At 36.6% G+C, this 288,358-nt stretch overlaps 3 protein-coding genes across 11 annotated transcripts; all 3 read left to right on the forward strand.

Moving 5' to 3' along the window:
* Positions 1 to 5,301: 5,301 nt before the first annotated feature.
* On the forward strand, positions 5,302 to 138,405 carry MTHFD2L (methylenetetrahydrofolate dehydrogenase (NADP+ dependent) 2 like). 5 transcript variants are annotated; one of them, XM_061191469.1, is made up of 8 exons: positions 5,302 to 5,750; positions 22,359 to 22,543; positions 23,172 to 23,294; positions 47,316 to 47,468; positions 48,837 to 48,944; positions 67,945 to 68,037; positions 113,927 to 114,052; positions 138,241 to 138,405. In XM_061191469.1, exons 1-8 carry the CDS (start codon positions 5,608 to 5,610, stop codon positions 138,351 to 138,353), a joined length of 1,044 nt encoding a protein of 347 aa, XP_061047452.1. In that variant the 5' UTR covers positions 5,302 to 5,607; the 3' UTR covers positions 138,354 to 138,405. The 5 variants fall into 5 exon arrangements, with proteins under 5 accessions (XP_061047452.1, XP_061047454.1, XP_061047456.1 ...); XM_061191470.1 differs by lacking the exon at positions 5,302 to 5,750 and adding an exon at positions 19,290 to 19,372; XM_061191471.1 differs by lacking the exon at positions 113,927 to 114,052.
* Positions 138,406 to 144,731: 6,326 nt separating this feature from the next.
* EPGN (epithelial mitogen) lies at positions 144,732 to 150,637 on the forward strand. Of its 5 annotated transcripts, none has more exons than XM_061191474.1 (5): positions 144,732 to 144,774; positions 145,295 to 145,384; positions 148,155 to 148,275; positions 149,007 to 149,159; positions 150,583 to 150,637. In XM_061191474.1, exons 1-5 carry the CDS (start codon positions 144,732 to 144,734, stop codon positions 150,635 to 150,637), a joined length of 462 nt encoding a protein of 153 aa, XP_061047457.1. The 5 variants fall into 5 exon arrangements, with proteins under 5 accessions (XP_061047457.1, XP_061047458.1, XP_061047460.1 ...); XM_061191475.1 differs by having other exon boundaries at positions 149,007 to 149,033; XM_061191477.1 differs by having other exon boundaries at positions 145,295 to 145,357; positions 149,007 to 149,033.
* A 58,812-nt stretch (positions 150,638 to 209,449) lies between these two features.
* EREG (epiregulin) lies at positions 209,450 to 225,581 on the forward strand. The gene is made up of 5 exons (XM_061191480.1): positions 209,450 to 209,556; positions 221,299 to 221,385; positions 222,942 to 223,065; positions 223,699 to 223,848; positions 225,406 to 225,581. The coding sequence occupies exons 1-5, from the start codon at positions 209,508 to 209,510 to the stop codon at positions 225,485 to 225,487; spliced, it is 492 nt and encodes a 163-aa protein (XP_061047463.1). The 5' UTR covers positions 209,450 to 209,507; the 3' UTR covers positions 225,488 to 225,581.
* Positions 225,582 to 288,358: the final 62,777 nt, after the last annotated feature.

The raw sequence follows: 288,358 nt of genomic DNA on the forward strand, positions 1-288,358 counted from the left end.
TGACTAAGGGTTTATCAATTTTGTTTAACTTCTCAAAGAACCAGCTTTTAGTTTTATTGATCTTTGCTGTTGTTTTCTTTGTTTCTATTTCATTTATTTCTGCTCTGATATTTATGATTTCTTTCCTTCTACTGACTTTGGGTTTTCTTTGTTCTTCTTTCTCTAGTTGTTTTAAGTATAGGGTTAGATTGTATATTTGAGATTTTTCTTGTTTCTTGAGGTGAGATTGAATTGCTATAAACTTCCCTCTTAGAACTGCTTTTGCTATGTACCATAGGTTTTGGGTGGTCGTCGTGTTTTTGTTGTCATTTATTTCTATGTAATTTTTTATTTCTTCTTTGATTTCTTCAGTGATCTCTTGGTTATTTAGTAGCGCCCTGTTTAGTCTCCATGTATTTGTGTTTTTTACAGTTTTTTTCCTGTAATTGATTTCCAGTCTCATAGCACTGTGGTCAGAAAAGATGCTTGATATGATTTCAATTTTCTTAAATTTTCCGAGGCTTGATTTGTGACCCAAGATGTGATCTATCCTGGAGAATGTTCCATGTGCACTTGAGAAGAAAGTGTATTCTGCCACTTTCGGGTGGAATGTTCTATAAATATCAATTAGATCTATCTGGTCTATTGTGTCATTTAAAGCTTGTGTTTCCTTATTTACTTTCTGTTTGAATGATCTGTCCATTGGTGTAAGTGGGGTGTTAAAGTCCCCTACTATTATTGTGTTATTGTTGATTTCTCCTTTCATGGTTGTTAGCATTTGCCTTATGTATTGAGGTGCTCCTATGTTGCATGCATAAACATTTATAATTGTTGTATCTTCTTGGATTGATCCTTTGATCACTATGCAGTGTCCCTCCTTATCTCACAGCAGGAGCTTCTGCCCGACCCTGGGCTCGCGAATTAAGATCCCGTAAGCTGCTGGGGGCAGAAAAAAAAAAAAAGAGAGGACAATAACAAAGTAAAAAATAAAATTAGACTAGGAAACTAACAGATATGTTAGAAAGAATGTAAAAATAAAAATATAGATGAATCAACAACCGGAAGGTACATCAGTACCACAATAGTAAAAAAAAGTGGAGGGAAGAGAAAAAAAAAGGTGGAGGGGGAAGGCCTTGGCTGTGGATAGTGGGGCCTAAGCAAGGGTGAGGTTTGGGCGGTGGGCGGGGCCAATGCTCAAGACCCACAGGGCTGGAAAAGGCCCTGGGGGCTGTGGGGGGAGGGGCTTAGGCTCAAGGAACAGAAGGGGCCCAGGCATGCCCCCCACCCCTGGTCTCAGAAGGCAGGGGACCTCACCTGGGAGCCCAGCAGGCTTCCTGGGCTCGAGTGGGTGGGGCAAACGCCCTCCTCTCCTCTCCTGCTTCTGGGGTCTGGGAGGGCCCCTTCCACCTGCCTCTCCTGATCTCCCCGGCCTCCCTCCTATGCCCCCAGGACCAATGTGGGCAGAGGAGAGGAAAGGGGGGCTTGGAGGGCAGAGGACCCACCTGGGAGCTCAGCAGGCTCCCCAGCCCAAGTGGGCCAGGTGATTGCCCGTCACTCCTCTCTCGCTCTTCCCAGAGAGTCCCTCCCACCTGCCTCTCCTGATCTCCCCACCTCAGGGGAGCTGATCTTGTCTGGCCTCCACTTCTCCTACCTCCTCGCTCTCCCTACATCCCACTGGTTCACTCTGGGGTTTCTCCCGTCTCCTTGGGGGTCAGAGTTCCCCACCAGCGGCCGGCAGGCGCCCTAGTTGTGGGGAGACACTAACTCCGTGTCTTCCCACGCTGCCGTCTCATTAAATATTTTTATATTATCACTTTATTAACATTTTAATGCCTTTATATCTGTAGTGATATCTCCTCTTTCATTCCCTATGTTGATAATTTGTGTCTTTATGAGGGAATTAACTGTGCCTTATCTACAGTCTAATAAGTTAGCGCTCTACAGTTTTATGAAGACTTACAGAAGACATGAGACTGCTGGACGGAGACAAAGAAATTTGTTACAGCAAAAGTAGTTGCCAAAAATGACCAATCCAAAAAGAAAATGAAGAAAATATTTCCATTTACAATAGCACCAAAAAGTATAAAATACTTAAAAATAAGCCTAACCAAGGAGGCCTTTTACACTGAAAATTGAAAAATGTTGTTGAAAGAAATCAGAGGAGACATAAATAGATGGAAAGATATTCTGTGATTGTGGATTGGAAGACTTATTATTGCTAAAATGCCAATATAACTCAAAGCAATCTACAGATTTAATGAAATACCTATCAAAGTCCCAATGCCGTTTTTGGAAGAAGTAGAAAAATCCATTCTAAAATTCATATGGAATCTTAAGGGGCCTTGAATACCCAAAACAATCTTGAAAAAGAAGAACAAAGTTGGAGGTCTCACACTCTCTGATTTAAACATTTATTACAGAGCCACATGTACCAAAAGATGTGGTGCTGGCAAAAAGCAGACATATAGAACAATGGAATAGAATAGAGAGCTCAGGAACAAACCCTTACATGTGTGATCAAATGATATTGACCAAAAAATGTAGTTGCTGGAGTATTAACATCATCGTTCCATTTTCCCAGGCCCCACATACCACAGGGTGATGTGGAAGACCAGATGAAGCCTGCATGTGTAGTGGGTTGCACCACAGAAGAGGAACTCTGAGCTTAAGGAGCCCATCACTTTTTTTGGCAAGCAGTAAGCAAGTATTCTCTTTGTACACAGGGAGAATTTACCTCATCTCTCAGAATTACCTTGAAGACCCCTGAGAAATGGCCCAGGTAAAAAGTGGTCAGGGTCTAGTCTTAACACTCGGCAAGACAAGTAGGAATGCGAATACATGTAGGAATGCACTGCCTCCCTACAGTCCTCTTTTTCTCTAATTAGTCTAATTAGTCTTGAAAGTTTATCATTGTATTGATCTTTTACAAAAATTTGCTTTTTATTTCATTAACTTCCTCTGCTGTTTTTCTGTTTTCTATAATTTAGCTCTTATCTTTAGCTCAACTGTTTTCATTTTTCTAATTTGTTAAGATAGAAGCTTAGGCCATTGATTTTATTTTATTATTTTTAATGTAATTTTTATTTTGTATTGGAGTATAGTTGATTTACAATATTTTGTTAGTTTCAGGTGTACAGCAAAGTGATTCAGTTATACATATATCCATTCTTTTTCAGATTCTTTTCCATATAGATTATTACAGAATATTGGGTAGAGTTCCCTGTGCTATACATAGGTCCTTGTTGATTATTTTATATATAGTAGTGTTTATATATTAATCCCAAACTCTTAATTTGTCTTCCCCCACCACCTTTCCCCTTTGGTAACCATAAGTTTGTTTTCAGAGTCTGTGAGTCTAGGTATCTCCTCACACCGGTCAGAATGGCCATCATCAAAAAGTCTACAAACAATGCTAGAGAGGGTGTGGAGAAAATGGAACCCTCCTACACTGTTGGTGGGAATGTAGATTGGTACAACCCCTATGGAGAACAGGTTCCTTAAAAAACTAGAAGTAGGACTACCATATGATCCAGCAATCCCACTCCTGGACATATATCCAGAGAAAACCATAATTGGAAAAGATACATGCACCCCAACGTTCATTGCAGCGTTGTTTACAATAGCCAAGACATGGAAGCAACCTAAATGTCCATTGACAGGTGAATGGATAAAGAAGATGTGGTACATATATACAATGGAATATTACTCAGCCATAAAAAAAGAATGAAATAATACCATTTGCAGCAACATGGATGGACCTAGAGATTATTAGACCATTGATTTTTGACCTTTACTCTTTTCTAAAATAAGCTTTTAAGGCTTCCAATTTCTCCAAAAGTACTGCTTTAGCTGCATTGCTCAATTTTGATACTTTCTCTTTTCATTTTCCTTTTCATGTTTTCTTTGTCCCATGGATTATTAGAAGTTTGTTATTTTTTTACCTACAGAATCAAAGTGATTTTCTTTGATTCCTGGATGTACCACTTACTAGACTTGTAGCTTTGTGCAAGTTCCTTAATTTCTTTGAAGTTCAAATTTATAATATGTAAAATGGGAATAATAAGAGACTCTACCTCCCAGAACTATTGTGAAGATTAAATGAAGCAATCTATGTAAAAGACATAGAAGAGTGCCTGGAACAGAATAAGCCTACAGAAACTGCTAGCTATTACTATTGATATTTTTATGACTTTTAATTTAATGAATAGAACAGTTCACAAAAATAATCCTGTATTTTTTTTAAAGATTTTTTTTTGATGTGGACCATTTTTAGAGTCTTTATTGAATTTGTTACAATATTGCTTCTGTTTTATGTTTTGGTGTTTTGGCCACGAGGCATGTGGGATCTTAGCTCCCTGACTAGGGATTGAACCCACACCCCCTGCATTGGAAGGCAAAGTCTTAACCACTGGACCGCCAGGGAAGTCCCAATAATCCTGTATTTTTAACATGTAAATTATTTTTAATTTTCTCAATTATGTATTTTTCATTTTGTGCACACCTTTTTCTATATTTTGCATTATCCCTTTAGGCCGGACTACAGGAAAAATTAAAAAAAACCTTAATTCAAGGGCATAAAGATACTTCTGTCTGTTTCCTTCTTCATTATTATCACTAGTTAGATAAGATGTCTGATTGACCTCTGCCATCCCGTAAAGGAAAGTAACCTTGCAATGACCAAACCGCTTATTTGTCTAGTATAACTTCCTTGTTCCTGCTCCCTTCTGCCTACAAGTCTTTCATTTTGTGAAAGACATGCTCCTTAGAACTCCTTTCTATCTGCTAGGTTGGATGCTGCCTGATTCAAATTGATTTTTGCTCAAATAAACTCAAAATTTAAAAGCATGCCTCACTTCATCTCTTAGCATATCCCAGCATAATGAATGGCCATTCTGATTTTTACTTTTTCAAAGGGAGCTGATGTTTTGTTTTCTCACTACAAATTCATCACATAACACAGGTTCCTAGGTTGTGTAAGCTTGATCATAGACTCTAGAAAATAATAGACATTGGCCAATTTTTCCCCTCCAAAGTGGAGATGATAAGGTAGAGCTATAGAAATCCTTAGGTGCAGGCCTTGCTCAGCCAGGTCCTCCTCCTCCCTCCACACACACTTTTCTTTCGTTCTCCTGCTCTCTAGGTATCCCAAGGTCTCACTAAGGGAAACAGAGAACCTGTAACACCCTTCTTGCTTTTAATGAAATTCCAGGTAGCCTATTGTGGGGCGGAGCTCTGGTTTGGGAGAAAGGGGGCGTGCTGCTTGCACTGATTAGACGCTTTCCCTGTGTCCTCGCTATGGGCACATCAGCAGCGTGCCCAGTGGGTGAGAAGCCCAGTTGCCGCCAGGCCACATCGCAAACCAAGAGTCTCTACACGCACCTGCCAGTACTCTTCCCAGCTTAGGGTTTGGGTCCCGGCCCCTCCCCGTGACGGTCCAGGGGTTCCTTCGGCCCCGCCTCCGGCCCTCACTCGGCTCCTGGCCCCACCCGTGCGTGGTGCCCTCGGGAACCCTCGGCTGGAGGGATTCGCTCTCCCGCCGAGCCCGGTCGGGGCAGAGCCCGGCCTGCAGCTGCGAGGACCGGAGCGGCGGGAGGTGGCGCCTCTGTCCTGGAGCCGGGATTCGCGGCCATGACAGTGTCGGCCCGCGCCTTCTGGCTGCTCCGCGGCCGCCTGGGCCGAGTGTCGGCGCTGGGCCGGAGCGCGGTGTCGCTCTTGGCGGCGCCGGGAACGGCCGGGCGCGCGTTCCGGGGCTTTCGGAGCAGCGGCTTGAGGTACGGAGCGCTCCCGGACGCTCGACCTCCTCGGGTCAGGGCGCTCCCGGGTGCGAAGCCGCTGGCTGTGGGAGGGGCGGCGGGCGCTGGCGCGGGCGAGGCCCTAACGCGTGAGGCCGGGGGCTCCGGGCAGCCGTGCGGCGCGGCGGGGCTGGGGGCTAGGCCGGCCTTGGCTCCGAACTTGGCCTTGAGGGCCGGCCGGGCGGGTAGCGTCGGCCTCGAGTCAGGCACCTTGGCCGTGCTCTGCGCTCCCTGGAACTACAGCAGGTGCGGTTGAATGACTGAGGAAGACCTTTGAGGCCCAGAGGAGAGAGGCCCTAAAAACACGTGGTCTGCTTGTTTGCAGCATTTGTTTTGGTTTGGGTTATTGCTGTGTTTCGTAAACAAAGGAGTGGGCGATGGCCAGATGGTTTAGTAGTGTTTGAATTTCTGACTTTCTTTGTTGGTGGTAATACTGAGGTCTTTTCCAGCTCTAAAATTCTTAATGATTTCACAAAATAAGGCATTAATCTTGACTTCTCAGTCTTTTTCTGTATGGCGCTTCTCGAATCTCTGTAGTCTTAGATTGACGTGCTCAGTCTTAGATTCACTGCATCTCTTTGGACCTTGTTGCTGGCTGGCAGATTGTGAGTATGGTTTTAACTGTTCTGCACAAATAGTGGCCAGGAGCACTTCACCCGTCCGTCATCTACTTGTAGCTACAAACTCAAATCCAAGAAGCTAAAGATATATTCCCTTGACCCAGAGCCAGTGAGTCCAGAAGAGATTCTGTTTTCAGACTTTAAGGGCTTCCAGTAACGTGCTTTCACTGCGGTTTCATGTGACCAGAGATTGTGTCTTACTCGTCTTTTTGTATCCCCAATGCCCAGCACTGTACCTGGAAGAAAGTAAAGATCGGCAATGTGGAAACATAGCTACTGCTGTTTTAACTTAAATTGATTAACTCTTCATTGTATATATTTGGACCTTAGTCTTGAGTGACTGAAATTAAAAAAAAATATTCCCTATCGGGTTTACTTTGGACGAGGTTTCTATGGACTACTTGTCCTCCACGAGGATATGTGAAAAAATAACAGTGACTCAGTTCTGATTGTGGAAGCTCTCATGGTGTCTGAAAAAATTTGCCAGTTGGTTTGGAATTATCGACTCTACAACCTAGGAAAAGCAGATTCTGTAGAATTCTATTTGTGTTACAGGTTTGAAGGAATTATGCACTCTAGTCGCCTTTTTTAGATAATTATTTTTGGAATTTCAGTTATTTTACGGCTTCTTTCCAGAGTGAAGGTAACCTTTTTCAAATTGTATAGGTTGGTTAATTTCCCTTTGTCAGCTGATGTAAATAGACAACCTCATCACCCTATCTTCTCCAAGGACATTGAATGAGAGCCACGACAGTTAAAACCCCAGCATCTCATTGAAGCCACTTGCTACACACATGCGCCACCCATACGGATAATTGAGATCTTTTTAAATTGAATTAATGACCTCTATAAAGTAATTGAGTGCAATAATTTTGGAAAGCTATTTTAATACAAAGAAGCATTACTTTCAACCCAGCTGCTTTCAGCTCCATTTGATGCAGATTATATCTGTATAAAAATAAATAATACCTTTGATAGGTTTTAATTTTTTCAAGGCAGTACTAATTAGGTTAGGATAGGGTGGTGTTTTTGACATCCTCTTGGCACTGAGTACCATATATGAAGGTGAGGTTGGCTGTAAGGTTGAGAAACACCTGTGGACTGGTGGGTCTTGGGTGGGGAGGAATGCAGACAGTGTGTCGATGCTCACTGGTGTCTCTTTTCTCTTCTAGGACCAGCAGAGAGAAGAGATTCCATCTTCCAGAGGTCGCCACTGTCTGCCTCCCCACTTGTCCCCATCCTCAGTCATCTCTTTTAATATGTAGTGACTCATTAGTTGTCTAGTTCTTCATAGTGAATGTGGTTTAAGTCTGACATCATCCTACTGACTTAAAATTTGAGCCTTAGTGTTATTCTTTCTGAAAAGTGTCTTTGAGTTTGATAAACTCTTTCCACAATGATATTGACCGTTCTCAATTAACAGATTTATTACCAGTTTCTGGTACAGAGCCTTAAATGAAAAATGAAAAAGTATTTTTGATTATTTTTTATATTTTTGGCTAATTGGATACCTGTAGTAATGGAATATATAAATACTTTTTTAGTGGAGAAGTTTTTTTTATAATAAGCAGAATTTCAAGAAATAATGTTTGACAGAATTTGAAAGTTACAAAACCTTGAGATATCATTTAATATTTATGTCTCAATGGTTTCCCTTTAAAATTTGCCGTGAGTTTTTTTTCCCATTTACTCATGAAAAAATAGATTTATTAATTGGAAGAAAATATACTTAATGTCAAAGAAATAAATAAATAGCCCTTCTATTTGTTGCAGCTTATTGTTTCTTAAAATGAATTACCTAAACAGCCAAAAAGTTACAAATAAAAAATTCTTGGTGATTAAATTTTCCAATTTTGCCTCACTGTGTGAGGAGTTTACAAATCAAAATGTACTTGGGTTGTAAACATCGCATGAGTCCGGCCCAGTGTTTTTCAGTGTTTGGAGCTGGGCAGCAGTCTATCCCGTTCGGAGGCAGGGTTAACAGACTTTGTACATTAATGCCGTGCTCAAATCAGATTTGCAGGTGTTCTACAGCAGGGACTTCCCTAAACGCTGCTTTATTGCCTGAACTCATTTTTAGTAACTAAATGGATATCCCAAGCATTTGTTCCATATTTATGCTGTTGTTCAGTATTCCAAAAAAAAATTAACTTGGCAGATTTCCCCTTTTTTCCCTGTCTTACTATGATTCCTTTTAGCATTTGCAAAATTTTGTGTACTGACCTACAGCTGTTTTTGGAAGCCTCACCTTTTCTTTGTGTCTCACTGCCAATGGCTTTATCATTTTTGCAGCTAGGCCAGCATTTTAAAAAACTACATTTTTGGAGCTAGTAAGAGACAAGCAGTTTATGTTATTTAAATAATAATGTCTTGTAGAGCGGATAGTTTAATAATTTTAAAAAGACAAATTTTATTTATAAGGCTGTTCATTTTTCTTCAGACTCTCTCCTCTAGTACTTACTCAGTTTCTCTCTCTGCTATAGAATTATTTGATTTAAAGATCCTTTTATCCTCATGTGAAGCTTGAAGGACCCAGACTCCAGTTAGGACCATTAGTAAAGCTGATTTTCTATAGCATTATATCAACGAAGATAGAGTTAGTCCCAGTGACTAGCAAAGGCAGTTTCTCAAAGGCATATTTTATTTTGCTGGCAAATATAGTGTGATTTTCCTATCTTAATGCCTTACCTATTCTAATGAAAATGAGGTATGATAGTTTTTATTTCTAAGCAGTTCTTTTGTCATTTTAAATTTAGAACTAAAAGTTTCACCATTTAGTGTCTTATATATTAGTTTTATGTCTGTGTCCCAGCTGTTCAGAGATAATGTGTTCTAACGTCATGTCTCCAAAATCAAGTTTTCTGATTAAAATGGATCAATAGATGAACAAAAAAGACTAATACTAACCTCAGATCTTGTTACTCAGTCATGGTTTTAGTAATAATCTAGCAGTTTCTTTAATGACCCTTATCTTTGTTTTTCAGATGTTTTGGAGTTGTCTTATCCTTTCATGTTAATACCCTGATGGGATGATAAAAATAGCAGGAAAGAAACCCACCAGATTATGTTCCATGGTTACATACTCTTCATGGAATTCAATGGAGCTCAGTGAAGATTTTTTAAAATAGTTTGGCTTAGGGGTTATTAAGTTGTGAAAGGATGCTTAAAGACATAGGAGCTTGGGTGAAATCTGAACTGTCAATGAGTGGGATAAATTAATGATTAGTAATAAGTGAGATTTACTATTAAGAAATGCAATTTGGACCAGAAAAAAACCCACCTAATTTGTTTATGGAATATAATCCAAACCTAAGTTAGCGTCAAAGGAGAACCCAGGGTTGGATAGTATCCAAGAAGGCTTATCCAGCTCTTCCACTTAATATTACATCATATGCATTTTCTGTGTTGCCATTGTTTTTGTTAACATTTTATTGACTGCATCATATTAAGTCAAGTGGCCATTAACTTACCTAACCATCTTGCTATTGTTCAATGTCTAGTCCTTGAAACATGAAATAATTTACTCTCAGATTCAGGTCATGTTCTTGTCAACATCATACCAGCCAGGTTTGTTCACTTAATGATCTGAACTCTACTTGGGTTTCTATAATTACTTTCATTAAAGAATGTGCCTAGAGCCAAGAGACTATTCAAAGATTCGTAATTCTAAAGTGAGGGCATATTATAGTTTAAAATATATGTTTCCTCTTCCCACTTCAGGTCTTTATCATTAACTCTGCAATGAATATCATCTTGCCTTTGAATAATCTAGTTGTATTGTTGAAAAATAAATTCTTATTAATATTTAAGGGAACATTAAATAACTTGTCCAAGATAACACAATTAATAAATGGTGAAGACAGGATTTGAACCTGCATGATCTATCCAGTGCTTTACTCTACAAGCAATTTATAATTGTTGACATATCTCCCTCATGCTTTTCCTCTTTCTGAAAACTCTTATTAAATCCTGTAGAACTTTTGTGAATCAAGAAAACTGATTTTACATATGAATCTTAAAAATTGTCTAGTTAGATTTCCTTAATACAGGGTGTCTCTTAGCCTGGGACTTAATGGATAGAATTTAGGGGATCCCTAAACTTAGATGGGAGGTCACTAACCTCTAATAAACTTAGCATTTTCTTCAGTGTTGAATGTTGGCCTCAAACCACAGTAATATTAGTAGTACTTATGATATTGCCAGTGAAAACATAGATATTTTAATAACAGTTGATGCAGAGATCTCAAAACATCATATACACTCACCACTACTTTGATATTATGGTAATAATTAGACTTGCTACTAGATCCTTTTATTTAACGCTTTTAAAAAAAAAGTGATAACAATATTTCAGTAAAATTGGTTTCCTTGTAAACCTGTGTATTTTATGTTAAACATTTTAAAAAGATTGTTCTGAGAAGATGTACATCGGATTCAACAGACTGCCCAAGGGTCTTCATGGTACAAACTTTAGCATCTAAGATTTTTTCTGCAAAAATTATGGATGTTTAGGTTGCTACTGATGTTCTAAGTTACAGGTTAGGGTCCTGAAAGAGTTAAGTTACAAAATTGAATAACAGAATCACACATCATGAAAAGAACTTGCTTTACTTTTTTTGACTTATAAAAGTATAATTTCTGATAAAATTACTTCACGGTGTAAGATAGTATCTAGGATGTGAAATGAAATGTTTTTAAAAGGCCACAAACTTAACATTTCTAAGTATTAATTTACTTTAAAAAAACATTCACTTACTTCGAATAGCTCCCTAGTACTACTGATTGGTTGGTTTTATTCCATATGTAATTTTGCCCTGGTTCCCTTGAGTTTGTTTCATTTCTATTGTATAGTTAATTTGAACTCAAAATCTTCAAATTATGCTCTAAGATACAAAGCGATTAAACTATGCTAAGGACTTGCAGAGATATTTGAATTGCTAATTACCATATTTGGCTTTTTCATCTTTATAGATCATAAAACAGTTTATTGCATCTCTAATTAAAGTTGTGGTTGAAAATGAGATTGAAACATAGATGCAGAAGCAAGATGTGAAGTATACAAATTAAATACACTGTTGATCTTGAGCAGATTTTGTTATTTTACTGTTTTGTGAAGGAGTATTTAGATACATAAGAAAAGTAGTGATTTTTTTCCCTCCTGTTTACTACTTTGTTTTAGTTAGTTAAACTAAATTAACTTCATTTAATTCTAGGAACTATAAATTTAATTTAATTCTAGGAACTGTAGATTAGGATGGTTGCAGTTTATTTTCTGGAAAGTAAATAGGTAAATAAGCTCATAGAAACAACACTAAATGTTGATGGCTTTTTAGTTGCATATTACTTCTGGTTCTCTGAATACGTCTCCATCTGTTACTTAACAGAAACTAGGAGAGCCATTTTTACAAATTAGCCAATCAACTCTTAGCCAAATCCTCTTACGTAAGGTCAATGGAGACCATTCCCATTATATAGATGAGGAAATTGCATGCCTTTGAAAGCAGTTACGTGACTTGTCCAACTTCATTATAGCTACTAAGGGTGAACCAGGGCTGACACTCGGTACTACTGGCTTTGGGTGAGTAATTTGTACTGCATTGTGCTGCCCTACTGTTAACTCTCCTCCCTAGCCCCTTCATTATGATTTATTCTTTCCTAATGAAGCCATATTTAGTGCTAGCCTAGAAATGGAGGGGAGAATAAAGTGCTGAAAGGGAGAGCTCCTTGTTCTGCCTTCTTTGGGGGTGACTTGCAACATTTCTGCCTTTGCAGGAGATGTCACCTGAGCAAGTAATGACAGGGTGCATTGTGTGAAAGATATCTAAGGGGTCAAATTGACTTCACTTTTGATGTGTATTAATGGCAATGTCAGTATATAATTTTTTGACGAAACCACATTTTTAAGAGTAGAAAAACCCCATTAAAGTAATGAAAATTACATATTTAGAATATTTATTGACTTATATTAGTCGACCTATAAGAGTTCTATTGAAAACTGTTTTCAAAGTTAACATTTTAAAATATAATTTATACCCTTATACATTAAAACAATTTAAATTTTTAATATTAATTTTATATTAGCACATTTACATTTTTATGTTAATTATGCGACTGTTAACTTTTAACATATGACACATTCTTGGTACATATACATACAGTTGACCCTTGAACAATGCAGGGGTTCGGGATGCTGACCCTCCAGAGAGTCAAAAATCTTCACAGGTGGCCCTCTGTATTTGCAGTTCTGCCTTCTCAGTTTCAACCAACTGAGAATCGTGTCGTACTACGGTGCCTAGTTAATAAGAAAAATCTATGTGGACCCATGCAGTTCAAACCCATGTTGTTCAAGGGCAACTGAACTTGAATCAGTTTCTTAGCCATATCTTCATTTAATGCCTTGATACTGATAATTTTCTGGAAAAAAAAACAAACATGCTTAATTTACAAATTAAATTTGCTGTGTTTTCTTATAAGTTGCAAATTACTCTTTTCTTTAGACAGTAGTATTTTTAGTTTTAAAAATACTTTCTCTACAGATGCTAAAGCACCTGGTAAACTCAGAGCAAACTCTTCTAAATTGAACATAGTCTCAGTTCTAGTTTTTTTCATGAAGGTGTTTCAGCCTAAATATTTTCACAAGTGCTATTTTCATGTCTCATTTCAAAGTACCTTTCTTTGACAAGTATTTAAGATAAAAGTCATCAAATAAGTTGTATCTATGATTTTTAAAATATTTTGCCATATTTAGATGCAGTAAAATGATAGGTCTTCTCAATTATGTTCCATTACATTACAAAATATAAATTTATTCAATGAAAAATAGGAACGTCATCAAAAGTTCTTCCCACAAATTGGGATATTTTAAATTGGGATTATAGATGTATTTGTTTACTAAGTCTGTCATAAACAAAGTACCACAAACTAGATGGCTTTGTGGAGGAGGGGATACTCGCCTTTTTTTCCTCTTAGTTCTTTTAGCTGGCAATTAAAATGACATAAGCAGATTAACCAGAGAAAACCAAATTTATTAAGTACATAAGGGAATTCACATAAACATGAAGAATTCCAAAGATAGTAAGGCAAGACGAGGTATATACGTTATTCTGGACTAAGGAGAAGAAGGTAAGGGTCTGGGACTTAAAAGAAAAGTAATTCAGAGGAAGATGAAAAGAGTTAATGTTTGGTGAACAAATGTTTGCTGGGCCATCTAGAGACAGTGGGACACAGAGAGGACTTTGATCAAAAACAGGCCTTGCTAGGTTCCTGCTTGTCTACCACACCTAGTTCATACTTTAGAATGGTTATCTGTTGTGATAGCTCCTTCCTGGAACCAGCCTTCTATCTTAAGTTCTTTTAGGCATTTAGGGGGAGGTTCAGAGGTTTCTTCTGGAGTCTATTAGGCCTTGGTTATTTTCAGATGGAAATAATCTGCATGCCAGAGTGGCACAACTTGGGGCAGCCTGCCCTGAACCCCATCAGTTTATTTAATTAATTAATTTATTTATTTATTTTATTTATTTATTTTTTGGGCTGCATTGGGTCTTCGTTGCGGTGCGCGGGCTTCTCATTGCGGTGGCTTCTCTTGTTGTGGAGCACGGGCTCTAGGCGCCGCGGGCTCAGTAGTTGTGGCACGTGGGCTCAGTAGTTGTGGCTCGCGACCCCATCAGTTTAAAGCAACAGAAACTTACCCTCACACCTGTGGAGGCTAGAAGTCTGAAATCAAGGAATCTGCAGAGCCATGCTCTCCTAGCCTCTTGTTGCTGGCAATCCTTGGTTTTCCTTGGCTTATAGCTGCATAACCCCAACTCTGCCTCTGTGGTCATATGGCCATCTTGCCTCTGTGTCTTCACGTGGAGTTCTGTCTTCTCTTCTTATAAGGACAGCAGTCATATTGGATTTATGGTCCACTCCACTCCAGTATGACTTCATCCTACATCACAATTACATCTGCAAATACCTTATTTCCAAATAAGGTCACAGCCACAGGTACCAGGGATTAGGATTTGAACATAACTTTTTGGGGACACAATTCAACCCACAACAATAGAATTTCAAAATTGCTTGTATATTGTTTGAGGCATCATTGTTTAATTGGCTCAGTACTTCCCTTGCTTTTGAAAGGGTACATTTCTGTTTGTAAGCTTTGGTTTCGGTATTTGCAATTCACTAAAAGTTTCAAATCTGAAGCCCACCCCCCCATGTCTTGGCCTATTTTTTGAATATGTTAACAATTTCCAACAGATTTTGAACAAAATGCAACACTTTTAGGTCTTTTTGGCTCATTTACAAAGTAGATTTTTAAACACTTATTTCTAAAATCTGTTGTAGGCAATGAAGAGAGAGTACATTCAAGTTTTTGTATTCAATATAAACTTCACAATAGCTTTGTAATTTAGTTACAATAAGTGAGTTTATGTGTACAATATTTGTTAATTTATCAATTTATACTTTAGTTGGTAGATTATAGCTTGTTTGCATACAGTTATGGATATCTTGCTCCATGACCAGTTTCAAGCACATATGCTTCATAGGTTTCTTTATATTGAAAGTAGCTGACCACCTATCTAGAATACTAGAGTGGGGATTCCTGCTTTGAGAATGATGGGGGCATAAATTCAGTGGTTCTTAACTGAGGCTTGGCAGAACCACTTTGTAGATGTTTTTGTTAAACCCTGCGAGATTTTTAGATCTAGCCTGTAGAGAGCCTCAAAAAGTTCCTGGCAATTCTTTAGCCAGTCTGTCTCATCAACTGTGAGTACTGTTGTGTTCTGTAAAAGAAATTTTGTCAGAGATGAAGAAGGTTTTCTTAAGAGACAAAAGTACAAACTCTAGAGGCAAAGATGGTTTTCACATTAGAATTAAGAACTTTTCATCAAAAGTAACCATATAATAAGTGAAAACACAAGCCACATACAGGTGATACTTGATACATAGGTATACTTGATACAAGATTAGTGTTCAGAATGCATAAATAACTACTACAAATTAGGCACAAGTTAATAATCCATTAGAAAAATGGTCAATGAAGAGGAACAGGCATCCCATAGAAGAGGAACTCCAAATGGCCATTAAACCTATAAGACATCCAACCTCTAGTAATTAGGGAAATGCATAATAAAACCACAACAAAATGCTGTTTAGCTAATTGGTTAATTTAAAAACTTTGACAATATCAAGGAAGTAGAGCAATAGAAATTCTTAAACACTACTGGTGGACTTATAAATTAGTGCAACCACTTTGGAAACAAGTTGGCATAAATTGAACACACATAAATGTATCTTATAATATAGCAATTCCATCCCTGGGTGTAAACCTTAGAGAAATATTATAATATTGCATGTTATTTTATATTTATATCATATGTAAATGTGATATATATCATATATATATCTATATTATACATTATATATAGTATACATATGATGTATATTATTATAAATAATGTATATTATTATATTTTTAATATTTATAGATATAAACATTAGGTTAAATGATAAAAGAAAGGAATGGAAAGGAAAGCAATGCAATTATAAACCCAAGTTTCAGGATTGTGTTTAACTCTATGGGAGAGGATCAGGTTTTGGTAGAGGAGGATTACAAAGACAATTTCAATGACAATGGTAATATCTTTCTTAAACTGGGTGGTAAGTTTGTTAATTTTACTATTATTTTTTCTTTTCATGTGTTTTATAGATATTTTGCATCTACTCACTTTTAATATAATTCAAGATCTGTTTTGATAGCACTTTAAAATATTCTAAGATAGAAAGACAAATATCCAGAATACTACCTATCTCACCATTTTATTTTGCATATTTCTTTTTAATCTTTAGCCATATGCATGCACATTTTAAGTTATAATTATGTACCTACAATTTTTCATTTAATTTCTTCACTTAATTTTATGCAGTGAGCATTTTCACATATTGCTGTTTTTATAATTATTATTTTCAGTGGCTGCATAGTAACTCCAACAAATTATAATACAATAAACAATTTAGCTCCGATAATTCCACAAATATTTGATAAACACAATGTGCAAAATACTCTTAGGTATTAAGGATGTCATAGTAAATATAAGCTTCCTGTCCTACACAGCTTAGAGTATAGTGGGGGAGACAGTAATTTTAACAAGGACTTAAGATACTACCTGAGGGTAAAAGCTGGGTGCTGTGGGCACTCATATAAGAGGCAGATCCCCAGGTTGAAGGGGTCAGAGAACATTTCCCAGAGTGCTTTCCAAGCTGAGACTTGAGGACTGTGTGGGAGTGAAGGAGGAACAGATTTGGTGGGGATGTTAGAGAAGTGAGAAGGAGGATGAAGAGTGTTTCAGGTCGAGGGAATAGTGTATGTGAAGGCCCAGAAGTGAGAACCTAACACAGGTGATAAATTTAAATGCAGCTATGTGTAGTGCGGGACTTGGTGAGCACAGGGAAGCTAAAGAAAGCTCATGCAGGGGCGTGTAAGCTACGGGACGTTTGGATTTGAGTTAAAACTTCCTTTCCTCAGTTTTTCATGTCAAATTCTTTGGAGTCATATTTGACTTCTTTTTCTCACACCCTATACCCAATCTCAGTAAATTCCAGTGGCTCCACTCTCCAAATAGATTCAGAATCAGACTCTACTTAGCATCTCCACTGCTACCCCCCTTGCCCAAGCCACCCTCATCTGTTGCCTGGGATACCACACTAGCCTCTTAACTGGTGTCCCCACTTGCCCCTTCCTCCCATAGAGTCTTTCCTCCACATTTTAACCAGTTATCACTGAATAATGAAAATCAGGTCATGAAAATCAGGTCAAAATTTCTAAATGGCTTGCTTTCTCATAATAAAAGCCAACGTCCTTCTGAATGCCTGTAGGACCCTATGTGATCTGATGTCACACTACTTCTCTGACTTCATGTCCTGTTCTGGTCCATTTGTTCTTTCTACTGTAGCCACTGGCCTTCTTTCTATTCATCAAACATACCAGGCACATTCTTGCCTAACGTCCTTTGTACTTGCGGTGTATTTTCCTTAGCCTAAATTCTTTTCTCCAGATAACCACATAACATATTCCTTCATTTCCTTCATTTATGCTCAGATGTTACCCGATTAATCAGAGAAGTGACACCTTAACCAACCTCTGTAAAATGGTAACTCTGGCCTCCAGATGTGCCTTTTTTTTCCCCATGTTTCACACATGTTATGTTAAATACTTGTTTTTAAAAAAATTTTGCTTATGTCTTCTTCAACTAGAATATAGTTTCCATGAAAGTGAGCCATTTGTTTTGTGCATTATTATTTATATTCCTGGTGCCTAGAATAGTGCCTGGCACATACATGGTTTTCAATATGTACTTATTAAATTAATAAAAACTGGACATGTAGTGCCGTTTTAACAAGGGAACGGATATGATTCCATTTGGAAAATCACTCTGGCTGCAGTGTGGAAAATGGACTGGCAGAGATCAAGACTTGAGCCAGGGTGAATTCTTAGGAGTTGTGTGCTTCTGTGGCTGAACATTTGAGTTGTTGCTGATATGTAACAGTTTTTAACAACGTGCATGTTGAAAAAAACCTCGTTTCTTTATGCACTAAAGTCTATATGAGCTATTAATGTGTGTGTTTACCATTTCTTCCAGCATATGGACAGATACAGGCATTCTCCCATTGAGCCTCCACTAAGTCCGGGTTGCTTCATTTATCCTTATATTGTGTCTCCCATAGAGCCAGGCTTGCTGAGGCTCTGCAGTGACTGAGGGAATCAGTGGGATGGGCCAGCTGCTACTGAAAATGCTTTAAGTCCCTATTCATAATTGGGTGGCAGTCTTTTGGGTGTTTACCCATAAACACCAACTAGGCCAGGCCATATCATGTCAGCTATAATTAGCAAGCTGAATTAGCACATTGGTACTATAATGTAAAGTAAGCCCTGTCACCTCAGACCCCAACAAAAAATGTGCAGTCAGGTTTAATCTGTAGGTAGATTGTCTTTTTGGAAGTCAGGAATCAGTTTATGCCATTGTCATCTGACATTCTCAGGGTCACACAGCTTTGTAGTGTCTAGGCCATAATTATCCTGGATTATGTTCAGTTGTTGCCAGTTTCACAATAACCTATGACTAAATCATTGTGTTTAACAGAGAATCAACTAATAAAACATGTAAGCAGCTGCATTGCTATTCATATGCTATAGAATGCAACATGGAGCTCAGATGGTTTTATATTTTAAAATACAAATGTATGTTCTTTACTATAAGAGTGACTTCTAGTCTATTAGCAGATAAATTTGCTTCTATAGCAGAGTATTTTACCTATCTGAATATTGCTGACACAATTTAATTTTTGGAAAGTATTTTTTTTTAACTACCTGAAATTGTTTGTCATATCTGCAGCCCTTAGTACTTGTTAACATAGGAGGTCCTTGTTTTCTTAGTATTAAAAGTCCACTTAAATGAATCAATAACAAATGAGCAACAGGAATTCAAAGTAGACAGTGAAAAAAGTTCATTACTTAATCCTGAAAAATAAAAGTTAAACTCAAAAGTGAATGTATTTTATCTTAACTTCATTTAGTCTAATAATTATGTACTAATTATTAGAATGTACAAAGACACAAATTACAAAAGCTCACTCAAGAAATGATAGATAACCTGAAGAGCCCTCTGTATTAAAAAATTTAAATTTGGAGTTTTAAACCTCACCACAAAGAAAGCTCCAGGACCAGATGGCTTCACAAGTGAATTCTACCAAACATTTAAGGAAGAAATAATACCGATTCTACATAAACTCTTCTGGAAATGTGAAGAGGATGGGATACTTCCTAACTCATTCTGTGAGCGCAGTATCACCCTGATACCAAAACCATACAAAGACAGTACAAGAAAAGAAAACTACAAATATCTGCCATGTACATAGCTGCAAAATTTTTTTTTGAAAATTGATGAAATCCACAATATCTGGAAAGGATCTGTGGGAGGTTTATCCCAGGAATGCAAGGTTGGTTTAACATTTGAAAATTAATGTTATTTACCATATTAAGAGACTAAAACCAAAAAAACCATTTGATCATATGATCATCTCAATAGACACAGAAAAAGCATTCAGCAGTATCCTGATATAAAGTCTATTCAGACTAAGATAGAACTAAGTCATAAAACTAAATGCATAACCTAAACCCATAAAACTTCTAGAAGGAAACATGGGAGAAAACCTTTGTGACCTTGAGTTAAGCAAAGATTTCTTATGCACAATACCACAAGCATGATCCATAAAAGGAAAATTGATTAAAATACATCAAAACTGAGAACTTATCATACAAAGACACAGTTAAGAGAATGAAAAGGCAAAGCATAGACTTGGAGAAAGTATTTCAAATTATATATCTGATAAAGAACTTGAATCTAGGATGTATAAAGAACTCTCAAAACTCAATAAGGAAATGACCTATTAAACAAAGGGCAAAAAATTAAATTACACAATTCACCAAAGAAGATAGGCATATGAAAAAAAATATGCACATGAAAAAAAAATGCTCAACATCATCATTCATTAGGAGAATGCAAATTAAAAGCACAGTCAGATACTACCATATATCCACTAGAATATCTAAAATTTAAAAGACCGACCATATCAAGTGATAGCAAGTATGTCGAACAACTGGAACTCACATATACTTGCAGAAATGTAGAATGGTACAACCACTTTGGAAAGCAGATTGACAGTTTCTTAACATATTTAAACATATACCATATGATCCAGCCATTCTAGTCCTAGGTATTTGCTGGAGACATGAAAGTATATGTGCATACAATGACTTGTACATGAATGATTGTAGCAGCTTTATTTGTCATGACTAAAAACTGGAAACAACACACGTATATCCATCAACAATTAAATGGATATACACAATTTGATATATCCTTACAATGGAAAACTTCTCAGCAATAAAAGGAGATGCACTATTGATACATACAACAACATGAATGAATTTTAATTATGCTAAGTGAAAGTAGCTAGATGAAAAGGAGCATGTAGTGCGTGATTCCATTTTTATAGAACTCGTGATAATACAAACTAATATATAGTGACAGAAAGCAGATCAGTGTTGTCTGGAGGCATGGCAGGGACAGATAGAATGGTGAGATTACAAAGGGTTACCAGGAAACTTTTGAGGGTGATGGATATGTTCATTTTCTTGATTGTGGTGATGGTTTCTCAGATACACACAGATACTAAAACATCAAACTTTACGCTTTAAATATATGCAGTTCATTGTATATCAATTATACTGTAATAAAACTATGACAAAATTAAGACAGTGGAGCAAGATTGATACACTGCATTTACCATGACCTTCCATGTCTTGAAAGTGGAAAGTAGACAAAATTAGAATCAAAAGTAGAGTTTACTTATAATTGTATTGTCTAACCAATGTATATTTGCTCAGTTAATTGTTTACCCATGGTTATGATTATTATTGAAATATACTTTTGTGTTGAACTGAAGAAGTGGTTTTCAAACACGATCATGTGCAAGAATACCTGTGGGGACCTGTTAGATGTGCAGATTCCCAGGCTCTCTCCCCTCTCCCAGGGATTCCGAATCATGGGTGTGGTCATGGGGTCTAGGAATATGCAAGTTCAGTAAGGTTCCCAGGCAATTTTGACGTATGTATCCATAGACCATATTTCAGAATCACTTCTTAGCAGAACATTGTTTACATCAAAATTGTTTGAATCTGGATGAACTCTGTGGACCACTGGTGCCAGGTTGATATGGAATATTCTCGATCTGGTCTATGTATGTGTACATCAACCTATTAGAGAGGGGGGTTGACTTATTTGGAAGGGGCAGCAAGTTTGCATTTTCTTTGTGCTGGCTGATATTCATGATGACTGCTCTCACTAGAACATAGAAAATGTACAGGTGCTTGAAAAAATTAAGTTGCTATAAGGTTTTTCTTTCCTCCTTTTCTTCTCCTTCACAATATTATTGACCTGCTTTTGATATTTTGTGTAATATTCATGCGCTATAGATCATGCTTTCACCAGGCCTTTCAATAGTGAAAGGACAGGGGCCCCAGGAAGGAGGAACCATCTTTTACTTTATCGGGTACCTTTAAAAACTAAGCATGCAGTAGGAGCAACATTAATTCACCACTTTTAAGTTTGAGATCATGGAGAGCAGGAAAACCTTCCCATAAGGCATTTTTTGTGCCTTTCCAGAGATAGATTTATGTCATCTATCAAAGTATAGTATTTCTTACCTACTTAAGCACTTCAAAACTGCCAGGAAGTAATGTTTTGTGCAGTTTTTCTATTAGAAATGATGCCATGGTGTGGGTGTTTGGGTAGGGGGGCAACTGAGCCTTACTGGCCTGGTCCCCACAGTAATCAATGACAAGCATGGCAAGACTGGCAGCTGTTGTCACAGTTGTCCTTGTCCTGGAGCTGTGGGATAAAATTTTTCCTTGAGTAAGTGAGAAGAGTTGTGTAGTACAGAGCTCACGGCTTCAGGGTCTTGTACAGGATATTCTATTAACAGTGAACTGACTTTGCCTTTGGGTCAAAAGGCTATGGGGCCACGTATATACACCATGGCCTGGAGCTTTGAAGATGGGTGCCAGTTTTAACTAGACTGTGCTGATCTGTCTCTTCTGAAAAAAATAGAGCTTTTAATACAGCCAATATTCTAGATCTTTAGTATGTGGTTTGATAATTGATATATATATATGTGAAAGTTATGTATACTATAGATAGATTGTAATGCAGAACTAAAAAGCAGAGTTGGACTCCTTTAAAAAAATTATAAATATATTTTTGAACCTGAAGAATGAGTGTCAAATATACCTGAAAGAAATCAAATTTTGGTTGCTCACTTGGGGAATCATAAATGTTTTGTTCACTCTTGTACCTTAAATTTATATGGTTGAATATTCCTTATTGCCTTTTTAGTACTATGTTTATTCCTTTGTTTTCCACAGACATGATGCAATTATTATCTCGGGAACTGAAATGGCCAAACAAATCCAGAAAGAAATACAGCGAGGTGTGGAATCTTGGATTTCCCTTGGGAATGGAAGACCTCACCTCAGTATCATTTTAGTGGGTGATAACCCAGCAAGCCACACATACGTCAGGAAGAAGGTCAAAGCCGCTGCTGCTGTAGGTGGGGACGTGTTTTAGTTGTACTTGTTACTACATGTTTTCTGGTTTTACTTCAAAGTGTGATAATTATGAATGATAATTGTCAACTAAGTGCTATTTGAATGACATGTATTATTATTATTATTTATTATTATTATAGATTATTTAGTTACCGAAGTTTATATTCATTTCTTACTCTTTTTCTTCAAGTTTCTTATTGAATCAATTCAGTGTGATTTCAGATCCTATGGTGAGATGTGAGAGCAACATGTTACATTTAAAGGGCCTGTTTTTTTGCTTTAATCACATGATAAACCTGGCTAGTTCACTCTGTCGAACTTGGCCTAATCGTGGTGGTGGTGGTATTGGTATTCTTTCTCTCTTCAAATCCACTAACAGTAGCTTATCACAGATGAGCGCGATTTGCTAAATGGGTTACTGGACCAAAGAATGCCTGTGAATCACGAGAAAGGATCTGTACTATTTGAAAATTCCCTCCTGATGGTGCTTTGAACATGATTTTTGTAGAAGGGCCTTTTCTTCCAGTGGGATAGGAGCAGGGGGAACCAATCACACACTGTGTAAGACACCATCAATGAAAAAACACATCTTTTTGCTAAAGTGACTTTCTGTACTTGTTTTTCTTCCAGGTATCTGTAGTGAGATCATTCTAAAACCTAAGGATGTTTCTCAGGAAGAACTTTTGGATATAACCGATCAATTGAACATGGACCCAAGAGTCAGTGGTATATTAGTTCAGTTGCCACTGCCAGGTACATAATGCTCTTCTATACGTCTGGTTTGGTCAGGAGCAAGGACGTCTTTCAACATTATATCATGACACTGCAAATAATTTATAAAATATGTTCAGAAGGGGACTAGCTATTATATTAGCATGCAATAGGTGGCCATTTCTGAATGACGTTTACAAGGACTGAAAATTGGGAAAGAAAAATTTAGGCTTTGGCAGTACATCCAGTTCTTGTTTTGCACAATAGTGCAAAACCATGAAAATGACTAAGTTGAAACTGGACAAAGCAATCTTAGTAAATCAATAGGAGAATAACAATTGTTCTGTGACCTTTAAAATGTTTTCTCAAAACACTAAAAACTCTCTTACTGTGGTTTATAAATATATAAGGAAATGAAAAATAGTAAAATTAATATTTATTCAGTACACTGTAATTTAAAACATTAGAAACATTGAGTATTAAAGCATTTTATTTCATTGCCAAAATCTTGTCAAGACGAGTTTGAATAGTTATTTGCCTTCTTCTCATCATACGACTTATAATATGGAGCAAGCATCTTTTCTATGCCTTGGTGAATTGAACTGTCAAATTCTTTTTAAGTTTGGATCAACTTCCATTTTGTCCTTTGTCCTTTCAAAGTCATGAGATATCTCTGAGAGTTTCTTTAATGTGAAGTTTTGTTCTGGTGTCACTTGCTCTGGGGCGTTGTCATCCTTTTTGTCACAATCACGTTCCTCATTTATTTTGATCAGTTTGCCTTCACTAAGTTCTTAGGCTGCATAGCTACATTGCTGCAAAGGGCACGGTGTCAACATTCCAGGGTCATCCCCTATTTCTCGTACAACCCATTTACATTCAGTTAGAATCCTGTTGAAGCGACTTTATCTTGTTTTTTACATTCATGGCTCTTACCTTCTTGCTGGCCTAGGTCTCTTCTATCCTTGCTTTGCTGTCACCATCTTCAGATCTTCTATTCACATCCAATTTCATTTCCAGCATCATCACGTTTTATTTCTTTGTTGCACTTTCATCTTTATGGGCTGATAGCCTCTTTTGATTACTCACTTTTGTGAAATGTCAAGTGAGTTTATCACTGGAACACAAGGAAGCAACATGATTTGCTGTCTATGTTTGAACTGAATAACAGATGTGCAGTGACCAAGCACTGACAGACTTTGAAAGAAGTGACATGTTAGTCACTGATCATGATGCTCATCTGTTATTTACATAGTGATTTTTGGACCAAAGAGCTAGCAGCTCTTATATAATTAGTCACAGTTAATATGCCATGATAACTGAAATTTGAACTGTGTTGTTGGAAGGCTGCTGTTATTTGACTAAATTGTGGCTCTGAAATTTGTACATATTTCAATGAGCAAGGCAAGGACTGCCTGAATATTATAGATTACAGTAGTTTTGTGCAGTTTTGAGTTCTTCTGTAAGTTCTGACTTGCAGAAAGTAAAGCTGTATGATGCTATCACCTGGGATCTTTGTATAGTATTAATTTTTTTTTTTTTTTTTTTTTTTTTATAAATTTATTTATTTAATTTATTTATTTTGCTGTGTTGGGTCTTCGTTGCTGCGTACGGGCTTTCTCTAGTTGTGGTGAGCGGGGGCTACTCTTCGTTGCGGTGCGCAGGCTTCTCATTGCTGCGGCTTCTCTTGTTGCAGAGCACAGGCTCTAGGCACGCGGGCTTCAGTAGTTGTGGCACACGGGCTCAGTAGTTGTGGCTCACGGGCTCTAGAGCGCAGGCTCAGTAGTTGTGGCGCACGGGCCCAGCTGCTCCGCGGCATGTGGGATCCTCCCGGACCAGGGATCGAACCCGTGTCCCCTGCATTGGCAGGCGGACTCTCAACCACTGCACCACCAGGGAAGCCCAGTATTAATTTTTAATTTATCCAATGATATAACTTAATATCTTAGTATATGTTATAACATTTATGCTGTTTAAATTACACCCAAAATTCACATTTCTAATTCTTTTCCTCCAATATGGCTGCATTTAAAAAAATCAGAAAGTTGGAAAGGATGTTAGAAGTTATCAAGGTTCCCCCCAAAATGCTTCTGACAGATAATACTATAGATTCATCATGTTAAAATTAGCATAGTGATTTATCCCTTACGTTTATAACTACAAAACGAATTCAACACATATAGCACGCTCATTTGATTTCATAGGAAATTAAGGTCTAGAGAATATCAGGCATATATATATATTTTTTTTTTAATTAATTAATTAATTTATTTATTTATGGCTGTATTGGGTCTTCGTTTCTGAGCGAGGGCTTTCTCTAGTTGCGGCGAGTGGGGGCCACTCTTCATCGCGGTGCACGGGCCTCTCACTATCGCGGCCTCTCTTATTGCGGAGCACAGGCTCCAGACGCGCAGGCTCAGTAATTGTGGCTCACGGGCCTAGTTGCTCCGCGGCACGTGGGATCTTCCCAGACCAGGGCTCGAACCCTTGTCCCCTGCATTGGCAGGCAGATTCTCAACCACTGCACCACCAGGGAAGCCCTATCAGGCGTATATTAACATCACAAATCTGTCCAAAAATTTTTGACATTGGTTTTAAACCCAGTTGTTTGGCTCATGCAAAGCAAGAATCTTTTTTTTGTTTTTGTACTGTGTTTGCCAAGCAATCTTCTTGTGGTTTGCAGTTTTTAAATTTCCCCCACTTATATTTGTATTACATTCAAATCATTATAGAAAATATATCACATTTCCAAATATCTAGTTTGTCTTCAAAAATTAAATTCATGTCTGTAGAAATTTTACCCCTTTATGGGCAATATTCCTTTTTGTTAAATTTATTAGCAGTTTGCCACTAGATGGCACTAGTGATCTGTCTGTACTAGAATCAATTGAGCCCTGTGTTCATTTTAGAAGGTGAGAAGCCTAGAGCCAAAGGGATGATAACAAATATTTGGATGCTTTGAGAAAGGGCAATTTTCTATCTAGCTGAAAAGCCAATAATATACAAAATAACAGTGACTAAAATGTGTTACGTTAAGCATGTATTATGTCTTAGGCACTTCACATTTATTGATTCATTGGATCCTCACAATAACCCAATGGTGGTGGAGCTATTATTATGTACATTTTACTGATGATGGATTTAAGGTACAGAGAGGTTAGGTAACTTCCCCTAAGATCACAGAGCTGGTAATTGAGCTGGGATGTGAATCCAGGCAGACTGGTCCCTCATGCCATTACCGTTATGTTACCACCCTCACCAGCATGCTGTGTTAGCTAGTGAGTAATGTGTGCTTACTAGGTGACAGGTATTCTTTTATATGGATGATTTTATTTAATCTTCAAAACAGCCTTATGAGTAAGAATTACCTTCTTCATTTTACAGATCAGGAGACTCTATATTACTTAATCTACATTATACTGGGACATATAGTTTGTTGGTTACTAGAAAAAGTTGGATAAAGTAGGAAATCATAAAACAATGCATTTTACCTTAAACATTGTATTATGACATAAAGTATTTATATATTAATTCATCAATCTTTTGATGTAGGTTGTTGGGGAGGAAAGTTTCCTCTTCCCTTTTAGGTTCTTCTGGCTGGTGACCTGAGATAGATTCACAGGAGAAAAACAAACAAAAGTTTAATAACATGTGTACTTGGGAGAGACCCAGGAAAACTTAGTAACTCGCCAAAATGGCTGAAGCTTTCACCTTAAGTATGATCTTCAGCTAAAGACAAAAGAAGATGTTGGGCGTAGTGGTTTGGGACTTCAAAGGGGAGGAAAGCAATTCACCTGGAGATGCAAAAGCAGATGTTTGCTGGGCCATGCAGGGGCAATGGGACACAGAGTGGACTTTGATGTCTAGGCGCTGCTGAGTTTCCCCCAACACAACTGGTCCATTTTCTTTGCAGATATTTCTGGAGATACCTCTATTCTGGGAATAGGTCCTTGATCTAAATTCTTTAGGCAGCTAATGGGGAGGTAAAAACACAGACTTACTGAGTCTTCTGTTTCTTAAAAATAATCAGCCTAAAATAATCCTCATGCCAAAGAGACATTTTGGGGTGGCAAACTGTGCTTCCCTACAAGATCCAAGTCTCTATGGAACCTACTGTTTGGAATTTTGTGTTATCTTCTGGCATTAATAATACCTATGAATCACTGCCTATAATTTTCAGTTTGAGATAAAACTAAGTGAAAATTCATCTATATTTTTAAAGTGTCTCCCAGTGTTCATGGTTGTCTTGTCCTTATCTAAGTCATTACTAATTCTTTTTAATTCTCGAGTCTTTTGAGAACATTCAACTTAGTTTTCATAGACGTAACAACTGTTTGTACTGTTTTAATTAAATCACATAATTTACTGTGAAAGAACTGGCAAAAACAGGTTGAGAAATACACACATTTGTCTCTTGATTATCATGAAACTCTACTGGTAGGTGCAGGAGTAGTTTATTAATTACATTCTGATATTCTTTCAGCAAGCCCTGGGCATCAACCTGCATGCTTTAAGAAGACGTGGAACTCATTAGTCATTTTGATAGGTTGTGTTGGGGAAGGGCAAATTTCCCCTCTATCTCTCTTGAGTTCTGTGGCTGGACTACTACACAAGACAGATTAAAAGGAGAAAAAGAAACAAAATTTAACTTATGCACATGGAGGTCCCACAGTCACGTGACCTAGGAAGTGGCCAAAGCAGGCAGCTTTTATACTTTTTAGACAAACAAACAATAAATTTGTGAGGAATTCACAGGACAAAGAAAATTAGGCTTTGGGTGCTTAATTAGTGAAGAATCTAAGCAGAGTTTGAGTTTGGGATGGTAAACTAAAGGAGTAACAAGTTTTGTTTATATAAGTTTCTTGCCCCAAATTCCCTATCTCTGGAAATCAGGGTGTCCTTCTACCTTCAGATGCAAGGAGTGCACCTTTCATGAGAGATTTATTTCCTACTTTCAAGGAGACAGAGAGGAGGGTCAGAGTGTCCCTCTTACAATGGCTCTTTCTTAAGTAACTAATTCAAAATAATTAATATGCCATTGAGGCGTATTTTGGGATGGCCTGCCCTGAGCCCCAACAGTTGGCTATGTGCAAGTGGATTGAAATAGCCTCTCTCTGGTACATGTCTTATAAGATTGTTATAATGAACCAATGAAACAATAAGCAAATGAACAAATGAAATGATTCTAGTCAATTACATCTCCAATTTTCCATCATTTTGTTAATAATCTGGATTCCAAGTTATTTCATGATTAGAAGTCGGAAATTATTTTTCACAATTAGGGCAATATCTTGAGCAAAAGAAATTCTAAATTAGAATTATAATTCTGGTGTTGGAATACAAGCTTGCATAAGGATTAAACAGAATGTGCAAGCAGTTTTCATGCATCTTATTTGGGTAAGAAAGCAAAGAAATGAGAGAGAATTCTGTCCTATTTGATGGTAATGAATCTATCACAGGCTTAAGCCCATGCTTTTGTTCAGGAGCTGTGTGACTTTGGTCCGGATTGAAAGTACTCAGGATAAAATTGTGTGTCCACAGTCACATGGTCTGGCTGTTTGTCCTGTAGCTGGTCCTACATCTAGGGAGAGATGAAACAATCATATGTGGATGCTTCCCTACTCCTTTCCTAACTGTGCATAGATTCTATCAGTATCAGTAAGTGATCATTTTGTCAAGGCCAGAATGATGTCTGCTATTCGTGTTGTATATATTTTTCTCCTAATTACGTATTATTTGCTTTTAGCTTTTATTGAGTTACATCTATTAAACTTATATTAAAAGTTATATCATTTGTAGAGTATGTCAACTGAAGAAAAATGCACACCCTAAAAGTTGAGAGTTAAGTTTTATTTGGGGACATTACTGAGGACTGTAGCCTGGGAGACAGCCTCTCAAGTAGCTCTGAGAAACTACTCCAAAGAAGTAAGGAAGGAGCTAGGATATCTAGGAGTTTTTGCTGGAAAAAAAAAAAAGGTAGTTGAACATCAAAAGATTACTGCTAATCACAAAAAACAGACATCTCAAGTTAATGATTTTAGTGATTTTCTATGTATGGGAAGATGCAAGAGTCTGGGCTCATTGAAATTATTCCTTAGATATGCATCTTAACTATCTAGGGTCAGTATCCAGAACACAGAATGTTTCCTGTTTTTCTCCATTCTGAATTACCCTCAGGATGCACTGTTAGGCAGGGGGTGGGGTGACTACAGTGGTTGATAGCTTGATGATGGGCAACATTTGTTGTTGACTGGAATGGCAGGCAACATTCCCTTTCCACAAGTATGTGTCAGTTTGTAGTGTTAAAAATAAGGTGGAATAATGGTCTTTAAAAATTGGGAACCAGTGACATTCTTTTTTGACTAAAGCAATGAAAGGGAAATGATAATGTCCACAAGCTTGAAGCACACTGGAAATTTGCTCTAAATGTTTGTTGTAGGGTGGTATTTGGTACAGGGTGAATTTGGTTCAAAAGGGCTTAAATTATATGAATTATATGAAAGCATTCAGATGTAACTCTAGAAAACAGCAATCACTCAATTAAATTTTAATGTGGTTTTTTACAACTACTGCTCCATGATAACTATTACTAGTATTAGTAATGGCAATTTTTATCATTTATTATTGCCAGACATTGTTATAAAGTGCTTTATATACAAGAAATCATTTAACACTCCAACAACCCTTAACAGTAGGTACATTTTTTTTGATCTGTGGTTTATAGTTAAGGAAACTGAATTGAGAAATTTGTGTAAGGTCACAACAAGTGAGTAGCAGAGAAGTACCAAGAGACCCAATTATAGTATTCTTTCAATCATAATCACAGTCCCACAACTGAGACTGCAAGTCAAGCACCAAGAGAGGTGCTTACTCACCTTTTTGTATTTTCTTGCTTTCTAAGAACTCTACCTCTCATCTATTTCTGGGAACAAAATTATTAGGTAGAATGGGAAAACTTATTCTATCTTATCTATCTTTTTCTAAAATAGTTTTTCAAATATTTCCCTTCATTTATCTAGTTTGAAGCCTTTGAGGATTAACATCTTCCAATTTATGTAAGAGGATTGAACAGAGAAATCAGAATGAAATACAGGATTAAAGGATTAAATATGGAGAGGGCGAGTAAGAAAAGTGAGAATTCACGGTGTAGATATAACAAACACAAAATTTTCTAGAATTTAGTAGGCATAAAAATGTGGATATTGACCTAATTAGTGCATGTAGTTATGTATATTTGTCTAAAACTTGATTCTTCATTTGGAGAAAAAAGGTCTTGCTATAATTGCTCTTCTTGAGAGCTTATGGAATTTATGTATGCAGAATACTTTTTACTCTATTTTTAATGTTCTTGACCAGAGTGGGAAATTTTCATCACTCTGGACTCCTCAGTTTTTGTAGAGCTGCTTTTCTGTTTATTTCTAAATAATTTCTAAATTAGACTTGACCTTTGTTATAGCTCCCCCCCTTTCTTTATGGAGAAAAATGATTCCACATAGAGTATTTCATTGCTTTTGAGTAATATGTTTCTTCCACTAGACTATTAGTTCCATCAAAGCAGGGGGAATTGGAGTCAACATTTTTATTCCACCTTGCATCATGGTAGACTCTTAGTGAATGTTATTGCTGGAATGAATGAACCCTGTAGTTTCACAGCTATTGCTTTGTGTGTATGTGTGTCATTGAAGGTTCATCCTTCTACCTATTCTTCTACATCTAAGAGAGTAGTGTGTAAGTTCTGTCACTGATCAAGATTTGGTGAGGATCTTATACCCCCATACCCTTGAAGGCTTCCTAAGTGATAGTATTTATTATACAAAGGACATGCTAGGATAATGCACATTTTATTACTTGAATAGGACTTTAGCCTCTGACCTCTTAACTACATTGATTATCTTTCAAACATACTGGGACTGACTTCTTTCCAACTTTTAGGCCTTAGCTTAAATGCCACTGGCTCAGAGAGCCTTTCCCAGCCCATACCTTCTAAAATTACTTTAATTCTGTCAATTCCTATGTTAGATCTGCTTTTTTCTATGGCAGACAAATAAAGTACTCCAAATATCCACATGTTCCTTTACATTTCCCAGCTTCTCCTAGGTTGGGGCCATGTGACTTCTGGTTACTGGACTGTGAGGGAAAGTGACTTTTTTGAGCCACTTCTGGACTAAGATGGTTAAAAGCTATGTGGCCCCCATCCCCTCTCCCCCTTTTGTTGCAGTTATCATGAAAGCTACGTGTTATAGATGATTGCCAGTTATGAGAAGAAAGGAAGTGGGATTCTTAACAGAGGCTTACATGAGTAAGAAATAAGTATCCTTTCATAAATTATTGGGATTTCAGATTAAAACACACACACACACACAAACACAAATGTGATGAAAACTATAAACACACAGATCTAAGAAGCTCAACGAACTCCAAGCCCATAAAATATGAAAAAACTATACCAAAAACACAAAAATCAAATTGTTCAAATGCAGTGTGATAGAAAAAATGTTGAAAGCAGCAAGAGGGGGGAAAATGTCACATTATATACAGAGAAACAAAAAGAAGGAAATAGCAGATTTCTTGTCAAAAACAATGTAAGCAAGAAGACAGTGGAACATCTTGATTTTTAAAGTACTGAAAGAAAAAAAAACCTATTGATCATTAATTCTATAGTCAGTGAAAATATCTTTAAAAACTAAAGGCAAAAAAGCATTTTTTAGACATTTAGGAAGAGTAGAATCCAGACAGAGCTGAAAACAATCAACAGCACACCCACACTATAAAAAATGGAAGTCCTTCAGGCAGAAAGAAATGATACCAAATGAAAATATGTATCTAGCCAAAGGAATGAAGAACAATGGAAATTATAGCTACATGAGTAAGTATATCTGATATTTTTCTTATTAGTCAAATAATTTTAGAATATAATTGGTATTTATCCCAAAATAAAAACAATTTAATGTGTGGTTTGTAACATGTACAACAATAGCACAAAAGTCAGAAAGGAAGAAATGATAGGACATTATTGTTAGATTCTTATGCTATATGTGAAGTGATATATCACTTGAGGGTAGACTGAAATAAGTTAAAGCTGCATACTATAAAATCACAAGCAACTGCTAAAAAAAACCCACACAGTAAAGAGTTATAGCTAATAAGCCAGTAAAAGAGATAACATCCAATAATTAAAAATGTTCAAATTATTCTAAAGGAAGAAAGAAAATGGGGGAAGGATAGATTTAATCACATAAATGTAATGTTGTATATAATCCAATTAGATGTCAGAGGTTGTCAGATTGAATAAAAAACAAGACCCAACTATATGGTGCCTACAGAAAATACATTTTAAGTATAAGGATCCAGAGAGGTTAAAAGAAAAAGGATGTAAAAGACACACTATATTAACATAAATCAAAAGAAAGCTGGAGTGGTTATGTTAATAGCAGGCAAAGTATATTTCAGAGAAATGGATACTACCAGGAATAAAGAAGGTCATTCCACAGTAATAAAAGAGTCAGTTTATCAAACAGAAATAGCAACTCAATTGTTTATATACCTAAGAAGAAAGCATTAACAAAAACTAATAGAATTGTAAGGAAAATAGACAAATCCAAAATTATAATCATAGATTTTAGTACCTCTCTCTCAATAACTGGGAGAACAAGTGGAGAGAAAATCAGTAAGAACAAAGATTTGAAGTAGAATATCATCCAATTTGATCTAATTGACATTTACAGAACACTCTCCCTACAAACAACAGAATACACATTTTTTTTTCAAGTTCACATAGAACATTTACCAAGAGATAACATATTCTAGGCCATAAAACAAATCTAAAATATAGAAGGATTTACATTACCTAAAGCATTTTCCCTCACCACAGTGGAGTTAGATTAAAAATCACTAGCAGAAAAATATGTGGAAAATTCCCAAATATTTGGAAACTAAATAACATCTAAATAACCCATGTGTCAAGTAAGAAAAGGGAAGTTAGAAATCACTTTTAACTTTTCAATGAAAATACAACATATCAAAATTTATGGTATGCTGCTAAAAAATTACTTAGGAGGAAATATATAGCACTAACCACCTATCTTAGAAAAGAAGAAAGGTCCCACATCAATAACCTCAGCTCCCACCTTAAGACACTAGAAAAAGAAGAGCAAGTTAAAGACAAAGTAAGGACAAGAAAGGAAATAATAAAGATCAGGGCAGAAATTAATGAGTTAGAAAACAAAAAAATAATGAAGAAAATAATGAAATGAAAGCTAGACTATCAGGGAAAAAGGAAGATACAAATTACCAATATCAGGAATGAGAAAGATAACATCACTATAGATTTTACAGATATTAAAAGGATAAAAGGGAATATGTCAGACAACTTTATGCCAGTTAATTTGGCAAATTAGAGGAAATGGACTACTTTCTTGAAAGATACACACTGCCAAAGCGCACTCAAAAAGAAATAGATAACCTGAATAACTCTTATTAAAAAATTGACTTTGTAGTGAAAATCCATTCCACAAAGAAAGCTCCATGTTCAGATGGCTTTACTGGTGAAGTCTACCAAATATTTAAAGAAAAAATAATATTAAAGAGGAGGAAATACTTCCTAACTCATTATATGAGGCCACCATTACTCTGGTACCAAAAAACAGGCAAAGACATTACAAGAAAGGAAAACCACAGAACAGTATCTTTCATGAACATAAATGAAAAAGGTATTAACAAAATTTAACAAATAAAATCCAACAATATATAAAAAGTATCATTCATCATGACCAAAATTCATCATGACTTTTATTACAGGAATGCAACATTGGTTTAACATTAGAAAATCAAAAATGTATTTCACCACATTAACAAACTAAAAATGGAAAATCATATGATTATCTCAATAAATAGATTAATTTTTTGGTAAAATTCATTGATTCCTGATAAAAAGCTGTCATATAACTAATAATAATAAAAGGGAACTTCCTCAAGCTGATAAAGGACACATATAAAAAATTCACAGCTAACATCATAGTTCATTATGAAAGACAATATTTTCCTCTTATGATCATGAAGAAGTCAAGAATGTCCATTCTTATCATGTCTATTCATGGAGATTCTAACCAACACAGAAGGCAAGGCAAGGGAAAGAAAATAAAAAGCAGATAACATGATTGTCTATGTAGAAAATCTAATGGAATCTAGAAAAAAAAACTACTAATACTAATAAATGAGTTTAACAAGGTTGGAAGATACAAGATTAATATGCAAATATCAATCTCCATTCTATGTATTAGCATCAAATATCAGATACTGAGACGAAAAGAGAAATTTAAAATAGCATCAAAAATGTGAACTCTTCAGGCATAAATTTGACAAAAGATGTGAGAACCTGTGCATTGAAAACTACAGAACATTCCTGAGAGAAATTAAAGACCTAAATAAATCAATATATTATGTTCATGGGTTGGAAGACTAAATATTGTTAAGATGTCAGTTATCTTCAAATTAATTTGTAGATTCAAGGCAGTCCCAATTAAAATCCCAGCATACTTTTTTGTAGCATTTGATAAACTGATTGTCAAATTCATATAGAAATGCAAAGTACCTAGAACAGTTAAAACAGCTTTGAAAATGAGTAATATTGTTGAAAGAGTAATACTTTCTGATTTTAAGACTAATCAAACGTCTTAAAATCAAAGGATACAAACTTTCAGTTATCAAATAAATAAGTCATGGGGATGTAATGCACAGCACAGTGACTAAGATTAATAATACTGTATGGCATATTTGAAAGTTCTTAAGAAAGTACATCTTAAAAGTCCTCATCATAAGAAAAAAAAATTGTGACTATATGTGGTGAAGGATGTTAACTAGACTTATTGTGGTGATTATTTTGTAATATATGTAAATATTGAATCATTATGTTGTACATCTGAAACTAATATAATGTTATATGTCATTTATACCTCAATTAAAATTTGTTAAAAAGACTAATTATAAAGCTACAGTAATCAAGACAGAGTGGTATTGGAATCAGGATAGAGAAACACCAATGGGCAAAAATTGGAAGTCCACAAATAGATCCACACCTATATTAACAACTAATTTTTGACAAAGGTGGAAAGACAAATCAGTGCAGAAAGGATGTGCTTTTCAATAATGGTGCTGGAACAATTGGATTTCATATGGATATGAAACAAGAACTTGATAAATTAGATTTCATCAAAATTTAAAACTTCTGCTCTTCAAAAGATACTATTAAAAGAATGAGAAGATAAGGCAGCTGAGAAGAAAATATTTGCAGAGCATATATTTGATAACATATGTATATGTGGAATATATGAAGCACTCTCAAAAATCAATATCAAGAAAATGAAAACAACCCAATTAAACAAAGCCCAGCTCTAGCCAAAATAGCATAAATCCTCTTGTCCTTAAAACAAGAAAAAACTGAACAAACTGAAAATCAGTACTTTTCTTGACCCATCAGAGAACTGAGGTTGCAGGGCAAACCACCATCCCAAAATCTGGAGAGATAAGAAAATCCAGAAAGTTGCAACCAAGATCTATTTACCTGTACAGAAGCTACTGGAACCATAAACTGATAGAAACAACGTAATTGGGAATTTTGATGAATTTCTGGAAGTAAAGTGTGTACTAGCATAAGAATGAGAAACTCCTGGGGGCCCTAGTCTTGGATGTAGCTTTCAACAAAAAAATGACAAGACATGCCAAAAGGCAAAGAAAAACAGTCTGAAGAAACCAAAAAGCATCAGAACAAGATTCACATCTGACACAGATTTTGGAGTTATTAGGAAATTTAAGATAACTATGATTAATATATTAAGGGCTCTGGTGGAAAAAGTAGACAATATGCAAGAACAGGTGAGTAATGAAAGCAGAGAGATGGAAACTCTAAGAAAGATTCAAAAAGAAATGCTGAAATCAAAAACACTTTAACAAAAATGGAAGATGCATTGATGGTCTCAATTGTAGACTGGACATGGCCAAGAAAAGAATCAGTAAGCTTGAGAATATATAAGTAGAAACTTCTCAAATTGAAATGCGGAGAGGAAAACAAAAAAGACAGAAGAAGACATCCAAGAACTATAGGACATTTTCAAAAGGTATAACATACACACAGTTGGAATACCAGGAGAAGAGAGAACAGGGCAGAAGAGATATTTTAAGTAATAATGGCTAAAATTTTTCAAAGTTAATAACAGACACCAAACCATAAAGAACACCAAACAGGATAAATACCAAAAATCGTCAAAAGATTTGAACAGATACTTCACCAAAGAAGAAATACAAATGATAAATAAGGACATAAGTAGATACTCAACATCTGTAGTCATTAGAGAAACTCGAATTGAAACTATAATAAGATACTACTACACGCCTATTAGAATGGCTGATATTAGAACTACAACTGACAATACCACATATTGGTGAGGATGTGTTGCCGGTGGGAATGCAAAATGGTACACTTTGAAAAATAGTTTGGCAGTGTCCTAAAAATTTACATATATATATTTATTATACGGTCCATCCATTCCACGTCTATGTATTTACTTAAAGAAAAAGATATATGTGTCAATATAAAGACTTGTATATGCATGTTCATAGAAGTATGATTTGCAAAAGCTATAAACAACTCAAATATGCATCAACAGGTGAATAGATATTAACTGTGGTTTATCTGTACAATGGACTATTACCCAGCAGTAAAAAAAAGAATGAAATATTGATGCGCACTCCAGCTTGGGTGAATATCAAAATAATTATGCTGAGTGAAATTATCCATACAAATAAGAGTACATACTCTGTGGTTCTATTTATATAAAATTTTATGTAATACAAACTGATATATAGTGACAGAAAGCAGATCAGTGGTTACTAGTCTGCTTGGGCTGCTATACCAAAATATCATAGACTGGGTGCCTTAAATAACAAACATTTATTTTCTCACAGTTCTGGAGCCTGTCTGAGATCAGGGTGCCAGCATGGTCAGGTCGGTGAGAGCTCTCTTCCTGGCTTTCAGACAGACAACACCTTCTTTCTGTGTCTGCACATGGCAGAGAGCAAGCTCTCTGGTGTCTTTTCTTATAAGGGCACTAATCCCATCATGAGGGCCCCACCCTGATGACTTCATGTAAACCTAATTACATAGCATTACATTAGGGGTTGGGGGATTCAACATATGAATTTGGGGAGGACACAATTCAGCCCATAGCAAGTGGTTACAAGTAGTTGGAGGTGAGGGGACAGGAAAGGGAGGGAGGAAGGGATGAGGAAAAGGGGCCTGTGGAAACTTTTCAGGGTGGTGTATATGTTCATTATCTTGATTGTGGTGATGGTTTCACAAGTATATACATATGTCAAAGCCTATCAAATTGTACACTTTAAATATGTGCAGTCTATTATATTCAAATATTCTTAAATAAACCTGTTTAAAAAAATCTATTAGAAATACAAATAAATGCAATAAAACTATATGGAAAGGAAGTCAAGGAAATGATAAGCACAAGATGCAGGATGAAGTTTACCTAAGGCTGGAGCAGGAAATGAGGTGGGTTCATGGGCAAAATATATGATTAAATATAGACTAGTGTCAAGTCCATAACTTTTGTTTGGGGTGGTGGATTTGCATATATCTAGCTTATTATGAAAAATAACTAATTAATAATTTAAAATTCAATTGTGCTTGGACCAATATTGAGATCGTGTCACAAGCCATTCAACCAGTTTATGCATTTAAGGTTTATGCAGAGAAAAAGGTCCAGATTTTAAACAATATTTTATTCAAATCCTCTCTAACATGATTTTAGTGTTAATATAGAAACAAAGGCGTCCCCACAATATCATTTATCTACTTAAAAAAATTTTCTCATAGGTAACATTTCTATCAGAGAATTTATGTGGGGATGTGGGGGAACAAAATGGAAAATTCTCCTGCTGTGGTTTATGAAAACCACATGATGGCAGCATCAGGCAAGCAGTGGTTTAAAAAAAAAAAAAAAAAAAGTGTAATGGTTTATACTGAAAGCTGAGTAAATCATTTTGATATGATTTACCTATCAGTGGGATTGGTAGGTCCCTGTAGCCATATGTGTGTCTTCCTATTCATTTCCAGATGGAAACCATCCCAAGAGTTATTTTAGTCACTCAGATCTATATAATTACGTCTTTATGAGCAGTTGCTATCATAAACATACTATATCATGTAACTTGAGATTATTTACTTTTCAAAGTATCTTCAAAATCTGGAATTTCTTGGATCAACAATAGTTACTTCTTTTCTTTTTCATATTTTTCTCTTTTCTTTATCATGATATCCTCATGTATTTTTGAGTGCGTTCAGCTTTGATAAAGAATTTACCAAAATCAAAAGGCCCTTTGAAACATCTGGGTATTTCTTTGTAGAAAGTCTTTCCAGAGAAGTATTTGTATGATTGCTCTCTGACGCTCTTTGTTCATTTACCAGTTCAAAAAATATTTACCTAGAATCCAATCTATTCATATATATGTGTCTGTGATAGTCACTAGGGGAAAGGGGTAGTTAGAAAACAATTTGAGACTCACTGTCCTTGAGAAGTTTGCAAGCAAGTCCCTAAAACACAGCATCTCTTCTTTTCCCTTTTGTGTAAAAGAAGCTCATCAGAATAGACATGCTCATTTATCCAACTGTTTCCTCTATGGAATAGACACTGCTTCAAGTTTAGTACAATGTATTTGACAGAAGTCACTGTGTATAGTGTCTAGGAATCCAAGGGCTTAATAAACCAGGGTGTCTTCAACACTACTTCTGAAAAATAAGGCAATTTTTGGATCTCCATCTACTCTTCATATGACTCAAGAAACTCTAAGGGTCAAAGGTAGCAACCATCGCGTGATGTGTAGGTTCCCACTTCATTAACTTTTTTTAATAGCCTATGAAGTAAGCCTGCCTAGGGATGTCCTCGTAGTTTCGTGGCTATAGGAGAAAGAGGCTAAGGAAGGGTAAAGGGCCAGATCCACCCCTTTCTGACCTAGAGAACACCTCCCGCTCCACCTCCAAGCTCTATTGTTTTCTCAGATTTGGGGGTAGAGTAATACAGTGAGATAATAGTCACTTCCCATTCCCTTTTTGTCCTCTTACCCCTTGATGATGAAACAGTTCTAAAATGATATTGGGTAAGTGGTAAGACCTGATAAGTATTTTCTGTCTTGAAACATTGATGTAGAACCCAGAGGGTGTAACTTATATATTGGGTTGAGAACAGTGAACACAGCTTCCAAAAGTATATCTCTCATTTACTCCTAGAAAATAATTAACTCATTAAGAGGCTGCAGCTAAATAATTTGATTAGGCAGATCTTTATTCCTTTAGAATGTAAGCTCCAGAGGTTAAGAGTTTTGTTTGTTTGGTTAGCTTATATATCCTAAACCCTTAGAACAGTGCCAGGCACATGGTAGACAATAAATATTTAAATATTATAAATACATAAATATTTATTGAGTGAATAAATGAGTGAATTTTCAGAGGCCTTGTCTACACTTGTTCTGAGTGTGGACTTTAATGTATCAGCATAAAGCTTTGCCTGAGATTTCTTATTTTTCAAGTCCTGAAAGGAAGAAATAAATGAAAAACAAACAGACATGAATCTTTTACATTAAATTTATATCGGAGGATATAAAGGTGCCAAATATCTAATAATGTAGATGCAGCTATTGACAAATCAAAATTTTAATGAAAGCATTTTGGTTTTTCATTGTATTTGAAAAAGATGGATGTCAGAGGTTGTAGAAGGATCAGACATCTTTTCCTTATATTAGTCTATTCTAATTGTCTGCAGGTTTCCACTCATTTGTCTCAGCTTCTTCATTTATAAATCAAGGGTAATTGTAGTCATTTATTCAACAAATTTCCAAGCACTGTGATTTGTGCTAGGAATACATCAATGAAAAAAAAAAAGAAGACAGAAAGTTCTGCCCTTGCTGAGTAGTAGGAGAGACAGACAACAAAAAATAAACACAATAAATAAGTAATTACTGTATATCTATTAGAAGTTGATATGCTATGGGAAAAAAGAAAAAGTAGAGCATGGTAAAGAGGATTGGGATGTTCGGGGGATGTTCAGGAATGTTATATTTTTATTTTATAGTATTTATTATACAAAGGACATGCTAGAAAAATGCACATTTTATTACTTGAATAGGGTTTAGCCTTTGACCTCTTAACTACATTGGTTATCTTTCAAACATACGGGGGCTGACTTCTTCCCAACCTTCAGGTCTTAGCTTAAATGCCAGTGGCTCAGAGAGCCCTTCCCAGCCCTTCTGAAATTTTTAAAATTCTGTTAATCCCTATTTTAGATCTGCTTTTTTCTGTGGCAGACAAATAAAGTACTCCAAACATGCACATTTTTCCTTACATTCCCCATCTTCTCTTAACAGCTAGGCTTCGGACTTAAAGGGGAGGCAGGCAATTCACCTGGAGGTGGAAAAGCAAATGTTTAGTAGACAAATATTTGCTGGGCCGTGAAGAGATAGTGGGGCACAGAGTGGATTCTGATTTCTAGGTCCTGCCTAGAGTTTCCCCCAGCAACCTAGCCCATATTCTTTGCAGGTGATCTCTGGTGATACCTCTATTCTGGGAACAGGTCTTTTATCTAAATTCTTTAGGCAGTTAAGGGGGAGGTAAAATGAAATCCTCATGCCAAAGAGACACATTTTGGTGTGGCAAATTTTCTCCTTCACAGTATGAAGTAGGGATTGTGGCTCAGTTTGTTTTTTTTCTGTATGGTTATCAAATTGTTCAAGTATTATTTGTTGAAAAGACTTTCTTTTTCCCATTGAATTGCTTTTGGCAACTTTGTAAAAAGTCAAATAACTGTATAAGTGTTAGTCTAAAGTTGGGCTTTCTATTCTGTTCCATTGATCTATTTGTCTATCCCTACACTAGCACCACACTGTCTTGATTACTGTAGCTTTGTAGCAAGTCTTGAAGTCAGGTATTGTAAGTCCTTTTTGCTCATTTTCAAGATTTCTTTGGATATTCTAAGTCCTTTGCATAGCCATATAAATTTTAGAATCAGTTTGTCAACTCCTACCAAAAAAACCCTCATAGGATTGTGATTGAGATTACATTGAATCTATAGATCAAATTGGAAGAATTGACATCTTAATATTATTGAGTCTTCCAATACATGAATATGGTACACCCTCCATTTATTTAGGTCATCTGTCAGAAACATTTTGTAGTTTTCATTATAAAAATCATGCCCCCAATTTTAAAATTTACTCCTAAGAATTTTCTGATCTGTTTCTGTAAATAGAATTATTTAAATTTCATTTTTTAGTAGTTGCTGCTTCTATACAGAAATACAGTTGATTTTTTTTGTATATTGACTTGGTATTCTGTGATCTTGCTAAATTCACTTTATTTATTTTTTGTTCTGTTGTTTTGTATATTCTTTAGAATATTCTGCATAAACAACCATTAGAGTGGCTAGAGAGTTTTACTTCTTCCTTTCTGATCTTTAGAACTCTTTTTTATTTTCCTTATCTTATTACACCAGCTAGGATCTCCAATAAAATGCTGAATAGAAATGGTGGGGGTGGACACCCTTGCCACCTTCTGATCTTGGGGGAAAGGTTCAGTATTCCATTATTAAGTATAATGTTAACTGTAATTTTTTTTTTTTTTTTTGTGAATGCCTGTCATATTGAGGACTTTAAGTTTTGCTTTGCCCTTGGTGAGCCACAGCTGCATTCTGTTTAGTTCTCTTAGTGTTAGATGGGCTGCTTGGAGTTTGCCTCTTGTGTGTGTTGTTCAGGGGTCAGTCAGAGATTTGGGAAGAATTTATAGACACAAGTTGAGTCTCCCCTCTGTGGTTTTCTCTTTTCCTGGGTATATCCCTTCAATTTCCAGTTTCTGTAGTAGCCCCAAACTTTGTCCTTTGATTCCTCAAGCAAGTAAGACTGCAGATTTCTATCCAAATTCTAACTGTCCTTTGTTTAGAAAAACCTCCAAAATGGAAACACTTTCAGTGATATTCCTTTCAGATGTCCATTCTCTTCCAAATCTGTCTGCTTCTAGTAACTCTCCAGAGTCAGATAGCTGTGTTTTTTTATTTTTAATTTTAAAATTTTACATTTTACATTCCATTTACAGTTATTACAAAATATTGGCTATATTCTCTGTATTGTATGATACATTCTTGATACTTCTATTTTAATATAATTTTTCCAATGTTTACAGTTGTTTCCTGTGAGAAGTTTGGTCCAATGTAAACAACTTCAACATTATCAGATATGGAACTTACATTTTAAAATAATGTGGTTGAAATAGTCCTTACAGAGAATGTGGAAATTAAGCAAAGATTTGAAAGAAGAGAGGGATTTAGCCAAAGTGGCAGGTTTTTTTGAAAAGCCTCCAGGCAGACACAAGAGCAATAACCAAGGTGGGAAATACCTGATATGTTAGAGGAATAGCAAGAAGAGCAGGGTTTTGAGGAAAAGAGTGGTGTAAGCAGACATGCATTTGAGAACAGTATGGAGGTTCCTTAAAAAACTAAAAATAGAACTACCATATGACCCAGCAATCCCACTACTGGGCATATACCCTGAGAAAACCATAATTCAAAAAGAGACATGTACCCCAATGTTCATTGCAGCACTATTTACAGTAGCCAGGACATGGAATCAACCTAAATGTCCATCAACAGATGTATGGATAAAGAAGATGTGGTACACATATTCAATGGAATATTACTCAGCCATAAAAAGGAACAAAATTGAGTTACTTGTAGTGAGTTGGATGGACCTAGATTATGTCATACAGAGTGAAGTAAGTCAGAAAGAGAAAAACAAATACCGTATGCTAATGCATATATATGGAATCTAAAAAAGTGTTACTGATGAACCTAGTGGCAGGACAGGAATAAAGACGCAGACGTAGAGAACACAGACTTGAAGACACGGGCAGGGGTGGGGGGAAGGGGAGGCTGGGATGAAGTGAGAGAGTGGCATGGACATATATACACTACCAGCTATAAAATGGATGGCTAGTGGGAAGCTGCTGCAGAGCACAGGGAGATCAACTCGATGCTTTGTGATGACCCAGAGGGATGGAATAGGGAGGGTGGGAGGGAGGCTCAAGAGGGAGGAGATATGGGGATATGTGTATACATATCACTGATTCACTTTGTTGTACAGCAGAAACTAACACAACATTGTAAAGCAATTATACTCCAATAAAGATGTGGAAAAAAAATAACCTCTGCTATTTTGTGAATAGATTATATGGATGCAAATATAGAAGCAAATAATTAGCTAGGAGAATTAGTTGTTGCAAGAGTTCACAGGAGAGATAATGGCCACTCAAACCAGAGTGGACATGGTGAGGCTAGTGAAGGGCTAGATACGTTTATGAAGGAAGAACCAACAGATTTTTTAATTGATTGGATGTTGCATGTGAAAGAAAGTGAGGTGTTCAGAATGTCTCCAGGTTTTTCTGGCAAGTAAGGATGATTTCTATATAACACAGAAGGATGGAATTGCCATCAACTGAGTTGGAGAAGGCTATGGGTGAATCAGTTTAATCAGACAAAGTCTGTGCCCTAAAAGGCTCACACTCATAAGTAAGAGAGATACTTAAATAACTAACGTGATCAACAACTGAAGTAATGTGGTAAGTGCTTTTTATAGTAGTTCTATGGGGACCAGAAGAGATAAAAAGTATCATTTCACTTTGTGATGAGGGAACAGCTGAGAAGGGATCAATATATTGAAGAATAAATAGGATGTGAAACAACAGGGAGGAAGGAATTAGTAATGGAAAAATAATCATGAGCAAGAACGTAGAAATGCAAAAATTAATGTTAAGGGCTTGGGAATGGGACACAGATTGGTGTGACTTGAGGTAAGGATGTGTCATAATGATGGTAGGAAAAGGGATGGGGCACTTGGAGGGAGGGAAGTATAGGACAAAAGATATAATCAAGCTAAAGAACATATTTACTCTGCTCATGAGCTTGCCCTTATCCAACAGGCATTGGGGAAGTGGAAAGAGGTACTTTTGAACAGTAACGTGAAAATCCTTGGATGGAAATAAACCAGTAATTTGTTTGTTGTCTTTTTGTTGTTGTTGTTGTTACTTGTCCAAAGGCAATGAAACATATTATAAATAAATCACAGAAATATATATTCAATGTTGTAGTTCTAAAGTGCGGCCCCTAAAGACATTCCCTGAACTGTTCTATTGTGGTATTATGAATTCAATTTGATGACTTTTTTTTCCTGGCATGATTTAATGACTTCTCATAATATTAAGTAGATGGGAAAAACACACACTCACAAAGTGAATAATGCCAGTTTTCCCGTTCATTTGGGTAAGATATTAAATGGTTAGTTGTTTGCCAATGTATTCTATGAATGAAAAATGTTTTATAACCATTGTGAAAAAATTAATGCTATTGAGGCTCATGATTGTTTCTTCTTTTCAAGTCATGGGCCCCAGGGATGAGACATCAGGGGACTTTCAGTAGCAGTCAGTTAAAAGCATGAAATGTATTTATTTCTCTTACTCATTTAACAAAAGGTGCTATAAAATGTTTGATGCTTTTTTGCATGTATTTAGATACATGTTAGTTAATCCAAAAATACTGTTGTTTTTGGAGGTCTAGAAGAAACAGTGCATTCCTTGGGATATTTTAGGATTATCAAAATGTCTTGATTAGAAGGGACAGGGGCCCTTGCTGATATTAATTGTTGAGTGATATTTAAGATTGATTAATATTTATGATTTCTGTATAACACAGAAAGAAAAACTGGTTTTAGGGCAAACAGATGTGGATTTTAATTCTGGACCCCTCTTCTTAGTAGTAGTTTGAGATTGGCTGAGTCTCAAAATCTTTGAGCTTCATCTTTAAAATGAAGATAATACCTTTTCTGTCTTAGCCCTCAGTAACTATGAAGACCAAAGGGGAAACCTATGTGGTGGTAACATGAACATTATAAAGCACTGTTTGAGTGTAAGATATACTAACTCATATTATTTCCATACACTGTAGGTTACATAATGAAAGGTACATCTTTCCTGGCAAAGGATGTATGTGAGATTTAATCCACTCCTGAGATAACATAGAATTACATAAAAATGATGTATGAATTGGTGTCCTTGATTTTTATGATCTTAACATTTTTAATCTACTCATATAGGTTTTTTCCTTTCAGATTAAATAGTAAGCACATTAATAATCAGTTTTCATGTGTTCACTACATCACACCTTTTATATGTCCACACATCTGTCTTTTAAACAAAAATTACTTAATTAACTTAAGATAAAATTGTTCTGAAATGAAGATCTGAGTTGAAGTTTTAAGAATTACGTTAGAGGGCAGGTCTATAGTTGCCAGTTTCTAGTGCTTGCCCCCAAATGTTCAGATGCTTACATTTCTTCCTGAGTATTTCAGCTATTGTGTGAGATGAATTGTTCATTACAAGTTAATGTTATTTTTAGTGAGTAAAACAGCACAGACCAGTAGACTGCGAAATTCAGTATAGTTCAGACTTATTTGGTAAGAGGATGGCTCTCAAAATCTACAAAAGAACCTTTGTTGAATTCTTTCAATACATTATTGGCCCATACATACAGTAGCCAATTTTGAATTTAGAAATGAACTAATTTAAGCCATAACTCAATAATGGAGGGTTCAATTACAGTTATTTCTTTTTTTATTTACAAAGCTTTTGATTTTGTTGTAAGAAATATCCATGGCATGAAGCTTCTGCATGAGTGGTAGGTGTCTAAAAACTGAATCATCACCATCATCATCATCATCATCATCATCATAATCAACCAGATTTAAAAAGGAACCACTATTTTTGTCCTCAAATAGTAAGTTAAATATGTAATTCTAAAAAAAAATTTTGCTAGAACTTGTATAATCATCTTCTATCTTCAGAGAAAACAGATGGAGGCTTACTCTGCTAGGACATTATAGAATGAATACAATTATTGAAAGTGACAAACTAGTCATCGGAGAGATATTCCAAAGACCCAATTTCTATTTGAATATGATTCATATTATGACTTTTATATATGTAAATGATTTGGTAGCCTAGCAATGGCAAATTGGATCTATTTAAAGTAAGATGGCAGTAGTGTCACTTTTAGGATATAAAAGATCTGAGACATAAGGCATGTCTCTTTGAAAACTGTTTGAACTTGGGCATTGATAATGTTTTAAAAAATTATTTCTAAATGGCATTCATTCATTGTGTAATGCATAAGGAAACTTTTCTGTAGCAAATATACCTTTATTTTAATATTTTAGGAATGTGGGTTAATTGTTGGATTTAGGGTAACCTAAGCTACTGTGCATAGAGTAGTATTAAGAGCCTATTTTATATTTCTATACTTACTACTTTTCAAAATGAGACGATTGGCATCTCATATCTCATTTGATTAGTTCATTACTCAAGTTATGTTCTTTTCCTTTCATAAAGGAAACCTAATGATATTTTGGATTTCAATGTAATAATGCTTCAGGGGAATGATGTGTGTGGTGTGTGTGTGTGTGTGTGTGTGTGTGTGTGTGTGTGTGTGTTTGCTGTTCTATTATGTCATTTGGGAGGAAGCTAGGCATTAATGATGTCATGGCTATTTTTAACACTACCAAAGCCCTTTTAATCTGTAATGCTAACAATATTCAACAGAAGCCTATTCGTGGAACTATCTTGTATAGGAAAAACATACATTTAAATATGCAAACTTATAGAGGCAAGGCCTTATCATCTGACTGTTCCCAGATCTCATTGGTATTGTTTGATTTCACAGATTTTTCCCTTTTACCAGGCCAGCCACTTCTGGCCCTGTACTTGCATATACTCTTACAGCAGTTAATTACAGCCATTGGTCAAGAGCAGTTTGGCTTACTATTTTCATGGCAATAAAAGGAATAGAGTAATGATTTTATATCTTAACTAAAGCTGAACCGTAAGTGATCTGGCTGTAGGCCCTCCAATTTAATTTTCCAGACTTGCAAATAGATAACAATTGTAAAATTAAATCAATTTTATTTACTTTTCAGACCATGTGGATGAACGGACAGTATGCAATGGAATTGCCCCGGAAAAAGACGTAGATGGATTTCATATTATTAACATTGGAAGACTATGCCTGGATCAGCATTCTCTCATACCTGCCACTGCTAGTGCTGTTTGGGAAATTATCCAACGAACAGGTTGGTCTATGGGACATGGGTGCTAAGTGCCAAAATGAGCATTTGCACATTGCCTTGAAAGAGAGTGAAAGAAAATAAGCACTAAACTTCAATCTACAGGAATATATAAAGTTACGGAAGTCAAAGAATAATCGGAAATAAGATAAAATGAAGAACACATGCCAGGTTACAAGAAACTGCTGTTTCACCTTTCAGGGAGTGAATTTTCCAAATAGAAAGTTTATCTCCCTACTCTAAAACTATAAGCTGAAGGTATTTTGATGTACATTTTTCAAAATGTATTATGTTTCTCCTTACTTTTAAAAACAAAATGTGCTGGGCTTCCCTGATGGTGCAATGGTTAAGAATCCGCCTGCCAATTCAGGCGACTCGGGTTCGAGCCCTGGTCCTGGAAGATCCCACATGCCGCAAAGCAACTAAGCCCGTGCACCACAACTACTGAAGCCTGCGCTCTTGGAGCCCGTGCTCTGCAACAAGAGAAGCCATCACAATGAGAAGCCCCTGCACCGCAACGAAGACCCAACGCAGCCAAAAATAAATAAATAAAATAAATTTATTAAAAAAAAAAATGTGCCGAACATTTTGCACCATCTCTAATGACCTAGGTTTTCATTATAAACACTTGCCCTTGAATTGTGCTCTAAATACAATAATGCTCTCAAAGACCCTCGATAGTTCTCCTGCCTTCATCACTGTCTCTTACATTTTTGGCAGCATCTCCTCCTGCTAATCTTCTCTTTTCTAACTGAGGGAGAGAATTTCCAAGGGAAAGCAGATCCTAGAATTATACTCTTAGAATGTTAGTACTTAGAAAAACCTTAATTCTAAATTTTTCATTTTACTTATGAAGGTACTATGCCCCAAAGAGGTTAAGTGTGTTAAATCTGTAAGCTTTATCTTTCAGACCTTTCTAAGTCCATAAATTTAATGCTTCTCTCCTATAGAATAAAGTGCATGAGTTTTGTGAAAAATACTTTTTTTCCCCCACTTCATTTTGTCCTAGATTTGCTCAGAGTTTGATTGCCAATTAATCTTGACCTTGCACTTTGCTTGCTTTGTGATTAGTAGTTAATAATTTTGTCTCCACACTTCTAACTCTTCATATGAATTTTAATGTTTAAAACTAATTTAATGGAAGCTTGAAAATGTCTGTGATTTTTTAATGAGGCCATAATGAGAGGGAACATGATGGATCCAAGAATTATAAAAAGAAATATTTATAAATAGAGAATGTGGGAACATTATAGACAAGCCACAAAATAATTCAAATTTAATTAGAAGATTTTAAAGAATATTGCAGTTGGCTGTTGAGATGTTTACTTTGCTTCTTGTTGCGTATTCTTCATTTAAATCAAACTCTGTTTTAAGGAATTGAAACATTTGGAAAAAATGTGGTTGTGGCTGGAAGATCCAAGAATGCAGGGATGCCCATCGCCATGCTTTTGCACACTGATGGAGAGCACGAACGGCCAGGAGGTAAGGGCAACCTGGAGACTCTATGTACTCTTACAATTTTCTCACTTCTTACAATCATCAAGTAAATGTGTTTGAAAATGTGACGTAGAATATTTGTGGGCTTCTGCAAATAAAGGTTTCCCTTTATTCCCTATCTAATGACATGAGCACCTTGACAATGAATAAAAGAATTACTGGAAAAATGTGGCCCCTTTGTTCCTACTTTTTCCTTTGGCTATATATACTTCCTTTATATCATTAAAGATATAGACATTTAGAAGGGTAGAAAGGCTAGATACATACTAGATGCATAAAAATCACATGTTGATAGATATCTGTATACCCATACACACCATGCCCCTAAAACACACCACCAATGTATAGATATAAGTTTGGATGTTTTTTTTTTACCATTATTAACCTTGGTGAACTCCAGTTTCCTGATCTCAAATTTTCAAATACAGTTGACTGTTGAACAACACGGGTTTGAACTGCGCAAGTCCACATATACATAGATTTTTTTTTTTCACTAAATACATACTACAGTACTATATAATATGTGGTTAGTTGAATCAATGGATGTGGAATCATAAATCCAGGGGCTGACTGTAAAGTTACAGGTGGATTTTCGACTGTGCAGAGGGTGGGTGTCCCAAACCTCCTCGTTGTTCAAGGGTCAACTGTACTAATTTTATGATCTTGGTTGATGTAATGCATATGAAATATTTTTTTAAGCCACAAAGCCCTAAGGAAAAAGAAGGCCAATGATAACATATCACTTATCTAAAATGATAAATTATTAGAGTTTGAATTGTTTTTTCCTGCCTGGACTTAAGGACTTAAATATTGCAACAAATCAAAATGTGTATGTGGATCATAGTAAACTAGGGCCTGATAGTGACTCAAAGTAACTTTAAAAAGCCTTAGTTTTGTAGAGCTCTTTGAAAGGCCAAATCTGGTAGTATCAACATATTTTTCATGGTAACCATCTACAAAGTTGCATCTCTAGCTTAACTTTTCACTTCTAACTTACTCTGTTAATGCTCATCTATCTCTTAGCGTATAATAAAGATATTGATTCATATTTACCTTTATTTAATAGTTTCTGTTAAGCAAGGTAAAACAACCAGGAAAGTTTACCTAGGTGTACCATTTTTGTTGGAAGATTTTGACCAAGAGCCAAAATAGGCAGTTTTTTCTTCATTTTCAACATATTATTTTCTTATCTCATCAATAACATAACAAGCAGCATTATGCAGCTCTGTTAATTGCACAGCACTTTCTCATGAACTATCTTATTTCATTCTCAATAATTCTGGAATATATTCATATTCACATTTTGCAGCTAAAGGAAATGAGCTTTAGAGACTTCAGTGACTTACCCAAGGCCATTCAAGGAAGTGGTGTACAAAGCTGGGAGCTGGGTGTTGACTGTCTGGTTGGGAGGATAGACTTGAAGTCAGACCCCTCCCCTGCCAAGCCCGGTATCCTTGGATAAGTCATTTAATCTGTGTAAGTCTCCACTTCCCTCATTTGTAAAGTGCAGATAATATTACTATCTCTTTCATTGGGTTATTATGAAAATTGAATGAGACCTGAATGTAAAGCAGTCTTCACAGTGCCTGACACAGTAAGTTAAGTAAGCCCTTGGTATGTGTGAACTGTGACCATTACTGTTATTTCCATTATTATGCTTAAATTAATAATCTGTGGCCATACTAACTAAAACGTTTAGAATAACATAATCCAAGGTCAATGATATATTTTTCACCTTCATTTGAAATTTTATTTTCTTTTTCTGGTAGGTTTTATATTTGCTTTTATTTGGATCAAATCTAGTCTTTGTTGTAATAATTTGCATAAACATAGAATTTATAAAGTTGATAAAATATTAGATTATAAATATGACATCGTAATATTCCGAATTATACTTTACATTGCACTTTTTCTTGTGGATATTAATATATTGTGTGCTAATTTCTTGATAAATTTCAATTTTGAATTATTTGTCTATAAAATACCTAATTCTAAGAAAGTTAATTTACCTCTTATTTATGCAATTTTAAATTAGATAGTCCTATGTCATAAAACACATTTACTTTATAAATATTTTATACTTTGTGTTACAAAATATTTTCACTTGAATGCATGTTAGAAATTGAATAAAATTGGAATTAGATATAGTACTGGTTACTTAAACGCCAGGTGGTTAAATTTACAGTTATTATAGTGGCATCCAGGTGCCATTACAATTACAGTATCTAAAAGGTAATAAATTGTATTAAAAATGATGTTGGATAGTTCGCAACATGGGTGGTGTTTATTAATCTCATGCATATTTAATAGGAGTATGGTGACATATGTGATTAATATAATGAATTGTTGAGAGCTGCTTACTGAAGATTTGCAGTCTGTGGGAAGGTTAATATTTCAAATGTCCATGTCTGCTAGAGCAGTAACGATGTGCAGTGACTACGTGTGCATTGTTAGCTAACGGAGATAATGAAGGAGGATTAACTGGGCAAATTCATATCTATAGAACTTGTTCTGATGACGCTCAGAATGTTGAGCATTCAGCTCACACTGTACTTCTTTGCCAGAAAAGATTCAGAGCCCTAATGATTCATTTGTGTCTTAAAGCCAAAGATAATTGCACTAGAAGAAAAATGGCGATACTGTAATTTAGCTTGATTAATATGTGTCTACACAGGGCTGGCTTTTAGTCTTGATTATTTAGGACATGGATCCCAGCTGTTTTGTGAGAAAGAGCTTCTTTTAATTCTTCAAGGGCTTGAAATATTTAGAGGACTGAGAATGTGCTAAAATCTTGAGGTAAAGAATTAGTGCTGATACTCAACACAGCAGGATGCTGCAGGCAGATAACCTTCTGCTGAGGACATGTCATCGCAGGAGGCTTTAAAGATGACATGACATTCAAGCCACTATGTACTTTATAGAGAGTGAGAGAGAGTTCCTGTCTTCCAAGAGCTTATAGTCTTGGTGGTGGTAGGGTGGGGGGACAGGGTACAGAGGGGGCATGATATGCAAGTATGGGTGATTGAAATGATAAATATTGAGTGGCACAAAATAAAATTCAGCATCCCTAAGAAAGCATTCAATTTGCTTAGGGAAGCCCTTGGTTAATTGAGGAAACATAAAGAGATTGACAGTGGAGTCTCTTCTCATGAGCCCCACTACTTGTTAGGATGTTTGAATATCATTGTGATCACCTGTAATTCACTGGTATTCTTTTAACGTCTTTGTATGTAGTAACCTGCCCAGGTAAGTTAACCTTCCAGTATTCAGAATGAAAACTGAATACTATTGGCTTTAGCAAAATGTCTTTATGTTTAGCTTACCCTGATGGAGTAAAACAGAGTTCTCCAGTTTCTCTGAAACAGTTTTTTTTTTCTTTTTTTAAATTTATTTATTTATTTTTATTTTTGGCTGTGTTGGGTCTTCATTTCTGTGCGAGGGCTTTCTCTAGTTGCGGCAAGCGGGGGCCACTCTTCATTGCGGTGCGCGAATCTCTCACTATCGTGGCCTCTCTTTTCTTGTGGAGCACAGGCTCCAGACGCGCAGGCTCAGTAGTTGTGGCTCACGGGCCTAGTTGCTCCGCGGCATGTGGGATCCTCCCAGACCAGGGCTCAAACCCGTGTCCCCTGCATTGGCAGGCAGATTCTCAACCACTGCGCCACCAGGGAAGCCCCTCTGAAAAATTTTTTTTGTTTTTTTTTTTTTTTCTCCTTTAAGATAACAAAGTGCCACAATGACCAGGCATTATGTGTATTAATTATAACCAAAGGAATATATAGTCTGATTTTATTTCAAATTCTTTTAGAGTAAATTCCTTTCTGCCTATTTTATATTCTTACATAGGGCATGTCATCTAAATAGATCCCCCTAAATGGCCACAACATGCTTCTCCTTTTAACTAAAAGGTTGGGGTACTATTGCAGTGGCATTGGTTGCTGGGACTTTTTTTTTTTTTTTAATTTTTTAAATTAATTTATTTATTTATGGCTGTGTTGGGTCTTCGTTTCTGTGTGAGGGCTTTCTCTAGTTGCGGCAAGTGGGGGCCACTCTTCATCGCGGTGCGTCGGCCTCTCACCATCGCAGCCTCTCCTGGTGCGGAGCACAGGCTCCAGACGCGCAGGCTCCGCTGGGACTTTTAAAAGAGCATTTTGGAAGAGTCAGCAGCTAGCTGATTTTGCTTAGAGTCCTTTGGGATACTCTTGACTTCATTCACGTAGTAGGCATTCAGTACGTATCCTCTGTGAAACACTGGGGTGGGGGTGTGGTACAGGGGTGAAAAAGACTTGTCCCCCCTGTTTCCAGAAGATGACAGACTGCATCTTCAGGACACTGTGTTTCTCAAAGCACAGCTTCCGCATTGGTGTTCAGCTTTTGCACTCAAGCTGCCCACCTGCTGCAACTTCTATATATCAGGCATTTTTCATTCAAGGGGACATCCTATCTAAATGGAAAACCACAAGATATTTTGTCAGTGTGATGCCTTTCCTTTGTGAAAATTGGCTCCAGTTGTGAAAATGAACATTTTTGCCAGCCTGGGAGCATTCTCTCTCACCTACAGGAGGGGCCTTCAGGTAGTAACACAGGAATGGATGTCCCAGGCAGTGCAGTGTGATATGAGTGGTTATGTGTGATTAAGCTCAACCCAGTGCCAGGTTGGACCAGGTGCTCTCAAGTTTCAAAGAGAGGAGCCAGAAAGGAACACCCAAGAGAGAGGAGTCGCGCAAAGCAATCACGCCTCCTGGACGGAGATTCTTAGTCTTGTTGCCAGTGGAATGGAGTGGGACTTTTGCTGCCGCTGTGGAATGAACCATTGTCAAACAGGGGCAGGGGGACGGCAAGCATTTATAGTCTTTGCTCCTCCCATTCCACTACTCCTAAGGTAGAAGTGCTCGTGGTAAGATATTGGGGATATTATGTTTTATGACGCCTCTGTGTTGACTAAACTTTACTGAATTACAGCTTTGAGTTTGCATAGTGGAAAGCAATAGAAAAGAACAAATGCTTGTTGTAGTCTCATTTTCTAAGTTGAATAGTAGGAGTACTGTTTCATTTTCCACATCTCTGAAATTCAGCCAGCTAGTATCTGGAAAGCACTGTACTTGGAAAAATGTCACATATTCTCCCATCAGGCAGCTGGAACTATTAGTTGCCCTGTTGAAAATAACATTAAACACTATTTAAAATATAAAGTGAAGTCCAAATCTTTTTATTTTCCCTTTCATTTTCCCTCTTTCCTCATGACCTCAAAGTACCAGGCATTTTTTTTTTCATAATTATCAGCACAAAACATCCCTTTTCTAATGTCTATAAGCCTGATTATTCAAAGCATCACTTGTAAGGATATTCATTTCTGCTCCACCAGCCTTTTCAGCCATTCATCCCATCGAGTTCCCCCTGGTACCTTATGCTGAAGCTTCATAGAACTGCACATTGTTCCCCAAACACACCATCTCTTCCAGGCCTCCTTTCCATTACATACCCTGTTCCCTCTGCAGGGAATGCTGTTTCCCATCACTCGCCTGCTTTCCTCTCACCTCCAGCCCATCTTTCAAGATGTGCACCAAATCTAACTTTTACATGTTATATGTGCTGCCATCACAATACTAATCCTGTTGCATATTGATTGTCTACCTGGTCCCCTTTTCTACACACACATAGTAAATATGAACTGCTCAATGACAAATATTTTGTCTTAGGCTTTTTGTATCTCTGAAATTTAGCACAGGGCTTGGCATGTAATAATGCAACTAGTCAGTGAATCAATAACAGTTTATTTAGTGTTTCCTGTGTGCCTGTATTGTAGAAAATAAGACTGCAGGCTAGGGATTTAAAATAAAATACTGCCATTTATGGAAAAATAAAATCCCTATATAGTGGGGAGGAGGGAACAGAAGTAGCTAGGTACTTACTATAAACTAACTCCTTCATATTTTAACATTATAGGCATTTATATAAAAGTATAACTTATGACTCCCCTTCGCCCAAGATTCAGATCACAGGAGAGGAGAATGCCTCGTGACCATCAGGAAGGGGAGAGGAGACCTAAGGATACTGGGAAGGGAAGGAAAGTTATTGCTGACAGCATTAATTGAAATAGGTCACAGCATTTTTCCAGTAAAACATTTAAAATCTATCATTTTGTTTAGACTTTTTTTTTTTTCTAGAGCTGCTGACATGTAGTGCTGCCTTCTTACAGAGGAGCTGATTTCTTTGTCACTAAGCATAGGAATATGATGGTGAATAAATCAGATATTGCCCTGTCCTCTTGAGCTTACAGTTTAGTAGGAAAGACAGTCATCAAACAATTAGGTATGAATGATTAATCATTATAATTGTGCAAAATGCTGCAAAGGAGGAGAGCTTTCTATGATAAAAAGCTTGGTTGTAGGAAGGAATGGATGATTTCTAACTACAGTTATACATGAATGTTATACCTTTTTATGCCTATCTTTTGTACTATTGCAATGGAATGTTTTTATTGTCTACCTTCTGTCACTACTCTTCACTACAAACTAAAAAATCCCACCTCACAGACAAAAATAAAAATATATTCTATTAAGTTATTAAAAATTTCTAAAATCTCTAGAAGAAAAAAGTTCACTCTGTACAAAATAAATAATTCATACCATAATGGTAAATGATGATTTGATGAGTTAAAAAAAATCAAGTCAATGCCAAGCAGTGTTATTATACATATGTAGTAAGTACATCAGATAGAACTTCCTCAAGTAGGCTTCTCTTAAAATCTCTCCCACCCCCTCACACACACCACCATAGACACATTGAAGAACTTTTCATTCACAACATTTATCAGTTTGTGATTGTCATTTATTTGTGTCATTATCTGATTAATTTTCATCATACTCACTATTAACTCCACAAGAGCGAAAACCATATCTCTTTATCTTCCCATTTTATTTCCAGCATCTAACATAATAGCTCTCCAAAAAGTCTTTGTTCAATAAATGAATGAATAAATTCTCTTTATTTGTAGACCAAGAGTATCATGAAAGTTTATTTTTTTAATTAATTAATTTATTTTTATTTTTGGCTGTGTTGGGTCCTTGTTTCTGTGAGAGGGCTTTCTCTAGTTGCGGCAAGCGGGGGCCACTCTTCATTGCGGTGCACGGGCTTCTCACTATCGCGGCCTCTCTTATTGCGGAGCACAGGCTCCAGAAGCATACGCTCAGTAGTTGTGGCTCACGGGCCTAGTTGCTCCGTGGCATGTGGGATCTTCCCAGACGAGGGCTCGAACCCGTCTCCCCTGCATTGGCAGGCAGATTCTCAACCACTGCGCCACCAGGGAAGCCCTCATGAAAGTTTTAATACAGCTATTCATAAGCTGTATTCTTAGGAGCACGGATGTACCACAGGATTTTAAATGGTTCTGAGACCAGCCAAAAAGGCCAAAAAGTGGGAGGTGGCCCAATTTCTGGAAATCTCCACCCCTTTCCTGAAATAGTTGGAATAATCCTCCCAGTCATTAGCCTATGAAATTACCCGGGCCATAAAAACTAACCACCCCATATTTCGGGGCCTCTCACCTCCTGAGATGGCCCACACCCTGCAGAGTGTGTTTCTCTAAATGGGTGTAGTTTTTTTTTTAAGGGACAAAAATTAGTCAAATAAGTCTGGGAAATCTGGGTTAAACAAAATCAAATGCATATCTTGACTGTGAATATAGTAATATAATATAACCTTTAATATAGTAAGTACTGTAAATCTCTGAGAGAGTAAAAGTCTTTAGTATTTGACCCTGGAAGTTGTTTTTATCCCCCCTAAAACTATTATGGGAAGTAATATTATTAACATATATATATATGTGTGTGTGTGTATATATATTTGTATTTATAGTTGTCATATTTGTATCTATATATTTGCTAAATTTGTACTAATATACCCCAGAGGTCTAGCCTTTTTCCACACAGAGAATGAATTCAGAACCTTGAGAATACTTATTTAGCCTTAGTCTATGGTCTTTTAAGCAAGTTTGCAGAATAAGACTTTGTAATAAGATTCCTGAGTTTCTTTTCATCTGTTAATCTTGGAAAGAAGAAATAAATGTAAAAATTATATAAAGCTTAACAAATAGACCTCATACATACATCTCCCAGCCAAAACAACTAGAAAGGAAAGGGCAATACTTTGGCTCATGCCCCTTATCCCATGACTGAGCTGACTACCTCATTTTGGCTAAGATTTGGGAGGGTCTGATTGCTTTAAAATTTAGTTCGTTATGTATATATATATATATACACATAAAATCTGTTTCACAATCAGGAATACTACCATCAACCCTGACCTGGCAGTTTGGTACCATGAGGAATTTGGTCACCTGGGAATTGATTCATGTGGATGATTTAACACATTTTATCCCTATTAATAGGAGAATAATGCTAAAAATATAAGACTCCAAAGACATTATTTTCATTTATAACTGGCAACTTGTTCACACCATAGTTGCAGTCTTGATGGGTGAAGATTGACTGCTGGAGCAGGAGAGCCTAGTGTTAATGAGAATAGGCTCTCTATCATATTGCCCGAGTGCACACTCTGTTCCTGCATTTCCCTAGAACTCAGTGTTCAGTTCATATAAGCTATTATAGTGCATTTATTCTAAAAAGTATTTAAGGTGGTCCACAACAATATATGAAGCACAATGCAAATGAGAAATAGTTAAGAAAAAGGGGAAGCAAGGCCTGGAACTAAAATGGAGCCAAGAATAAAGCTACTATTAAAAATAGGCATATCATTAAATCTTCATGGATATTTTCCCCTGCCAAGCACACTGAATATGTGTTTGGTGCATTTATTTAATTGAGTCTAAACTATACTTCCTGTGATAGGGTTACTAATTTCATCCTGTGAGCTTTTAGGCAGGAAAAAAAGATGACTAGTTACCCAAGTAAGTATCTTTAGGATTAAAAATAAACACATGCTACAAAACAGAAATAGAGTCACGGATGTAGAAAACAAACTTATGGTTACCAGGGGATAAGGTGGGGAGGGATAAATTGGGAGATTGGGACTGACATATACACACTACTATATATAAAATAGATAACTAGTAAGAACCTGCTAGCACAGGGAACTCTACTCAGTACTCTATAATGGCCTATATGGGAAAAGAATCTAAAAAAAAAGAGTAGGTATATGTATATGTATAATTGATTCACTTTGCTGTACACCTGAAACTATAACTACAACTTTGTAAATCAACTACACTCCAATAAAGATTAAAAAAAAAGAAACACATGCTCAGGATAAATAAAATATTTTCTGATATTAAGACCAAAAAATATTTTCTCCTAAAATTACTTATAAGCAGGGAACTATGTAATGGACTGAGTAATATTTATAACATGCTTTTTAATTTAATGAAATGGCCATATTTTATAGGGTTGTTTCTCTTATTGTTTAGCATAGATCAAAGCTACCATTGACATGCATTTCTCTGATCTCACTTGGACGTTTCTTCTCATTCTCAGTTTTTGAGTCATTCTCTTCTTCCCAAATTCTAAACCAGTGTTTCTCAAACTTAGCTGTCCACTGTAATCATCTGGGGGCTTTTAAAAATGTAGCCACCTAAGCCCAACACAGAACAATCATATCAGAGTCTTTATGAGTTGGATCTGAGTATCAGTATTTTTTAGGAAGCTCCATAGAAGAATGTAATGCAGTGAGGGTAACTGAGGAAGACTACTCAAAGCATGGGAATGAGCCCAGGGCTTCCCTTCCTGTTCCAGAGTCATTCCCTAGTCAATCTTTTCCGGCCTCATAGCTTTAAATACCGCCTGTGTCACCTCTTACTCTGGACCCATATAACCACTGCCCACTTGACAACTCCACTTGGATGGTCAGTAGGCATCTCGAAATTACCATATACAAACCTTCACTCTTAATTTTACTCCCTTAGTCTTCCCTGTCTTAGTAAATGGTGCCATCAATTCACCCAGTTGCTCAGGCCATCCTTGACTTCTTTCTCTCACACCCCATGTCTTATCCATTAACAGTCTGTGTCAAATATACCCATGATCTCACCATCTTCACTAATAAGACCTTAGTTCAGACAGCCGTTATCTCACACCATAAAATTTACAAAACAGTTTCCCGCCTCCACCCTTGTCCCATCTCCCGCGTGCAGTCTGTTTTCTAACTGGTGTGTCTCAATCATCTGTGGCTTCCCATAACACTCAAAACAATAAAACACCAGAGTAACATCCAAATTCCTTACTACGATATGCAAGATCTTATGTGATCCTACCTGGGCTGCCTCTCCTTACTCATTTTTTACCATTCTTACCTTCATCACTGCCCTCCAAGCCACACCTGCATTTTGCTTTCCTAGAACATGTCATACATGCTCACGTGTCAGGATCTTTGCCCTTGGTTTTCCTTCGGCCTAGAATGCTCTTTTTGGAAGTTATTTACATAATTATTTCCTCACTTCCTTCTGGTTTCTGTTCAAATGTTACCTCCCCAGGCTGTCCCTGACCACCTTAACAAAGTAGCACCTATGCTATTACTCTGTTTACTTACTCTGTGCTTTTTTCTTCATAGCATTTATTTCTATGCAAACTTTTTATTATATATGTATTTGCTCATTTATATGTTGTCTATGTTAAATGAATGAATCCATGATTTCAATTCAGTAATTTTTGGCTGAAACCAGGGGCAGATCTTTTAACTATCTAGAGACAATGGTGGTCAAGATTCAGTAAGTCCTTCCTAATACTCTTTCTCACAAAAGAGATAGATCGAGATGTTTAAAAGGAGTGAAATTGAAACGGTATTTGAGTAACTAAACGTGAAACCATATTCCTTAGTTGTCATCCACCTAGTGACCCAAGATGTTTGGAAGATAACTGAAAGACTGATAAACAGCAAATCAAACCAGCCAGGTCTTGACCAGATACCAGATTAAAGTCTGGCCCATTTTAAGCATGAAAAGAAGGCTTAGATCTGAGTACTCTGTAACTATATCTAAAGTTATTTAAACAAAGAAAAAACAGCTGAAGTTGAAACAGAAAACTTATAGTAGATGGAATTCAGGAGCCAAGAGAGTACAGTATTGTTTTAAGATCTGGGGAAATTAGCTCTTGATTATTTTACAAGAGGTAAAAATTAAAGCTGAAAATGTCCTTTTTGTGTTAGAGACACATGTGTTTTCTGTCAGATGCTGTCTTATTAGTACGACCAGTGTGTTCCAGGTGAGATCTAAAGGCAGACTTTATCCCTAAGGAAAAAGAAGTGTCATCCAAGATGCCACACTGGCCTCCTGAAAGAGTCAGGATGATAATCCCAGAAATGCTATTCTGCTGACCAAAGTGAAAACATAGTGTTTCTCAGCTCTGATTTTACAACTGTGAACTCCAATGGTTCCTTTCCTTTCTGCTCAGGGCGGAGGCTGTGTAGTGAAGTGACTAGGAGCTTGGCCACTAGAGCTGAACTAAATAAATTTGAATTCTGACTCATATAGTTTCATGACCTTGGACAAATTAATGGGCTTTTTGTATTTTCTCGGTTTTCTCATTTATAAAAATGTAAATAATATTAGTTTCTACCTCATAAAAATACGCTTACAGTGTTTGGTGAAGATTGTATGAATTAATACGTGTAAAGTACTAGAACAGTGCTAGACGTGTAGTAAATTCTTATATAACAGCTATTTTCATCACATATGTTTTGGCTCTGTGCATTTTGTTTTTTGTTTGTCTGTTTTATGCTTAAAGATGTAGGGCTTCCCTGGTGGCGCAGTGGTTAAGAATCCGCCTGCCAATGCAGGGGACACGGGTTCGAGCCCTGGTCCAGGAAGATCCCACGTGCCGCGGAGCAACTAAGCCCGTGCGCCACAACTACTGAGCCTGCGCTCTAGAGCCTGCAAGCCACAACTGCTAAGCCCACGTGCCACAATTACTGAAGCCCGCGTGCCTAGAGCCCATGCACTGCAAGGAAGAGCAGCCCCCGCTCGCCACAACTAGAGAAAGCCCACACACAGCAACGAAGACCCAATGCAGCCAAAAATAAAAAATAAATTAAAAAAAAAAGATGTAATTGCAGCTTATGGAGAGAGAAAGAAATACATGTTCAAATTCAGAATCTTTAGGCCTCCAGAGGCATTTGTCCAAAAACAGAACTCAGGCTTCTCTTATCCATCTAGTGCTATTCTGTTGACAAATACTGAGTTTTCCTTCTTGCGATTTCCCTGGTGATTTTCCCTTTAAAACAGACCATGGTATGAGTTAATATATTGGGAATGACTCATTTTTCCCTTAAAAAGTGACAAAGCAAAACCCTACATGTGAGATTCTAGCTCCTGTTGGATTTGCCATTTGGCTTCATCTGCTGATACAGGCACAAGCAAGTATGTATTTGAAGATTTGCCTCATGGAAAAGGAAGATGAGACTTGTCCTGCGTTGCTGTGGAAGATAGATCTAGGATCCTGGTAAAATTTTCAAAAAGGGAGACTTTAGCTCTTGTAAGAAAGAACTTTCTAACAGTTTGGGTGAAATAATATGCCTATAATTATTTTTATAGAAAATGATTTATCAGTTGGAAAGGATAGGAAAAGCATAAGGGAATTGAAGCAGAAGCAAACCAAATTCCTACTCACATCAAGAATCTCTCTCTTAGACCTTTAAGTGCCCCTGTGCTGTTCTTAGCTAGAGTAGACAATGGTTCTCTGTGCCAACACTGTAACTTATACCTCCTTTTAGTGTGGAATTATCACACTGTATTATAATTCTGATTCACAGATCTGTTTTCCATATGAGAGGAGAGAATTGTGTAACTCCATCACTTGGCATGGTCCTGGGATTATTTCTTGATTGTCGAATAAATGAATGTAGGGAATGGCTGGAAATGTCTGACAAAAGTAAATTCCTCATTTAGGTAATTTTAACAAAAAAATGATACTCTAAAATGAATCATATTGTGTTGTTTGTCTTAGCATTTTTAAATAGAAAATATTAATTTCCTCAAATTTTAATTGCCAACAACTGTTTGCTACAATCTGCAATTTTGCATAAATTGCAGAGGTAATGATAGCCTAGAAAACTGCGCAGGTGGCTCCCAGTGAACAAGTCTTGATTGACTGTGGACTTTTATATAGTGAGAAGCATATCTTGCCCAGCAGCTAATTATTAAGTTCTAACAGAACTCTATGATTCTGGGAGATAGGTTCTAAGTCTTTTATTCTTATTATGTCTTACAAACATGATGTAAAGCACTGGGCACAATGAAGTTGTTTAATACTTCTTATAAAACATTTTTTTTAACATCTTTATCAGAGTATAATTGCTTTACAATGGTGTGTTAGTTTCTGCTTTATAACAAAGTGAATCAGCTATACATATACATATATCCCTATATCTCCTTCCTCTTGTGTCTCCCTCCCATCCTCCCTATCCCACCCCTGTAGGTGGTCACAAAGCATTTTTATCTGGGTTTGTGTGATAGAAAAATTAAGCCTGAGCCCAGGCTCTTATCATACTCACAATATAAGGATAAAACTGAGTGAGGGAAAAAGTCATCTGAGTGTCAGAAATATGCATCATTTTATGGAGTAGCTGCTGTAACCTGTTGGTTCTGATTACCCTAGGGAAAAATTTGAGGCGCTAGAAACGACTAGGTGCAGCAAGCCATAGGATTCATTGAACAAAAGTAATTGTAACCAGAATTGAAAAGAGAAATGACAAGAATTTTCACAACGCCAAGTAAGACAGGTTAAATAAGAGTATAGTTAGGATATCTAGTTCTCAGAACCAGGAACAGGTATCAAGGGGCAAAGGCAGAAGTGTCTGAGGCATTATTTGAACACATTTGCTCTTAACTCCCTTGGTTCAACTCTCTTTTGCTATCATCATCCAGTTTAATGAATAGCAGGCTAAAAACCTTCCCATTGTTTGATAGCACAATAGTCAGAAACTGATCCGTCAAGTCTAAATAAGACTTTGATATTGCCATGGGTATTCCTAGCCAAACTCACTTAGGAGTAAAAACAATTTAACTAGATATTATTATTGAAGGAGTGGAGTTATCTAAAAGATCTTTCCATGCTGATTGAAATTCATCTCAATATTTTTTCTTTTGCTTGAAGCTTTACAGATTGTTAATTATATGTGTATATAATTCACTGGATTATGTATCGCTCAGTTCCTTGATGAAGTCATCAGTAATGATGAAGTGGGAGGTTTTGGTTTCAATTTTGGTTTTTGCAGGGATTTGGGAGGCTCTCATTTGGAACAAGAGAATGCTTGAGTGGGCTGCTAATGAATGTATAAGGGGAACCTTCTAAATATAGGAGAACTGTATTAAGATAGAGATGGGATGCTTCATAATTTTGGTGGCTTGGGATGGTTCTAAACATATACTCTACATTTGTTGATTGTTTATAGCAAGTGAAAGAAAGAGAAAAAACAAGGGGAACTCATAGACTTTTACTCTAAGTAACTGGGCAGAAGGTGGTACCATTACCTGAAATGAAAACGACTGCTGTATCAAGTACAAAGAGTTCCCTCTCATTGTTCCTCCTATTCAAAGATTTCCTGGTTTTCTCTTTTATTTTTCCATATTAACTTTAGAATAAAATTATATTCATCTAGAAAAAAGCAAAATACCATTTTTTATTGTAGTTGTATTAAATGTGTAATGAATATAGGGGGAACTGTCATCTTTATGATGTTGAATCCTACTCAAGAATATGGTTTGTCGTAAAACCATGACTAGTTCCTCAGTCTTACTTAAATCTTTTGGTGTTGTTCTAGAGATTTTCTTTTACCATATAGATTTTACACATTTTTTGTTAAGTTTACTTCTGAGTATTTTATTTTTGTCTTGCTATTATAATGGGGTCTTTTCTTTCATTATACCTTCTTACATGTTGTTGTATATGATAGTATTTATATCAACTTTAAAAATAAAATAGCCAGTTACCATACCCACAAGATGAGTTTATTTGGGAATAGCCAGACGAATTACAATTTGGGAAATGCAAGCTATGGTGGACCGTAGGCAAATCCAGAGAACAAAGGAGGGGAGGTTACTTTTATAGAGAAAAGGGGGTAGTTTGGAGGGACTGTTCTAAACAAAAGTTTACTGGAGGAAAGTAAGAGTTCAGGGTGGCAATGGCTTCTCATTGGCTGGGCTGTTGCTGGGCGAGGAAAATCTTCCTTCCTGAAATAGAAGACTTCCTCTTGTTTGGTAAAGCAAGGTACAGTTCTTCCACGGGGCATGAAAATAGAGGCGAGTGCATGCAAATGATGGAAAGTGATAGTAGTGAGAGCACCTTCTACAGGCCCTCTCAACTCTAATTTTAGTTGAGGTTTTCTTTAATTTTCACATTTATTTCTATATATTCATTTTTACTTGGCTAATTTATTGAATTCTCTCCTTGCTTATAATGTTACAGTTTTTAGGCTTAGTTATTATAAACATTTTAACATTTATGTTTATTAATTTTTTTCTAATATCTTTTGTTTATTTTATTGTTCTTTATCTAACATTTTAAGTTAAATGATTGATTCACTCATTTTTTAATTTCTATTTTATTTATATAATAATTTAAGTCTGTGAATTTTCCTCTAAGCTTTGCTTTATTTATATCTGATAGGATCTAATCTGTAGTACTTTTATTATAAATGTTTCTAGAAATTCTGCAATGTTGTTTTGTGTTTTCCTTTTGACCCAAGGATTGTTCAAAATAGTATTAAAATTTTTTTCCAATGGAAGGGTTTCTCAATTTCTGATTTTGTCAATACTTATAACTTTATTGATTTGTGATCAGAGAAAATATCTATAGTTTATCTAGCTATCTACTTTTTGGTATTAATTACTTTTTTTGTTGTTGCCAAAGTCACATCATTAAAAATATATTCTTTGGGCACCTGAAAGGAAAATATATGATCTACTTTCAGAGTTTAATGTATTGTAGTCAGATATATATCATTAATTATGTTGCTTATATTTTCTATACCTTTGATCTGTAATGGATTGAGAAAGGTTAATTGAATTCAACAAATTCAATGTGTTTCTATTTCTCCGTGTATCTCCTGTAATTTCTGCTTTATGAACTGATTTCTTTTTTATTTGTTACTTATATATTTATCATTGTCGTGTCTTCATTTAAATCACACCTTTGCATTATAATGTATACCTTTTTATCCTATTTGATAAATTTGCTGAATTTCTCCTTATTTGATAATAAGAGCATCATTTTTTTTTGATTAGTCATTTTCCTGTTATATGTTTGCCCACCTTTTATTTTCAACATTTCTGAACAGCTTTGTTTCAGATGTGTTTTATATAAAGTATAGAACTAGACTTTACTTTGTGAGTCAATTTTAATATATTATTCTTTTAATAGATAACAGAAAAATTTATATTTATTACTATGGTAAATATATACAGTCTGAAATGTCATATTATCTTCTGTTCTGTTATTTTTACGGTTTTTGTTTTCTTTTTATATTTTTTCTTTTTTGTATATAGTTGTTTTATTATTTAGGAAGATTTAGGAAGTTAATAATTATAACTTTATACAGTACTCTTAGTTCTCTATTTCTTTATGTGGTATCTATTGATACTCTATTGGAAGAAATGATAAAATGTTTCCTTTTCCTTCTGTGATTCCATTTCTTTTGTCTCCTACCTGATATTTGCCAATAAAAATTATCTTTGTAGTGTGTTTACCTTATACTTTTAAATATTCTCATATTTCTATTATTTGATTGGTCAGCTTTAAATTATATCTGTTCATTCTAGTCATTAAATATAAGGCAATCAGCAAACTTTCTCATTTTTGTCCTTCCTATTCTAATTTTGTTAGTTGCACCAATTCTACCTAATCAGAGCAAATAACATTTAACATTTTGTCTATCACGCCAATCCTCACACTTTTTTGCCTTAATTTTGTTATTAAATATATTCAAAACACTCCAATAGTCCTTTTGCCAGTTTCCTCAGATATATTTTGATTCATTAAAGTTCATCTTTTAGCACATTCCTCTGGAAAAACTCATGGGAACAATATTTCCTGTGTTCTTACAATTTCAAAATTGTTTGCAAACTTTAATCTTGGAAGACAATTTGACTGGATATGAAATCCTTGCTCCCAGTTTCTTTACATGGGTTTCTTGTAGGTATTGCTCTGCTGTTTTCTGGAATCGAATGTAAAAATCTGAATTTTTGCCTGGTTGCTCATAGGATTCTTTTTTTAGTCTTTAAAATCCAGCAACTTTACTGATATGTGTCTCACTGTTGACTATTATAGGTATGTCCAATTTATATGAGTCCAATTTGTATGGACTCAAGTCTTTTTTCCCCATTTTGTATGACTCTAAGTTCTTATTTTTAAAGTGTTTGGCATAGTGTTTGGTCATAATGTTCAACTTTTCCATAACAACATTTTTCTGTTGAGTTTATTACTTTGTTGTTAAATTAAAAATTTTCTTTGTTTTTTTTTCCTTGGGTCTGCCACTTTTAAAATGTATCCTTTTATTTACTTAAAATTTTGCATATAGTAAAATTTACTCTTTTTTGGTGTATAGTTCCATGACTTTAGACAAATGCATACAGTCATGTAACTACCACTAGAATCAAAATTCCCCTGGGCTGATTCTTATATAGTATCCTTTTATTGATGCTGTGTAAAATCCTTTTTAAAATTACTTATCATGGAATGAGCTGGGTTTTCTTGGATCTTCTCTTTGCAGGGTGCTTCTGTTAGGGTTTGGGGAGGACATGCTGAGCAGCCTTCAGATTCTTCCTTCACCACTTTCACAGAGTCAAACTACTTCCTGTTTGAATGGCTCCTCTGAGTCTTTGTGTTACTACCCACTGTGAACTATGCTAGGTCCAAGAGGGCTTCTTCTGCCCTTATTCCCACATTTTCTGCTACAAATAAGAGAGATATATATTGCATTTTATGTGACCCCTTCACCTTCAGGAAGTATATTTTTGTAGTCATTTCCAGAGATCTGCCACTGCTGGCTATCTTGTTATTCTCTGAACTTCTTTCTACCTTTCTCCCTGTGTGGTATCTACTAACTCTGCTGATCCTGGGTAACTCCTCCATGTTTTTGGAGTCTGTGTACAATATGTCTTCTAGTTTTGCTAAAAATTGTGCAGTTTTTATTGTTGTCATTAACTGTGTAGCATTTGCATGTTATCTGAGAGGAGAAGAGAGACAATACTGTCTCACACGGCCCTGTTCTTACTGGAAGTCCTTCCTTTGACTCCCCTCATCACTGCCTTTCCCTCATTCCCCTTCCTTGGCTCACACATTAAGCACTGGAATCCCTCATACTGCTAACCTCTCTTATTCCTACATCTCTTAATTAAAGCATGTATGAATACTTCCTGTTATATCCTAGACCTCGTCATCATTTTCTAAACATATAATTTCAAAGTTGGTCCATTTTTTCCTGCTATCCTTTTGGCTTGGAATGCTCTTTTATTCTTTCCCTGATTAGTATACTCTTGTTCATACTTTATGACCTAAAAATGTATATTAACTCCTTCAGGAAACCTTCCTTGACACCTCCTCAGGATGAGGCAGAATTAATTTCTCACCTGTGCTTCCACAGTACATTGTGCCATTTTTAGTGCACTTATTTTGTTGTTTTCAATATTTACATATTATCAAGCCAGTGAGTATCCCCTGCATCTATGTATTGACCTGTCAATACAGAACTTTCAAATCCTGGGTTTCTAGGACTCTACTTACAACTCTCCTATTATGGTCAGCACATACCTTCATTTATCTCATTTGATTTTCCACTGTTCAATTGAGGGGTACAATATTTTGAGTCATCTAGATTTCCTTATCTAGCTTTTGCTTGCTAAGTGATTTGATAATTTCAAAGCAATTTTCCTGTTCTTAGGATGTAACTGGAACTCCTCTAGAATTGGAGCATTCACAAATTAAAAACAAAAAACAAAAAACAAACCTCAGTAATCATTAATGGAAGTTATTCTGCATTCCAGGTGATGCAACTGTGACAATAGCTCACAGATATACTCCCAAAGAACAACTGAAGATCCATACTCTGCTGGCAGATGTTATCGTAGTAGCTGCAGGTAAGTCTTTAGTGGCTGTTATTTGGTGAAATGTCATCAGCAGACTAATTCCTGCCCTAATTGCTGACATGTCTATAAGAACAGCTTCTTGGGAGACTTAGGTATATATAGGACTGACTTCCATTCTGTCTCTTGGCAATCATCATATTGGTCCATTATGCCTGTGTTAGCATTCATCACTTCATTGTGGAAAACCAAAACAGCCTTTGGAATGACAGATTAAGCACAAGAATAAATGTGTACTTTGACAATTACTTTGACAGACATGATTGGTTCTAAACATGAATAAGTTATGGGGAGACTGATAGGAAATGCTGTTGAAAGAGTAGCCAGGGCTAGCTCACATAGGACCTTGTAGACCCTGTAAGGACTTTCATATAAGCCAAAGGTGGCTATGAGCAGGAGATTGACATGATCTGTCTTATGTTTTTAAAATATTATTCATACTGTGTCAAGGGGAATTGAGTCTAGAAGAGCAGGAGTAGAAACAGAGAGAACAGTTATTGCACTTCTATTTAATGGATCTAGGTTTTTCCTTAATTTGTTTTATAATCAAACATACAAAGTAATTCTACCCGTCATTTCTATCTTTACTCTTGCCACATAGCATTTCTACATTGCAGACAATTGTGACTCTTCTTGTTTTATCCAAGACTTGAATGGGAGCATTTTTCATTTTGTTTATCAATTAGATGTTATTGGTAATTTCTAGGCTTTACACTTGATTTGCTGAGTATTTACAAACTATGAAGGGAGGGTAAAAGTTCCAGAAGAAATTGAGTTTGATGAAGAGAATAATAATAGTTTAAATTAGTTTCAACCAAGATTAATTCACTTTTTATTATAATATAGGCCCTTCTCTGAAAGTCAGAATATATATGTGATGATTCCAGGTGGAGTAATTTGCCTCTTCATAGAGTAAAAATAGAAATATTCCCTTTTCAAGAAGTCACCAGTAAACTGGTAAAGCTAAGCACATTTCCAGTTTTTCTGAGAAATTATATTCAGAGGATATCAAGTGCAAATTTTTGAACTGGGTTGACATAAGTAAGACATCAGATGTTTAGACAGGCAATACAGTTTTTCAGACCACAGGTCAACACTAAGTAAAATACTGCTGCAGCAGCTGATATATTCACAGAAGACAAATATTGGGTTGGCCAGAAAGTTCATTACGGCAAAGCCTAACGAACTTTTGGCAAACCCAATGTTATGTTGACTTCTTTTTATTTATTTATTTATTTATTATTATTGTATTATTATTTTTTAATGTTTATTTATTTATTTATTTATTTTCTTATTAGTCATCCATTTTATACACATCAGTGTATACATGTCAATCCCAATCGCCCAATTCACACCACCACCCCCACCCCCCTGCCGCTTTCCCCCCTTGGTGTCCATACATTTGTTCTCTATGTCTGTGTCTCAATTTCTGCCCTGCAAACCAGTTCATCTTTACCATTTTCTAGGTTCCACATATATGTGTTAATATACGATATTTGTTTTTCCCTTTCTGAATTACTTCACTCTGTATGACAGTCTCTAGATGCATCCACGTCTCTACAAATGACCTGACTTCGTTCCTTTTTAGGGCAGAGTAATATTCCATTGTATATATATACCACATCTTCTTCATCCATTCGTCTCTTGATGGGCATTTAGGTTGCTTCCATGACCAGGCTATTGTAAATAGTGCTGCAATGAACATTGGGGTGCATGTGACTTTTTGAATTATGGTTTTCTCTGGGTGTATGCCCAATAGTGGGATTGCTGGGTCATACAGTAGTTCTATTTTTAGTTCTTTAAGGAACCTCCATACTGTTCTCCATAGTGGCTGTATCAATTTACATTCCCACCAACAGTGCAGGAGGGTTCCCTTTTCTCCACACCCTCCCCAGCATTTGTTGTTTGTAGACTTTCTGATGATGCCTTTTCTAACTGGTGTGAGGTGATACCTCACTGTAGTTTTGATTTGCATTTCTCTAATAATTAGTGATGTTGAGCAGCTTTTCATGTGCTTCTTGGCCATCTGTATGGCTTCTATGGAGAAATGTCTATTTAGGTCTTCTGCCCATTTTTGGATTGGGTTGTTTGTTTCTTTAATATTGAGCTGCATGAGCTGTTTATATATTTTGGAGATTAATCCTTTGTCCGATGATTCATTTGCGAATATTTTCTCCCATTTGGAGGGTTGTCTTTTCGTCTTGTTTATGGTTTCCTTTGCTTCACAAAAGCTTTGAAGTTTCATTAGGTCCCATTTGTTTATTTTTGTTTTTATTTCCATTACTCTAGGAGGTGGATCAAAAAAGATCTTGCTGTGATTTATGTCAAAGAGTGTTCTTCCTATGTTTTCCTCTAAGAGTTTTATAGTGTCCAGTCTTACATTTAGGTCTCGAATCCATTTTGAGTTTATTTTTATGTATGGTGTTAGGGAGTGTTCTAATTTCATTCTTTTACATGTAGCCATCCAGTTTTCCCTGCACCACTTATTGAAGAGACTGTCTTTTCTCCATTGTATATCCTTGCCTCCTTTGTCATAGATTAGTTGACCATAGGTGCGTGGGTTTATCTCTGGGCTTTCTATCTTGTTCCATTGATGTATGTTTGTGTTTTTGTGCCAGTACCATATTGTCTTGATTACTGTAGCTTTGTAGTATAGTCCAAAGTCAGGGAGTCTGATTCCTCCAGCTCCGTTTTTTTCCCTCAAGACTGCTTTGGCTATTCGGGGTCTTTTGTGTCTCCATACAAATTTTAAGATTTTTTGTTCTAGTTCCGTAAAAAATGCCATTGATAATTTGATAGAGATTGCATTGAATCTGTAGATTGCTTTGGGTAGTATAGTCATTTTCACAATATTGATTCTTCCAGTCTAAGAACATGTTATATCTCTCCATCTGTTGGTATCATCTTTAATTTCTTTCATCAGTGCCTTATAGTTTTCTGCATACAGGTCTTTTGTCTCCCTAGGTAGGTTTATTCCTAGGTATTTTATTCTTTTTGTTGCAGTGGTAAATGGAAGTGTTTCCTTAATTTCTTTTTCAGATTTTTCATCATTAGTGTATGGGAATGCAAGAGATTTCTGTGCATTAATTTTGTATCCTGCAACTTTACCAAATTCATTAATTAGCTCTAGTAGTTTTCTGGTGGTATTTTTAGGATTCTCTATGTATAGTATCATGTCATCTGCAACCAGTGACAGTTTTACTTCTTCTTTTCCAATTTGTATTCCTTTTAATTTCTTTTCCTTCTCTGATTGCTGTGGCTAGGACGTCCAAAACCATGTTGAATAATAGTGGTGAGAGTGTCTTTGTCTTCTTCCTGATCTTAGAGAAAATGCTTTCAGTTTTTCACCATTGAGAATGATGTTTGCTGTGGGCTTGTCATATATGGCCTTTATTATGTTGAGGTAGGTTCCCTCTATCCCCACTTTCTGGAGAGTTTTTATCATAAATGGGTGTTGAATTTTGTCAAAAGCTTTTTCTGCATCTATTGAGATGATCCTATGGTTTTTCTCCTTCAATTTGTTAATATGGTGTATCACATTGATTGATTTGCATATATTGAAGAATCCTTGCATCCCTGGGATAAATCCCACTTGATCATGGTGTATGATCCTCTTAATGTGTTGTTGGATTCTGTTTGCTAGTATTTTGTTTAGGATTTTTGCATCTATATTCATCAGTTATATTGGTCTGTAATTTTCTTTTTTTGTAGTATCTTTGTCTGGTTTTGGTATCAGGGTGATGGTGGCCTCATAGAATGAGTTTGGGAGTGTTCCTTCCTCTGCAATTGTTTGTAAGAGTTTGAGAAGGAAGGGTGTTAGCTCTTCTCTACATTTCTGATAGAATTCACCTGTGTAGCCATCTGGTCCTGGACTTTTGTTTGTTGGAAGATTTTTAATCACAGTTTCAATTTCATTACTTGTGATTGGTCTGTTCATATTTTCTATTTCTTCCTGGATCAGTCTTGGAAGGTTATACCATTCTAAGAATTTGTCCATTTCTTCCAGGTTGTCCATTTTATTTCCATAGAGTGCTTGTAGTAGTCTCTTAGGATGCTTTGTATTTCTGCGGTGTCTGTTGTAACTTCTCCTTTTTCATTTCTAATTTTATTGATTTGAGTCCTCTCCCTCTTTTTCTTGATGAGTCTGGCTAATGGTTTATCAATTTTGTTTATCTTCTCAAAGAACCAGCTTTTAGTTTTATTGATCTTTGCTATTGTTTTCTTTGTATGTAGTTCATTTATTTCTGCTCTGATCTTTATGATTTCTTTCCTTCTGCTAACTTTGGATTTTGTTTGTTCTTCTTTCTCTAGATCCTTTAGGTGTAACGTTAGATTGTTTATTGAGATTTTTCTTGTTTCTTGAGGTAGGCTTGTATAGTTATAAACTTCCCTCTTAGAACTGCTTTTGCTGCATCCCATAGGTTTTGAATCGTCGTGTTTTCATTGTCATTTGTCTCTAGGTATTTTTTGATTTCCTGTTTGATTTCTTTAGTGATCTCTTGGTTATTTAGTAATGTATTGTTTAGCCTCCATGTGTTTGTGTTTTTTACGTTTTTTTCCGTGTAATTCATTTCTAATCTCATAGCGTAGTGGTCAGAAAAGATGCTTGATATGATTTCAATTTTCTTAAATTTACTGACGCTTGATTTGTGACCCAAGATGTGATCTATCCTGGAGAATGTTCCGTGTGCACTTGAGAGAAAGTGTAATCTGCTGTTTTTGGATGGAATGTCCTATAAATATCAATTAAATCTATCTGGTCTATTGTGTCATTTAAAGCTTGTGTTTCCTTATTAATTTTCTGTTTGGATGATCTGTCCATTGGTGTAAGTGAGGTGTTAAAGTCCCCCACTATTATTGTGTTACTGTTGATTTCCTCTTTTAGAGCTGTTAGCAGTTGCCTTATGTGTTGAGGTGCTCCTATTTTGGGTGCATATATATTTATAATTGTTATATCTTCTTCTTGGATTGATCCCTTGATCATTATGTAGTGTCCTTCCTTGTCTCTTGTAACATTCTTTATTTGAAAGTCTGTTTTATCTGATATGAGTATTGCTACTCCAGCTTTCTTTTGATTTCCATTTGTATGGAATATCTTTTTCCATCCCCTCACTTTCAGTCTGTATGTGTCCCTAGGTCTGAAGTGGGTCTCTTGTAGACAACATATATATGGGTCTTGTTTTTGTATCCATTCAGCGAGCCTTGTCTTTTGGTTGCAGCATTTAATCCATTCACGTTTAAGGTAATTATCGATATGTATGTTCCTATGACCATTTTCTTAATTGTCTTGGGTTTGTTTTTGTAGGTCCTTTTCTTGTCTTGTGTTTCCCACTTAGAGAAGTTCCTTTAGCATTTGTTGTAGAGCTGGTTTGGTGGTGCTGAATTCTCTTAGGTTTTGCTTGTCTCTAAAGCTTTTGATTTCTCCATCGAATGTGAATGAGATCCTTGCTGGGTAGAGTAATCTTGGTTGTAGGTTCTTCCCTTTCATCACTTTAAGTATATCATGCCACTCCCTTCTGGCTTGTAGAGTTTCTTATGAGAAATCAGCTGTTAACCTTATGGGAGTTCCCTTATATGTTATTTTTCATCTTTCCCTTGCTGCTTTCAATAATTTTTCTTTGTCTTTAATTTTTGCCAGTTTGATTACTATGTGTCTCAGCATGTTTCTCCTTGGGTTTATCCTGTATGGGACTCTCTGTGCTTCCTGGACTTGGGTGGCTCTTTCCTTTCCCATATTAGGGAAGTTTTTGACTATAATCTCTTCAAATATTTTCTCGGGTCCTTCCTCTGTCTCTTCTCCTTCTGGGACCCCTATAATGTGAATGTTGTTGCATTTAATGTTGTCCCAGAGGTCTCTTAGGCCGTCTTCATTTCTTCTCATTCTTTTTTCTTTATTCTGTTCCTCAGCAGTGAATTCTGCCATTCTGTGTTCCAGGTGACTTATCCGTTCTTCTGCCTCAGTTATTCTGCTATTGATTCCTTCTAGTGTAGTTTTCATTTCAGTTATTGTATTGTTCATCTCTGTTTGTTCTTTAATTCTTCTAGATCTTTTTTAAACATTTCTTGCATCTTCTCGATCTTTGCCTCCATTCTTTTTCCGGAGTGCTGGTTCATCTTCACTATCGTTATTCTGAATTCTTTTTTCTGGAAGATTGCCTATGTCCATTTCATTTAGTTGTTTTTCTGGGGTTTTATCTTGTTCCTTCATCTGATACATAGCCCTCTGCCTTTTCATCTTGTCTATCTTTCTGTGAATGTGGTTTTTGTTCCACAGGCTGCAGGATTGTAGTTCTTCTTGCTTCTGCTGTCTGCCCTCTGCTGGCTTCTTTTTAGAAACACTTGGATTCACACACCAGTCTCAGGATTTGGTGAGTAGAGAGGAATGTGAGTGGTCATCCTTGTTTTTCTCTAACTTTAGACAGAATGAAATTTACACTGTCTTTAAAAGGTGCTACTTGACTTCAGTGTTACCAACTTGTAAAGACTATTTCACAATTGACCTTAGTTCCCATTTATCAATTATAACATTGAATGAATATTTTCTTTTAGTGGGGAAAAATCCCTCAGTGTACATTCATGCTCATGTTATTTTCTTTGACAAGAAATGACAAATAGGTGATTAAAATCCTCTTTCAAGAACCAATGACATTTTTTTGTGACTAAATCAAACCTTAGGTCCCAAGTATGAATGCGAATACTATCATCATCCTTGAGTTCCTCCTGTAGACTCACTGTATGCTCCTTTGTAAAGGCCTAAATCAGCACTGAGTACAAGGTGTTAAAAATAAGACAGGGAAAGAAAAAGGAAAATAAAGGACAAGAAGGGAAAGGAAGGACCAAGCCTATATAAAATGAACAGAAAATGAGTCAGGAGGTACTCAGGCCCCTAGGGGTAGAGACAGCATGGAGGCTCTGTACAGCAGCCATCCTGCTCAGAGTATCCTGTTACCACCAGAGTGCGCCAGTCAGGTGTGTAGCTACTTCAGACAGCCAGTTGGCCTCACACCATACTAATCCTGACCTGGAAGACATTTTGAACGAATGCAGTGCAAACAGGTCTTACTCCCGTCTTGTATTCTAGCTCTAATGCCTCTAACTAGATACAAAGGTATTCTGAATGCTGGAAGACAGCCCTGCACAAAGCCCTGCAGTCATGCTGAAGAAATACATATTTGGATAATGGGAAATTTCAGGGTAGAAAATTGAGAATTTATAAGAAATAACTAAAGATTGCTACATTTCCACTTCCTTAGTAATCACCTGGAGAATTTAAGGGTAAAATACGTAAAGGTAAATTACAGTGAAATTATATAGAAAGCAGGAGTTAATGTAAAAAAGAAATTCTATATAACCGGACAATAGGAATGAAATATTACTAAAATGATCACATCGTGCATTATGTGTGGGAAATAACAAATACAATTAGCAGTGGGTATTAAAGAAGGAGATAGCGATCTAATGACGGAGGTAGCTGGAACAGGGAGGGCTGGATCATTGTCATAACTAGGATGTCAGCATATAAGGAAGCAGTCCCATCTAGAAGTCAGGAAGAGTAGAAGGCGGAGCAGTGCGTAATGTATCAGAAAGATTAATGATATCTGATAGATGACAGTACAGAATGTAATGACGAAATCTCAGAATGGGCTTGAAAAAGAAAAATGTAAAAGAGGAAATCATTGTGTGAAGATCCTGGGGCATTAATAAAATTAACTTATATTAATATTAATCTCACCCCTTCAGTTTCTCAAATTCCCATAGTCCTATGCTTATAGATTTAACTGTGTATCACTTACTTTTTAAGCATCTACTTTCAAAAATCAAAAATTGGGCAAATTTAGAAGCTTGAATCTGAAAATCAGATTGTCAAACTGTATTTAGAAATAAGGAGCTTCAAGTCTCTAGTTATAGCTACCTCTGAGTTCACAGAGAGCATGAATCTGTTTCTAGGACATTTTCCTGTATCATGGTTATAGCACTTAACACCTGTTTATGGTTGTCGGTCACCTTCACTAGATTACAGCAGGAACAGGACTGTTTGTTTTGTTTTGTTTTGTTTTGTTTTAGCTTTTTTTCTAAGCCAAGTGCTTAGAACAATGTCTGACACACAGTGGGTACTCAATAAATGTGTGCTGTATTCATTTTGAGATTACAACTGGAGCAAGGATTTCTTCAAATTGATATAAACTTAGATGATAAATTTTTAAGAATAATTTTATAAAGATGGAATCATTCGTCTGAGGTATTGGTTGATTCACTTAGTGATAGCATTATTTTTATGACTACTAAGCATACCTACTTTGTCATTGTAAAGTAAATTGATAAAGCCATAAAAGTGAAAGATTTATTTATAAACGAATAATTCTTATCATTAAGTGGATGAATGGGCTGATTTGATTTGAAAGATTAAGATTAAGAAATTATGAGCAGGATGAAGAAAGTAAAGAGACTATTATAGACATCTAAAATATAGTAAGAAAGGGGAAAGGTGGGGGGGAGGGATAAATTAGGAGGTTGGAATTAACATATACACACTACTATATATAAAATAGGTAATCAACAAGGACCTACTGTATAGCACAGAGAACTCTACTCAATACTCTGTAATAACCTATATGGGAAAAGAATCTGAAAAAGAATATATATATATATATATATATATATATATATATATATATATATAACTGAATCACTTTGCTGTACACCTGGAACTAACACAACATTGTAAATCAACTATACTCCAATATAAAATAAAAATTTAAAAAATGAAATAAAATATAGTAAGAGTATTAAACAGTTGAATGGAAGTAGTTTAGGGGAAGGCTAAATTGGCTTTGTGTAAGGCTAGTGATAAAGCAGGGGAAACTAGCCAGAATAAGGCACCAATTCTGAGGGTGTGGTAGAAGACCTTTGGTTGGCCTATATCTCATGCTTCCAGGAAACTGGGGGAAATCTTCAGTTTGTAAAACTTCTAGGAATCTTGATTATCCAGGCAGGATAGGCACTTTTTTCCCAGACATTGTCCAAAGGACCCTCCACCCATCTGAGTAAACTCTGTGGAATTGGCTTCATTCAGAAGATAAGCTGCTGAGTCAATGCCACTAGCATATTAACTTCTGAATGCAGAATGTCATAGTTAGTGATAGCTGATGTTTTGTCCACTAAGCCCTCCCCACCAGCATGATGAATGAACCTTCACAATCGTAACTGAAGCGTCTCTATTGCAACACTTTTAATGATAGACATTGTAATATAAAACAGGATAAATGGGTAATTCAGTAATTTGGAATATTCATACTTACTCGTCATAAAATGCAAGGTGACCAACCAACTTCTTTTCACTGCTTCTCCCATCATATTATCAAGCTTTAGACACACTCCCATTACACATCATCCTACTCGGAGTTTTCCCTCTGTTAAATTTCCTCCTCTTGGAGCCAGGTTAGTAATTTTCAGGATGCCAGGACACTGAGAAGTTTCAAGGGGTGGGGCGTGGAAATACTCAACTCCACCATAGGCAGCTCATGCAACTCGGGAGTGGAACTTGCTCACTGACAGCCCTGGGTGCTTCCTGAGTAGATGCCAGCACACTTCATGGTCTCACTAAAGCTATTGTTCCTCCCATATCCTATTTCTCATTCTCCATCTTCTCACCTTTAGCCTCTGCTTCTCCATTTAGAATTCCTTCCTGCCTTCCCAAATTTGTCGTTTATCTTAGTTTTGTCAATTATTTTCAATGGTATAGAGTAGTGTGAAAGCACAGGCCTTGCTAGAGTAAGAATTCCAGAATTTAACTCCCAGTTTTGCCACTTGCTAATCGTATAACCTTGTCAAGTTATCCCATCTCTCTGAGCCTCAATCTCTTCAGTGTGAAAAATATGATAACCTCTAACAATAGTGTTGTTAAGCCAGCCAGTCTGTGTAAAGAACATAGCACAGTGACTCGCAAATTACAAATACTCAATAAATGTTATATGCTAATTTTTATATGCTAGTCCTTCTCAGGCCATTACATATATATATCTGAACAATAATTTAGAAATAATAAATCAGTTGATTATTAAGCTATAACTTTTATATAACTAAATCAATATACTTTTTGGTTACTTTTGATACTAACATAGTATCAAAGTTTACTAGTCATCATAAATGTAAATAAATTAATCTAAGATGTGACTTATGCATGAGACCAACTTCATAAAAGCTTTATTTTCACTTAAGATTTGTGGCGTCTCATGATGCCATGAGCCTTTGCTCATAGCTGTGTACTCTGTTGTCCCTGGATGAGTCCCTTGTTGCCTCTCTCTCTTTTGGAAGTCTGACTTTGCAAGGAGCTGGGGGAGGTGGAGGCGCTTCGGCTAAGGGATTTGTTATCTCAGACCTTTACCCACCCTCCCAGTCTCCCTCTCTCTCTTTCTACCTCCTCCCCGTCCCCACTCCAGTCCCCACAATCCATCCCCAAATGAGGAAGGCGAAGCCTTAGGCGAAGCCTCCCTGGTCTACAATGAGTAAGCTTCATCAATGTATAAGAGGACGCTTGCTTATTGATTTTTTTCCTTGATGTCAGTAATATATCCCTAAGGTAAAAACCTAGGAAACATGGACAATAAGAGGGGAAAGACCCATAATCCCAGCCAAAGCCAACCACAGCTAACAATTTGCTGTTTGGCCTTCCGCTATTTTGTATTCGTATGGAAATCTAAATATTTACAATAGTTCTTTCACCTGGTGTGTACAGTTTGTATTTTAGGTCTCTACACTGTGTTTCTCATAAAATGCATTATTCTAAAACATGATTTCTTTCTTTCTTTCTTTCTTTTTGGCTGCGTTGGGTCTTCGTTGCTGCGAACGGGTTTTCTCTAGTTGCGGCGAGCAGAGGCTACTCTTCATTGTGGTGCGCTGGCTTCTCATTGTGGTGGCTTGTCTTGTGGCGGAGCATGGGCTCTAGGCACGCGGGCTCAGTAGTTATGGCTCACGGGCTCTAGAGCACAGGCTCAGTAGTTGTGGCGCACGGGCTTAGCTGCTCCTCGGCATGTGGGATCTTCCTGGACGAGGGCTCAAACCCATGTCCCCTGCATTGGCAGGCAGATTCTTAACCACTGCACCACCAGGGAAGTCCCCAAAACATGATTTCTAATGACTCCATAGTATTCTATATGATGAGCATACTGTAATTTATTTATTCAGTTCTTGATTGTTGGACTTTTAGATTGTTCCAGGTTTTTTACTATTATGAATATTGCACTAAACAACTGTAATCATCTTTGTAAATACCTAAGATTATTTGCAAAAGGGACCTTTAATATTTATTATATTGGTGTTAAGATTTTTCTTTGCTTATGAATAGTTACTTGTATTCTCAAAACCAAAATTAACATTTAAACCTTTGTGTATAACAAAAGCTGTATATGTGTATATAGTATTCATATATGTATATATAATATTTCATGCCTTACATGTGTATAATTAAACAGTTTTAACATATACAAAGTTGATATATGAGTATCATTTGTAACCCATTCTCTAGGCCTGTTATTATTACAAATAGGTACACTATGAGGCTTTAGGGATACACATACAAGAAGATGGTATTCTGTGGGGTAAAGAGAAAGGGACTAGAATATGAGGCAGGGTATTGTAGTAGAAGAAGCTTGCCTTTAGAGTAAGGAGGATCTGGGTTCAATTTCAGTTTTAACCTTAAAAATCAGATTTAACTCTCTGGACTTCATTTTCAACTATTATAAAATGGAGGTAATAATACCAGTGGTACAGTCTGCTATAAGAATTAAGTGTCTAGCACATGATTGGTACTAAATGAATGTAGTTTCTCTTCCCTTCAGTTTGTCATGTTATGACTCTATGACTAATACTACAGTATGCTTTAAATGAAAATATACAAAAATTTATCATCTAGCACTAAAGGGCTTAGTTAAGTTGCTGGTACCTTGATATATATGCTGTGAAAGGTGTATATAAACTTTTACTCTTATATTTTTCCTTGACCCATGTTATCCTAAGCAAAAACATTCCGCCCAGAATGAGCATCTGGAAGCATCCCAAGGCTTAATTTCTTTTTCTTCATTTACTTGAGACCCATATATATATATATATATTTCAGCTTGTTATAATTGCATGGACTTATGCAATCTTTCAACTCCAAGTGTTTTCATTTGATGGTATCAGTACATGATAAGCAGAGACTGATTTTTCTTCTTTGGAGATTCTTTTCTTACACGTATATATACTTCCTAATTTTCATGAATAAAGCAAGTGTCCATAGCAGTATCCGAAAGAACTTCTTCGGTAAAGAGCAATTAAATCAAAGACCTTTCTTTATTATGAAAAAATACAGATTTCCTTTGAACCATGTTTTATATTGTTAAATGATATGTTGTTTATACTTAATTTTACTTGGTTACATATATGTATATCACAAAGGGGAAAGGCCCTTTCAAGAAATGTCTCTGGCCATTGTTATTATTACTCTGTTATGTTTTTATGGCCAAGTCTTTAAGAAGTTTATATTGTGAAATATTTAAAATATGCATAAAAATAGCAAGAAAACAATGTTAACACCTATACAACCATCAACCAGATTTGTTAGATCTGAATATTATGTATGTTTTCAATTCTACATGCTGTACATTTCTGCAACTTGTTCTGATTAGCATTACGTTTTGGAGATTTGCTCATGTAAATACATGTAGCACTAGTTGTATAATACTCAGTTGACTAAGTATCCATTTTCTGTTGATGGATATGAATGTTATTTCCAATGTATTGCTATTATAAACAGTGCTGTAGTGTAGAAGTCTGTACACATTTCCTTGGGTTCATTCATTTTTTGAACAGATACTAATTTTGCCACTACATATATTAGGGCCTACATCAGGTTCTGGAAAACAAAGATACATAAATTATAGTTTCAGCTCTTGGGGAATTCAGAGCCTAGCAGAGGAGAAAGAAGTACAAACAAATTAGGGTAATACAGTTCACTGACATAGTATTAGAGGTATGTGTGTGTAGATATGTGTATGTCTGGCTATCTATCATCTAGGAAGAGAGAAACAGAGAGAAAGAGAGACAATACAGAGAGAAGAGAGAGAGAGACAGAGACACACAGAGACAGAAAGACAGAGACACACAGAGACAAAGAGAGAGACAGAGATAAAGAGCCACTGAGGAGTAGTGACAGCTGTGTTTTACTGACTCTGAAGATGAAATGATTGAGTGGGTCCCATCCCACAGAATGAACAGAAACTCCCTGGGAAGAATGAAAGGGAAGAGGACTTTTGGTAGATTAAAGCTATAAAACACTATGCATATATCAAAAAAATTTTAACTATTTCAAAATGATAGATGCCTGTCTGCGAGTGGTGAAAAATGAAATTGAGCATCTGGGAAGGACCAGACAGCAAATAAATGAAAAGATTTGGATTTTATCCTGTAGGTTATGGGTAACCTTTAAATAGTTATAAGCATTGGAATAACATGATAATATTTAAATTTTAGAATGGTTACTCTGGTAGCCCCTGGGCAAGGATGAGACTGGAAGTAGCATTGATGTGGTTCTAAACTAATACAGGAATAGTTGAAAATCAAACAGAGAAACAGAAAGTAGACTAGAAAGATTTTCTGGCTTTGGATCCTGGGCATATGGTGTTACCAGTAACAAGGAAGAGCATACAGAAAGGAAGCAAGGTTTGGGGGTGGGGGAAGAAGATGAGAGGGTGGGAGGTGATGATGAATCCCATTTGAACTTGTTATATTTGAAACACTCATGGTATATTCAGGTGGAGAAGTCCAGTAGAGGATTGAGATATGTGGATTTGGGGTGAGGGAGAAAGCTCTAATCTGGAGTGATAGGTTTGGAAGTCATTAGCCTCAATGGTACCGGACACTGAGGCATGGATAAAACCATGAGAGTGAGTTTGTTTATACAAAACAATTGTTTATACAATCGGTGCCATTCGCTTCCTCTTTTATTATTTTGTTACACTTCAAAATTCACAATGTGGTGCTTGAGAGGACTTTTCTACTTTAAATAAAGATACCCAATATTGTCCCATGTAAGCATGATGTACTTAAATTTTACATAATATTAAGGTATATTTTATGCCTTACATGAGTGTTGTTAAATAGCTTTTTTAAGAACGAAGCTGTGTGGATTGAGCAGTCCTGTCATGTCTGACGCTTATTGGTTAGTATAAGTTCCATATGTTTCCTTTTTGCCTCTGCATAACGAGTGCTAATGAAGGATGGCCTATTCTTGCTGCAGCATTCATTTTGAATAATTGTGTAAGAAAAATATTGTGGTTTTTTTTTCTGAAGCTTTGCTGTTTCATACTTGATGTTCCCTTGTAACTCCACTCTTTGTCATCTTTGAAAGTACTTTTTGAGTGACATGAGAAAACATCTTTGGGAAAACAAAATACACCATATAGTAGAGGCAAAGTTATGCTCTAAAAATAGAATGATTGTCTTAACTTCATAAATGTTGAATTTTTCCACATATAAACTTAAGCATCATTAATAAATGTTTCTCACAGCTTGTATTTTCTGTTTGAGCTTGTGTTTCTGGTATGTGCCTAGTGGACTTGTCATGATCATCCTTTATCCTTCAATGCATTTGATTTCCATTATATGGCTTGGCTAGGTTTCCCAGTTGACTTGCTTTTTCCAGCCTCAATTCTCACAGACTATTGCATCTTCATATAATTTTTTTCACCAGAGAGCCTGGTTTCAGTAACCATGTATTTCTCATGCTTATTATTTAATTATTTTAATGCTTTGTAAAACAAGAACAAATTATTTTTTCAGTTCTTTATGGTCTGATCATCTGATTTCTGAGGCTGGGCTGCTTAATTTTTGCTTGAACCATCTATTGACTTAAATTCATTCTTATTTTTTAAAAACTAGGACCTGAAACAAAAGTTCTACATACTTTGGATATGCTCTATAGTTTTTCCTGGTCATTTAGGCTATTTTTTCCTGGTCATCCAGTCTATTTTTTTCTATTTATTATTACACCCCTATGCTGTCTATTCAACTCTCTGGAGGGTCTGGTCAAGGCAGACATGGGTATGACATTCAGAGTCTACATGCTAGTAGAGATTAAAAGCCCTCTACCCCCTGTTACCAAATTTTTCTCTCTGCATTAAAAACCAATAGGTTCTAGGGTATCTAATCCATATTGAATAAAGAGTGGTGCCTGAAGCCATGATATTTTCCCTGTTTATCAGTGGATGATTTAAAATCTACTCTACAGCTTCTGTGCCCTTTTGAATATGTCCCTTGAATATTATGACTCACTTCAACAAGTGACTCCAATAAATGCTATCTGGACTACACTGAAGAGGAGGTTTAAGGCATTTTCTTTTTACCATGCCTTCAATGGACTTACCTCTTTCTAGTTTATTAATTTTTTAGTAGCCCTTACTTTATATGAGGCTGTATCAAGTCATTGTTTATAGCTGAAACAAAGCTGTTTAACAAGACCCATGTAAGGCATAAAATATGCCTTAATATTATGTAAAATTTAAATACATGATGCTAACATGGGGTGACAGTGGGTGCCTTTATTTAAAGTAGAAAAGTCTTCTTTCAAGCATCACATCGCAAATTTTGAAGTGTAACAAGATAGTGACAGAGGAAAAGGAGAATGGCAATACAGAGGACCTAGATGAGATATGTGATGAGTAAAGAACAGTACGGATTACAAGTGGGACAGCACTGAAGGTGACCACATTAGGGGATAGTATTGATGTTACTCCTACTGCATTGTGACCTCCGGTGGCCAGGACCATGTCTTATTTATCATTGTATTTCTTGTACCTCGTGAAGAACCTTACATTGGAAACTAGAAAACTCACTGTTAAATGAATAAACTTCCTTCTTTAGAAGTCAGGTGCTTATCTTGGTTTAAGGTTTTTTCCTAAAACTTGAATAAAGCCTTCATCGGGGCAGATGATCTCTTCAGGATCCATTCAAACTTAGATTCTCCTTAACACCTTGTTTAGGGCTGTTCCACTTCCCCAAAGCTTAATATAGCATTGCATCAACACCATTGACTCAGAGCTTACAGGTGCAGAATTCAAAGGTAAGGTAGGGAGAAGGCAGAGAAATGGCTGAGAGGTGATGACTGTCCTCAGTGAAAGAACGAGAAAATACCATTGCTTTACTTTCTCGTGTGGGTGGCAGTATGAGCCCTTCTTTGGTGAAGTCATCATTCCTGCGGTACATACGGATTTGTGGTATTGCTGAATGTCTCTCCCAAATGTGTGTTGACTGGCAGAAAGTGAAATGATTTCATTAGATCTAGAGTCAGTCATTACTAGTTGTGGCTTTGCAATAACACCGCACATCTAATTAAAATTTAGGAAGCTATTTTTTTAAAAAAAATCAGGGATGAAATATCACACATCAACGCTTGTGTAATAATCTATACAGAGGTGGTGTTTGAAATAGGCTATGGAGAATCTGACTGTGCACCTAGCTACCTGCTTTAGGTGTGGCTTTGGTTCTGAAGGAGAGCAACGAGAAGGAAGGAATCACTGTGTTGCCATAGATCTCCTCAGGCAGGTTTCTGTGAAAGTCCTTTCCTCTCACCCATGTATATATTCAGAGAAATGTTTCTGGCTCTGGCTCTCCATCTTTCACCTAAGTGCGTTTCCTCCGTTTCCTCCCTAATTTATTTCTGATTTGGTTACTTAATAATTGATTATTTTAGAATGACTTACCTTTGTTACAAAACTTGAACATTAATGAGTAACTATGCATGGGTCTGGGCTTTATGACTGTGGTTGGAACAAATTTAAATAAGTCATAGTTCTTCTCTGAGTGTGCAGATTGCAGCCAATCTGCCTTAGTATCTTCCTAATGTGTGCCCTTTCAATCAAGATAGAAATCAATATCAGGGATCACATATTACGTTGCAAAAAAAGGGCAGTTGTATTTCCATCATGTTTCTGTTGTATGTGTCTCATAATTCATACTTACACTTATTTTAAAGATAGGCAGGAAGATTCCTTGTCTCTGTAAAACACGCACACACACAAAACAAAGGACACATAACATACATCTTTCACAGGACACTTAGGATAGTCATAAAAATATGTGATACACCATGTCAGAATGAATGAGAATTCCTCTTTGTACATTAAGAGTAACATAAGTTCTTTTAGGTCATTAAGATGTCACCCCAAATTTACTTTTTTTTGAATAAAAAACTACTTGAAGGAGTTTCCCCCTCCTCTACTTTATGATAAATTTTCTGACTTTTTAGTGGAAGCTCTGTATGGCTTGAAAAGAACTTAGAAAATGGCATTAGTTTACTGTGGGCATTAGACGAGATCGTAAACCTGAGTAAATTTCTTCAAACACAAATAAATAGACTTTAAAACTTGTTTCAGATATAAGCTTGTGAACAGACATTATCTTAGGTCTCAAAATACTACGTCCAGGAGTTTATCCTAAAGAGCAATACAAGGAGGCTTTCAGAGAAATATTCAAAGATATCCATCACAGATTTATTTATCATAGCAAAAAGTTGGAAACAGCCTAAACATCCAACAACATGGGAATATTTAATGAATGATGGTGTAGCTATAAGAAGGAATTCTTACGACAAATTACATTTTGAAAAATAATTATATTAGGTTATAGACATGCTAGAAATCTAAATAAAACCACACACACACACACACACACACACACACACATTGACAACAGAAAATAAAGATGAAAAAATACAACTTGAGAAGAGTGGTTACCTCAGGCTAACGGCTAATAGGTGATAGATAAATATTGATTCTTTATCTTTCTCTGATTTCTCCAAGTAAATTCTTCAAGATGTACTGATTTCACAATTATAAAATGAAATAAAAAATATTAAGATGATCCATTCCCAGTCTGTGGCAAGATTCTGCCTGTGGTCCATGTTGTCTTCTGGGACTGTAAACCTTTTAACGTAGAAGAGCGTGGAAGTGGTGTACTAAGCTGAAATGGCTTGTCTCCTGCAAAGTACCAAGCGTGCTAATTAAATGACTCTTCTTGGGAGAAAAGAAGAAATGAAAAGACATGTGAATTAAATGGATAAACTATATGGGATATAAATTATATCTCAATAAAGCTTATAAAAACAGATGGGAAACTGAAAGGCCTAGGGATGCTGAAATTGAGGGTAATTTTGGCTTTTAAATTAATTTAGTAGAAAGAAGTCATCTAGTTTTCAATTAGCGCCAAGAGAAAGGAGTGGGGCAAGAATATGAGGGAAAGAGATAGGAAAGGAAAACCTGTACCTGCTCTCATTTGGGTTCCTTTTTTCTACCTTTGCCATTCTGTCTTGAATGTTCCTTGCTGCTGAAGGTCTTTCCTCTTGCCTCAAGCCCCTAGAGCTATCCAGATGTCATTAATACCTCATTCTACTATAGTCAGTCGCAGAGAAATCCAGATTTTAACTGAAGCAAACTTTGTAAATAGAGGCACAGTCATTTTTTGCCCCTGTGTTAATTATTTTAAACCTTAGAAAAACCTATTTAGTTTCAAATTTATCTGATTCATCTCCAGGACTAGCTAGTCCTTGACATTTCTGAAAAAGCATGTATAGGGACATTAAGTTTTTTTCTATGTGATTAAATAATTAATACCTTATATTTGAGTATCATGGGACATTATTATTATTATATTTTTTTTGCAGAATACAAAAATCAATATACATTACCAATTTTATTTCTATGTATTAGCATGGACAATCTGAAATAAAATCAGAAAGCAATTTCATTTCCAGTAATACCAACAAAGAATAAAATGCTTATGAATAAATCTAACAAAATAATGATATAACTTGTATTAAATTAAAGGAGACCAACATAAATGGGAAAATATCCTATAGTCATAAATCAGAAGACTTAACATTGTTAAGATGGAAGCACTATCCAAATTGTTATACAGATTCAATGCAATTCTTATCAACATTGCAGTTGCCTTTTTTGTAGACCTTGACAAGTTTATCTTAAAATTCATACAGAAATGCAGCAAACCCAGAATTGCCAAAACTATCTTAGAACAAAAAGAAAGTTGGAGGACTTACAACTCATGATTTCAAAACTTACTACGGAACTATGGTATCCATAGTACTATAGTTTATGTGGTACAAGCATAAAGATAGGTGTGTGTGTGTGTGTGTGTGTATTTCCCTCAGTGGAATAGAATTGAGAGTTTAGAAATGAGCCTTTACATTTATAGTCAATTGATTTTGAAGAAATGTACTAAGATAATTCAATAGGGAAAGAACAGTGTTTTTGAAAAATTTTACTTGGACAAGCAGATATCCACATACAAGTAATTAAAATTGGATCCCTTCCTCACATCACATAGAAAAACTAAATTAAAATGCATTAAACACCTAAATGTATTAGCTGAAACAATAACTCTTAGAAGAAAAGAGAGGTATTAAATAATTAAATAATTATTACCTTCTTATATTTGAGTATCATGGGACATTATTTTTTTTTTTTTTACCATTTTATTTTATTTTTATTTTTTCACACACACACACACACTGTATTTTATTTTTCAAGAGATAAACTGACACCAAGCATTGTAAATGGATGACCACAACAAAAGCAACAATGGTTGCAATTACCAAACATGAAACACACTCATACTATGTCATAATATTGACATTCAGTCCAGTAATCCTCCACTGTAACAGCTTCTTTACTTTGCAGTGAAAATTGATTTGTATATTTTTTGCCTCTGAGTCCTTGTGGGATTTTTTTTTTTTTATTCAAACAGAAAGTCACAAAAATTATAATCATCCTCATCAGTTCACTCAGTCCCATGTAATTAATTTTTTTTTCATCTTGATCTTTTGTTAGCACTTTTATGAATTCATCAGTTTTTCATTAGAGTTCTGAAAATGCTTCTTCATTCAGTTCAGCAGTATCATCAGTTACCAGAAACCTGTACTTGTCAGAGTCTTTTCCATGAATTCCTTGAAGATGAAACCCTTTTATAGGAACATTTTTGCAAAAGCATCAGAGTATACCCAGAACTGTCTGTAAATGACAAAAGACTTAAAAATGACCACGGTTAAAGATTTGATGAAAGTTCATAATAATGCAATTGACAAGGAAATTTAGTTATTTCTGAGAGATACATTTTAAAGTAATAACTAGAATTATGACTTATAACATTATACCAGAACATATAAGATTTTTAGAAATTTCATGTAATGTCTGAAACATTTATATTAACATATTTCCATACAAATAACCCATTGAAAGTTTAGTATTAGTTGTTTTGTTTGTTTTTTTGTACTGCAGGTTCTTATTAGTCATCAATTTTATACACATCACTGTATACATGTCAATCCCAATCGCCCAATTCAGCACACCACCATCCCCACCCCACCGCGGTTTTATGGGACATTATTTTTTAAAACATAGTGGTTGTTATCAAGCAGATTTGAAAATAATCTTTGAATAGAGAGTTTCAGTATAGGGTTTTCATCATTTTATTTAAATATTAGTGTTCATAATGTTTATCTATTATGGTAATAAGGGCTAATATTTGTTGAGCATTTCTGAAACATCATCTTATTTAAATCTCACAACACCCTTATGAGGTTAGTAAGTTTATTATCCTTATATTATAGATGCAAAAAGTTGAGGCTTATAGTGAATTGATTTGCCATGGTCATATAATGAAGTAGCTGAACCAGCACTTGGAATCCTGTCTTATTCTAAAGCCCCTGATCTTGATTCTTCATTCTGCTTTTGGCTATTGTTGCCATAATTTTGGAAAGTGGGGATGTGCTTTTATTTTCCTTGTTTATTTGTTTTTTCTTAAGTGCCAGTGTTATAATAATTGAAGGAGCAGGCATCAAGCATGCATAACTGTTTCTCAATAATTTATAGCTATGTTGGTCACGCTCCACATTTTATTAGTAACACTTTTTAATAGAACCCAAGGGGCATATTTAAGGAAGACAAAAAACAAGCATGAGTTTAAATTTGCAAAGCTTCCAGAGTTATATCTACACTTCTGTAACTCTCTGCCAATTAAGAACATTTCACATTCATATATTCAAATAGCAAAAAACTTAGCATTTTCCTTATTTGAGTAGAGTATTGCTACATCTTTATTCCAGTTCTGCTTTTACAAAACAGCCTGCCATATGTGTCCCATTCATAATGCATGGCAGTGCTAAAGAGCATAATCTCACAGAGTGAGGCTGACATGCTTTAGGAATCAATAATCTGTTGAAAGGGGCAAAAATTATCCCTTCATCTCCATTTCTTTTTGTCATAGACCCATATTTGTTTCTAGCAAAATACGTGCTCCAACTGGAGAAGTTTTAACTCCTTGTACATTTTTTGTGTGTTTTCATGGCCAAGGAATTAATTTAGAACTCAAATCAAAATCTTTTTTTACCTATTGTTTATTCTTATATATTCATCAAATGTTCTCTCATCATCCAATCTGCCTCATTAGGGATTCTGGCCTGTAAACTCTAGATGGAAAATGGTTGGTGCACCACTAATCCTAGAATAATTATGTAAGGGAAAGGCTCCCCTCCCCTCCCCTGACCAAAGAGACAAAAATAATGGCTCACTGATTATGACATTGCTTTCCTGGAATCAGCTGTAGATCATAGTCCCATAACCATAGTGGCTAAAACAGGTAAAACTGGGGCAATTTTGGTTTATTTTTATGTGGTCCTTTAAGCCATATTTGTTTTTTACCCTAAACAAACAACTAGGGATATTCACAAAATAACTTGAATTGCTAAAATTGCCAAAAGGAAGTTAACAATGACATTTATTTAAAGATATTTAATTATACCTTGACTTTTTTGAAAAAAAAAGTTTGAAGCAACTTATAAAGAAAACAACTTATATAAAGAAAGACATTTTAATTACCTAGGAATAAGGTCACTTACGGTAACTTAATGTCATTAAAGTTATATACAACACAATATTCATATTGTGTTTGAGATTTCAGTTAGAAAACCAAGAAACCAAAGGCAATTGTCATTCATCAAATGCTACTGTATGCCAAGCACCATGCTCTGTGCTTTCATCTACTTAATTTTATTTTTACAAGAAATTTAGGGCTTTGGGAAGTGTCATTGTGTTTATTTTTATAAATGTGGAATATAGTCTTACCATTAGTGTAAGAACACACGATTTATAATTGTCAAGGTGGAGATCTGTTTGCCTCCAAAGCCCAGGTTCTTTCCAATGACTCAGACTGTATGCTTGTGCAGACCAAGTGGCAAACCTGATTACCCTACTGGGTAACTACTAGTTCCTAATGGAGAAGCTTTCTCAAATCCCTTTGTGTGGATTTTCTTCATTTCTTGAAACAAGCATTGGATTTTTTTTTTTTTTTTTTGGTATTTAGTTTTATTATTTAGCTTCATTTGTTTGTTTTTAATAAGCTTTTTTTTTTTAACCTCAAAAATTTATTCCCTTGATTTCCCGCCTTTCATCTCAAGCCTCTTCAGAGTTCCATGCTCTGGATAGTTTTAATGTTTCCAAATGAATATGAATGTGTTGCCCTTAATTTTGTGGTCCTTGCATCACAGAGAATGATATAAGCAACTAGTTATTCTCCCAAAACAAAGCTTGTAGGCAAGGTAACAGACCCACCCATTAAATCCCTAAGAGAACAGAGAGTTTTTTTCATTCTTTCAAGGTGCCCATTCTTTCCTGACTTTGGCTTGCATACTGACCCCATCTATGGTAGTGGACTCTGTAAAGTTTGGCTCCAAACATTGTTTAATAACATTGTTGTTATGCTTTATGGAGGACCAAACTTAGAACTAACACCGTTTCAGTTTGTTGATAGGTGTGACAGAACAATCCTCTTGTTACTATTTGTCCCATCTGTTGTTATGGGATGATTATATGCTAAGGTTGTGACACTCTCTGTTTGTGGAGGGTGGGGTCTCAAGTGAAGAATGAAATCATTCATTATATTCATCACCACAGTCTTTGCAATGTGCTGGAAAGTGGCATGACCCTCAGATCAGAAAGGTGAACGGGGTGGGGAAATCTTTGTTTGGCGCTAAAGACAGATCCTTCTATTGGGCTTGAAGGAAATGGATCAGAGTGCCCACTGGTCTGTTTTTGTCAGTGGGAAGGAAGATATGAAAGCAAAGACTGGTAGCAGGTACAAAAGGCACCCAGGCGAGTTGTGGTGGACTTGTACTAGCTGTGTGAGCTAGGCTATAGTTTGATTTCAAGCAAACTTAGAATTTTGCAAAAACAGTGTCCCCACTGTGAGCTTGACAGTTTCCAAATACTTAATGTTTTCTCTCATGAGAGCAGTGGTGATATTAATGAATAGGATTTTTTAATACTGTAAAATGATATGTCATGACATTTGGAAGATCTGTCCTCCCCACAGGTACTTCTTTCATGCCCATCCCTCCACATCATTGGGTACACCCAGCCATAGTTTTTCCAAGAATTGAATGTAATATAAAACTAGATGTTTCTGACCTTTTCAGTGGAGAAACCAAGTTTCAAAATTCAGGATACACCTGAACTGGAATGTTGATCAATTGAAATTGAATCAGCCTTTCTCTTCTCCTAAGTGAATAGTGGGAAATAAAATGTTTTGTATATCATTTGACAATATGGTAAAACATTTTTTAAATTAATAAACATAGTTATTCTAGAAAATAAGAAAGGTAGGTCTCTGTAGAGTAGAATAAGGATATTCCACTAAAAGAAAAAAGCAATGAGGAACAAATAAAATTCAGAACAGTCTGAAGCTGTGAAGTTAGCCCACGGGTAGGAGAGGGCTGAGACTCAGGTGAATGCTTGGAAAAAAGTGCTGGCATCTTTATGCCCACACAAGTTGTACACATAGCTCAGGACCACATCTGCACAGCTTGAGTGAAACTGGGTTCTGGGAAAGGTGCCACCTGCTTTCTACTCTCTTGGCTGAGCTTAGAACAGCAGTACCTCCTGCCATATAGCTTGGGGCTCCTGCAGCACAGCTTATACAGTTATGGGAGTCTGGATCTGTGCCTTAGCAGGAACAAATCTGGAAGTGGATCTGTGAAGAGTGCAACTCTGAGTGCCAGGCCTGCTCTGGAGCCAGACCACCAGCAGAGCCTGTGTTGAGGCCACCACAAACTTGCTGTAAGAGACCAGGATGCCCTAGGAGGAGATATCTTGTGGAAAATGACTATACAAGCACTTAACAAAGATAACAAAAGACAAACAACAAACTTGGTAAACAGAAAAGCTGACTAAGGAAAATAAGCATACTAGTACAACCAGAAAGGACTTTTAAAAAAGTTATTTTGATTTCATTAGCAAGATGAAGAAGGGATTACAACCATGAGAGAAGAATGAAATTTTAAAAACAAGGAAAAGGGGGTTATGCAGCAAGAACAGATAATTATGAAAAATAATTAATTAGAAACATTGTAGATGAAGAATTGTTATTGAAATAAAAAAAATAAAACTTTAAAGCAGACTGAATACAGTGAACACAGAGGAAAAGTAAATCCACTGGAATAATACAATGAACTCATCCCAGAATTAAACACAAAGAGATAAAGTGCTAGAATATATGGCTTGAGATATGGATGATAAATTAAGAAATTTCTCCAGAAGGAGATATTAAAGATAAATGTAAACAAAACATTTTAAGGGAAGATCACTGACAATTTTATGAAGCTAAAGAGAGATATGAGTCCTGAGTTTGAAAAAATTTACCACATGCTGAGAAATATTACAATAAAATAATTATACTTAGGTACATAAGATGAAAACTTCAGGACATTGACAATCCTAAAATATACAATGGAAAAAGAGAGTATCTACACACAAATAAGAATCTGCAGTGAAGATTAATTACTTATCAATGGTTTTGGTGCCAGAAGACAATGGAGTCATATCATCAAAATTTTGAGGAAAAAACATTTTAATTTAGAAATTTGTACCTAATTTAGAAATTTGTACCTGAGTGATAGCTGAACTATCACTCAGAAGTGATGATGAAACAAAGAAATTTCCAGATACATAAGGACTCAGAAAGTTTATCTCCTTTAAAATGAGTCCCAAAAACAGAAGTAGAAGACAAGATGTAAAGGTAAGTCCCCCCGCCAAAAAAATTATACATCATCTGAGCACTGACTATATAAAATATTAATAATTCAATTTAACATGTTTGATAAGTTGGGAATAAAATTTCCAGTCAATAATAGTATTGCATTTGTGGGGAGGAAGACCATGGAGAGTGAGTAAAAGTGTGGGACAAAGAAAACCTCATCAGTTGAAATTTTCAGGAGTTCTGGCTCTTCTCTGAAACTCATTAAAGAGGACCCAAATAAACAGAGAAAGATACCATGTGAATATGTCACTTTTTAATCAAATCAGTACATGGAGAGTATTGTCTGTATGTTCCAGTTTTCCCAGAATAGTTCCAGCTTATTCCATATCTGGAATTCCATTTAGTTTAGTGTTGGAATACACACACACACACACACATATATATGTGTGTATATATATATATAAAAAACATTATATATACAATGTTATATATATAATGTATATTATTATTTTTAGTAGTAGTAGTATGCATTGTTATTATTGTATTGAAAATCCAGAATGGTCGTGGTGACTTCCATATTGTAATTCCAGACTTTACCATCATCTCATCTAGTATAATGTGACACATCTTTGCAGTGAAAAGAGTTGTTATTTTAATTCATGATTAAATTTGAAAGACAGAGATAAGCCATCTTTCTTTCCCTCTTCTTTCCTGACACAAAGACACCTCCCTTTGAACAGCATGCATGGTACCTGCTGAGTAACATAAAGTGTGCTTAAAAATATCAGACACTGCAGAGAAACTCAATTAATTTTAATAATGGTTTGTTTTTTTAATTGAATTCATGGAATCAATGTAAAGCTTTTAGAGTTTTATTCTATAAAATATTAAACATCTGACATTATAGTGAATATTATGGTAAATTTGGTTTAAAAGTTCATCATTGAAATGAAATAGTTTTTGTGATGATAATATGAACATAAATATCAGTGCAGAATAATGATCTGGAGAGGTTGCTCAGAGTTCTTACCCAGGGGGACAGGCAGGCTGCAAGAATAGAAAGCTCCATAACTCTTCCTAAGGGAAATGATTTTATTTGGAGAGAGTATAGGGAAGTTCGAGCCTAACGGCACTGTCAAATACAATGAAGATTTTGGTGGCAGACAATTAAGAAGAGGCTGGTAGTCCATGAAAGCTACAAACTAAGTCACAGATCAGCTATATGTTTAACAGAGAGAAACAAGGAGAGATAAAGCTAAGAAAACACCTCATGTGGTTGGAACAAAAGACTGGCCTCGAAAACTACCCCTGTAAAGAAGCTTGACTCTAACTGAATCAGACTGTAGAACAGTCTATTCCCCAAGGTATTGTTGAAATAATAGAGCAATCAATAGACAATTAGTGGAGTCTAAAAGCTGGGTGTGATACCAATAGAGGAAGACTAGCTAAAAGAGAAAGACTAGCTTACCAGAGGGATCAGAGAAAGATATAGTTAAGGAGAACTTTGTTAAAACTACTGTCATCCCATGGTGACTGTGTTTATGCCCAAGGCTGTGCTCTTTGAGGAGTGATATCAAAGGATGCACACTACAGGTAAAATAGATTTCACTGAAGTAGTATAGCCAAGTCACTAAACAAATAAAGAATAAAAACAACAAAAGAAATTCAAGTAGGGTAGATCAATATCCAGAGTTGCTATAATATGTTATTTAAATGTCTAGTTTTCATCAAAATATTGAGACATGCAAAGAAACAGTAAAGTGTGAGAGCAATATATATAGAGGGAGAAAAAAAGCAGGCAAAAGAAAATGCCTTTGAGAGGGCCCAGATGTCAAATTTAGCAGACAAAGACTTCAAAGCAGCAATTGTAAGTATATTCAAAGAAGTAAAGGAAACCATGCTTAGAGAAGTAAAGGAAGCCATGATAACAATGTCTTAGTAAAAAAGAATATCAGTAAAGAGATAGAAATTATTTAGAAGAACCAAATGAAAATTCTGAAGTTGAAAAGTGAAATAACTAAATGAAAAAATTTTCCAGAGAGGTTCAATAGTAGATTTGAACTGTTAGAAGGAACAATTAGGGAACTTGAAAACAGATCAATAAAGTTGTGCCATCTGAAGAACAGATAATAAAAAGAATAAAGAAAAATGAAAGGGCCTCAGAGAAATGTGGAAAACTATCAAGCACACCAACATATGTGCGATGGAGTTACCAGAATGAGAGGAGAGAAAGAAATGAGCAGAAAAAAATGTTTGAAGAAATAATGGCTGAAAACTTCCCAAATTTGATGAAAAACATTGATGTACAAATGCAAGGAGTTCACCAAGCTCCAACTATGATAAACCCAAATAGATACACCCTCAAACATATCATACTTAAAATGTTGAAAAGCAAAGAAAAAACCTTACAGCAAGAGAAAAATGACTCACCACATATAAGGGAACCTCAATAAAATTAACAGTTCATTTATCATCAGAAACAATGGAGGCCAGATGACAGTGAGATAACATATTTACAGTGTTGAAAGAAGAACTGTCAAACAAGGATCTTACATTTAGTAAAACAATCTCTCAAAAATGAAGGCAAAAAACATTTCTAGATAAATAAAAACTAAGAGAATTGCCAGCTGACCTGCCTTACAGGAAATACTAAAGAAGCCTCTTTAGGTTGACAGCAAATGACCCCAGACAATAATTCAAATGCACACATGCCAAAAAAACCAAAGAGCTCCAATAAGGTAATTATATAGGTAATTATAAAAGATATATAACTGTATATTTCTTTTTTCTTCTCTTATTTAAATAGTAAATACATACAAAATATGTATATAATTGTACTGATGGGCTTATAACATATACAAATGTAATATATTTGATAATAGCATACAAAGGAGGCAGATGAGAACAAAACTGTAATGAAATGACTCCAGGCGGTAAGTTTAATCCACAGGAACAAATGAATAGAAACAGAAGTGACATTTAGTTCTTGCTCTAATATATTCTCTCATATATTCTAAAAGACATAAAGTTATATAAAATAATATTTATGACAATATATTGTTGAGTTTGTAACATATAAAGATGTAATAAGATATAATATGTATAATAATAATAAACTAAAAAAGGGAGGAAGGAATAGAGATACTAGGATTAATATTTCTATATCTCATTGGCACTAAATTAAGATAAATCTAGAGTCAATTCTGATAAGTTAGTATGTATACTGTAAACTTTAGGGCAACCACTAAGAAAATAAATAAAGAATAAAGTGAAAAAAATTAGAGAAATTAAAATGTTACACTAGAAAATATTCTCTCAATTAAAAAGTAAAGCAGTAAAGGAGAAACAGAGGAAGACAAAATACATGAAATATATACAAAAAATAATGTAAAATGACAAACATAAATCCAGCCCTACCAGTATACCACTACATATGAATTGATTAAGCAATCCAGTCAAAAGGCAGGGATTGTCAGACTGGTATAAAAGCAAGATTTAACTATATGTTGTCTATAGGAGACACACTTTAGATTCAAAAATACAAATAGTTTAAAAAGTAAAAAGGATGCAAAAAGATACATTATGCAAAAAGCAACCATAAAAAAACAAGAGTGGCTATACTAATAGACAAAATAGACTTTAAAACTAAGAAACAAAAAAGTTACTAGAGATAAAGAGGGACATTTTATAATGAAAAAAGTGTCAACCTATCTAGAAGATATAGCAATTATAAACATTTATGTACCTAAAAACAGAACCCCAAGATCTATAAAGCAAAACCAGATGGAATTGTAATGAGAAATAGACAATTCAACAACAATAGTTGAAGACTTCAATATCCCACTTTCAACAATGGATAGCAGAACTAGTCAGAAGAGCAACAAGAAAATATGACTTGAACAACACTACACACTAGTTAGGCTTAACAGACATCTTTAGAACACTCCACTCAACAACAGAATACACATTCTTCTCAAGAACACGTGGAAAATTCTCCAGGATAAACTATATGCTAGGATTTAGAGCAAGCCTCAACACATTTTAAAGGATTGAGATTACATAAAGTATGTTCTCCAACCACAATGGAATGAAATTAGAAAGCAATAATGGAAAGGAATTTGGGAAATTCACATATGTGTGGAAATTAAGCAGCACACTCAATAACTAATGGGTCAAAAAAGAAATCACAAGGAAAATTAGCAATTACTTTAAACTGAATGGAAATGAAAACATAACACAGCAAAACTTATGGAATGCAGTTAAGGCAGTGCTTAGAGAGAAATTTATAGCTGCAAATGTCTGTATTTAAAAAAGAAAAAATGTATCAAATCAATATATTAGCCTTCCAACTTGGAACACTAGAAACAGAAGAGCTGGCTGTACTCAAAGGAAGCAGAAGGAAGGAAATAATAAAGTTTCCAGCATAAATGAAAGTAATAGAGAATACAAAACAATAAAGATTATAAACAACACCAAAATTTGTTTTTTTGAAAAGATCAACAAAATTGATAAAACTTTACCTAGAATGACCAGGGGAAAAAAAAAAAAAAAGGGAAACAACAAATTACTAAAATCAGGAATGAAAGAGAGGACATGACTACCAACCTTACCAAAATAAAAAGAAATTGTAAGGGAATACTATAAAAACTATAATGGGCAAATTCCTAGAAAGACACAGACTACCACAACTGACACAAGAAGAAATAGAAAATCTGAGTAGACATTTAACAAGTAAGGAGATTGAATCAGTAATTTAAAAGCTTCCTCTCACAAAGAAAAGCCCAAGTCCAAACAACTTCACTAATGAATTCTACCAAATATTTAGAGGCAAATTCATACCACTTCCTCAGAAACTTTTCCAAAAATAGAAGAGATGGGGGCATTTCCCTACTCATTCTACGAGGCCAATATTATTCTGATATTGAAACAGACAAAGAAAAAGTACAGACCAATATTCCTTATAAATACAGATCCAAAAATCCTCAATAAAATACTAGCAAGCTTAATCCATCTATAAGTAAAAAGGATAACATACCAAGACCAAGTGGGATTTATACTAGAAATATATGGTTGCTTTAACATACAAAATCAATTAATGTAATACACACCATCAAGAGAATAAAGGGCAAAAGCTATGTGATCATCTCGTTAGACGTAGAAGACGCATTCAACAAAATGCAACATTCCTTCAAGATAAAAACACTCAACAAACTAGGACTAGAAGAAACTTTCTCAGTTTGATAATAGGCATTTTTTAAAAGTCCATGGCTAAAATCATACTTATTGGTGAAAGAGTTAATGTTTTTCCCTTAGATGAAGAACAAGGCAAAGATGACCCTTCTCACCACTTTTATGCAATATTATACTGGAGGTTCTAGCCAGGGCAAGAAGAAATAATAAAAAGCATTCATAATGGAAAGGAAAAAGTAAAATGATCTCTATTTGCAGATGACATTATCTTGTATATACAAAATCCTAAAGAATCTAAAAATTATTAGAACTAATAAATGAGTTTAGCAATGTTTCAGGATACAAGATCAATATATAAAAATCAATTGTATTTCTATACATTAGCAATGAATAATCTGAAAACACAATTAAGAAACAATTCCAAAAATAATAAAATACTCAGGAATAAATTTAACAAAAAGAATAGAAAATATCCTACTCTGAAAAACAACAAAACATTTTCAAAGAAAATTAAAGACAACATAAATAAAAAGAAAGATGTCCCATATTCATTCATCCCATGTTTATAGTTTTCCATATGATTTTTAGGATTAAGTTGTCAATTTCTGAAGAAAGTCTGCTGGGGTTTTGACAAGAATTTCACTGAATCTGTAGAACATGTGAGGAGTATTGCCATCTCAATGATATTAAGTCTTTTTAAATCAATAGCTTTGGAACAACTGGATATCCACATATGCAAAAGAATGAAGTTGGACTGCTTCCTCATACCATACACAAAATTTAACTCAAGATGGATCATAGACCAAACATAAGAACTAAAGTTATAAAACTCTTTGAAGAAAATATAGCAGTAAATCTTCATAACCTTGGGCTAGGCAAAACCTTCTTAACTATGACACCAAAAGCACAATCAACAAAAGAAAAGAATAGATAAATTGAAGGTCATAAAAAATTTTAAAAACGCTGTGCTTCAAAGGATATATCATCAAGATAGTAAAAAGACAACCCAAAGAATGTGAGAAAATATATGCAAATCAAATATCTGATAAGGGATTTTTATCGAGAATATACAAAAAACTCTTACAGTTCAGCAGTGAAAAAACAAATAACCTAATTAAAACATGGACAAATGATTTGAACAGAGGTTCCTCTAAGAAGTTATGCAAATAGTCAATAAAATCACATGAAAAGATTCTCACCATCATTATCATTAGGGAAGTGCAAACCAAAACCAAATACGATACCACTTCAGACCCACTAGGATGGCTGTAATCAAAACTGCAAATAATATCAAGTGTTTGCAAGGAGGTGGAAAAATTGGAATCTTCATACATTTCTGATGGAAGTATAAAATGGTTCAGCTTCCTCAGAAAATTATTTGGCAGTTCAGGATGGTAAACGTGGAGTTACCATATGACTCAATAATTCCATTCCTAGGTATATACCCCAAGAAAAAGAACACATAACCCCACACAAAGCTAGTACACAAATATAGCACCATAGTATGATTCCATTTACATAAAATGACCAGACTTGACAAATCCATAAATATAGAAGTATAGATTAGTGATTGGGACTAGGGGAAGAGAGAAATGGGGAGTGCTAATGGATAAGAGGTTTCTTTTGAGGATGATGAAAATAGTAAAAAATTGATTGTGGTGATAAATGCACAACTTTGTGATTGTGGTGATGAATACTGAAAGCCACTGAACTGTAGATTTTAAATGGGTGAATCATATATCAATAAAGCTGCTAAGAAAAAAAATGCTATGGACAGAAATGACTTGGGATTAATTGTGGTACACACATAATTCAGACTTTCTTCCAAATGAGATGAGATATTGTATCAATTGAAGCAGAAGCAGTCGTTGTCAAAATTTGCAATTTTTAAAAATATGCATACACATATGTATACATATATGTGTATTTCTTTTCTGCTCATCATTGATATTATAGAAATTTTGAACGTTTAAATAATATTTTAGTCAATCAAACTAAGTGTACTAGAGTGGAGTTGAAATTTTATAAATGAATCATCTAAATTGAAAATAAATAGAAAAAATATAATCAATTTTTAAATACTAGAATTATTCCCTTTAATTTAAGGATGAAACATAGAAAACAACTATTTCTTCTATTTTTCCTGGCACTCTGTCATTTTTGCCCTATTCTACTGGTTAGATTGATTTCCATGGCCAGGCTCAGATTCAAAGCACTGGAAAGAAGACTCCACCTCTTAAATAAAGGAACTACAAGGTCATGTTGACCTAAAACAAATAGACTGACAGTTATTTCTCCAGCAAAAATGGATTTAGGGCTTCCCTGGTGGCACAGTGGTTGAGAATCTGCCTGCCAATGCAGGGGACACGGGTCCGAGCCCTGGTCTGGGAAGATCCCACATGCCACGGAGCAACTAGGCCCGTGAGCCATAGCTACTGAGGCTGCGCGTCTGGAGCCTGTGCTCCGCAACAAGAGAGGCCACGATAGTGAGAGGCCCGCGCACCGCGATGAAGAGTGGCCCCCGCTTGCCGCAACTAGAGAAAGCCCTCGCACAGAAACGAAGACCCAACACAGCCAAAAATAAATAAATAAATTAATTAATTAATTAAAATATTTTTTAAAAAATGGATTTATTCCAGGTCAGCAAAGAATTGCAGTTCAGGGTCTGCAACCATGGTGAGCCATGTGCAAATCCCCAGCAAAAAAATAGAGAGGAGAACTCTTTTATAGAGGGGAAAAGGAAGCTGGGAAGACTGTAGTAAACAAAGCATCCATGGCTTTATATTGACTGAGTTGTGACAGTCTCTCATTGGCTGAGCTCTTTCCAGGAAAGAAGAGGAGGTCTTTCTTCTTCCTGTTGGGCTCTGCTATCAGCATGGGGCATGGGAACTCCCCTTTCTGGTCTCCTGACTCTATTTATTTAATGTTTCTGTTTATTAATTTTTTATGGTCACATGGTAAGCAGTTTGAATATAGGGGAATGGGGATAAAAATTAGCCTTTAATGCATTATATAACATATTTCATAATGCTATATATACTTACATATATGTTCATAAAATAAGACAAAATTTTAAAAAATTATTTTATATTGGACTATAGTCAACTTACAGTATTGTGTTAGTTTCAGTTGTACCACAAAGTGATTCAGTTATTCATATACTTACATCTATTCTTTCTCAAGTTCTTTTCCCATTTAGGTTATTACGGAATACTGAGCAGAGTTCCCTGTGCTATACAGTAGGTCCTTGTTAGTTATCTCTTTTAAATATAATAGTGTATATGTCAATACCAAACTCCCAATTTATTCCTTCCCCCCACCTTTCCTCTTTGGTAACCATAAGTTTGTTTTCTAAGTCTGTGAGTCTGTTTCTGTTTTGTAAATAAGTTCATTTTATAATTTTTTTTAGATTCCGCATATGAGGATATCATACAATATTTGTCTTTCTCTGTCAGACTTACTTCACTTAGTATGATAATCTCCAGGTCCATCCATGTTGCTGCAAATGGAATTATTTCATTCTTTTTAATGGCTGAGTAATATTCCATTGTATAGATGTACCACATTTCCTTTATCCATTCATCTGTCGATAGACATTTAGATTGCTTCCATGTCTTGGCTATTGTAAACAGCACTGCAGTGAACATTGGGGTGCATGTATCCTTTTGAACCATGTTTTTCTCCAGATATATGCCCATGAGTGGGATTGCTGGATCATATAATAGCTCTATTTTTAGTTTTTTAAGGAATCTCCATAGTGGCTGTAACAATTTATATTCCCACCAACACAGTAGGAGGGTTCCCTTTTCTCCACACCCTGTCCAGCATTTATTTTTTGTAGACTTTCTGATGATGGCCATTCTGACTGGTGTGAGGAGATACCTCATTGTAGGTTTGATTTGCATTTCTCTAATAATTAGCAGTGTTGAGCATCTTTTCATGTTTGCCTCTTGGCTACCTCTATGTCTTCTTTGGAGAAATGTCTGTTTAGGTCTTCTGCCCATTTTTTGATTGGGTTGTTTGTTTTTTTGATATTAAGCTGCATGAGCTGTTTGTAAACTTTGGAGATTAGTCCCTTGTCGGTTGCATCATTTGCAAATATTTTCTCCCATTCTGTGGGCTTTTAGTTTTGTTTGTTTGTTTGTTTTTTATTTTGGCCATGCCATATAGCTTGAGGGATTTCAGTTCTCCGACCAGGGATTGAACACAGGCCACGGCAGTGGAAGCGCTGAATCCTAACCAGTAGACCACCAGGGAACTCCCTGTCTTTTCATTTTGTTTATGGTTTCCTTTGCTGTGCAAAAGCTTTTGCGTTTAATTAGGACAATTTTTTACAGAAGAATACTTACCTTTACCATATGTCTTGCTCTTTGATTTATGCCATGGACGTTATGCTGTGCTATTCCTTTGAAAAAAATGCTGATTGTCACTGGATTGTTTCAAACCCATACAGTTTGAAGAATAGTAGATTATAACATAATATATGCATGTACAGTAACTTTCTCTTTTTCCAGATGTTTTGTCCAGGATAATATGTGAATAACTGGCATATCCTCAGTATGTATTGGATATTTTCTATGCAGCAGGCAATGTGCTAAGCACTTTATGTACATTATTTTGTTCACCTCTCTAGCCATTCTTATGAAGTAACTATTATAATTATTCTAAATATATAGGTAAGAAAGCTAAGGCTTAGGCAGGTAATTCTTCAAGGTAACCCAGGCACTAAACTATAAAGCCTGAGTCTGAATCCGAGTCTTAGATATTGGCCAGGGAACAGAGGACGCTAGACAAGCACTTAAAATTTGCCATGGCTAGTATTTTTGTTATGGATAATTCTAAATATATGTTAGTAAAATAGTAATTTGATGTATCATACAATCTGCTAAGTTTAATGTTCTCTATATCCAGATTTGTACAGCAAGATTTCTAGAGCAATACGTTGTGTGGTAGATGAAGAAATACAGTTTGCCTAATTTGCACATATGGAGCCTTCATTATTTGTTTTTTTTTTAGCAAGCAAAGCACTGTTAAATTGTCCTTCCAAAGTACTTAAACATGTTAGATAAGTCAGTTATTTATGCTTGCGATTCTGGTATTTGTAGATCTGATTTAATTCTAAAAACATTTCTGTTATTTGGTGGCCAGTTATCCAAACCACTGTATACTTAAGCATCTATTAAACACTTCCCTCTTTCCTGAGGTTGCCGTGTAAGTACCAAGGCATGGTGGGGGTATTTAGTTCTCACTATTATGTTTCTAAATTGGTGTCCAATAAGATGTCCTTCACCTTATTTGGTCCTTGCCAACTATCTGCACAGACACTGGTCAATTTCTTTCTAGTGGCTTTATCACTCTGCTACAGGAAACTCTAAAAAAATGTCTAAAGCATCTTCCTAGGCCCTCCTTGCATCCATTTAATTATTTGGAGCCATGACACCTCCTCAACTTCTACACAGGCTATGAGGAAAATGTCCCTTTGTTTTTGGATATCCCAAACTAATGCTGGATTTTTTGCCAGTTCTCCAAGACACAGCTCTAGGCAATTTGACTAGCAACCTGTCCTGGGGAACCTCTTAAGTCTAAGCTCTCATCACTTCTTCCAAATTTCCTGACTCTTCATATTTAGCACTCCCACTTTCTAGTTTGAGTCTCTCTACTCTTCCGCAGGGGAGCAAAATTGGCCACCCCAAAATGTGTTTCTTTGGCATGAGGATTAATTTAGGTTGATTATTTTTAAGAAACAGAAGATTCAAGAAGTTTTTCTTGTTACCTCCTATTTAACTGCCTAAAAGAATTTAGTTGAAGGGACTGTTCCCAGAATAGAGCTATCACCAGCAAAAAATAATGGGCTAGGTGTGATGGGGGAAACTTGGCAGGGCCTAGAGGTCAGAGTCCAATCTGTCCCATCATCTGTGCATGGCCCAGCAAACATTTGTTTACCAAACATTTGTTTTTCCATCTCCATGTGAATTGCCTTTCTTTTCTTTGAAGTCCCAAACTCCCAGCATCCACTTTTGTCTTTAGCTGAAGATGGTATTTAAGTGAGGGGTTTTGCCATTTTGGTGAGTTACTCAGTTTTCCTGGGTCTCTCCCATGTATACAAGTTATTCAACTTTTGTGTGATTTACTTCTGCTAATCTGTCTCATGTAAATTTAATTCTTAGACCAGCCAGAAGAACTTAGAAGGGTAAAGGAAAATTTCTTCCTCCCCACCACTTCTAAAGTGCTAGTCTTTTGAAATCCAGGAGCCAGGGAGCAAATTCTTTCTTCTTGGCTTCTCTTTCTTGTCTGTGTCACTTCTCTGAGTCAATAAACACAGGTTGTCTTAGCTGATGCTTGAATACTTAAAGGAGGTGCATAGTGCAAGCCCTGACAGTTGGCTTTTCTTTTTATAATGCAAGTGCCTAAATTGTGGAACCATCCACTTCAAAGAGGCATCCACTTCAAAGATGGCTATCTTGAATAAACACATTGTCAGCCAGTAGATAAAGACCTGGGCTACCCATCCCCTCTTTAGACCTTAGAGAAGTCTAAACAGACTTCTCTGTTTTAGAGATCTTGGTTGATTTTGATAACTGATGATTTGGGCTGCTTGTTTTCTCTCTTCCTGTGCTGTTAATTCCCATTCTTATGTTTTAAATTCACCAGTAAGGAGTGAGCCTTTGAAACACTAGATACGCCTCAACCCCAGAAAAAGCAGAACCCCAGTCCCATGCTCTCTCACTCTCTCTCTCTTTACCTGTGACCTTGCTCTGTGGCCCCAGGTGTGCCATGTAATTTCCAGGTCCTGTAATCAATAAGGATTTTTTTTTTTAAGTTTCTTGATGGTTATTGCTGAGAGCATCTTGCAATCATAATAAGAACCACCAGGGCAGGTCCAGCCACAACATTGGTTATTAATAGGCTGAGACCAGCAGGCAACAAGGTGGAAGAAGAGAAGGTCTAAGAATAAGTACAAAGGAAATAAGAGAATTATGAAAAAATAGTTTGTATTTCCTAAATATCGGCCTTCTTTGCATACATTATTTAGACTCTCTGGCCTTCAGGAGCTATATTTTTAAGCAAAAGGAATTGGACTCACTAGTTTTCAAACTGGACTCTTGGGAACCTAAGAAGCTGTTGACTGCCTGCAGAGCTCGCCCAACCCTACCTTCTCTTTTCAACTAGTACATCCGTCCTTGCTGTGATCATTTTACATACTGAGCTTGGTAAACGTTTTTCCTTTAAAGAAAGGGTGAAAAAATGTTTGAATCCCATTCCATTTGTATGCTGTATATATATGCTCTGTATATAACATGGTGATTGATAATGTAGACCCTTACCTATTGCCCCCACTGGCCTCCAACCTCCACCAATGCCCCAAATGCACCAGTGTCTATTTGAAGGGAACATAGTTTTGTTAATGGGAGGAAGAAAAGAGAAACATGCATCTTGCCCCAAAGGTCCACTGGACTTTTCAGAGAAAAGGTTCAAGGCAGAAGCTTAAAGATCTACTCAAGAGTGATCCTATGAATTTCTGAAAACAAAGGATTCCATACCCCTAAATGATCAAGTAGGGCACAGAGCAGGGCCCTGTTGGCCCTCAGCTCTGTAAGTAACTTAGTACTGGGCTGGCACCCCAAGGATTAGAAGCTTTGGAAGCAGCTAGAGATTGTCCTAGGTATAGACATTACTCTCATGACAGGCATCATAGTCAAACACGTATCAGATAGGAATCAAGGAAGCCAGAGAAAAAGAGAAAAAAGAGGGTATGTTCTGTGGTCATTGCCACTGACTCACTGGTTTATAAACATTTCTTCAGGATTCCTAGAAGTAACAGGAGGACACTTTGGGGAAGACACTGAAGTACTTACTACTAATGTTGGTTCTATTTAGCTAAGATGCATTTAGCCATCATATGACTGTCTCCAAAGTAAATACTGTTGAAGAAAGTTTTTCTAATCTAGACAGAAACATATACATTCATACAAATTCCATTGCAGTTACTCTTGTTATTTATGTAGTAGGACAACTTCCAGCTGAAGGAGTGATCCACCTGAAAAAGCATTTCCATGGTGTTACTTTTATATCTGAGCAAGAGTTCTGGTTTTGTTCCCAGCCTCACCTCTGACTCATCATTGTGAAACCAAGAAATCATTTAGCCTCTCAGCACCTCAGAATCTCCCTTCTGTGAACGAGGATAATGGGTAAACCTTCTCTTGCTTCACTGAATTGTTGTGAAGTTTAATTAGATAATGTTTGCACAGCCCTTTGAACTCTACTAATTAAATTGTTGTGTAAATATGGTGCTTCCTTTTATCAGGATGCCTTGACTGAGCCATTTCATAAAGAAAGATGACTACGATAGGATTCATAGGGAAAGGACTACTTTAAAAAAAAATTCATGTGAACTGAGTTCTGAGATTGTCAAAGAAGCATATGAAAATACCTATTTGGCGTTCTAATTGATAAGAATAAGGATATAGCCTCTATGTGCTCAAGGGGTATTGGTTATACCTTCATATAAAAGGAAACTTAGCTCCTAAGGTCTAGAATAATGTCCTGTTTGTACTTTAAGTATTGATATTGTTTTTTAAATGTTATGTTTATTCAGTATATTTTGCTAAGACAACATTGGTGCTTTATTTCGTATTTGTCATATAAGGAATCACAAAATAACAGATTTGCATTCACTTAATAAGAAAGTCATAACCTTTGAAGTAATGTGATTCTGTGTAGATCATCCATTGGTTAGTTTACTTATCAGTCAAAGAGATTTCACCCACAACAGAGAAATCTTAGATGAATCATAAATCTTCTTACTAAATTTTCTGATGAGAATATTTCGCTCTAAAATAGTTATCCCAATTATTTTTGAAAAGCTGCATTAATAAAGACCTTTTTCTTCTGCTAGAAATAACTTCATAGATGGATTAATTGGCTTGGGGGAAAAAACCACAAGCTACCTCCATAAACCTGCCTTGGGCTTTAGTATATAATTTTATTTGTAAGCTAGAAATTTTTAAAAATTATTTTTAAAGGTTATACTCCATTTATTGTTATTGTAAAATATTGGCTATATTCCCTGTGTTGTACAGTATCCTTGTAGTTTGTTTTCTACATAATGGTTTGTACCTCTTAATCCCCTATCCTTATATTGCCCCTCCCCCCTTCCCTTTCCCCACTGGTAACCACTGGTTTGTTCTCTACATCTGTGACTCTGCTTCTTTTCTGTTATATTCGCTAGTTTGTTGTCTTTTTTAGATTCCACATATAAATACAGTATCATACAGAATTTGCCTTTCTCTCTTGACATATTTCACTTAGCATAATACCTGCCAAGTCCATCCATGTTGCTGCAGATGGCAAAATTTCATTCTTTTTTATGGCTGAGTATTATTCCATTGTATGTATATGTGTGTGTGTGTGTGTGTATATATATATATATATATCTCACATCTTCTTTACCCATTCATCTGTTGATGGACACTTACGTTGCCTTCATATCTTGACAATTGTAAATGATGCTGCTATGAACATTGGGGTTTGTGTATCTTTTCAAATTGGTGTTTTGGGTTTTATTGGATATATGCCCTGGGGTGAAATTACTGAGTCATATGGTATTTCTATTTTTAGTTTTTTGAGAAACTTCCATTATGTTTTTCACAGTGGCTGCACCAATTTACATTCCCACCAACAGTGTACAAGCGTTCCCTTTTCTCCACATCCTCACCAACATTTGTTATTTGTGTTCTTTTTGATGACAGCCATTCTGACAGGTGTGAGGTGATATCTCACTGTGGTTTTGATTTGCATTTCCCTGATGTTTATTGATGTTGAGCATCTTTTCATATGTCTGTTGGCCATCTACATGCCCTTTTTGGAAAAAATGTATATTCAGGTCTTCTGCCCATTTTTTTAACTGGGTTTGTTCTTTTTTTTTGATGTTGAGTTGTACGAACTGTTTATATATGTTGGATATTAACCCCTTATCAGTCATATCATTTGCAAATATTTTCTCCCATTCAGTAGGTTGTCTTTTGTTTTGTCAGTGGTTTCCTTTACTGTGCAAAAGTTTTTAAGTTTAAAATTAGGTCCCATTTTAAAATTTTTGCTTATATTTTCTTTGCTTTAGGAGACAGATCAAAAAAATATTGCTATGATTTATGTCAAAGAGTGTTCTGCCTATGTCCTCTAGGAGTTTTATGGTTTCTGGTCTTACATTTAGATCTTTAGTCCATTTTTTAATTGAAGTCTTTAATCCATTTTGAGTTTATTTTTGTATACAATGTTAGAGAATGTTCTAATTTCATTCTTTTACATGTAGCTGTCCAGTTTTTCCAGCATCACTTATTGAAGAGACTGTCTTCTCCATTGTACATTCTTGCCTCCTTTGTCATAGATTAATTAACCATAAATGCATGGGTTTATTTCTGGGCTCTCTATTCTGTTCATTGATCTATGTGTCTGTTTTTGTGCCAACACTATGCTGTTTTGATTACTGTAGCTTTGTAGTGTAGTCTGAAATCTGGGAAGGTGATTCCTCCAGCTCTGTTCTTTCTCAAGATTGTTTTTGCTATTTGAGGTAAAGCTAGAAATTTTTAATGATGATATTACAAGTGTGACAACTAAATTTCATATGTTACTGAATATTCTAGAATATAGAGTTTTGAAAATTACTAAATATCAAGGTGGGAGTTTACAACAGCAAATGTTTCTATAAAATCTAATAGCTATTTTATTGTACTCGTAATGTTTTTTATTACCTATGTACTTGAGGACTATATCTGCTGATGGACCAGCATAACATAAAATTACTTTGAACTGTTAGAAACTTCAAATTCAGTTTTGATTCACATCTTCTGAAATATGTGTTCTGCCCCAAATCTTCATCTGAATGATAAGAATATAATTACAGGGAAATTTCAGATTCTTTAGGTCCTGGCAGAGGATTTGGAAAAAGTATGAAGGTGCCTTAGTAAACTCCTGGGTATAACAGCCCAGGTATGTATATTGTTGATATTTCCAGAAGGCGAATAAGTATTGATTATTATGATCTAAAGGGACACTAAAGAAAACAAAATACAGATTTAAAGCTGAAACACATTGTCTCAGGAGGCACAAAGATAAAATAGAATTTGAGGTTGCTACTACAGGGAACCAGGGAATGAATATTCTATTTATGGCTCTAAAATTCTGAATGAGTCTATATCCTCAATGCATTGGTGTTTTTAACTAGGAGGACAAAAGTTTTAAGAACTAGTCCATTTCGTATTAGTTTTAGTCTATCTTTAGCTTGTGCTTTAGGAGAGTATTATGTATGTTTAGATAGAGGTTCAGCCCTATTAATGCTGCCGATATCATAGAAGTGTTACCCACAAAAACTCTGACACCTCTTTGAGATCTTCAATTTGGACTTGATTTAGACACAGTAAATCTAAGTCAGTATTCAAATTAGCTGTGACCTCATTATGAATAGGGAGTCCTCGGGGATTTTCAGGAAAGAGACCATCAAGAGATCATTTAATCTGCTGATTATTCCATTTTAAATGTACATCTCTCCCTATCAAGTTAGCAATGTGGGGTCACAGAGGAGGCAATATTGCACCTCTGCTCTGGGACAGGACATGCGGGATGTCTGACGATTCTTAGACACCCACCACCCAAGTGGTTTGTTTACTCCAAGGGAAATGTTGAATTAAATAACAAAGTTTAAGACTAATAAAGTAGCACCCAGGTCATGCAAAAGGTTGTCCTTTAACACTGTGAGAAATTTCTCCTTGTGAATTTTTAGGGATAAAATGAGGGATTCAATCTCTTCCTTACCCTATTGTGAATATTTCTAATGAGGAATAAGGACAGTATTTCTCTTTGTGGCTTATTCTATTACTCTTAAAATTCTCTATATTGAGCTAAAATCTATTCCCTTCCTTTGTCCCTTCATTCTTCCTTCTGAAAATATATAAAGTAAATCTACTCCCTATTCAGTTTAACATACTGGAGACACTGCCGCAATTACTGGGTTTTGATTGTTTTTAGTTTTTTGGGTTTTTTTCCCCTGAGATAGGCAGCCTGAGTTTATTCAGCCATTCCTCTATTTCAGAGATATTCGGCGTGTGGACCAGTACTGACCCATGACTGTTTCTTACCCTCTGGGAACTATAATTATAGGTCCACAACAAGATAAGGAGCTGTGGCAGAATATAAGTCAACATACTGCTTTCTTCATTGAAAAAGTCTTGCTATGAAAAAATAAAGCTAGCTGAATTCAACAGCTTGTTTAGTGATATAGTTGCTTTACATTGTGGCACAAGCTTTTTCATCTTATCGAAGACTGACGGTAAACAGTTGAACCAGTTAGTTTGATAGCACTGGCTCCATATGACATGATTTCTAGATCCATTCTAATCGTTCTTCTCTAGATCAGCCTCTAGAATACAACCAACATTTCCAGAGAGAATCTGCTGAAAATATAGTGGAAAACATTACATCCCTGTATCTGGACACTATTTGTCTTAGCATAGCCTAATAGTTTTTAATGAGTTTTTAATCAAGTAAAGCAACTGATCAGAATTATACATGTAACCCCTTTCTAATTCTTATTGCTGTTTATCGTCCATATTCCAAAGTGGCTACCTACTAGCTATTCTATCCAATTTTGTGTCATTTGCTAATATGGGCTATGCAGCTTTAGCTGTGTAAAAAACAAAAACAAAAAACAAAAACACCAAACTCAGTCACTTTAAACAACCGCCTTTTAAAAAAAATTTCTCATGAGTCTGGTTCAGCTGGTCAATTATGGTGACCTTGGCTCATTTCTTCTGACCTTGACTTGGCTTGTTCAAGCATCTGCCTTCAGCTGGTGGTTGGCTAGTTGACTGGTCGAAAATGGCCTCCACTGAAACAACTCAGCTCTCTTCACAGGATTTGAACCTGCCAGTTGGCTAGCTTGTACTTGTTCTCATGGCTGTGACAGGGTTCCAAAAAAGACAGGAAGCACACAAGACCTCTGTAAGGATCAGTCCCATCTCTGCCGTAAAGTAGAGCAGGGAAAGGTGGAAAATGGACCTGGAGGAAGACAAAGATAAAGCAAACATTATAATGCCAGTGTGTTCTTCGAAGTTCTTCATACAAAATTTGGAAATGGCACTGAAAAATACTTTTCATGGAAGACCTCAATAGACCTTTTTAATGGATGCATTGATAAACCATTTCAGAATATGTGATTTAAACAGTCATGACTGTACCAATGAGAGCTTTTATACAGCCCACATTTTTCCGTCATGTTAATAGGGGTTCAGTGAAAAATTCTGTCAAATGTGATGCTGCAATTCAGAAATCATCATAGTTTTCTGAACATAAATTATCATCACTGCATTATTTATAATAGCAAAATATTGGAAAGAGTGCAGGAATGAATGACTTATGGTAATTTATATAATAAATTATTTCATGTAATTTTTAAATTTCAAATAATTGATAAAATAGGAAAAAGCTCACAATTTAATTTTAATGCAAAGTGTTAAGATATACAGTGAAGCATGGTGCAAACCAAATTACAGGCTTTTATATCTAATGTAGAAATATTTTGAAATCCTAGAAAGAAATACAATAAAAATATACTTCTTATCTTTGGATGGCAAGATTATAGTGATTTTTGTTTTACTCTTAAACTTTTAAATATTTTTCAGATTTTCTGCAATGGACATATGTAACATAATCACCAGAAAAAAATGCATTCAGGTTTTTTCCATTTTGTAATTTTCCTGGGAATTAAAATCAAGCTCACATTTCCCTCTTTTCTGAAAATTGTGCATTTGACCATTCCCAGTTTATATTTTCTGAGATATTGTATTTAACAATTCTAATTAGGAGGGAGATTTGGATCTTTCTCAAAAGCACAGTAGCTGGATTTTAATAACTATTTCATCAACATTTTGATCTTAAAAATATTTCCTGCAGTTATAATCAATTATGGTTTCTTTTTCTATTGAATGCCAAGAAGAAACAGGATTTTATGACTATCTTTAGAGCAATACTCAATATCGATGCTAGAACTGGTAAAAAGGAAGAAGTTCTATGGGATAGGATAGGAAAGCAAGAGAAAAAATATATCTCAAACACTGATGCCTTCTTGGTTGTATCATTATGTGGCTGAGGAACCTATCAGCTAGCTACATCTATTTTGGCACTGTTTCTTTATAGTCTTTCAATTCTTACTAGCAGTAAAAATCATATGCCACAAGGTGACATTTAAACCATCTGGAATGTTTAAATGAATATTCAGACGCTAGAAGAAAGTGTCTGCTGACACAACAACAGGTAACCCTTTTCCAGCAAGGGATGTAGCAAGTGAAAGTGAGTAAATCACCTACCAGACAGTGTCCACCAGAGGCATTCTGGTGGAGTAAAGATGGACACAAATTCTTTGATTCTCCTCCCACTGAGAAATGGCATCTCCATCCCTCCTTTTAAATCTAAGTGGATTCTGTCACTGCCTGCCCAATAGAATATGACAGAAGGGACATTGTGCCAGTTTCCAGGTTCCAGTCTTAAGTGATGGGCGCCTTCTATTTCCTATCACTTGGAACACTCACTCTTGGAAGCCAGCTGCCAGGTTGTGAGAAGCCCAAGCTGCATGGAGAGGCCACACCTATGTGCTCCATTTGACAGCCCCAGCTGAGCTCAGCCACCATGAGCATGAACTGTAGCCCTGTGAGTGCGCCACCTCGGACAACCAGCTGCATCATAGCTTTAGATGACTCCAGCCGCAGCCACTATCGGACTCCATTTATATGAAAGATCCCCAAGAAGATCCATCCAGCTGAGCTCAGTCAACTCACACAACTGTGGAACATAATAATTAGTTGTTTTAAGACACTAAGTTTGGGAATGGTTTTTTAATTTATAACAAAAAAATTGGAACACTAGCCATTGTTAGCTGGTACTGTTGTACCTGAAATAAAATTTGAAAAGAGTTATAAAATATAGATGGTGACAGAACATCTCTGTAGAGCTATCTTTCAAACTTGAATGGAGAAATAGTGAGTAGAACTAACTGTTTCTTACACCATTCCAAGTCATATACAGACATAATGAATCAAAGAAACCAAGAAAAAATAAATATAAAGCTCAAGATAGCCTTTCATGTTTGGAGTGGATGAGATAATACTTTGTATTCAGCACTTTACAGTTTACCACAACCCTGAGGAAGATGAATTATTACCATTTTCACTTTTTTTTCTTTTTATCCTTCCGCCCTTCCTCCGTCCCTCCCTCTCTTCCTTCTCTCCACCTCCATCTTCCAAGTTGTTTTCACTCCACTCACCCTCTGCAGGAGCCTGTTTTATCTCCATAATCTTCCCATGCTATTTATAGTACATGAAATGCAAAAGGATGCTGCTCAAGTGGGGTGTCCATTTGGAGAAATGCTTTGGTAAGAAATTGCTTTGGTAAGCAATCTCTAAGGTGAAAGGGTAAATCCTGGCAGGATTTCACCCAGAGAGGCCCCCAGGTGCTACCTTTCCATGACAATAAAAACATTAGATGTATAAACTAATGTATAAAACTTTGTTCTACTCAAGGACAAAGCTTAAGTATTTTCCAGTGTTTTACAACTCTGTTTTGCTTTCAGGTATCCCAAAGTTGATTACATCTGATATGGTTAAAGAAGGTGCTGCTGTAATTGATGTGGGTATCAACTATGTCCATGACCCAATGACAGGAAAGACAAAATTAGTTGGAGACGTGGACTTTGAAGGTAGTAAACTATATCTCTTTTGATACGTGAAGAAAAAAAAAAGATTCTATGTTGCATGTTTTGATAGTAGAAAGAGAAACTTTCTATTTGATTGGGCATTATTATCAACCATTACATTAATCTTTCCTCTGAGGGAAAAGAGTTTAATGACAATTACATATTTCCTTCCTTCCTTCTGCCTGACTTCCTTCCTTCACTCCTTTCTTCCTATCTTCCTTCCCCCTTTCTTTCAGCCCTTCCTTCTATCCTTCCTTTCCTCCATCTTTCCCTCCTTGGGAGAAAAATATAATTGTACCATTATTATTTAGCTTTAAGATGAAATTCCTTATAGTGCATTTTTTTAATGAAAGAATTCAGCCGGCCTTTTATAGGTGAGCATTATTTTGACTTTTGGGAATGTGTCTCTATACTTCATCATCCATGCTGCATACTCAGCCATTCACTCTCGGAGCAAGAAGACATCTTAGGGTGTGTTTGCTAACTCTATATTTCAGATCTAGACAGTTAACTGGATAATTCAAGTCAACATTCTTCACTTGTGTTTTAAAGAGGATGAGAAAAAGGAGCTAGGCTAACATTTCCATGGCCAATGAAGGAGATAAAGCACCCATTGTGTAGTAATAAAAAAATTTCCAACCCAATGCCGTATCTCTACAGATGAGGAAACCAACCGCAAGATAGATATATTTTTAGATGCCTGACCCCCCAATCCAATTTTACTTCCAATATCTTTGTCAGATACTTACCTGCATTCAGGTTTTCAGTATAGTCTAGGAATCTTAGATGTCTAATACTACAAGCATATAATAAAGTGGAGATATTTTCATATTAGAAATATTTTATATATTCGATTGATCATTCTGGCCAAAAAATCAGGGCCATGCGAGAACTTACTTAAGTTATAGGTGTGTCTTTATAGACAAATTGAAAGGAAAGATGGTGCTCTTTCTAAAATAATTCAAATTTTACATTTTCTCTTGGAATCTAGTCATCAGCTGATGGTTTGCCCGAGTCCTAGCATGGTGTGGAATACAAATGAATATGCAGGGACTCAGAAGTGTCCTTCTGAGTAAGGTATTGGCCCCATGTATGTGAGATTCCAGGGTGCATCAGGGACCAGGTCCAGGTAGGCAAGGTGAGCCTGGTGCTAAAAAGAAAAGAAAAAAAAAGAAAACCTGAGAACAAAATACCCTGGGGACAGAATGGTGAAGAGAGCAAAGTACAGATGGACCTTATCACCTACTGCCCTCATAGGCTGTCATTCACAGGGCCCTGCCAGCCTAGCAGGGTGGCTCTCCAAGTGAACATGTGTGTCTGTATGTATGTGTGTGTGTTATGTGTACATGTTGACCTCTTCAGGAAATGACCTTTTTTCTTTATTTCATTTTTCATGTTCAATCACTAATGTCAGATATCAATAATATATTTGAATTTCTCAACTTGAAAGAGTAAGGGTACATTTCATTTTAAAATGTATTTTATTTCTGACCTTATTTCTTATTCTTTTGCACTGTCATTCTGCTTCATGATTACATTTTAGTTACCAGGTTTATTGCAAAATCGCCACACACTTACGATGCACCCAGATGGCACAGACAGCACACACATAATAACCAGCTCGAGGCAAGAAAAGCAGGGATGTTAACAGCTCACAACCTTGACTGTGCTTGTGGGGCAAGCTTACTCAGCAGTTGGCAATGTTTTATAAGACCCTTCTCTTATATGGTATTTCATTGGTCTCAGATCATTTCCATGCATTCTTATGTTTAGCTAAGAATTTTTTTTTGCTTGTAAGGGTATTATGAAAACATTAAAAAATGAGCATTTTGGGGTGGGTGCATATGCTAAGTCACACATGGATATGCAATCTCTTGGTAGTGTCTATTCAATTAAATTGCAGTTATGTGTATCTAAGTATATAATGAAACAAAAAAAGAAATGACCATGAGAGACAAAGATATAAGATGAGCAGGAAAGAGCATTGGGCTGGGAGACTGAAGAGATGCTCTTAGACCTAGTATGGCAACTTGATAACTTTGCAACCTTTCTGGCCATCAGTGTTGTTATCGGTTAAATGATAACAATGTTGGCAACGGCTCCTTCCAGCTCTAACACTTGGTGCATCTTGGACATTCAGCTGAGTGCTACCACATGATTGTGTAAAAACACAGAAACTTTCGGAAAGTCAGGTTTTTCTGACCCTATCATAAATTACGCCCATGTGACTGATAATATTACTCTTGTTGCCCTGCTGGTTCATGGAACCAGAGCCCTAAGGAAGACCTGGACTTGGTAAAGAAAGCCTTGTCGGTGAGGCCATGACTCAGCCACCCAGAGGAGCACGCAAGTGATAGGTTTTGACATGCTGCTCTTCAGTTCGTTGATCAGGACTTAACTTGAGGTGAGGGATGATCCTGCAGCTGAGAGGGAGGAGCTTTCATGTGGGTTCTGATGCAAAACTTACAGGTAGTGTTTGGCTGTAAATTGCCACAGGGAGTGTGGCTGCTTTGTGAGTATCAGTGAAAGTTTCACTATAACCATAGCCAAGATAGATAAAACAGACACAGGTAAAATCCAGTGCTGAAGTAAATTGTCCTTGCAGAAACCTTTAGCTCACTAGTAAAGGAAACAACATGGCCTATTTCAAGTAGATTACTTTGATGGGAATGATTTTTAAAGAAAAATTTCATCCACGACCTCATTTGGGCACTATTGGAAATATGTAAATAACTGCAAATTATTTTACAAATTCAATGATTTATAAAACCAGGAGTCATTTAATCTATTTTATTTCTAAGAAAATATAGATGCCTACTTGTATTCTTCTTCATTATTAGATATTTTAGTTTCAATTTTAAATCAGGCTTCTCTCTAAGAAGAGTGATATTTTATATCAAATACAACATGAAGATTGCATCACCCTTACTATAGTTCTTGACAAAAGGAAATATAAAAACACCCTAAATATTTCCTTTTGACTTTAAGGTCAGGTTTTCTGTTTTGGTTTAGATATAATTTCCTCTAGACCACATCTTCCTTCATCTACTAGGGTTTCCTGCTCTTATTTCCTGCTCTCATAGCCAGTGTTTGTGTAGTGCTTACAGTGTGCTAGGTATTGTTCTCAGGCTTTTACATATGATAACCCTATAAGTAGATATTGTTTAATTTTGATTCAGTTATTATGATAACCCTATAAGGTAGGTATTGTTATGCCAACTACAAATTGGCACTTGCCATCTGCCTCTACAAGGATTAAATCAAGAGCTGCTGCAGCTGCTGACCTTCAACACCCCCTAAGAGGAGTTCAGGGTGGAGATCAGGAAGGAGGCACTCTGGGCTCTGGGAAAAACTGGCAGAACAGGTCTTCAGATAGAGATTTTCAGGAGAAGATTTTATGAGCCCAATTCTTGCATCTCCTCGTATCTAGAGAAGCACTAAAATCCTTCATGGTGATGCCTGCTCCTCGTGACTAGCAGTAACCTTCACGAGACTAGCAGCAACCTTCTGCAAAAAATATGTGCTTGATTGCATGTATTCCCCCTTCACCAGAATCACTGACCTTCCCCCCTACCTCTTTAGATCAGTTTCTCAGAGCTTTCTGAAATTCTGTCTCCCGGGCTATAGTCCTCATTTTGCACCAAATAAAACTTAACTCCCAACTCTCATGTTGTTTATTTTTTTTCAGTTGACAGTTATTACGCTGCATTTTACAGAGGCACACAAAGCCTGGGCATCTTGCCTGAGAGGACATAGCATGGGGGGCACCGTGGGTTTGTAGGCACTTATCATTTTTACCCTTTATTATCTCGACTATCCTATATTTCACTTGGTTAATACTTTCCTTTTAGGACGTTGAGTTATTTCTTTTATCCCCCGCCCACCTTATGTATAATAGCAGGTTTTAAAGTGCCTAAACAACAGTATTGGTGTACAACAGTCCTCACTTTGCATGGTACTGATATACACAAATTTCAATTACCACGGATTAGCTAAATAACACCAGTCCCCCAATAGAGTGATTTGAATTTCAGTTAGTAATTGCATCAAGTGCAAACTTATCTGCTAGCTCTTCGGGGCACAAATCATGATGTCAGTAACAAATATGCATCGTGATCTGTGACCAATCATACCACTTCTTTCAAAGTCTGTGGGCGATTGGTCATGGCACATCTGTTATTCAGTTCAGACAGCAAAGTGTGTAGTTCTGTTGACTCTTTGTTTCTCAGTGATAAACCACATAACATTTTGCAAAAATACATCATGCAAAGAGAGAATTGCCAGCAAAGAAATGAAAAGTGATAATGCTGAAAGTGAAATTTGAAATAGCTGACCATGGGATGTTGACAGTGCCACTGTTTGCCATTTGAGACTCTAGATATACAGCCAGATGAACTTAGTGAAGGCGAACTTATCGACATAAATGAGGAAAGTGGTTGTTACTGAAAGGATGACAGTGTCCCAGGGGAAGTGACACTGGCATAAAACTCTACATTAAAGAAACTCTCAGAGATATTTCATGACATAAGAAAGGGCAAAGACAAAATGTTGGAAGTGGATCCAAACTTAGAAAGGAATCTGACAATTCATCAAGTCATAAAAGAGATACTAGCTTTGTGTTATAAGGTATACGACCAGGGGAAGAAAAGCAGTATTCAAACTACTCTTCATAAGATTTTTACAAATAAAGAAAACACTTTGATTCTCAATGTTTCTAATGTTTAAATTACGGTATAATAAATAAATACTAGTTTTACTATTATTTTCAATTCTCTATACATTTATAAATCACAGTAAGAGAGTTTTTAGTGTTTTGACAAAAAATTTTTAAAGGTCATTGAGCAAATGTAATTTCCCCCCATTGATTATTAAGATTACTTTGCACTGTTTCAGCTTGCATAGTCATTTTTATGATCTTACATTACTGTAAAAAGTGAGCCCTCCCTGCATTTATCTCTATGTTCAATAAAATTCATGAAATTAGTGGTCATATAGTTCAAATTCATATCCACTGTCATAATCACCTCTACTACATGATTATTCAATTGTGTTTGATCACAATTTCTCAGTATTACTACCCACGGAGGTTATGCAGTGTTGGAGGCATTGTTTGCTTAGCACCTTTTCTAGGAAATCCACACTGGTGCTTTTGCTCAAAATAGATCCAAGTTAGGCCTCTGTGCAACACCATTCCTCTCTGGGTGCTTTGAGGAATTAATAAAGCCTTAAAGCTATTACTAAAGTGCTATTTTGTTTTCTATTGATCCTCAGTTATGGAACTCAAGATAGCTCATCATTGTTTCCAGCATCTGACAGGTGCTTACTGCTACCTTTCAATTACTTGAACATGCCTCCCCCCTTCAATTTAAGACATTACAAGAAGAAACGGTATTTTAAAACATCAGTGATAAAATTACTGTGTATGTCGAAAAATTGTTTTTCATTACAAACAACCATAAAATAAATAATCTTCTGAAAACCTTACATTTGCTAATATAGATTTAAAACAAAACAAAACAATGAGGCATACCCACTTTCACTTGGAATTTCTTTTAATCATTTTCTATTGGTAGCTTTGAAAGGAAATTCATACATTCCTAACAAAGAAGGCTGTATTCTCATGAAACAGAAATAAGAGATGATGTGGTATGAGTTGTAAACTGCTTCTTCTGAATAATGAGCTGGAAAACAGTCTATGGGCGAGGACTCAGAAGCTCATAATTAACGAATGTTTTATAACAGCCATTCAATGAATGGATTTGGTCAGCTGAACAATCTAATTAATGACTTCCTATGCTGTTACTTCAGCTAAGCTGTTCACATTGGTGAACATTCATATGCCTCATTTACACCTCATAGATAACACACAGATGTGTCTATAATTTTTGGAAGCTTCAATAGCTTTGCTTCAGTTTTGTGATGAATTCTGCAGGGATTGAGGTGGAATGAAAGGAACTGAAATGTCTGCTCTGTATTTCCTCCCATCTCTCCTCCTTGTCTTCAATTCTTCCATCCCTGACCGCTCTGCTCCACTTACTGGTCTGTAAGAAAGCAGGGAGTAAGACAATGCGGGGAAGAACTGGTGAGAAGAAAGCAAAGAGATAGGAAGGAGGAACAGTGTGTAGCACTTTTCTCAGAATCAGAATAGGTGGGGTTAATGTCTAAGCATGATTCTCTTTGCTGACTTAAACTTATAGGACAGTAAATAGAAATTATAGAGGTAAGTCTAAAGGTACATATATTGTTAATGGAACTGATTTAAATTATCAAAATAAAGAAGCCACGTTTTATGTGTCGAATCCTCTAACACAACCAATAGTTTTTTTTTTTTTTATAACTACAGTTGCTTCTAGACATTTTGTATATGCATATTTTACATACTTTGAGGAATATATGACTTATGCACTTAAATTTTTATCGGTCATTTTCCATGCTGAGGTCCTAGTTCATGGTTACGTTCAGTGAATATATCATGGTTTGCCTCGCTCCTTCTCTGTTGTTAAATGCTTGTTTCCCTTTTTTCCCCCCTAAGTATTATAGTAGAGTATAGGTTAAGCTGCTATAGCAAAGGGACACCAAAATACATGAACTCAACAGAATAGTTTAGTCCACTCCCATAAAAGTCCAGAGTTAGGCAGACAATCAGCTCTGCTTCATTCAGGGATACTGGTTTCATCCATCTTACCTTTTATGTTAGTTTGACAGAACTGCCGTAACTAAGTACCACAGACTGGGTGGCTTAAACAACAGAAATTTATTTCACATAATTCTGGAGGCTAGAAGTCAGAAATCAAGGTGTGGCCAGGGTTATTTCTTCTAATGCCTCTCTCCTTGGCTTATAGGTGGTCGTCTTCTCCCTGTATCTTCACATCATCTTCCTTCTGTACATACCTGTGTCCAAATTTCCTTTCTTATAAGGACACCAGTCATATTGGATGAAGGCCTACACCAATGGCCTTGTTTTGACTTAATTACCTCTTGAAAGACCCTCTCTCCAAATACAGTGACATTCTGAGGTACTGAGGTTGACTTCAATGGATGAATTTTGGGGGGACACAATTCAGCCTGTAACGCTATTCCACTTGAGCATTGTTATCTACACAGTTGAACTGCCTCCTCATCCATGGTTCCTTCCATGGAGGTGAAAGAGAGACGAAGGCAAGTGACTTCACTTTTGAGAAAAATTGAACTGGAAGATGCATGTATCATTTCTGCTAGCATCCTATTGACCTGAACATAGTCACATGGCTGCTCCTATGTGGGAGTAAAAAAGATGTGGAATTTATAGTCTCTAGATTGGCACCATACTTGGGTGAATAACAATCCATTCTGTATATAAGAACTTGAAGACCAACCTCTTACTTGGGGAAAAAAAAAAAGAGATTTCTTCATCCAGCATCCACATACCATTCAGTCTATCCTAAATTCATTCTGTTATGAAAACCTCAGGGACAATCTCATCATTGTCTGCTTGCTTTTTAGTCAGTTTCAAAGCATGAGCTGCTTTGTTTTTCCCTAGGGGGTTAGTGGATGCCTAGTGTCAGCGAAGTTATGTCTTGACTCAGTTCTTACAGTATTAACTCTGATCTCTCTGTAGGTAAAGGATATGTAGATTTCCAATAGAATTTGGATAGTCTTTATAGCCTCATCAAACTATCTGGTTCTAACTACATTCATTTTTATTATTCAATCATTGGTAGAGACTAGACACTTTTTGACTACTTCATGCAATGTCAAAAATTATATCAAGACCGTTTGGGGCTTCCATTTTTCATAACTCCACCTTTACTGACCTTATTTTCAGGCTCTTGATTATTACTGATGTTTTCAGTAGCCCTTCTAATTCACTAGGCTATACTTTTTATTGAAGTGTATGTCATGCAATATGTCCAGAAGCTGGAAAAATAACAAAGGGAGCAGGTCAGGAGACACTCCTTGGCCCAGGGACCATCTGCAACATGTCCTGAGAAGGAAAGGCCCATGACTTACCACTTATTTTGACTGGTGAGAAAGAGAAACCTACAAAATGAGATGTGGCAGGAGAGCAGGAGGCCTTCAGGGCGGTATGCTGGGAGGAAAGCCAGCTGGCTCAGGTCCACAAGCTTCCCTCTGCCCCTGCTGGTCTCACAGTGGCACACAAACTGAGAAAGGGCTCCCAGAGTGTTCCAGGCCAGGTTAAGGGTAAAGCTGGGACACCAGTTAAATGGGATAGCAACAGAGAGTAGGTTTGCCAAGGCTGAATTGGGCCATGTTAGCCAAGAGGTGGGCAGGGGGCCACAGTGTAGGGGTCTGACTCAGACTCAGGGCCCCCGGCCTCGGGAGATGGAGCTATTGCCATTGCCACGAGGCTCTTCTGAAGACCAAGGGCCAGGCCTGGGCACAGCCTATAGAGACCCCAGTCGTGGGGGCAATGGTACTTTAAGGCAGCCCGAGTCGAGAAGGCCTGGGTCATACTTGTAGGAACTGGGGACAAGCCTATGAGAAAGCTCTTGGCTACTGTTCCTGGGGCCCAGGGCTGCACAGGATCCCAAAGACCCATGTTTCTCCTGGTTCAAGTGTTAAGATTTTTTGCATATGCCCAGCCAGGCAAGGTGAGATACCTGCTGTTAGAACACAGCCTGTGCATATATACCCAGAAGTGGGCTTGCTGGATCTATTTTTAATTTTTTGAGGAAATCCATCCTGTTTTCAACAGTGGTTGTACCAATTTACATTCTCACTAACAGTGCACGTGTTCCCTTTTCTCCACATCTTCGCTAAAACTTATTTCTTGTCTTTTTGATAGTAGCCATTCTAACAAGTGTGAGGTGGTATCTCACTGTGGTTTTGATTTGCATTTCACTGATGATTAGTGATGTTCAGCAACATTTCATGTACCATTGGCCACTTGTATGTTTTCTTTGGGAAAATATCCATTCAGTTCCTTGGCCCATTGTTTTAATTGGGTTGTTTGGGGTTTCTTTTGCTGTTGAGTTGTATGAGTTCTTTATATATTTTGGTTATTAATCCTGTATCCAATATGTGGTTTGCAAATATTTTCTCCTATTCTGTAAGTTGCCTTTTCATTTTGTTGGACTTTTTCTGTACTGGAGGTTTTTAGTTTAATGTTGTCCCACTTGTTGATTTTTACTTTTGTTGCTTGTGCTTTGGTGTCATATCCAAAAAATTGTTGCTAAGACCAATGTTAAGGAGCTTCTTCCCTATGTTTTCTTCTGGGAGTTTTATGGTATCAGGTCTTAAATAGACTTTAATCCATTTCAAGTTAATTTTTGTGAGTGCTGTGAGAAAGGGCCCCAATTTCATTTTTCTTCATGTGGTTATCCCGTTTTCCTAGCATTGTTTGTTGAAGAGACTATCCTTTTCCCATTGAGTATTCTTGTCTCCCTTGTCAAATATTAGTTGACCCTGTATGTGGGGCTTATTTCCGAGTTCTCAATTCTCTTCCATTGGTCTATGTGTCTATTTTTATGCCGGTACGGTACTGCTTTCATTACTGTAGCTTTGTAATATAGTGTGAAGTCAGGGAGTGTGATGCCCCCATCTTTGTTCTCAGCACTGCTTTAGCTATTCAGGGTCTCAGGGTCTTCTGTGTTTTCATACAAATTTTAGGATTTTTTTTTTTCTATTTCTGTGAAGAATGCCATTGAAATTTTGGTAGAGATTGAACCAAATATATAAATGGCTTTGGGTAGTATGGACATTTAAAAAATATTAATTCCTCCAACCCATGAACATGGAATATCTTTCTGTTTATTTGTGTCTTCTCCAATTTCTTTCCTCAAAGTCTTGCAGTTTTCATTGTACAGATCTTTCATTTCCTTGGTTAAGTTTATTCCTAAGTATTTTATTGTTTTATGAAGCTATTGTGAGCAGGATAGTTTCATTATTTCATTTTAAGATATTTCATTGTTAGTGTATAGAAACATAACTGATTTCTGTATGTTGATTTTATGAGCAATCCCACTTCTGGTATATATCCAAAGGAAATGAAAATAGGATTTCAAAAAGATATGTCATGTTTATTGCAGTTTTATTCACAAAAGATATGGAAATAACCTGTGTCCCTTAATAGATGAATGGATAAAGAAAATGTGATATATATACAATGGAATATTATATAACCATGAGAAACAAGGAAATCCTACCATTTGCAACAACATGGATAGATCTTGAAGGCATTATGCTTAGTGAGATAAGCCAGAAAGAGAAAGAATAATACTCTATGCTCTCACTTATATGTGGAATCTAAAAAAGCTGAACTCATAGAAACAGAGTTGGATGGTGGTTACTAGGGGCTGGGTGGGAGAATTGGGGAGATGTTAAAGGATACAAACTTGCAACTAGAAGATAAATAATTTCTGAAGATCTAATGCACAGCATAATGATATAGTCAACAATACTATATTATACACTTCAAACTTGCTAAAAGACCAGTTGTTCTCACCACAAAAAAGAAATTATAATTCTGTGACGTGATAAAGCTGTTAACTAAACTTACAGTGGTAATCATATTGCAATATATAAATGTATCAAATAAACAGGTTTGTACACATTAAACTTACACAATGTCAATTATATCTCAATACATTTTTTTTTTAAAAGAACACGGCATGCAGGAGGTTAGGTTCGGCCTGAGACACAGTGCGGGCAGGGATGGGGACTCATACCTGGGTTTCTGCTCCTCAGTGCCCTGCTTGCCCTTCGGATCCTCCTTTGGGGCCCTGTGTGCTGCCCTGCTGGGCACCCTCCTGTGGACAGTCTGGGAAGGCAGTGGGGCCAAGTGCCCTCCTGCAGCTGGGTTAGCTTCACAGGGAGGCGGGACCAGCACCAGCTCACTAAGCTACCGAGGAAAACGGTTTTCATGATGGAGTCTGTGCTTGAACTCGGGGAGGGATTTGTGGATGAGGAGTGGTTGGTCCTAGAGAGGGAGGGAAAAGGGGGCATCTAGCCCAGCCACCCTGGGAAAGTAAGAAGAAAGAGAAGGCCAAACCTTGAGCTGGTCTGTCCATCCACTCCAGGCCTATAACCCACTCATTTCTTAAACTGCCCCAGGAACGAGACACGTCCCGCCTTGGAGGGGAGACAACAGCTGAGCCCACCCCTGGCAGTGATTTCTCTCTGGCCCACAATTCCCTGCACAGTAGAGGCGTAGGGGTTCTCTGGCCCCTCACAATAACCCTTTCTAAAAAATGCTGAGGAGGACAGTGGGAAGAGGAGGGGCTGCTCAGGGTCCTCTCAGGGATTCCTGGAGGCCAGAGAGGAACTGCGGGATGGGATGCAGGAGGGGGTGGGAGATGCTATGTGTCTGGCATTGTCATAGGCACTTGGGATGCAACAGTGACAGAAATAGGCCAAGTCCTTCCCCAAAAGTAGCTTACATTCTGGTTGGACAAGACAGATAATAAATAAATATATACATATGCTATATTAGGCAGTATTTAATGTTACAAAAATAAAACAAGAAAAGGGGGGCTACAGATTTATGGAGTGAGGTTGTTTAGAAAGGGTGGTCAGAGAAAGCTAACTGCTGACCTGAACAAAGTGAGGGAGAGAGCCATGTGGATATATGGGGGAGGAACAGTCCAGACACATGGAACAGCATGTGTAGAAACCTTGAGGTGCAGTGTGGCTGCTGGTTTTGATAAGCTGAAGAAGGCCACTGTAACTGGGACAGAATAAATAGGGGGAAGAATGCTCGGATATAAACTCAATGAGGTAGCAGTAGGGGTGCCACATCATGACCGGCCTTACAGACCATGGAAAGGAATTTGAATTTTACTCTAAGTGCAATGGAAAGCCATTGGAGGATTTGGGCCAAAGACATGATATTTTTGCATTTTCACAGGATAACCCTGGTTTTCTGAATGGCTAATAGACCTTAGAGAGTTGAGGATATAAATTTGGTGCCTGTTAAGAGCCCACTGTAATTATCCAGATAAGAAATTATCCAAGATGGGGTGTGGCCCAGGGTGGTAATGGGTGAAAGTATTAAGAGGTAGTTAGATGGTAGATAAAATTTAAAAGGAGAGTTAGAATGGTTGGCTAAATGATTAGATATAAAAGGAAGAGGAGAATTATTTATGACTCTAAGAGTTTTCAAATAGGCAAGAGTGAAGGTACCTGTTCTAGAATCCTTTTGAGATGAGTCTGAAAGGATCAATGAATTTCATCTATTTATGTGTATATAGGGCAGAAAATGGGAGAGGAAAAAGGGGCTCTTTCCATGTGGAGGGAACAGCAGATCAAAGGCAAGGAGGAAAAATTACAAAAGGCCTTATGTACTCAATAATAGGTCCAACATTGTTGAATGAGGAAAGTATGATATTCTAAATAATCGTGATTTGGCCCCAAATAGCTGTAGCTTTACCATGATTTCTTCAAAAGAATCTCCACTGGACAAATCTCTCCTAGAGCAAAAAGAACCCTATAATTTGGGACTCCATCTGGTCAGAATTATTCCCAAAATTCCAACCCAATAGTCAAAATATGAGGACAGAAGAGCGTCTAGAATTACATAGAAGGTACCATTCTTCTGAGAAACTACTATAAAGGAAACTAGTATAAAACTCCCAGAGTGCTTTTAAAGCAGCTTTTCGTCTGTATTTTCTCTTCTTTTACTACAGTTGCTTGCAGATGTCTTATTTATGCATAGTACTGTACATTCAAAACCTGAGAGTTACCTTTTACTCCATGCTGTTTTTATATTATGTACAACCTTTCATAAAAGATTATGATTTGGAGTTAGGGTGATTTAGGTTTGAATTCTAGCTCTGTTGCTTAAAACAATTATGATCTTGGCAAATCACCTCTCTGAGACTTGATTTTATCACCTGACAAACTGAGATAAATAATACCTATCTTATAGAGTTGTTATGAAGAGTAAATGAAATAATCACCTCACCTGAGCTAATGTATGTGACTTGCTGAGCATAATACCTGGCAGAAAACAGTGTATGTTTGTGTTTGTGTACATGCACATTGTTCAGCCTTTCTCTCCATTCCCACTAGAGCAGCAGTCCCCAACTTTTTTGGCACCAGGGACCAGTTCCAGTTTCGTGGAAGACAGTTTTTCCATGGACAAGGGAGGAAGATGGTTCAGGCGGTAACTCGAGCAATGGGGAGTGATGGGGAGCGGCAGATGAAGCTTCGCTCACTCGCCCACCGCTCACCTCCTGCTGTGCGGCCTGGTTCCTACCAGGCCACGGACCGGTCTGCAGCCCAGGGATTGGGGACCCCTTCACTGGAGTACTAATCCGGAAATATGTAACTTCACATTTCAATTACCACCCAGCTCCTCATTACTTTTCTGGCCTCAGCTGTCTTCTGATCAGGTATGTTTTCACCCAACAGTCATATGAATAACTTTAAAGCACTCATGCTTATCCCCATCTTCTCCAAACCCCTGTAGTAGATCTTAGTCTGCCTCTATTCTTTTTGCTCTTAATCCTATACTACCTTGCATTTTTATTTAGTTGTTCCCTACTAAATTGTATGCCTCTGTAACATAAACTTCTTGTCCTACATTTCTTTTGTCTCTCCATCCCACACCAGGTCTCAGCCTTCTTAGTCATATCATTGGTCATTTGTATGATCATCCTCGACACTTATAAATCTCTTGTGTCACTCTTACATTACAGAAGCAATTCCTTATAGTTGCCCTAATGGGAACAAAATCTCCCACTCAAGATGGCATCCAACACATTATTAATCTACAGAAACCCAGATTCAGTAGTGATACATCCATTGAGTCATACATTGATTTGCTCAGCACATACTTCTCACTCAACACACCTTCCAGGTAGTAGGGATATGGCCATGCACAGAGAGACAAAGTCCCTGCTCTCACGGAACTTATATTCTCTAGATTATATGTCAAAGTAAGCTTCTTTTGGAAGTGGTTTTGGTACTACTTATTCCAAATGTGTGTTCTACAACAGGGGTCCCAACCCCTGGGCTGTGGACTGCTAGCAGTCCTCCGGCCTGTTCGGAACCAGGAGGTAAACGGTGGGCGTGGGAGCGAAGCTTCATCTGCCGCTCCCCATCGCTCCGCATTGCTCACATTACCGCCTGGACCTTCCCCTCCCCCCGCCCCCCCCCCCACCTCGTCCCTGGAAAAGTTGTCTTCCACAAAACCGGTCCCTGGTGCCAAAAAGATTGGGGACCGCTGTTCTACAAGATGGGAAAGTAAGAGCATGTTACCAGTTTCTACGGAAATATAAGACTATTTTGGAATGATATCACTTTTAGAGAACTATTAATCTGTGATGACATTGTAAAGAACCAGAATTAGACTGGCTCTCTACCAACTCAGCTTCCGTGTTAATCATTTTAATTTGATGATATGTGTCTTAGTCAGTTTGGGCTGCTATAACAAATTACCATAGACTGGGTGGCATAACCAACAAGCATTTATTTCTTACACTTCTGGACACTGGAAGTCCAAGATCAGAGTGCCATCATAGTCAGGTTCTGGTGAGAACCCTTCTGAATTACAGACAGCTAATTTCTCATTGTATCTTCACATGGCACAAAAAGCGAGAGAGTTCTCTGGGGTCTTTTTTTTTAAAGAGTATTAATTCCATTCATGAGGTTGGAACCCTCATGACCCCTAATCATCTCCCAAAGGCCCCGCCTCCTAATACCATCACACTGGAGGGTAGGATTTCAACATATGAATTTTGAGGAACACAAATACTCAGTCAATAACAACATGGTTGATCAGTCCAACTCAAAATATCAGTTCTTTGTGGTAAATGATTACAAGGTAGCTCAAAAGTTCAGCTTTAGTATAAAAGAAGATCTAACACTGTAGCCCAGAGGTGATCTCTTCCAGTCATTTTTTAAAAAGCTGATAGAAATTGGCAAAAGCCTCTGTTAGAGAGACTGTTACTAATACTGTGGTCATAGTGCTACATATGTCATTTCAGAAAGCAGGTAGAACCACTGATGGTCACTATGAAATCCCTACCAGTGAGCCAATTGCCACCTTGTTACTTACAACATGGACAAGATGCTTACTGTGAAGTCTAGGTCTTTGAAATCAGGTCGACCTTTAGAGACATTCTTTTTAGTAGAACGTATTTGACATTGAATGATCTATCTTTATAGAGAAGAGTGAAAGTTGAAGCACAAAAAGGCCGTCTACCAGAACAGGAGAAGTGCCTGATGCCTCTGCAAATCTTTCTTCTTTTATACTGAAGGATGAGATTTTTTTTTTTTTTTTGTAGTTGTTTCTCAGGACCTTTTAAAAATAAAAATATCTATGGAAGGGAAATTTTATCTCCTAGTGTCTTGGGTTGATTATGACAGACTACTGGGAACAAGACCCTGCCAAGAGATTTTGAGAAGACTCCAAACACCCTATCTAGTTTACAGATTTGCCAATCTATTGTACGAATGTTCAGAAGCTTGAGGAAAAGGATTGGGTAGGAAAGTAAAAGGACTGGGGAGAATGACAGGAGTAAATGATAATTTTTTGTAAAGGAAGTCATGAAAGGAAGATATTTTTAGTCATGTTGATAGAGTACTAGAAATATCCTAGCAGTGATTCCCTACTCCTGCCCACCAAAATAGAAACTGGCAATGATGGCTGATACCATTCATGGTCAGAAAGGAGGTTCCTCTGGTGGGTCATAGACAGAGTTTGTAGGAAACAATTTCAAAATTTCATTGGGTGATTGATTTGCTATTTGGCTCCATTGAAAGCCTTCCGAGTTGTATGAGTGGCAGTTTTAGATATTCATATCTATGATACAGTAGCTGGATATAAGTAGATTTGATTTAACATAAGGAGAAAAGTAACTAAAGCAAAAAAAAAAAAAAGAAAGAAAAGGCTTAGCCATCTTACCCATTCAGGTAATACAGTAAACAGGTGAAGGAAGTCTTTGTAAGTACAACTTATAGAAATGTGACCAGAGTCTCATATTCTTGTCCCCAGTAGGGCATTAATCCTGTCTGTCCCATTAATACCCCACTGGGTGCCATGATAATGAATATCTTAATATATATATAAAAAAAAAAACCTTGTAGAAACCCCAGGAATCAGGCAGCTAGGTAAATGCAAAAGAAAGCATAGTAAATTGTCTCTGGGGCACCTGATTCCTCCCTGCCTTGCAAGAATTCAGTGGCGAGCCATTCACTTCTCAAGGAGCCCTTTACTCTGTCTGGCTCATCATGCTCTCAAGTGCCATTTTTTTAATCAACCATATGAGAAAGTACAGTGTTTTCCATACTATCTCCTGAGTCATACTATTTCTCCAGTCTTATGCCAGTCAGGTTTTTCTGGTTGTTATTCATGCACTTCATTTTCCTGAAGCATGTCTCCCCTTCATTACAGTGCATATATTTGAGACGTCATGCCTAAATGGACTGCATTTAGAAGCAAGGGGAAATCTCCAGGCATTTAATTTAGGCAATTGCACATGTATAGGAGGAGGCTGAAATTCACATGAAAGGAATGAGGGGTTTTTCTTCTGCTGCTTGTTGCCACAGATAAGGAATCATCCCTTTTTCCTTTCGGAGAAGGGGGTTGGTTTTAAAAACTAGTTGTAGCATTGTTGGAAATCTGACATGGGCTATAGAGTACTTCGTTGGAAGAGACAGAGAATTGGACAAAATATAAAGGGAAATAAAACAATGCTACAGGAACTTGGGATATCAATTCCTCCTCTTCCACCCAAAAATAGATTTATAAAGCACAAATATATTCTTTGACTTTGCCAGAATATACAATTTCCAAACTGTATTAGCAAAATTAAATTCTGTTTAGGTACATACGGAGATTCCATTATTTGGGAACTTTGGAGTAGTATATCATGTACGGTAGCAGAAATTCACTATCTGCCTAAGAATTAGCGAGTCTGCCTAACAAAGTATTTTAGATGAGAGTTATTAAGCTCAGGCCCTGGGAACGTGGGAATGTAAATTTTCCAGAGGAAATAATGACACAGAACACGCAAGCCAGAGACACCCTGTGGTGAAGCATGGGTTGCTGGTGCCAAAAGGTTAATGATCACATACTTCTTCCTTTATTCCTACCTTAATTGTTAAAAGGCATTTTAATGTCCCTTATGTTGTTATAAGTATCCTTCATTAGTAATATTCCCACACCTTGTGTCACCCCTGGATTTTTTTGAGGCACACACATAAACTGAACACCTAGTTTCTTTCATCATCCCTCTCATCACCTCAAATTTTAAACATGAATATCTTCTGCTCCATACCTATTCTTCTTATCATGACATTGAAAGATGGTTGACTTCAAGTAAGAAATGTTGGAAATTATCTCAAGCGAAACCTGTGTTAATTCTTCCCTTTAGAAATCTGAAGCCAATAACATGATAAAAAGTAGATGTCTCTATAGTGGAGAAAAGGGAGCACAGCAGATTAGATATATATTCCAGGCTGAAAGAGGATTTCTTGAATGATAATTTAATAGCATTCAAGAACCTGAAACTTTATGAAAATACAACATGAATTTCTCCTTTAAATTTTATTCTGAAAATTATTTAGTAGCATACATTTTTCTCTCCAATTTCTCATCTTGCAAAACTGGTTATTCTTAAATATATAAATGCCTAGGTTCATTCACAAAAGATATTTTTTTAAAAGCTCATTCACCCAGAACACAGTAACTACAGCTGCCATCACCCAATCTAAGTTTCCTGACCCCTCACTTCGGGGTCATGCAGCCCCTGACCACCTTCCTAGCCTCATCTCTTTCTACTCTCTGTTTCCACCATGTGCTTCGGTCATAATGAACTTCTTTGAGCTCCTCCATTGCATCAGCTTGTCAAGTCCAAAGTTCCTTTGCTTTTATTATTCCCGATGTTTGCATTGCATTCTCTCCTTCTTTCTTACCCCCTCAGACATCCATAAAATCTTGAAGATTTTCTGCCACTTTACAAATATTTCTCTGACCCCCATTTGATTTGGGGTGCTCCCACAAGAACCAGAATTTATTCCCATCTTAGCACATCTCACTTCATGTTGCTATTGATACTTTTGTGTTCTCCCTTCTCTGCCCCAGATGATAAACTGATCTCATTAGAAAAATGTACACAAAACAGGTAGTTTCCCCATTTGACTTATCCTGCCTCAGAATATTTTTTTTCCAAATTTTAAAAATACTTTATAAACAACAAGGTCCTACTGGAAAGCACAGAGAACTATATTCAATATCCTATGATAAACCATAATAGAAAAGAATATATTTTTTAAAAGTATGTATATATGTATAACTGAATCACTTTTGCATTGCTGTGTAGCGGTAGTTAATACAACATTGTAAATCAACTATACTTCAATAAATAAAAATACTTTAACCATTGCTCTTAGGTTAATGCCCCAAATTTTTAGCATTGTCTGCTGGGCCCTACATGAGCTAGACTCTTTCACGTCATCTTCTGCACTCTTCACTTGTGCATGTCAGCCCTGCTGGCCTTCTTGCAGTGTTTCCAGGAGTTCACGCAATTTTCTGCCTCGGGGAAAGGTTATTTCCACCTCATCACAAACACTGTTCCCCGACCAAGAACACTGTCTATTCACCTCTCCATTTCAGGCGGAAAAGTTTAGTTCATCCTCTGATTTCTGGACTTGGCAGAGACACACCACATGTGCTCAGGCTCAGTTAGGTCCTCCCAGCACGTTCACAGTGCAGTAAGCATTTTGTTTGTAGGATATTTCATAGCCTTAGCTCAGTTACTACTTAGGTAATTGTATTTGTAATATATAGCCCCCAACTAGACTGTAAGTTCCAAGGGGCAGTGACTGTGGCTGTCTTTCTCATGAAACTTTTGCTGTAAATTTATCCGGGGCAGTTTTTAGCATGTGTGGGAACAGTGAATAATGAGGTTAGAAGAATATGCCAGGGTTAGGAAATAATGCAAACATGGATGTAGGGCCATATCATAAAAGATCCTAATTGCCATGACAAAGAATTTATATTTCATCCTAGAGACAGTCAAGATTCATCAAATGTTTATAAGCTGAAATGATCTAATCTGTGTTTTAAAGAATAAGTCTGGCAGCAGGTTATATGGCTAATAAGGTAGAGACTGAAATACAAGAGACGATTATAGTAGATTATAAAAAATGACTATACTATCTTCTGTCCTCATAAGCACATCCTCTTGGCAATGTGACTTTGCCATTCTTCCTATTCCAGGCCTTTAATTTTGAGCTTGACCATGTGACTTGCTTTGACCAATGGGGCATTCAAGTATTGCACACTGGGGTTTGCCTGGGACCTGACTGGGAAACCTGAGGCCACCATGTGAAGTAGCCTTCACTGAGGCAATGAATTTTCACCTTGTTTTAAATCTACTCTACACTGTTTATATGTATAATACTCCCCCCTACCCCCACCAGTTAGAAACATCTCTCATTTCAGCAGTAATTCTCAGTGATGTGTACTGGAATCATGTGGTGGGAGGGGGCATATCTAGTTTGACTACAGTTCTCAGGAGATTCCAACATACTCTATGACTACAAACTGAAAATCACTCTACTAAGTTTCATGGATCAATGAATGAACAGTTAACGCAGCCTGGGGAGTTAACAAGTACCACTAAGAAAGTGACATTTAGCCAGATCTGAAAAGGAAGCATAAGTATTCATCAGATGGAGAAGTGCAGGAAGTATATGTCAAAGAAAATAGTATGCACAAAGGCAAATCTTGTGTCCAAAATGACTTATTTTAAATGGTAATTTCTTTCCTTTCTATACAACTGAACGTACACTCTCTAATGTCTAAATCTGGCTGGTAGAGCATTATTTTTAAGGAAATCTATAGAATATACTTTGCAGGGTCAAGAGTTTACAGAGAGGTCATTCAGATAAATTACCATAATTGTCACCTTTCCTCAAAATATTCTTATTTTCAGGTAACTGCTTTAAACATTATCAAGTCATTTCCATCTAAATCTCATTCCCTAGAGTAAGTTCCACACAGGTAACAATAGGATTTGGTGATTATTTTACTTGCCGCCATTGTCAGTTTCAGTAACTCTAAAATCATGTTGACTTTATGAAATTTAATCTAACTCTGGTTTTGAGATACCTGTTCATGAGCCTCTCTTGAAAGCATTGATATCAATCAAGATCTAATACCTGATTCTCATATATACAGAATTGTTAGTACTTTCCTTAAAACCCGCACATACTCCCTCACAGTAAATAAGTTTTTGAATGAAACTATTGCCTAAAAATTCTTCTGTAATTGTTTTCAATGGAGCATGTAGTACACCTTTTCCTCACACATAATAGGTTTAATCTTTAATAGCATCATCTTCTACAAACAGGTGCAAACCCTTGTCTGCCCTCGGAAAAGACCAGCCAATGAGAAGTTATTCTGGTGATGTAATGCTTGTTAACTTTACTATCTCTCGGACATGATTGGGGAAGATGCTCTTCAGAGCATCAAACATGAATTGAATTTAACTCTTTCTCACATGACTGAGTTTAGCTCATAAGCCACTTCTGGTACTTCATAAACATGTCATTTAGGACAGCCTTGAAATAGTTATGCAAAATCATTAGACTAGAGTATTTCTTTTCAGCATTGGCATCTGTACCCGTTGGTATTGGCCAATGATAATTTCTCATCTCTCTTGAGAAGTCACTTCCATATCTTGGTCCTTATGTAAACAGACAAAGAATACATTAACACTAGCCAGCAGCAGAAAAATTCAACATTTCTTTCTCAGATGTAGAACCTAATGAAAATCAAATTAAACGGAATAGAGATCTTATATTTTTTAAATCAGATTCATCACAATCTGCCTCTCATGACTGTGTACAAACTTCATCTTCACATCTGCCCAGTTTATTTCAAAGATAAAAATATTTGAAACAAGTATTTGTATAACCAGGTGTGTTCACAGTGATGTCATAAACTTCTGCCTAGTGAGTAATTTACAGGGCTCTGTTGATGCAACTAAATGCTTATGAATGTCCAGAGAAGTCCTCGCCCAGGTCAGGTAAAGACCCATTACCTATCACATAGTCTAATTCTATGAAGTGATAGACAGAACAGGATAAATGTGTGTTAGCTTCCACAGTAAAGTGTGCAAAACTACAGACACAGAGCTACAAATTTCGGGCAGGTATTATTTCATGCAACAGCTTATTCTCATTCCCTATTCCTCCACCTCAAACCTCACTTTTTGAGCAAAAGAATGCAATAGGAAGCATTTTGTGAAAAACATAATTTGAAAGAGGAGGGTATAATACCAGATCAGTGGTTTATCTGATCTGAATCTCACCCAAGAAAGAAAGCAACTCAAACTGCTAAGCCAGCTGAAATTTGAAGTGCTGGATATAATTCAAAGATGATGAACTAAGAGTACTCACAGTAAAATTGTAGGAAAATTACTATATTAGAACTTCCCCCCCCCACCCTTTATTTCTTTTTTCAAAATATCCTCTTAACCCTTTGAGAAAACTGAGTTAATTTGGGGCACATGAGCCCTTCTTGGGGCTTTTCAACTTGTTCAGGTCATGGTAATACAGTTGCATTGGGATGAGATAGAATTATGGAATCATAGAATGATTCAAACCTAGCTGTGAATAATGTCTCTACCATATTAGAAAATGGTAAGTCACTTTAACTTCAGTGAGCCACACTTTCTTCAGCTATTAAAATGAAATAATAATTAAATATTAATTATTAAAATGTGTATAAAGTTCTTGGCAAGTAGTAAGTAGTCAACTGATAGTGGCTATGGTTATTACTATTTTTCCATATATACATAATTCCAAGCCACTTCATTTTTCAAAGTTGAAAGCCAAATTATATAAAAAATTATTGTATACCCAGAATGGATTCCCAATTTTATCTAACTTTTGATTGTGAAATAAACCATTTTATTTTCCATTGAAGATTTAGTTTGTACTTGATTCTTAATTTGCCATATTATTCAGTAGTATTCTATTTTTATCTATTAATATTTCAAAGTTAGCGCTCTACAAATATATGATTTTACATACTATCAGTGTAAATAATAGTAGTATAGTACATTTCTTCTAGAGATCTGCTGAAATTTTTAAAGGCATTACTTCTCTAATCCTATAGAAAAGGTTCTGGAAGGCATTGTTCATGCCATCAAGTCAGCTTATTGGAAAATGAAAAATGCAGTTTGTCACCATCATGCAAAATATGTAGTTTGAGAATTTCAGTAAATTAACTTGAACTAAATTGTTTTGATGTTGTTTGTATCTAGTCAAAAGCACTGACACATTATTGCAAATTGATTTTAGATTTTAAATTTCAAGGGCTATTTAGTTCACATTATCATAATTTACTGAATGCCTCACCTATGTATGGAGAAGTTCTCAGATTAAAAATGACAACAATAATCACCACGAGACTTAGTTTCTGTCTTCTTGGTGCCGGTGTCTAATTAAAGGAACAGCACAGTGTGGTAAATTCCATAACAGAGTTTGGTATAAAGTGACTGGAAACATAGATAGTGGCGCTTTTAATTCAATGCTGGAGGGGTGAATTTTTGAGAAAAATGATGGACAGGTAACATTTTATTGGCTTTTAAAGAATAATAAGGGATTTCTTATTTGGATAAGGTAGCAGCGTATTCCAGGTGGAAGGAATAACGAGAGCAAAGGAAGAAAGGAATGATAATTTGTAGCTATTTATGAAAATAGCTGTTGACCTAGCCTAGTGTTTCTACAGCATAGAGTACATTGGATAGAAGTATGGCGGGAAAAGGACATGCTTCATGTATAGAGACACGTTTTGGAAAACTAAAATATTACCTTCTAAATCACAGCATTCTTATCTTTTCTTTGTTATATGCCATGAGAAGATTCGTGATATACACTAACTGGATTTTGTGTGTGTGTGATGCCTTCAAGCTTATCTGGACTTTTCTTCAAGTAAAAGAATATTATTCCTTTGCTTTTCCTATTATTAAAAAATATTGCATTATACTAATACACTTAAAATAAGGTAAATGTAAATTTTACAAACCATATTTCAAGAAGGCAATATAAATTGTACAAAAGTAATGCTTAATTAAGATTTAGGAAACATCTACTGATTTCGTTTATGTAGAAGCATATACGAGCAAACTTGTAAAGGCAATACATCTAACTAGCATGTGATTGATAAGGTCAGAGTATGCATTAAAGAAGTATTGTCTATGCTAACTTTGTACTAAAAGAGTTATCTGGGAAAAGTTCATTGTTCCTATTCACACGGTGAAACACTAAACCAGTAGGTCAATTCATGAAACCATTCACCTGTAATATTGTGGGTGTGAGAACATTCTTAAATAAAACTTGATGAAAATTCTCTGCCATTTTCTTTGAGTATATTCACTGAATAAGAAGTCTTCATTCATACCTTAGAACAGGACTATGTGTATTTGCTCAGTTAATTTTAATGTGTTTAATGATTTTTATTAGACTTGCACTGGAATGTATTATCCACATATACGTGATGCCGTTTTTATAACAGGACTATTCTAATTAAACGGATGATGTGTGCTGGACTATCTATATCCTGTATCCCCTTTGTGACCAATATCATGTATTTTAGAAGTAGTTAACTGGAATTACATGTAGTTGGATCAATCATGGGTTATAGATTTTCATTATGTAAAACTAACTGAGCTGCGTAGAGATTCATCCTACAGTGTTGGCCTCATTGTGTTCTTTCTATACACATTAGATATCATACACAGAAGTGTGTGTGTGTGTGTGTGTTATAGTCTACTTCATTCTAAAAATGATTTGAGGATGTTAGGGTTATATGTGTAATGCAGAAAAATCCACTGTATTCTGTTAATTAAACAAGGGAGCCATTAGACTGAGATGGCTCTAATGCCCTGGCTGCCTATGTAAGCAAACCAAAATCTAGGCTTGTAGATTTTGCCTCAAGGTTACAAAATCAAAACCCAAGGACAACCAATCACAAACAGCCAACTAGGCTTAAAGCTATAACCAATCAATGATTTCCTTGCTTTGCTTCCACCTTTTCTCTCTAAGTCTCTCCTGTCGGTGAAAGCTTTCCTAGCTATACTTCAGGTTTGGCACTGCCCGATTAGACTCCATTTTTGCTCAAATAAACTCTTAAATTTTTAAAATGCTTCAGTTTTAACAGTTCAGTATGTTTAAAAATATGAAATTCTCAGAAAAAATAAAAAATAAAGAATCCTTTCTGTTTCCTCCATCAGCTGTTAAGAAGAAGGCTAGCTTTATCACTCCAGTTCCAGGAGGCGTGGGACCCATGACAGTGGCAATGCTTCTCAAGAACACCCTTCTGGCAGCTAAAAAAATCATTTACTAGATCACATGAAAGAATAAAGCAAACTGAAGTCATGCTACGTATCTATTTGACAAAAGGCAAAAACCTTTATATTTTACTACAAAGCTATTTCTACATTGTATTTATTTTTTCACAGATGGAATCATTGTGGATCAGATGATTCACACAATCTTATGCATTTCCTGCTAATAATTACTGAATATTTTGAGTGGATATTGAGTTTTAGGAAAAAAAAACAAAACAACTGCAATGAAAACTTTGGTAACAATTGTTTATTTTGTGATTAATATTTGTTCATAATGTTAAAACTAATAAAGGGCTCATAATAAATGCATATATTTTTGACACAAATATCACAAATAGTGTGTTTTCAACAAACATTTTGTCAGAAAAATAAGCTCCCTTGTAAAATGTAATTTAGGTTTTGCCATAATCATGCCCAATTTTTATATATTTTACATACTATATCATATGATGAAAAAGAGTTTGTTTGCTAAAGGAAAGATAAAATATTAAAAATAAACTTTTGATCTCATATACTTCCCAAATGCATCCTACGAGGCATACTAATGAGAAATGATGCTCCATTCGAGGAAAGAAAAACATGCAAGGAAGGCAAAAAATGCAGTGCTACTTGGAAAGGTATTGATTATTTCAAATGGTGAATTACTACTTGCCAAGTAAAAATGCAATAAGAATGTGTTAGGTTTACATGTAATTTCTTTGTTCTTCTAGAAAAATATTTGGACAATACCTTCCTTGAAGAATAATGGAAACTCCAAAACCAAACAAATATACAAAACAAAACTAAGGTTGTATTTTCCCACAAATATCAGGAAAATACAATATAGTATGAATGAGGACTTCGTTAAAGAATAGAAGTTATGTTTGTTCACAAATCTAGAAATCTAATAGAAAAATATGACACAACGTGCCCAAGCTAAGCCTTAGGATATGACTAAAAATCTATTGCTTTGTTACTCACAGTTCTTCCCTCTTATCTTATAGCATTTGGTTCTCAAAGTAGATGCCATGTTTCTAACACAATTTAAATTAGAAAAAACATGTGACTGTCGGTTGAAGGCTATTTTGAGACTACCCTGGGCATATAATTGTATTGCTTTCAGGCCCAAATCCCAGTCTGTTTATGTACCAGTAATGATTCTTACCCAATGCATGTCTTTATTAGTGTATATTCTTGATCATTTGTGTGAAAATAGACTAGATGTTTATAATTAATATTTCAACTGTATAATAAAACCAATTTGGAAAGGAATACCTGTCTTCTTTTTCTTTAAGCTATCTATAAGTTTCTTTGTTCATATATTTGTTATCTATTTCTTCAGAGCATGCTGGGGAAATGTACAAGTTCCTCAAACATGAAAGAAAAGGTTCTACAGCCCATTCCAGACCAATCTTTGTCTAATAACCCTGATAAAAGTTTAAATTCAAAGCTCCCAAGCTAACATTTCAGAAAGACCCTCTTTTTAATATTTAAGTGCCCCAAGTTCCCAAAACAAACATAATGACCCAAAATACATTTACATGGAAAAGGTGAAGTCTGTAATTTTGAGCTTCCTCCTCCCCCACCCCCAAATGCAGGAGTTATTTTTTAGAAATATTTTTCCCCTTTGGTGAGGCTAAAATTCAGGAGTGAGCCTTTCCAGAGACCAATTAAACCACTATAAAGGAAAAATTATTCTAACATTTGTTAAAAATATAAGGACAACTTTATTCAGGACTATTGCAATGGGGTCGAGACTATCACAATAGAAGAGACTGAAAACTCCAAATACAGCTGAGACAGCAATGGATTTATAGGCAATGAAGAGAGTGAGGGGATCAGTAGATGGAAAATTACTAAGAGGAACTTGATTAGATAAGAAGGCTAGAGGGATTCTTGTTAAACTAGCTTACCAGGATTCTTGTTAAAGTTAGGCCAGATATCAAGGGTGGGAGATAGGGAACTTGATCAGATATGGCAGGGACGAGGGTGCAAGGAGCAGGGCAGGGGGATTCTCCATAAACTAACTTAGCAGATTTCTTTGCTAAAACTGGGCTCAACAGGCTAAGTTGATGCCTAGTTGAGAAAAGGACTAGGAGGAGTCTAACTAAAGTTTGGTCAAGAAGGAAGCCTTTGTCAACACATAAAGGAAAAAAAGTTGGTTCATTGGTATCATGACTTTACTTGTGCATATTTGGGGTCTATAAAAGACATATGATTGTCTTGTGGAGGAGGTTTGGAGAAGTAAGTTCTCTTCTCCTACACGTATCTGTAAAAAGGACCCTGAAGAATTAATGAGGATTGAACAATAACATGAGGATATGGAGGTGAGAATGAGCTTAGCATATATATATGAAAGCAAGGGCTACAGTCAGACTGAAATGAAAAGTGTGTTGCAGAGTGGTGGAAATACAGCTGGATAACAGCAGAAATAGATTAGAGAAAGCCTGGATAAATCAGAATTTAGACTCTATTTAGTCAGTGATGAGAGTTGTAGTTAAAGCCTAGAAGACGTTATCACTGATTATCATGAGGAAGTTGTAAAGAGGAGCTTATTTTGGAGAAGAGATAATATGTTCAGTTTGACATGTTGAGTTTGAGGTGATGACATAATATATAAAGAAAAGTCCTGACATAGTATCAGTCTGGTATGAGAATAATTCATGGCTAGTGATGAAAACTTAAGATGCATCAGCATGTGTTAACCACTAAATTCCTAACCTTGATTGACCACTATACACACCCTGCATCTTTCTACACTTGTTTGATAGTAACAGCTGTCTTTAATTGAGCACCTATCATGTGCTAAATGCTTTACTTTTTTGTTATTGTTACTGACAATCCACATTTGATATATGAGGGAATCAACGCTTGAGGTTATTAAAAAGTCTCAGCAAAGGCCAAATGGATAGCAAAGGTAGAATTGGAATTCAAAGAAAGGTCTGTTAGGATGACATGAGCCAGAACCCACTCTCTTTTCATTCTATCACTCTACCTCCCCTCAGTGCCCACCTCCCCTGCCACCTAGAATTCTTTCTCTTATCACTATATGTCTAAATTCTATTTGCTAATTAAGATTCACTTCAAATGAAACTCATCCATGAGAAATGCTGTGAGAGTTTGACCAAGTCCCACCGCTGAACTCTTATACACATTTATGTACACATTCATGGCAGTCATCCGTCTCTACCCAGCACTGTAGTTATGTATGTACTTTCCTTAGCCCCCTCTAGTTCTTTGAGGTCAGAGTCCATGCAGGATTTTTCTATTTGCCTTACAAACATTACATGTTACAGGCATAAAATGGTTTATGAATGGATGAATGGCAACTGAATTCCTGAGAATTACAGAATAAGTTTAGAGAGAGATAAGCAATGGGCTGATGACCATTTCCTGCCAATGTCCAGCAACAAATTTTGGCTGTTAGTGAAAGAGCAAGAAAGAAAAAGGGGGCTTCCCTGGTGGCGCAGTGGTTAAGAATCCGCCTGCCAATGCAGGGGACACGGGTTCAAGCCCTGGTCCGGGAAGATCCCACGTGCCGCAGAGCAGCTAACCCTGTGCGTCACAACTACTGAGCCTGCACTCTAGAGCCCGTGAGCCACAATTACTGAAGCCCACATGCCACAGCTACTGAAGCCCATGCGCCCTAGAGCCCATGCTCCGTAACAAGAGAAGCCACCGCAATGAGAAGCCTGCGCACCACAAGGAAGAGTAGCCCCCGCTCGCTGCAACTACAGAAAGCCTGTGCATAGCAACAAAGACCCAATGCAGCCAAAAATAAAATAAATAAATTAAATAAATAAGTAAAAAACAAAAAGAAAGAAAGAATAAAAAAGGAAGGAAAAGAGAGGAGAGATGAAGAAAGGAAAGGAGAGGAAAGAAAGGGAATGTAGGAGAAGGGAAGGAAAAAATAAACTTAACGGCAAGGGAAGGGAAGAGAAGACACTTCCAGAGATGCTTACGACTAGAGAGAGATGAATAAACTAAAAAGACAAAAAATGGTCAGAGGGAAAAATGATAGTGGGGTGCTGCAGCTCTTAGCCTTCTTTCTCACTCTAACATGTATCAAGAATGAATACAAGTATCCGTGAGGTCATGTTACAGTAACCACCTCGCCCATTCTTCAGGATTGCGGAAGGACTCCCTGATGAGAGGATTGAAGATGTGAAGATAGGAGATTTTCCTATAGAGAGTGTAAGTGGGATTCATCATGATGAGTCCCAGAGGAAAAGAAACATATGGGATGACTTGGAGCTATTTTCTTAAGCTCAAGTGGTAGATGAGTTTCTATATTATATGGCTTAATTCACCACAGTGGAGAAACATCTAGAGAGACAGTGGTCCACTTCTCTCAGCCCAAACATGTGTAAAAGCCATAATTCATTTGTTTAGATTGTTATGGTAAGGTAATTTACTTAAATCTTGATCTTAGGAGACAATCTGAATTTCTCTAAGGTCAGTATACTGACTCCTACCAGAGGACACAGCTGGGGAACTGGAGAGGGCGTATGATCTGGAATCTGAACATGGGCTCAAGTCCTGACTCTAGGGTGTGTCCTTTGGCAAGTCACTTAATTCTTTTGAGTCTTCATTCTTTATTTGTCATATGGGAATAAAAATAAGGCCTGTTGTTTATTTCTTTATTCACTCAAGACAGATTGATTGAGTATACTCTACACTATATATTAGGCACTGGATTTGTTGGGGCCGGGATTTCTGAAGACAGAATTGAGATATGTGTGAAAACCTTCCGCAAAATGCAAAGCACTGTCAAGTGCCAGTTAACAGTTACTATAAAGATGGTTGTGGTACTATGTCCCAGTCTTAGAAATAAATATATTTAACATTAGACCTAGCATCTTCCTCCTGAAACTGCAATTGGTTGTGGTTTATTTAATCCTTTGTAAATGATTTTTCCTTAAATTCTTACCAGTGATACAGAGATGATTATTTGACTTATAATTCAAATATGATTTGCTTGGGAAAAACTGTATCCAGAACTTGTCTTAATAATAAATAGTTTTTTAAAACTCCACGAAAGTAGGAATGTGAACTGTAGGCACATTTAAAGCAAGCCAAGTATAGTCTTTTAACTTTAAAAGGATGACTCTGTGGCAAGCGATTGCCCAAGGTATAATGAGTTCAACAAGCTCATTCTTGTGTGATTTCTAAAGCCAAATTCATATTTGAATAGTGAAAGGGATCCTTTCCGGTAAACTGAATTTGCTGGGTGGACATGATGCAAATGACAACCTATCTTGACTTAAACAGGTTTTTAAGGTACAGAAAATATGAGCAACTGAAATTCCTGGTAGAAAGGTGAAATACCTCAGCAAAACATATTTATAAATTATTTATAATAATTTGGGGCAAGTGAAAAATTTATGGAAGTTCCTATAGTCACAAAAAGTAATAGCAATAATTACATATTTTGGCCTTAAAAGTGGTACTTTAATAATCATAAATAGATTAATAGTAAGAAAAATTTGAATGTTGTATTAAACTAAAAGCTTTCTATTCATTAGATGTACCAAACATAAATATTTTAAATATTTTAATTTTACCTTAATGGAGGTGACATTATTATTATTATTACTATTATTATTATCATTATCATCATCATTATTTTAGTGCTTTACTCATTCTCTCTAGAGCCTAATCATTGGAGCACATACTTAAGAACTGTAGTTCCTAAAACTCGGTAGCCTATTCCATTTACTCAGAAAAATAAATGGCAGAATGACATAAATGTAAATCTTATGCTCTTAAAAACAATTATTTTTACAGAAATTGAAATAGTAAAACTAAGTAGCAAAAACCAAAATGGAATATTAAACCTTTATTTTTACACACATTTAATTGTTCTCTCCTGCCCATATATTACAAAATATCTTGATTTGCAGTGGAACCTAATCTGTACTGAAAAGTAGTGTAACTGACTGCAGCTTCAGAGATATTTCTTTTATGAACAGGTTAAGATGTTTCCTAGTTTGGAAATATCAAAACTCCCCTTTCTTGGAATCTTTTATAGGCCACTATCAACTTTGGAGCTGGGATAATTCTGTTCACACCAAGGGGGCTTTTCCTGAATTCAGATTCTTTTTTGTTGTTTTAAGTATGTTTACAGACACTATTATGCCCACAGGTAACAGGAAACCAGTGTTTCAAAAGAAAATTTGATCACACTGCTAGATAACACAGGTATCCTAAACAAGTATGCGAACGCCTCAAGGCTTCAAGCTGCTGCCAGAAAGACATATTTTTTTGATTGGTAAGAACTGCCAGATGACGCTTCACGAAATATAAATGCAAGAAAGCCTCCGAGAGCTCAATAAAAACCTTCCACCCGTCATTCTAAGAGGATAAGAGCAAGATACTCTTAACAAGTGCAAGAAATGGCTTTCGGAGTTTCAATATCAGTCTATTTCTTATTCAATGGTATGTCATTTCTTTTTGTTGTGTTAATTTTGTGTCATTGTAAAATGTGAATAGGATTTATCTGAATTAGTGAGGAGTTGGCTTTTAGCAGTTGTTCTTCATGACAAAGATCCAAGCAAGGAATTTGTGAATTAATTTAGTTTCTTATGTAATGTATGTTCCTCTTTTAACATATTTTGACACCTCTTTTTCTGAGATCTTTATATTGTTTGTTCTATACAATTGAAGAGTAGTTGATACATATGATATGATAGCGTCCTTGTGATTGAATGAGTTTATAAAATGTATTTCCTCTTAATAATTAATGTGTTTCTACTTTCTCTAACTATAATGCAGTGGAATTGATATACATGAGAAACTATCAGGAAACTGCCCTTGTCAGGTTATGGATTTCAAATGTAAATGAATTAAAAATAGAACAGATGTGGGACTAGATAGAACAACTTTTGATCTGTTGCTTGTATGTAGAAGGACGCTCACCTGCTAAAGATGCCTTCCCCCCCCACCCCCTTTCACACAGCTGTGACAGCATTGACTGAAGAGGCAGCCAGGACTGTAGCACCCCCAATCACAACCCAGCAAAGTAACTGGACCGTTAACAAAACAGAAGGTATTTTCTTCACACTTTTGTATTTCAAGTGACTTTTTTTTTAATGTTTGAGAGAAATTTGGATTGTGATAAAAGCGACACTGGAAATTTTTAAATATATATTTTATTATTAGACAATCTTTCATCAGGATGCTGTTAAATGGAAGTAGGTAAATGTGTCAGCAAAGAATTGTCTTTTTAAAAGGAGGAAGTGAAGCAAATGAGAAAAAGCTGTTTTCAGTTACTGTCCTGGATGTGAAACGTGCCACACTTTCTGCCTGATTCCTGCTGGGTTCCCAATAACCCATGTGCTTCTAGAAGCAGTTTGTCCCTATTTTGGCATTCTTGATGAGTGACTTTATACTGTGATCTGTGATTGTGAGCTTTGCAGCCAAATAAATTATGGCTACCAGATGAAGCCTTAATCCACTTTCCCTCATCTTTGGAAAGACCTTTTTTCTTGTCTTTGGGGGCTTTTATTGTTGCTTTAGTATATGCTATACCTCCCAACCACTTGTATCCAATTTTTGTTGTTGATGGTGATGATATATTTTATTATTGTTATTAAAATAGCTTCTGGCCACTGTTGAGCATCAGCATTTTTCCAACCTCTTTGAACTCTTAGAGGTGAACTTGGGAAACTTGTTACCTGCCAAGACCTGTGTATCAGGTGGTTGTGATTCTCACACAAATCACATGCCACCCCCTGATGTGAAGATGGGCTTTGTGACTTAGGACCAAAGAGACACCATATCTTGCTCTCAGAGGCAGGCAAGTAAAAGAAGATCAAGTTAAATATTTTGTTTCTGAATATGAACGATAGTAATATTTAAGTATTCTTCATTTCACCAATAATTTTAAATTTAAAAAATTTGCTTAAAATATTTTGCTCATTTGAATTTTTGAATATATATCAATTTGCAAATTAAAATTAGTGTGGCTTTTAGAATAACTTTTAGCCAAATTCTTCATGTCTTTTGAGCCTTTAAACAAAGAGAAAACATCTTTGTTGAGAGAGAATACTGTAGAGAATTAAAGAAGTACAGTTTCCTCTCAGTGCAGTGACATAACGGTGTGCCCATCACCACTTTTTTCTTCCCTAATAGTGAACTGCAAGTCAAATTCTCCAAGTTACAGGTAATAATTATGGACAAAAGGGATTGAATATATCACTTCAGTAGTTTTTCTTTGCTTTCTTGATGGGTGAATTTTAGTTCCCTGCTTTTCATTTAACTTAAAAATCTGAATCCAGTATCTCAGGCAAGTTTCATGAAGTTATAACTAATATTCTTCTCCTTAGAGGAAAGATGAGTCTCTAGTATATTCTTTCTTTGTAAATGTCTTCTCTCAATTCTCACATTTTCTAGTAAGTCCTGGTTCAGGCTTGGTTAACTGAACTTATTTAATCTTGAAGTAGGAAGAACCTAGCACAGTTTATAATGAGAAATTCCCACTGCCTTAGAATTAATTATCAAGATGAGAAATTAGATTTACTATACCACATTTAACAAAACGAATATGAATTTTAAGGTAATGTTGTGTGTTCTCAACCAAAATGAAGTTATATAACAGTATCTTGTTGGTGACTTAGTACCTAAAGATTTAGTATTTTCAATATAAATAAGTATGCCTTTTTAGATCTTTTTCTCCTGAAAACAAATAAGTATGATTCTCTTAATCTACTTAGCAAGGTGAATATAATATAATATGATAACTAAGGTTGAGGAGATATGTTTATTCATAACAGTGACAAAAATAAAATGCCACTAATTCTTCTTGTGAAGAATTTAAGAATCAGTAATTAAAGTATACTAAAAAGGACTCATTTATGCTGTTTTGTCATTCCCACTGCATAAACCTCAAGGATAGTATAGGTATATGTCTTTAGTACATCAAGGAATGAAGGATGAGCATCCTGAAATCTATGTATTTTGCCACAGTACAGCTTCCCAAAGGGAAGTTTCCAATAAAGAGGCTTCTGGACACTTGACCACAAAGGTTTCGCCAAGTGTGGTCATTTGCATAGTGTTAAAGCTAGAAATCAAAACCCAGGTTTTCTAATTCCAACTCCATGGCTTTTCCCACAATATCATAATGCCTCTTAACTGAGTAAATTTTCTAATTAACATCTGAAGGTATTGTCTTAGCTATGTTAAGCCTAAGCCATAAGTTGTTTCTGGCTTCACCTATAGGTCATAACAATACCTCTTCTGAAATCAGTTAGGGAAAACAATCCCTTTTCCATTAGCTACTTAAGGTAGTCTGCATAAGAAAAAGGGGGGATTCTCATCTCACTCCTCTCTGGGGAATGAAAAGAAATCAAGTTCATTATCTCCCAACCATAAATCCAAATCTTCCTGAGTGCTACTTCTCAGGTGTAAAGGGGAGAATGAAAAAAATTGTATTATTTCATTTGTATCCAGGTGAAAAAAATTGTATTATTTCATTTGTATCCAGGCATATATTTGGGAAGCCTTGCTCAGGACAGCATGCTAAGACTAGAATCAATGCTGCCACCTTTTGGCAAACTTGTATCTATATCTTATTACACAGTTTCCAAAGAATGGAATGATCATCAATCCACCTCCAGCCCCTAATTCATTAATATGTCTTAGATGATATTAACCCAACCTTTGTAAATATAACCTGTCAAAGGAATCGATCAATAGTTCAAATGACAGAGCACTCAAAGAATATTCTTAAAATTAAAGGTCTTTTTGTATATGTGTTACAAATCTACTGTGGAAGTGTGACCCACCTCATCTGTTAACACTGTATCTCCTTTTTCTAGCTGGCTACACAGAAGGACCCATAGCGTTGAGGCTCTCACATCCTTGCCTGGAAGACCACCATAGTTACTGCATCAATGGTGTTTGTGCATTCCACCATGAGCTGGAGAAAGCCATCTGCAGGTAATTGCAAAGAACTTCCCAAGCCCTAGAGATGGGAGAAGGAGAACGTATGCCTCCTTTCACATGGTGTTTCACAACATTTCCACACGCCTCCATCTTATCTAGTAAAAAAGGTACATGATCTGAACGTGATTCACCAATGCTCTTTGTATTTGAATATCTAAGGAGTCTTTTTCTAACCTACCTAGTTCTCATTACTCAAAAATATGGTTCCTAGATTAGCAGCATCTGTATAACCTGGGAGCTTGTTGGAAATGAAGAAGCTCACACTGTACTTCAAAACTACTGAATCCAAATCAACTTTTAACAACATGCAAAGATGTTTCCAAGTTTTTACGGATAGATTACAGGATAAAATGAAACAGACTATGGCAAAAACACTTCAGGAATATAAAGTTCTAGATCAACTGAGATACCATTTTTATGATCATTGATTTGCCCAGCATCCTCCTATGAAAGAGTAGGTTAACAATTTTCTAGATCAACTCATGCAAGGGTCCTACCTTTCCCTCCTACCAATGAGGGAAGTTGCATTAATATGGGGTCTTAATCAAATGATTATTGTAAAATACACGGTTTCTTCAATACATTTAATAGATTGGCTTTCATTTGGTATTGGCCTCTTTAATTTAAATCACTTTTTATTAAATTTTTTTCATTCTTCGAAATTTGTCATTTGTGTTTCTATCATAATGAGTTTTAAAATTATACATTCTTTTCTTTTTTTAAAGGTGTTTTACTGGTTATACTGGAGAAAGGTGTGAGCACTTGACCTTAACTTCATATGCTGTGGATTCTTATGAAAAATACATTGCAATTGGGATTGGCGTTGGATTATTATTAAGTGGTTTTCTTGTTATTTTTTACTGCTACCTAAGAAAGAGGTACGAAAAAAAACAAATTATGAAGTCACTAGATACTCATTCATTTGACAAATATTCACTGAGCCCCTACAATGTACCAGGCACTGACATATATAATTTTTTAGTGAAAATATGGCTGTAAATCTGGCAAGTTCCTGCATATTTGTTTTGATGCCTTTTCTCATAAACCCAGACAAGAGGTAAAAATTTACCCACAGTTGCAATAGGATAGTTCCAATTTACAGTTTCCCTTCATCCCCAACTCTGTCTGCCTACATCAAAGTTATAAATGTGTAGGACAGTCGGCCCACAAGGGTAAAGATTAATGTGTTTTGTGCACAGTTATATGGTGTCAAATACCATGTCTGGCACACCATAGACGCTCAGTAAATATTTGTTGAATGGACAAATCAAAATATGAGTATTAAATGAATGAAAATGTGTGATAAATGTGGGCCATTTTCTTCCCAGACATTAGTTGAGGGTATATTCAGGAGATACTGTCTACTGCTAAAAGCTAAACAAGATAAATTTGATCCACTAAGTATAAATTACTCGTGCATTAATTATTTATCATTATTTCTGGCTTTTCCACACTGGTAATTTTTCCTTTAATCCATGTATAGGGAAAAGTCAAGAAATAATGTGATATACATTAAAGAAAAGGTATAAATACATTTCCCTTGCTGTCCTCTATTAACTAAGTTGTCATTTTTAAAATGACCAAAAATTACTGTACAACGTTAAAAAAAATTGTTTGCTTAATAATTGCATCTTAGAGAGAATAAAATCTGTTATATCAATTGTGGATCAATTGATATAAAATCTGTTATATCAGTTGCTTAAGAGACTAAGAAAGAAAATAAAAAAGGAAGTAAGACCTTTTAATATTAACAAGACAGCTGTCTGGGATCAGGTTCCCTAGAAGCTGAACCTAAGATAGAGATTCCTGACTGAGTGATGACTGGTCGAGAGAATGCTCAAAGGTGAAATCTGTAATGAAGTAGGAAAGCTAGAACAGAGGAAGAAGGTAAGCAAAGATGTAGTTTAGATGAAGTCTATCCTCAACCTGATTCCAAAGGGAGACCTAGAACATGACTGGCATCGCTGACCCATCCCAAGAAGGTGAGGGATCTTGGTTGTAGTACCCAGCGTCATCAGGCATGGGTGTCAGAGTGCTCCTGGCAGGGTAAGGGGCAGGGGCTTGGAATCTCCTAGGAATCTTCAGGCAAAGTCCTCTCTTGGCTGAGGACAATCTTCTAGAGAAGGATGGTGCTATGAGCCTTATTAACACCCACAACTGCTGGGGGATGGGTATACCAGTGGGTAAAGAGGATATGGGTGGGATACCAAGAGCAATTGCTACACTAGAGCATTTATATAATCCTCAATAAGCTATACAAACAGCAGTCAAACTCATATGAAAAACAATACTCTGTTTTAGGTGTCTGAAATTGAAATCACCTTACAACGTCTGTTCCGGAGGAAGACCACTATGAGGCCTTTGGAAGAAATTTTCGTGAGTCATTGGTGAAAATCAGTGGGCCCAAAACTGAAATTTTCAAGTGAAACAACAAAACTTCCTAAGCTGACTAGAAAGTTGGGATCATGATGAAACAAGAGAATAAATTTCAACATTGGTCCTTAGACTTTGCTATTTTTAAAGTGCCATGGGAGCCAAGGGAACAAGGTACAGTGACAGAAATCAAGTTCACAGTTCTACTCTGGGTTTGTTGCTGTTGTGTGATTATTGTTCTCACTGCAGAGAGACTGAGTTTTATGCTTCTGACTATGTCAGATGTGAATTTTCATGGGAATAATTATCAACCTTGCAGCCAGCCAAAGCAATGCCAAGCTTGGATTCTTCACTATGCTTGCTACCAGGATTCTGGACCACTGCTCTACAGACCAAATCCCAAACATGATGCTTTCATGGTGTCTAAAAGAATGTGCTATTCAGATGAGATCAGTATTATGGCACCTCCAGTGAACCAAACTTATGATTGAAGTCTAAGCTAGAGAAAAGAAATGGAATGTCCAAGGCAAACATAATCATACCCAACTTGTGACAACACTGTGAAATATGGAATAAGCTAAAGAGTTTCTGATGACTGAAAGCTATCTGGATACTGAGCCCTGAGGAGGCAAAACGTTTTTGTTTCTGCATGGATTATAAAATTTTGTGTTGGACTCACTGGTCCCCGAATGCTTATGTTCATCACTTTCTCCTATTGTTAGTGGAATTACCTGGCGATTATCTATTTGGACTGAAATTCTAAAATTCTACTAACAAATAAAATTCTACAATTGGCTCTGAAATAGAAACTGAAGAACTTGACATAAGAATTTTCTACCAGCCAACAGCGGGTGGAAATTTTCTTTACCATTTCTGGGTACCGGAGAGAAGATTTGCACAGAGGGAGAGAAAACGAAATATTGGTAGAAATAACAATTTGAGAATTAGGGTCCTTCCTCTCTAATCATAGTTCTTCCACCTAATTTGAATAGTCTTGTTCAGGTCGCTTAATTTCTTTGGGCTTTGATCAGTTTCTACAAGGTCCTTCTAGCTCTAAAATTTGATTGTGACAGAAGAGAGAAAATTTTCCACCTCTCAACTCCATCTCTGTCCCCGACCTCACCTCTCACCCCACTGGATATCATCTTAGGTGTATATTTTATTATTTGGTTTGTAAAATAATAACTTAAGAATTTGTTTTTAAAGGAAGTAAAACATGAAATTAAAAATAATAGTATCTACCATTTTTCTTTTAGATTCAATCTAAGACTGTGGACTTTTTTCTATTGTGGTGTAGATAAGCAAAATAATTTTGATCATGAGATGGGTTAAAAAAAGATCAAACATGAATATTCTTACAATGGTAGCCTAGTAGCAAGCCTTTCTCTTATATTAAGTTGTGACTTTTCATTCACTTCTAAACAAAACTACGTTCTGCTTTCCTTTGAATAGAAGGCATTTCACTTGCTTCGTTTTTCCTTCAGAAGGAATTTAATGCAGATGAATTGCAGGTCAGCACTTTCTGCATGACCTCACAAAGTATGCAGAGGTTACATCATACCAAGGAGTGGGGAGATGAAGGTTCCTCCCAGTGACTCCAGTGACCGCACCTAGAAAGCTAGGCTTTTCCTGAGCATTTCAAAAAGGTGTTAAAAAGCTGGGTAGAGTCCAGGAAGAAACACTAAAGCTTAATTAAGGACTGCCTCCCAATGAAAAGAAGAGGAAGTAAGGGTTGAGTCTGGGGAGGCGATAACCTAAAAAGTTATAAATATTTGCTGTCTATAAATATTTCTAAAATGTAAACATAATTGAATTGATATTAATCAACAAATTAAAATTCCCAGAATGCCAAACCAAAAAGTAAACCAAAACATAAAACCAATAGAAATTCAATTTTTTTCACCTGTGGAAGAGTATATATTAACATTATAAAATCCACCCAGTGAGACTACATATATGGAAATTTATTTATTTATCTATTTATTTTTATAAATTTATTTATTTATTTATTTTTGGCTGCATTGGGTCTTCGTTGCTGCCCACGGGCTTTCTCCAGTTGCGGCGAGTGGGGGCTACTCTTCATTGCGGTGCACGGGCTTCTCATTGCAGTGGCTTCTCTTGTTGCGGAGCACAGGCTCTAGGCGTGCAGGCTTCAGTAGTTATGGCAGGTGGGCTCAGTAGTTGTGGCTCGTGGGCTCTAGAGCGCAAGCTCAGTAGTTGTGGCTCAGGGGTTTAGTTGCTCCACGGCATGTGGGATCTTCCCGGGCCAGGGCTCGAACCAGCGTCCCCTGCATTGGCAGGCGAATTCTTAACCACTGCGCCACCAGGAAAGTCCCTACGTATATGGAAATTTAGAGTGTAGCTCACGAGAAGCCATCTGTTTATGGTCCGTCATACAAAAGAATCTTGTGATAAACTCCTAGAGTTCATTTTCCGGGAAGGAATCCCTGGCATTCCTATGGCAATATTTACATATGTAAGCAGGCCTTAAGTAGGAAAATGCGTAAGTATAAGATGTTCTGCAAATTTTTCATTTTCTATTTTTTCCTATATGCAATAAGACCCTGAAAAAAGCCTACCAGTGAAGCCCTGGCATCAGAACTACATTTTCAGCTATTAGGTGAGGTGGGTCATTTAGGAAAGAAATGAGAACATGTTTCTGGCATCTTTGACTAAATCAAACGGGCCAAGGGGTTCATCAATTTCTTTTATTTCTCATTTTGTCTCCTTCCTGTGTCTGCCCTTCAGTTCTTGAGAACACATTCTTAGGTCATCAATATTCATGAGTGAGTCATTAGTTAGCCTTTTGGAGCATAATGGCGGTGGGAGCAAACACTATAACTTCAGTCATGCTTGAGTGAGTAAATTTACAAAAAGGGAATTATAACTGCTTGTTATTGTATCTTCTTTCTCCAAATTACTTTTCTATATAATTATGTTTTTATAATGTTGGAAAGTAGATGAAATCATAACACAGTCCATCTTTTAGTGTTTCCTGGCACAATACAACCCTTAATTTTGAAACATCTATTTTGGTGACGTCAAGAAGATTTCTATTCATTATATGTAATTGAAAAAAAAATGTCTGAAGGAAATAACAAGGCAAACATGAGTAATTTAACCTTTTGATGTTGAACTTAGGATGATTCGCCACAGAGGACATGAGTAAACCATTTAACTTCTCTGTCTTACAAACTGTAACACATTCTGTGGTATGATATAAATATTGATATCCTACAACTCATACTCATGGGAAGGGTTACCAGAATCTCTCTGTTGCAAAATACCACTCTTTCTGGCTTACATCATGACTGCATGACATCAGGATATTAGCAGTTGCCAAGATGAGCTGGAAGTGTTGAAATTTAATTTGTGAGCCTGGCACTGCTAATCTGCATGAGTCCACATTTCTGTCCAACCTTTTAGCACAGCTCTAGTCAGTAGCATATTCAGAAGCATATCTTCCAAATTCAGCTCCAAATTTCTGTGAGATGTTCAATGAATGCACAACTCAGAGTACAAGGGCCTAAGTAGTTAATATCCTAAGAATTCAAAGGCTAGACTCCTTGAGAATACCCACATGAATAAATGTGTCCCATCTGGACATTTCACTCCTCTGCCAAAACTAAACATGAGGGCTGTTATAGATTTGGACAACACCCACAGCTTCCAGAGAAGCATCTCCTAAAGATTAGGAATGCGATGATATGGTAACAAGAACTGAATTGTTTAATCGGGTCTTATCTCTATACTTCATGGCCTTTCTTTGTAATTTCTATGTCTCAGATAATATTGGAGCATAAGTCACTTAGATTGAAATTCCGTTAAGACCATAGCCAAGCAGGTATCAAACTAGCAGTGTTAAGAGAATGTTAATTAGGCTTCCCATCTTTCTGGGAAAAAATGGCATATATAGATTTTTTAAATTGCACAAAAATATTGATTCAATATTAAGTCTCTTCACAAAGCAAGTTGAAGTAATAGTGTAATATAGCTATCATTTATAAGCACTTATAATATTTGAAAAGCATTGTTAGCTTTGTTTTAATTAATCCACACCTATATGTAATTGAGGCTTAGAGAAGGCAATTCACTTTTTCAAGGTCACATAGCCTTTAAGTGGTGGAGCCTAGACATGAACCAGATAGATCTAATGCCAAAGTCCCTCATCTAAACCCCAGATGATAATGCTTCCCAATATTTTATGAGAAATACTAGTGTTGGGGGTTGGTTTCTTGATGAGCTTGGAGATATACCCAAGAGACTTGTATACAAATTAAAAAAGTTCTTTTCTTTAAAATATATAAAATAATGACCTTTGTCATGGATCAATCACAAAAATTCCCTGCTGTCATCTGCAGATTATTAAAATATGCATATCTTCCTTAGGGTGGGGCCAGAACAAGCTTCAAGTGCCTGTTGACAGTTGAATGTACAGTCTGGGGAGAGACTTTAGACTGTAAATGAACCCTGGTTTATCCTCAGGACATAGAGAATGAGGTGGTCATTTGGGAACACTTGATCCCTGTTTGTGGACAAGGGTTTGCTGGCACCAGTGTTATCCTAACTGGTACACTCTTGGTTCACTTTGGTAATGAGATGAGGAGTGAGTGGTGTTCACATCTATAGGAAAATCTCATCAACCTCCTTCCAACACATCACTCTCAATCCTACCCTAGTGCCATATATACCTTAGAGAAAAAGTCAATGGTAGTGGTCCAGCTTGGGGCAAAAACTGGAAGCAACATTAAAAAAAAATCTGCAATGGATGGACACTTCAAGGACCTGTGATCTAGTCTGGCTGTATGATTATCTAACTTTGCTGGGGCCCTTTGGACAGGCTATCCTTGTCTGTTAAGTGAAGAAGTTATACTCTAGAGATGACCTCCACACTCCCTTCCTGGTCGAAAGTCATATGTTGAAAATGTGCAGCCTAAAAGGCAGATCCAGTCCACAGGCATATTTCCTTTGGCTTTCATGATGTTTGTTTTAAATCAAGCCCATATTTAGAAATCAAGATGTTTTAGTATAAAAACCCAGCTTTTCTAGATTCTAGAAAAATAGGAGATATAGGGGATATCCTAGAAAAATAGGAGATACAGAGCTCTGACCCTGTATTCTTACATAGCTTTGATCAGAAGGAGTGCTCCCTTGACACCCAGACTGCTTCTGTCACTATGCTTCCCATTCAGGGTTCCTATAGGCCTTAAAGTCTGCCTCCATGGTTCTTTGATTGGATTAATTTTAAGATCCTGCCTCATCTAAATTCCTCTGAGTCTAGTCATCAGAGTACCTGCAGAGGGCCTTGTTGTACTGCAAACCACTCAAGCCATAAAAGAATCTCAGATTCTTTAGGAGAACCCACACTCACCTAGAAGCTGGCAGGGGCAGCATCCAATGACTCAGACTCTCTGCCCTGCCCATGCCCTCAGTCACTCTCTGCTACAATCTTTGTCAGATTTGTTTTCTCAGTGTTCAATCCTGCTTATGTTAACTCCCTGCTCAAAAACAAAACTGACTCCCCATTGCGTGCCATGTTTAACAAAGGCTCCCCTCCCAGTAGTGTGAGGCCTTCCACAGGGAGGCTCTGGTGGTCTCTCTTTCTCATCTACCCTCCAAGGGCTCCCTACTCAGACCATCAGCTGCAGCCGCCAGCTGCCCTCTGCTCTCTGAACAGACCTCACAATTCCTATCTCTGTGTTGGGGTCTCTGCTTTTCCCTCCACATGTATTACCCTCCTCCATCTCTGTCTACCAAGATCCTATGCAATTTTTTTCAAATCCTGCTTTCTCCCTGAAGAATTATGTTATTTACAAATATCGTCTCTCCTTTCCTTTGAACTCCTTGATTATTATTTTCTTTAACCTCTCAAATAGTGCTTACATTCTGCCTTGTGTTATAACGATTTTTGTTCTTGGCTAAGTTCCAGTGGTGGTAATAACAATAATAATAATAATAATAGACTTCATTCATTAAGTTCATACCATAGACTGGGCACAGTGCTAAGTTATTTCTATACAGCATCTCTTTCAGTCCTCAAAGACAGCCTGGAGGAAGGTTTTATTGGGAACTGTGATGAATAGCAGTTAAAAATACCAGTCTTTGGAGTTGAAAAGTCTGTGGCTTAAATCCCAGCTCCACCCCCTACCAGCTGTGCTGCCTTGACCAAGTTTCTTAACTTTTCTAAGCCTGAGTTTTGTCATTTGTAGAAAAAGGATAATATTTATCTGCTAGAGTTGTTTGGAGGGTAATAATGAGTGTTCAATGAATATTAGCTATTTTATGATTGTCTTCCATTTTTCAGATCAGGAAACTGAAATTTAGAAAGTTTAAGTAACTTGTTCAGTGATATGCAGCTAGTAGGTGGTGGAACCTGGATTTTACCACAAGGCTGTCCAGTTCTGAGGCCTACTTCACTTAGCACAGTACTTTGACCATGGCTGTCACTTGGTTAATGTTGTCTAAAGCAGGATCTGAAATCTCGGAGGGCTGGGTTTTGAGTCCCAACTGTTTGTTAGCTATGTGATGGAGAATAAAATATTTAACCCCTCTAAATCTCAGTTGCCTCCCTTATAAAATGGGGATAATAATTACACCTAACCCATATGGTCATATTAGGATTAAGTTAAATTTGATAGCTAAGTATGTAAAATATTTAGAACACAGTACTCATTCAATAAATTTTACTTACAATTATTAAACATTTGAAACTCCTGTTGAAATTCTTATCGATACTTAATACAGTCAGTTTTCTTTTTTATAACATGACATACGCCTTCCTAAAAAAGTTATCACACTGCAAATTTAAGCAATAAAAACCACAAGTCTTATGGGATAACTAAGGCTAAGGGTATAATATTCAAAAACTTTGTCAGTGACGCATTAAAAAAAAGAAACACTAAAGAAAATCATCAAGCCACAAGGGAAGAGACAAAAAGAAGAAGAAGGAATAGAGAAAAGCTATAAAACAGTCAGAAAGCAATTAACAAAATGGCAATAAGAACATACCTATTAATGATCACTTTAAATATAAATGTACTAAATTCTCCAATCAAAAAACTTAGAGTGGCTGAATGTATAAAAAAACAAGACCTACCTATATGCTGCCTACAAGATCTAAACACACACAGACTTAAAGTTAAGGGATGAAAAAAGATATTCCATGCAAATTAAAACAAAAAGAGAGCTGGGGGCAGCAATCTCATATATGATAAAATAAAGTTTAAAAAAAAAGCTGCAGCAAAAGACAAAGAAGGGCATTACATAATCATAAAGGGATCAATCCAAGAAGAGGATGTAACATTTGTAAATAATTATGCATCCAACATAGGAGCACGTAAATATATAAAGCAAATATTAACAGATATAAAGGAAAAATCAACAGTAACGCAATGATAGTAAGGACTTTAACGCCCCACTTACATCAAAGGATAGATCAACCAGACAAAAAAATCTATGAGGAAACATTGGCCTTAAATGACACATTAGAGCAGACGAGCTTAACAGATGCATACAGAACACTGCATCCCCAAACTGCAGAATATACTTTCTTTTCAAGTGCACATGGAACATTCTCCAGGATAGATCACATGTTAGGCCACAAAACAAATCTCAATAAATTTAAGAAGATTAATATCATATCAAGCTTCTTTTCCAACCAAAACATTATGAAACTAGAAATCAATTACAAGAGAAAACTGGAAAAAACACAAACACATGGAGATTAAACCACATGCTACTAAACAACCAATGGGTCAACAAAGAAACCAAATAAGAAATTTAAAAACTACTTTGAGACAAATGAAAATGGAAATACAACTTTGCAAAATCTACAGGATGCAGCAAAAGCAATTATAAGAGGCAATATCAGAGCAATACAGGTTTACTCAAGAAACAAGAAAAATTTCAAACAAGCAATCTAACTTTACACCTAAAGGAACTAGAAAATGAAGAACAAGCAAAGCCCAAAGTTAGCATAAGGAATGGAATAATAAAGATCAAAGTGAACATAATAGAAATAGAGACCAAAAAAACAATAGAAAAGATCAACGAAATTAAGGGCTGGTTTTTTGAAAAGATAAACAAAATTGGTAAACCTTTAGCCAGACTCATCAAGAAAAAAAAAGAGCCCAAACAAGTAAAATCAGAAATGAAAGAGAAGTTACAACTTATACCACAAAAATATAAACAATCACAAGAGACTACTACAAACAACTATACAGCAACAAATTGGACAGGCTAGAAGAAATGAATAAATTCCTAGAAACATACAGTTTTCAAAGATTAAATCAGGAAGAAATAGAAAATATGAACAGACGATTAGTAGTAATGATACTGAATCAGTAATCAAAACCTCCCAACAAAAGTCTAGGATCAGATAGATTCACAGGAAAATTCTACCAAACATTTAAAGAAGAGTTAATACCTACCCTTCTACAACTATTCCAAAAAATTGTAGAGGAGGGAGTGCTTTCAAACTCAATCTATGAGGCCAGAATTACCCTGATACAAAAATCAGACAAAGACACACAAAAAAGAAGAAAGAAAGAAGAAAGAAAGAAAGAAAGAAAGAAAGAAAGAAAGAAAGAAAGAAAGAAAGAAAGAAAGAAAGAAAGAAAGAAAGAAAGAAAGAAAGAGGAAGAAAGGAAGGAAAGAAAGAAAGAAAGGAAGGAAGGAAGGAAGGAAGGAAGGAAGGAAGGAAGGAAGGAAGGAAGGAAGAAAGAAAGAAAGAAAGAAAGAAAGAGAGGAAGAAAGGAAGGAAGGAAAGGAAGAAAGAAAGAAAGAAAGAAAGGAAAGAAGGAAGGAAGGAAGGAAGAAAGAAAGAAGGAAAGAAGGAAAGAAAGGAAGAAAGAAAGAAAAAGAGAAAGAAAGAACATTATAGGCTGGCGGGGTGGTGGTGGTGGGATGAACTGGGAGATTGGGATTGACATATATACACTAATATATATAAAATAGATAACTAGTAAGAACCTGCTGTATAAAAAATAAATAAATAAAATTCAAAAGAAAAATTACAGACCAATATCCCTGGTGAATATGAATGCAAAAACCCTCAACAAAATATCAGCAAACCAAATTCAACAATATATAAAAAGGATCATACACCATGATCAAGTGGAATTTATTCCAGGGATGCAAGGATGATTCAATATATCTGTATATCAGTTATTGTGAAACACCACATTAACAAAACAAAGGATAAAAATCATATGATCATGTCCATAGATGCAGAAAAAACATTCGATGAAAGTCAACATCAAGATGTGATAAAAACTCTCAACAAAGTTGGTATAGAGGGAACACATCTAAACATAATAAAGACTGTATATGACAAGCCCACAACTAACATCATACTCAATGGTGAAATGCTGAAAACTTTTCCTCTGAGATCAGGAACAAGACAAGAATGCCCACTCTCACCACTTTTATTCACGTGGTACTGGATGTCCTAGCCATAACAATCAGACAAGAAAAAGAAATAAATCCATCTGAAATGGAAGGAAAGAAGTAAAACTGTCACTATTTGCAGATGGCATGATATTCTATACAGAAAAACCTAAAAACTTCACCAAAAACCAATTAGAACTAATAAATGAATTCATTAAAGTTGTAGGATACAAAATTAATATGAAGAAATCTGTTGTATTTCTATACATTAATAACAAACTATCAGAAAGAGAAATTAGGAAAACAATCCTACTTACAATTGCCTCAAGAACAACATACCTAGGAAGAAATTTAACCAAGGAGTTGAAAGACTTCTACTCTGAAAACTGTAAGACACTAATGAAAAAAAATTGAATAAGATACAAACAAATGGAAAGATATTTTTTGCTCATTGGTTGGAAGAATTATTGTTAAAATGTCCATACTACCCAAAGCAATTTACAGATTCAATGCAATCCCTATCAAAATACCCATGGCATTTTTCACAGAACTAGAACAAATAATCCTAAAATTTGTATGAACCACAAAAGACCCCAAATAGCCAAAGTGTTCTTGAGAAAGAACAAGACTTGAAGCATCACATTCTCTGGTTTCAAACTATACTACAAAGCTATAGTGATCAAAATAGTATAGTACTGGCACAAAAACAGACACATAGATCAATGGAACAGAATAGAGCACCCAGAAATAAACCTACATTTATGTGGTCAGTTAATCTATGACAAAGGAGGCAAGAGTACACTATGGGGAAAAGACAGTCTCTTCAATAAATGGTGTTGAGAAAAGTAGACCATTACCTGAAAAAGAATGAAACGATTTTTCTTACACCATAAACAAAAATAAACTAAAAATGGATTAAATGCTTTAATGTAAGACCTAAAATCATAAAACTCCTAGAAGAAAATATAGGCAGCATACTCTTTGACATCAATCTTGGCAGTATTTTTTTTTTTTTTTTTGGATCTGTCTCTTCAGGCAAAGCAACAAAAGAAAAAATAAACAAATGGGACTACATCAAACTAAAAGGCTTTTGCACAGGGAAGGAAACCATTAACAAAACAAAAAGGTAATCTACTGAATGGGAGAAGATACTTGTAAATGATATGTCTGATAAGGGGTTGATATCCAACATATATAAAGAACATATACAACTCAATAGCAAAAAAAAAAAGAATTAGATTAAAAATGGGCAGAGGACCTAAATAGGCATTTTTCCAAAGAAGACACACAGATGGCCAAACAGGCACATGAAAAGATGCTCAACATCATTAATCTTCAGGGAAAAGCAAATCAAACCCACAATGAGATATCACCTCACACCTGTCAGAATAGCTACCATCAAAAAGAAAACAAATAACAAATGTTGGCGAGGAAGTGGAGAAAAGGGTACCCTTGTGCACTGCTGGTGGGAATGTAAATTGGTGCAGCCACTATTGAAAACAGTATAGAGGTTCCTCAAAATTTTACAGTAGAACTACGATATGATCCAGAAATTCCACTTCTGGGTATTTATCCAAAGAAAATGAAAACACTAATTGGAAATCATATATGAACTCTGACGTTCACTGCAGCATTATGTACAAGAGCCAAGATATGGAAGTAACCTAAGTGATCATGGATATATGAATGGATAAAGAAGATGTGGTATATATATATACAATGGAATATTACTCAGTCATAAATAAGAATGAAATTTTGCCATCTGTGACAACATGAATGGACCTAGAGGGTATTATGCTAAGTGAAATAAGTCAGATAGAGAAAGACAAATATCATATGATTTCACTTTTATGTGAAATCTCAAAAACAAAACAAATCAACAAACATAACAAAACAGAAACAGACTCATAGATACAGAGAACAAATGAGTGGTTGACAGAGGGGAGGTGGGTGGGGGAATAGGCATTGTGGGGGGAAGGGAACTAAGAGGTACAAACCTCCAGTTACAAAATAAATGTCACAGGGATGTAATGCGCATAGGGAATATAGTTAATAATATTGTAATTACTTTTTATGGTGACAAATGGTAAGTAGACTTATCACAGTGATCATTTCATAATGTACAAAAATATCAAATCACTGCGTGGCACACCTGAAGCCAATATAATATTCTAAGTTAATTATATTTCAATAAAAAAGAAACAATAAAAACAGTAGCATAGTCTTATTGTACATTTTAAATGATTAAAAATACACAAATAAATAATAAAATATGTAAATAGTTCAGTATGTAGGGTACTTTATCTCAAAAAAATACCTGAAGTTTGCTTGTGAAATGATAGGGGAAGGATTATAGAAACTGGATAGAAAGTTGTAACAGCAGATGCTCTTAACACCAACCTGAACCAATGTAGCTGGCATACATTTGCGATTTGGGCATGTGTGTGTGTTTGGTGTAGTCTACTAAGCTCAGCTCTACAGCTTTGTGCATTCATCTAGTGCTTCTCTCAAGTGAAATCATGTGTAAGCAAACACAGAACTCCTATTATGCTCAAACTGTTCCTTTATGTTGGAATAAATGCACATTTTCAAAACAAGCATTCAAATAAAACTGACTGTGTCTTGAAATGATCATAACCCTTGTATCTCAACCTAAACCTTAATTATTATTATTAGGCACTTGAAGTATTCTGATTATATTAGACACTCAAGACCTTGAGGGCTGGGGGTTATGACGACCCTTATTTCTCAGTCTAAATTTTAACAGGGGTGTCAAGGACATATTTCCAAGGACCCACGATACTGGGCTTTCGAGTTCTCTCAGACAGACTTGTTATCATCGTGTTTGTTCTTTTCTTTATCAAACTATAAATGGACAGAAAACCTCATGATTATATTTTCCTTCCTAAAATCATAATCACTCTAAGATGGATTTCTTCCAAATATTATCGACTTACCGTCTTAATGTGAAGAGTCCCAATTCTTCTTTCTTTCATCATGATTTATTCCCCTCCTCTTATTTTTACTCTCTGAGGGTCAAAAGTCTTTAAGTGGTGCAGCAGAAAAAAAGTTTGGCTTCCTTCAGCAGTCTATATTAGGCAATAAATTATGCCAAACTGCAGACCTTTGAGCAGCAAGAACTTACTTAGGAATTAACAAAGCATTTAATAGAAAAAAAGGGGCCATTAAGCAAAAGGAAGTCAATAAGAAAGATGAGTCAAACTTGGTATATAGTAGGGTCCCCAGCTTGAGCCTAACACATGTTACCATCAGGGTTCAGGCCTGTCTAGGTGGACTGGACAAAAACGTGTGTCTACAGATTGGTGCCTTGGATAGATTGAAGTCCATTTGCTTGAGGGACTAAGGAGCCTTCTCTGAGTGAGCACACATTCAGGTGCTTCTCACACCTGATCAAAATTGATTTATCCTTCAGACGGTTTGTGTTTGCATGGCTAGGGAAATATATGGTACGTAGTAAAATGCAGTAACAATTCATTTGTTTGCCTTGCCATCATCCATGCCCCTTCTGAAACTAGCACCTCAGTTTTGCTTTGGAATATCATCCTCCTTCACCTTCATTGTACCTGGTTTAGGTGTACTTACCTCACCTCTAACCCCAGGGGCAATCAGAGCATTCCATCATCCAATACTAGCTATTAACTGAGAGGCAGGCATGCTATCTAATCCAGACCAATAAAAATCAGCCCTGGGATTTTTACGGGAATTGTCTGGGAGGAAAAGTTCTCTTTTTCAGATTGCATTGCTAAGTTAGCAGAATGAAATCTTAGATTTTTCTAAAGGTCATCAATGCCACCACAAGACAATAGCCTGCCTGAGAATGAAATTACAACAGAGAGAAGAAATGAGAAGCATGGAAGAGATTCTAACTCCTGATGACAGTTTTTGAGGCCCTGATTTAAGTCATGTTTGGAGTTCCAACTCTGTCCCTAGACTTTGTAAAATAAAGCTAATCAATACATGTCATTGTTAGTTTAAGCATTATTGACCATCTTCCTAAACTATGAAATTTACTCCAAGATTAAAGTAGAAAGTTCTGAATTTCTTCTCCTTTAGAGTTTTTATAAGACATTATGTTGTCTCACTTTTCTATACAGTACCAACTCATTCTTTAAGAAATGAAAGTTCAAAGACAAAAGTTTGCACATGCAGAGAGCGACAGAAAAATATGACACTTTTTTTTAAAGCTTGGGAGGATCTGGATTTTAACATTACAGCCAGTAACCCATATGGCTATGCTGGAAAGTGTGTTTCCTAGATGTATTCAGGAGTTCTGCACAGAGAGCTTTTCTGAAAACTTAGTTTATAACTTCATAAATTTGTGGCAATTTAAATCTTTTGATTACATAAACCACTGGCTTCCATAAATCAGTTTCACTGTCTGCCAGAGTTGAGCTATACCATATGTTTTCTCCTATTCTATATACACAGCTCCACTGTTCTGTAATAAGTTCCCAAATAACACAAATAACTGAAAATTCCATTTTTTAAAACATTGTTCTTCATTTACTTAAAATAAGAAATCTTACTCATATGCTTATAGAGAAAATGTTCATGGTGAGATAAATTCAGAACAACCTAAAATCATGAAGCGTGTTGAAATAAAGTAATTGTCCTTTAGGTCCCCTGAACTGAACTTGAAAGTAAAGCAGCTGAGAGCAGGCTCTCAACCACACATAGTGGACCAGTAGTGGCAAACAGGAGCAGCAGATCTACAAATTTTCAGAGATAATTAGATGCTTAATTAAAGATCAGTTTTATTGTTGTGAAGCTGCAAGCGATCCAAAATAGTGGTGTTTCATTGGTGAGAAACCCCCAAGATATAAAGCGTGAAATCATCAGTGTTAAAGTATATTTAAAAACTATCTTACACATTTGAAAGAAAATCATCAGTCTATTTTGCAACTTCAAAGAGAGATGTCTTAAGTAGGTAGAATGGAGAACCCAATCACAGGACCAAATTAAAATTGTTCAAAGTTTCCTTCAAAGTCAATTTTAGAATCATCTTAGAGGGTAAACTGGATATAACTAGAGAATATTTTATGAAGCCCTGAATTGTTCATGCAACCACAAGCTGAAGCCAAGCTGAAGTAGGTGTCTTTATAAAACAAGTTACATTTTAATATTAAACAAATGATTGAAAGATTGAACTCAACTCAGTTTTGTTTAACCTTAAAATTGGATGAAAGCAGAGAATTTTGTTGTTGAATATACTGTTTTCATTGAATTTATGGACAATGTTTGTGACAACATAAATTTGTGAACTGCTTTACGGTAAAATGACTGAAGACATTTTAAAGAGTTTTTGGTATCCTTGGTACTGATTTTTTTAAAAGTGCAATGTTTACATATATGTGTAAAATTTATGACACAAAATTTCTGATGGGTGTAGCCCACATCAGAGCTACTGTGCACTGTATTTGGGTTCTCCTTACCTCAAAAATTTGCTTTATGATTTTCTCAGTCTGTCATATGGGTTGGCACAAATGTTAACATTTATTAAAAGAAAACAAAATAAAAATTACAGTAGTCTGAAATGTTTTGTTTTAGACAAATATGTGATAAAATAACAAGTAATTAAGAAGTAAAAAAATAAGAAGACTTTAAAAACTTGTTTTACTGATATGGTAGTACAGAGAAGCATAGGTGCTCATCAAGCTTCAAACCGAGAACTGGATAACTGTTTTCTATATGAAAAATAATTATTAAAAAGTAATAATATTGCAACATTGATTTTTTTCAATTAAAAAGTGAAAATGAGTCCATGGTTTATCTTAATAACATAAAGTTGAAAAGTTGGCTTACTTAACAAGTAATACTTTTAAGACTGCTCAACCAACTAATATAAATGCTGCCATGAATAATAAATTTGATTTTGTATAATTTTAGCCATTTATTTTATGGCTTATTTCTACCAATGATATTCTAGTGATCAGTTTACTTGAATTACAAATTCTAGTAGTTTGTGTATTTCTTACCTAATCCATCAGAAAATTGTAAGCTATTCCCATCAGATATATTAGAGTTGCTCCATTATCGAAATCCTTATGGGTTGAAAATTCTTCTTTATATTTGTTCACATTTTAATCACTTCTCTGGTGCCATTTCTTTTTGAAAACTCTTCTTGGTCTTTTCTTAATTTAATCAGGCAGATCTAGTGTATGAATTCCAAACCGCCGGATGATATATTTTCAATTCCACTTGCCTTTGCTATATGTAGCTTGGATGAACTGTTTACAGAGTTGTTAGAATCAGTAGTTCTTCTATAAATTAGCATGGCCTGGCAGTAATCAAAGAAAATGACCAACTTCCACAGAAATCCAGTACTCTAAATACCTGTCTTGGTGTATTTACTACCGTGCTCTTAATTTAGCCTCTGTATCAATGGTTCTCAAAATTTAGTATGCATAGGAATCACGTGGAGGGGGTGTTATTAAAATGCAGATTACTGGACTCCAATACAGATCAAGAGAATCAGAATTCCAGGAGTCAGTGCATAGGAATTGATATTTTAAATAGTAATATACACCTCCTCCAATCCCGAAGTCATAGAAACACACCATTGGAGATCTTTGTTGGCAGAGATGAAAAGTAAGCAATACAATAATTTTCTTTGCAAGGAGAATATTGCTCCTAACTCTGCTGTTTTTTTGTTTTTGTTTTTTTCTTTATGTTTTTAAAAGATGGGGAAAAAAACCCTGAAATATTCAGCACTGGAGATATTCAAACAGATTGCTTTTAAAACCTCTTATTTAGAGTACACATTATTCATATTGCATAAGCATCTCAAGCTGGCAAATTGAGTGTAAGACAGAAGAAAGATTCAGAACCTATGGCCCTCATTGCACGTAAGCAGAGTTCATCATAACACCTTATAGAGAGGTCTCCATAACCAATGGCATGTGACAGCTTTCCAGAGAACATATTTCCCACTGAAGATGGTCTCATAAACAAAAATTATAAAACACATAAAGAATTTCAGATAGGAGAGAGTCCACAGACGCAAGAAATGTGGAATTGACACTTAAGTAATTAGAGGAAATGTGATCTAAAACTTTTTAAAATATGTAGCTTAAAATGTTCAAAGTGATAAGAGAAGGAATCATAAAATAAGAGCAGTGAACTGGAAAATAGACAGGCTTTAGGATAAAATAAATCCTCTAGATAGATTAAACAGTAGCTTAGGCACAACAAAGAGAGAATTAGAGAAATGAAAGGAAGATCTGAAGAAATCATCTAGAATGTAGCTCAGAGAAATAAAGAGATGTAAGGCATGAAGATTTCCAAAATAAGTCTAATATGAGTTCCAGAAGGAAAGAGTAGGTTAGAGGAAATACTCAAGAAATAATAACTAAGAACTTTCAGAACTGAAGTAAGATATGAATCTTCAAATTGAAGATATATACTTAGTCTTGAGAAAGAGAGTGAAAAGAAGTCTACACCTAAATAAATCACAATGACACTGAAGAACATGAAGGATTAAAAACGTTTAAGATTTGTCAAGAAAAAAAGATATATCTTCTAAAAAAATCAGAATGATGGCATATATCCTCTCAGCAAAAAAAGATCATTATTATACAAACGAATAATTTTCAAAATATTTAGGTAAAGTTAATGTTACTACAGAATTCTACCCCCATTTAAGAGCAAAACAAAATAAAGACATTCAGCCAAAAAGGATATTAATACTTTCCAAAAAAAAGTACTCAAACCACTGATATATAATTGAGATTACAAAAATTCAGTGAAATCCTACATAATGGTTTCATGTCACATTTTTTTCTTATTACAAACATAGTTTACAACTTCAGGTGAACAGTTTGATGAAGCAAATATTTTAACAAATACAGTTTTTTAAACAAACATGTTTGGTCTCTAGGTTACAAGTCAAGCTGCAAGTTTCTTTGTCTTTAGCAAACAAACTTAAAGAGATACTCAACTTTATGATGATAAGATAAAAAAACTAAAAAATTTAATGCAATTTTGTAGTAACTCACCAGTTAAAATTTGCTAACCTGTTATTTCTGTTATCTATGATTTAATCAGAGATCTACCATTCCAAAGACCATGGTAACTATCTTCTCATTCTCAAGATTTCTAATTAAACTCAATAAAGGCTTAAAACCTATGACCATTCTTTTTAGGAAAATCTAAATTAAAGAAATAGGGCTTAGAATTTTCTATTTCTGCAAAAGACTAAGAGTTTCCAATCTCTAAATTATCACTGAAAGAACTGCCAATGAATATGTTTTAACAAGATGAAAAAAGATCGCAGAGGAAAAAATGTCATGCAAGTAGCAATGATGAGCAAGAAAATCAGAGATATGTTTTGGTAAACAGAGATAAATGTTGAGTTCTGGTTACAATTAACCTGGGAGAACAGTTAGAAAATGATGTAAAACTTAAACACTAGAGCACAACAAGGATATTGGAGAAGGAATTTAGAAAGAAGTTAAACTGTACTAAGGTCCTCATCTGTTCAAACAAGGATAAAAATATTGACTAAAAAGAGACTATGTTATAAAATTATAAAAATTAAGAATGAGTGGAAAAAATAAAATGAAATTCAAAAAAAAGAAAAAAGAAAACAATTCAGTGCAAAGAGCAGGGGGGATGGATAAAACAGTAATGGCAAAATGTTGATAATGGTGGTAATTTTCGTAGCTGAATGATAGGTATATATGTAATCATTATACTATCCAAAAAAAATGAGTGGAAAAGAATATGATAAACCATTAATAATATTAAATATTTATAGCTTAAGGATGAACACTATGTATTACTCTTAAAATAGGAGAATAAATAAAAATATAACAGAGAAAACTTTCACCAATAAAAGTCAGAAAGGGAAAAGTAAAAGAAGGAAAAAAATCCTATTAAATAGAAAAACTGAGATAGTAATGATAAGGTGGAATATATTATGAATTATAATAATTGTAAACAGTTGGAGATTTTGAGACTGGGATAAAAAATGAAATGCAGGCATTCAGTTATTTACAAAAGATACACATAAAACCAAATGACAGAAGCCTAGATATCAAATTTATCATGAAAAGAGAGCTGACGTAAAATATTAATTGGAATAGAGTTTAAGGCAAAAAACTTGAATTGAGATATAGATACAAATAATGATGCATTTAAAGCTGTAATAATCCTGCACAGGTATCTACATAATAACCTGAAATCTATAAAACAAAAGTTGGCAGAATTACTAGGAGAAATGGACAAATATATGATCATAGGTGGATAATTTTAAATGTCTCTAAAGAACTGCCTGTATAAGCAAATGAAAGCTTACTATGAATAAGAAGAGTTGAATAGCACAATTAATAAATTCAATCTAAAAGATATGCATGCACACCATCCCATAAAGAAGGTACAGACATTCTTTTCAAACACATGAGGAATGTTTATAAGAGTCCACCACAACAAGACTCCTCAATGAGAATCTTAAAAGGGAAATTATACAAATGTTCTTTGATTAAAATCAATAAATGAGAAATTAACAGCAAAACTGACAATGAAACAAAGCATATGGTTTTGGGGGTAAGAGCATGAACCCCAGTGCCAGGCAGCCTGGGTTTCTTAGCTAACCAGCTATGTAACCTTAGGCAGGCTACTTAATCTCTCTACACTTCAGTTTCTTCAGCTGTAAAATAGCAGTAATAGTAAAAGCTAACTCATAGGATTCTTCTGAGGATTAGTTAACAGATGAGTTCATATATTCGTTAACATAGGAAATTCTGAGTTAATATACAGAAAGCACACTGAACAGCATCTAACACAAAAGAAATACTATACAAGGTCAGCTATTTTTATCTATCATATCTTATTTATTTTAGTAAGAAGAGTTGGTAGCAAATATTAAAAATGTGCAACTCCAGACCAGAGGGCAGACAGCAGAAGCAAGAAGAATGACAATCCTGCAGCCTGTGGAACAAAAACCACATTCACAGAAAGATAGACAAGATGAAAAGACAGAGGGCTATGTACCAGATGGAGGAACAAGATAAAACCCCAGAAAAACAACTAAATGAAGTGGAGATAGGCAACCTTCCAGAAAAAGAATTCAGAATAATGATAGTGAAGATCATCCAGGACCTCGGAAAAACAATGGAGGCAAAGATCGAGAAGATGCAAGAAATGTTTAACAAAGACCTAGAGGAATTAAAGAACAAACAGAGATGAACAATACAATAACTGAAATGAAAACTACACTAGAAGGAATCAATAACAGAATAACTGAGGCAGAAGAACAGCTAAGTGACCTAGACGACAGAATGGTGGAATTCACTGCTGTGGAACAGAATAAAGAAAAAAGAATGAAAAGAAATGAAGACAGCATGAGAGACCTCTGGGACAACATTAAAAGCAACAACATTTGGATTATAGGGGTCCCAGAAGGAGAAGAGAGAGAAAAAGGACCCAAGAAAATATTTGAAGAGGTTATACTCGAAAACTTCCCTAACATGTGAAAGGAAATAGCCACCCAAGTCAAGGAAGCACAGAGAGTCCCATACAGGATAAACCCAAGAAGAAACACGCCGAGACACATAGTAATCAAATAGGCAAAAATTAAAGACAAAAAAAATTTATTAAAAGCAGCAAGGGAAATATGAGAAATAAAATACACGGGAACTCCCATAAGGTTAACAGCTGATTTCTCAGCAAAAACTCTACAAGTCAGAAGAGAGTGGCGTGATATACTTAAAGTGATGAAACGGAAGAACCTACAACCAATATTACTCTACCCGGCAAGGATCTCATTCACATTCGATGGAGAAATCAAAAGCTTTACAGACAAGCAAAACCTAAGAGAATTCAGCACCACTAAACCAGCCCTACAACAAATGCTAAAGGAATTCTCTAAGTGGGAAACACAAGAGAAGAAAAGGACCTACAAAAACAAACCCAAAACAATTAAGAAAATGGTCATAGGAACATACATATCAATAATTACCTTAAACGTGAATGGATTAAATGCTCCAACCAAAAACACAGGCTTGCTGAATGGATACAAAAACAAAACCCATATATATGTTGACTGCAAGAGACCCACTTCAGACCTAGGGACACATACAGACTGAAAGTGAGGGGATGGAAAAAGATATTCCATGCAAATGGAAATCAAAAGAAAGCTGGAGTAGCAATACTCATATAAGAAAAAATACACTTTCAAATAAAGACTGGTACAGGAGACAAGGAAGGACACTATATAATGATCAAGGGATCAATCCAAGAAGAAGATATAACAATTATAAATATATATGCACCCAATATAGGAGCACCTCAATACATAAGGCAACTGCTAACAGCCCTAAAAGAAGAAATCGACAGTAACACAATAATAGTGGAGGACTTTAAAACCTCACTTACACCAATGGACACATCACACAAAATAAAATAAATAAGGAAACAGAAGCTGTAAATGACACAAGAGACCAGATAGATTTAACTGATATTTATAGGACATTCCATCCAAAACCAGCAGATTACACTTTCTTCTCAAGTGCACATGGAACATTCTCCAGGATAGATCACATCTTGGGTCACAAATCAAGCCTCAGTAAATTTAAGAAAATTGAAATCATATCAAGCATCTTTTCTGACCACAACGCTATGAGATTAGAAATGAGTTATAGGGAAAAAACCGTAAAAACCACAAACACATGGAGGCTAAACAATACGTTACTAAGTAACCAAGAGATCACTGAAGAAATCAAAGAGGAAATAAAAAAATATCTAGAGACAAATGACAATGAAAGCACGACAATCAAAAACGTAAGGGATGCAGCAAAAGCAGTCCTAAGAGGGAAGTTTATAGCTATACAAGCCTACCTCAAGAAACAAGAAAAATCTCAAATAAACAAACCTTACTCCTAAAGGAACTAGAGAAAGAAGAACAAACAAAACTCAAAGTTAGCAGAAGGAAAGAAATCATAAAGATATGAGCAGAAATAAATGAAAAAGAAACAAAGAAAACAATAGCAAAGATCAATAAAACTAAAAGCTGATACTTTGAGAAGATAAACAAAATTGATAAACCATTAGCCAGACTCATCAAGAAAAAGAGGGAGAGGATTCAAATCAATAAAATTAGAAATCAAAAAGGAGAAGTTACAACAGACACCACAGAAATACAAAGCATCTTAAGACACTATTAAAAGCAACCCTATGCCAATAAAATGGACAAGCTGGAAAAAATGGACAAATTCTTAGAAAGGTATAACCTTTCAAGAGTTAACCAGGAAGAAATAGAAAATATGAACAGACCAATCACAAGTAATGAAATTGAAACTGTGATTAAAAATCTTCCAACAAACAAAAGTCCAGGACCAGATGGCATCACAGGTGAATTCTATCAAACATTTAGAGAAGAGCTAACACCTATCCTTCTCAAACTCTTCCAAAAAGTTGCAAAGGAAGGAACACTCCCAAACTCATTCTATGAGGCCACCATCACCCTGACACCAAACCCAGACAAAGATACTACAAAAAAAGAAAATTACAGACCAATATCACTGATGAATATAGATGCAAAAATCCTCAGCAAAATACTAGCAAACAGAATCCAACAACACACTAAAAGGATCACACACCATGATCAAGTGGGATTTATCCCAGGGATGCAAGGATTTTTCAATATACACAAATCAATGTGATACACCATATTAACAAATTGAAGAATAAAAACCATATGATCACCTCAATAGATGCAGAAAAAGCTTTTGACAAAATTCAACACCGATTTATGAAAAAAACTCTCCAGAAAGTGGGCATAGAGGGAACCTACCTCAATATACTACAGGCCATATACGACAAACCCACAGCAAACATCATTCTCAATGGTGAAAAACTGAAACCATTTCCTCTAAGATCAGGAATAAGACAAGGATGTCCACTCTCACCACTATTATTCAACATAGTTTTGGAGGTCCTAGCCTCGGCAATCAGAGAAGAAAAAGAAATAAAAGGAATGCAAATTGGAAAAGAAGAAGTAAAACTGTCACTGTTTGCAGATGACATGATATTATACATAGAGAATCCTAAAAATGCCACCAGAAAACTACAAGAGCTAATCAATGAATTTGGCAAAGTGACAGGATACAAAATTAATGCACAGAAATCTCTTGCATTCCTATACACTAATGATGAAAAATCTGAAAAAGAAATTAAGGAAACACTCGCATTTACCACTGCAACAAAAAGAATAAAATACCTAGGAATAAACCTACCTAGGGAGACAAAAGACTTGTATGCAGAAAACTATAAGACACTGATGAAAGAAATTAAAGATGATACCAACAGATGGAGAGATATACCACGTTCTTGGATTGGAAGAATCAATATTGTGAAAATGACTATACTACCCAAAGCAATCTACAGATTCAATGCAATCCCTATCAAATTACCAATGGCATTTTTTATCGAACTAGAACAAAAAATCTTAAAATTTGTATGGAGACACAAAAGACCCCGAATAGCCAAAGCATTCTTGAGGGAAAAAAGCGGAGCTGGAGGAATCACACTCCGTGACTTCAGACTATACTACAAAGCTACAGTAATCAAGACAATATGCACAGGCACGAAAACAGAAACATAGATCAATGGAACAAGATAGAAAGCCCAGAGATAAACCCACGCACCTATGGTCAACTAATCTATGACAAAGGAGGCAAGGATATACAATGGAGAAAAGACAGTCTCTTCAATAAGTGGTGCTGGGAACACTGGACAGCTATATGTAAAAGAATGAAATTAGAACACTCCGTAACACCATACACAAAAATAAACTCAAAATGGATTCAAGACCTAATTGTAAGACCGGACACTATAAAACTCTTAGAGGAAAACATAGGAAGAACACTCTTTGACATAAATCACAGCAAGATCTTTTTTGATCCACCTCCTAGAGTAATGGAAATAAAAACAAAAATAAACAAATGGGACCTAATGAAACTTCAAAGCTTCTGCACAGCAAAGGAAACTATAAACAAGACGAAAAGACAACCCTCAGAATGGGAGAAAATATTTGCAAATGAATCAATGGGCAAAGGATTAATCTCCAAAATATATTAACAGCTCATGTAGCTCAATATTAAAGAAACAAACACCCCAATCCAAAAATGGGCAAAAGACCTAAATAGACATTTCTCCAAAGAAGACATACAGATGGCCAAGAAGCACACGAAAAGCTGCTCAACATCACTAATTATTAAAGAAGTGCAAATCAAAACTACAATGAGGTATCACCTCACACCAGTTAGAATGGGCATCATCAGAAAGTCTACAAATAACAAATGCTGGAGAGGGTGTGGAGAAAAGGGGAACCTCTTGCACTGTTTTTGGGAATGTAAATTGATATAGCCACTATGGAGAACAGTACGGAGGTTCCTTAAAACACAAAAAATAGAATTACCATATGATCCAGCAATCCCATTACTGGGCATATACCCAGAGAAAACCATAATTCAAAAAGACACATGCATCCCAATGTTCATTGCAGCACTATTTACAATAGCCAGGTCATGGAAGCAACCTAAATGCCCATCGACAGACGAATGGATAAAGAAGTTGTGTTACATATATACAATGGAATACTACTCAGCCATAAAAAGGAATGAAATTGGGTCATTTGTTGAGACGTGGATGCATCTAGAGACTGTTATACAGAGTGAAGTAAGTCAGAAAGACAAAAACAAATATCATATAGCAACCCATGTACGTGGAACCTAGAAAAATGGTACAGGTGAACCGGTTTGCAGGGCAGAAGTTGAGACACAGATGTAGAGAACAAATGTATGGGCACCAAGGGAGGAAAGCCGCGGTGGGGTGGGGATGGTGGTGTGATGAATTGGGCGATTGGGATTGACATGTATACACTGATGTGTATAAAATTGAAGACTAATGACAACCTACTGTATAAAAAAATAAATTCAAAAATTAAAAAAAGATGTGCAATTCTAAACGGTGGGTATATAAATATGTAGTACATAAATCTTTGACTATTCTAAATTTTTAAGATTGAGGAGCTACAAGATGGTGGAAGAGTAAGATGCGGAGATCACCTTCCTCCCCACAAATACATCAGAAATACATCTACATGTGGAACAACTCCTACAGCACACCTACTGAATGCTGGGAGAAGACCTCAGACCTCCCAAAAGGCAAGAAACTCCCCACGTACCTGGATAGGGTAAAAGAAAAAAGAAAAATCAGAGAGGAAGAACAGGGACGGGACCTGCACCAGTGGGAGGGAGCTGTGAAGGAGGAAAGGTTTCCACACACTAGGAGGCCCCTTCGTGGGCGGAGACTGCTGGTGGTGGAGGGGGGGAGCTTCAGAGCCACGGAGGAGAGCACAGCCACAGGGGTGCGGAGGGCAAAGCACAGAGATTCCCGCACAGAGGATCGGTGCCGACCAGCACTCACCAGCGTGAGAGGCTTGTCTGCTCACCTGCTGGGACAGGTTGGGACTGGGAGCTGAGGCTCGGGCTTCGGTCGTATCCCACGGAGAGGACTGGGGTTGGCAGCGTGAACACAGCCTGAAGGGGCTAGTGCGCCACAGCTAGCCGGGAGGGAGTCCGGTAAAAAGTCTGGAGCTGCCGAACAGGCAAGAGAGTTTTCCTTGCCTCTTTGCTTCCTGGTGCACGAGGAGAGGGGATTAAGAGCGCCGCGTAAAGGAGCTCCAGAAATGGGCGCGAGCCGCGGCTACCAGCACGGACCCCAGCGACGGGCATGGGATGCTAAGGCTGCTGCTGCAGCCACCAAGAAGCCTGTGTGCAAGCACAGGTCACTATCCACACCTCCCTTCCCGGGAGCCTGTGAAGCCCACCACTACCAGGGTCCCGTGATCCAGGGACAACTTCCCCGGGAGAACGCACGGCACACCTCTGGCTGGTGCAACGTCACACTGGCCTCTGCTGCCACAGGCTCGCCCCGCATTCGTACCCCTCCCTCCCCTCGGCCTGAGTGAGCCAGAGCCCCCCAATTAGCTGCTCCTTTAACCCTGTCCTGTCTGAGCGAAGAACAGACGCCCTCAGGCGACCTACACGCAGAGGCGGGTCCAGATCCAAAGCTGAACCCCGGGAGCTGTGCAAACAAAGAAGAGAAAGGGAAATTTCTCCCAGCAGCCTCAGGAGCAGCGGATTAAATCTCCACAATCAACTTGCTGTACCCTACATCTGTGGAATACCTGAGCAGACAACGAATCATCCCAAATTGAGCAGGTGGATTTTGGGAGCAACGGTATATATATTTTTTCCCCTTTTTACTTTTTGTGAGTGTGCATGTGTATGCTTCTGTGTGTGATTTTGTCTGTATAGCTTTGCTTTTACCATGTGTCCCAGGGTTCTATCTGTCTGCTGGGTTTTTTTTATTTAAAAAATTTTTTTTCTCAATAATTACTTTTTATTTTAATAACGTTATTTTATTTTATTTTACTTTATTTTATCTTCTTTCTTTCTTTTTTTTCTCCCTTTTATTCTGAGCCGTGTGGAGGACAGGCTCTTGGTGCTCCAGCCAGGCATCAGGGCTGTGCCACTGAGGTGGGAGAGCCAAGTTCAGGACACTGGTCCACAAGAGACCTCCCAGCTTCACGTAATATCAAACGGCGGAAATCTCCCAGAGATCTCCATCTCAACGCCAAGACCCAGCTCCACTCAATGACAAGCAAGCTACAGTGCAGGACACCATATGCCAAACAACTCGCAAGACAGGAACACAACCCCACCCATTAGCACAGAGGTTGCCTAAAATCATAATAAGGCCACAGACACCCCAAAACACACCACCAGATGTGGACATGCCCACCAGAAAGACAAGATCCAGCCTCATCCACCAGAACACAGGCACTAGTCCCCTCCACCAGGAAGCCTACACAACCCACTGAACCAATCTTAGCCACTGGGGACAGACACCAAAACAACAGGAACAACAAACCTGCAGCCTGCGAAAAGGAGACCCCAAACACAGTAAGTTAAGCAAAATGAGAAGACAGAGAAATACACACCAGATGAAGGAGCAAGGCAAAAATCCCCCAGACCAAACAAATGAAGAGGAAATAGGCAGTCTACCTGAAAAAGAATTTAGAATATTGATAATAAAGATGAAACAAAATCTTGGAAATAAAATGGAGAAAATTCAAAAAACGTTTCACAAGGACCTAGAAGAACTAAAGAGCAAACAAACAATGATGAACAACACAATAAATGAAATTAAAAATTCTCTAGAAGGGATAAATAGCAGAATAACTGAGGCAGAAGAACGGATAAGTGACCTGGAAGATAAAATAGTGGAAATAGCTACTGCAGAGCAGAATAAAGAAAAAAGAATGAAAAGAATAGAGGACACTCTCAGAGACCTCTGGGACAACATTAAATGCACCAACATTCGAATTATAGCGGTCCCAGAAGAAGAAGAGAAAAAGAAAGGGACTGAGAAAATATTTGAAGAGATTATAGTTGAAAACTTCCCTAATATGGGAAAGGAAATAGTTAATCAAGTCCAGGAAGCACAAAGAATCCCATACAGGATAAATCCAAGGAGAAACACGCCAAGACACATATTAATCAAACTATCAAAAATTAAATACAAAGAACAAATATTAAAAGCAGCAAGGGAAAAACAACATGTAACACATAAGGGAATCCCCGTAAGGTTAACAGCTGATCTTTCAGCAGAAACACTGAAAGCCAGAAGGGAGTGGCAGGATATATTTAAAGTGATGAAAGAGAAAAACCTACAACCAAGATTATTCTACCCAGCAAGGATCTCATTCAGATTTCTCAGAGAAATTAAAAGCTTTACAGACAAGCAAAAGCTAAGAGAATTCAGCACCACCAAACCAGCTTTACAACAAATGCTAACGGAACTTCTCTAGGTAGGAAACACAAGAGAAGGAAAAGACCTACAATAATAAACCCAAAACAATTAAGAAAATGGTAATAGGAACATACATATCGATAATTACCTTAAATGTAAATGGATTAAATGCTCCAACCAAAAGAGACTGGCTGAATGGATACAAACACAAGATCCGTATATATGTTGTCTACAAGAGACCCACTTCAGACCTAGGTTCACATACAGACTGAAAGTGAGGAAATGGAAAAATATATTCCATGCAAATGGAAATCAAAAGAAAGCTGGAGTAGCAATTCTCATATCAGACAAATAGACTTTAAAACAAAGACTATTACAAGAGACAAAGAAAGACACTACATAATGATCAAGGGATCAATCCAAGAAGAAGATATAACAATTGTAAATATTTATGCACCCAACATAGGAGCACCTCAATACATAAGGCAAATACTAACAGCCATAAAAGGGGAAATCGACAGTAACACAATCATAGTAGGGGAATTTTAAAACCCCACTTTCACCAATGGACAGATTATCCAAAATGAAAATAAAAAAGGAAACACAAGCTTTAAATGATACATTAAACAAGATGGACTTAATTGATATTCATAGGACATTCCATCCAAAAACAACAGAATACACATTCTTCTCAAGTGCTCATGGAACATTCCCCAGGATAGATCATATCTTGGGTCACAAATCAAGCCTTCGTAAATTTAAGATAAATGAAATCATATCAAGTATCTTTTCTGACCACAATGCTATGAGACTAGATATCAATTACAGGAAAAAACCTGTAAGAAATACAAACACATGGAGGCTAAACAACACACTACTTAATAACCAAGAGATCACTGAAGAAATCAAAGAGGAAGTCAAAGAATACCCAGAAACAAATGACAATGAAAACACAACGACCCAAAACCTATGGGATGAAGCAAAAGCAGTTCTAAGAGGGAAGTTTATACCAATACAATCCTACCTTAAGTAAAAAGAAACATCTCAAATAAAGAACCTAACCTTACACCTAAAGCAATCAGAGAAAGAACAAAAAAACCCCAAAGATGGCAGAAGGAAAGAAATCATAAAGATCAGATCAGAAATAAATGAAAAAGAAATGAAGGAAACGATAGCAAAGATCAATAAATCTAAAAGCTGGTTCTTTGAGAAGATAAACAAAATTGATAAACCATTAGCCAGACTCATCAACAAAAAAAAGGGAAAAGACTCAAATCAACAGAATTAGAAATGAAAAAGAAGTAACCACTGACACTGCAGAAATACAAAGGATCATGAGAGATTACTACAAGCAACTATATGCCAATAAGACAGACAACCTGGAAGAAATGGACAAATTCTTAGAAAAGAACAATCTTCCAAGACTGAACAAGAAGAAATAGAAAACATAAACAGACCAATCACAAGCACTGAACTTGAAACTGTGATTAAAAATCTTCCAACAAACAAAAGCCCAGAACCAGATGGCTTCACAGGTGAATTCTATCAAACATTTAGAGAAGAGCTAACACCTATCCTTCTCAAACGCTTCCAAAATATAGCAGAGGGAGGAACACTCCCAAACTCATTCTACGAGGCCACCATCACTCTGATACCAAAACCAAAGATGTCACAAAGCAAGAAAACTACAGGCCAATATCACTGATGAACATAGATGCAAAAATCCTCAACAAAATGCTAGCAAACAGAATCCAACAGCACATTAAAAGAATCATACATTATGATCAAGTGGGGTTTATCCCAGGAATGCAAGGATTCTTCAACATACGCAAATCAATCAATGTGATACATCATATTAACAAATTGAAGGAGAAAAACCATAGGATCATCTCAATAGATGCAGAGAAAGCTTTTGACAAAATTCAACACCCATTTATGATAAAAACCCTCCAGAAAGTAGGCATAGAGGGAACTTTCCTCAACATAATAAAGGCCATATATGACAAACCCACAGCCAACATCGTCCTCAATGGTGAAAAACTGAAACCATTTCCACTAAGATCAGGAACAAGACAAGGTTGCCCACTCTCACCACTATTATCCAACATAGTTTTGGATGTTTTAGCCACAGCAATCAGAGAAGAAAAAGAAATAAAAGGAATCCAAATCGGAAAAGAAGAAGTAAAGCTGTCACTGTTTGCAGATGACATGATACTATACATAGAGAATCCTAAAGATGCTACCAGAAAACTACTAGAGGTAATCAATGAATTTGGTAAAGTAGCAGGATACAAAATTAAGGCACAGAAATCTCTTGCATTACTATACACTAATGATGAAAAACCTGAAAGTGAAATTAAGAAAACACTCCCATTTACCACTTTAACCAAAAGAATAAAGTATCTAGGAATAAACCTACATAAGGAGACAAAAGACCTGTATGCAGAAAATTATAAGACACTGATGAAAGAAATTAAAGATGATACAAATAGATGGAGAGATATACCATGTTCTTGGATTGGAAGAATCAACACTGTGAAAATGACTATACTACCCAAAGCAATCTACAGATTCAATGCAATCCCTATCAAACTACCACTGGCATTTTTCACAGAACTAGAACAAAAAATTTCAGAATTTGTATGGAAACACAAAAGACGCCGAATAGCCAAACCAATCTTGAGAAAGAAAAACAGAGCTGGAGGAATCAGGCGCTCTGACTTCAGACTATACTACAAAGCTACAGTCATCAAGACAGTATGGTACTGGCACAAAAACAGAAATATAGATCAATGGAACAGGATAGAAAGCCCAGAGATAAACCCACGCACATATGGTCACCTTATCTCTGATAAAGGAGGAAAGAATAAACAGGGGAGAAAAGACAGCCTCTTCAATAAGTGGTGCTGGGGAAACTGGACAGCTACATATAAAAGAATGAAATTAGAACACTCCGTAACACCATACACAAAAATAAACTCAAAATGGATTCAAGACCTAATTGTAAGACCGGACACTATAAAACTCTTAGAGGAAAACATAGGAAGAACACTCTTTGACATAAATCACAGCAAGATCTTTTTTGATCCACCTCCTAGAGTAATGGAAATAAAAACAAAAATAAACAAATGGGACCTAATGAAACTTCAAAGCTTCTGCACAGCAAAGGAAACTATAAACAAGACGAAAAGACAACCCTCAGAATGGGAGAAAATATTTGCAAATGAATCAATGGGCAAAGGATTAATCTCCAAAATATATTAACAGCTCATGTAGCTCAATATTAAAGAAACAAACAACCCAATCCAAAAATGGGCAGAAGACCTAAATAGACATTTCTCCAAAGAAGATATACAGATTGCCAACAAACACATTAAAGAATGCTCAACATCATTAATCATTAGAGAAATGCAAATCAAAACTACAATGAGATATCATCTCACACCGTTCAGAATGGCCATCATCAAAAAATCTACAAACAATAAATGCTGGAGAGGGTGTGGAGAAAAGGGAACCGTCTTGCACTGTTGGTGGGAATGTAAGTTGATACAGCCACTATGGAGAACAGTATGGAGGTTCCTTAGAAAACTAAAAATAGAACTACCATATGACCCAGCAATCCCACTACTGGGCATATACCCCGAGAAAACCATAATTCAAAAAGAGTCATGTACCAAAATGTTCATTGCAGGTCTATTTACAATAGCCAGGACATGGAAGCAACCTAAGTGTCCATCAAGAGATGAATGGATATAGAAGATGTGGCACATATATACAATGGAATATTACTCAGCCATAAAAAGGAACGAAACTGAGTTACTTGTAGTGATGTGGATGGAGTTAGAGACTGTCATACAGAGTGAAGTAAGTCAGAAAGAGAAAAACAAATACCATGTGCTAACACATATATACGGAATCTAAAAAAAAAAAAAAGAAAAAGAAAATGGTCAGAAGAACCTACCAGCAAGACGGGAATAAAGATGCAGATCTACTAAAGAATGGACTTGAGGATACGTGGAGGGGGAAAGGTAAGCTGGGACAAAGTGAGAGAGTGGTATATACACTACCAAACGTAAAATAGATAGGTAGTGGGAGGCAACCGCATAGCACAGGCAGATCAGCTCGGTGCTTTGTGACCACCTAGAGGGGTGGGATAGGGAGGGTGGGAGGGAGGGAGATGCAAGAGGGAAGAGATATGGTGACATATGTATATGTATAACTGATTCACTTTGTTATAAAGCAGAAACTGACACACCATTGTAAAGCAATTACACTCTAATAAAGATGTTAAAAAAATGGAAAAAAAAATAAATTTTTAAGATTTATTTTAAAAAATTGTAGGGAGGAAGGGAAGAGGGAAGGGAGAAAGAAAGAAAGGAAGGAAGAAAGAATGAAAACAGAAGTAGGAAAAATGGGAAAGGAAAACTTCAGGTGGCAAGGCAGAAGGAGCAAAAGACAGGAGATAATCTTGTCCCTATAGCCCAAAATATGTTGAGGCCTAGTAAAATGCAGATTATCTTTAAATAGAATAGAAATATATTAACATAATTAAGTAACAGTTGTAAGGAGACTATTGCAAAATGGAGAATAATCACCTAGGAATGTCCAATTATAGTTACCTGTCTCTTAAAACTTTTGCTCTTAAATTGAATGAAAGTATCAGGCCATCCACTTCTTCCAGAGGAAGTTATGCAAAAACACACTTCAAATTCATAAAATTCAACCCATGTCTTCACCCTCTATCTCCCTTACCCTGTATCATATTTTTTCTTTTTCCATAGTGTTTATAACACTCAAACATACTATACAATTTAATTGTTTATGATGTCTATTGTTTATCTTTCCCTTTGCAAGACTGTAAATTCAGAGGGTATGGTTCTTTGTCTATTTTTTTCACTGATTCTTCTCAACACCTAGAACAGTGCCTGGTACAAATAGTAGGACCTCAATAAATACTTGCGAATGAAGGAATGAATGAACAAGGGCTTCAAAGCAAGTGCACCGTATTTGTTTCCCTTTTACAAGTATAGCATAAGTAACGTAGTTCTAATGGAGACAATTTTCAAATTTTTATAAGGAAAACTTGAAACAAATCCTCAGGGGCTACTTTTTAATATCAGAAAGTATCACAGGGTTATTATTTCTTGAAGAAATCTAGAGTTTGTTTTTAATAATTTATTTAAATTGCACCTTGTTTCAGAAAAGATTTCAGGTAGTTGAGTATCTGAGTCAGATGAAGCTAAAATTATTTTTAATTAAAATTAAGGGGACTTCGCTGGTGGTAAAGAATCTGCCTTACAATGCAAGGGACACAGGTTCGATCCCTGGTCAGGGAACTAAGATCCCACATGCCATGGGGCAACTAAGCCCGTGTGCCACAACTACTGAGCTCTCATGCCTCAACTAGAGCCCACGTGCTGCAAACTACAGAGCCCATGCACCCTGGAGCCTGTGCGCCAGAACTAAAGAGAAAAAACCTGCACGCCACAACTAGAGAGAAGCCTGCGCGCCTCAACGAAGATCCCGTGTGCCGCAACTAAGACTTGACTCAGCCAAAAATAAATAAAATAAATAAATAATAATAAATCTCTAAAAAAATTAAAATTAAGAAGAATTTATATATATATATATATATATATATATATTTTCAAACATTAAAAAGGTACTTTCTCTTAGTGTTATTATGAATGCAGGTACAATTCATATTTAATCAATATTCTTACTGCTACTTATCAATAATTTTGAAAAATAGAAAAACATATCTAAAGTTAGATTTTGTGGTATATTATTTTAGTCATTCATACCTGGAGACAGACATGTTGTGAGCTTATTGCTAAGAAAGACATTCATAGAGTACAATTGCAACTGTAGGAAAAAAAGACTTGAAATGATGTAGAACACGCTTGCTAAAATGCATATTGCACGAAATTACAACATATAATATTTATTGAGCATTCAATCTGTGCTAGGTTCTGTTCTAAATGATTTACATATATTAATCATTTAATTCTTACAATAATAGTATGAGTTATTACCCCATTTTACAAGATGAGGTCTTAGAGGCCCAGAGAAGTGAAGTAATTTGTCTACAATGGACAATTAGTAAGTGTTGTAGCCAAGTTCACTTGGACCCCTGGGCTCTGTCTCTCTTCAGACACTTATCCTGCAGACTCAAAGTATTTCATTCCCCATTACAGGAGAACTTTACTGTAAAGTAAAGAATACATTAAAATAATCAGCCAATTTCCCTGACAGAGAGGTAAGGTTACAAGTAATAAAAGAAAACACACAGGAAAAACAGAATCCCACAAAAACTGGTGTGGTGGTTTTGCAAGTAAGAATCTCATTATATCTACTCAAGTGGTAAAAAGTTGTGAAAGACATTACAGTCAGAGGTTGTATAAAAGGTTAAATCTGAGGTATACCAGGCTATATATGTGATGTGCTGGGTAACCAAAATCAATATCTAAGAAGAGATAAACAATTCCAAACCAGAAACCGGACTGGGGCAGGCAAACCCTGACCCATCTGAGTAATTTCCTCCTCAGATTATGTGACCATGGATGTGCCCAGGTTCCTTTCCCTTCCTACCCTAAATTGCTGATATGTGACATAAATTCACTGCTTGAGAGCAGCCCTGAGCCCAAGCTGTTCAGAGAGGAAATGGGTTCAGAGGGAGTGATTCACATCAAGGCATGCACTGGGCGTAATAACTAGTTAATTTACCACGAAAAATATTGGTCATAAAATCGAAACGTTCATGAGAATTGTTTCTTCATATCTATGTTGCAAGATTATAGACTGGAAAAAAAGAAGTGAAATTGTCATCTCAGGCTGGAACAAAATTAGCTTTTTTCATTATGAGTAAGATTTTTATGTTTACTGATCATTTGTAATTTTACTTTTGTGAAATTCCTATTCATCTTCATAACCCATTTTTTTTATTAGGATGTTTCAGTTTCTTATTGACATATAGAAAATGTAAAAAAGTTCAAATACTAACCGTTTATCATTTGGGTTGCAAACGTTTATTCCAAGTTGTTTTCCATTTTTATTCTGTCTATATTTCTCTTTGAAATACAGAACTTGAAAAGTGATATTTTCATATCTAAAGATCTTCTCTACAATAAAGTTGTTTTCACTTGAGAAAGTTTCTCATTCACACAAGAAGTAACTTTTTATTTTTAGAGATTCTTTGTACAGAATGCTGAAAATCTTAGTTGTTCTTTTTCTAATTTGTGATGAGTCTTTCATAATTTATCAAGTTATTGTATATAATACAAAAGTTATATATATTATATACATATACTTAATTAATATTTATATTTCCAAGCTACAGTTCTATTTCATTGATCTCTTTTCCTCTTCTAGCACCAGTATAACACATATATTTAATAATTGTAGCTATATAATATGCTTAAAGATCAGGTAAAGTTAGAACCTCATTATTAAGCTGATTTTTCAAAATTGTATTGGCTATTCTTGCTTATTTCTCCAGATTAAGCTTTTGAAAAAACAACTTTTAATATGTTTTATATAAACACAATATAGAGAATTAAAAAAAAATTCAGAGACTAGTAATTATTTTTTCCGTTATTGTTTCTCAACCACCACTTACAGTTTTCAGAGGTAACAATTATTTTGTACCACTTCAGAGATATTCTATACATAAACTAATATAATCATTTATAAGCTTGTTTGCCCCAAAACTGTACCATACTATATACACTAGCTTTTGTTTTTTACCTAATGTTATATTTTTGTAGGTTTTTTTTAATGCAAGTGCATCCAGGCTGCATCATTTATTTCAGACTTGCATAGTATTGCCTTGCTCCATGCACCATATTAATTGATTGGTCTTTACTTGGTAGATTTACATTGCTTCCAGTCTCTTATTACAACTAACAGGACTGTCAGGAGTGTCCTGTTACATGTACATCAGGTTGCAGATATGAAAACATATCTATAAGGGTAAGTTCTTAGAAATGGGACTGCTGGTTCCTAAACATGGGGTTGCTGTTTCAAAGACACATCTCTTTTCTGTATTTAAAACGTTAATATTTCCATTTCTTTATCAACCCAAGGGCCCATGCCATTAGTTAGAAATAAGGCACCATTTATATAAAGAAAAGAATGCTCTTTGCTTTAGAGATGTTTTGCAAATATTGTCTCTTGAATAATTTATGCTGCTTTTTGATGCCTACAACATTTCATGTAGTTGAATACATCCATCTTTTTATTTTATGGTTTCTTTTCCATAATACTTTTACATTTTTATAGCTTCATTTTAAAATGTAAATGCTTGGTCCATCTAAAACTTGTTTTAGTGTAAAGAGTAAGCAAATAAAATTGTTTATTTTTTAAATGCCTATTCCAATTTTTCAACAATATTTATTGAATAATACCTGTTCTTACACACTGATCTGCAATACTACCTTAATATGATATACTACTGCCATATTGCTCTCTGTGTTTGGAGTCTGTTTTGTTTCATCAATTTACCTAGTCTATTTCAAAAATTGACATGCTGTTATTTTGTTATTATTATAATAAGTACATACCCTTACTTAAGAGAGAATTTACATTATCATGATGTTCAGTGTTTCTGTCCAAGGTTAGGGTATTTATTTGTTTTCTTTCATCTCTCACAATAGCATTTTAATATTTTGCTTATAGAACTCTTGTACATTTCTTGTTAAATTTATTCATAGCTATTAAATTCATTCTGGTACTAATGTAAGATGAATCAACTTCTACTTTAAATTCTAACTGGTGGTTAATTCTATATAGGAAGGCCATCAACTTTTGTATATAAATATTTCAGCCATCTTACTGAAATATCTATTTGATTGTAATAGTTTATAAGGTAATTCCCTTGTGTTTTAAAGATATAAAATCATTTCTTCTATTAAGAATGATAATTTACCTCCTACTATTCAAATATTTTTGCCCCTTCTTTCTCTCTCTCATCTAATGTTGACAATTATACTAGTTAATAATAATTTATCTCATTCCCAGCTTTATTATGAATATATCTAGTGTTTTCCATTAACATGATATGGACTCTTGACTCCATCTATGTATAATAAAAATAAATCCTATTATTTATATTTTAGTAAAAGTATTTTTAAAGTCATGAATGGATATTGAATTTTATCAAAAGAATTTCATCATCTATGGAGATTGTTATGATTTGCCCTTGTTCTCTTAATATGTTGAATTAAATTAATAATTTTCTTCATGGTAAGTCCTCTTTACACTGTTGGTATGAATCACACCTGCTCTTATTTTTTCTATTTTTTTAATTTGCTGCGGAATTTTATTTTCTCTTTTTTTTCAAGATTATTATTATGTCAAAATTAATATGTGAAATTGTTTTAAAGTTTTTATTTGTGCTTTGTTGGATTTGGGTGTCAATATCATGGAGGCTGAATACTGAACTGTGATGATAAAAAGCATGAACCCTTAAGCCAGACTAGCCAGGTTCAGATCAACTCTCCTGTTAGTGACTATATGACTTTGGGCAAACTATCCAACCTCTCTGTATGTCTAGTTCTTTCTTACTATTAGGATGTAACTCTTCAAGTCCCAAATGAAAGGCTAAGTATGTGGTAACAAGGACCCTCCTTTTGTTAAAATAACTACGTAAACTTTGTTCACTGTCCAGCCATTACATTTTCATTTCTACTATGCCCTTGATATCAAAGTTTACACTTTATTTGCAGCTTAGCATCATCCTACATTTTGGTTTGCTTCAACACAGGGTAATGAATGACATTCTTGTATAATGTTTTATTTGCCAGCAAGGTTTTTTTTGCCCTTTTTTTAAAAATTGCAGTATAGTTAATTTACAATGTTGTGTTAGTTTCAGGTATACAGCACAATGATTCAGCTATACATATATATATATATATATATATATATATATATGATTTCTTTTTCAGATTCTTTTCCATCATAGGTTATCACGAGATATTGAATATAGTTCCCTGTGCTATACAGTAGGTCCTTGTTGTTACATATAGTAGAATGTATCCGTTAATCCCAAACTCCTAATTTATCTCTCCCCCCACCCCTGTTATCTCCTTTGGTAAACATAAGTTTGCTTTCCATGAAGGACCCTCTTTTTGATAGGATTTAAACTCTAACTTTTGTCCCCATCCTTGTAAGTCTGTCAATAGCTCCGCTCAGTTTTTCTGCCCGTCATCCACTACTTTCTTTGTTGAGAATCATCCAAAGTCCAAATTGTGGGGCTCACCACACTCTCTCCCAGATGTGGACCCCTCAATACCTACTGCTACCTATCTGATGCATTCAGATCAATGCTTTCTTATGCTTTGCTCCATCTTTTCTAGGTATTCTCAGTGGAAAGGTTAATCCAAAATACCATAGTCTCCCCACTTTTTATAATCAGTCTAAAACCTAAACAAACTACTATTTTCGGCTACAGTAATTATTTTACTTTTGTTTATATCTATTATTTTACTTGCTTTTCTCACTTCTGTCCTCTATGTCCCCTCTTGTGTGTTAAACAATGTCTAATGTCTTGTTTTGCTATTTCAAAAAGGTGTTTATTTATACAAAATTTTACTTTTCTTCTATATTTTTCTTGAGATCTGACAATGTGTGCCTCTGGTCATTCTACTGTCTCATCACAAGGCCCTGAGATCTTCAATGATATCTAAGAGAACTTTGATTAATACTCTGAGCCATGCAAGTTTATGGCAATGTACTATCATGGTTTGTATCTGCTCAGTGGAAATATTTTTCTTGTAAGTGTTCTAAACGTGCCATGCTTTCTCTTTTTCTTTTCTCATTTTTTCTGGTCATAATTTATAAGTGGTGTTGGGAAAGTTGGACAGCCACATGTAAACCAATGACTTTAGAACACACTCCTACACCATACACAAAAATAAACTCAAAAAGGCTTAAAGACTTAAACATATGACACCATAAAACTGCTAGAAGAGAACATAGGCAAACCATTCTCTGATATAAATCGTACCAGGTCACTCTGGTCAAGATATAATCAGATAAAACAGATAAAACCGTGATTCAAGCTTGCTAAACCACTTCAAGCTAATAAGTGTAGGAGTTGGGATTCAAGAATGAAGTTTAAAAATAGTGAAAATCATCATTAACAGAGTCGCTACGCCATGGAGTTACTTAGTCCATTCTCCTGTCTTTGGACAAAATTGCACTTAAAATATAGATAGCAGTCTGCCCTCCACCTCTGCTGTCCCCCCTTAAAAGCTTCAAGGACAAGACTCTACACCAATCCCTTGTGGTCCATTCCAGTCTCTAGTCTTAATTGCCAGAGTACCTCCTGGAAGCCTCTAATCCTTTAAGAACATTCTGATTTGTCCTGTTGATACCACGCCCTGCGGACCCATGTGGCTCCTGGGCACAAAAACCTTTCTGTATCTCCCATTTCTTGATTACAGGAAATAGGCTTCATTCAGCCTCCAGGACCTTCCTTGAGTTCCAAGAGGAAGGTTCAAACAGTTGCTAGTTAGGGAACAGAGGGGATTCAGAGACAAGGGAGGAACAGTCAAGAGAAACAATAGTGCAGCCTTAGGGCAGGTCCCCCTCAAGGGATATACACAACAATATCTTTGAGCTGTTTTGCAGATATTGAAACCCCAACCAGGTGGGAGAAATTAATGGAACCCAGCGGGTTGGAAGCAGAAGGTTGATGATGTTGACTCCCACTTACCTCACCACCAACCAATCAGAAGAATGTCCACGAGCTGATCACACCCTCTTTGAACCATTACTGTAAAACTTCTCACTACCCCCCCCAGGTTGGGACACACAGTTCTGAGGGCATTAGCCCACTGTGGCCCCCTTTGCCTGGCAAAGCAATAAAGCTATTCTTTTCTACTTCACCCAAAACTCTGTCTCTGAGATTTAATTCAGTGTCGGGGTACAGAGGCTGGATTCGGCTTCACTGTCTCAGCTAAAGGAGAGAAAGTCTGTTCACCACCACTCAAAACTGAAAGATTTTCTTTCTACCCAACACACCCCATTCCTGTGGCTGTTCTCAGTTGTCTGCTCAGCCCAGAGATTCCAGCATAGACACTGATCTGAGTCTGTTCTCATGTTTCACCCTGGGTTCCCAGGGCAATCCTGCCACCAAATCACAAGTTCAAGTAAACTCCTGGAGTCCATTTGGTAACTTATGTGAACAGACTAATCACCAACACTAATCCATGTTTTCATTTCAAATGGGAATGGCTCTAAGTTGGGCTAGATCTCCTAGGGCTTATCCGGGCGATCTTAAGTACCTGTATGACTGCATATGCAACAAGGAGATCAACAGGAACAATGGGATAAATTTAAATACCTCCAAGTTTCCCAAATAGGTAAACAAAAGAAATCTAATGAGTTTTACCTATATTTTTACCAGTACATTTCTATGACCATATCTATGCCATAATTATTACTCATTCTTAAATGAGTATACTAATAATAGTTATCACATAGGTTCTTTTGTGTATCCAATGTTGTCTTTGTTTCCAGTTACAAACAGTAGATTCATAGGCATCTCTTTGCTAGATACTGTCTTTATCAGGTCTCTGATGTTATTATACAATTCTATAAGCCAAATAAATTCATAGGTTCTGTATTGGGTATGAGAGAAACTCCAAGAGGAAAATGAGCTCACAGACAGAGGTTGACTAAACCTCTGCTTTTCAATGGCAAAGTTGTTTCATCTCATGATAATTTTTATGGACTTTTTTTTTACAAATTGAAAAATACATATGTTGATCTTATTTGAGAAATGCTGTTAAGAATGAGGTTAATCTATTCGAAGTAAGAATGTAATTTCTGACTGACATCTTTCCTACTTAAAAAATTGTAACAGGGAAGAGCCAATTTTGACTCCATGTTGGATCTGTTTCTTAGACTTTAGTCTTTGCTTTTCGTTGCTTTTGTTATTATAACCATACATAATGGCCTACCTCGGGGAACCCTACCCACCTGTGAATGGCTGCAAGAAAGAAGATATTAACATATCCCCTCCCGGAGGCTGGCCATTCCAGGAAATGTTTTGCAAGACCCAGGGCCCTTTTTACTTTACTTCCCTCTCTGATTCTGTAAAAGAAACTGGCGTCCAGACCCTGATAAGATGGTTATTTTGAGACACTAGTCTGCCATCTTCTCGGTCTGCTGACTTTCCGAATAAAGTCGTGTTCCTTGCCTCAACACCTCGTCTCCTATTTATTGGCCTGTTGTAAGGAGAGCAGAGAGACCTTGGACTTGGTAACAAAATGTAACAAAATGATCTGATGGCTATCCAGTTCCAGTTCTGACATGCAAAGAACTTAGAAGATATCACTCCCATCCTTAGAATTAAAAAAAAAGCTGACAAACTGAAAATCAACAGATTTCCTTGTACCTATCAGAGAACTGAGGTTACAGGACAAACTGTCACCCAAAAATCTAGAGGACAAATGAATTCAGAGAGTCACTGCTAAAACCTGCTTATCTAATGCAGAAGTCGCTAGAGCTATAAACTGGTAGGCACACTTAAATGGTAATTTTGATGAATTGTTACAGGCTGAATGTGGAGTAGAATGGAAGTAAGAAACCCCTGGGGGTTGTCGTCTTAGGGAGTCCGCCATACTTTAATGGGTTTTATCTCCAGGAATCCATTAGTTTCTCATGGTGAAGAGCCAAAAAAAAGAACCTCCTGGCTCGAGCAGGAGGAGGGGAAGCATAACCCTATAAACTATGCACAGAGCATTCTCCATAACAGAAGCCTATCCTCCACAGGAAATACTTTACCAGAGCCTTATCACATCTAGGAGAAGGGCATTTATCCAACTCCAGCCCCTTCTATTCTTCTTAGTTCATATAAGGGAGTCAAAAACAAGCGAAGGCACACTTTCGAAGCTCACATCCCTGGGACACAGACTGATTAAAAGGCAGATTTAATCATAAGATTATAGAACACTTCCCTTCCCACACCTAATCACCATGACATGGGGGTCTGGTATAATAAGAGTAGATTATAGCTGAAAGAGCTGTAAGATGTACAGACTCTTTGAGGAGGAGTACTTAGAGAAGCCCTAAGTAATGAGGGAAGACTGAAAACAAGGACTATAGAGGAATTTTAAGCCTCTCACACCTACAACTGCAGCAAACATTGAATACAGCCCAACTCACAGCGAGATTAACATAAAATCTCACACTAAAAGCCTATTTACCTCAGTTTCTGTTACCTGATACATCATGTCCAATTTTCAACCAAAAATCACAAGGCATGTTAAAAGGCAAGAAAAAACACAGACATATCAAGTGACAGAACTCAGATAGGACACAGATGTTGGAATTATCAGATAAAGAATTAAAAATAACCATGATTAATATATTTAGGACACTAATAGAAAAAGTAGACAACACACAAGAACAGATGTGTTAAAGAGAAAACCACAGGCACAACATGTCATGTGCTAAAGTCCATGATACCAAAGTTAGATTTAACACTTGACTTAATTGCAGTTTTGACCTTCCCCAGGAATGTAATCTTAATTGGCCAGTCTAGAATTTTCTGATCAGCACCAGTGAGGTAGTCTGTCACATGAGTCCTCTCCATTCCCCAAAGGAAGAAGAGGTAATTCGCATGATTGACCCTCACACTTCCCCCAAAAGAAAATGACCTGGCCTGAACTAATCCTTTCTTTTCTTTTACTAATAGCTTCCTTGTGCCACCATCTTTCTGTCTTTGAAAGTCTTCCTTTTGTACAACTCCTTGGAGTGCCCTTCTAATTTATTAGATGGGATGCTACCCAGTTCATGAATCATTGGTTAAAGCCAATTAGATCTTCAAATTTACTTGGTTGAATTTTGTTTTTTAACAGATGGGTAATATAAACATAGAGATGGAAATTCTAAGAAAGAAGCAAAGGGAATACTAAAGATCATAATACTGTAACATAAGGGAAGAATGCTTTTGATGGGCTCAACAATAGAGGGGACACAGCTGAAGAATGAATCACTGGACTTGAAGATAAATCAACTGAAACTTTTCAAAATTGAAATGTAATGAGAAAAATGATTACAAAAGTAGAACAATGTACCCAAGAACGTGGAAAAAATCTTAAAGGTGTAACACACACACACAGTTGGAATACCAGAAGGAAAAGAAAGAGGATAGGACAGAAGAAATATTTGAAGTAATAGTGGCTGAGAATTTTCTGAAATTAATTATAGACACCAAAGCACAGATCCTGGGAGGCCAGAGAATATTAAGCAGGATAAATAACAAAAAATCTACAACTAGGCAAATTACATTCAAACTGCAGAAAACCAAAGACAAAAGGAAAAACTTGAAAGAAGCTGGAGAAGCATGTTCTTGTAGAAGAAAAAGGGTAAGAATTATAGTAAACTTCACATCTGAAACCATGCAAATAACAGAATGGAGTGACATAATTAAAGTGATGGAAGAAAAAACGACCACCTAGAATTCTATATCAAGCAATATTACCCTTCAAAAGTAAAAGAGAAATAAAGACTTCTCAGAAAAACAAAAACTGAGAGAAGTCATTGCCAGCAGACTTGCCCTGTAAAGAATGTTAAAAGCAGTTCTTTAAGAAGAAGGAAAACAGTATAAATCAAAAACATGGGTCTACATACAGAAGAGAAAAAGCACTGAAGGAATAATAAAATATTTTTCTTGTTAACTGACCTAAAAGATAGCTGTTTAAATTAATAACAGTAATAGCAATGCATTGGATGATTGTAACATGTGGATAAATGAAATAAATGACAGTAATGTGATAAGGGATGGGAGGAAAAAGTTGGAAATACCCTGTTATAGGATACTTGCCCTACATATGAAGCAGTATTATGTTATTTGAAGATGGCTTTAGATTAGTTTAAAATGTGTACTTCAAACTCTAGAGCAAGCATTAAAACTTTTTAAAAAGTATTATAATTGATACACTAAAAGGGGAAGTGAAAGGAAATCATATAAAACAATCAATTAAAACCAGAGAAGGCAGAAAAATAGTTGAAGCCAAAAATGGAAACAAAGAACAAATGCAATGAATAGAAAACAGTTACAAATATGGCAGGTATTAATCCAATTATATGTAAAACACCACTTTAAATGAGAATTGTTCTAAATATAGCAGTTAAAAGAGAGATTGTCAGAGGGCATAGATAAGAAGACCCAATTATATGATGCCCATAAGAAACCCACTTTAAATACAAAAACTCAGAAAGTTAGAAGTAAAAGGATGGAGAAAGGCATACCATGCTAATGCTAATGAAAAGAAAACTGGAGGAGCTGTTTGATTTCCAAAAGAACATACTTCTGAATAAGGACAATTACCAAGGATAAGGAGGGGCATTACATAATGAATAGGGTTAAATTCTCCAAGAAGACACGACAGTCCTAAATGTGTATGTGCCTAGTAACAGAGCATTAAAAAAAAAAAAAAAAAAGTGAGGTAAAACTGATAGAAGTGAAAGGAGAAATAGACAAACCCATTATTACAGTTGGAGACGTCAACTCCTCTCCTTCTGTAGTTAATAGATCAAGAAGGCAGGAAATAAGTAAAAATATAGTTGAACTGAAGTGCACTATAAATCAACATGCCCTAATTGACATTTATAGAATACTCCATCCAGTGACGGCAGAAAACACATTATTCTGAAGCTCCCATGGAACATTCACCAAGATAGACCACATTTTAAGCCTCAACAAATTTAAAAGAATAGAAATCATAGAAAGTCTGATTTCAGAGCACAGTGGAATTAAACTTGAAATCAACAACAGAAAAATAGCTGGAAAAATCCCCAGATATTTTGCAATAAAACAACACACTTCTAAACAACACTTGAGTCAAAGAAGTCTCAAGTGAAATTTTAAAATATTTTCAATTAAATGAAAATAAAAAAACATCTTATTAAAATCTGTAAGCTACAGATGAAGCAGTGCCTAGAAGGAGCTGGGAAGCTCTGCTGATTTTGGACGGGCTTCCTCATGAGTCTGGAATTTGGCTGGTGGTGGGCTGATCTTGACTGGTTTTGGCTAAGGGCTTAGCTCTGCTCCACATGTTTCTCATCCTTTTCCTGGAACCAGTGGCTAGCCCAGGCAGTGTTTTTCATGATGGTGGCAGAGATGCAAGAAAGCAAGCCCATCCATGCATGTACTTCTTAAACCTTAGCTTGCACTACATCTGCTTATGTCCCAATGGTCCAAGCAAGTCAGGTGGCAGAAACCAGAATCAAGAGGTAGGGGAGTGGCAGTAGGAGGGTGAATGTTTATGAATAATAATCTATTTGAATAATCTATTACAATGATTGTGCCAATTTCAAAGTGTTGTGAGTATTGAATGAGATATTAATTGATGAAAGTTATGTCAGCTTTTACCCTAGTAGCTAGCACATAGTAAGTATACCATATTTGTTAGCAATATTTATTAGTGTGTTAGGCTCTGAAAATAAGACAGGCATAGACCTTGTGCTCATAGTGTTTATTAAGAAAATAGATAATGAATATGTGATTACAAGAAGTGTCAGGTGCAATATTTTGGGGCACACTCTTCAGAGACAAGATTCATCTTGCATACAAGTCTAGCAGTATTGACAATTTAAATTCATGCATAAGTAAAATTACAAATTACTCCAAGTTACAACCATTAGGGCTGAGAATAAACAAACTTAAAATATTATACACTTGAATTCCATGGGTTTACTGCATTGCATTAGCCTTGTATCCAATCTTGGTCATTTAAAAAACAATAAAAACCTGGTATGGTTTATAATTTCCAAGTTGCTAAGTTACTGAACTCTTACTATGGACCAGGCACAGTTCTAAATACTTTATGCTTATCTAAGACCCACAACATCCTTAAGGGATAGTAATACTATCATTTCTGCTTTATCAATGGCAAAAAACTGAGGCACAGAAAGCTTAAGTGACTTGCCCCAAGTCACACAATTAGTAAATTGGGTTGTATGGATTTGAAACCAGACAATCCAGCTACAAGCCCACTCTTTTCACCTTCCACCCTCTTCAGTACTTCTACACATATCATCCTGTTTGATGCCAAACCCATTCATTCACCTAAAGAACATTAATGGAGCACTGTTTATGTTCCAGGTACAGAGCCAGGAGCTGGAGGATATGAAAAAAGTGTGACACATGGTGCCTGGTTTACCATGGGGAAAAGGAAAGAAACTTTAAAAGTGTTCCTCAAGCCTGTCTAGTGTTGTCTGGGGAAATTCAATCCTTCTCCCACGTCCATCTCTGACCTTCAAAAGAGGAGGGTCTTTTGTGAATTCTACACCAGAGTTCTCCAGATTGTCAATAGGATCCCACATGAAAGAAACCTCTATTCCTAAGGATCTATAAGTCACCTGAGAAAAAGCTCTTGATTCTTTTCTACTACTCAGGCTTAACAGTAAGGAGAAATCGCCTTTTCCTCAACAGCATTACATTCTGTTGTTATGTCACACACACACAAACAAAAACAAAAAAGAAACAAACAAACAAAAAACTACGTCTCTCTACTGTTCATTTTCTACCAAACCAGATGGCACAGCTTCATGCTTGACTTACTCATAATTCCAGCCTTTTTGTTCAGCCTTTGGCTAGAAAACATTCCGAGTTTTATGCCCTCCATGCACCCGGTCACTTCTCATCCCCAACCACTACTGCTTTTCTACTTCAAGCTTATGACCCTCAACTGCCTTCCCCTCTGAGTGACCCTCTTCCTTATCTGATGACCTGTTTGTACTGGGGAAAGGGTTGACTCTTGGCTCTGCTTGCCTCCAACGGCTTCATCTGGGAGCCAGTTGCTGACCTCCAATAGTTTACTCCTTTGGGCCTCTCAATTCTCCAGCTCCTCTAATTCTCATGTAAATAGACCCTCAGATCCTGAACTTAAAGGCTTTCTCTCCAAAGCCTGAGTTACTGTGAAGCAAAGTGTCTGTATACGTGTTAATCTTGCACTTTTGGAATACATACTACGCTGAGGAGATGTGCCTTTCTTGCAAGAAAGAAAAGGGGGCTCTGGTATTGCTTTAAACCAAGGGGCTTATGAACCTAAGGTAGCCTAATGTTGCGTAGTTAAAAGTTAAAGCTAACCTGGGGTCAAGTGGAAGCCAAGGGACAAGTGGAGCAAAGAGTGCTGCGGCGGAAGGGTGAGATGGGCCCCCAAATGGGAGGAGGAGCCGCAAAGGGATTGGCTTTTAGAGGACTCAGGAGATGGAGAACAGGATGGAATGTGGCTGGGGATTCAGACCTGATCACTGAGAACCAGGTGCTTGGGCAGGAGTGAGAAGGGCAATTTACAGGAACCATGCCAAAACAGACCAGGCTTGGGAGCCAAAGGAACACCGGGAAAGACCAGGGATTCAAAATCTAACAAACCGAGTTTCAAACCCCAGCTCCATCACTGCTTGACCTTGTAAATGTTATTTAACCTTCAGGTTCTTATCAGTAAATTGGGAATCATTACGTCTACTCAATGGATTGTTGTGAGGATTAAAAGGAGGAATATGTGTAATAGACTTAGCTTAATGTTTCACACATAGCAAATATTCAATAAACACAAGTTCTCTCCCTTCCTTTGCTTCCTATTCCTCTCTCCCCCTCCACCATCCACATCCCAAACTTGAGTCATTTTTATAAACTGGGTTTGTGTCCCCATCTTACACAAATGTGATTTTAGGAAGTTCTAATAACCATTTTTAATTCTTCTTAATTAGTTTAAAACTAGGGAATGTCACCTTTGTGCTTGAAATACCACTTATCTTTCTGAGAATAATCTGTTCCCATTCCTGACAGACTGATAAAATCTAAAGAAATATTCTATTTTTTCTTTTGACTGAAATGAAATGGTCTTTATCTAAACAGGCACGAAGAGTAAAGCAATAAATAAACTATCTTGATCCTTAAAGAAGAGAATGTCTTCACTTACCAGAAACAAAAACAGCAATCCCTCAAAACTTAGCACTGAATTCTGAGCAGAGGGGGTTAAAATTCATGTAAATTATCTAACCAAATTAACACAAGCCCGTAATATAAATTCCCAACTTCTGATGCCAGTTTTAAAAGATGTAAGAAAAACTGCATTCTAAGAAAATATAAGGACCCGAACAAATACTTTAGTTTTACTGCAACTTTGTGCCTAAAGTATTGCTTGAAATACACAGAATGTCATATAAGAAAGTTTTTAGTTTATATAGTGATTTCAGAAGTAGTCGTTTTTGTCATAACAGGATTTGACCTATAAGTTAAGGAAATGATTATGTGCAGAGACAGTTGTCAAACTTTTTACCCAATGACATGTTTCCTTAAATGAAATTTTCTATGGAAGACCTGTATATAGAGCAAAACGTAGCAAAAGTGGGAGTGAGAACCTGGAATCCATCCACTCCAAGAACACACATTCTCTCTCCCATTTCTGACCATGACAGAAACTCTGAGCCCCCATTCACTCATATAGCCCCTATGGCTTTAGGTCCCACAGGACTCACCACTGCTCTAAAGCATCATTGATCTATGTGTTTCTTTTTTCTAAATTGCATATCGCAACCCATTAGTGTGTAATTAAATACATTTTAATGATTCTCGCCTATTCCATCTTTCATATGAGATAAAATAGAAGCGATCACAGCACATTTCAACAAGATAAAATATTGCTTTTAAGACATGTATTTCAGAAAGATATAATTATATATTCCTGAGTATGCTGCATCAGAATGTAATATAGTTTTAAGCCTCAGCCAAGAAAAGTCTGACAGACCCCACACTATTTCATGAGGTTGAGAAAACCTCATGAAAATTATAACATTTTGCTAAAATAACTTTGAAACGACAAACTGCCAACTCTAATATACATAATGGAACCGTGTTCAGAAAAAAAGTTACAACTGAACACACATACAGGCCAATCAGTGAAGAAGCTGGAGGCATGAATTGTGTTAGTAATAAAAAGAAGTAATTTGGTCTTCTTAGCTGTTTATTTTTATTTATGTATTTATAATTTATTCATTATAAGTAGCATGCTATTTTTTCCTGTCTATCAAAAACTGTTTAGTTAAACCTAAGACTGTTGAATAACTTGGGCTGTCTTACGCCTTCTATCATAGTTGCTAAGTTCTTCATACATCAGGGATATAGATGTAAAGGTATTTCAAATACTTCAAATGTAAAAAGTGGCAATAGCAGTAACTTAGTTAATCCATGAAATTGGGTGATGCCACTTCTCTTAATAACACTGCAGATGTGTTTATCTTTCAGGCCTCAGTATCATCCCTGTATTAATTTTCACAATGACGGGCATCCAAATATGATAAGCATATTTGTCTTTTTCATGTGGAACACAAGAGTCTTGTGTTGGTTGGGCTCCTAATTGCTGGGTTACCAACAGGAGTCCCTTGGCTCCTTAAGCTGTAGGATTTTCTCAAAATGATTCATCTCATCTCTGACCAGTTCTCAGCATGATTCAAGATGTTATAGTCTTTAACAAGCAGCATTTTCTGGAGATTGCTTCAAGTATTTCTTCTGTTCAACAGGCTTTTGGCTGTCCACACCAAACGCATCCTGTGACACTGTGACTTGTGAGTGGTACTGATCAGTGCAGAGAAGTATTGTTAAATTGACCGGGGGATTTTTGCAGAAACTAACGCCTACGGCCATAATACGTCTCTGGTCAAAAATGTGTTAAGTGCTTGCTTAATGGGCAAGTTTTCCTTACCATTGGCCCTAAATTTGATTCGTAGATATCTAACAAAACTGATCCAGGAGCTTGTTGAGATAAAGTGCACACCATTAATGTAATAGGATTATACTGGCAATAATTATTAACATTGTCATGTTGGATCACTGCCAGATATAGGACAACTGAGTCCCAATGTAATTTCCTTCTCTTCTTATAATTTATAATACGGAGTTCAGCTTTGGTAATCAACAAATTCATTCAACAACTATGTATTTAGTGCCTACTATGTGCAAGACACTAAACTAGGTACAGCAGTGTATCCAAACACAAGTAAGGCATCACTTTGGCTTCAAGAATATTAGAATCTGGTATTCAGAATACAACTTTTAAATCACCCCCAACAATAATAAAAGTCAATACGTATTGTGTAACTCATTATGTGCCAGGCAATGTTCTAAAAATTTTAACTTCAAGTTACTCAAAAGCATAGTTATGGATCCTTTCCTCATAGAGCTTATTTTTCCATGAGAAAAGCAAAGAAGCAAATGCATGAAGAACTGGTAAGTTTTATGATGAAGAAATTTCAGGATGTAATAAAGGCCATCACTGGAAGTCCTTAATATGGTCTAGAAAGATGAGGGAAGGTTCCCAGAGGAAGTAATAATAAAGTGGACACTCATTTGAATGTGAGCCAGGACAAAAATTAAACAAAATTGCCAAGAACCTGCGGCTCGAGTGTCATAAAACTATTTTGAACTCGAAAGTCACAAAAGCAGAAATGTATAAACATCAATGCTTCCATCCTCAAATTTATCCTCTAACATCAAAAGCTATCCCTAGCTTATCCCAGCCTATCCCTATCCATTGTTGAGCTTGATTTTGAATACCTTTTATTGACTTGTGATTTTGGAGAGTCAAGGACTTATCAGAGCCACCAGAGACCTTGGTACAACAGACACCAGAACAAAGAGCGGAATGTTTCCTGTTGGGATGCCATGATATCCATTACAAGACCGGCAGCACAGGGTAACTGCAAAGGGAAGGGCAGTTTACAACCATTCCTTGTGGAGCCCCACAGCTACCTGGGAGATCTTCTTTCCAAATCCAGAGACACACTCTGTCATCTAGGTAGGGTACAGGAGGCCTCTAGGAAATTGGTTCAAGATTCATGTAAAACTCAGGTTTCCTTTTGGTGAGATTTCGGGCTTCCTTTAACTTTATTTTTCTTATATTCTTAGGAATGCAGTTACACTAACCCAGGACAGATAGATCTGAAGTACTATTTCCTCTGGTACAAAGCTAGAAAGATAACTAGATTTTACAAATAGGTATGTATTAAGAGGCGTCTTTAGAGGAAGGAAAATTAATGCTGTTACAGGGAGTTTGGGGAGTTGATTGGTGAGATGATGGGAGTTTTGAAGAATCTTGAGTCTGAATTTACAGTGCAAGAGCCACAGTAACTTGAGAGGAGACTCCAGGAGTTGTAGGACTGGTATTCCTTTCACGTCATTTTTTTAAAAAATACATTTATTTTTTATTTATTTTTGGCAGTGTTGGGTGGTCATTGCTGCGCGCAGGCTTTCTCTAGTTGTGGCGAGTGGGAGCTACTCTTCATTGTGGAGCTTCTCATTGCGGTGGTTTCTCTTGTTGCGGAGCACAGGCTCTAGAGCACAGGCTCAGTAGTTGTGGTGCACGGGCTTAGTTGCTCCGCAGCATGTGGGATCTTCCCGGTCAAGGGCTCGAACCCGTGTCCCCTGCATTGGCAGGCGGATTCTTAACCACTGCACCACAAGGGAAGCCCCTTATTTTTTTGATCTTATGCTATTCTGAAGTCCAAATCAGTTTCAGTTCCACAGCACCATATAAAGATTGAAGATGGTGATCCATGTCTGTTTCTCTAGAGTCAGCTATTTGCCCTCACTGAACATACAACAGATACTATATATGTGTGTGTGTGTGTATGTATGTATGTATACTCTATATAGAGTACCTGTTGTATGTATTGGGTTGGCCAAAAAGTTCGTTTGGGTTTTCCCACAACATCTTACAGAAAAACCTGAACAAACATTTTGGCCAACCCAATATCTCCCTGTACCCCCTCACCCTCACACACAAATAGTGGAATAGGGATAGGTAGGAAAGGAATAAGAGGAGAGACCAATACATTTAAATAAGGAGTGAGTGAGATAGTATGTATAGAATCTCAATATGTATGTATAGATCACTTTGTCCCTAATCCCTCTATTAAAATATATAAGGATACCTTCTTAGAGCTATGTAGAAGAAAATTATTTTTGATGTTTCCCTCCAAATTAAATAAGCAAAAGATAAGAAAAGCATGTTATAGTAAAGCCCACCATAAGCAGCTTCCTTATCTTGTTCATTTGAATACTATATGAGTTAAACAGAGGCCTGCCTGGAAGAATGACTCATCTCTACTACGTGAGTTTTACACTTAGTTTTGATGAGTTATTGGGAGGCCTGTGCTATGAATGTTCCCAAGCTGAGGCTCACTGACGACTCCTCTGATAGTAATATTTAGTATTAGAAGAAATACAGGACATTATGTGCCTGTAATCTGACTTCTGTCCTCTCCATTCCACTGAACTTTCTCCTGAAAGGTTACCAGTGACCTCATTCTTGCCAAACCTCTTCCTCCATTCCTATTGTCTTGACCTCATTGTTTCACCTGTTACTGGTACCTATGCCTCCTCTTTGGAACGCCCACATTTTGCTTTGGGAATCCAGCACTATCATGGTTGCCCTTTTAAATTTTTGACCCTCTTATATATCTTGGCACTAAATAAATATCTGAGATGAATGAAAGGAACAATTATTTCCAGGTTTTACAGATGAGGCTACTGCAGTATAAACAAGCTCATAAGGTCAAAAGACTCACGAATGATAAGAGCCAGGATTGCAACTTAGTGCTTCTAACTATTATTGATTTAGTGTCTTTCTTTTTCTTTCTTTTTTCTTTCTTTTTCTTTCTTTCTTTCTCTTCCTTCCTTCTTTCCTTCTTTCCCTTTCTTTCTTTTTCCCTTTCTTTCTTTTTCTCTTTCTTTCTTTTTCTTTCTTTCTTTCCTTCCTTCTTTCCTCCCTTCCTTCCTTCTTTCTTTCCATAAATTTTTTTTTTCTGATTTTTGGCACATTTATCATATACCCTTTTTTCTCTCAGAAAAAGTGAAATTTTTGTCATAAATGTGATTTGGTTTATACTACAATACAGTCCTCTTTATCTGCAACAGGGTCAAGATTTTCAAGTTTCTAAACCCCACATAGTTTTTGTGGAGTTTGTGATTTATAAGTTGTAAGCAAGGGGAAGAAAATGACCAAAACACCTAAGCAAAAATACTACGGGAGATGAAGGCAAGATTTAGAGAACTGGAGTAGCCCGTTTAGAAGATAAACTACTTTTTCAAATCCTGAGGACATCATCTGTGCTATCACTCCAGGACAATTTAGCCAATGCCTAAAATTGCTCAATGCTTAAAGCACATACAGTCAAGAGATAAAAAGCTGTGGTTCCATCTTCGCAGTACCAGATTCAGAAGTCATAGAAAGCTATACCATTGGAGATCATGTGATTCAAACCTGCATTTTAAGAATGAAAAAAATCTAGCCCAGAGCTGTTAAATGAGCTACACAAGATCACACAAGAGTTTATGTTCAGTCAGGACTAGAACTTGGATCTAAACTATGTGGTTCAGTATTCTTTCTTTTTTCCATGTTTTAGTTAAAACATCAAGCTTTCTGCTTATAAGAATATATTCATTTGAAGCCCTTCCCAAACCAAATGAATCACAACCTTTGGGAAAGTAAGACCCAGACTTCAGGAATTTTTTCTGAAACTGACTAAGTGAGTTTAAAGTGCAGCCATGGGTGAGAATTGGTGGCTAGCCAGCCGTACAATAAATTATTAGCAATTACATAAATCATTCCTTACAGAGTAAGATGCATTACAAGATAGAATACAATCTCATTTGTGTGTAATTTTATTGGGGATAATTTCTAAGTCAAATAGATATTATCAGCAATATCCAATGCAATAAAAATGGAGGCTTTTAATAGCTACTGTTTTATTGCCCTCACTAGCAGGTTTTTAACCTGTCTGTTAGTGGTAGTGATAAACTGAGAAAAAATATTAATCATAAAACAATTCCTAGGATTTTTGTGGCACTCTATCTTCTAGATATTTTTGCCCCCAGGGTCTGCATAAATTAAGCAATCCTAGGTAATGTTTATTGAGACATAGATTTAGAAAGTAATTCAGATACCTTTGAAGAGACTGACAGACAAAATTTCAAGCTTAAGTATCTATTGTGCCCGTTTTGTCCTTTTTCCACATCTGATAATGACATTAACATTAAATATTTATGAAACTACATAAATCCATAAGCAATCATGCAATAATCATGCAGATGATTTAGAAATAAATTGCAAAGTTTCTCAAAGGCTGATGTGCAGTTGTATAAGACATAAAATATTCATTGAATGATTGTTGAATCAATGACTCTGAAAGTTAACCTTTTAACTGTAAAATGTTGCTTAAGGAGTAGAAGCACCAACGTAGGCAATGTATGATCACATCTTACTAGGCGTTAGCTAAACACGAAATAGCAGTGCTTTAAATAGGGATAGCTGCATTCCTAATTCATCATCACTACGTGTGTAATTAATGCTCTGTGGGTATAAGCGACAAAAGGGGAGGCTCTTCTATTACTAGGGCACAGTTCACGGCAAGTACAAGAAGCAGCAGCTTCAGACATCAGGTTCCTAATATCATGTAGTATCTGTCTTTTTCTTACATTTTGCGATTTCTGAATGATTTTTTCAGGATTCTGTTGATGAAATTCACAGGTGACATTTCTGATGGGACATTTGTAGAATAAAATGTTTTACATAAGCACAATGAACCATAAAAAAGTAAGATTAACAAATGCTTTGGCAATGGAAGCTGGAAGGCTGACACACCTAATTTTCTTCTTAATAGGATAACAACAACATAGGACATTCATCTTAAGGAAGTATAAAAACTATCTGCAAAGGGATGTGAATGCCCTTTGCAAATAATTTGAGACTAGAAAACTCCAGAAACGTGGATTTTAATGAAAATATCTGAGAGCGGCGCACATATAACAAGCACTGCACTTTCAGTGAACCAGGTGTTGCTATGGGTCAAAGCAATACAGTGTGATGGTGAAAGAGTCTGGTACCACCTGGAGTCAGGTTGCCTGGTTTGAATCCCGTCTCTGTTGTTTATGAGCTGAAGGGCCTTGAACAAATTCCTTACTATTTTGCCTTAGTCTCATCTGTAAAATGGAAATAAAAATGTACTGACCTCACAGGGTTATTTAGAGGAATAAGTAAGCCATTATATTTTAAACTACCTAGTGAGTTAAAAATGTTAGGTATAAATAGTAGTTGTCATTATTATTATTATTATTATTATTATTAGGCACATCCACATTTAGAGTTAAGAACAAATATCCACTACTTTCATGTTTCTTTCCACCTATAGTTCTGAATCTAAACAGAACCACAAACAGAAGATAGCGTCTTTGAGTGAATTCACTGATCTAATCAGTTAATCAGCCATCCACACCATTCAGTCAACATTCAAATGGTACATAAATTTTTAAATGTTTTGGAATCTTTTTTGGTTTCAGAAAACTCCTCAAATTATCAGGTCAATCAATAAGAAATAATAATTTACTATTTATTGGACTTTAAAGCTTTCTAAATTTTTACTTTCCTCTACCTCTGTATATACTGAAAGAAAAACAAGGAAATTTTCCTTTTTGAATTCTTATACTAATTCTCAATTAAGAATGGATTAGTCTAGAGGAAAATAACTTTTTAAAAAAAGTCTATCATAAAGGCTATTTAAAAAAAGGGAGGATCACTACATTCAATATATGTTCCTCCTGTCTCTATTTTTGTCTCTAACTGTATATGATATGAATAAATAAATCAATGAGAGATGGCATGGCAGTCTGTTGATTTTTGGTCAAGGAGAAAAGCAAAGCAGTCACTTTCCCATAAAGGTGATATATGGGGATATAGAGAGCCCAGAATTTTGCTTGGAAATCTGTGTTTTATTTGTAGTTTATAAGACACTATTTAATTTAACACACATTTTAAAAATTATCCTGAAGGACATAAATTCTTCATTCAAGTGGAACTTGCTAAAAAGTTCCCATATGGTTAATATTTGGCTAAATTTAGAATAAAATCAGGTTTTTTTTCAGAAGTTAGCATCTGATAGAACAGAATTCACGTTCTAGGACTCATATTTTGAATATCAAATTTAACAACTTGATCTTGAACACTTTCCTATATTTTTCAACACCTTCATTGTAAAAAAAAGTAATCCAGCACCACTCCATTGTAGCAGTTCTTGCTAAGGATTAGCTAATAAAAGACTTTAAACATTTTGTGTTATATAAAAGCTAATTCACCAAAGCAGGTATTATCTGCTGTTAGTTTGAAAAGCAGTAATTTCATAATAAACAAGTGCCCATTGCAGTCCCAAGGAGCACTGACTTGAGGAAAAAAGCAAGAGATGGAAGAAGAATTGTGAGGTTTTATCCATTCTTGTCTGAGGCTAGATGCTAGTTTTTTTAGGTCTGGCCCAGGGCTGGATTTGGCTATGGTCTGTAATAGGTTTATTGCTGATACCCATTTAGGCCTGTATGTGGATGCTGCCAGCCCAGGGTTTCCTAATTCCCCTAAGAAGACCCCTTTTAATGTAAAAAGATTATTTTGCCACATCTCCCCACCTTACAGAGGTTACATGTCTGTTATGTATCAATTAAACTACTGGTGCCACCAAGCCACCTTGAATTCATTATCAATTTAAAATGAATACATTTTAATAATCACAATACTCAATGTATCAGATAGATATTTAGACTATAAATATTATTTATATTTACAAACCATTTGACAAAGAAAATCCCCAAACCTCTCAGATTGGGAATTGCTGATCTGGTTGATGTCTTTAAGTCACTTCCTAGTTGGAAAATTCTCTATGACTTGATTATTTTCTTCCCAAACTGTCCTATCTTCAAATATATTTTGTGCCTTTTAGAGGAATTATGATTGTACTTCATACTATGATACGTTTAAATGAAAGATTAATGAAAATTGTTTCCAATTATTAAAAAAAAAAAAGAAGAAGACGGCTATTTCGCGGATGCAGTGGCAAATCTTCCCTGATGTATCATGATGGAGTCATTATCGAAAACTAATGGCTAGAAAATTGAGTAAACATAGGACCAATAAAGAAAAGATTTCTTCACACCATGTGAACTTAACCCGTAGAGGAGTTCCTTGCTGTGGAAAATTTTGGGATAAGCACGAGGATTTTTTTCACGATGATGATACCTCATGCTTGCAGGCATTAGCTACAAAGTGCCAAAAAATTCCTCTTCACATATCAATACCAAAGAGTTGACTGTTGCTGCATGACCCGTTTTCCCCAATGTGTTCCCACCCCCTCCTTCTTTTGAGCACAAACCACAACACTGTACTTGTTGAAATAAGACATTAATTAGCACTAAGACATTCTTCTTCCTGTCACTCCTCGTAGGTAAATGACAGGCCATTGTGCAAAATAAGGAAATGCTCCCAGTTGACCCCTCATTCTTTCCAATGAATTCTGCTTTAATTTTTCAGATACTTGAGTTATTTCTTTTCCAGATCCAATTTGTAAAACAAAAACTATTACGAGCCAGCAGTCCCTTTTCCTAATTCTAATTTACCAAATTTGTGATCCCTGTCAATTTTCCATAAAACTAACCCATTGCCAGGATCATCTTTCTTGGTTCCATTTATTCTTTTACAAACGAGCAATTAAGTGACAAGTTACTTACTGCTTGTTTTCCAGCTGGATTCAGAAGTTAGACTTAGAAACCCATAATCCTACCTCTATCTTACCATGCATTCATTCATTTAGCTCATGAATACTGCCAACCTATTAAGTACCACCATCCTAACACGTGTTTACATATCATAACAGGTATTTTTAATGACTGCCGACTCTGTACTAGGCATTACGGAAAGCACATTCATTATCTTCTGATGAGTTAGATACTGTTATTATCCCTATTTTACATATGAGAAAACGGAGAGAGGTTAAATAACTTGTCCAAGGATTCACATGCAGACAATCTAAATCCAGAACCCATGATCTTAACCACTGAGGGAAAGATGAAGTGTTTGTTTCCAACATGAGAGTTCTGGTGAAGGAGAAAGAGGGAAGGAGGGAGGGAGGGAGGGAGGGAGGGAGGAAGGAAGGAAGGAAGGAAGGAAGGAAGGAAGGAAGGAAGAGAAAGAGAGGAAGGGAGGAAGGGAGGAAGAAAGAAAGAAAGAAGGAAGGAAAGAAAGAGAGAGAGGGAGGGAGGGAGAGAGAGAGAAGAGAGAAGGAAAGAAGGAAAGAAAGGAAGAAGAGAGAGAGAGAGGGAGGGAGGAAAAGGAAAGAAATAATAAGAAGAAAACAAAAGTAGAAAGGTAAGGAGTTAACCAACATCCATTAGATTCCACTTTCTATTCAACTATGCTGTCAGTACTGCTGTATTGACCCACAGTTTTCAGGCCCTACAGGGGAAATACAATAACAAGTAAGGCAATTTATGTATTCATACAGATCTGAACATATGACTGACAAACAAGAAAAGTTAAACAGTTCAAAGTAGTTTCATCAGGTATGAAGTACCACATCTAGAATTCTGAGTCTAGGGGAAAGATAAACAATACAAGCTGTAACAGATCAGAATGGAGAGAGATCCCTGTAGGGTCAAGAAATCCAGACCCTTGAGGAGAACCAGGAAAGTGAGTAGGATTTGACCAGCTCCAGTAAAAGGCAGCCATTTCCCCAAACTGTGACTCCGCCAGCACAGGGAGGAAAGTGGGAATAAGCAAAGGCAAAGTGAGTTGCCCAGGCTGGCTGGGGCGAGAAAATTTGTCCGGTGAACTAGTGGGAGCTGAGGTTGAAAAGACTGTTGGCTTTACATTTGCGTCTGGCCTTGTCCAAAAGGCAACGGGAAGTCACTGAAAGATTCTGTACAGCGGAGTGACAGGATTAAGGCAAAGTTCAGGGAAGTTAAATCAAAAGCAGCAGGCTGATGGATGGGGGAAACATCATTCAGGGGAAGAAATGATGATTATGAAGAAATAATTATGATTATTTCTTCATAATCACTAGATTTTGAAGCCATAAATGCCTGTACCACGTAGGAAGCAGAGGGGCTTCGAAAGAAGCTGTAGACACAAAAAGCAACTCTGGGCAGTGGTGGGTGTGAACACAAAGAAAGTCCTTGAGCCACTGACAAGTTTCAAGAATGTCCGTAAGTCACTCACACACACACACACAGCTCTCCAAATGCACGTACTGGGAACTCCAGCCTTGACTGGAAGACTGGCTGACTCAAGTTACGCCTGTCACCCAGAGCAACTAAAACCACCCACTATCCAGCAGGTGGTCCCACAGAGCAAACCGACCCGTCTGGTTCACGCTCCCTACCTCCCCCCGCAGGAGCCCGAGAGGGAGCTGCAAAAGTTTGGGGAGTAGTCCCCGGCTCACCCGAAGCGCATTGTTTCATTCCTCAGCCACTCGCAGGTGTTCGGAGAGAGAGGATAACATCCGGACAGTCCTCCGGCCACTCCTCCCCCGGGGGCGATTATGAAACTCCGGACACACTAGTTAGTCCTCAGTCCCCAGGCCCCTCCCCGTACTTATAAAGGTCTCGGCGCGGGACTGTGGAGCTCACTTGCCCTACAGACCGGGTGTCGGAGGGAAAAGCTGCCGACGCGTGGCCCCCGCAGCTCCAGCAGCACCCGCCGCCGCCGCCGGCCCCCGCCCGCCGCCCGCCGCCCGCCGCCCGCCGCCCGCCGCCCAGGCCACGCCCGCGCCCCGCACACGCTGACGCGGGGAGGAGGATGGAGCCGCGCCGTGCCCGCCGGGTCTCCGCGCCACTGCTCTGCTTGGGTGAGTCCCCCCGCCCCTTCCCGCTGCGGAAGACGAGACTAAGGCGGCCCCGGGGCAGCTGTCCTTTGACAAGTACCGCGCTTTCCACCAGACTCCAGTGTACTCCGTTTCGAACGACGTCTCTCGTTAGGCGAGCCCGTCTTTCCCTCCAGCCGGCGATGGAAGAGGGTGGGGTAGGGGAAGGGGCTGGTGTTAAAAATACCTTGCACGGATAGATGAACTTGGTCTGTGTGTTCTGCATGAAGTAATATAGCTCCGTATTAGGCGAAATAAAAAGTTGAAAAGATTTCGGGTTTGTTGTTTGTTTCCTTTTGAAAATCTGACAGCTCTAGAAATCCAAAAGACGGGAAAACCGGGCTGGGGGCGGGGACAGGAGGCGTGAGTAGGGACAAGACCCGCGCCTAGGAAAGAAACGCTGTTCCGCCTGTCTTGCCTTCAGTTTTCTAAATCAAGCCGGGTTAAGCGTCTGGGGGCGTTGGCGTGCAGCGGTGCCAGCTTCGCTGAGGCTCCAGAGAATGAAAAGGCTGTTTGCGTAGCCGGAGCGGGAGGGACACGCGCAGGTCCGGGTACTCATGGAGGCCCTTGGACGCCAACACCTGCTGCTTCCGGTTTCCCCCGCGGGCTGGTCGGGCTCTTTTCGCTCGCAGCTACTTGCACCCTTGTATTCTGCAATGGCTGAGCGTACTTTAATGCTTGTCTTCTTATTTGAGATAATTTAGTTCTTGTGGACAGGGGGAAAAAAATCGTTAACTTTCCTGGTTTAAAAATATATATTGCGAATTCCTAAACTTCAAGAGGAATTTGGAGCTGTATATGAAAATTTTAATAAGGAAATAAAGGTTGCCAATCTCGCTTTTTTTCTGGAGTTGCAATGAGGCGAATTCCCCTAACTCACTCTACCTGTGCAGGATGTGACAGTTCAATTATTATTTCGACAGGCCTTATCTTACGGGTTGGGAAACCTAATGAAATGCATACTACGCATAGTTGTAACTTACTTGTCCAACTTCAAGGACATAGGTGGAAACTGGATCTGTGGTTTCTACCAAAACTGTACTAAGAACGACGTGCTAGAAGGTTCTCAGTAAATAATGTGGCTTTGCTATCTTTGTTTTGAAGTCTCCGTGAAAAAGGTGACAGTCTTCCTAAAGTTAGAAATTAACCTAGAGATCAGAATAGCTTAGCACTTTTTTTTCCACCTGTAAGGTTGCTCTGAACAATGCAAGTGTCTGTTTGGGCCACTCATTGAATATGCTAATTTGAGACAGCAAGAGCCTCTGAATAACCTGCTTACTACCTACCTAGCATATGTGTTGTGTGTTTTTGTTGTCATAAAAGTGCTTAACTCCTTTATTGCATTACTTAATTATAGTTCACCTATTTCATCAGCTGCCAAGCCCATTTCCAAATGAGCTAGGTCAGTTTCTGTTTTCCCAGTTTGTTGAGATATTTCCCTGCCACTAGGAAAGTTCCTGTTTGAAGTTCTATATCATATCTCTGTACTCTATTCAGGTATGCAAGTTCAATAGTCTTATTCCAAAGCACATGGAAAAAAGGCAAGGCCACCTGTTACTTCTGAAATTGCCATTTCCCCCCCAAACAAAAGATTACCTAGAAATACTTTTCCCAAATGTCTAGCCTTCAAAAGAAGGAAAGAGTTATTTTAGATTTCAGCAAACATTTTATTATCGCTTTTTTTTTGTGGAATTCACATGTATTTATATCTGTGGAAAAAATACAGACACTTTCATTTCCATCCTCTGTCTCCAACACATGCAGATTTAAATTGCTACACACACCCCACAATCATTTGGTTACCTTTACATTTTATAAATATTTGATATTGATGTTCTTGCTTTATATATGGGGAAACTATTAGCCGGTGTCCCATAGAAAAGCAAAGCTACACTGAAAAAGTTCGCACCCAGGTTTGCTGGCACTTTGAGCTTACTCATCGTTAAGTAAAAGGGTTGAGATACCTCAAACTAGATAATGCATTTCTAAATAATATATAATTTTAGAGTTAAATGGTCATTTCTAATCTTTGATTGTTGCAGGATGAACAGGAGAAATTTTTCGCTTGAGTTCTGCAATTAATGTTTAGGGGCTCTTGATCTAAAAGTCAGACTATGTTCATTGATACCCAAACGGGCTTTTGAGCGTGTTCCTGAATGACAGATCCAAGACAATTGATGCCCACTTCATTTCACAATGACAGAGAATTGAGCAGAATAAACATTCTTTCTTGAAACCTGAGAAGCGCGGATCTCAATGAGGCAATGGCTCGCCTCAGATCTTTTCTTTTGACCCTGAGAGTTTACGAGCTGCCTGGTGCTGGCACAACCTGAGATGACACATCATAGGTAGAAACAGGATGACAGGCCTCTCCAGTCTGGGTTTTGGTCCAGGTATTCTAGCTGCCTTCCGCATCATCTTGCCACATGAACAGCTTGGGCAATTGGGGTGTGTGGTTCAGCACTGAGGCCCAAATCCAGGAGCTGGGAAGGGAGCTAACAGTTATCAAATGCCTCCTGTGAGCCGACCATGTCGTGTGTTAGGTGTTCTCCACGTATCATCTCCTTTGCTCCTTAAAACACTATAGGAGGTAGGTGTGATTAGACCAGTTTGACAAATGAAGAAACTGAGGCTCAGTGAAGTCAGGTACCTTACAAGGATTTAGAGATGGCAAATGTCAAGGTCATTCTGGAGCAATGTGTAAAGAGCCAGAGGTTCTCAGAGTTATCAGAAGCATAATAAAAGTAACAGGTTCTAATAGAGAAGTTCCAGAGTAGTCTCAGGACTGCCCCAGGGCTTAGAATCTGTTATGGGGACTGGTATTTGTGCAAAAATGGTACTTTATGGTATCACTCAAAATCAAGCACAGAAAAGATACAATTATTTCCTTATGTTAATATGTTAAATTTTTACTTAACCTATATTCAGCATTTTTAATACCCAGGAAATGACTTTTATTATGAAGCCATCATTGACATCAGTTGACTGAGGCCTTTGTTTCTATTTTTATACTTTCCTAGATGTATAGTAAGTAAAGCAATCAAGGAGAGGAAACCCACATCCTTTTTGTTCCCCAGATCATTCACAATATTGTGAATTGAATGTAGTATTGATAAGGGATCAAGTTGGAATCTACAGCACACTTCTATTAACAGTGAGGAAATAGACATACTTCTTTGGTTAAAAAAAAGTGCAATATTCACATAATCACTTTGGAAAAATTGAATTTGAATGTCTTCTGTTCATTTTTGCCCAAGAATCTCCCATTTCCTGGTTAATAATCACCGAGGAGATGCAAATGTCAAGTAAGAAATCCTTTTTAAAGAGGTAAATTAAGGTGTGGCTTCCTCATCTGTCAGTCTTCACTCTGAGTATAGGCCTATGCAAATTGTCTAATTCATATGGCTGTAACTGCTGTTGAGCTTCCTTCAGAAGACAATGGGAAGACTCCCTAGAGCTGTAATAGGAGAGGTCCTCAGGGAGGAGCAGCCTGACAAACATTGCCTTGGTATGGCAATTCTGGAACCTTTGGAAAAATGAAGTAATGCGACAGACTCAGTGTCCTCTGGCAATGCAGTTTATGTAAGAGTGCATGTCTGGTTATAGGGCAAATAAAGGTTCAGTGACATTCTAGGTTAAAGTAATGATTTAATTAACTAGAACACTATTTATAACACACAAGACAACTTGATAATTGTCCAGAAAAAAATGTTAACCCTTAATTACTTAGGTCCAAAATCCTGAATTTTAAATTTGAGGCATGAAAGTGAGTTAAATACAAATCCTCTTGAAAGTCCTCAGGATAAGGGGAAAAGCCTCTCTTCCTCATATATATGTATAAATATATATGTTTATATATACACACACACGTATGTGTGTCAAACTGTATATATTTTTTTAACGTTTTTATTGGAGTATAATTGCTTTACAATGGTGTGTTAGTCAAACTGTATAGTTTTGAATCAAGAGACATAGTATATAGAATATAGGTTTCACACCCCAGTTCTTTTATTTCATACTTTTGGAAGGATTTATTCCTCTTTGAGCCTCAGTTTTGTCATCTGTAAAATGGAGATCATAATAACTATGTTGTCAGGTTATTATATATGGACATTATAGATATCATAATATTAAAATAATAAAAAACACTTTTGAAATTAGAGCTGTTATCAATAGCAGCAAGTGCTTTTTTAGAAAAATGCCTCATTTGATCTTTATAATAACTCCCTTAGCCAGGAAAAGTGTTACTATTCCCAGTTTACAAATGAGAAAACAGACTTAAAAAGAAGTGAGTTACCCAGAGTGTAAGTCTCCATTTATGAATATGCTGTATCGTCTACTGTGGATGCTCCCAACTCACTCTTCACTTTCGGTGAAAGTTCCCCTCATCCTTTAAGACTGAAGAAAAGTATCAAGCCTTCTCTGATAGCCCCTTTCATCTTTCCCTCACCACTGGAAAATAAATGTGCAATCTGCCCCCCACCCCTTTGCATCCCTCTGAATCCTTCGGTCCTACCCTTTTCACGTCACACTGTGTGTATCTGGCCCTGTCTCTCCTAACTGGTGCTGTACTTATCTTTTATCATTCACATTGTAACAGACTTACGTTAATCACTCAATAAATGTTGTTGGATGGGTGATTAGAATGGTACTTTATTTAGAGTTCGCAGCACTATGTTTTGACTCAACCAGCTGTTCTTTGAAAATGTGCTTGAGGAGCAAAATATTATGGCTGAGCAATAGTTTTTGAAAATTCAATTCTATTTAATAATAAAGTTGAATACCTTTTCTTCCCTATTTTTCCCATTTCTATCTCTTAATGTAGTCTGTATTCACTGATGGTATGCCTAACAAAATTTAAGTATATCACAGTGTGTGTGTGTGTGTGTGTGTGTGTGAGAGAGAGACAGAGAGAGGGAGAGGGAGAGGGAGAGGGAGAGGGAGAGAGAGAGAGAGAGGGAGAGAGAGGGGGGGGAGAGAGAGAGAGAGAGAGGGAGAGGGAGAGAGAGAGAGAGAGGGAGAGGGAGAGGGAGAGAAAGAGAAAGAGAGAGAGAGAGAGAGGTCGGACAGTGATATGACTGAATGACGGATAGTCAGTAAGAAAAAGAAAAGTATTGTTTTAGAAATGAAAGGAACCTTAGCGTAATCTAATCTAAATTCCATCTCCGCCTCCACTCCACCCCAAGCCTAGGTGATATTTTCAGAGATAAGGAAACCTAGCTTCAGAGGGATAAGCTTAGTATCTGAGCTAGAACTGGACTCCATACCTCACGGGTCTACTGCAGGGTTTTTCAGCCTTGGGTCTGTTTACATTACAGACTGGATAATTCTTTGCTGTGGACTGTCCTATGCGTTGCAGAGTGTTTAGCAGCAATCCTGGTCTCTACCCACTAGATGTCAGTAGCACCCCACCCACCCCAAGTGGTGACAACCAAAAATGTCTCCAGACATTGCTCAATGCCCCTGGTTGACAAAATTACTCCAGGGTGAGAAGCGTTAGCTAATGTGTTTTCCATTGCTATAACGCATTGCCACTCATAATTCACAGTTTGAATAATCAGTGCTTGAGTTACCAAGACAAATAAAATTCATATTAATGGTAAGCTGGATGCAAATATAAAACCAATGCTAGTGTTAAAAAAATCAACTTAGCAATTTTTTATTGCTGATTTTAACACTATTTTCCCTGAATAATGATGAATCTTATTTATGATGGAGTTACTCATACTTTCTTCAATCATTGCATTGCTGACCACCCCATGCCTCCTTTTGTAACGCTGCTCTCTTGGCTCCCGCAAGACTGAACTTCCTTTTTTCCCCAAATTCCTTGGCCATTTCTATCCACTCCTTATCACCTATTTCCCAAAGTTCTATTATTTTCCATTGCATACTATTTCCCGTGGAACATTTGAATGACTCCTATGCCTTTAAAGGTGATATTTCCTCGTATGATTTTCAAATAGACTCCATCAACTCCATTCTTGTTTTACTCAAGATATGTTTTCCCAAGTGCCTCATAAATATAAATAGATGATATATGAACTAAAAACTCAAATTCCTTCTCTCATTATGTCCTCCTTCATGTCTACTAGCTGCAGATGCCACCACAAACCTGCTGTCCTACCTATGTTATCGACTCTTTTACTGGTACCACCTTCCTTGGTATTTTCTGGCCAGAAACTTGGTGTCATCTATGAATTCTCTCTTTCTCTCGCCACCACCTGGAGTCTAGCCTCATTAACTCTAGTTAGAACAGGAGCTGTGTCCTTTGCATCAGTTTTCCTTTCAGCAGCTCGTTCAGTATCTTGCATATAGAAAAATCTCAGTAGGTATTTATTGAACAAATATTCTTAGAGACATGTAGTTACTAAAAGTAAGTATAAGAGAGCTAAGCTGCTCTCCTTCTTTCCCATTTATCAAGTATAATTAAGCCATTCCCACCCTACCATCATACTACAGATGAACTTGTGCTTCTCACGAAAGTTGAAGTCTCCAGTGTTAACCAAAAAAATATATTTTCACAAAATAAAATTTCTTAGCACCTTCCATTATGCTAGGTGCATTACACAGATTCTCAGAATGAAGTGTAATTAACTTTAAGGCTTTTAAAATTATCTTTTATATACTCATTTTCTCCTCTTTTTTTTGATGATTACTGATTAAAACTCTATCCTTTTGCAAATTCATTTTTGGCAATAGGCTTCTATAAAGAATGAATGATATGATAGACAATATGCTTCTAAAAATGTCATTAAGTTTTCAAAGCTGTAGTCCACAATATGACCATAATGAAAAAAGGCAAATGACAAACACTTATAATCCAAACTGTTGCTCCTTTAGAAGATTTTTTTGAGACAATAATGTAATAGTAATTTAAATTTCTGAATTGGATCAATAGGGATAGTGTGAGAAGCATGATGGAAGGGAGTGAAGACAGAAAAGGTTCTAAAAAGACCCTTCTGTGTAACATTATCTTAAAGAAAAAAAAAAAAATACAGTTTCAATAGATCATTTGAAATAATACTATAGAGATGAATCTTTGGTTTTAGGAGGGGCAAGTTCCATATTTAGAGCTTTTAGTCACAAAATTCCAGAACACCCAGATTAGTACAAATTGTATCCTTTATACAATAGTTGATATGATTTCTCCTGCATTATGAGAGCATTAAGTATAGTATTGTATGATCACTAAAATATATGAGCACTTTGAGGTATGATTTAGAAATTACTACCAAAATTGAAGAGTTTACTTTAATGTCTCTGAACTGAAAAACATGACGTATTAAATCTTTTCTTGACACTTGACAAGGAAGATCTTATGGCTATATTTGAAACTCAGACTTAAAGACTTATTTGTAACCCATTATTATATCAACCTCTGGTTTCACCCTGTTATCCTGTTTTTATCTCAAATAGTTGTTGGCTTTTACTTTAATGAAGCTTAGTGATAAGGTTAATGTTGAAAAACTGTAGGAAGAAAATGATTGCTGGTAGGAAGCAAGATTCATGATATATAGATATATATTTTGATATATATGTACATACACACATATATATATATATTCTCTGAAAACATAGGCTGTTACTAGAAAGTACTGACAATAGTTGTTTTCAGTGTCTGATGTGATAGTTTACAGTTATTTTAACGAAGTGGAACAAGACTTTATCTAATAGTGGATTTGAGACAAAAAGGCATCTGGAAGTGGTAAAGGCATATTCGCTCCTTGAAAGTATACAAGACCTAACAAGCCTACTATGTTACAGACAAATCCTAAAATTACAGACTGCCCTGGAAGAAGGTAGAAAACTAACAGTCCATAAAGAGGTAGGCATGTGACCACAGCAAAAGTGTGAACAAAGCAGATTTTGCTGCCTGTTTTGGGGTTGGGCAAATACTATGATTCATTATGAATTTGCTGTTCCAGTCTAAATAGCCTAAAAGGTGAAATTGGGAAAATAAGGTGCATCCTTTTCATTCTGTAACCTATCTCATTTTATTTTGGGTCGTTTTTATTTGCTTGATTGTTATTCAGGAAAGCCATTTTATCTCTGAGAATTGCAATTGATTATTGAGGAATAGGCTTGGTCAGCCAGTCACCAAATCTCAGCCTCCTTCGAGATGACCCCTCAGTGTGGCCATAAGGAGGCAAGGACAAAATAAACCATATACAATAAAAAGGATGCTTTCTACATCTGGCATTCCTCCTGACTATCAGGCAAGCACTTCTTACTTAGTGCCCCAAGGCCCACGACATTTAGTGCTCCCCCCACTGGGGTGATGCTACTCAACCGCTCCCACGCGCTGTCCCCAGTATCGTGTAAGGTATAGGCTCGGCCCTGACTCACGGAGTAGAGGTGATATGTATCCTGTGAGTCACTGGTGCCACTTCCTGCTGGCACATTTGAGGTTTCACGGAAACAAATCTCTGAAAGATGAAAGTAGAGAGATGAACAGGTGAGCTTTAGATTCCTGAAACCCATCTGGAAATTTGACAGAAATAATGACCTCCAAAGGGAGTTTTGTTTTCATAACATTATTGAAACAGAAGTTCCAATGGCCAGTTTTGAGTTTACAGATTATCATTTAGCACGGAATTCCTCTGTATCTTAGTTACCAATGTAGAGCTTGCTACCAGATCTGTTTTCTGACACACTGACCCTATCTAAAATCTTTAATATCACAGGGAATTATTTTCTTAGCAGGGACCCATGGTCAAGATTGAAAACTCAAATATAAGATTTGCATTTGAATTACAGAGAGATCATTATGTTCAAATAACACTAAAGTCATGAAAAACTGAAAGATTAAGGAAATATATGGATAGGACTTTAGCATCTATTCCTTCCCTGTATGACTTTAATGAGTAGTGATTTATAAGGGTGACAGGGTGCTGGATATCAAAATTCTCCATGGGTGGACTTTTTCAATCTTTTGATCATTCCCACTTATTCCTCTACACCATTTTGCAAAGCCCTGGGCCAGAGGTGAGGTTGAGAAAAACTTGAGGACCACTGCTTTTAGGCAATAGAACTGTGTAGATGGACACACGATTTAGAACCAATTTTGATAGTTTATTGATGGAACTGTATTGTAAACACTTTCATTTGAGAATAGCATTTAAAATTATTTACAATTCCATCTGTAAAATACCCGAATGTTGGATTAATGTACCAAGTCTCACAGAAACCATCCTGAGTGATGGACTATGTCCAAGAGAGTGTCATAGGTTAGGACAGCCCAGTTTTTGTGGAGGCACGCCCTGCCCTGAATATTCTTTAATTCACAAAGGCAAATATTTCACTTGTGGCCTAACTGGAACAAAGTTTCCAACAGTGGAAAAACTAACAATACGAAAAATCTTTGAGAAAAAAAAAAAAAAGACTAATAAACAACATCTCAAAGCAATTAGCTGGATTCTATAATAGTCACAGGTTGCCTTTGTAAGCAATTTGGAACAGGAAAGGCTAGTATCCGATTTCTGCAAAGGATGAAGAAAGGATCCTTTGCAAAGAGAGAAATGTGCATTTGCACAATGGCCCTTTTGCAGTGGGAGAATCGGTAATATCTGCTCTCATTAGTTGAAGAAGCCTGGAGGCATAGGAGTGTCAGGGATATAAAAACACACATCTAGAACTCCACTTTGTGCTGAGCAGACTATATAAATTAAAGGGGGTAATTCTTCAGTAGTGAAAGTGTATGGCAAAATTATATTGAGAAGTAGAACAAAATTGGCTTGGATGAGAATCTAGCTAATTCACCCTAGAAAGCTATGTGGACAAAGTTATCCTTTTCCATCTCTGTTCAACTGACAATGGAATCCAAACTTTAGCCATTTTTTTGTCATTTAAGAAAGAAGCTTTTTTTTCCCCCAATAAGAGCAATTGAAGTGTCATTTATATTGTAGGAGAACTATGGAGTGGGGAGGAGATAGTTCTAAACTTCTCCAAAGATATTTTCAAATCATTGAAAGCTTATGAGGCCTGATGTCCAAAGATGGACTCCTAACTCTTATCTTCTATGGTCGCTAGATGATTGGTCTTGGACCAGACATGTAATTTAACACTGAGGTTGTCTGGGGCTAATAACTACTTCACAGGATTGTTATCAGTGTCAAGTTTGAAACATTAAGAAATTGCAAATTCTGATGCTTATGTGTAGTTCAGTTTTTAATTTTAGTTTTACCCAAATCATATGCAATTTGCTTAACATATACATACCTCCTCTGATTGTGAAAAAATAAAATAAAATTCTTTATTACATGGATTAATTATCCTTTAAAATACCAAAGTACAGAGAGATTTATAACATTGTTATAGACCAGTAGAGGCCACTACCCACATATACTACTGCTAAAACCAGAGGCTAGATGTTGAGTGGCATGGAACATTCATGAGTCTCTGGTATGTTAGATGTTTCAGAAAAATATAATTTCATTTAATTCTCCCCAAAACTCTATAAACTAGGGAAAATGGAGATCCAGAGAATTTAATTAATTTGTCCAAAATTACATAGCTCAAGTTTTCTCCCAGATTGCCTTTCCACATACTTTGTTGCCTCCTTACGGGGTTAAATACTCTGCTTCAGTTACATTTATCTGAGTTTGTTCCCTGTGATGTCCATTATACTCTAGTATTATTGCCTGTTGCCAGATTCTGTAATGCAGCCCATTAACAACATTGTTATGTAATCTTGGGAAAGTTACTTAACGTACTTTTCTCATATGTCTAATGGGGAGAACAGTAGTATCTTCTTCAGAGAGTCACTGAGTGGATTAAATGAGATAGTATAGGTAAGGAGGGTAGAACCATGCCCACATACAGTATGTGGGCAAGAAATGTTAACTGCTACCTACTACTATCACCATCACCAGTAATGTTTCCTATATAACAGTTACTCATATAGCCTGGAAGAGTGAAGAGCAACTACATGACTCCTAAGAAGAGTAAAACTCTCTTCAGTCAACATCCGTGCAATTAAAAGGATTCTCTTATTCTTTCTACGCAATTCAGAAAACTACTTGAATCATTCTGGTGCCTGTTTCCCAACATTTATCTTTTCAGTGGGGAAACACCATGAAACTCCTTGTTTAAACTCTTACTGGGCTGACAGAAACTGGATTCTTGGTCACAGTGTGGTTCATCTAGCATGTGTGTTCCTTTCCATATTAGATAAGATATATTCTGACTTTACTTAGATTACATTTTATTCATTAAAATGGATTTTAATGTGTAATGCAAAGAGTAACTTGGGTACTTAAATCAACAACTGATGTATCTTAGGTTGAGAGTCCTGTTTAGTTGTGACCATAAATAGAAGCTGAGTTTTATTTGAAGCCTTCTTTGTGATAGTTTCTACCTTGGAGCATTGCTCTGAGCACATCATGAAGTAAAACGGTGGAAATTTTCCAATTTTCCAATTGCTAAGCTTCTTAAGAAATCAGTCTTTAAAATCAGGTCTTTGAAAAGGTTACCGTGAAATGTTTAGAGTAGGTCAAATCTGTAACTCTGAATGTAATGCCAGGGCTTTTACCCTTGGACAGAAGAGCTGGGGGTTCATTTATTTTCAGTGATATGCCTGTTTCCATGAATTATTTTTTTATGGTTTCGATGGCTCAAATACTTGAAATAATTAAAAGAACTTAATAAATGCTGTAATTATGTGGAAATCTGGTTAGGGTTTCTTTCCTTGAAGCATTAGTTATATATTTGATTTTTCTCCATAAATAGGTTTCCATCTTCTACAAGCAGTTCTCAGTACAACTGTGATTCCTTCATGTATCCCAGTAGCGTCCGAAGATAACTGCACAGCTTTAGGTAAGCCCAGCTTTGTCAATGTTGCATCAAAGAATTACACATTCTTAACAGAAATGTAACTCAAAGACTATAAATATGTGATAGTGGGAAAAAAAGGGGGGGAAATAGCTGTTGTATTAACAAAAGAACCCAGTGAACTAGCGATCTGGAAAAATTATATAAAGGAATAACTGGAGGCAGAGGGACTGAGCACCTAGTTATATATATAAAGATTTGATCTTAAAGAGACAGAGAACAAAGAAAATCAGATTCCCTTTGGTCATTTCAGAACGTTGCTGAGAAACCATTGTGAGGAGCTGGATCCGAGGCAAAACAGGAAAATTTAAACTTTGTACACAGTAGACAGTCAATGTATTTTGTTGTTATTTTTTGTAAAAGGAGCAAATGATGTCTTTTATTTTGAGTTACAGCATTCGTTCAGAAAAATCAACGGAGTCCTTAATACATGCTAAACACCGTGCATGGTCTTCTCTTTGGGGCCCAGAGGACTCTGAATGTGGTTTAAGAGAGATCTGCTTTAGAGCTGATTCACTTCGTTGTACAGCAGAAACGAACACAACACTGTAAAGCAACTATACTCCAGTAAAAAAAAAAAAAAATTAAAAATTAAAGAAATAAAATTTAAAAACTAAAATAAAAGTAATAGCACCCAGGCACCAAAAAAAAAAAAAAAAAAAAAAGAGAGAGAGAGAGAGAGAGGGAGAGATCTGCTTTATATTCACTCTGAGTTATTGAGTCCAGAGTTTTCCTGAGGAACCAGAGTATTTCCTGCAACAACTTCACCTCCTTTCTTGTCCTTCTTCTTTGTGCTCTCTAGAGGTTTGGTGTGCTTCACTCCCTACTTTTGGCTATTTGAACAAGAGTATTACAATCAAGATGATTTGTTTGGTTATTTCATAAAGATCCTTCACATTTTAGTAATTAAAACGTTCTAAAGTGAATTTTATGTGTAGGTTGCAACACTATTCTAAAGAGGCTACTATTTTCATTGTTGTGTTTGTGTAACCGAGGCATTTATAACTCTAGGTTGGTCTAGTTCATGTCCAGGTCTCATCGTTAGAGACTGTGATTGATTTCCCGAACCCAAAAGTTTGGGAATGCACACCAAAACAAGCCTTGCTGGCTTAAAACCCACTATAGATTTAAGCTCTCTTAAATTAATTAATGGATTCAGTTTGCAATTGCTTTGGGAGTAATGAATGTCAGAATTATTCTGAGATTTGAAAAAATTATACACACTTTGGATAAATGAATAACTGTGAAGGAAAATGATTTGTGTGTGTGTGTCTTCAGCTTACCTTTTCTATCCTTAAACATTGTTGTTTGGGAATTTTACCCCCAGGTTTTATTTTGTTTTGTTTAGCCTGTTGGCCATTTTCCTTTGGGGGTCCAGAGTTTGTTTATTGGTCTAGGGAACGTGACAACTAGAGTGACTTTTTGTCCTGAAAATACCTGAGCTGCTTTGTTCCAGTAGCTCAGTCGTTACTGTTATGAAAGGGTGATTAATTCTTCAAAGAAAACAACAGACTATATTCCACTTTCTATTTCTTTCACAGTTCAGACAGAAGATAATCCACGTGTGGCTCAAGTGTCAATATCGCAGTGTAGCTCGGACATGAACAGCTACTGTTTTCATGGACAGTGCATCTACCTGGTAGACATGAGTGAAAATCACTGCAGGTAATATGCCAAATACAAGCAAACAAAAACAGTTTTTTAAAAACCCACATTCTCTCTCTTTTTTATTTTTGTAATAATTACTCTATTGTTTCCATGGGCTGCCGTTTATATGTACTATTAGCATGCAGTTTATATGTACGATTAGAAACTTTATTGAGTTGAGTTTTTTTTAAGTTAGGGAACAAATGGTAGAACAAACAGCAGTTATCAAATTGTACGGATGCTTCAGGGCTGCAGAATGGGGAGGGCTTCACATGCCTTCCTCTCATACTTACTGCAGTAGCAGCTTAGCCCTTAATCTTTTCACTGGACTTATATGTCAGCCATTGTTATAAGAATCGATTCCACTGACTTAGACAAAAAGCACTTCAAACTTACAAACCACCATTGTCAGCCACCCTGGCGGCCGAACCAGACTATCATTCTAATACAGCAGTTGAGCTTGAGAGCAGTGTGGGCCTCTTTTATCCAAGTTGGGCCAGCTTTAAGGTCAGTCTCTAAATTCATCTTTACAACTTTTGGCAAACCTTGTCAATATCTTGCATTTCATTGGAAGATTAGCTCTTACAAAACTAATTCAGAACCATGATTTCTTTCTTAAATAACTGATCCTTCTCTTGCATTGTCCTTTAGGTGTGAAGTGGGTTACACTGGTGTCCGATGTGAGCACTTCATTTTAACCGTCCAAAAGCCTCTGAGCAAAGAATATGTGGCTTTGACTGTGATTCTTGTTATCTTGTTGCTCATCATAGTTGCTGGCTCTGTATACTATTTCTGCAGATGGTAAGCCAGTGTTTTTATTTTTGTTTTTTATCACTCTGCTTTTGTAAATTACCTTTATACAATCCACACTTACAAACTGGGTAAAAATATGGCAAAGTATTCTTTAGTGGGATAACATAGACTCTGCACTAATGATATTTATAAAGAAGTTTTAGCAGCAGAACATGTGGACTAGTAGAAATGAGTGTCCAGATAATTATAAGAGCTGACTTTTAAAAATTGGTTCATGTCAGTCCCCCAAAATTCCATCTTCAACACTCCCATCTTCATGTACAATGCTGTACTGATATATGCTGACAACTGAGAAAATATAGAGTGGGCACTGAGCTACTGACAGTATATCATATTGGCCATTTTTTAGGCTTAGGACCAGGGTAGAGAAATAGAATGACTTAGTTAATAATAGCTGCCTTTAAAATGCCTCCATGAAATCCTTCTTATTTTGGAAGTGGTGCAGATTTTTCAGTGTAGATTTGAGTGAATTTTATTTTATTTTTGCTGACAGTAATGCACTCCTACTTTTGAAGCTCCAAAAGTGTTACTTTTATAAGATTAAATTTATTTGGTCCATGCTTGAGTCTAAGTATTCACCAAATTGTAATGCCTTTTTAATTGGTTATGATCACATAACTGAATATTATTAAAACTGAAATGCACCTGAACGGTCTTTGACTACAATCCTATCTTTTATAAAGATGGGAAAGTAAGATCCAGAGAAGTAAATTGACATGTCCTGGCTCATCTAGTTGACAAATACCTAAATCAAGGCTAAACAAAGGTTTTCTAATCATATTCTTCTACTAAGCAAAAACATTATGCAGTTTCCTTAAGGCTACATGCTTCATCTTCAAAATGGGTAGAAAATGAACTCAAAATTTTAGGAAGATAGCTTTAATGAATGAGTGAATGAAGATTCTGAATCACGATAGATTTATGAATCCTAGCTGGGAGAACTTGACCAGGTTATGTAACCCATTTGTACTTCATTTTCTTCATCTGTAAAATGAGGATGATAATGGTAAGTGTGAGGATAAAATAAATAATGGATATATAGCATTTAGAACATTGTCAGTCACTTAATAAGTGCCCGATTTATTTTCATTATTATTGGTGATATCATTATATCAATGTGATGGGTAGAATGTAAGAAAGAAAGAGAGAAAGAAAGAAAGAAAGATAGGGAGGGAGGAAGGAAGGAAGAAAGAAAGAAAGAAAGAAAGGAAAGACAGAGGAAAAACAAAAGGATAAAACAGACCAGGATTAAACGTGGTCACATGCTCTCCTGGAATTTTACAATTTTCATGATCATGTGAAAGCCTTTGAGAAGTCCTTTAACAGCATTTCACCATTTCCTCCCAAAATTATTTGTTCAGAGAAACTACCCCTTCCTCCCTCATTCTTCTCTAGCATCCAGCCTAAACCTATTCACCTCTGTCATTTTGGAAACACTATGCTAATGTACCTTTAGCGTCCATGTATTTGTTTCTTTTGTTAACATACTTTGATCCTAATACTGTTAACTTCAGTGTTAATGGTTTATTTTCTGAATATTTCTAGGTACAGAAATCGAAAAAGTAAAGAACCAAAGAAGGAATATGAAAGAGTGACCTCAGGGGATCCGGCATTGCCACAGGTCTGAATGGTGCCATTAAGCTTATAGGCAGGGATGCACTGCATACCTGGTTATGTTAATATTCCTATTTTATTAATAATATTTATGTGGGGTCATGTGTTAAGTCAACAATGATGTATTTTAATATACTAAGAAGAGTTTTTATTTTTGTTTTATTTTTGACAGACTGTTTGCTAATGTATAATGCACACAAAATATTTACTATAGAAAGAAAATGGATATTTTTGTAAGAAATCATTTCCTGGGCTAAATGCTCTATTGAAAGCTTTTTTGCCTTCTGTACAATGCATAGGAGTGAGCAATGCCCAGTTCATTGTTCAGGAAGTGTCAGCAAGTGACAGGTTTCTGTAAGCCTAAATATATGGTCGAATCAATTTAATAAGTATGTATTTCTACTCCTCGAATCAATGATAGTTGGTTTGACTATATCATAGTCTGATGTACGAGTTGGCACCACTGTGCCTGTGCCATGTGTCAAAACAGTAATGCTGTGGGAATTGGGGAGAAGCAAATATAGATCACGCGCTAAACACTACATATTTGAAACAAACTAAACCCTGGAGGGCTCTGCTCCCTCCACACACATCCTTAGCTATAACTCACTCTTTGTCTGCCTGGAGAGAAGGTGCACGATTCCCTATTCCCAACCACAACTCCTACGGATACTAGTCATCCATCTAACAGATTCTCCTTAAGAAAATGAATTGAGAACTTAATTTTATACCATCTTTTATGTAAATAGTAGATAATTTATAGCTTCACAATGTTCTTTTTTTTAGTATGACATTTATGCTAGGTAACTGCTCATGAGGCAGTTACAGAAATCCACACGTGAAGTCAAAATCTGTGCTTCTTTTCAAGAGTATTTATTTCTGTAGGGACTTGGCTGAAGAATTCTGAGATTAAATCATAGTCCAAAATTTGATGGACTAATTATTATTTTAAAGTGTGATATAAGACAATAATTCTATACACGGTCTAAAGAGATCTAAAAGGATATTTCTGTTTCCCACTAATACAGCTGAAGTCGAATGTGCTGTGTAAAAATACATTTTAAATCCTACACATACTTATTGACATCTACTGTATGTAAAGGAGGTCTGCATATTTTGAGTGACCTTGATTGCTTCAAAGAAAATTTATTGACTAACCAAGAAATCAGCTGCAATCCATTTATTTTGTTACAAAATGGAGTCATATTGGTTTATCTTAAGCATCTCAATTCATATTACATAACTAATTGTAAATAATAGTTTGGGGTGTTTTTTAATCTTTATTTAAAAACTAACCCCTGTAAAAGTTAAATTTTTATTTATAAATGCATATTAAATAATAAAAAAGGTATGACACAGATTGCTTTTATGGGAGAAAATTAGTAAAAAAATAATTGTTTTAATGAGGTTGATGCTGAACAAACATAAAAAAATGATTGCTAGCAACTCATGTTTCCTACAAACAATGGAAACATTTTGGCTCACATTTAGTCTATCTTCCTTATTTTACAGATTTCTCACTGTATATATTTCTAGAAAGGGCTATCTATACCCACCGTATTGAGAATAAATGCAAATCCAATGCATAAATTCATAGTTTGTGGCTTCCCACCAAGGCCACAAAGTAAAGTTCTAGGATTGGTACTAAAGATATAACCTCATAATTAAGATTTGTGTAATATATTAAATATTTAAAATACAATCAAATGCTACTATTCTTTTGGACATTCTTTTGCTCTTATCTCTCTGCCAAAGTCAACGCAAGGGGAGAAATGGTGCACCGGTAGGACAGATTTTTATTTTTGAGTCCTTGAGAAGAGAATTAGCTAAATTCAACTGCCGTGAGGTATCAAATCAATTTTTATGTAGCAAGTACATGATACTAGCTTCTAATTTCTGTTGAATTCAATAATGCAGTTTTAAAAAACTTATGTCTGATCCATTTTGCCAGTTTTGCAGCAATAGTCTGTCAGTAGACTTTTGGAAAAAAATGTGTTTAATTTGCTGCCCAATACTTTCTGATCTTTTTCTACTCTTATTTGTATGGGAAAAGGGGGAGTAACAACTGGTATATGCAGTGCTGCTGGAGTACATTTTAATGTTTTGACTTTAGAATAATTTTATCTAAAACATATCTGTTATTCAAACTGGATGAGGTTAAATGTAAGATAGTGAATTTCTCTCCTCTTTTTTTGCACTCTGTAATTGCACTTTTTAAGTTTGAAGAGCCATTTTGGTATACAGTTTATATTAAAGATGCCATGGAACATAAAGTTGTATCGCATGCAGTTTAAAGTAACTTATTTGACAATGAATTTTATCAGAGTACTGAATTGTATCAATTTGTTTGTGTTCAATATCAGCTTTGATAATAGTGTACCTTAAGATATTGAAGGAGAATATAGATACTTTACAAGATATTATTAATTTTTATTTATTTTTGTTGGAAACTGGAAAAAAAACAAAATTGAAAAATAAAAATGAAACACCTTGCACTGAAAACGTCACTGATAAGTTTAGTCTCTTTCTTTCTTTCTTTCTTTTTTTTTCCGTACTACATTAAAAGGCTTAAAAGCAGTGACAGGACTATAATGTGGTTAGACATAAAGACATATGGTTTTAGTTTGGGAAAGCATTATATAAATTTATCATATTTTATGGCCTACCATAGTGAAGAATCTCTTTGAAATATAAGGAATCACATCAATTATAAAATTCTGGGGGTTAGTATTTTTTTAAAAGAATATTTTTAAAGAGTATTTTAAAAAATATTTCTAAAAAGAATAAATATCCTATTGAGAAATAACTTTTGGAAGGACACATCAGCCAGAAGCATGTCCCATGGTTCCCTCAGCATCTGCCAACCAAGAGGCTTGGCTTTCCCAAGCCTTCAGAGCAGGAAACATCATTCCTCTGAACCTCCATCACAGTAATGGCTTCCGAAGTACATGCTTCAAAACCTATAGAGTACTTTGCCCATTTATCAGCTCCTTGGACCACTTCATTAGCCTGTGGATAGGGCAGGTAGGCATAGCTATGACCATTTTCCAAGGAGGTAAACCAATTTGTCCAGGGTCACAGTGGTAGTAGAAGATGAAGTTGGCATGAGAAACAAGGTCTTCTGATCCCCGATTCTACCACAGCCCTGGCCATGTCAGGGCAGCAGAACAAACCATCATGTGGAGTTAGTCTGAGATTTAGTTTGGAATTTTGTGGGGGAGAAACAGAAATTCCTGTAAAATGAAATTCCTGGGATCTCACAGAGCCATCCGACTGACTCTATTTGAAGTCTGAGAACCCAGAGGGTTAATTAAGGAAAAGAACCCCTTGAAACACTTCTCACTCAGCTTACAGGATGTCACACTTATCTGGTTTTCCACCTGTTTTCAGTCTCATGCTGGATCTTCCTTAATATGTTCCATCCCCCACCACTGATTTGTAAATGCTGGAGTGCCCCCAGATCTCAATTTCAGAGCTTTTTCTCTGTGTATCCACTCCCTTCTTTATTTCATACAGTCTTCTGCCTTTAATAGCCATCTATATACTGATTATTCCTAGGCTAGATACTTTCCCTGATTTCCAAACTTCATTATCCAATGACCTATCAAACTACCCATCCACTTGGATATACACTGGACATTAAAACATAACATGTTCAATAACTGACAGTCCCCTAAAAAGTCTTTCCTTCCACAGTGTTTCCATTCAACTAAATTCAACTCCATCCTTCTTGTATCTCAGACCAAAAATCTGGTATCGTCGTCTGGAAGGTGCAGAATGGCTCACTTTCAAGTGATTTCAGAGAGGATTACCCTAAACTTTTTACAACAGTGACAGAATTGGCCATTTTGAAGGCATTATGCAGGAGGAAAAAAAATTCCAGAAAACCAGACTTCGAATATCACAATTTTTTAAAAAGAAGAAACTGTATGCATTGAATTTGGTCAATTCTAGAACATATTTCTCCCCAAATGGTCACAAGACATTATAAAACATAAGCACTGTTCATTAGGATCCAAACATGGACTCATTAAGGAGGAAACATAAAATATGGATCTTTTAAAAAAATCCTGTCTGATAACCAGCTAATGGTAACTACCCATCATATAAACCAAACACAGGTACGACATTCAGTTTATTTGAATTCAGAGAAATATTTGGGAAAAGTCTTCCAAAAATTTTGTATGAGCCTGCAGTGCCATGTGCCTATTAAGAAATAGGCACAGCCGAAGCTAATATAATGCAGGTATTGTTAATGGATCCAACACATGCGAAATGGAGGCCATGTGACGGGATGATACAAAGCTTTGGGTAAGGACGTGGTTATACTCATTGGAAATATAGAAAATATACCTTAAAATATCAGTGGAATGGTGACTTTTCCAGTCAATCTATCAGAAGGGAGCAATGATTTTCTATTTACTCTCTTTTTCTCTGGATGGCAGGATAGATAGCAAGGAAATATATGTCATATTCCTGGCCCTCAACTTGCCATCAGGAACAATTCACATTCTGGGAAAAAATGATAAAAATTAATAGTTTAGGGCTTCCCTGGTGGCGCAGTGGTTGAGAGTCTGCCTGCCAATGCAGGGGACACGGGTTCGAGCCCTGGTCTGGGAAGATCCCACATGCCGCGGAGCAGCTGGGCCCGTGAGCCACAATTACTGAGCCTGCGCATATGGAGCCTGTGCTCCGCAACAAGAGAGGCCGCGATAGTGAGAGGCCCGCGCACCGCGATGAAGAGTGGCCCCCGCTCGCTGCAACTAGAGAAAGCCCTCGCACAGAAACGAAGACCCAACACAGCCATAAATAAATAAATTAAATAAATAAATAAATAAATAAATAAATAAATAAATAAACCCAAAAGTTAAAAAAAATTAATAGTTTATGAATCAATCAATATTTATTGAAAATCTTTTTTTTTGTATCTAGTAATGTATAAGAGGTATAGATATTCAAAAGAAGTATAAAATGTACTGTGGTTTTCAAGAAACTTAGAAGAGGAATTTGAAGTTATGGGGATATATAAAGAATAATGCAAGGCTTTAGTAGTTAGAGTTCTTTGGTTTTTAGGGAACAAAAACGACTCTCGCTTAACCAAGAAGAAATTTGTGAGAAAGATATAGGGGGTTCGATAGAATTAAAATAAAAGCCAAAGAATCAGAGAAGTTCTAGTGATTTAGTTAGCAGTGCACTGCTTCTAGAAGGTGTGAACTCCAACTATTTTTAGTTCTTGGCTGCATGTGGTCAAGAGAGACAGCGTCTGATTACTTAGCTGGGATCACAGGCTCACCTCTTGGCCAGGCGACCAGTACACTGTAGTTGAAAAGGCACCGAGTTTGTATCTAATGGGAGAAATTTTTCTCACAGAGGAAAATCAGAGAGCTATTACTAGAGGAAGAATAAATGAATTCTGAACACGCAAACAACAGAAGTCCACCATAGATACTAAATAGTATCAGATCAAACAATTTAGAGAAAGGTGATGTCAATGGGGAAGCTTTTATTGAGGAAGTGAGACTTTAACTTGACTTGGAAGATTGACAGGACTTTGATAAGCAAAGGAGGGACTGTAGGACATTTCAAATGGAAGAATAATCAGGACAATCATAGCAAGTTAAAGGTATGTAAGGGAGACCACCCTGACAGTAGTATAGGATCTCTATTTGGGAATAGTTCAGAATTTAGTTTGAAGGATCTTCAAAGCCATACTGAGAAGATAAACTTCACATTAATGGGTAATAGGCAATCATTTAAAGTTCTTGATCAGGGGATCCATACCATAAATTGGTATGATAAACAGAATAATGCCCCCTGTGCCCCAAAGATGTCCATGTCCTAATCCCTGGAACCTGTGAATATGGTGCCTTACATGACAAAAGGGACATTGCAGATGTGATTAAATTTACAGACTTTGATCTGGGGAGATGATTCTGATTAGCCCAGTGAACTCAGTCTAATCACATGAGCCCTTAAAAGCAGGGAGCTGTCCCAGCTGTGGTCAAAGCTGTAGTCTGAGAAGGACTTGACCCACAGTTACTGGCTTTGAGACAAGGAAAGGGGCCATAAACCATGAAATGCAGGTGGCCTATAGCAGCTTGAGAAGACAAGGAAATGGATTCTCCCAGAGAGCCTCCAGAAAAGAATGTAGCCTTGCCAACACCTTACTATTTACTCAGTGCTGACACCTTGATCTTAGCCCAGGGAAGCCTAAGTTGGACTTCTGATCTACAGGATTGAAAGATCACCAGTTCTATTGGTTTAAGGCACTGAATTTGTGGTAGTGTGTTACAGCAGGAATATAAATTGAAGATAAATGGTGTTTTGGGAAAATTGAAATGAGCTTATTTGAGAAGACTGATTGAGAAAAAAGATACTGGAGACAGAGATCCCAGCTAGTAGAGTGTTGTAACAACCTAGATATAAATTGAAGAAAGCTTATGTCTGGGAGAACAGAGAGCAGGAGGAAAATTTTAGACACATCACAGAGAGAAAACTGGACGTGTTTAGTGATTGAATATGCAAAATAAGAGAAACTGGAGTCAAAAAGAATTCAGTTTGGGAAAAAGGAAGTTAATTTAGTTTAAATATGTTGAATGTAAGAATACAGCAGGGTGTATTTGTAGAAATAACATGTTCAAGGTATTTGGTAATACCTCAAAATTATATATGCTATTTTACAATTTATAGAATACTTTCACATCTGTTAACTCTTTGTTTAAATGCACTCTCTGAGATGGAAGGAAGAGATTAATAATTATTACCTATACGAGAATAGAGTCTCCTGAAAGGTTGTGGTTTGCTCTGAGTCACAAAACAAGTAAAGACACAGAACTTACATGTTATTCCAGGTCTCCTGCGCCCCAAATTTCCATCTACTTAAAGCTGCCTCCTTGATGTGGAACTTGGGGGTGTGGTGTGAGCTAAAGATGTAATGGGAACTCCCATCACAGAGACTACAGTTGATTCCAGAGAAACAGTTCAAGTTAAACACTTCAAAGGAGTGAGGGTAGAGGAAAAATGCCAAGAAAACCAATGATGGACTCCAAGAAAACCAATGATGCACGCCAAGGAAACGTCTTCACCCGAGGAAATGGTAAAAGGAAAAAGAGCCAGTGAAGGCAAAAGGAATGGTTAAATATTTCATTCATTCATTCAGCAATTACTTACTGAAGGCTTAGTATGTGTCTTACTGTTCTACACCCCAACAGTAAGTGATGAACAAGACAGATAATGCCTGGAATTTGTATTTCTAGTGGGAAAAGAAAGAAAATAAATAAATACTAATAACAATAATAGTATCAAACACTTATATAGGGCTTACCATTTACTGTAAAGCTTTTAAAATGTAATAATTTATTAAATACTTATAACAACCCTATGAGGTATGTAACTACTTTTATAAGACTCAGATGAGGAAACTGAGGCAGAGAGTAACTGCCCGAGGTCTTGTGGGTAGTGATAAAACAAGGTAGTAATACATAATATACTCTGGTTTTGGGGCTGCTTTAGCTAGGGTGGCCAGGGAGGCATCTATATGGAAGTAATATATGAGCATAGATGTAGAGAGATTTGGCAAACTCGGCTATGCAAATTTGTGGAGCCAAAATATTTTGGACCTGGAGCAGGAAATACAAGGACTCTAATGTTCAAAAGACAGTAAGATCAAGGAAGAACTTCAAGATGGTGGAGGAGTAAGACGTGGAGATCACCGTCCTCTCTACAAATACATCTACAGGTGGAAGAGCTCCTACAGAACACCTACTGAACGCTGGCAGAAGACCTCAGACCTCCCAAAAGGCAAGAAACTTCACGTACCTGGGTAGGGCAAAAGAAAAAAGAAAAAACAGAGAGAAAAGAATAGGGACGGGACCTGCACCTCTGGGAAGGAGCTGTGAAGGAGGAAAAGTTTCCACACACTAGGAAGCCCCTTTACTGGTGGAGACGGGGGGAAGCTTCAGAACCACGGAGGAGAGCGCAGCCACAGGGGTGCGGAGGGCAAAGCGGAGAGATTCCCGCACAGAGGATCAGTGCCGACCAGCACTCACCAGCCCGAGAGGCTTGTCTGCTCACCCGCCGGGGCGGGCGGGGGCTGGGAGCTGAGGCTCGGGCTTCGGAGGTCGGATCTCAGGGAGAGGACTGGGGTCGGCTGCGTGAACACAGCCTGAAGGGGGCTAGTGCACCACAGCTAGCCGGGAGAGAGTCCGGGAAAACGTCTGGAGCTGCCAAAGAGGCAAGAGACCATTGTTTTGGGGTGCGTGAGGAGAGGGGATTCAGAGCACCGCCTAAACGAGCTCCAGAGACGGGCGCGAGCCGTGTCTATCAGTGCGGACACCAGAGACGGGCATGAAACACTAAGGCTGCTTCTGCAGCCACCAAGAATCCTGTGTGCAAGCACAGGTCACTATCCACACCTCCCCTCCCTGGAGCCTGTGCAGCCCGCCACTGCCAGGGTCCCGTGATCCAGGGACAACTTCCCCAGGAGAACACAGGGGGGACCTCAGGCTGTTGCAACATCACACTGGCCTCTGCCGCCACAGGCTCACCCCGCATTCTGTACCCCTCACTCCCCCCGCCTGAGTGAGCCACAGCCCCTTAATCAGCCGGTCCTTTAACCCCGTCCTGTCTGAGTGAAGGACAGATGCCCTCAGGCGACCTACACGCAGAGGCGGGTCCAAATCCAAAGCTGAACCCCAGGAGCTGTGCGAACAAAGAAGAGAAAGGGAAATCTCTCCCAGCAGTCTCAGGAGCAGAGGATTAAATCTCCACAATCAACTTGAGGTACCCTATGTCTGTGGAATACCTGAATAGACAATGAATCATCCCAAAATTGAGGTGGTGGACTTCCGGAGCAACTGTAGACTTGGGTTTTGCTATATGCGATTGACTAGTTTTCTGATTTTTATGTTTATCTTAGTACAGATTTTAGCACGTGTTATCACTGGTGGATTTATTTATTGGTTTGGATGCTCTCTTCTTTTTTCTATTACTTGTTAATTTTTTTATTTTAATAACTTTTTAATTTAATTTAATTTAATTCTATTTATTGAGTTATTTATTTTTCTTTTTTTTTTCTCCTTTTTCTTCTGAGCCGTGTGGCTGACGGGGGGTTGGTGCTACGGCTGGCTGTCAGTCCTGAGCCTCTGAGGTGGGAGAGCCGAGTTCAGGACCATCAGAGACCTCCAGACCCCACACAATATTAATGGACGAGAGCTCTCCCAGAAATCTCTGTCTCAACACTAAGACCCAGCTCCACTCAATGACCAACAAGCTCCACTGCTGGACACCCCATGCCAAAAAACTAGCAAGACAGGAACACAACCCCACCCATTAGCAGAGAGGCTGCCTGAAATCATAATAAGTTCAAAGACACGCCAAAACACCCCACCGGATACGGTCCTGCCCACCATAAAGGCAAGATCTAACCTCAACCACCAGAACACAGGCACTAGTCCACTCCACCAGGAAGCCTACACAACCCACTGAACCAACCTTACCCACTGGGAGCAGACACCAAAAACAACGGGAACTATGAACCTGCAGCCTGTGAAAAGGAGAACCCAAACACAGTACGTTAAGCAAAATGACAAGACAGAGAAATATGCAGCAGATGAAGGAGAAAAGTAAAGACCCACCAGACCAAACAAATGAAGAGGAAATAGGCAGTCTACTTGAAAAAGAATTCAGAATAATGATAGTAAAGATGCTCCAAAATCTTGGAAATAGAATGGATTAAATACAAGAAGTGTTTAACAAGGACCTACAAGAAATAAAGTGCAAACAAACAATGATGAACAACACAATAAATGAAATTAAAAATTCTCTAGAAGGAATCAATAGCAGAATAACTGAGGCAGAAGAACGGAAAGGTGACCTGGAAGATAATATAGTGGAAATAACTACTGCAGAGCAGACTAAAGAAAAAAGAATGAAGAGAATAGAGGACAGTCTCAGAGACCTCTGGGACACAATAAACACACCAACGTTCAAATTGTAGGGGTCACAGAAGATGAAGAGAAAAAGAAAGGGACTGAGAAAATATTTGAAGAGATTATAGTTGAAAAATTCCCTAATATGGGATATGAAATAGTCAGTCAAGTCCAGGAAGTGCAGAGAGTCCCATACAGGATAAATCCAAGGAGAAACACGCCAAGACACATATTAATCAAACTATCAAAAATTAAATACAAAGAAAAACTACTAAAAACAACAAAGGAAAAGCAACAAATAACTTAAAAGGGAATCCCCATAAGGTTAACAGCTGATCTTTCAGCAGAAACTCTGCAAGCCAGAAGGGAGTGGCAGGACATATTTAAAGTGATGAAACGGAAAAACCTACAACCAAATTTTCTCTACCAGCAAGGATCTCATTCAGATTCAAGGGAGAAATTAAAACCTTTAGAGACAAGCAAAAGCTAAGAGAATTCAGCACCACCAAACCAGCTTTATGACAAATGCTAAAGAAACTTCTTCTCTAGGCAGGAACCATAAGACAAGGGAAAGACCTACAATAATAACCCAAAACAATTAAGAAAATGGTAATAGGAACATACATACTGATAACTACCTTAAATGTAAATGGATTAAATGCTCCAACCAAAAGACATAGACTGGCTGAATGGATACAAAAACAAGACCCATATATATGCTGTCTACAAGAGACCCATTTCAGACCTAGAGACACATACAGACTGAAAGTGAGGGGATGGAAAAAGATATTCCATGCAAATGGAAATCAAAAAAAAGCTGGAGTAGCAATTCTCATATCAGACAAAATAGGCTTTAAATAAAGACTATTACAAGAGACAAGGAAGGATACTACATAATGATCAAGGGATCAATCCAAGAAGAAGATATAACAATTGTAAATATTTATGCACCCAACATAGGAGCAAATGCTAACAGCCATAAAAGGGGAAATCAACAGTAACACAATCATAGTAGGGGACTTTAACACTCCACTTTCACCAATGGACAGATCATCCAAAATGAAAATAAATAAGGAAACATAAGCTTTAAATGACACATTACACAAGATGGACTTAATTGATATTTATAGGACATTCCATCAAAAACAACAGAATACACTTTCTTCTCCAGTGCTCATGGAACATTCTCCAGGATAGATCATATCTTGTATCACAAATCAAGCCTTGGTAAATTTAAGAAAATTCAGAATTGTATCAAGTATCTTTTCCAACCAGAGTACTCTGAGACTAGATATCAATTACAGGAAAAAAGAACTGTAAAAAATACAAACACATGGAGGCTAAACAATACAGTACTAAATAACCAAGAGATCACTGAAGAAATCAGAGGAAATCAAAAAATACCTAGAAAGAAATGACAATGAAAACACGATGACCCAAAACCTATGCTATGCAGCAAAAGCTGTTCTAAGAGGTAAGTTTATAGCAAAACAATCCTACCTCAAGAAACAAGAAACATCTCAAATAAAAAACCTAACCTTACACCTAAAGCAATTCGAGAAAGAAGAACAAAAAAATCCCAAAGATAGCAGAAGGAAAGATATCATGAAGATCAGATCAGAAATAAATGGAAAAGAAATGAAGGAAATGATAACAAAGGTCAATAAAACTAAAAGCTGGTTCTTTGAGAAGATAAACAAAATTGATAAACCATTAGTCAGACTCATCAAGAAAAAAAGGGAAGAGACTCAAATCAACAGAATTAGAAATGAAGAAGGAGATGTAACAACTGACACTGCAGAAATACAAAGGATCATGAGACATTACAACAGAAACTATATGCCAATAAAATGGACAACCTGGAAGAAACAGACAAATTCTTAGAAATGCACAACCTTCCAAGACTGAGCCAGGAAGAAATAGAAAATATCAGACCAATCACAAGCCCTGAAATTGAAACTGTGATTAAAAGTCTTCCAACAAGCAAAAGCCCAGGACCAGACGGCTTCACAGGCGAATTCTATCAATCATTTAGAGAAGAGCTAACACCTATCCTTCTCAAACTCTTCCAAAATATAGCAGAGGGAGGAACAATCGCAAACTCATTCTACGCGGCCACCATCAGCCTGATACCAAAAGCAGACAACGGTGTCACAAAAAAGAAAACTACAGGCCAATATCAACAATGAACATAGATGCAAAAATCCTCAACAAAATATTAGCAAACAGAAGCCAGCAGCACATTGAAAGGATCATATACCATGATCAAGTGGGCTTTACCCCAGGAATGCAAGGATTCTTCAATATACACAAATCAATCAATGTGATACACCATATTAACAAATTGAAGGAGAAAAACCATATGATCATCTCAATAGATGCAGAAAAAGCTTTCGACAAAATTCAACACCCATTTATGATAAAACCCTCCAGAAAGTAGGCATAGAGGGAACTTACTTCAACATAATAAAGGCCATATATGACAAACCCACAGCAAACATCATTCTCAATGGTGAAAAACTGAGACCATTTCCTCTAAGATCAGGAACAAGACAAGGTTGCCCACTCTCACCACTATTATTCAACATAGTTTTGGAAGTTTTAGCCACAGCAGTCATAGAAGAAAAATAAATAAAAGGAATCCAAATTGGAAAAGAAGGAAAACTGTCACTGTTTGCAGATGACATGATACTATACATAGAGAATCCTAAAGATGCCACCAGAAAACTGCTAGAGCTAATCAATGAATTTGGTAAAGTGGCAGGATACAAAATTAATGCACAGAAATCTCTTGCATTCCTGTACACTAATGATGAAAAATCTGAAAGAGAAATTAAGGAAACACTCCCATTTACCATTACAAGAAAAAGAATAAAATACCTAAGAGTAAACCTACCTAAGGAGACAAAAGACCTGTATGCAGAAAACTGTAAGACACTGATGAAAGAATTAAAGACAATACAAACAGATGGAGAGATATACCATGTTCTTGGCTTGGAAGAATAAACATTGTGAAAATGACTATACTACCCAAAGCAATCTACAGATTCAATGCAATCCTTATCAAACTACCACTGGCATTTTTCACAGAACTAGAACAAAAAATTTCACAATTTGTATGGAAACACAAAAGACCCCGAACAGCCAAAGCAATCTTGAGAAAGAAAAACAGAGCTGGAGGAATCAGGCTCCCTGACTTCAGACTATACTACAAAACTACAGTAATGAAGACAGTATGGTACTGGCACAAAAACAGAAATATAGATCAATGGAACAGGATAGAAAGCCCAGAGATAAACCCATGCACATATGGTCAACTTGTCTTTGATAAAGGAGGCAAGAATATACAATGGAGGAAAGACAGCCTCTTCAATAAGTGGTGCTGGGAAAATTGGACAGCTTCATGTAAAAGAATGAAATCAGAACAGTCTCTAACACCATACACAAAGATAAACTCAATATGGATTATAGACCTAAATGTAAGGCCAGACACTATAAAACTCTTAGAGGAAAACATAGGCAGAACACTTCATGACATAAATCACAGCAAGATCCTTTTTGACCCACCTCATAGAGAAATGGAAATAAAAACAAAAAAATACAAATGGGAAGTAATGAAACTTAAAATCTTTTGCACCCCAAAGGAAACCATAAACAAGACGAAAAGATAATCCTCAGACTGTGAGAAAATATTTGAAAATGAAGCCACTGACAAAGGATTAATCTCCAAAATGTACAAACTGCTCATGCAGCTCAATATCCAAAAAACAAACAACCCAATCCAAAGGGCAGAACACCTAAATTGATATTTCTCCAAAGAAGATACACAGATTGCCAAGAAACACATGAAAAGATGCTCAACATCATTAATCATTAGAGAAATGCAAGTCAAAACTACAATGAGGTACCTCCTCACACCAGTCAGAATGGTCATCATCAAAAAATCTACAAACTATAAATGCTGGAGAGGGTGTGGAGAAAAGGGAACTGTTGGTGGGAATGTAAATTGATATAGCCACTATGGAGAACAGTACGCAGGTTCCTTAAAAAACTAAAAATAGAACTACCTTACAACCCAGCACTCCTACTACTGGGCATATACCCTGAGAAAACCATCATTCAAAGAGTCATGTACCACTATGTTCTTTGCAGCACTATTTACAAGAGACAGAACATGGAAACAACCTAAGTGTCCATCGAGAGATGAATGGATAAAAACATGTGGCACATATATACAATGGAATATTACTCAGCCATAAAAAGAAAGGAAATTGAGGTATTTATAGTGAGGTGGATGGACCTAGAGTCTGTCATACATAACGAAGTAAGTCAGAAAGAGAAAAACAAATACCTTAGGCTAACACATATATATGGAATCTAAAAAAAAAGAAATGGTTCTGATGAACCTAGGGGCAGGACGAGAATAAAGACGCAGATGTAGATAATGGACTTGAGTACACGGGGAAGGGGGATTGTAAGCTGGGACGAAGTAAGAGAATGGCACTGACATATATACACCACCAAATGTAAAATAGAAAGCTAGTGGGAAGCAGCTGCATAGCACAGGGAGATCAGCTTCGTGCTTTGTGACCACCTAGAGGGGTGGGATAGGGAGGGTGGGAGGGAGACGTAAGAGGGAGGGGATATGGATATGGGGATATATGTATATGTATAGCTGATTCACTTTGTTATACAGCAGAAACTAACACAACATTATAAAGCAATTATACTCCAATAAAAATGTTAAAAAAAAAAAAAGAAAAGAGACCCCAGAGAGCTCCCTAGTCCCTTCCAACATGAGAGAACACAGTGAGAAATTGGCAATCTACAACCCAGAAAATGCCCTTCATCAGAACCTGACCATGCTGGCACCTTGGTCTTCGACTTCCAGCTTCCAGAAATGTGAGAAATAAATTTCTGTTGTTTGTAAGCTAAAAAAAAAAAAAAAAAAAAGAAGACTGTAAGATCAGTATGTCTGGAGCATGCTCAGTGCAATAGCAAGAGAAGTCAGAGAAGTAGGCAAGGACATAAAATTTAGGAGGTTTTGGCTTTGGTAAGGTATTTGCCTTTTGTTAAAAATGTAACAACTCATTGCCGAGGCGTCCCGGGGCTTGCGGGAACTCCACCTGCAGCCCGGGAGGCCTAAGAAGGGTCGGACCCACGTGCCTAGCGCCCTCTCCGGGGCCCTCGCAGCTCAGAAGACCGACTGAGATTCCTCCTGAAACTTAGTGAATCACTTAATGCTGGACCTGAGATTCCACCTGTGCACTGATTACAGGACGATTAACCAAGATGACGGAGTAGAAGGATGTGCTCTCACTCCCTCTTGCGAGAGCACCAGAATCACAACTGGCTGCTGGACAATCATCGACAGGAAGACACTGGACTTCAACAAGGAGGATACCCCACGTCCAAGGACAGAGGAGAAGCCACAGTGAGACGGTAGGAGGGGCGCAATCAGAGTAAAATCAAATCCCATAACTGCTGGGTGGGTGACTCACAGACTGGCGAGCACTTATACCACAGACGTCCACCCACTGGAGTGAACGTTCTGAGCCCCACGTCAGGCTTCCCAACCTGGGGGTCCGGCAACGGGAGGAGGAATTCATAGAGAATCAGACTTTGAAGCCTAGTGGGAATTGATTGCAGGACTTCGACAGGACTGGGGGAAACAGAGACCCAACTCTTGGAGGGCACACACAAAATAGTGTGTGCATCGGGACCCAGGGGAAGGAGCAGTGACCCTGGGGGAGACTGAACCAGACATAACTGCTGGTGTTGGGGGGTCTCCTGCAGAGGCAGGGGCTGGCTCTGTTTCACCGTGGGGACAAGGACACTGGCAGCGGAGGTTCTGGGAAGTACTCCTTGGCATGAGCCCTCCCAGAGTCTGCCATTAGCCCCACCAAAGAGCCCGGGTAGGCTCCAGTGTTGGGTTGCCTCAGGCAAAACAACCAACAGGGAGGGAACCCAGCCCCACCCATCAACAGTCAAGTGGATTAAAGTTTTACAGAGCTCTGACCGCCACAGCAACAGTCAGCTCTACCCACCTCCAGAGCCTCCCATCAAGCCTCTTAGATAGCCTCAACCACCAGAGGGCAGACAGCAGAAGCAAGAAAAACTACAGTCCTGCAGCCTGTGGAACAGAAACCACATTTACAGAAAGATAGACAAGATGAAAAGGCAGAGGGCTATATACCAGATGAAGGAACAAGAAAAAACACCAGAAAAACAACTAAATGAAGTGGAGATAGGCAACCTTCCAGAAAAAGAATTCAGAATAATGATAGTGAAGATGATCCAGGACCCTGGAATAAGAATGGAGGCAAAGATTGAGAAGATGCAAGAAATGATTAACAAAGACCTAGAAGAATTAAAGAACAAACAAACAGAGATGAACAACACAATAACTGAAATGAAAACTACACTAGAAGGAATCAATAGCAGAATAACTGAGGCAGAAGAACGGATAAGTGACCTGGAAGACAGAATGGTGGAATTCACGGCTGCGGAACAGACTAAAGAAAAAAGAATGAAAAGAAATGAAGACAGCCTAAGAGACCTCTGGGACAACATTAAACGCAACAACATTCGCATTATAGGGGTCCCAGAAGGAGAAGAGAGAGAGAAAGGACCAGAGAAAATATTTAAAGAGATTATAGTCGAAAACTTCCCTAACATGGGAAAGGAAATAGCCACCCAAGTCCAGGAAGCGTAGAGAGTCCCATACAGGATAAACCCAAGGAGAAGCACGCCGAGACACATAGTAATCAAATAGGCAAAAATTAAAGACAAAGAAAAATTATTGAAAGCAGCAAGGGAAAAATGACAAATAACATACAAGGGAACTCCCATAAGGTTAACAGCTGATTTCTCAGCAGAAACTCTACAAGCCAGAAGGGAGTGGCATGATATACTTAAACTGATGAAAGGGAGGAACCTACAACCAAGATTACTCTACCCAGCAAGGATCTCATTTAGATTTGATAGAGAAATCAAAAGCTTTACAGACAAGCAAAAGCTAAGAGAATTCAGCACCACCAAACCAGCTCTACAACAAATGTTAAAGGAACTTCTCTAAGTGGGAAACACAAGAGAAGAAAAGGACCTACAAAAATAAACCCAAAACAATTGAGAAAATGGTCATAGGAACATACATATCAATAATTACCTTAAACGTGAATGGATTAAATGCTCCAGCCAAAAGACACAGGCTTGCTGAATGGATACAAAAACAAGACCCATATATATGCTGTCTACAAGACACCCACTTTAGACCTAGGGACACATACAGACTGAAAGTGAGGGGATGGAAAAAGATATTCCATGCAAATGGAAATCAAAAGAAAGCTGGAGTAGCTATACTCACATCAGATAAAATAGACTTTAAAATAAAGAATGTTACAAGAGACAAGGAAGGACACTACATAATGATCAAGGGATCAATCCAAGAAGAAGATACAACAATTATAAATATATATGCACCCAACATAGGAGCACCTCATTACATAAGGCAACTGCTAACAGCTATAAAAGAGGAAATTGACAGTAACACAATAATAGTGGGGGACTTTAACACCTCACTTACACCAATGGACAGATCATCCAAAATGAAAATAAATAAGGAAACAGAAGCCTTAAATGACACAATAGACCAGATAGATTTAATTGATATTTATAGGACATTCCATCCAAAAACAGCAGATTACACGTTCTTCTCAAGCGCGCACGGAACATTCTCCAGGATAGATCACATCTTGGGTCACAAATCAAGCCTCAGTAAATTTAAGAAAATCGAAGTCATATCAAGCATCTTTTCTGACCACAACGCTATGAGATTAGAAATGAATTACAGGGGAAAAAACGTAAAAAACACAAACACATGGAGGCTAAACAATACGTTACTAAATAACCAAGAGATCACTGAGGAAATCAAAGAGGAAATCAAAAAATACCTAGAGACAAATGACAATGAAAACACGACAACCCAAAACCTATGGGATGCAGCAAAAGCAGTTCTAAGAGGGAAGTTTATAGCTATACAAGCCTACCTAAAGAAACAAGAAAAATCTCAAGTAAACAATCTAACCTTACACCTAAGGAAACTAGAGAAAGAAGAAAAAACAAAACCCAAAGTTAGCAGAAGGAAAGAAATCATAAAGATCAGAGTGGAAATAAGTGAAATAGAAACAAAGAAAACAATAGCAAAGATCAATAAAACTAAAAGCTGGTTCTTTGAGAAGATAAACAAAATTGATAAGCCATTAGCCAGACTCATCAAGAAAAAGAGGGAGAGGACTCAAATCAGTAAAATCAGAAATGAAAAAGGAGAAGTTACAACAGACACAGCAGAAATACAAAGCATCCTAAGAGACTACTACAAGCAACTTTATGCCAATAAAATGGACAACCTGGAAGAAATGGACAAATTCTTAGAAAGGTATAACCTTCCAAGACTGAACCAGGAAGAAGCAGAAAACATGAACAGACCAATCACAAGTAATGAAATTGAAACTGTGATTAAAAATCTTCCAACAAACAAAAGTCCAGGACCAGATGGCTTCACAGGTGAATTCTATCAAACATTTAGAGAAGAGCTAACACCTATCCTTCTCAAACTCTTCCAAAAAATTGCAGAGGAAAGAACACTCCCAAACTCATTCTATGAGGCCACCATCACCCTGATACCAAAACCAGACAAAGACAGTACAAAAAAAGAAAATTACAGACCAATATCACTGATGAATATAGATGCAAAAATCCTCAACAAAATACTAGCAAACAGTATCCAACAACACATTAAAAGGATCATACACCACGATCAAGTGGGATTTATCCCAGGGATGCAAGGATTCTTCAATATACGCAAATCAATCAGTGTGATACACCATATTAACAAACTGAAGAATAAAAACCATATGATCATCTCAATAGATGCAGAAAAAGCTTTTGACAAAATTCAACACCCATTTATGATAAAAACTCTCCAGAAAGTGGGCATAGAGGGAACCTACCTCAACATAATAAAGGCCATATATGACAAACCCACAGCAAACATCATTCTCTACGCTGAAAAACTGAAAGCATTTCCTCTAAGATCAGGAACGAGACAAGGATGTCCACTCTCACCACTATTATTCAACATAGTTCTGGAAGTCCTAGCCACGGCAATCAGAGAAGAAAAAGAAATAAAAGGAATACAAATTGGAAAAGAAGAAGTAAAACTGTCACTGTTTGCAGATGACATGATACTAAACATAGAGAATCCTAAAACTGCCACCAGAAAACTGCTAGAGCTAATTAATGAATATGGTAAAGTTGCAGGATACAAAATTAATGCACAGAAATCTCTTGCATTCCTATACACTAATGATGAAAAATCTGAAAGAGAAATTATGGAAACACTCCCATTTACCATTGCAACAAAAAGAATAAAATACCTAGGAATAAACCTACCTAGGGAGACAAAAGACCTGCATGCAGAAAACTATAAGACACTGATGAAAGAAATTAAAGATGATACCAACAGATGGAGAGATATACCATGTTCTTGGATTGGAAGAATCAACATTGTGAAAATGACTATACTACCCAAAGCAATCTACAGATTCAATGCAATCCCTATCAAATTACCAATGGCATTTTTTACGGAGCTAGAACAAATTATCTTAAAATTTGTATGGAGACACAAAAGACCCCGAATAGCCAAAGCAGTCTTGAGGGAAAAAAACGGAGCTGGAGGAATCAGACTCCCTGACTTCAGACTATACTACAAAGCTACAGTAATCAAGACAATATGGTACTGGCACAAAAACAGAAACATAGATCAATGGAACAAGATAGAAAGCCCAGAGATAAACCCATGCACCTATGGTCAACTAATCTATGACAAAGGAGGCAAAGATATACAATGGAGAAAAGACAGTCTCTTCAATAAGTGGTGCTGGGAAAACTGGACAGCTACATGTAAAAGAATGACATTAGAACACTCCCTAACACCATACACAAAAATAAACTCAAAATGGATTAGAGACCTAAACGTAAGACCAGACACTATAAAACTCTTAGAGGAAAACATAGGAAGAACACTGTTTGACATAAATCACAGCAAGATCTTTTTTGATCCACCTCCTAGAGTAATGGAAATAAAAACAAAAATAAACAAATGGGACCTAATGAAACTTCAAAGCTTTTGCACAGCAAAGGAAACCATAAACAAGACGAAAAGACAACCCTCAGAATGGGAGAAAATATTCGCAAACGAATCAACGGACAAAGGATTAATCTCCAAAATATATAAACAGCTCATTCAGCTCAATATTAAAGAAACAAACACCCCAATCCAAAAATGGGCAGAAGACCTAAATAGACATTTCTCCAAAGAAGACATGCAGACGGCCACGAAGCACATGAAAAGATGCTCAACATCGCTAATTATTAGAGAAATGCAAATCAAAACTACAATGAGGTATCACCTCACACCAGTTAGAATGGGCATCATCAGAAAATCTACAAACAACAAATGCTGGAGAGGGTGTGGAGAAAAGGGAACCCTCTTGCACTGTTGGTGGGAATGTAAATTGATACAGCCACTATAGAGAACAATATGGAGGTTCCTTAAAAAACTAAAAATAGAATTACCATATGACCCAGCAATCCCACTACTGGGCATATACCCTGAGAAAACCGTAATTCAAAAAGACACATGCACCCGAATGTTCATTGCAGCACTATTTACAATAGCCAGGTCATGGAAGCAACCTAAATGCCCATCAACAGACGAATGGATAAAGAAGTTGTGGTACATATATACAATGGAATATTACTCAGCCATAAAAAGGAACGAAATTGAGTCATTTGTTGAGACATGGATGGATCTAGAGACTGTTATACAGAGTGAAGTAAGTCAGAAAGAGAAAAACAAATATCGTATATTAACGCATGTATGTGGAACCTAGAAAAATGGTACAGATGAGCCGGTTTGCAGGGCAGAAGTTGAGACACAGATGTTGAGAACAGACATATGGACACCAAGGGGGGAAAACCGCGGTGGGGTGGGGATGGTGGTGTGCTGAATTGGGCGATTGGGATTGACATGTATACACTGATGTGTATAAAATTGATGACTAATAAGAACCTGCAGTATAAACAAACAAACAAAACAACTAATACTAAACTTTCATTGGGTTATTTGTATGGAAATATGTTAATATAAATGTTTCAGACATTACATGAAATTTCTAAAAATCTTATATGTTCTGGTATAATGTTATAAGTCATAATCCTAGTTATTACCTTAAAATGTATATCTCAGAAATAACTAATTTTCTTGTCAACTGCATTATTATGAACTTTCATCAAATCTTTAACCGTGGTCATTTTTAAGTCTTTTGTCATTTACAGACAGTTCTGGGTGTACTCTGATGCTTTTGTAAATATGTTCCTATAAAAGGATTTCATCTTCAGGAAATTCATGGAAAAGACTCTGACAAGTACAGGTTTCTGGTACCTGACTGTACTGCTGAACTGAATGAATAAGCATTTTCAGAACTCTAATGAAAAACTGATGAGCTCATAAAAGTGCTAACAAAAAATCAAGATGAAAAAAAAAAATTAATTACATGGGACTGAGTGAACTGATGAGGATGAGTATAATTTTTGTGACTTTCTGTTTGAATTTAAAAAAAGAAAAAATCCCACAAGGACTCAGAGGCAAAGAATATACAAATCAATTTTCACTGCAAAGTAAAGGAGCTGTTACAGTGGAGGATTACTGGACTGAATGTCAATATTATGACGTAGTATGAGTGTGTTTCATGTTTGGTAATTGCAATCATTGTTGCTTTTGTTGTGGTCATCCATGTACAATGCTTGCTGTCAGTCTATTTATCTCTTGTAAAAATAAAATACAGTGTGTGTGAAAAAAAAAATGTAACAACTCATCAAAGGTTTGGGAATAGGATGGTGATAAAATTCGTATTTCAGAATGTCATTTGCAGCTACATGAATGGACCTAGAGATTATCATACTAAGCGAAGTAAGTCAGAAAGAGAAAGACAAATACCTTATGATATCACTTACATGTGGAATCTAAAATATGACACAAATGAACTTATCTACAAAACAGAAACAGACCCGAAGACATAGAGAACAGACTTGTGGTTGCCAAGTGGGGTTTGGGGCAGGGGAGGGTTGGATTGGGAGTTTGGGATGAGCAGATGGGAACTATTATACATGGAATGGATAAACAAGGTCCTATTGTATAGCACAGGGAACTATGTTCAATATCCTGTAATAATTCATAATGGAAAAGAATATGAATATATATATTCATATTCTGAATCACTTTGATGTACACCAGCAACTAAACTAACATGACATTGTAAATCAAGTATAGTTCAATTTAAAAAAATGTGTACTCCAAAAAGACCAGTCTATCTGCTCTGGGGAAAATAGACTAAAGAGGGGCAAAACAAGCCTGGAAGACAAGGTAGGGGGTTATTTTATTCACCCACTTAAATTATAACATGGCTAGGACAAAGATAATAGTAGTGAGGGTCATGAGAAGTGGTTGAACTTGGGCTGTGTTTAGAATGAACCTCATATCAACAGGACTTGATGGTGGCTATAATCAGGAGAGCAGGTGTGGGAGCACAGTGGCATGAAAATCAGGAGAAAAAAAATCTAAGATTTGCGGTAATAGCCAACACTGTCCGGTACACAAGAAACCCAGAAGAAAAAAAACTGAAGAGTAAAAATGCCACTGGTTTTGACTTCTGAATGTCATGCATTTGAAAGAATGTTTTTAGTAGTTGTTGAAGTGGATGATGAAGTTAGATTGCTCTAGATTAAAGGAGTTGGTGTTGGCTTCTGGTAGAAAATACTTATCCAGAATCTTGACTGGGAAAGAGAATGGAAATGGCAAGCTCTCAACTGTTCAATAATTGTATAGTTTTTTGATTTACCAGACCCTATGCTTTTCTCTTTGGCCTTTTCTGTGTTCATTAGAATCAGTAGTTAAAGAAAGTTGATATCAGGGAGGAGGTTAACATTATTGGTTAAAATGAAAGTTAGGACCAACCAATGGATTTTAGTACTTCCAGTCAACTCTGGCATTTATACCACAGGTAACTGAGAGCTGGCTCTCATCCCAGGTTTCAGGAAAGGGACCAATGCATATGAGTCATGTGCTTACATAAGATGAAGTCTAGATTACAGTAGGAGAATTTGGCTGGGGATATATAAATAAGCCCCTATAACTGGGTAGGGCCTCTTTATAAAACATGGGTTGGACTACAGAACAGAAAGTTGAACTGGAGAACATACACAGCAGCTATATTGAGAATTTATTCCCCTCCAATGTATGTGATGGCTCCTGATCTGTTGGTCATGTCATATAATTTAGAAATCATGAGTAGGAGATTTCAGGTTAGTGGATACAATCATAGTTGACTTCTCAGAGATAGCAATCTGCTCTCCTTTACATGACTAGACTGGGAGTCCTAGTGAGGTCTGGTAGTTGAAATAAAGTGCCACATTATAGCATTGTTTCTGCTTTTTAAATTTGTGCTTCAGAATCTCCAACAGTCCATAGTCTCCACTGTATTATTCCATAGCTTGGGACCCAATCTTCAGTAGTTTTTTTTTTTTTTAAATTGAAGTCACTTTTACAAGGTTAGATTTTTTTTTTAATTAATTAATTAATTTTTATTTTTGGCTGTGTTGGGTCTTCGTTTCTGTGCGAGGGCTTTCTCTAGTTGTGGCAAGCGGGGGCCACTCTTCATTGCAGTGCGCGGGCCTCTCACTATCGTGGCCTCTCTTGTTGCGGAGCACAGGCTCCAGACGCGCAGGCTCAGTAATTGTGGCTCACGGGCCCAGTTGCTCCGCGGCATGTGGGATCTTACCAGACCAGGGCTCGAACCTGTGTCCCCTGCATTGGCAGGCAGATTCTCAACCACTACGCCACCAGGGAAGCCCTCTTCAGTAGTTTTTATGCTTAATATATATTTGCTTTCCAGCCATTTGTCATTCTGTGATACTTAGTAGAAGAGTTCAATATTTATTACTAAAATGATAATGTAAGTAATGATTTGTCATTAGGATCAATCTAGACTGTAAAAAAGCCCCAAACCAAGACTGTACAGACAGTGTCTGCCTCTTTAGGCATACACATACAGACAGACACACACACACACACACACACACACATAAAATACAGTTTGTTTTTAGCAATCTGCGTATAAAACTACAAATAAACACATCCAGAGTTGAATGACAAAGAAAAGATTTTTAAAAATCACAGAAATAGGTTCTGAATCTAGGCCTATACTATTGGAAATTTAAGTCTTAAAAAACATGCAAGAAACCAATCTTGGAGGTCAAATCACAAGAGAATGGAATTCCTTTGAAAGTCCTTGACATTGAGAAAATGCAAATTTAGCACATAATAAAAAAGTGGTTTTTCACAGATTTTAATAAATTTGTATTTTCTTATCAAAATGGGCAGCATTAGTTTCAGGCTTGATACTTCATCAGGAAACAAATCCAAAAAGCCGTGGCCCTTAGAGCAGCCACAGATCTGTTTACTACAATGGTAAAAGGATTTCCTGGTATTGGGTCACAAACTGGTCCCCATACAGGGAGGGCAAGGAGATACCAAAGAAAGGGGCAGAACACTCCAGATTGTTAGGTGGCAGATTGAATAAGAAAGGAACTTATATCCGAGGGCTCGGGCAGTGGCAAGATGGGTAAATCTCCAACACCACCTGCCAGATTCTTAAAACTTTATATAGAGAGCTTAACGGGGTTCAGTCACATATACTTTCCAGATGGCTCAATGACACGTTATTTTCTCAAGGCTGCATCCTTGAAAATGGCTCCCACTGTGGGAACAGTGGACAGAATATGTGTTCCAAGGACAGGGGATGGGATGAGGAAACTCTAATTGCCCTGGTCCAGCTCTAGGGTCAACCGGTGATCATGTCCCTTAGCTGACCTCTTCCGACACCTGCATGTATCAATATATTCCACTAAAGGAAGAGTTTAGGGATCATGCTCTAAATGTCACTCACCGACTTCAACTGCAAGATCTTGTGTCATTGGAAAAAGTAATAGTATGTAACAGGTGTGTGTATAACAAGAACAGAAATTTCATTAAAATTTATGGTTACTTATGCCTCTTTTAAAAATATGTGCTCTATATTTGCAATAAATTGTTTATATAACTAGTTTTTAATTACAAAATAATGTTTGTTTTTAGCAAAATTTTAAAGTACTATTAAGTAGAAATAGGTTTAAAGTTACCCCTTTTCCCTATTCCTTAAATTACCACATCTTGATTTATAGTTTTGCGGTCTTTTATGTGAATGAGATTGGGAGTATATTTATATGTGCAGGAATGGAGTAATTCTGTGTGTACCATTTTGCTTCTTGTTTTTAACACTTAACAATGGTACTTTCACATGCCATTAAATATTATTCGATAGCATTTTAATGACTGTGTAATCTTGAAGCAAAGCTATATTACTGGATGTGTAAATTGTTTCTAATTTTCCAAATTTGTACAAATTTTGATGAATATACCTGTAACACAACCATTGTTTCCTAGAATAAACACCGGAAAGTAAAATTACTGGAACAAAGGTAAGGATATATAAAATTCTACTTTTCATACAACTTGCAGCAATCATTCTCTAAGTTCCAGATGATAAAATAAAAGATACATTTTAATACCAATAAAACACTCTGGCAAATTAGTTGATCATGAGTTACCTATGAGGTTTTCATCCCATTCCTCCACATTCCTTCCTTCTCTCTCTGCACAATTTGCGAAAAGTTCCAGATATCTGGAACTCTGCTTCTAAATACATCAGTATTTATTTCCTAAGAATTTGGATACTCTCTTACAGAACCACAGCAGGTTATTAAAATCAAGAAATTTAACATTGATATACTACTGTCTGATATTCATTCATACCCAAATTTCATCAACTGTCCTAATATGTCCCCATGTTTATCTCTATTTTTTTTTTTTTTGGTTGAGAATTCAATCCAGGATCACATTTTGCACTTAGTTGTCAACTTTATTTAATTTGCTTTAATCTGGAACAGTTCCTCAGCATCTTGATCTCCTAAACCACAAATGTTCTTCCCAGGATTAACATCAACCCTTTAGATTAAGACAAATGACTCCCTTTAAAAGACCAGTGTCATGGAGGAGGGATAACTCATTAATTCATTAGCACTTTTAACTACATTAGCATATTTTCATGTGTCATCTTAGCAGTAAAGTGTGCCCCACCAGGAGAGGGATTTTAATAAGAGGAGAGTGAAGGAAAATTGCAGGATATGGAAAGTTATTGAAGATGATGATCCTTGCTAAAATGTTAGAGTGATTTTGTGAGAATTGAGACAACAGAAGGAAGGTTTTGAAGGCTGGAATCGTGATGATATATAGAGAAAGGGATGTTACACAGAGATATGGAGGACATCAACACATAGTTTCGGTCTTTTTACCAACTTTCCCAAAGATAAGAAAATTCTGTAACTAATGCAATGGAGTTTATAAAGTAAGCTAACTATATCATTCTCTTCTATCTGTAATTCACCTTTCTCCTCCTGGTAACTAATAATACTTTCTCAAAGAGCAACAATATGATCTGGGACTGATTGTTTGTTTGCTTTTTAAGTCAGTTCTCAAGTACATTGGTTAAAAGGGGAGAATTCCCACTTGGTCAATTAAATCCATAAATATCTCATTGAACTAGTTAGGACTAACATTATTCAGTATAGTAAAATTCACAGCATAAGCAACTAATAAGAATTGTAGCAGTTTTATAGGTACAAGTCCTAACTTTCTGAGGTTAAATTCATTTCACCACAACTTTGCTAAATAACCCTCATTTGCTCTGTCCATGCGCACCTGTGAATGTCCCCTGGGAACACACATGCGGTCAGACAAAGCCATGTTTTTCTTAGTCTGCTGGGAGAACGCACTTCTTCTAAGGAGGCACTTTTTATAGGGTTTGGATCTGTGCTGGATGCTTTTGGGGAAAATATGAGGAAGCCAAGGTTTTTTTCTGGATTGGGCGCCGTCAGAAAGCTTGGGTAATTCAATTTAGGTACCTTAAATGTTTTTATTTAAGAGGCAGGAGGAAGTATGAAAGGCTAGATTTGCCAGTGGTTAGAAAATAATAGCCACTCAGGTTAGCGGGGATAGAAGGGCATTTGATTATTTTTGTGATTGCATTGCACCCTGTCTCTGTTCACACACAGTTGGGATGTGGTCTTACTTTTGCTATGTCTCACCATGGTCACGGTGTGGCCCTGTCTGACTCTTGACATTTGGTGGATGTAGTTTATATTTAGTGGAGGACACCATGGCCTAGTTGTGAGATGCAAGCTGCCAGGGCCTTTTATTTTATTTTATTTTATTCTTACTCTTTTCTCAGCTCATTTATTCCTACATTCAACAAATATGTATGAGTTGCGAGATGTGCCTGGCACTGTGGAAGGTACAAGGTATGTATGGATGGGAAAAGAAGACAATCAGGTGGAACTCAGGTAACAATAAAGTGCTCAAGGGTATGGCTTTGAGTTAAAAAGTCCCAGGTTTTAATCCTGGCTTTATCACTTACTGTCTCTTTGGGTAAGTTATTCAATATCACTAATTCTCAGTTACCTCATCTGTAAATAGGAATAATAATAGCTCCCTAAGGAAGTTGTTATTGATATTAAATAAATGTTATCATCATCATCATCATCATCATTAAGAAAGACAGATATTAAGTAAAAAATCATAAAGTCATTAAGCGCTACAGAAGAGGAATCAGAGATGCTATGATGGTATATACCAGAAGGACCTCAACTCTGGGGAATCGGGGAAGTGCCCCTGAGGAGGAAATGCTTAAATGGAGCTCTGAGCACATTTTAGTTAAGTGGAAGGAGCGAGGAGAAGGGTTTCCTATCCAAATAGAAGCAGGAATTTGAGCAATGACTGAGATGGAAGAGACGTGTCACATTTGAAGCCCTGGAAGAATGTCTATGTGGTCAGTTTAGCACAGAGGAGGTGGGTAGTGGGAGATGAGACAGTGAAGAGGGCAGTTAGGTAGGGCCTTAAGGCCGTATTAAAGATTTGGGATTGTTCTAGGAGCAATGACACACCGCCACCAACTGTGTCCTGCCTCACCTTTTACAGGAACTGCTGTTAACAGCCACAATAAGGAACTTGAGTTTTAATTTCTTTATTCCCCTCTCTGGCTCCCAGACATGCTCCAAATGAAGGGCTTTGGATTGTCAGCTCAGACAACTAGCAAAGCCCTACTTATGCCCACCTCTGGGAAGAAGAAAAAAAAAAAATCTATTTAAAAAGAAGAGGAAAGAGGAATATCAACGGGCAAGTTAGCTTCTATAAGTTTCAGATAGTAGAATATATGACACATGCTTTTTTTTAAATCCCTTTATCTAAGTATGTTTGACATTTCGTGTCGTATTTGAGAGTCCAGTATTTCACAGATTTTCTTTTTTCCTATGTCTGTAATTTTTTTTTCAATGCCTGTAATTCACTTAGCTGCCAAGTCATTTAATTGTTATGGAATCACCTGAGTACAAACAAATAGTCTAAAATATAGATGTAGGTTTTTTTTTCAAATTATATATTTACGTCTATAAAAATTAACATGATGAAAAATTTAAAGACATAAATATTAGTTATTTCTAATAATTTTTGTTTTCTCCACTTTAAAATTAGTATAATTATCTCCCCTAACTTCTAGGATTGTGATGTGAATTACATGGGATAACATATCCAGTGGATATACAGTATGTGCTTGTTACCTTCCCTTGTGCTGAAAGAAGGACTCTCCTCAGCGGAAGCAAAGGATAACCAGGAGGGGCTGACCCACTAAGTCTGTCTTTCATTTTCCCCAGTCTGATTTGGAAAGTGTCACTGCCAGGGTAACAGTGGAGTTGACCTGAGGCCATGATCAGTTAGAGGATGTGTACTAGAGTTGAACAAAATCATCAGTGAATGCAATGCTGCCTTGCATCCCTTTTATCATCAAAATTGCTTTCCCCAAAGAAGATCTTTGCAGTCACGAATCCACAATAACTTGTCAGACTTTGTCCAGGTGGAGCTGAACTTAAAAAAGAAAAAAAAAAATCTAGCAAAATAAACTGCCCTAGGCTACAATCCATATGATTCATTTGAACGGAAATGTGAAATTATTTGAAGGCATAAGGAAAACTTTATATTAAGTGATCTAAATAAAATGAATTAAATGTTGAGAGATGAGTCAATTCTTTTCTCCAGAAGTGCTAGAATTACTGCTGACATCATTTAGAATCATTAGTTTTCCTGTAATTATTCCACCTTTTCCTTCACCTTGTATTCACCCCTCTGTTCTTCTATGTTTAAATCACATAGACTCTCTCAAGATTGTAAAAGCAGCATGCTATTACTTAAATTTTGAAATTAAGGTTGATAACTTTGCCTTTGATGGAAGGTATCTGAGTTTTTCAATAAACTTTCAATTCTGTAATACTTTCTCTTTATAAACAGTTGATATAATGCATCAGAAGGAGATACTTATATCAATGGTTCTGAGAAACTGGTAATTCAAGAGATTTCCAAACTGTGTCGTGGATTATACAATAGAAGTATTTACAAACTAAGGATAGTTGAAATAACACAATGTTTTGTTTTATCCGTGTAAGATGTGCAAGAGGTAAACACATTTCCTTCCCCCATGGTAGTTTGTATAGGTGGTGACATCTGTGTTGAAATGATCACACAGTCTTGCACGCTATTCATGCCCAGGCTTTTTCCGTCAAAGAGAAATGACTAAGAGTGACCACACCAGCTCACAGGCCAAGAATTCCCGGGCAGTCTTCTTGCCTGCCCAGACCCAACCTGGCATAGGTTCAGGGATAGAAACCCTTTCTGATCATCCTCATAATCACTTATGAGTGGGAAAAATTAGTTAAACAGGGTAGTCCTTTAAACTGGATATTACTTCATTATTACAGATGATTAGTGACAATAGCCAGTGACAAAAACATATTTTTCCCACAATTAGATATAATTTTTTGTTATTCCCTAACTCTGTGTTTATCAACCCTGGTTGCACAGTACTAAAGAATTTAAGAGATTTTAAAAAAAATATCTATGCCTAGGTCCTACTCCAGACAAATTAATCGGAATATAGTGTTGTGTTTTTTTTTAAATTTTATTTATTTATTTATTTATTGTTTTTGGCTGTGTTGGGTCTTCGTTTCTGTGCGAGGGCTTTCTCCAGTTGTGGCAAGCGGGGGCCACTCTTCATCGCGGTGCGCGGGCCTCTCACTATCGCGGCCTCTCTTGTTGCCGAGCACAGGCTCCAGACGCGCAGGCTCAGCAGTTGTGGCTCACGGGCCCAGTTGCTCCGCGGCATGTGGGATCTTCCCAGACCAGGGCTCGAACCCGTGTCCCCTGCATTAGCAGGCAGATTCTCAACCACTGCGCCACCAGGGAAGCCCAGATTATCGTGTTTTTAAGGCTTGGTTCTTAGAAGCTGCTTGTGATGCTTGCTTACGTAGAGAAATGATTAAAAATAATGGTTTCAACCAATGGGATCAGTTGACATCCTACCTGTAGAGATTCAGACTTAATTGGTCTGGGCTGTGCCTGAACATTGGAAGTTTTGAGAATTCCGAAGGTGATTCTAATGGGCAACGAGGCCAAGATGATGATCTTATAAACTGCCTGCATCTTTTGTTTAGAGATGTGTAGAAATCCACAAAGAAGCAGCCTTCTAAAGCAGTGGCACCAACATTGGATCTCTTCAGAGAAAAAAGACATTTATAATTATAATAATTTTTCACATTTATTTAGCATGCAGTACATTTCAGAGTGTTTCCCAAAGCATTAGATCATATTAAATTGGTATGGAAATATTTTGCAAATAACTTAAAAATATAAAACTAATACCTGTCTAATATTGCCTATCTACTTTGTATTATCAGTTATTTTAACTCATACTTAGCTCCTCTGATAAACTAAAAATTCCTTAAGGTTCACTCTGTATCTTATTTATCTTTGTATTCCACACAAGTGTTCAATAAATATTTATACTTGGTAAGTATTCAATAAATTTATCTTGAATAAATGATTGGATAATTCCATTTGCTTGGATGAATACTAATAGGTACTCCGTGCTTGCCGCCACCTAGGCCTTCCAGATACAGTGAAATTTATGCTCACAGCTCCTGTTTTCATGGTGCTTACATTCCAGGGAATGAATGAAATCTTAAGATTTCAACTTCCAGAACTACTCCATAAGGCTGGCATCAGTACTGACATGCCACAGCAGAGTTCCAGACTGGCACAAGCCAAAAACTCAGGAGAAATATGCCTTTTCCTTTGCTAACAGTCAAGAATCAGCCTGTCTGGAATCGCTGCAACTGTTCTATCATTTTAAATGAACAACTTCCTATTACTTTGAGCTTCCTCACACAGGGGTCTTGAAAAGCACAACCAAAGGAGGATATTGGCAATGTTTAGAACAGAAACCTGAAAGCTTAACACATGATGCATATGCCTCAGGTTACCGAGTAATCTACGTTTAATTTCCCCATTGGAAGGACTGTACCTGAGGCTTCTCTTTGAACTGGTGATTTACACCTGCAATGTATAAAATGGATATATGTGCTAAGGAGAAGTCTTGGCATGGAGAGAACATTTAATATCCAATTAAAAATTATAAATATACATGTGTAATGATCCCATTGACAATACTGAAGAGAATAAGGGTGGCTTTTCCTTGGGAAATTGAAGAAGTGACTAAGAGCCTCCAAAAGCCTGCTGATAATATAAACATTCCCTCTCCCAAATGACTCCAGAGTCAGATGCTAGTTTATCATCCTTCTAAGCAAAGACTAAGTTCTATACTCCCTTTTCAAGGGAAATGGGGCATCATCATCATCATCACGGGATGGGGACCATAAATGATCTGAAAACAGGAGACAGTCTCATTGGCCCTTCTGATTCCTAAACTGCCCCTGAGAAGGAAGAGGAGTAGAACTTTACTCCTGATTCACCAGCACCTTGACTCTGGGGTGGGCTGGATGAGGTTTGGCCTCAAATAAATTTGCCTTTAGCTATTAAAATTCTGCTTTGGATTTTAGAATTCAGGCTTGTTGGACTTATAATCAAATATATTTTAGGAGTACTGGCAGGCCTAATGGCGCAATGGCAGTAATTCTGTTAAAAAAACCCCAAAAAACCCAAAACCCTGGGCTTAACTTGGAGCCAAGATAATATTTCAGGCAAACAACTGACTAAAGAATTACCATTTTACTGAGAACTGAATTGTGGAGGTAGAGGTGGGGAGAAAAGTTATTTTGAGTTTTTAATATTTAAAGGAGGAAATATAGTTATGTCGGTTTTCTACTACCCAGCATTTTATTAACCAGAATTCTCTATTAATTGGCACTTCTGAAAATTTCCAGTACACATAGAGTTATTATTACAACACTGGGATATTAGAATATTGTGAAGAATTATTTAAATTCTAAGCATATTTGTATTCTCTAATACTGGAAAATAAACATGTAAATCATAGTTGGTATTTCATATAAACCACACCATTATTCCCTAGAAATCCCAGATATTTTGAAAATAACTTCCTTTTTAAGAATTCCCTCCTAAGTTACATTAGTAGAAAAAGATTTGTCATTGAGGCCAATTAGAAAAGTGAGTTACATTGGAGAAAAATATTAATAAGTGTCATCAGTCTCATACTTCAAGTGACAATGAATTTGAACTCATCCGTTTCCCTTCTCCATCAATTTTCAGATAGTAGATCATTTCTCATTAAGGTTGGTTCTTCTTGACTTGCCTGTCACTTTTATAATGGTTTAGGCCCCCATTATTGAGTTCAAGCACAGATGATCAGTGGTGACAGTGATTACAAATTGTAAGAGTTGTGAGATCTCAATCACTAAAAGAGATTAAAATGGCATTTTTCAAGGCACAGTCCTTGGACCACTTGCAACAAGAAACCATCTGGGATGTTTGTTGCCCATGTGATAAGTAACTCAATTTATTCTTACTCATATGAAGACTCAAAATATCTGCCTTAAAAAGACTTATTTTCCTAATTTTTAAGACCAAAGTGTTATAAAATCTGGGAGTACTTAATTTAAACTTTTGCTGAGCTTTAAGCTCTGCCTAATGTAAGACTGTTTCTGATGGAGCTCATCAACAGCAAGTCTTATGAAGCCTCTAGGATGCTCTTCCAAAGTTACATGATTATGATGGTGACGGTGATGGTGATGATGATGGAATCACATTAATTTTTGACCAAAATTCCAGGCTGTTTCTTGAAAATTTTAAGCACAACACTCATCTCAGGACCTTTGCACTTAATCATGCTGTCTTTGCCTGAAATATCATCCTCTAGATTTTAAGTGGCCTACTTTTCATTTGTGCTCAAAAATCACCATATCTGAGAGATCTTGCCTGACCACCTTAAACTGTACCTCCTTCCCTTACTCTCTGTCCTCTCACTTGGATTTATTTCTCTTTATAAAAGTATTATCATGCTATATATATTTATTTGTTTACTTGCTTAATTTCTTTTGCACTAGAATATAAGACTGATGAGAGCAATATCTTCATGTGTTTTGTTCACTGCTCTGTTCCTAGTGCCTAGGACAGTGACTGACACATGAGAAATCTGAATAAATATTTGTTGGAAGTGCATGAGCCCACATACACAGTTGTCAGTTAATCCCTCAGGAAACACGTTTTTAAGTGGTTTAAAGGGGAACTGGAATGTGAGCTTGTAAAACCCTAACTTGCCCCATGTTTTTCATGCTCCAGCAGTTGCTTACACAAAGAGTGTGCTAAACATAAATTTGTGTTCCAGTGTTTTAAGACACTCCCCTAATAAACTAGTCTCCTTGCTTCCAATATAGTCACATTCTATTTTATCCTCCACGTGGAAGCCAGGGCAATCAGACCACATCATTCATCAGCTTAAACCCATCCTTCCCTCCACTCCTTGACTTGGCCAGCTCTTACTCATTCTTTTTTTTTTTTAATTTTTGTTTCTTATTTATTTATTTGTTTGTTTATTTGTTTATTTATTTATTTATGGCTGTGTTGGGTCTTCGTTTCTGTGCGAGGGCTTTCTCTAGTTGCGGCAAGTGGGGGCCACCCTTCATCGCGGTGCACGGGCCTCTCACCATCACGGCCTCTCTTGTTGCGGAGCACAGGCTCCAGACGCGCAGGCTCAATAATTGTGGCTCACGGGCCCAGTTGCTCCGCGGCATGTGGGATCTTCCCAGACCAGGGCTCGAACCCGTGTCCCCTGCATTGGCAGGCAGATTCTCAACCACTGCGCCACCAGGGAAGCCCCCTACTCATTCTTCACGTTTCAGGGGAACTGCCATTTTGTCTCAGAAACATTTCCTGACCTTGCCATTTAAGTTAGTTCTTCTTGATGTATTTTCTGCTAGCATCCTATAATTTTCTTCCATAATATGGATCACAATTCATATAGTTTTTCATGGTATAATTATTATTAAAAAAATACTTATCTCTACTAAAATCTAAGTGTCATTTCACAAGGTCTTTGAGTTCTTTTTATATCCCAACTACAGGCATAAATGCAGTGTGGACTCTCAATCAATATATGCTGAATGAATGAATGAATGAATTGTCCCAAGCTAACCTCTGGGAAGAATGGAGTTAAAATATACCTATCTTACACCATTGTGAGTGCTTTGAAGTTCCCGGAAAGCTGAATTTTTGTTAATAGTTTTATTTTAATTCTAGGGTCCTCTTTTATTGTTTATAGTAACTCTTGAATTATCTGATGATTTGATTTAATCCTTTAAAATCTTTCCGAGGTGATTATTATTGTTTACTCAGAGATGAAGCTCAGAACAAATGATGGACACCAGTATTTGAGCCCGGTCCTATTGATTCCAAAGCCTGTGCCTTAACCTCTCCACTGTACTGCCTTGGCAATATTAGAGCCTTCCACATGTTTCTGGTTCCTTCCTGAAGCCTTAGACACTTCTATAGTTGGGGAGTGCCCTGAGTTCACGTTAGTGAAACTTAGTTCTTCTCTGTTTATTTGGATATTTACAGAATCTAATAGAAGTAAGCTAAAACATCCTACTTCATCAATAGATACTGTAACCAAATACTCAATTGAGTAATCCATTTATGGCCTTGTGTTTTTAGGTTCTGGGTTTGGGGCCTTGGAAGGCAAATTTGTATCTTACCTTATTTTTCAATACTATAGTCAAAAAGTATAATGAATACAATGACAATTATATGTATTCACGTTTGCCTAATGTACAAGATTTGTATCTGGCAGCTACCTGGCATGCTAAACACTGAGCTTAAACATGCCTTGCCATGTAAGAATGAGTTTGCTTTCTCTGCCCTCTTTATGGCATTCTGGCTGATAAAGAAGGCCCTGGAGTCTGAGAAGGCCCATGAGAATGCCAGATCAACTATGGAATTTGTAACATTATTTGCTTTGAATCAAAGTTCATTTGATCACCTCTGGCATTCCAGATACTGACTTGGGTCCCCCTAAATTGTCTTTGTTTATTCTCAGTTGACGTTTTAAAATCTTGATTAACAGGAAATCAATGGACTCTGGTGAAGTAAGTAAAAGGCAAAAATTCTTTTTGTGTGAAAGTTCACTGGGCCTTTGAACACATGCATAAATGACATGTGAGTCACCAATGTGAATGAGTTTATTATGCATTACTATGATTTTACCTTTAATCACTAATTTTTTTTTATGTGAGACAATTGTGCTTATTTTAAAACCATTGCAGATTTTCAGTACTCTATATACCTTTATGTTTATTTTAGATTAGACCCCCAAATCTGACTATTCTTGCTTAGATTAGGACAACATGCCAAGAAAGGAAATCAGAAACCTAACAGAACTATCTATTTTGTTATATGATTTACAAGAAAGACCGAGGATAGCATTTAAGAAGTTTAGAATAACTGGCAAAAATTTCACCTACTTTTAAAATAGGAATTAGCCCATTTGATAGGCCATGAAGGTTGCTTAAAAGTGAAATGAGTATGAGTAGTCATTTAGCTTCTTGTTCTTCCAGGCTTGTTACATAAATGTGCACCAAGTTAGTGCATTTAGACTTTAATGTACAATTGGGATCACCTGGGTATCTTGTTAAATAGCTGATTGTGATTCAGTAGGTTTGGACCTGAGATTCAGCCTTTCTATCAAGCACTAGCTGTTGCTGATGCTGAAGGTTCTTGAACCACTCTGTTCATGCCTTACATAGAGTTAGAGTTCAATAGAGACTGATTTTAATTGAATTCTTGAAAACTGATTTCATGAGGTCATGCTATGACTTTGTCATTCTTTTATTTATTGAACAAATGCATTGAGAGCCTACTATGTTCTAGGCACTGTGGTGGGCATGGGGTATCCATGGTGAAAAGATTAGATTCATAGCAACCCTTTAAAGGCCATTGTAGAGAAACAACTGAGAACCAATCCTGTCCCTGCCTCAGAGTTCTGTGGAGAAGATAAATACTAAAGAAATAAATACATATGCAAATATAACATTATAAATCTTAACATTGCAATAAAGAGTGTAATAAAAAGACTAACATATTTATACTGGGGTGTGTAGATGTGAATTTCAGCAGACTTGAACGATGCCTAAATGTTAACCATAAAAAGGAGAAATGTGTTCCACTCAGAAGTGTGTCTTGGGTGGGGACCCTAAGACATGAAAGAGTTTTGCTTCCTCATGAAACTTTATCTTTAGACATTTTTAGATGACCAGGGTAGCTCAAATGTAGTGAAAAAGTAGAAAGGGCAAAAAAAATGAGATTGGAGTTGAGTGACCACCTACCTAATTTATTATCAAACAGTATTTTGGAGAGTGACAGAATACATTCTTAATAATGACTTTATGACAATTAGTTATACACCAAGATGTATGGTGACCACCCTAGTGTGGACAGGCAGGCAGAGGTCAAATCACACAGGTGCTTTTGGCTATGAAATTGTTAGGGTTTTTTGTTTGTTTGTTTTTTCCTCTTATGAGAAGAATTTCTAGTTATAAGAGTAACATAATCTCATTTATGGTTTAATAGATCATTCTGGAAGTTGTAGGAGTATGATGGTAAAGTCAAAGTCTTTATATTTTATTTCCAAATTTTTTTTTAGTTTACTTCAGAAAAAACAGCGTCAAAAAGTTAGAACATTAATTTGGGAAAGACTAAGGTCATGTTTTTATTTTGTTCATTTATTAGTTTCATGTGGGTAGATAATATTTAGTTACTATATGTAGCATATGAATTTACATAGCATTTCCATTTGTTTAATTAAAAGTGAATAAGGATTACATAAGAAAGTCCTATAAAGAATTTTAAGAAATACCAAGTGTTAACACAAATGTAAAGAATTTTTAGATGCTTGGAATGTAAATATGGTGAACAGTGGTTTACCATATCTTTAAGTAAGGTTAGGAAGATGTTGGAGTATGGAATGTGGAGAGGATACATTAGGAGGAAAGAATTAGGAGGTGAAACTTAGTTTTAAATGGATAATTTTGTACATTAGATTCCCACAACTTATTCATCTTATAACTGACAGTTTGTACCCTTTGATCAACATCTTCCCATCTCTCCCATCCCTCAAGCCCTGACAACCACTATTCTACCCTCTGCTTCTATGAATTTGTCTTTTTAGAGTACATATAGAAATGAGATCATGCAGTATTTGTCTTTCTCTATCTGACTTATTCTACTTAACATAATGCTCTCAAGGTCCATCCATGTCGTTACAAATGGCAGGATTTCCTTCTCTTTTGTTGCTGAGTAATATTCCATTGTGCTTGTGTGGGTCTGTGTGCATGTGTGTATGTGATATATATATATATATATATATATATATATATATATATTTTATATTTTATTATCCATTCATCCATCAATAAACACTAGTTGTTTCCATATCTTGGCTATTGTGAGTAATGCTGCAATGAACATGAAGAAGAGATTTTTTTTTTCAGAATAGTGATTCTATTTTCTTCAGATATATACCCAGAAGTGGGATTGCTGAGTCATATGGTAGTTTTGTTTTTAATTTCTTGAGGAACCTCCATGCTATTTTCCATAGTGGCTCTTCCAATGTACATTCCCACCAACAGTGCAAAAGTATTCCCTTTTCTCCACATCTTTGACAACACTTATCACTTGCCTTTTTGATACTGGCCATTCTAACAGGTGTGAGGTGATACCTTGTTATAGTTTTAACTTGCATTTTCCTGATGATTAGTGATATTATGTATTATTTAGATAAATGTATACTTTGAAGAAAATAAAGAGTATAACCCCCTCTCATTGTTTGATCCTCTTCATCAAGAATCAGGGTATTTATTTTTTTACTAATTATCATCTCCATCAACACTTTACCCCAAAACTAAAGCTTCCACTCTAATAATGTCAAAGAATTTTAAGAGTCAGAAAGTACCAAAGGCCACAGAATTCTATGTCCACCAAAGACTGATCAAATTTTTTAACCTGCGTTAAGCATCATACTTGTCCTCAGAATTTTGTCTTTCCTCATTTCCCTTATTCACACTTTGACACTTTGATAAAAGTTCTGGTTTCAAAGGGTCTAATGCTCCAGCACAAGGCCATTTCCAGGCCATAATAAGCGGAATAAAAAACAGTTCACCAAGTACATAATGAGTCCCCAAGTTATTAAGAGCTGATCGTAATAAACTAAGAATAGCGTGTAACTAACTTCCAAGTTGTTGGTATTAGCTCTATCATGCTGACAACAGGGAAAGTAAACAGTCAACAAAATGATTATGACTCAGACGTAGTACACAATATGTTTATAGAAAGCCATGTCTGGCTCTTTCTTTGTATCCCACATAGTTCCTCCTTATCCTGAGTTCCTTTTGAAGTCACTTAAAGCTCTGTGATGGAAATGCACTAAGAAACATGTAGAAGAAAACAATTATGTGATGGTCAGTGGTTTAGATAACAATCATTTGGGAAAAAAAATTACGTCTGATTAGAAATGTATCTCAAATGATTTCTAACATCATGCAGATGACAAGCAATTATACCAAAACTAGAAAATGGATACACAAGTGTTCTCTCTTTTTTAACACTTCTTTCGTATAATTCCATATATTTTATAAGTATGCTTTTATTTATATAGCATATTTGATGATAAAAATGGAAAAAATGCATTATAACACATTTCCCATTTAAAGACACATCAAGAAACTTTAATGCTGTCCTGCATCTCATCGTCTGCATTATTAAGCTTTTTTATTTGTTGCACTAACATTTCAGTTAAAATTACTCACAGCTGGAAAACTTAAGTTTACTTACACATGAAAGCATTAACAATTCTTATTAAAAGAGAATGATAATCTTCTTTTTGATTTAAAACCAATATCTAAAATCCATAACCATATGTCCTAAGAGAAAAATCCTAAAAGTTTTCACAGAGACAAATGAAAGGTGTCCTGAAAAGAGTGAGAGTCAGACTGATGGTGGTGAACCTCTCGGCAGCAACACGAGCACTAGAAGGCAAAGAGCAGTGACTATAATGTTCAGAATAGAATTATTTTGAAACTAGAATTTGATACACAGCTAACTATCAATCAAATGTAAAAGAAAAATACATTTTAAGATGTATAAGAATGTGGACAACTAACAGTTCAAATCCTATGTCAGAAAGTTTATTGGAGGAGACATCCCAGGGAAAGAAGGAACTAAATAGAGAGAACATGAAAGAGGATGATACGTGGTTCAAGAAAGAGTAACAGCTGATTGTAACCTATAAGAAGAGAAGGAAACTAAACAAAAGACACTTTGAGACAGATGGACAGATGGAGATGCTAGGAAGGCCCTCCTTTGAACAGCAAAATTTAAGTGACATCTCTTTCTCTACAGATGCAATATATGCTCAGTTCTGTAATGTCCCAAATGCTATTCATTTATTTTCAGTTTTTAAATCATCTATATAAATATGCAAAATGACACTAATTATAGTAATAGAATAGGACCTCAAAGTTATAAAATAGGGTAAGATTAAGAAGAAGCTAAGAAGTGAAAAAGAAGACTAAGAAGTGAAAAAGAGTAAAGTGAATTCATTTCAATTTTTTATTTGAAGGCAGTCAATATTCTCTATGTAAAGTCAATAAATCCAAAACAGTATTTTAAGTTTGTTGTTTAAAATCATAAAAGTAACTGATAAAAATACAACTACAATATAATTAAAAAATTGAGGGCCAAATGTGATTGGGTGACAGTGTTAAGTATTAGATTTCTTTTCCTTCAATGGGGGAATTAAATAATACCTAAAACTGATAAGTCAAGAATAGAGCTATCATTGTATTATATAAAGTTATAAAAAATATCAGAAGAGCCAAAAACAAATGGACACCAGTGATAACATCTGAGAAATGGCACTGGGGAAGTGGTAGTGGAGATGAATTATTTTATTCACACTTTGACTCTTGATTTGATCTATTCACATCTAGTAATTACTTTGAAAATTTAACAATGAGATGAGTAAAACAACTTGTTTTAAATTGTCATAAAGTCATAAAGTGTCATAAAGTCAGTTATTTTTAATTCATTGACATTCCAGAAAGAAATTTATTAAAAGTTTTTTGTGTCATAAACAAAGCATTTAAAATTTGTTTGTTTCCAAGATACACTTTGGACATCTTGAGTATATAAGAAGTTGAAGGAAATGTTCTTAAAACAAACCCATGGTTGCTGCAAGGAGACATGTTAATGATTTAGGAGGCGTCAGAGAATCTCATCCTCATTATCCAACACTGACGTTTCTTGTGTCCTTGTGTTGAGAAGAGCGCAGATCAACATTAGATGACACACAAGTAAGCTTTCTTTTTCTTTTCTTTTTTTTTTTTGCTGCACCACATGGCTTGTGGGATCTTAGTTCTGACCAGGGATCGAACCCATGCCCCCTGCAATGGAAGCATGGAATCCTAACCACTGGACCACCAGGGAATTCCCCCAGTAAGCTTTCATATGTAGGATATGTCAATATTCCCTATTATTCTATACTATTCCCAATATTATTCTATACTAAAATTCACCTTTATCATGTTGAAATCTTGAAGAACATTCTCTTCAGCTTGCACTGTGAAAGCCATTCTTTGATTCCTCCTATATTTTACAGAACTATGATATACTAGAGGTTTCTAAGGGCAGGCTCCAAATCCCTGAACTCTGTGTCATTTGCAAACAGTGCACATACTGAGAACTCCTGAATGCATGAAGGGTTCTACATATATTAAAGTGTCCAGGATGACTCATGTTTAATAGAACTGCCACAGCAACTGTTCCACAGTCTTTCTCAAAACATGAGGAAACAAATCAAGATGATGTCATAGAGGATCAAGTCCAGGGGTGTGCCACTGACTGCCTGGGCATTGGCTTCCTGTCTGTTTATGCGGCTCGTGTAAAAGAAAAGCGGTCAGAGAAGAAGAGTATTTGTTGTTACAAGGACGAAACATCAAATATGTCTTAGGTGATCTATTTCATCGTAACGTTGTAAGGCTGCTGACACGGGCCCAGAGCTGTCAGCAGCTAGTCCCTGGGTCCTGATGAGACACAGGCCTTTGCAAATGCTGTTAGCTTTGACTGGAATGCTAGCATTCTCCTCACTCTCACCCCCACTCCCACAATAAACTTATATACACAATCATCTACTCTTCAGCTAACTAGGCCAAGTCATCCTTCCCAGATATCATTTCTCCTAGGAAGCCTTGCTGAATCTCCTAAGTCTAGGCTACATTCCCACACTCTGTAAATCTCAGGGTACCATGTCTTTTCCTTAGTACCATGCCACTTATCACAATGCATTGTAATCGTCTGCTTCTCATCTGTATCTATTTCTGCACTGTAAACTGTTTAGAAGAATTGTCTTTTTCGTTTTTGCATTCCTAAGGCCTATCATAGTTCTTGGGATATAATAGGTAACACATAGTAATACATAATAGGTAATAGGTGTTGAATGAATGAATGAATGAATGACTTACACATTCAGAATACCATCATGGCCATTCTTGAAGGATAAAGCTGACTTTCAGAGGTGGTCTAAGCAAACTTGCACAGAGTGAGGTAGAAATCCAGATGTCAATTTAGTAATTTGCAGTGAGAAATATGACTGCTGATATGCCTGGTTATAGGACTCTTTCTGGCCTGTACTGACCTTGGACAACTAAAGAAGACAAATTCTAATTAGGAAGTGACAATGGCATTAGATTGAATGAAATAGATATATCTTTTTTTTCAATAATGATGTGTCAGCTACCAGAATAAAAGAGATGGACTCCTTGGGCCAGAGAAAATCCTTCCTGGAAATGTGTTCCAATGGACAGAGCCAACTTTAGCCTTCTTAAACCACCCTTCTGATTGGCATGTTGGTCTTTCAGTTTATTAAAACAGTCAATGTTTGCAGACCTATGAGTCATTTGAACTTTTAGAGTTATTTCACTTCTACTCTGCTCTTAATTATAAACTTAGAGGTCAATTTATTTCTAAGTTCTCTTACACTATGATATCATTAGTATTTCAGTTTATCAAGCAATTAATTTCCATTTAAAAAGCACTTGTTTAGCATCTAATGTATGCCTAGTGCTATGTTAGCCATGATATATAATAGTGATTAAATTCATGGGCTTTGAGTCAAAGAGACCAAGGTTTGGATCCTACTTCTATCAAATAAAAGTGTTACCTTCTAACAAGTCATCTGAACCTTTGACTTCCTCATCTGTTATGTGGGGATGATAACACTTACTTTACAGGGTTTTACGAAGATCTAATGACATGAAATCTAATAAGTACTTACAGTATAAAATCTCAATACATGTTATTTAAAATATATGATAATATTTACAGCTCAAAGGTACTCTTTCCAATGAGAGGCACTTCTTACTGTAAAGGAAATGGAAACTTAACCTAATAGTTTCAGTTTTTTAGCATGGGAAATACTTAATGGATTTCTGATCTTATCTCAGGACCTATATACAATGATAAATAGTATTGTTTACTGAGAACATCCAATGAATTTAAAATTGTTCTAGGAATTAAGGGTGATGAACAGATGGAGAGAATACATCCCTGCCCCTGTTCTCACAAATTACCCATGCTGGTTATTGTTAATTCTCATTCCTGGCGTCTTTTCAAGTATCACTTTCACTTAGCTTTGGTAATCATATTAACCTAGTCACTATACAGGTTTCTTATAAGAAAAAATTATTCTAAAAATGATGTAGGTCAGAGGGCAGACAGCAGAAGCAAGAAGAACTACAACCCTGCAGCCTGTGGGAAAAAAACCACATTCACAGAAAGATACACAAGATGAAAAGGCAGAGGGCTATGTACCAGATGAAGGAACAAGATAAAACCCCAGAAAAACAACTAAAAGAAATGGAGATGATAGGCAATCTTCCAGAAAAAGAATTCAGAATAATGATAGTGAAGATGATCCAGGACCCTGGAAAAAGAATGGAGGCGAAGATCAAGAAGATGCAAGAAATGTTTAACAAAGATCTAGAAGAATTAAAGAACAAATAAACAGAGATGAACAATACAATAAGTGAAATGAAAAATACACTAGAAGGAATGAATAGCAGAATAACTGAGGTAGAAGAACGGATAAGTGACCTGGAAGACAGAATGGTGGAATTCACTGCTGTGGAACAGAATAAAGAAAAAAGAATGAAAAGAAATGAAGACAGCCTAAAAGAACTCTGGGACAACATTAAATGCAACAACATTTGCATGATAGGGGCCCCAGAAGGAGAAGAGAGAGAGAAAGGACCAGAGAAAATATTTGAAGAGTTTATAGTGAAAACCTTCCCTAACGTGGGAAAGGAAATAGCCATCCAAGTCCAGGAAGAGCAGAGAGTCCCATACAGGATAAACCCAAGGAGAAACACACCGAGACACATAGTAATTAAACTGGCAAAAATTAAAGACAAAGAAAAATTATTGAAAGCAGCAAGGGAAAAATGACAAATAACATACAAGGGAACTCCTATAAGGTTAACAGCTGATTTCTCAGCAGAAACTCTACAAGCCAGAAGAGAGTGGCATGATATACTTAGTGATGAAAGGGAAGAACCTACAACCAAGATTACTCTACCTGGCAAGGATTTCATTCCGATTCGATGGAGAAATCAAAAGCTTTACAGACAAGCAAAAGCTAAGAGAATTCAGCACCACCAAACCAGCTCAACAACAAATGCTAAAGGAACTTCTCTAAGTGGGAAACACAAGAGAACAAAAGGACCTACAAAAACAAACCCAAAACATTTAAGAAAATGGTAATAGGAACATACATATTGATAATTACCTTAAAAGTGAATGGATTAAATGCTCCAACCAAAAGACACAGGTTTGCTGAATGGATACAAAAACAAGACCCATCTATATGCTGTCTACAAGAGACCCACTTCAGACCTAGGGACACATACAGATTGAAAGTGAGGAGATGGGATGGAAAAAGATATTCCATGCAAATGGAAATCAAAAGAAAGCTGGAGTAGCAATACTCATATCAGATAAAACAGACTTTCAAATAAAGAATGTTACAAGAGACAAGGAAGGACACTACATAATGATCAAGGGATCAATCCAAGAAGAAGATATAACAATTATAAATATATATGCACCCAACATAGGAGTACCTCAAAACATAAGGCAACTGCTAACAACTATAAAAGAGGAAATCAACAGTAGCACAATAATAGTGGGGGACTTTAACATCCCACGTATACCAATGGACAGATCATCCAAACCGAAAATTAATAAGGAAACACAAACTTTAAATGAAACAATAGACCAGACAGATTTAATTGTTATTTAAGGACATTCCATCCAAAAACAGCAGATGACACTTTCTTCTCAAGGGCGCATGAAACATTCTCCAGGATAGATCACATCTTGGGTCACAAATCAAGCCTCAGTAAATTTAAGAAAATTGAAATCATATCAAGCATCTTTTCTGACCACAACACTATGAGATTAGAAATCAATTACAGGGGAAAAAATGTAAAAAACACACACACATAAAGGCTAAACAATACGTTACTAAATAACCAAGAGATCACTGAAGAAATCAAAGAGGAAATCAAACAATACCTAGAGACAAATGACAATGAAAATACGACAACCAAAACTGATGGGATGCAGCAAAAGCAGCTCTAAGAAGGAAGTTTATAGCTATACAAGCCTACCTCAGGAAACAAGAAAAATCTCAAATAAACCACCTAATGTTACACCTAAAGGAACTAGAGAAAGAAGAACAAACAAAACTCAAAGTTAGCAGAAGGAAAGAAATCATAAAGATCAGAGCAGAAATAAATGAAATAGAAACAAAGAAAACAATAGCAAAGATCAATAAAACTAAAAGCTGCTTCTTTGAGAAGATAAACAAACTGATAAACCATTAGCCAGACTCATCAAGAAAAAGAGGGAGAGGACTCAAATCAATAAAATTAGAAATGAAATTATAAGGAGAAGTTACAACAGACAGTGCAGAAATACAAAGCATCCTAAGAGACTACTACAAGCAATTCTATGCCAATAAAATGGACAACCTGGAAGAAATGGACAAATTCTTAGAAAGGTATAACCTTCCAAGACTGAACCAGGAAGTAATAGAAAAAATGAACAGAGCAATCACAAGTAATGAAATTGAAACTGTGATTAAAAATCTTCCAACAAACAAAAGTCCAGGACCAGATGGCTTCAAAGGTGAATTCTATCAAACACTTAGAGAAGAGCTAACACCCATCCTTCTCAAACTCTTCCAAAAAATTGCAGAGGAGGTAACACTCCCAAACTCATTCTGTGAGGCCACCATCACCCTGATACCAAAACCAGACAAAGATACTACAAAAAAAGAAAATTACAGACCAATATCACTGATGAATATAGATGCAAAAATCCTCAACAAAATACTAGCAAACAGAATCCAACAACACATTAAAGGATCATACACCATGATCAACTGAGATTTATCCCAGATATGCAAGGATTCTTCAATATATGCAAATCAATCAATGTGATACACTATATTAGAAAATTGAAAAATAAAATCCATATGATCATCTCAATAGATGCAGAAAAAGCTTTTGATAAAATTCAACACCCATTTATGATAAAAACTCTCCAGAAAGTGGGCATAGAGGGAACCTACCTCAACATAATAAAGGCCATATATGACAAACCCACAGCAAACATCATTTTCAATGGTGAAAAACTGAAAGCATTTCCTCTAAGATCAGGAACAAGACAAGGATGTCCACTCTCACCACTATTATTCAACATAGTTTTGGAAGTCCTAGCCATGGCAATCAGAGAAGGAAAAGAAATAAAGGAATCCAAATCAGAAAAGAAGAAGTAAAATTGTCACTGTTGGCGGATGACATGATACTAAACATAGAGAATCCTAAAGATGCCACCAGAAAACTACTAGAGCTAATCAATGAATTTGGTAAAGTTGCAGGATACAAAATTAATGCACAGAAATCTCTTGCATTCCTATACACTAAAGATGAAAAATCTGAAAGAGAATTAAGGAAACACTCCCATTTACCATTGCAACAAAATGAATAAAATACTTAGGAATAAACCTACCTAAGGAGACAAAAGACCTGTATGCAGAAAACTATAAGACACTGATGAAAGAAATTAAAGATGATACCAGCAGATGGAGAGATACACCATGTTCTTGGATTGGAAGAATCAATATTGTCAAAATGACTATACTACCAAAGCAATCTACAGATTCAATGCAATCCCTATCAAATGACCAATGGCATTTTTTATGGAACTAGAACAAAAAATCTGAAAATTTGTATGGAGACACAAAAGACCCCGAATATCCAAAACAGTCTTGAGGGAAGAAAATGGAGCTGGAGGAATCAGACTCCCTGACTTCAGACTATACTGGAAAGCTTCAGTGGTCAAGAAAATATGGTACTGGCACAAAAACAGAAATATAGATCAATGGAACAGGATAGAAAGCCCAGAGATAAACCCATGGACCTATGGTCAACTAATCTGTGACAAAGGAGGCAAGGATATACAGTGGAGAAAAGACAGTCTCTTAAATAAGTGGTGCTGGGAAAACCGGACAGCTACATGTAAAAGAATGAAATTAGAACACTCCCTAACAGCATACACAAAAATAAACTCAAAATGGATTAGAGACCTAAATGTAAGACCAGGCACTATAAAACTCTTAGAGGAAAACATAGGAAGAACACTTTTTGACATAAATCACAGCAAGATCTTTTTTGATCCACCTCCTAGGGTAATGGAAATAAAAAGAAAAATAAACAAATGGGACCTAAAGAAACTTCAAAGCTTTCCCACAGCAAAGGAAACCATAAACAAGATGAAAAGACAACCCTCAGAATGGGAGAAAATATTTGTAAATGAATCATCAGACAGAGGATTAATCTCTAAAATATATAAACAGCTCATGTAGCTCAATATTAAAAAAAACAAACAATGCAATGAAAAAATGGGCAGAATATCTAAATAGACATTTCTCCAAAGAAGACATACGCATGACCGAGAAGCAGATGAAAAGCTGCTCAACATCACTAATTATTAGAGAAATGCAAATCAAAACTACAATGAAGTATCACCTCACACCAGTTAGAATGGGCAACATCAGAAAATCTACAAACAACAAATGATGGAGCGGGTGTGGAGAAAAGGGAACCCTCTCACACTGTTGGTGGGAATGTAAATTGATACAGCCACTATGGAAAACAGTATGGAGGTTCCTTAAAGAACTAAAAATAGAATTACCGTATGACCCTGCAATCCCACTACTGGACATATACCCAGAGAAAACCATATTCAAAAAGACACATGCACCCCAATGTTCATTGCAGCACTATTTACAATAGCCAGGTCATGGAAGTAACCTAAATGCCCATCGACAGACGAATGGATAAAGAAGATGTGGTATATATATACAATGGAATATTACTCTGCCCTAAAAAAGAACGAAGTCAGGTCGTTTGTAGAGACGTGGATGCATCTGGAGACTGTCATACAGAGTGAAGTAAGTCAGAAAGCGAAAAACAAGTATCGTATATTAACGCATATATGTGGAACCTAGAAAATGGTACAGATGAACCGGTTTGCAGAGCAGAAATTGAGACACAGAAGTAGAGAAAATACGTATGGTCAGCAAGGGGGGAAAGCCGCGGGAGGTGGGGGGGTGGTGTGATGAATTTGGAGATTGGGATTGACATGTATACACTGATGTGTATAAAATGGACGACTAATAAGAAAAAATAAATAAATAAATAAACATTAAAAAAAAAAGATGTAAGTTCATCCAAATGTTACCTTGGTCATTGTGAAATAAAGGTAGTAACCAGAGGCTCTTGATTTGTTTACTACATACTTGTTAATTCATTCAACCAACGTTAATTGAGCCCTTACCCCACACAAAGCATTGTTACAGGTGAAAAAGAAAAAAGCAGTGCCTGACTTCCAGGAACTGGTCTGGTACTATCACCTTGGCCTTGATGTTGTTCTGCTGAACACTAACAATTTTACACAACATCAATATCAAACAAGATCACTCTATGGTTATGATGGATTATGGCCAAAACAAGACCATTTCATAATCATATCCAAACACAGACAAAACATAAACATAGTTCAAGCCACAAGAGTGACCAAACATCCTCCCATCCTGACTACTCTGGGTGACTGCTGATTCTTTAACAATGGCAGCTGTAGCCTCTCTCCTTCTATAGAAGACTAAGATACCCAGTCATAGAATTATGCCCACTGCCTGACAGCTTCCAATTCAGAGCAAAATGTCATTCCTTCATTCCTCCCCTAAATCACCTAATACAAGCCCAAATCCTCTATGTCCTTTCTAACACTCCACACCGTCTTTTACTGAGATATCCATGTTCCCCATGGTGTACATTCTCCCTCCCTGCAACTTGTTCAGCTCTGGCTGGAGGACATTTGGTTAGGAAGGGAATATTGTTATGACTACAACAGAGTGACTACCAAATCATTTTGTATTGGGCTCAGAAAATCATATATCAGAAAACCTTAAACAATAGCAGGTTAAACAAGACAGAAGTTTTTCTCTTCTAAGGTAAAGAGTACAGAGCTGGTGTGGCAGCTGCAAATCAGGGATTCAGGGTCTTTCTGTCTTTCTCTCCCACCATTCTAGCACATACCTTCAGATTCAAGGTTGGTTCATGGTCCAGTATGATTCCTGGAGATGTTGCCAGGTGTCCACATTCCAGGCAACTGGAAAGGAACAAAGGGAAAATAATAGGCATGTGGCTCCCACCTTCATCAGCTCCCTTCAAGAAGCCTTCCAGGAAATTCTACCCATACTTCTACTTACAGTTCACCAGACCTCACTCGCAGAACTTAGTCACATGATCACCATTATTTTCAAGGAAACCTGGGAAATGTTATATTTAAGCTGTACACATTGCCAGTCTGAATAACATCAGGGTTCTGTTACTAAGGAAAGAGATGGGAATGGATATTGAGTAGAGTCTATGACCAAATTACTGATGTGGTAGTTAGTATTGAAAAATCACTCAGTTGGGTTAGTTTATGGCGAAAAAAGAAATTTCACCAACAAACAATTTATTCAGAGCAGAAATGGCCTGATTCTGTAGGAAATCATGGTATGAAGACATCATATGGTAGGAAAATATTGCACAGCTGGAAAAAAAAAAGAAAAGCAAGAAAAGGATTCTTCTATATAGAGTTTACATGTTTAAAAACAAGTAATGCTCTGGAAAAGTCACATGTCTAGGGTCAGCAGTGCAAGTTATTTGAAATAGGACCTTAATAACAGGGCTCACTCTTGTTGCCTTCATCTTTCTAGAAAAGTTTTGAATTCTTACAGGCTTATTTGTCACATTAAGCAGATGTTCTCAAGTTATGAAATCAGTTATAACAGTGTTTACTTATTTATCCCTGTCCACAAATATGCATTGAAAATTTTTTCCATTGGAATCCCTAGTACTTTTTTCATTGGTCTCAATGCTAATCATAAGGAAAATACAAAAGATCTTTTGAGTAATTATGAAAGGTCAGGTACTGTTTCAAGTGTCTTACATGCATTATCACATTTAAAAGAATCCTGATTAAGGAACTGTTATTATCATCTCCTTTTTCAGAGATGAGAAAGCTAGATCCACAAAACATTTAAATAATTTTCCCTAGTTGGTAAGAGGAAGACTGTACTAAAATCCAGTAGTCTCAACTTCAGATGGTACAGCCTCAACCTCCTCACTCTACTTCCTAGATACCACATGACGAAGGACAGCACAGATGTGGGAACAACTGTGCAAGGGTAAGAAAGAGTGGGGAAAAGCAGACAGCTTTAGTGATCGTTTTCTTTCAAAACTGACATCCTCATTGGAAAAACCAGTGATTACAGAAATAATGTCAAATCAGTTTGCTTGTGAAATCATCCTCTTGCCTTGGATTGGGTTTCTTTATATATATATAAATTTATTTATTTTATTTATTTTTGGCTGCGTTGGGTCTTTGTTGCTGCGCGTGGGCTTTCTCTAGTTGCGGTCAGCGGGGGCTACTCTTCGTTGCGGTGCGCGGGCTTCTCATTGTGGTGGCTTCTCTTGTTGCAGAGAATGGGCTCTAGGCACGTGGGTTTCAGTAGTTGTGGCTCATGGGCTCAGTAGTTGTGGCTCGCGGGCTCTAGAGCGCAGGCTCAGTTGTTGTGGCACACAGGCTTAGTTGCTCTGCCGCATGTGGGATCTTCCCAGACCAGGGCTCAAAGCCGTGTCCCCTGCATTGGCAGGCGGATTCTTAACCACTGCACCACCAGGGAAGCCCATGTGGTTTTTAACTTAAAAAAAAAAGCAGAAATAATAAATGATCTTTATACACACATTAGGACATACAGATGAGCAATTAATTCCTCAACCAAACATAAACATTGTTGACCTTTTTTATATAGCCTTTCAAAATGTTTCTATGCATGTATATCTACATATATGTATTTATATATAATATGTACACAAATATTTGTAAATATATTAATAAAAGTTTCATACTGTACACACTGCTTTGTTCAATTTTTACATAGCGGGTATCATACATTTTCAAAATGTTAATAAATATACATCTATATAACTTTGTTTTAGTCTTAAAAATACTGGATATTTTTTAAAATGTAGACTTATTCTTATACTCTTCTTTTCTCTTTCCTCTTATGTGTGTGTTACCCCCCAAAATCTATGAATGCAGAAGTAAAGCTACATTTTTTAAAGTTTTTCCCAACAAAATCCCACTAAAGTAATCATTTTGTGCAGATTGCAATATTGTAAGGAAAATAAAAATGAAGCATATTTTATAAACAAGTATAGACATAGCTCCAAATCTCCGAATTGGGAAAATTTAGAAACATAAAATTTAACATAATTAATTTTTAAAAGTTATTATATCCTTAGCTCTCCGGCAGTTAAAATAACTTTTAAGAGTGCAAACTACATGACTTTTTCCAAAGATGTAATTTTAGGCAAAATATATCTTCCAAGTTTCTGGTTTTTTCTATTTCAATAAGAGTAAGAATTTTATAAATACCATTTTTGAGATGGGAACATTTGATCACATTTATATTTCTTTAAAAAATTCTTTAAAGTTTTTTCCTATCATGTAAGCAACACTGCCTCACTATACATCAGATTTAGCTCAGGCCAATTGTACCATTGAAAAGTCGAATGTTTTTTTATAGTCACACAAGGTAGTGGTTGAGAATCTCAAAATTAGCTAGCAATTCGATATTAAAGTATCTTCTTGGAATGTTTGCTATCTTGAGAAGTGACCAAAACTAATGATTTTGGAATTCCTATGGAAGAAAAGAAATCTAGGAGTGAAGTTATATCTTCTGCAAACAGTAAAATCATCTGGGAGTACATAACCCAGGTTTAAGACCAAAATATTGATTTCAGGAAGATTATTGAAAGACACATATGATAGTTATAAAATGTATAACTATATTTTCCATTATTTTTCTATGAGTTCTACAGGTGTATGTATTTTTTCATATTAACTTGCAAATACATTTTCTTATTCTGGCCACATAATTTCAGTGCATACATTCAGAAAGCTTTGGGAAGTATGACATACAAAGGCCATTTTCTTTGAGGTTTAACCTATCCCTGCCTAGGACAGACTGTACATGTGTGGTCTATTCAACAAATTAGTAATTTATTCACTTTTGATATTTAAATGTTATTATTCTCATTGAACTCAGAAACAAAAGCCTGTTATGTTCATGGGAAAATACAATAAAATCTATATATAATATTGCCTAGCTTTGCTAAAAACACATGAATGTTTAAAGAGATTATCTAAACTGATAACAAAATCACATCAATTATGGATCATTAATAATAGGATGATTTAATTATTAGAGGTAGGCATATGCTGTCAATTTTTAAGTAAACCATGGCAAATAGGAGAGTTCTTCCACTATGAAAAAGTGGTCATCACACAGCATTGAATGTGTGATAACTGACGTGATAAATTGTAAAACAAAATGCAAGAAAATAAGGAAAATAGAAATGCATTAAAGGAAGATTAAGTACTTACAAAGTATTATTTTTAAGTTTGGAAATAATAAATTAAGGATATAATGATGTAATGACTAAAATGGGTAGGCTGTAAAAATCTTTCATAGGACTCTGGCCTACTTCAACAATCCTACTGCAATATATTATTTTTCAGAAACAATAAAATGCCAAATCTTTTCCTGAAATCTTAAATTCAGAAAGAATTAATGGTAGGGATGGACCCTCAAGATGGCGGAGGACTAAGACGTGGAGATCACCTTCCTCCCCACAAATACATCAAAAATACATCTACATGTGGAACAACTCCTACAGAACACCTACTGAATGCTGGCTGAAGACCTCAGACTCCCCACGTACCTGGGTAGGGCAAAAGAAAAAAGAAAAAACAGAGACAAAAGAATAGGGACGGGATCTGCACCTCTGGGAGGGAGCAGTGAAGAAGGAAAAGTTTCCACACACTAGGAAGCCCCTTCACGGGCAGAGATGGGGGGTGGCGGAGGGGGGAAGCTTCAGAGCAATGGAGGAGAGCACAGCCACAGGGGTGCAGAAGGTAAAGCGGAGAGATTCCCGCACAGAGGATCGATGCCGACCAGCACTCACCAGCCTGAGAGGCTTGTCTGCTCACCTGCCGGGGCAAGTGGGGGCTGGGAGCTGAGGCTCAGGCATCGGAGGTCAGACTCCAGGGAGAGGACTGGGGTTGGCTGCGTGACCACAGCTTGAAGAGAGTTAGTGCTCCACGGCTAGCCGGGAGGGAAACCAGGAAAAACTCTGGACCTGCCTAAGAGGCAAGAGACCATTGTTTCAGGATGTGCAAGGAGAGGGGATTCAGAGCACCACCTAAACGAGCTCCAGGGATGGGTGCAACCGTGGCTATCAGCACGGACACAAGAGATGGGCATGAGAAGCTAAGGCTGCTGGTGCAGCCACCAGGAAGCCTGTGTGCAAGCACAGGTCACTATCCACACATCCCCTCCCGGGAGCCTGTGCAGCCTGCCGCTGCCAGGGTCCCGTGATCCAGGGACAACTTCCCTGGGAGAACACACGGTGTACCTCAGGCTGTTGCGACGTCATGTTGGCCTCTGCCGCCGCAGGCTCGCTCCGCATTCCGTACCCCTCCCTCCTCCAGGCATGAGTGAGCCAGAACCCCCTGATCAGCTGCTACTTTAAACCCATCCTGTCTGGGAGGGGAAGAGATGCCCTCAGGCAACCTACACACAGAGGCAGGGCCAAACTCAAAACTGAACCCCAGGAGCTGTGCGAACAAAGAAGAGAAAGGGAAATTTCTCCCAGCAGCTTGAGGAGCACTGGATTAAATCTCCACAATCAACTTGATGTACCCTGCATCTGTGGAATACCTGAATAGACAACGAATCATCCCAAGACTGAGGTGGTGGACTTTGGGAGCACCTGTAGAGTTGGGGTTTCCTTTCGGCATCTAATTTGTTTCTGGTTTTATGTTTATCTTAGTTTAGTATTTAGAGATTATTATCATTGGTAGATTTGTTTATTGATTTGGTTGCTCTCTTCCTTTTCTTAAATATATATATATATTTTCTTCCTTTTTCTCTCTTTGTGAGTGTGCATATTTATGCTTCCTTGTGTGATATTGTCTGTATAGCTTTGCTTTTACCATTTGTCCTAGGGTTCTGTCTGTCCGTATTTATTTTTTTTAGTATAGTTTTTAGCGCTTGTTATCATTGGTGGATTTACTTTTTGGTTTGGTTGCTCTCTTCTTTCTTTTTTTTTATTACTTTTTAATTTTTTTACCTTTACTAATATTATTTTTATTTTAATAACTTTATTTTATTTTATTATATTATATTTTATTTCTTTTTTTTTCTCCTGTTTCTTCTGCATCGTGAGGCTGACAGGGTCTTGGTGCTCTGGCCGGCTGTCAGTCCTGAGCCTCTGCGGTGGGAATGGTGAGTTCAGGACATTGGCCTATGAGAGACCTCCGGGCTCCATGTAATATCAAATGGTTAAAGCTATCCCAGAGATCTCCATCTCAATGCTAAGACCCAGCTCCACTCAATGACCAGCAAGCTGCAGTGCTGGACACCCTATGCCAAACAACTAGCAAGACAGGAACACAACCCCACCCATTAGCAGAGAGGCTGCCTAAAATCATAATAAGGTCACAGACACCCCAAAACACACCACCAAAGATGATCCTGCCCACCAGAAAGACAAGATCCAAGCTCATCCACCAAAACACAGGCACCAATCCTCTCCATCAGGAAGCCTACACAACCCAGTGAATCAACCCTACCCACTTTGGGCAGACACCAAAAACAATGGGAACTACAAACTTGCAGCCTGCGAAAAGGAGATCCCAACACAGTAAGTTAAGCAAAATGAGCAGACAGAGAAATATACAGCAGATGAAGGAGCAAGGTAAAAACCCACCAGCCCAAAAAATGAAGAGGAAACAGGCAGTCTATCTGAAAAAGAATTCAGAGTAATGATAGTAAAGATGATCAAAAACCTTGGAAGTAGAATGGAGAAAATAAAAGAAACGTTTAACAAGGACGTACAAGAACTAAAGAGCAAACAGTGATGACCAACACAATAAATGAAATTAAAAATACTCTAGAAGGGATCAATAGCAGAATAACTGAGGCAGAAAAACGGGTAAGTGACCTGGAAGATAAAATAGTGGAAATAACTACCACAGAGCAGAATAAAGAAAAAAGAATGAAAAGAATTGAGGACACACTCAGAGACCTCTGGGACAACATGAAGCACACCAACGTTTGAATTATAGGGGTCCCAGCAGAAGTAGAGAAAAAGAAAGGGACTGAGAAAATATTTAAAGAGATTATAGTTGATAACTTCCCTAATATGGAAAAGGAAATAGTCAATTAAGTCCAGGAAGCACAGAAAGTCCCACACAGGATAAATCCAAGGAGAAACATGCCAAGACACATATTAATCAAACTATCAAAAATTAAATACAAAGAAAAATTATTAAAAGCAGTAAGGGAAAAGCAGCAAATAACATACAAGGGAATCCCCATAAGGTTAACAGCAGATCTTTCAGCAGAAACTCTGCAAGCCAGAAGGGAGTGGCAGGGCATATTTAAAGGGATGAAAAGGAAAAACCTACAACCAAGATTATGCTACCCAGCAAGGATCTCATTCAGATTCGAGGGAGAAATTAAAACCTTTACAGAGAAGCAAAAGCTAAGAGAAATCACCAAACCAGCTTTACAATTAATGCTAAAGGAACTTCTTCTCTAGGCAGGAACCATAAGAGAAGGAAAAGACCTACAATAACAAACCAAAAACAATTAAGAAAATGGTAATAGGAACATACATATCGATAACTACCTTAAAGGTAAATGGATTAAATGCTCCAACCAAAAGACATAGACTGGCAGAATGGATACAAAAACAAGACCTGTATATATGCTGTCTGCAAGAGACCCACTTCAGACCTAGGGACACATACAGACTGAAAGTGATGGGATGGAAAGAGATATTCCATGCAAATGGAAATCAAAAGAAAGTTGGAGTAGCAATTCTTATATCAGAAAAAATAGACTTTAAAATGAAGACTATTACAAGAGACAAAGAAGGACACTACATAATGATCAAGGGATCAATCCAAGAAGAAGATATAACAATAGTAAATATTTATGCACCCAACATAGGAGCACCTCAATACATAAGGCAAATGCCAACAGCCATAAAAGGGGAAATCAACAGGAACACAATCATACTAGGGGACTTTAACACCCCCTTTCACCAATGGACAGATCATCCAAAATGCAAATAAATAAGGAAAAACAAGCTTTAAATGCCACGTTAGACAAGATGGACTTAATTGATATTTATAGGACAGTCCATCCAAAAACAACAGAATACACTTTCTTCTCAAGTGCTCATGGAACATACTCCAGAATAGATCAGATCTTGGATCACAAATCAAGCCTTGGAAAATTTAAGAAAATTGAAATCATATCAAATATCTTTTCCAACCACAACGCTATGAGACTAGATATCAATTACAGGAAAAAACCTGTAAGAAATACAAACACATGGAAACTAAACAATACGCTATGAAATAACCAAGAGATCACTGAAGAAATAAAAAGGGAATTAAAAAATACCTAGAAACAAATGGCAATGAAAACACGATGAGCCAAAACCTATGGGATGCAGCAAAAGCAGTTCTAAGATGGAAGTTTATAGCAGTACAATCCTACCTCAAGAAACAAGAAACATATCAAATAAACAACCAAACCTTACACTTAAAGCAATTCAAGAAGAAGAACAAAAAAAACCAAAGTTAGCAGAAGGAAAGAAATCATAAAGGTCAGAGCAGAAATAAATGAAAAAGAAATGAAGGAAATGATAGCAAAGATTAATAAAACTAAAAGCTGGTTCTTTGAGAAGATAAACAAAATTGATAAACCATTAGCCAGACTCATCAACAAAAAAAAGGGAAAAGACTCAAATCAACAGAATTAGAAATGAAAAAGAAGTAATCACTGACACTGCAGAAATACAAAGGATCATGAGAGATTACTACAAGCAACTATATGCCAATAAAACGGACAACCTGGAAGAAATGGACAAATTCTTAGAAAAGAACAATCTTCCAAGACTGAACAAGAAGAAACAGAAAACATAAACAGACCAATCACAAGCACTGAAATTGAAACTGTGATTAAAAATCTTCCAACAAACAAAAGCCCAGGACCAGATGGCTTCACAGGTGAATTCTATCAAACATTTGCAGAAGAGCTAACAAATAGTCTTCTCAAACTCTTCCAAAATACAACAGAGGGAGGAACACTCCCAAACTCATTCTACGAGGCCACCATCACCGTGATACCAAAACCAGACAAAGATGTCACAAGAAAAGAAAACTACAGGCCAATATCACAGATGAACATAGATGCAAAAATCCTCAACAAAATACTAGCAAACAGAATCCAACAGCACATTAAAAGGATCATAAACCATGATCAAGTGGAGTTTATCCCCGGAATGCAAGGATTCTTCAATACACGCAAATCAATCAATGTGATACACCATATTAACAAATTGAAGGAGAAAAACCATAAGATCATCTCAATAGATGCAGAAAAAGCTTTTGATAAAATTCAACACCTATTTATGATAAAAACCCTCCAGAAAGTAGGCATAGAGGGAACTTACCTCAACATAATAAAGGTCATATATGACAAACCCACAGCCAACATCATTCTCAATGGTGAAAAACTGAGACTATTTCCACTAAGATCAGGAACGAGACAAAGTTGCCCACTCTCACCACTATTATTCAACATAGTTTTGGAAGTTTTAGCCACAGCAATCAGAGAAGAAATAGAAACAAAAGGAATCCAAATTGGAAAAGAAGAAGTAAAACTGTCACTGTTTGCAGATGACATGATACTATACATAGAGAATCCTAAAGTTGCTACCAGAAAACTACTAGAGCTAATCAATGAATTTGGTAAAGTTGCAGGATACTAAATTAATGCACAGAAATCTCTTGCATTCCTATACACTAAAGATGAAAAATCTGAAAGAGAATTAAGGAAACACTCCCATTTACCATTGCAACCAAAAGAATAAAATACCTAGGAATAAACCTACCTAAGGAGACAAAAGACCTTTATGCAGAAAACTATAAGACACTGATGAAAGAAATTAAAGACAATACAAACAGATGAAGATATATACCAACTTCTTGGATTGGAAGAATCAACATTGTAAAAATGAGTCTACTACCCAAAGCAATCTACAGATTCAATGCAATCCCTATCAAACTACCACTGGCATTTTTCACAGAACTAGAACAAAAAATTTCACAGTTTGTATGGAAACACAAAAAATCCCGAAGAGCCAAAGCAATCTTGAGAAAGAAAAACAGAGCTGGAGGAATCAGGCTCCCTGACTTCAGACTATACTACAAAACTACAGTAATGAAGACAGTATGGTACTGGCACAAAAACAGAAATATAGATCAATGGAACAGTATAGAAGGCCCAGAGGTATACCCATGCACATATGGTCACCTTATTTTTGATAAAGGAGGCAAGAATATACAATGGAGAAAAGATAGCCTCTTCAATAAGTGGTGCTGGGAAAACTGGACAGCTACATGTAAAAGAATGAAATTAGAACACTCCCTAACACCATATACAAAAATAAACTCAATATGGATTAAAGGCCTAAATGTAAAGCCAGACACTATTAAACTTAGAGGAAAACATAGGCAAGACACTGTTTGACATAAATCACAGCGAGATCCTTTTTGACCCACCTCCTAGAGAAATGGAAATAAAAACAAAAATAAACAAATGGGACCTAATGAATCTTAAAAGCTTCTATACAGCAAAGGAAACCATAAAAAATACGAAAAGACAACCCTCAGAATGGGAGAAATATTTGCAAACGAAGCAACTGACAAAGGATTAATCTCCAAAATTTACAAGCAGCTCATGCAGCTCAATATCAAAAAAACAAACAACCGAATCCAAAAATGAGCAGAAGACTTAAATAGACGTTTCTCCAAAGAAGATATACAGATTGCCAACAAACACTTGAAAGGATGCTCAACATCCCTAATCATTTGAGAAATGCAAATCAAAACTACAATGAGGTATCACCTCACACCAGTCAGAATGGCCGACATCAAAAAATCTACAAAGAATAAATGCTGGAGAGGGTGTGGAGAAAAGGGAACCCTCTTGCACTGTTGGTGGGAATGTAAATTGATACAGCCACTATGGAGAACAGTATGGAGGTTCCTTAAAAAACTAAAAATAGAACTACCATACGACCCAGCAATCTCACTACTGGGCATATATCCCGAGAAAACCATAATTCAGAAAGAGTCATGTACCAAAATATTCATTGCAGCTCTGTTTACAATAGCCAGGACATGGAAGCAACCTAAGTGTCCATCGACAGATGAATGGATAAAGAAGATGTGGCACATATATACAATGGAATATTACTCAGCCATAAAAAGAAACGAAATTGCTTTATTTGTAGTGAGGAGGATGGACCTAGAGTCTGTCATACTGAGTGAAGTAAGTCAGAAAGAGAAAAACAAATACCATATGCTAACACATATATATGGAATCTAAAAAAAAAAAAAAAGAATGGTTCTGAAGAACCTTAGGGGCAGGACAGGAATAAAGACGCATACGTAGAGAATGGGCTTGAGGACATGGGGAGGGGAAAGTGTAAGCTGGGAGGAAGTGAGAGAGTGGCATGGACACATATATACTACCAAATGTAAAACAGATTGCTAGTGGGAAGCAACTGCATAGCACAGGTCAGTGCTTTGTGACCACCTAGAGGGGTGGGATAGGGAGGGTGGGAGGGAGGGAGACACAAGAGGGAGGAGATATGGGGATATATGTATATGTATAGCTGATTCACTTTGTTATAAAGCAGAAACTAACACACCATTTTAAAGCAATTATACTTCAATAAAGATGTTTAAAAAAAAAGAATTAATGGCATACTAAAATTTGACATGCTTTCTAACTCAGTGTATGATGATGGTTGCAGACATCCTGTTTTCTGATCTTACATTCAGAATTGAGTTAGTGAGAACTCGTAATAATTTGGTGTAGATATGATTCCATTTATGTGACAAACTGGGTCCTGAAGAAATATATGCAAAGTGGATTTTTTCTTTTTCATATATTCAGACATTTTTTATTACACTAAAGTTGTGCCCTATTAAATGAATAGTCTAAATCAGTTTGTAACATGAGTTTCTTAGTGGTAAATTAAACGTCTTCATCGCACTTACTCACATGCTTCCTCTTAAAATTCATTTCTCCATCCTTCACATTTCCAACAAAACTTCCATCTGTATAAATATGCAGCCCCACCAGTTTATAACCTCTCTGAATGTATCTTGATTTTTTTCACCTATGTATCCCCTAGTGGAGTAGTTCTTAATCAGAAGTGCACATCAGAATTTTCTTGAAAGTTGTTAAAAAATACACAGGCCGGGACCCCACACCAAACCTACTGAATCAAGAGAGGAGAATGGAGAGTACATTTTGTTATGGTTCTCAGGTGATTTTGATCAGCTGACCTTTGGTTAAGAGCTAAAGAGAGCTCTTGTCTAGCACTGTTAAGAGGGGTGTTTAAGAAATGATTAGTGGTATGAACTCTTTTCAACAATGTCCTAAATTCCTCTACACATTTGAGGCCCAATGTAAGGCCTCTCTCTGTTCAGCATCCCTCATTCTTCTTGTATGTGCCTGTCTCTATTGCTCCTTCCTGCCCATGCCTATCTCTGCTCTTCTATATTGTTATTATTGTCCTATAGGATAATGCTCTCCTTTTTATCCTGCCATCTGTTTCCTCTAGAGAGAAAATGTGAACTACTTGTAGTTATTTGTATTTCTTTTTATCATCTTCCTCTACCATCCCAAGTCCTCTATATCACACATTTTATTTCCTTTCTAGCACTTCTAAATACCTAAATTGATTATGTGTATTGTTTCCTTGGTTATTATGTGTTTCCCTTTAATAGAATGTAAAGTCCTTAAAAACAAGGACACTATGACTTATTCAAAGTTCTAGCCCAGTGCCTAAACCTAAAAGAGTATCTAGTTCTCAAACCATATTTGATGAGTAAATGAACTACCTAGAGGATTGATTTTTTGTGTGTATAAATGTAGTGAATTGTATATTACATTTATTTAGTTTCCACTGTAACAAATCATTCACTGCTTTCAGTCCCATCTGCTAGTCCTTGCTCTGCAAAAGCCATCATGTGAAAGATATAAAGGGCAAGTAAATTTATTTTATTCTGTCAAGATAAATCAAGTTCATTTAAGGTCTCTTTTTGAAGGAACTAGAAATTATATATTCTTTAGAATGGATAAATTCCAAGGTGAAAAGTAGAAAATGATAGACCTCTAAATGGAGCTAATGTATTTATTAATAAATGAAATGTTGCTTATATTTTAGAGAATTTCTTAATTTTAGTTTGGGAGTTCATTTGTTGACTCATAACAATGACCATGATGTAATATTTACTCAGACCCTGGTGCTATCTGTAAAAACTCAAGATCAGCTATATGAACAAACACATAATTCTACTCTGGGTTCTATAGCACACATTTTAGCAGAGTCAAAGTGAGTTTGTTTCCACGATGCATATAAAATATTATCAGGATCCAGATACTAGGCACCAAAATGAGTGTGGTTGGCTAGGAACATTTGCCTTTAGGGCTGCCCTTAACCTTATACTAGATGAGGGAACCATCAATTTATCAGGGTAAAGAAGAGTTGCTTCTCTACTTGAATTTCTTGCAATTGTTCCTCCTTGTCTCAACTTAACATGCAGAATGTAAGGAATCCCACACTTACATGGGGTTGGTTTCCTTCTCATGCATATATTCCAGAATGCCATGAGTCATCTAGGGGTGCTGCCATTGTGATGCAACTATGATGACGCCCATGATACCCTGTGATGAACCATAATGTTCAAAATGTTTAATCTTAATGTGAAGTAGGTACAAAGTTCATGGCTTGAAAATATTGGAGGAGATTATTCACTTACTCTGTGAGTAGCTGCATTTATAAGACTCACTTAGTTCTTCAATGTGATTAATATAATGTAACTATCATAACGTCAAGGTTAATAATAGTTACCATCTATTGTGCACTCACCATATGCTAGGATCTGTGCTAATGTTTCTGTATCTTATTTCATTTAATCTGCTTAACAGCAGGCGGGGATCTTTATTCCTATTTTTAGATGAGGAATCCGAATTTTTCAAACATTAAGTAACTTACTATATGGTGGAATTTGTATATGAAAACCCAACTTGTTTGAATCTAAGCACTCTGTCCCTATGATGCCATGTTATATTCCACACCAATGTAAATTATCACCCTCTAAATTTCCAGTTGGAAAAAGACAGAATAATTTCCATTGTAAAGAGCCCATTTCACTTCAAAGTAAAACACTTTCGATGACAGATATGCACAACTTGCATTCACCTCAATAAGAAGAAAGAGTAAGAAAAAGGGAAGAAGAGGACTAGAACAAAATCAAAACCTACGAGAGCAGAAAGATACACCAGTGTAGGCGGACAGCCTGCAAGCTAAACAAAATCTCCACCATCTTTTGAAATCTGCGGGTAAGACTGTGAATCTCTCTGAATCACAATTGTCTCATTCAACAAAAAAGATGACCACGCAGGCCCCTGCTTCACTCTGGAATGGGCAGTGTCATCTTTCTAGTCTGGTTTTCTGCTCTCAGTCACACCTCGACTTCAGGTATTCTTTCC

Source organism: Eubalaena glacialis, chromosome 5, assembly GCF_028564815.1.
Source record: "Eubalaena glacialis isolate mEubGla1 chromosome 5, mEubGla1.1.hap2.+ XY, whole genome shotgun sequence".
NCBI classification, from domain to species: Eukaryota; Metazoa; Chordata; class Mammalia; order Artiodactyla; family Balaenidae; genus Eubalaena; species Eubalaena glacialis.

Bases quoted from the DNA above. Each gene is read 5' to 3' on its own strand.
- MTHFD2L (XM_061191469.1), top strand. From the start codon at position 5,608: ATGACAGTGTCGGCCCGCGCCTTCTGGCTGCTCCGCGGCCGCCTGGGC. The intron at 23,295-47,315 runs GTACATAATGCT...TTTACTTTTCAG, and splicing joins AGTTCAGTTGCCACTGCCAG to ACCATGTGGATGAACGGACA. The intron at 47,469-48,836 runs GTTGGTCTATGG...CTCTGTTTTAAG, and splicing joins GGAAATTATCCAACGAACAG to GAATTGAAACATTTGGAAAA.
- EPGN (XM_061191474.1), top strand. From the start codon at position 144,732: ATGGCTTTCGGAGTTTCAATATCAGTCTATTTCTTATTCAATG. The intron at 144,775-145,294 runs GTATGTCATTTC...CCTTTCACACAG, and splicing joins AGTCTATTTCTTATTCAATG to CTGTGACAGCATTGACTGAA. The intron at 145,385-148,154 runs GTATTTTCTTCA...TCCTTTTTCTAG, and splicing joins GACCGTTAACAAAACAGAAG to CTGGCTACACAGAAGGACCC.
- EREG (XM_061191480.1), top strand. From the start codon at position 209,508: ATGGAGCCGCGCCGTGCCCGCCGGGTCTCCGCGCCACTGCTCTGCTTG. The intron at 221,386-222,941 runs GTAAGCCCAGCT...TTTCTTTCACAG, and splicing joins AGATAACTGCACAGCTTTAG to TTCAGACAGAAGATAATCCA. The intron at 223,066-223,698 runs GTAATATGCCAA...ATTGTCCTTTAG, and splicing joins ATGAGTGAAAATCACTGCAG to GTGTGAAGTGGGTTACACTG.